The sequence below is a fragment of the Martes martes genome (assembly GCF_963455335.1).
Source record: "Martes martes genome assembly, chromosome: 16".
Classification (NCBI taxonomy): domain Eukaryota; kingdom Metazoa; phylum Chordata; class Mammalia; order Carnivora; family Mustelidae; genus Martes; species Martes martes.
In genome coordinates this window covers 9,335,114-9,595,404 of record NC_137904.1, presented here as the reverse complement: position 1 = coordinate 9,595,404, position 260,291 = coordinate 9,335,114, and the positions used below count along the sequence as shown (strand labels likewise).

The 260,291-nt window shown below is 51.7% G+C and overlaps 3 protein-coding genes across 10 annotated transcripts; 2 read left to right on the top strand and 1 right to left on the bottom strand.

Annotated features, from left to right (window-relative positions):
• Window positions 1-2,316: 2,316 nt before the first annotated feature.
• Window positions 2,317-21,291, top strand: FLCN (folliculin). 5 transcript variants are annotated; one of them, XM_080826705.1, is made up of 13 exons: window positions 2,509-2,561; window positions 3,740-3,899; window positions 7,197-7,469; window positions 8,849-8,995; window positions 10,493-10,714; window positions 11,933-12,093; window positions 13,380-13,471; window positions 15,009-15,199; window positions 16,707-16,820; window positions 17,626-17,749; window positions 18,803-18,934; window positions 19,039-19,144; window positions 20,008-21,291. In XM_080826705.1, the coding sequence occupies exons 3-13, from the start codon at window positions 7,221-7,223 to the stop codon at window positions 20,207-20,209; spliced, it is 1,740 nt and encodes a 579-aa protein (XP_080682831.1). In that variant the 5' UTR covers window positions 2,509-2,561; window positions 3,740-3,899; window positions 7,197-7,220; the 3' UTR covers window positions 20,210-21,291. The 5 variants fall into 5 exon arrangements, with proteins under 5 accessions (XP_080682830.1, XP_080682831.1, XP_080682827.1 ...); XM_080826701.1 differs by having other exon boundaries at window positions 2,554-2,737; XM_080826704.1 differs by lacking the exon at window positions 3,740-3,899 and having other exon boundaries at window positions 2,317-2,561.
• Window positions 21,292-37,887: 16,596 nt separating this feature from the next.
• PLD6 (phospholipase D family member 6) lies at window positions 37,888-40,809 on the top strand (the record flags this gene model as incomplete). Its single annotated transcript, XM_080827393.1, has 2 exons — window positions 37,888-38,329; window positions 40,562-40,809. 2 exons carry the CDS (start codon window positions 37,888-37,890, stop codon window positions 40,807-40,809), a joined length of 690 nt encoding a protein of 229 aa, XP_080683519.1.
• Window positions 40,810-54,086: 13,277 nt separating this feature from the next.
• On the bottom strand, window positions 54,087-196,238 carry MPRIP (myosin phosphatase Rho interacting protein). Of its 4 annotated transcripts, none has more exons than XM_080825802.1 (24): window positions 196,042-196,238; window positions 165,879-165,956; window positions 163,805-163,870; window positions 114,046-114,197; window positions 110,100-110,184; window positions 103,842-104,061; window positions 102,556-102,715; window positions 91,021-91,162; window positions 90,034-90,147; window positions 88,400-88,456; window positions 87,081-87,149; window positions 84,461-84,550; window positions 81,590-81,699; window positions 77,991-78,555; window positions 76,130-76,246; window positions 65,706-65,853; window positions 64,827-64,944; window positions 63,798-63,957; window positions 62,646-62,765; window positions 61,810-61,896; window positions 60,782-60,944; window positions 59,733-59,818; window positions 59,128-59,193; window positions 54,087-55,220 (listed from the first exon to the last, which is right to left on the bottom strand). In XM_080825802.1, the coding sequence occupies exons 1-23, from the start codon at window positions 196,162-196,164 to the stop codon at window positions 59,161-59,163; spliced, it is 3,063 nt and encodes a 1,020-aa protein (XP_080681928.1). In that variant the 5' UTR covers window positions 196,165-196,238; the 3' UTR covers window positions 54,087-55,220; window positions 59,128-59,160. The 4 variants fall into 4 exon arrangements, with proteins under 4 accessions (XP_080681928.1, XP_080681929.1, XP_080681926.1 ...); XM_080825803.1 differs by having other exon boundaries at window positions 54,091-55,220; window positions 59,132-59,193; XM_080825800.1 differs by lacking the exon at window positions 59,128-59,193 and adding an exon at window positions 69,608-73,477 and having other exon boundaries at window positions 54,434-55,220; window positions 102,202-102,715.
• Window positions 196,239-260,291: the final 64,053 nt, after the last annotated feature.

Below are 260,291 nucleotides of genomic sequence, written 5' to 3'. Positions count from 1 at the left end.
AGACCTACCAGGTTTCCGCGGACTTTTCTCAAGTCTGTCTTTTCATGGTCATATCAAATGTTAATACTCTGGCTTAATGAGAACAATTGCCCTCAGATGTCGGTATTTGCTTTAGGTATTTATGTTTCTATTTCTACTGGTACCAAGTAAATCACCCAAAGGGACAAGGTTTAACTTTTAGTATAGACTTTCTTAAATGTGTATGCTTGATCTGCATTAGCTCCAATTTGGGATATACTAGCACAAGGTATTATTTAAAGAAACACCTGGTTGCATGTTTTTTAAATGATGGGAGATGTTTTCTGAGCCTCAAAATGGTACCAATGGGCAATAAAGCAGTGGGATTTTTCTGCCTTGTATGGATGGCACCTCCTTTGTTTAGCAAATTAAAATCCCAAACAAAAGTAGGTGATAGAATAGTACTGTAAAAGGTGCCTTAATAACAGAGAAGTGCATTTTAATCTAATCAGGGACAAATACTTTTCTAACAAACAATTTGGGAGAGGGGAGACCTAAGTCATGGGGTTTTAGGAGCTGAAATGTTGGTGTTCATTCAAGTTCCCTCCTCAAGTTATGCCAAGGGTCCGTTGTATTCTAATTTTCTCCCCCCTGCTTGCTTTTCAAAGATGCAGTTTGGGCTTTCTACGTTCTAAGTTTCTGGGGTGCAACTTGAAATGGTAACCAATTTGTAGAAGAAAACATTATTTGTACACAAGTCTGAGCAATTGCAAAAGGCCCAGAGAAAATAAATGAATGGGTTAATGTCTGGGTAAATCAATTATTGTGAAAAGGAAAAATCAGTGGTAGCTTTTTATAGGCAGTTGAATTAACGGTGGTAAACAAAGGAAAAAATCCTACCCTTTCCTAAAATCAAAAGTTGAGAGCAGAGAACTTCTGCTAATTGTAAAAGGCATTTAACAAGCTTGAATCCATAATGATGTGGTAAAGTTTATTATTAGAGGGAAAGGAAGCGCTTGGTATTTAATATTTAACAAGCAACTAGTATTAAATTAAAACACCAAAGCAGATTTGTATTTAGCATTGCAGCTGTGGTCATTTTCAAGGTGAATCCCGTCCACTCTGACAGATGTTGAAATGATGTTTTCTCTTAGAAATTGTAAAGGCACAGCCACACCAGGAGGCTGCAAACAGTTTTTGCACCTTTCCATTAAGGCTTTCAAAGAATTTTGCAAGCTCAGTAAAATTCAAGTATCTGAACTGTTGACGGCAAAAATAAAAAACAGAATTCCAAATCAGTATATCCTTGCGGGTTTTCTGTTGTTTGGTTCAAAAACTATCTTGGGACTTACAAGCCAATATATTAAGTCTGTGCTGTTCAATATCACGAGGAACTGGATTGGTAAGACTAAGTAAACATATAAAGGCAACGACTAGCCGCATAACTCCCACACTCCTTAATCTTTCATCACACCACTAAAGGAAGACAGAAAACAAATTGCAATTTCATTCTTTCCTCTCTTCAGTGTAACGCGGAAATTCAAACAAAGAAGTGACCGCGGTGATTAAAAAAAAAAAAAATACAACCAGCTACTTCTACTTCCTAAAGGTGGGAGCTTATTTCCCCAACACTCGACGACAACCACCTTCTGGACACCGCGTGCGGGAGCCACAGGGACCAGGACTCCGCGGAGAGGCGCCCAGAGCGGAGGTCAGCGGTCTTTGATCCGACTGGACACAAGGTGGCAGCACAGTCTCGCAGCTCAAACGAATTTCCAGCTGTCCGGGGTGCGATTCAAGTCCCTCTAGCTCTTCCCTCAGAGGGCCCACATCACATCATGCATGCACTGAGGGCTTCAAAATTAATCTTTAAGTGGACAGGCTGACTAACAGGCGCCCAGGTGTTAAAAATATGTACTACTTAATAACTGACTCAAAGTTTTAAAAACCTCGGACGGATTATTGTTCGGGTAGGCGAGTGTGCCATGCACATGCGCAGTCAGCCGCCCCCAACCCGAGTTACCCACCTAGCTTCCCAACCGCGTCGCGCGGTAGCCTCACGTCACGTGACGGCCCCTCCCGGCCACCTGCCCGCAAGTCCCACAGAAGACGGGTTTCATCGGCAATTTAATGAAAGCCAAAGGTGAAACCACAAGCTGATCCCCCGCTCTTTATAAAGTCGAGACGTTATGTTTCTTTTTCTATTCGATGTGGACCTCGTGTACTAGGCTGGCTACATTTTCCCTCAAATCTCTTTTTTAAATGTTTTTAAATTTTAAGTATTTCCCTCCCCCGCCTTGAAATGGTTTCCTCCACTAGCCCGGCCGGTGCGGCTGGAACCATTCCGTACTTCTCAGTGGGGGGAGGCGCGGAAATCGGGCGGCGGAAGAGGCCGGTGTCGGGCAGCCGCTTCAGGTTCCCCGCCAGAGTTCGGAGTTGTCGGGCCCTCGCGGTCTTCTTAGGTGTGCGGGCTGGACAAGGCCTCCCCTCGCTTTGCGGTACAGAGGCGCGCCCGGCCAGCCCGCGGGCCCCCCCGTGGGGTGGGCGGATGGTACGTCCCGGCCGAGTCACGCGCCTCGGGCTCGGCGCCGACGCGGTCCCGGGTGAGTGAGGCGGCCGGGACCCGAGCTGAGGCTTCCCGAGCTGAGGCTTCCCGAGCTGACGGGAGGTGCGGGGGGCTCGCGAGGCCAGGCTGGCGTCCTGGCGGGGCTGGGCGCCCGGGGAACGACAGGCTCGAGGAGGGCACGCAAGGCGGGTCCTGTGAGGAAGACGCTGTCAGGTGCGCCGCGGCCCGAGCGCCGGAGCCGGGCTCTGAGCTCTCCCCTCAGGTCGAATTCGGCTCTGTCGCGCCCGGGGGCGTCAGTGCCCGTGCGGGAGCGAGTCCCCGGAGCGGCCACGTGGCTTGTCCAGGTCGTTCGAACCCGGGCTGTCGAGCGGCTTCGTGGAGGCTGAGGAGAGCCTGGCTTCCGGGAGGAGGGTTTAGGAAGGGACGGGTCGTGGCGGCGGGCGGGAGTCGTTGGGGGCGAGGAAGGGGAATGGTTCGGGCCTGAGGGCCTTGGAGACGCCTGACAGCCTTCGGGGTAGCTTTGGGGCACCACCGCTCTTCGAGCTGGTGTGCGGTGTTGGCGACCGGGGTGCTTAGGGGCCAGAGTGGAGGGGGGTGGCTAAGAACCTGAGATGTGGGGTGCGGGGCAGATCCACGGACGGTAAAGGGATGAGGAACGTGACCTGGGTTCAGACCCCGTCAGCGTCGTTGATTTGTTCCCCTTTAGTTGCCAGGAGACTGCACCCTCGGCCTTCCCCCCTCACCCAGGTTTTTGCCTTGCCTCTGGTTTAGGGAAGAGGGTGTGTGTCAGGACTCCTTTTCTCCCAGGCTGGCGTTCTGAGGCCAGCACTCTGATGAAGTGATAGGCCCAGATCAGTGCTCTCCGGGGTGGGTAGGAAACCACAGTTCTCTCCAGTTTGCTGGGTCTTGTTGGACACAGCCTTATCACCTGGAGGAAAGTATTTACCCAAAGACTGGCGCATTGTGGGTTGAGGTTCCAGGTGATCAGCAGCAGCCACTGGAGGCAGAGAAGTAGGAGGAAGGAGTTTGCTGAAAAGAGGTGCTGCTTCTCCAGCCCGTGGACAGCTGGCACCACCCATGGTGTCCAGCCAGGGTGGCAGTAGGGGCTCCCTGGCACAGCAGGGAAAGTGCTCCCGGCATTGGATTATCAACGTTGTTACGAAGAGATTGAGAAATAGTGGCACGTGACCGTGTTTGCCCTTCGCGTGTCATCAGGGAACTTCGTGAACAGAAATCCAGGTGAAGCTGGTAGAAATATTGGAGCCACCGCGGTGTGAATGGGTTTGAGTTGGAAGTCATCCCCTGTGGAACGTTTTACCTTGGACTTGCTGGGATCCAGCTGCTGACCTAATGAGACTCCCCTGAAGACGACTAGGTAATGAAGCAGCAGGGAATTCTGGGGCTCGTTGCTGGCTAAGAGCCATTGTGATGCTGTGTTTATTGGCAAAGTACTCTTTGAGCCTCCATGGTCCTATGAGAAGACCACACAGGAAGTGAGAATGAAATAGACCCAGGGCCAGGCCAGCACCATGGAAAGGGCCCCACCCCTTTGAGGTATTTGGGTCTTGCTTTGAGTATAAAGTTGAAGGGATGGGGGCAGATTGCTGCTGCTGCTTTGGATTCTGGAAAGCACATTAGAAGGAAGGGAAGAACTGTTAGGCATACTCAAGCCAGTTTATTTTCTTCGGTAAACATCTAGTACAGATGGAAGTGGGAGCGGGTAGAGGAACTGACCACCTGCTACTCAGAATTCTGTTGCACGTGTTTTGGGGTTAACCTGACAGAGGTGCAGGTTGGCCTCTGTTTCTCAGCTTAAGGGTAGTTGTCAGGATAAGAAAGATGTTTGACATCATCTGGCACATAAAGGCTGGAGACAGGCTTTTTTCTGTGTGGCTTTGGAGTTAACTGATACCTCCCTGTCTTCCACTAGCTGTCTGGGGCTGTGGTACTCCTGATTGGAACTGCTTTCCTTTAAAAAAACAAAACAGAACAAAAAAACTGTTAATGAAAGTCTGCCATGTTGACCATGGATGCTGGGAGGTAGCTTAGCGACCTCACCTCTGGTCTGTCCATCCCATTCCAGGAGGAGGGAGACTTGTAGGCCTAAGGTCTGAAGGGTTAACTTGGCATGGTGTGGGTGCTGCCAAGGCAGTCCCTTGTAACCTGAAGTAGGAAGGATGAGGACCTAATGTTGTAAATATTTTGTATTTTTAAAAGACGTAAATCTATTTAAATTTAAAGAAGTCCTTTATGAAATAATGCTGTAGGGGTGCAGAAGTTCAGCTCAGAGTTCGGCTGCAGTGCCAGTTTGCTGTCACTGCGCAGAAGGCAAGAAGCCTGCTAAGCCATTCAGAGCCTCGGGAACCCCCAAACCGGTTCTGATTTTAAGTTGGCAGTAAGCTGCTTGATGGCGGCTCTTCAAGTAAGCTGCTAAGTGCGTTGCTCTTAGAATCTGCTCTTTTTTTTCCCTCTTACCTAGAAAACGTCAGGCCTTAGAGCTGCAGTGTGGCCGCTGCTGCCCTGCGCGACTCATTTGGACATGGCCTTGCATGCTCTTGTCTAGGCGGGATGGTACACACGCAATTTTGCTGAGCATAGAAGCTCGTGTGGGTGCTCTACAGTAAACGGGGTGCGCCCTTCGTCTCGTGCTGTGTTCGCGCAGGTGTTTTGCTGGAGGGAACCTTATTTCCCTTTTATGCCTCTGAAGGGAAGACGTGGTCTCTCTCCAGGGTTAATGCCTCTGCCTTTGGGTCTCAAAGCTTCTTCCTCTGGGATTTTTGCTCCATTGTTGGTTGCCTCGCTCCTCTTCCACAGCGCGTGCTTGATCTCACCAGAGTGAGCCTGGTGGAACCTCTGTTTAAATTTGGCTGTTTGATAAAATCTTAAAAAAAAAAAAAAAGTTAATTTGGCTTCTTTGGGTCTCATGACACTAGGCGCTCAGAATCCGGTGTTCCCGTGCTTGTGCTCTTGAAGCTGTCCTGCCCATAGATATCTTTGAGGACCTCTCTGTTTTCTGTGGCAGCAACTGTCCTCTCTCCCTGGGCAGCTCCTAAACCCACTCATCTCCACTACACACCCCCGGTGTGTGTCAGGAACTAGACCCTCACCCCCACCTTAGGGAAGATTCATGCAGGGGAAACACGAACAATACAGTTTCCAGGAGAACTAAAATAAAGCAGAGGAGGGGAGAGAGTGATGCGGTGTAAGTGGGCAGCTGCTCTGGGGAGCTGGTTTGGGAGGCCTGTCAACAGGGACGTGCGAGGAAGAAATGAGTGGTGAGGATGGTGAGTCAGGCAGGTCTGTGGAGTGTCCCGGACCTTCGTCCTCCATCAGCCCTCTCTGCTTCTGTGGTCCAGAATCTCCATGGAACCCTCAGGGTTTTCCAGCTAAATGCCCTGCTGTCTCTCAAACTCTGTCCACTGCCCACCTCTCTCTAGGAGCATCTCGTGCCCCAGCTCTCCCTACGTGCCAGGCACCGGCAAGTCCCCCTCTGATCCGCCTGCCTGACTCACATCAGCCCAGCGGACTTTGTCTTGAGTTGTCTGTTTTGTGTTGGCCTCTGCTGTTCCCATTATCACTCGAGCTCCAACCCCTTCCTCAGGAACACAGACGGGAGCAGCGGTGGTCGTGTCAGCTGAGAGGTGGTCTGTAGGATGCCGGGTGGGTGGCAGAGTTAGTGAACAGGCTGGAGAAGGGAGTCTGCTGGGAGGATGTGGTGACGGACAGACCACGTGGGGTTTTGAGGGTGCCATCACCTGCGACTTGCTCCCCGACATGGGAGCACTGTGTCTGGGTTTCTGGGCAGGTGTGTCTGACTGGTCAAGCCTTGGTCACACCCATGTTGGGGGGATGAGGACAGAAGATATCTTCTTTGGCTCCATAATGGGGGAGAGGGTCCCCAAAAGAGAGGGGTTGAATCCTGGTCACTGTCCAGTACTCACATTTATCATATTTTTCATCAGAACCTATCAGAGACTCTCCAGTCTGAAGAAAATCAGTCTTCGCTGTGGCCTAGAAGGGTCCTTAAAGTCCACCTCCTTCTAGTCTTCTGCCCTCATCCCCCAGCTGTAGACACACCCCTTGACATGCCCCCTCCTTTGCCGCATGGCTCCCTTCCTCCCTTCAGCTCTCACTCAGAGAGCCCCTGCGTCCAAAATCACATCCCACCTCCTCCAGTGAGTCCCCCCCCAACCTGCCCTACATTTCTTCCCAAAGCTGTCACCACAGGAGAGCAAGCAGTTTGACGTGTGTCCCTCCCCTCCTAGAAGGTGAGCGCCATGAGGGCAGTATCATATCACCCAGCACAGCAGCTGTTGATAGAATAAATGAGTCTCTCTAGACCTCCTTGATCTGTGTCGTATTTGCTGCATCATCCTCATCCTTATGTTCTTCTCTGGGCTGGCCACCTCCTAGCCCTGTCGCAGCTCTAACTGAAGGGTTTTCTGTGTGATCCGTGATCGTACTCTCCCTCTTCCACTGCAACGCCTGGTAGGCAGGCACTGTGTTCTGTCTGCTGAGGCCAGCTGGCTGGGTGGCCGGGTGACCCGCCTTGCTGGCCGGGAAGCCTGCTGATGACACCCGCCCAGTCCCTGTGCTCCAGAGCAGCGGGTGCATTCTGTGGCGTGAACAGAGACTGGCCGGCTGATGGTGTTTCCTCTCCTCCCCCACGCAGGCCTCCTGCTGTCTCCAGGACACCATGAATGCCATTGTTGCCCTCTGTCACTTCTGTGAGCTCCACGGCCCCCGCACTCTCTTTTGCACGGAAGTTCTGCATGCCCCGCTTCCTCAGGGGGCTGGGAATGGGGACAGCCCCGGCCAGGGCGAGCAGGCCGAGGAGGAGGAAGGCGGCATTCAGATGAGCAGTCGGATCCGCGCTCACAGTCCAGCGGAAGGTGCCAGTGCGGAGTCCAGCAGCCCAGGACCCAAAAAGTCAGACATGTGCGAGGCAAGTGCCCCTCAGGGTGTTGGAGATGTTTCCTTCTTGCCTGGGATTCATGCTGATGTTGTGAATTTGACCTGGAGGGTGGGCAGGAGATTCTGTGGAACTTAACCGTGGACATGATCTCACAGAAAGGTGTGTGCTTCCCGTGGTGTGTGCAGACCATTCTTCATGGGCCCTGTGGAATGTGATCACTTCTCTCTGTGTCCCTGTAGTTCTTTCCCGTGATCCCAGCTTTAGCTTTTTCCACACGTCCTGTGCCAGCAGTTGACACAATTGACAGTTACCATTTGCTTTTCGGCCCTTCCCTCTGCATGCTCCCGGCTGCACACTGGCCCATCCTCGGCTCCCAAAGTCCAGTGTCTTGGAAAGCGTCCTCCTCGTGGGGGCCTGGCTCTTACTTTCGGTGTCATTGTGTGAGCTCTAGGGAATGAAGTTGAAGTTTCCTCAACAGGCTGCTTCTTTGTGTGACAGACCTGGGTCGGGCCCTTACATCAGGAATGGTGTTAGACCTGCCACTGCAGGGCGGACGGGAGTCTAGCCGCTGTAGTTCCGTTGCACTGAGAAGCAGACGGCATGCGCAAGATTGCTCTCTATTGCTGGACACACCCGTGAGGCAGTAGAAGGAGGGGAGAGCCTTGCTGCTTCAAGCCAGTCTGACATTTCTGCGGGAGAGGAAGGAAGGAAAGAAAGAGTGCTGGATGGAGAGAGTCCTTGAGCTGGCATTGCCACAGGAAGGGTCCCGCATCTCACAGGGAGGGGCTGGCCTTGTCCCATCTTGTCGGCTCTCTGGGTGGGGGTAGCCTCTGGGATGTGTGGCCTCGGTGCCAAGTGTGGTGGTGGCTTCTGGGGGCAGCAGACAGGGCCACCAGTCCAGTCCACTCCCTGGCACAGGCTCTGAGTTTGTGTTCTCAGGGTGCCGCACCCCAGGGAATTCAGGTAGCCTCTTGAGGCCCCTGCGAAGTGGTTGTGTCAGGACCAGGGACAGAGGCTAGCACACTCCCTGCGTGAGCCACTTTGCAACCCTGGTCCTCAGCTTTGCCTTCTGTAAGGTGAGGCTTCTCGCTGTAACTATCACGTAGGGTTGCGCTGTGGGTTAAATGAGACGGTGTATGCAGAGCCCTTCATAACAGCTGCTACGTAAGTGCTCGGGAGATCCGGTCTCTTGCTCGTACTCTGACATCTCATACCCATACATTGACGGTCTTTGTGAGCTGTGTGTTCAGTTTTCCTATTCGGGAAACATTGAAATCTTGAGAAGCATAACTCTAGAAGGCAGTTATTTTTATGTGAAAAATAGATTGGGTTTTTTTGTTCAGGTGTGCGTAAGAAAGTTTGTTTCCTGCTTCTTGACTAATTGGTTTTCTTCTCCTTTTTGGTGGCAGGGCTGCCGGTCCCTTGCTGCTGGACATCCTGGGTATATCAGCCATGATAAAGAGACCTCGATTAAATACGTCAGTCACCAGCACCCCAATCACCCCCAGCTCTTCAGCATTGTCCGCCAGGCCTGCGTGCGGAGTCTGAGCTGTGAGGTGAGCACTGTGACCCTGGAGGGAGCTCTGTGGGAACATCACACACACTCCCAGACGCCCTGAACAAGTTCAGTACCAGTTACGGGAAGGAAGGCAGGGGTCAGTCCTTCACGAAGAGGACGGGGTGATCAGTGAGTAGGGAGCGCACAGCAGCCCTGGTTCTCTCGAGCTCCAGAGTAAGTTGGGCTAGACTTCAGTGTTCTGAATGGTTGCTAGCTTATCATTCAAGCACCAGACTTTCGTTATCTCAATTCTTTTTTTGTTTTGTTTTTAAGATTTTATTCATTTATTTGTCAGAGAGAGAGGGAGAGAGGGAGAGTGAGCGAGCACAGGCAGGCAGAGTGGCAGGCAGAGGCAGAGGGAGAAGCAGGCTCCCTGCCGAGCAAGGAGCCTGATGTGGGACTTGATCCCAGGCCCCTTGGGATTGTGACCTGAGCTGAAGACAGCCGCCCAACCAACTGAGCCACTCAGGCGTCCCTCGTTATCTCAATTCTTGATGAGTGTATTTCTAAGACGTTAACTGTTTCTAGGTTATGTGGTTATTGTCTCCATCATCATTGTATGCTTTAGTGGGTCACCATGTACACCTCCTGGAGGGTGAATCAGTTTGTTCCTAAACTACCTGGGTCCTATTGTTGAATTCAAGTCTTAGCTTTTATAGTTTTTGATTTTCTGGTTTTTTTAGATTTATTTATTTTAGAAAGAGAAAGTGCGTGTGTGTGCACGCATGACTGAGAGGGGAGGGGAGAGAGAATCTCTAGCAGACTCCATGCTGAACACCAAGCCGGATGCAGGGCTCAATCTCACAACCCTGAGATCACGACCTTTGCTGAAACCAAGAGTTGGAGGCTCAACCAACTGCCACCCAGGTGCCCCTTAGCTTTTCTGTCTTTATCTGTCCAGAAGAATTCATGATTCAATTACAAATCTTCCCTTCTCCGTACTCACTTGATGAGACACACTGAGCCCTCCTCTCAGTTCTAACGTATGGTGGCAGTGTGCCTGTCTTCAGCTGGTTCCCTCTGGTTTCCTGCTGCTAATCTGCTGGAAGCAGATAATTGTGTGAATTGTGTGTGAAGAGTGAATGTGTCACGAGGGAGACCTAACTTCTGTCCTGTAAGTAAAGTAAGCAAATCTTATTGTATGGTCTACAGTGACTGCTCTGATCTTCTCCAGTGTATTCTGAATGAGTGATGTTGGCAGATTGGAGTCCGGAATAGATACAATATTTGAACAGGAGTTTTTCATGGCTCAGGGTAGAAAAAAGTCATAAACCTACTTGACTGGCCCTTGCAATCCATGGTAATAAATGTTATCTTTAGAGAGTTTGATCCCGGGAGCAGATGAAAGCAGTTTTCCTGTCTTGTCCCCACCTCCCCCGCTCTTCCCATAATTAATGCTAGTGACTTAGTGCAGAAGGCTAGGTTAGAGAAGGAGGGGTTGTGTCACTAGAGCAGGCACAGGACTGTGTCCTGCAATGGCTGTTGATTTTCACAGGTCTGCCCTGGCCGGGAAGGCCCCATCTTCTTTGGGGACGAGCAGCATGGTTTCGTGTTCAGCCACACTTTCTTCATCAAGGATAGCCTGGCCAGGGGCTTCCAGCGCTGGTATAGCATCATCGCCATCATGATGGACCGGATTTACCTCATCAACTCCTGGCCCTTCCTGCTTGGGAAGATCCGAGGGATCATTGATGAACTGCAGGGCAAGGCGCTCAAGGTGACCCCACGCGGAGGGAGCGTGGGTGCAAGTGGGGGAGGAGCCTGGCACTGACAGGGTCAGAGAGCGAGTGGTTTTATGATCTCCGGGTCTGGCGGCTGTTGCTCCGTCTGAATTGTGGTCTTCCGACTTCAGAGTCGGGCTGGGGCAGTCGGTCGTGCGTGCTTCCCTGGGCTCTCTCGAGTCCACTCTTGTCCCTGTTTTTGTTCGGCTCTGGCTTCTTCGTTGCGCTCACATGTCCTGCTTCCTCCCTGGTGTTTTTGCTTCCTCTGACCTTCATCTGAAAGCCTGTGCATGAGTCGTGTTGTAGACCCATCGCCAGCGTAGACGTCTAGCTGTGGCATCGCGTTTCTCAGAATGGGCCAGGTTGTGCTGTGATGACAAACAGCCTCCAGACCTCAGTGGGCTAAAACCGCAGGATTTGGGGGGTTTTTTGTTCGTTTTATTTTATTTGGGTGTTTTTATTTTTTATGTTTTGTTTTTTGTTTTGATAGAGCAGGGTGGGAGCAGAGGGAGAGAGAGAATCCCAAGCAGCCTCCATCCCCAGCTAGGAGTCTGACACAGGGCTTGATCCCACAACCCTGAGATCATGACCTGAGCCAAAATCAAGAGCTCAACCGATTGAGCCACCGGCACCGACAGTCTATTATTTATTGTTTGTCGGTGTCGGTTTATTGTTGTCGGTCGTATTGTGGTCCGTTGCAGGGACTGGGAGACCTGCTCATTGTAGTCAGCCCAGCAGGTGGGGCGGCAGCCATGTTGGAAAATTGCGGATTTCCCTGTGACAGGGCATAGATGGTGCTGGAGGGCCTCGTTTCTCTCTCACCTCAGTGCCAGGACGGGGCACATGTGCCCCCCACACACAAGGTCTTGCAGTGAAAGCCTCCATGTGCTGGGACAGGGGGAGACTGGAGGTCTGTGGAGAACAATGGTAGTGACCACGGATGTGTGCCTCCTGCGTACCCGGCAGCTGCCTGGTGCGTTGGTTGTGGAATACGGTGCAGGAGAAATCGGTGGCTTATAATCAAGCTGTGAGGCAGAAACCTTTCTGTTTGGAATGAGGGGACTGCTGGCGCCTTTTGTGCCCTGCATCAGGACAGCAGAACGGGACAGAGTCTTCCGGAGCAGGAGCCGGGGAGTTGGCTGTGAATGAGCTGGCTCTGCGCTGCTCGGCTGTCTTTGTTCGGTTCAAAGACCACCCTTCCCTTTGCATTTCAGGTGTTTGAGGCAGAGCAGTTTGGCTGCCCACAGCGCGCACAGAGGATGAACACGGCCTTCACGCCCTTCCTGCACCAGCGCAACGGCAACGCGGCCCGTTCGCTGACATCTCTGACAAGCGATGATAACCTGTGGGCATGCCTTCACACCTCCTTTGCTTGGTAACGAGATTCGCAGTCTTTTAGCGCCCGTTAGAATGAGAGCAGTCATTGGTTGGATGCTGCATAAATCTGGGGAAGCCGTCGCTGGCTGAGTTCCCCGAGTGCCCTGTGCTGTGTACCTGCCGGCAGGTGCTGACCGCGTCCTCCTTTTCCTCTGGGCATCTTCCCCTGGGCACGTGGAAGATGGATTTAGGTGGCATTCCCTTCCCCGTGTGTTTAAGGTGATGCTCTCGCACTGAGAGCGGTGATCTCCCTTTCTTATCTCCAACAACAAACCTTTCTCTCACACAGCCCTGTGGGTCAGGGATCTGGAAGTGACTGGCCTGGATGGTTCTGGCTGAGCTTCTCAGGGGTTCGTCGTTCGGGGCTGCAGTGGTCCAAGGTTTGCAGTCCTCTTGACAGCTCAGTGCGGGCTGCTAGGGCCCTTCCAGCCCAGGCTGTTAAGAATGTGCTGTGGCGCTCAGACCTGCCTAGTCAGGAGGAAGGGATTGTTTCCGTCTTCTGACAATCACCACAGTCTGTCCTCTGGCCTCAGATTGTTTCTCTTCCTTCCATTGCAAGATATACCTCTCCCAGAGACGCCCTCAGATCCTCTTCCTCGTGCAGCCGTGGCTCTACATCTGGGGCCTTGTCGTCTATTTCGGTTCCAGGTATAGAGCAGGTGCCTTAAAGGAGATCTTTGAGGGTAGCTCCTGAGGACCTGCGAACTAAAGAGAGTCTGTCTCCCATGCTGACATAAAATCATTGGAGAGATTTTCAGACCCCAAATAGAAGAAATAATACAATGAGCTGCATACCTTCATCATCTAGCTATAGTGGTTGCCAACATTTCACTGCTTTTTCTGTCCCCTTTTTTTGGAAATATTTTTTAAAGCAAATCTTAGTTGCAGCATTTCAAATGTAAAACCGTATCTGACAGAATTGACAAATTCCTTAGCATCATCCAGCCTGATTCATATTTGGTTTTCCTGTTTTGCCTCAGGATTGAGTTTTCAGGTGGGATCAGGTCACCAGTGCACAGCGCACAACTTGTGTACTTAGTCTGGAGCGGTTTCTCTGATGCCTCTGCCACGGATTTCCCCAGGGCTTTTGTGGGAGGACCAGAGTCCTTCATTGTGTAGAATTGTCCTTTTGGATTTGGCCAATTCTGTGTTTGTGGTGTGTGCAACGTGATCTTTCGTGCCCATATTTTCTGTGAACGAGGAGTGCGATCTAAAGGTGTGATAGGCTTCAGGTTCCATTTTCTTCTGGCAAGAAGACATCACAGGTGGTGCTCTGTTCTGCAGGCTTCTGAAGGCGTGCGGCAGCCGACTGACTGAGAAGCTCCTGGAGGGCGCGCCCACCGAGGACACCTTGGTCCAGATGGAGAAGCTTGCAGGTGAGCCGGGAGTGCTTGTGCTGCACGTCTCTGCCTGCGGAGGCTGTCGGGGGCCGCGGCCCTCCACCCTGGTGACGGGGACTCTGGGATCAGTAACCCAGGGGGAGCATCTGCAAGAGTTCGCCCTTCAGTCTTATGTTTTTACTGTGGTTTCCTGGATCCTTTTCCTCGACAGTCACATGAAGGAGTCTACCACCCTGGGCAGCGCGGGAAGGTCTGCTATTTAGGGCCTCTAGGCTGTGGAGAAGATGGGTTGATGGAGGGTTTTGTCCCTGTTTTAGGATCCCCAGGTTCTTGCCCTCTAGACACTTGAACAGTAAAGTATTATGCTTCAGGTAGACCCAGGGTTTCCATCAAGGGTGGTTCCCAAGCCTCACCAATGTCTGGGTAGTGCTCCCCAGGTTTTTGATCAGAGCTCCATGTCTGGGGTTCAGGATCCCGTGTGTTTTAAGTAACTGCCCAGGAGATTCTGCTGTGGCGTGCACTGGCCCAGGAACTTCTGGTCTCGGCCCTGGCTGTCATCCTCCTTCGGAGATGATTTGATTCTTGGTGATCTGGGTCAGCAGCCTCAGCTTTGGGGTTGGGTAAACCAGATTTGCAGTGTGCGTTGTGTGTAGTGTGTTACTAATAACACTTGACATGCTACGGGTTGCAAATAATTGGCCTTCGTAATGAATTGGAACTGTTTCCAGGTTATTCCTGCAGTCAGGTGACTTTACGTGCACTTGGATTCAGCGTGGTTTCCGGAGGGGGAGAAACGGAGTAGTTTCAGCGAGGGCAGAGTATGCTCCGAAAGACAAAACCTTTGCAATGTACCTTCACGCCCTCGCAGATCAGCAGGGCCTAGAACCATTTACTGTGATTTCAGATTTCTAGGCTAGTGAGGATGGCGTGGGTAGTCTGTTGGTAGGAGCTTCTGGGAAGGATACACGTGCAGGCACGCAGGGCTCTGTCATGGGTTGGACTGTATTTTAGGTCAAAGCACACACTTTGGATTTGGACAGACCTGGCTTCAGCTCTTGGCTCTGCTCCCCTCGTGCATTCTGTGTGACCAGACAAGGCCTTCTCCCTGTGGGTCTCATTGGGATCATGGAGAGATGTCCTTATTTGTGGTTGTCACAGAGATTCATGGGAATAAGAAGTATTTCTTTTCTCTGTAAAATGGGGAGAGTAGTACTGACCTCAGGACAGTTGAAAGGATGAAATGAAATGTGTGGAAGCCCTTAGAATAGCGCCTGAGCGAGGAAGTGTGCAGTGACCGAGCTAGGCTCATTCTTGTCATTGCTTTGAATTATCCCACGGTCCTGAACAGCTCGTAGTCTCGTGGGTGCCCGCTTCATAGTGCAGCGTAAGGCTCTGGGCTAAGTAAACAAACAGACTGAACCCTCCCTGCTCCCCCCAGGGCTCCGAAGACAAGCGGTCTAGGTAGCTGACCCTAACCAGCAATCAGGAGTGCCTTGGACTAAGGTGGACACCATGACACTGTCACATCCAAGGACCGCGTGTTTCATAAATGTCTTTGTGGTCTGTCTTGCAGACTTGGAAGAGGAATCCGAAAGCTGGGACAACTCTGAGGCCGAAGAGGAGGAGAAAGCCCCTGTCCTGTCAGAGGGTGCCGAAGGGCGGGAGCTGACCAAGTGCCCGACAGATTCGTCCTTGCTCTCAGACTGTGGAAACTGGCAGCCCCGGAAGTTGTCCGTCTTTAAGTCCCTTCGGCACATGAGGCAGGTAGGTGACCGAGGGGTGGACCTGTCTTCAAAACCTCTGGAGAAGAGCCCAGTCCCCACCTTCTCATCCAGCACACTTTGTCCTTTAGGCCCATGACATTCAGACCCAGCGGGGACTGACTGGTTAGGAATAACCAGAAACCCTCAGTGGCTGGCCAAAGACAGCTGGGGCTGTCTGGGTTGCCTTGGCCATAGGCACAGTGCTCCCCTTCTAGTGATGACTAGGTGTCTGTTTTGCAGACAGCCCGCACAGTTGGCTTCTCGTGGTCCTTCCTCTGATCTTGTCACGCCGGAACCTTTTAAAGGAAGCGCTGCTCAGAGCACTGTTGCTTTGCATGCAACATTGGACGCTTAGCAGACTAGAAATGCTGGCCCTTCGTACAGAAGATTGGGGAGAATCTGATGTCCAACCATAGGAATTGCACCCAAACAGTGGCGTGTCCTTGAATACAGAGAGGAAAGCGTCCACTACATCATGCAGGCTGGTATGCGTGTTCGTATACACGCGGGCTGGAGACACGAGTCTCACACAGCGGTGTCGGCCATGGTTATATTTGGTCAGACGGGAAGAGAAAAGGTTGCAAGGGCAGCCCCTTTTCCTGTTTCTCTGTGACTATTTTTACAATGAGCATGAGTTTTAACAAAAGATAGTTACTTTCTTTTTTGAAAAACAGAGTAAAGACTGATTTAACGGCAGATGCTCTGTGGGCCTTCTGAATGCGGAACATTGACCCACCAAAGTCATATATTTGGCTAAGATCATCCTTGTCTGTTGCTTACATGGATTAAAGTTAGAAGGAATCTTCAATCCCATGGGAGGTGGGAGTGTTTTGAAACTATAGCAGTTTTGTAAAATATATTTCTAGTGTCCCCCCCCTTTTTTTTAAAGCCACGTTATAAGTCATAGAATAATAGACTGAACTCTCCAGAAACTCCAGTGTCAGAGAAGTTATAAAAAGTCAGGTGGAGAGAGGGACTCTTCTAGCATCCAACAGGACAGACAGCAGAATAAATGAAACAGCCATTGGTCCTCAGGTGACTCCTGGAAAGAAAACAGCGATCAAGGACACTGTTAGAGAGTTGGGGCTGTGGATACTGGGCTGATGGCACATCTGTGTACTATTTCTGGTGGTGGTGGTGTGTACTGGGGTTCAGTGGGAGAGCCCTTGTCCGTCCTGGGTCCTGAAGCGCCATGCTTCTTGTCCCTAACTTGGAAATGATTTAGCAAAGTAATGAGAGAGAGAGAAAGTGAACGTTACAGATCACTAACATGTTCTCTGCTTCGAGTTTTTTAAAAATAAAATTGGGATCTTACAGTGTGCCAGGGCTTTGGGATCGGGCTGCCAGGGGCTCATCCAGACCTCTACCTGCCTCCTCCTGACCACGGGCAAGTCAGCTGGTCCTTCCCTCTCGCGACCCATCTTCCTTCACCATACAGAGAACACACAGATAACTTTAGTTACACAAAAGAAAATTCAGGGCAGAACGCACTGAACTGTGTTTTTCAGGTTCTGGGTGCCCAGTCTTTTCGCATGTTGGCCTGGCATGTTCTCATGGGGAATCAAGTGATCTGGAAAAGCAGAGACGCAGACCTTGTCCAGTCAGCTTTTGAGGTTCTTCGGGTAAGAGTAGCTTTTCTTGTAAGTGTTTTGTAGTGGGACAGTGTTTGGTGGTTTTTTGTTTTTCTTTTTTTTAAATCCTGACGGTGGGTGTGAATGTTAGGATGCAGGGATGGCTCGGCCCAGACGTTCATGCCTGAATCTGAGATCCGTGCTTTTTCTGCACTGTTGAAAGTGGCAGTCATCAGTGGTAGTTACTTCAGTGGAAGGAGTCTGTGCTGCCTTGGTGGAGTGATAACTCCCCTGCCCCCACCCCCAGATCCCTCTAAGAAGCCATTGCATGGTTCACAGCTGCCCTAAAAGCAGCTTTGGGTCATCGCACGTCCCTGTGCACAGAACATTCCTGATGAGTCAGGTGGGTGCGTGTCTGCCATGCTGTCTGCACCTCAGAGGGGTCGTGGTCGTGGGTGCCAAGGCCCAGGCCAGGCTGATGATGTTTATGTCCTCAGAAACCTCGTTCATGCCTGACCTGCCTAGGCCTGTGAGGGCAGGAAGTGAATATGCCAGAATCCCTCAAAAAGTTTATAATCTCTTTGTGGGATGAGGGAAGAGACAGACATCTCAGAAGTCAAAGAATAATCTATTAACATCACAAAGCAAGAGGTAGCACAAGTTCCGTTTGACCGATTGCTGGGTTAGGAGTTGGGGCCACGCAGGAGACACCCCAGTAGCACCGAGTGACCGGGAATGCCTCCTGGGAGGAGAGAAGCTTTGGCCCGAGCTGCGGAGGGCACGTGGGGTGTGGGTGATGGATTCGGGCGGGGGATGTTCCAGCTGGTGCAGGTCTGTGTCGTTGTGTTTTCTCTAGACGATGCTGCCAGTGGGCTGTGTCCGTGTCATCCCTTACAGCAACCAGTACGAGGAGGCCTACCGCTGCAACTTCCTGGGGCTCAGCCCTCACGTGCAGATCCCCGCCCACGTGCTGTCCTCAGGTACGACCCTCTCCTGTTGGACCGAGCCCTGCACCTCAGGGCTCAGCGGTGGAACTGCGTCTTAGCCATGGATCTAGGGACGCTGCCTGCTCAAGCAGGAGGACCAGTTTTCCCGGTGGCTCCGGGCCTCCGTTTTCTGTCTTTAAAACGGGTGAGGGTTGGACAGGACAGCCTCTGAGTGAGGGTAGCCTGCTGGGTGTGGTTCTCGGCGGAAGGCAGGTTACAGTCACGGGAGTGGAAACAACACAGATGGGTGTCAGAGGTTTGTCATGTTGTTACGCTGAGTCTTAACACTGAGTGATGAGACAACTGAGACGCTGAGTGATGACAACAAGATTGGGAAGGCGACTGTTTTCTTGTATGTGCCTTAAATCCTATCCAGCCTTGACATTCACCGGTGCAGTGGGGCCTGGCTCTGCCCCCTGCACAGACAGGCTCACTCACTCCTCTAGGCTGAGAGCCAGGAATCTGACGAGCATCCTTTTCTTTTGGTTTGAGGAGTTCAGGAGTCAGCCTGGGTGGGAATCCCAGCCTCCCCCGGCGAGCCAGTGGCTCCTCCGAGCACACTCGGAGAGATGGCCAGAAAGTTGACTGTCAGAGCGTTGGGTGCTCAGCAGTCCCGAGCTGCTCAGTGTCCCGGGCTGGGTCCTGAGTCCCAGAGATGCAGCACCTTTTTTTGGAACACAGGCTCCCCGTTTTGAAGATGAGCTTGAAATTCTTAACCAGTATGGGCGGTGTGAGGGAAGCGCTTAGCGGTCTCTTTCCCTGTCATAAGATGGGACTGACACTGGGAGCGCCGTCACGGGGCTGTATGGCATTAAGTGAGTTCAGTTATATAATTAGTAGTTACTGGAACGTAATACGTTAACTGAGGCAAGAGTTAACCCTTAACTCTACTAACAAACAACCTGCAAGAGGTTTTCAGTGGCCAAGCACTCGAGAGGTGGGTTTCTGCCCTTTGATGGGAGACGCCTCGGGAGGGGCAGCAGCGGGAAACAGGTCCCTGCAGGGCACGGGCGCGCCTCCCAGCACCTGCGCTTTGTGTTGCTGCAGAGTTCGCTGTCGTCGTGGAGGCCCACACAGCCCCTCGGTCCGGCCTCCACCCGGCCGGCTGCGAGGGCGACCAGTCCCTCAGCAAGTACGAGTTTGTTGTGACCAGTGGAAGTCCTGTAGCTGCGGACCGAGGTGGGTGCCGCCAGGCCGGCTGGCCTTTCAGCACGGTGAGTGGGGACGAGAGCGCCGAGGCTGCCTCTCGCCACCCCATGCTGACGACCCGCCCTTGTTCCCAGTTGGCCCCACCATCCTGAATAAGATGGAAGCCGCTTTGACCAACCAGAACCTGTCTGTGGGCGTGGTGGACCAGTGCCTCGTCTGCCTCAAGGAGGAGTGGATGAAGTAAGCACACCCACGCTGGCCCCCGGAGTCTGCTTCCTCACAGGGGTTCTGGGCAGCCGGGAGCCGTTGGGTTCGGCCAGCAAGAACCAGGAACTGTTTTCAGAAAAAGCTGTGGCCTCCCTGAGAAATAGGGTAGAATAGAGCATGGGTTCAAGTAGCATCTTTGCCACTGAGTGACTTTGTGCAAGGTCAGCACTTCTAGTCCTCACGAGGCTCCTGCGTGAGATGCCTGTGACACCTGCTTCCAAGAGAAGCAGTTACTTTTGCTGCTTCATTAACTTCAAAAATCTGAAAGCCAGAGGCACCTGGGTGGCTGCGGTTGGTTAGGCGTCTGCCTTCGGCTCAGGTCATGATCTCAGGGTCCTTGGGATCGAGTCTCGTGTTGGGCTCCCTGCTCAGCGGGGAGCTGCTTCTCCCTCTCCTCCTTCTTCTCTGCCCCCCCTCTCACTCATGCTCCGTTTCCATCTCTCTCTCTCTCAAGTAAATAAAATCTTTTTAAAAAAATCTGAAAGCCAGATAACAGATGTTTCTTTTCTATTAATTAGTTACATTATTTTCTTAATAAATTTTTGTTAGTAATTTTTAATCCAGTTCAGTCAGACATTGTCCTGATTCCCAGCAATACAGTGAAGCTGAGGAGCAAGAAAGTCCTTAAATGAATTGAAAGAAAATGGGCTTTTCTCCCATTTTGAGGCAGCGGCCTTACGGCGCGGGGTTAGAACTGCTGGGCCGGGGAGAGGTCCTGGAGCACGCAGCTGTGAGCGGCCCCTCCGTGTGCTGGTCTTGAAGCCCTCAGGCCTCGGGACCCGAACTGTGGTGATTTTGCTGTGGCGTCTGAGCGTTGTGTTTTTGGTTTTTTTCAGCAAAGTGAAGGTCCTTTTCAAATTCACCAAGGTGGACAGTCGACCCAAAGAGGACACGCAGAAGCTCCTGACTATTCTCGGAGCGTCTGAGGAAGACAATGTCAAGCTGCTTAAGTTCTGGATGACGGGCCTGAGCAAGACCTACAAGTCGCACCTCATGTCCACAGTCCGCAGCCCCACAGCCTCAGAGCCTCGCAACTGACCCCACTGTGTGAATCTGACCCCGTGTTCACCTTCAGAGAAGTGCTGATGGCCATCTTTGCCGCTGAGCTCATGGACGGGTCTCTGATGGCAATCACAGACTGCTTTCGTCTCTGAACTGCCGGCATGGAGCCCTTTCCTAGCGAGCAGTGGAAACTTTCGGGGCCAGGCTTTGCCCTCTGTGTGGGATTTGGACCTGGTGTAGTTCTCGGCACCCTTCCAGAAGCTATTTGAATTGCTCTAGCCCTGAAAAGGGCTGTGGGAGACGTGGGACAGTGGGACCCCTGTGTTTGAGCACTCCTGTGAGAGAAGACTGAGGAGAACATGCATCTTACGGCTCTCAAGGATTTAGATCTCAAAATTTACAGGAGAGCGTGCCAGGCCAGTCCCAACCTGGGTATTTTGGCCGCAGTAACAAACCTCTCAAGGTTCATGTTTGAACCTTTCTATTCTGAAATTCAAGACTTTTCCAGGTTTTATAATATGAATGCGTGTATGTTTTGCTACAGTTGTGAATGTTCACGTAGTCATTGTTAGCAGTCTGGTTTTGAGCTGGGAATGGCTTTTGGGGAGGAGTAGATGTTGCCTCATCTTTGGGATTCACGTTCTGGAACCATGTGACTACGAAGTCTTCTGGCCATGTTCTCCTGAGGTTGCTTTGACATTTCCCTGTGGCTTGCAGACAGGCCCCTGATCCTTTTTACACAAAGAAATTTGCTGAAATGTCAGATGGAGCCATTTGACTTGCCTGACTCACTGGACGTGAAGTTTAGAAACCAACCGTAGTTTTATTCCAAGTCACTTTGCCCTTTGTTGCTTCTTTAAACGTTTAGATTTGGCTACAGGTAACAAGTTTCAGAGTATGGTGACTTAAGATATTTTAATCATCCCAGTGTGCACTTTTAATAAGGATTCATGGCTTGGAGGGATTTTTTCCAGCAATTTTGCTGATTTGTTTATAGTTTTGTGTGTGTGTGTGTATTTGCTTAACTTATATTTAACATGGAAACTAAGTTTATATGACTGGGTATCTATCATGCAGGAACATTGAAACACAATAAAGATGTATTTTTATAAACTGTTGACTACATGGTTTTATTGATTTGATAACCTAGAATTTTCGTGGGGTCAGTCACAAAATATGACTCAAATAACACTGGTGATAGAACTATTTTGAAACTGAGGTCTGCTAAAGGGTTGTAAATTCTAGGAGACTCAGACTGTACATTGTGGTTACTTCTGATCAATTGCAGCTCAGAGCACAGTAGCGCTACCTGTCCCCCGCCCAGCCACCCAGCAGGTGTGCAGGCATTTCTGGAGCAGGCGCACATACTGTATGGGAGCTGTGGTGGGTGGAAAGAACCCTAGACTACAGTTGTGGGGGAATCTGTGCTCTGATCACTGGTTGCTGCTTCTGATCATGGCAGTCATTGTTGCAAGCCCCTCCCCCTCTGGCTGCCAGGAGACTTAATGGTCCAATGCCCTTCCCCTTCCTTCAGTTGTGTTTGTGTCTTTCCCCTTTCAGGAAATTCAGGACAAAAAAACAACGGCATTCAAAAACAAGTGCATGTACAGGGGAAATTAGAAACTGCATGTGCAAGGAAAGGCTCAGAAAAGACCTGAGAAAAAACTAAGTTTATACCTCAGTCTGATCCTTGGCAAAGAGAAAGCTTACAACCATAAAAATAAAAGACAAAAAACAGGGAACCTTGGGGAAGGTGGAATATCTAATTTTCAGTTATCACATTATTAGATTAAAATGTCCACTGTTCAGCAAAAAATCACAGGCCAGATAAAGGAAAGGGAAATTGGGGCACCTGGGTGGCTCAGTCGGTTAAGCCTTTGCTTTCAGCTCAGGTCATGATCTCAGGGTCTGCATCGGGCTCTCTGTTTGGCGGGGAGCCTGCTCTGTCTCTGCCTGCTGCTCTGCCTACTTGTGATCTCTCCCTCTCTGTCAAATAAATAAATAAATAAATAAATAAAGTATGTCCCATTCTAAGAGAAAAAAAATCCACAGAATCTGTCCCTGAAAGATTTGATGGCAGATAGACTGAACAAAGACTTTAAAACAACTGTCTTAAAAATGCTCGCAAAACTAAAGGAAAATGTGAAAAAAGCCAAGAAAATGTGTGAACAAAATGGAAATATATAGAAACAAAACAGAACAACATCCAGAGCTGAAAACTACAACTAAAATGAGGAATTCATAAGAGTGGCTCAAAGGCCAATTTGAGCAGGTAGAAGAAAGAATCAGTGAACTTGAATATAAGACAGTGGACATCAGTGACGCCTAACAGAAAAGCTGAAAAAAAGTGAACAGAACCTAAGAGAACTAGGGGGCACCATCAAAAGGATCAACATGTACATTGCGTGAGTCCCAGGAGAGAAAGGGGGCAGATAACATTCAAAGAATGGCTAAAAAACTACCCAAATTTGGTGAAAGACAGGAACATAAATATACAAGAAGCTCAGAAACTCCCAAGTAAAATGAACTCAGAGACACAGTGAAAACATTCTTTTTTTTTTTTTTTAAAGATTTTATTTATTTATTTGACAGAGATCACAAGTAGGCAGAGAGGCAGGCAGAGAGAGAGGAGGAAGCAGGCTCCCTGCCGAACAGAGAGCCCGATGTGGGACTCGATCCCAGGACCCTGAGATCATGACCTGAGCCGAAGGCAGAGGCTTTAACCCACTGAGCCACCCAGGCGCCCCAGTGAAAACATTCTAATCAAACTTCCAAAAGACAAGAGCAAATCTTGAAAGCAACGAGAGAGAAGCAAATCATCCCTCACAGGAGATTGTCAGTCAGAATACATAGAGATTTCTCATCAGAAGTGTTGGAGGCCAGAGGACAGCATTGCCATTATATGTAAAGCGCTAAAGCAAACAACAACAACAAACCCTATCAACTGAGAATCCTGTATCCAGCAAAACTGTTCAAAATGGGGGAGAAATCAAGATATTCCCAGATAAAAGGGGACTGTTTGTGACCACTAGACCTGCCCTGCAGGAAATGCTCACGGGAGTCCTGCAGGGTGAAATGACAGGACACCATCAGCACCTCAAAGCCATGTGGAGAAATAAAGATCTCAATAAACGTAGAACCTGGGCACTTATGGAAGCTAGTATTGTAGCAATTGCTTATAACTGTACTCCTTGTTTTCCACGTGATTTAGGAAGCATTATTAATGACTTTTAGTAACACTTCCTAAATCAATACTAAATCAATTAGTATTACTAATAACATTACTGATGACTTTTAAAGAAAAAGTCATTAGTAATGTAAAAGTATTATTTTTTCATTTTTTATTTTTTTAAAGATTTTATTTATTTATTTGACGGATCACAAGTAGGCAGAGAGGCAGGCAGAGAGAGAGGAGGAAGCAGGCTCCCTGCCGAGCAGAGAGCCCGATGCGGGGCTGGATCCCAGGACCCCAGGATCCTGACCTGAACTGAAGGCAGATGCTTAACAGACTGAGCCACCCAAGCATCCCCAGTGTTAATATCTGGAGTATCACTGAGCTGCACACTTAAAAAGAGCTGTGATGGTAAAATTTATGTGTGTTATTTAAGATTTTACTACACCCATGGTGGGGCTGGAACTCACAACCCCAAGATCAAGAGTTGCATGCATTACTGACTGAGCCAGCCAGGTGCCCCCACTGTATTTGTATTTTAGCACAATTAAAAAATAATAATGACACCAATGAGTGGTCAGTTCTCTGTGGTGTGGAAGTTTAAGTGGCTTCAGTGATTTGGGGTGCTCTTCTCAAAGTTGGTGTTTGGAGTCGGAGATGGAGACACGGTAGCACTCATTTATCCCTGAGACATCCACTGAGTGTCTACAGGTGTCTGCTTAACGTTTCGTTCTGAGCTATTTGGCAATAGCTCATCCATTAAAGATACTTAAAGGTTAATCTGTTTGGGAGGAAGATGGCTGGAAGCATACCCGGGTGACAGCGGAACCCTTAAAGGGCCAGTTCTGTGTTTTGGTCATCTTCTGAGAGTGGAAGGGGACCCCAGGCTCCCACAGGTCAAGGGTAAATGCAGGGAAGAGATGACTTCCCACTGTGCCCCTCATCTTTGGGTATAGATGTTTTTCTGGGGAGTGACATTCCCTGGGAAAACTGCTTTCCAGTTCAAAGAGAATTTTGCCAGTTGTCTGCCAGGTAACCGAATGACTCCCCTTAGTGCGAAGAATCCAACATAAGTGTTAGCATTCATTCCTTATGAATGTGTGATCTAAATTCCCAGCGTCGGCACCTGGGTGGCTCAGTCGTTGAGGGTCTGCCTTTGGCTCAGGTCATGATCCCAGGGTCCTAGGATCCAGCCCCACATCGGGCTCCCTGCTCAGCGGGGAGTCTGACTCTCCCTTAGCTCATGCTCTTTCTCTCTCAAATGAATAAATAAAATCTTTAAAAAATAAATAAGTTTTTCAACATATAATGACACATTTTTTTGCTAAGAATGATTAGGTAGGGGATGCCTGGGTGACTCAGAGAGTTAAGCCTCTGCCTTTGGCTCAGATCATGATCTCAGGGTCCTGGGATCAAGCCCTGCATCAGGCTCTCTGCTTGGTGGGGAGCCTGCTTCCCCGCCCCTCTCTCTCTGGCTGCCTCTCTGCCTACTTGTGATCTCTGTCTGTGGAGTAAATAAATAAAATCTTAAAAAAAAAAAAAAAAGAATGGGCAGGTAGGAGCGTACATTGTTTAGTTTTTATGGACAGTTGTGGGCTTCTCCGCCGGTGAACAGTGCAGCTTTTGGAGAGTGATTCCCATTGGAGGAGAGGGGGCAGAAGACACAGTGGGCCGCTGAATACCTCCGGACCTGGACCTCTGCCTTGGTGACTGAGTCTGCTTTTGTGTCTTTGCAGCTTCCTGCCGTGACTGCTAGAGGAAAAACCATCCTGGCTCTTGAGCCTTCCCTTTGAAGGCAGACGAGGGTTTCAATACTTACACCAAGAACAGCAGACGCGCAGATTATCGGGCAATTACTTAAGCATCTTCGCTAAATTCCTCCATTTGTGATTCTTGAGAATGTCCCATTAAATACTAGTGGTATTTAACACCCCTTTTTAACTGCTGCTAATGTTAGTATCTTAACTTTTTATTTTGGATACTGTCTCACGGTCTGTTTTATCTGCTGTCAATATGGCGGGTCTACCTCTTAGGGTTGCCATCTGCGTGGTGCATCTCCTTCCATCCTCTTACTTTGAACCCATTTGTGTCTTTGAGTCTACAGTGTGTCTCTTATGGACAGCGTATGTATGAGCTTGTCTTTTTAGTGTGTCTGACAATCTCTGCTTTTTGATTTGGAGATCTGGGTCTACCCTCATGTAATGTATAATCCTTGATGTGGTTAGATGCACAGCTGCCATTTGGCTGTTTTCTGTATCTCTTATTATGTCCATTTCTATATGCCTGTATGTTTCGATATGACATACAGAAAATATTTAAGACTTAAAAATCTTTTTTTAGATTTATCTATTTTTTTTATTATTTGACAGAGAGAGAGAGAGAGAGACCGAGAGAGGGAACACAAGCAGGGGGAGGTGCAGGCAGAGAGAGAAGCAGGATCCCCACCGAGCAGGGAGCCCGATGCGGGGCTCGATCCCAGGACTCTGGGATCATGGCTGTGCAGAGGGCAGAGGCTTAACGACTGACCCACCCAGGCGCCCCAAGACTTAAAAATGTTTTTCCTGTGGTAACAAATGTGACCTAAAATTTGCCATTTAAACTATTTAGAAGAGTACAAATCAGTGGCATAATTATATTTATACTGTGTCTCATGTCTTCTTGCTCCTGTTTCCAATGTCCTCATTTTTTGTTGAATGAGTAAGGAATATTTTTAGCACATAATTTTAATGTATTTTAAACCTCTTTTTTTTAAGCTGTATTATTTATTTGTTTGTGTGTTCACTTATTTATTTAAGTTGCTCTGGGGATTAAAATATGCATCTTTTAATTTATCACAATCTAGGGGCACCTGGGTGGCTCAGTGGGTTAAGCCTCTGCCTCAGGTCATGATCCCAGGGTCCTGCGATCGAGCCCGGCATCGGGCTCTCTGCTCGGTGGGGAGGCTGCCTCTCCCTCTGCCTGCCGCTCCCCCTGCTTATGCTCTCTCTCTCTCTCGAACAAATAAATAAATAAATAACATCTTTAAAAAAATTTTAAAGCTACTGCAGGTTAATGCTGATTTAATTCTGAAAAATACAGCAACTTTACTCCAGTACAGCTCCATTTCTTTCTCCCTGCTTTGTGCTATTATTATCATATGTATTACGTCTGTATACATTAACCAAACAATACAGTGCTATAATTATTGTTTAAATTATTTTATGTGCTAAATAGAAATTAAGAGAAAGAAAATTAAGAGAAGAAAAGATAAGACACAAATCACAGTCATTTATCGTTACCATTCCCAGTTCCCCCATTTCTTCCTGCGCGTCTCAGCGGCAGCGGATGCCCCCTCCCCTTAGCTGGAAGGAGCTCCTTCAGTGGTTTGGGGAGGACATGCCTGCTGGGAAGGAATTCTCTCCCTTTTTACCTGGGAATGGTTTTATTTCACTTTCATTTTTTTTTTTAAGATTTTTATCTATGTATTGACAGATAGAGATTACAAGTAGGCAGAGAGGCAGGCAGAGAGAGAGGAGGAAGCAGGCTCCCTGCTGAGCAGAGAGCCCGATGTGGGGCTCGATCCCAGGACCCTGGGATCATGACCTGAGCCGAAGGCAGAGGCTTTAACTCACTGAGCCACCCAGGCGCCCCTCACTTTCATTTTTGAAGAATATTTTCACTGGCTTAGAATTCTTGGTTGACAGTTTTTTCTCTTTCTTTCCACACTCTGGATGTATCACTCCGCTGCATTCTCTCCTCCATGGTTTCTGGTAACTGGTCAAATGTGAATTGCTTGTACTATTGCGGTCCTTGTTCTTTCCCCGTACCTGAGTTGCTTTTCTCTTGAGCTTCTTAAAAAAGTTTTTAAAATTATTATTAGTAGTAGTAGTAGTATTTTGAGAGAGAGAGATGTGGGGGCGGCAAAGGGAGAGAGAATTCTAAGCAGGCTCTGCAGCCAGCATGGAGCCCGACATGGGGCTCGATCCCATGACTCTGAGATCAATGACCTGAGCCAAACGAGATCCAGAGTCAGTCGCCTAATTGACTGAGCCACCCAGGCAGCCCTTCTCTTGTGCTTTTAATATTTTCACTTTCTCTCTGGGTTTCAAACATTTGATTATGATTAATTAGGTGTTCTTTTTGCATTTGAGCTACTTGTAGTTGTTAAACTTCTTGGATCTGTAGGTTAATATTTTTTTAAAAGATTTTATTTATTTATTTGACAGAGGGAGAGACACAGCGAGAGAGGGAACATAAGCAGGGGGAGCGGGAGCGGGAGAAGCAGGCTTCCCCGCTGAGCAGGGAGCCTGATGCGCAGGACTCAATCCCAGGACCCTGGGATCATAACCTGAGCTGAAGGCAGCCGCTTAATGACTGAGCCACCCAGGTGCCCCGGTTAATATTTTTTTAAATCAAATTTGGAACATTCTTTTTTTAAAATTTTATTTATTTATTTGAGAGACAGAGCGAGCATAAGGTGGGGGGCTGAGGGAGAGAGAGAGGAACAAGGAGACTCCCTGCTGAGTGTGGAGCCTGACATGGGGCTCTATCCCAGAACCCTGAGATCATGACCTGAATGAAGGCAGACACTTAACCAACTGAGCCTCCCAAGTACCTCTGGGATTTTTTCAACTGTCATTGATTCAGGTTTTTTCCTGGGGCTCCCATTGCTTGTATGTTGAGATACTCGACAGTGTCCTACAGACCTCTGATCTGTTTACTTTCCCTCTATTCTTCAGATTAGATGATTTTTCTCCTTCTATCTCTAAGGTCACTGATTCTTCTGCCATCTCAAAACTGCTGTAGATCCCTCTAGTAAATTTACTTCTGTAATTGTTTTTAAATCCAGAATTTCCAGTTAGACTTCTTTTTCAAATTTTCTTTTATTGTGTAATAAATACAGCACAAGATTTACCCTGTTTACAAATTTTTAAGTGTATGATACAGTAATGCTAATTATAGAACAGTGTTGTACAGCAGACTTCTAGAACTTATTCATCTTGCAAAATTGAGACTTTATGCTCATTGATTAGCAATGCCATTTCTTCTCTACCCAGTCCCCTGGCAATCGCCACTGTACACTTTGATTCTACGAGTTTGACTCTTAGACATCTCATGTAAGTGGAATCATGCAGTATTTGTCCTTCTATACTGGCTTGTTTCATTAAGCACAATATCCTCAAGTTTCATTCATGTCATTGTATATCACAGGATTTCCTTGATTTTTAAGGCTGAACAATATTCCATTGTATGTGTACACCAACACATTTTCTTTATCTGTTCAACTCCTGATGGATACTTAGATTGTTTCCACCCATGTTGTTGCTGCTATGAATAGTGGAGCACTGAATGTTGGAGTGCTAATATCTCTTCAAGGTCCCGATTTCATTCTTTTGGATAAATACTCAGAAGTGAAATTGCTGGATTATGTGGAAGTTCTATTTTAATTTGTAGAGGAGCTGCCATATTGTTTTCCATAGCAGCTGAACTATTTGGATTTCCACCAACAGTGTACAAAGGTTCCAATTTCTCTACAACTTTGCCAACGTCTTTTGTTATTTTGATAATAGCCATCCTAACACATGTGAGGTGACATCTTGTCGTGGTCTCGATTTACATTTCCTTGATGATTAGTGACATTAAGCATCTTTTCATGTGCCCATTGGCCAACTGTATGTTTCTTTTAGAGAAGTGTCTATTCGAGTCTTTAGTCCATTTTTTAATGAGTTAATTTTCTTCTGCTATTGAGTTCTAGGGGTTTCTTGTATCTTTTGGAAACTAACCTCTTATCTGATACATGGTTTGCATAGAATTTCTAAAAAGACTTAATTTTTAAAATTATTTTGTTGGGACATCTGGGTGGCCTAGTCGGTTGAGCCTCTGCCTTCAGCTCAGGTCATGATCTCAGGGTGGTGGGATGGAGCCTCGCATTGGGCTCCCAGCTCAGCAGGAGTCCACTTCTCCCTCTCCCTCTGTAATCTCCCTTGCTCTCACTCTCTCTCTCAAATAAACAAATTAAAATCTTTAAGAAAATTAAAAAAATTATTTTATTGAAGTATAGTTCACACACGGTGTCACATTAGTCTCAGGTGCACAACATAGTGATTGGACGCATGTGCACATTATGCACAAATGTAGCTACAATCTGTCACTGTACGACCCTATTACAATATCACTGACTATATTGTCTATGCTGTGCCTTTCATCCCCGTGACTTACTCACCCAAACTGGAAGCTTCTATTTGCCACTCCCCTTCACTCATTTTCCCCATTTCCCCTCCTCTGTCCTTCTGGCAACGAGTGGTTTTGTTCTCTGTATTTATGGGCCTATTTCTGCTTTTGCTTGTTTGTTTAGATTCCACACATAAGTGAAATCATATGGTATTTGTCTTTCTCTGGTTGACTTATTTCACTTAGCATAATACCCTTGAGGTCCATCCATGTTGTTGTGAATGACAAGATCTCATCCTTTTCTATGGCTGAGTAATATTCCACTGTATATACATACCACATCTTTATCCAGTCATCATTTTTTAAAAAAATATTTTATTTATTTATTTGAGAAAGAATGAGAGATAGAGAGAGTGAGCATGAGAGAGAGCATGAGATGGGGGAGGGTTAGAGGGAGAAGCAGACTCCTCACTGAGCAGGGAGTCTGGATCCTGGGACTCCAAGATCATGACCTGAGCCGAAGGCAGTCACTTAACCAACTGAGCCCCCTAGGCGCCCTATCCATTCATCTGTTGATGGACCTTTGGGCTGCTTGCATACATGACTGTTGTAACTAATGCCTCAATGAACATAGGGGCGTATAACTTTTTGAATTAGTGTTTTCACTTTCTTTGGGTAAATATCCAGTTGTGGAATTACTGGATCATATAGTATTTCTATTTTTATTATTTAAGGAAACTCCATACTGTTTTCCACAGGGGCCACACCAACTTACATTTGTACCAACAGTGATCAAGGGTTCCTTTTTCCCCACATCCTCACCAACACTTGTTATTTCTTGTCTTTTTTGTTTTAACCATTATGATAGATGTGAGGTGGTATCTCACTGTGGTTTTGTTTTGCGTTTCCCTGATGCTGAGTGATGTTGAGCATCCTTTCATGTGTCTGTTGGTCATCTGGATGTCTCCTTTGGGAAAATGTGTATACAGGTCCTCTGCTCATTTTTTAAAACAGATTTTTTAAAAAAGATTTTATTTATTTATTTGACAGACAGAGATCACAAGTAGGCAGAGAGGCAGGCAGAGAGAGAGAGAGAGAGAGAGAGAGAGAAGCAGGCTCCCTGCTGAGCAGAGAGCCTGATGTGGGGCTTAATCCCAGGACCCTGGGATCATGATCTGAGCTGAAGGCAGAGGCTTTAACCCACAGAGCCACCCAGGTGCCCCAAAACAGATTTTTTGTGTGTGTGTGTGTGTAGAATTTGGACATTAACTCCTTATTGGATATATTATTTGCAAATATATTTTTCCTCAATAAATTGCCTTTTAATTTTGTTCATGGCTTCCTTTCCTGTGCAAAAGCTTTTTATTTAAGTGTAGTTCCAATAGTTAATTTTTGCTTTTGTTTCCCTTGCCTGAGGAGACATATCTAGAAAAAAGGTTGTTACAGCTGATGTCAGAGATTACTGCCTATATTCTCTTCTAGGAGTTTTATCATTTCAGGTCTCACATTTAGGTCTTTAATACATTTTGAGTTTATTTTTGTGCATGGTGTAAAAGACTTAATTTCTTTATTCGTTTAAGATTTTATTTATTGATTTGAGAGACAGAGCATGAGCAGGGGGAGGGGCAGAGGAAGAGGGACAAGCAGACTCCATGCTGAGCACAGAGTCTGATGTGGGACGTGACCCCAGGACCTCAAGATCAGGACCTGAGCTGAGGTCAGACACTTAACTCACTGAGCCACCCAGGTGCCCCAAGACTTCATTTCTTGAGAACAGTCTTAGGTTTGCTGCAAAATTGAGGGGAAGGTACAGAGATTTCCCATACACCCTCTGTCCCCATACAGGCACAGCCTCCCCCATTATTTTTTTTTCTCAAATTTTTTAGAGAGAGAGAGCCTGTGTGCATGAGTAGAGGCCAGAGGGAGATGGAGGGAGAGAATCTTAAGCAGACTCCATGCCCAGTGTGGAACCCAATGTAGGGTTCGATCCCATGACCCTGTGGTCATACCTGAGCTGAAACCAAGAGTCAGATGCTTAACCAGGTGCCCCTGTCTCCCCATTATAACATTTCCCATCAGAGTTGTTGGTTACAATTGAGGAAACTGGCAGTTTGCATAGACTTTAAAAAATGATTTCTATTTCTCTAATGAGTAGCTATTGATTCATTATCATTATATTTTCCTTTAATTCTTTGAACTTATTTATAAGACGTGCTTCGAAGTGTTTTTCGTACTATTTCCAACACCTGTGTCCACTCAGAGTCAGTTTGCATTGGCTGCTGTGTTCCCCGCATCGGTCACACTTTCCTGTTACTTTGCATGTCTACTAAGCTTTGGTTGCAAACTGGACATCTTAGGTAATATAGCAGAGCAAATCTGGATTCCATTTTATTTTTGTAAGGTTGTTTTTCTTTGAAAAGTTGCCTGGACTTAACGTGTAGAGTCTCTCCCCCTGTAGGGTGGCATTGGCGTGTCTGCTTAGTTTTGTTTTGTTTTGTCTTGAAGTCTTAGTTTTATTCATTCCTAGAGGTCACCACTGGGTCTTCCTATTGTGGTAGTCAGCCAGTGATTTATGCAGAGGTTGAACCCAAATACTTTGAGCCTATAAGACTCCCTATCCTCTGCTGACCAACCTGTTTGTGGGTTGGGAATCCTTTCAAGCCTCCATTGGCTCTCATTTTTCCCTGGCCTCTCCCATTCCTGCACAGCTCCCCAGTTAGCCAGGGAGGGGTAGAGCATGTAGGTCAGCTTTGCTATGGTTTTCTCCATTTCGGGATCTTGTTGTCATAATCCTGGCTGGTCTGGAGGGTCAAGCTGACAAGGTTGCAGGTTTGGTTGTTCATTTGTTCCCAACTGAACCACCGCTTTTTGCCAGAAAAACTAAAAACCTAAAAGGCTTTTGGTGCCAGTTCCACATTGATAAGGCTACCATGTTTGGAGGGTGAAGAGATGGGAGCAGCCTTAGTCGACAAGGCCAGGGACTCTCGCAGCTCCTATCCTCAGCTGCAGCAGTTTTTCAAAAATGATGCTTCTCATTTGGTTGTCTGCCTTTGATGGATTTCTGGTGCCCGGAAGCAGTGGGGTGTGTGTGTGGGGGGGGGGGGTGTGGGTGTGTGTGTAGTGGGATTTTTTTTATTTTTATTTTTATTTTTATTTTTATTTTTATTTTTGTGTGTGTACCCAGAGGACCTGACTACCTCTGTATGCTGCCATGACTGGAGTCCCTCTTCTCATTCTGTATCATCGTTTCAGGTGAAGAAAGTGAGGCTCAAAGAGATGAAGTAATTTGCTCTTGGTCATACAGCTAGGAAGTGGGGAGCCAGAATTAAACTCAGGAGCTCTATTTTAAAGAAAAACAAAAAAACAAAAAAAACTCCAGTGTTATTGAAGTATAATTGGCATACAGTAATTTATACTCATTGAAACCATCCAGTCTGACAAGTTTTGACAAATGCAGCTGCACATCACCGTAAGATAATGAACATATCATGGGGTGTGTCTTTGGCAACCCCCTTCCCTTCCCACCGTCTCCAGGCAACCATGGATTTACTTACTGTCACTCTAGTTGGCCTTTCCTAGAATTGCATGTCATGGAACCATACAGTGCATACGTTGTTGTGTCTTTTTTCACTCAACCTTATTGAAATTCACCCATGTGATCGTTTATATTTATTCTTGCTGTTAAATAGTCTTCCATCCATAGATGGGTGAAGGTTTGGTTATTTATCTGGTGATGGACGCTGTTGTTGTGTCTAGGCTGGGGCTATTACTCATAAACCTACCGGGAACATCTGAGTTCAAGTCTTTGTGTAGATACATAGATACATGCTTTCATTTCTCTTGAGTGAGATTTAGGAGTGGGATAGCTGGATCAGATGGAAGGTGCAAGTTTGATATTTTTTTTAAAAGATTTTATTCATTTATTTGACACAGAGAGAGAGAGATCACAAGTAGGCAGAGAGGCAGGCAGAGAGAGAGAAGGGGAAGCAGGCTCCCTGCCGAGCAGAGAGCCCAATGCGGGGCCGGATCCCAGGACCCTGCGATCATGACCTGAGCCGAAGGCAGAGGCTTTAACCCACTGAGCCACCCAGGTGCCCCAGAAGGTGTAAGTTTGATATTTTTTCGTGTTTTTTTTTTTTTTATTTTATTTATTTGACAGAGAGAAATCAGAGCTAGGCAGAGAGGCAGACAGAGAGAGGGGGAAGCAGGCTCCCGCTGAGCAGAGAGCCCGACGCGGGGCTCGATCCCAGGACCCCGAGACCATGACCTGAGCCGAAGGCAGAGGCTTAAACCACTGAGCCACCCAGGTGCCCCTAAGTTTGATATTTTTAATGAACTTTTAATTTGGAATGATTTCAGATTTGCTGAAAAGTTTCAAAGGCAGCACAGAGACTTCCCGTCTACTCTTTCTCCAGTTTCCTTTAGTGTCAAGTCTTACACTGCTGTCATAACGTTTCTCAAAGTGAAGAAACAGACATTGGTGTATCACTATTAATTAAACTCCAGACTTTATTCGGATTTCACCACTTTTTCCAGTAACCTCCACTTTCTGTTTCAGGATCCAGTCCAGGGCACCCCCGTCTCTGCTGGTCTGTTTTACAGTTTCTAAGTTCTTGCTTTTTTTCATGTCCTCAGCCAGATATCCCATGGAATGTGATAGCATGCCCTTCAATCTGGAATTCTGATGTTTTTTGCTCAGGTTTGAATTGGGTTTAGGAGCTTCGGGAAAGGCCACCAACAGAGGTGAAGTGTCCTTCTCATCAATCATGTCATGCGCCTGGGTGGCTCAGTCTGTTGAGCGACTGACTCTTGATTTTGGCTCAGGTCATGATCCTGGGGGCATGGGATCGAGCCCCGCATCGGGCTCTCTGCTCAGCGGGGAGCCTGCTTCCCCCTCTCTTTCTCTGCCTGCCTCTCTGCCTCCTTGTGATCTCTGTCAAGTAAACAAATACAACCTTTTTAAAAAATATCATATCAGGGGTACATAACATTTACACATCTCTGGTGATGTCAACCGTCAGTTGGTTAAGGTGATGTTTACCAGGTTTCTCCATGTAAACTTTATTTTTCTCCTTCCCCTACTGTAGTCACTAAGTCTAGGCCACCTTCAAAGGGGCAGGGAGATTTCGTTCTCCCTCCCGTGGCAGGGAATATCTACATACACTATTTGGAATTCTTCTGTGAAGACTTGTATCTTCTCTTTTGTTTCTTTTTTTGGTCATTTCTTCTTCTTTTTTTTTTTTTTAAAGATTTTATTTATTTTTTTGACAGAGATCACAGGTAGGCAGAGAGGCAGGCAGAGAGAGAGGGGGAAGCAGGCTCCCCGCCGAGCAGAGAAGCCCGATGCGGGGCTCGATCCCAGGACCCTGGGATCATGACCTGAGCTGCAGGCAGAGGCTTAACCCACTGAGCCACCCAGGCGCCCCTCTTCGGTCATTTCTTAATTTCAGTATGGAATCATGCATACTTACCTGATACTCGGGTTATAATCCAACACTGCATCATTTATTTTGTTTCTCAAACTGCTCCAGTTTTGGCCACTGAGGGTTCTTTCAGGTTTACTCCTGTGTCCTTTGGTCATGCTGCCACGTCCACATCCTTACTTTCTGGTAATACAAGATGCCTAAAACATGGCTTACGAGTTCCCTGCCCAATCCTAGAATCAGCTATTTCTTCAACGAGTCCAGGTTCCTTTTATTGAAGAACAGTATTTAGAAACTAAGATCTGGGAGCAAGGGATGCTCACTGCTCCAGGGGTCTCATTGCGTCCGGGTCTCTTGGGGGACTGAGGTATGTGATATATGTATGTCAAAACTGACATATGACATATAGAAATATACATCCTAGGCTACCCATGACCTCACTGTAGTATCTCTGACTCCAGTCCAGTACCACAGGGATCTGACCTCTTACCCCACCCAACAGAGCAAACCCTGGCTCCTACTATTGGACAAGCATTTACTAACCCAGTCAACCCCAGTGGGCATGTAAGCAGTTCCCTCCTTGGGAAAGAAATGTACCAAGTAGAGTAGAGTGTTTAAGTCCAGTCCCTTTTGTGTTTAGCCTTATAGTTTCCAGTCAAAACGTGATTTTCCGAAGTGACTCTTTCCCCCCCAACCTGAGGGTCTGTATTTAACAGAGGGAAGTCATGGAGACCGGTTACAAGGAGGAGATGGTAGAGGAGTTATCATTTCCTTTCTTTTTTTTTTTTTTTTCTTTAAGGTTTTATTTATTTATTTGACAGAGAGAGACAGTGAGAGAGGGAATACAGCAGGGGGAGTCGGAGAGGGAGAAGCAGGCTTTCTACAGAGTGGGGATCCCGAAGGAGCATTTTTATTTTTGAAGACTGTTGTATGAAAGAGAAAATGAACTCGTGTAGTTTAATAAGGATGATTTTAGGACTATTTGATTCGGTGGTTGCCTTGTCCAAACCACCAAGCCTAGTTGGTGGTTTGTGATCGGTTGCTATTAAATTTCATTTTCTTGGATTCAAGGGCATTGCCTCTGGCTTACATATTTCCAGTTTGACTTGGGTTTTGCGCCGTTTGGGTTCTGGGTTAGATTTTGGGCTGCTTACATAGGCCACCAAGGTATTAGAGCCACTTCAGTCAGGCCTCCTTATTCAATTAACAATATATAAATAATGTAGATGTTGACCCCTGGCTATGTTCTTCCTTCGAAAAACAAACAAACAAGGATGCATGAGAGTACACCTTATGGGAGCAGCAGCTGAGTTTCTTTTGACAATCATGCCCGTCCAGGGCACTCAATGATACACTGTCCGTGAAATAAAAATCCTCGGAAAATTGAAGTAGCGTCAGTTTCATTTCCAATAAAAATTGAATTCTGCGAAACATTTCTTTCAAAATCTAGGAGATGAGATAAACGAAAATTCTCCAAATTCCCTGATACCGTGTTTATAAGATTCTATCAAATTTAGATGAAGGAGGGAGGGTCAAGCCAATCAGACTGCAGTCTGGCTGCTAAATGGACTTGAACTGCCGTCATCTTCTTGTGAAAGATATCATTAGCACACTTCAAGTGGGAAGATATCTAATATCACTTCACAATTCTTTTTCTTTTTTTATTAACATATAATGTATTATTTGTTTCAGGGGTACAGGTCTGTGAATCATCAGTCTAATATAGTTCACAGCACTCACCATAGCACGTGCCCTCCCCCATGTCCACCACCCAGCCACTCTATCCCCCCCTACCCCCCCACCCCCACCCCCACCCCCGCTGCCCCCCACCCCCAGCCCTCAGTTTGTTTCCTGGGATTAAGAGTCTCTTCTATTTGTCTCCCTCTCCAGTCCCATCTTGTTTCATTTTCCCCTCCCCTTCCCCCACGAACCCTAGCCCTGCCTCTCAAATTCCTCATATCAGAGAGAGCATATGATAATTGCTTCTCTGATTATCATTTCCTTTCAAAGACCACAAATAGTCTTCAAATGAACCGCGGAAATTCCTAACCAAGATTCAGGAAAGAAAAAGAAAATCTTACTCTTTCTACTCTCTTTTCTCTCCCTGTGAAAAGGCATAGTCCCTCTCAAGTGACACACCGTGGGCCTGGTGCTTGCTAAGACAGGACCAAGGACTTCCCAGTTTTCCACTATGTTTATGCCTCAAGCAGAACGGGCATCTTCACATAACAAGTTGGTACCGGGAAAGGCGGTAGAAATACAAGGGGCCTAACGCTGGACTTAGGCCATCCCCATCATGCCACGGTCTGTGACACTTTGGGTTCAAACCCCACCACCGGCTAAGTGTTCCTTATTTGACATTCTCAGTGTGTTTCCAGGCCTTTCTGTCAGCCCAGCCTGGCTGTACAGAGCAAAAGGGAAAGCGTGAACTGCGAGGTCAGCCCTGCTCTACCATCCCGCAAAGGGAGGAGGGCCTGGGTTGTCACAGGCCCCGCGGGTGGCGGGCGGTGTCGAGTCGATCGCGGGGTGCACAGGTCTCAGTGGGGCTGGGAGGGCAGGGCCTGGTGCACGTGACCAGCAGGCACGCAGATGCAGTGGGGGCGGGGGGGGGGGTCGTTGACTGTGTAGGCCCAGAGCGCAGGTGCAACTGGGAGGCAGGCGCAGGCGCGGTGGGTGGCGTATGCTTGGGGAGAGGGGAAGGTCGGGCGCACGTGGCTGGCGAGCGCGCAGGCCCGGTGGGCGGTGCTTGGACGGAGGGCGCACGTGCCTGGGGTGGCGCAGGCGCAATGGGCGGGGAGGCGCTCCGGGCGCGCATGCGTGGTGGGTGGCGTGCGTGTTGGAGGACGTCGCACGTACGTGGTCGGTGGGGACGCCGGCGTTTGGGGCAGCGGTTGGTGGGGGGTGGCGGGTGTCCGTGGTCGCCGGAGTGCAGGCGCGGTGGGCCGCGGGCTGAGGCGGGCCGAGGCGGAATGGAGCGGTTACGTTGGCAGGTGGCGGCCGTGGCGACCTTGGGTCTGGCGCTGGCCCTGGAGGCGCTGCCCTTCGTGCTGCACTGGCTGCGGGCCGGGCGCCGGCAAGAGCGGCGAAGGCCGCCGCGGCGCGAGGTGCTCTTCTTCCCGTCGCAGGTGACCTGCACCGAGGCCCTGCTGCAGGCGCCCGGTGAGGGGCCGTCGGGGCCCCCAGCAGGCTGCCCCTGCAGCCTGCCCCACGGCGAGAGCTCGCTCAGCCGTCTGCTGCGCGCCTTGTTGGCCGCCCGCGCCAGCCTGGAGCTCTGCCTCTTTGCCTTCTCCAGCCCGCAGTTGGGCCGTGCGGTGCAGCTGCTGCACCAGCGCGGGGTGCGCATCCGGGTCATCACCGACTGCGACTACATGGCTCTCAACGGCTCGCAGATCGGCCTTCTCCGAAAGGCAGGTAGGCCAGGCCGCAGAGGCTGGGACCCAGGCTTGGAGCTCAGGTTCACAGAGCCCTCTGGGGAGCACACCCCACCTGGCGCGTGACCTGACCCAGGGTGCAGTGTCAAAGGCGGATACTACAGGGGTGTGAGGATGGTTGAGACCCTTTTATGTCCCATGGCGGCTTTGTGAGGTCGGGCTGGTTCTATCCTGGAGGGACTCCAGGGCCATCCGGAGAAAGCACCTGCCCTAGCCCGGTGGTTGCGCTTCTGTGCTGCGGATATCTGAGTGTGTTCCCCAGCCGGTGGAGGAAGATCTGGGGCGTTCTCAGAGGCTGGGGGCCTGCCCAGTGACACCGGGGAAGCCACCACGCTCCTTTGATTCCCCACATTCTCATGATCCATGTTGGCCTTGGGATACTGGGGAAAGCCTATGGTGGGTAGAGCTGGGCATGCAGCCTGGCCAGCTGTTTCTGACTGTTGCAGACTGAAATGACAGTGGCCTAGTGCGACAGTCCTGAGGAGATGAAGGGTCAAGCCTGCCCGCTAGCAGACTCTCAGTGACTGTGTGCTTGGGAACAGGTGCCCCAAGATGGCAAAGATAGGGCTAATACAATGGGGGGGCTACAGGAGGAAAAAGGCATTTCATTTTAACTGCACTAGTGAATTTCATGCTAAGCTTTTGAAGTGAATAAAAATAATATGCTAAAAGTGCAGTTATGTTTAGTTGGTGAACAGTTAACTTGTTCCTCGATCTGCAAAAAAACGGGGGTGACATACACCTCTAACTGGCCTTTCTCTCCCTCTGGGGTGGGGGCAGATGAAGTGGGATGTAGGAATGATTTTGAAGAGGGTCTGAATTCAGATCCTGGGCCTACCTGTGAGTTCTGTATTTCCTCCTCAACTTCAGTGTAACAGTGTGTGCTGGGCGTCCCACTGGATGGAAGAGCTTATGGTAATTTGGAGAGGGGCAGAAATGGTCAGATATGGGGGGGCAGAAGGAAAGGTGGGGGGAATGTTAGTAGGCTCCAAGCCCAGTCTGGAGCCTGACTCAGGCTTGATCCCACAACCCTGAGATCAGACGTGAGCCAAAATCAAGAGTCAGGTACTTGACCGACTGAACCACCCAGGCACCCCCAAAATGGTCAGATTAAGATCCGTTTTGAAGGTAGAGCTGACAGGATTTTGTGGTGGGTCGATTAGAGGCTGTGAGGAGTGGTGTCCGGGTCCTCTGGGATAGGAGGGTTTCAAGGCAGGGCTGCTGGGCAAAATCCCCAGATGAATTTGAAGTTCACATAAGCCACGAATAATTTCTAGTGTACGTCCCAAATATTGCATGGGACATAGTTATTTTCAAAAATTATTTGTTTATCTGATATCCCATTCTAATTTGGACATCTTGTATTTTTATTTGTGAAGCCTGGTGGCCCTGTTGCAAAGCAGCCTATTTTAAACTGTTCTTTTAAGTTCTATTTCTAATGGTCTCGTTCACTGAGCAGATAGCTTGTCAGTGAGGTTGGCATGATTCCAGGGTCCATGCAGAAGGGGATGGACAGACAGGCCCTGCCCTAGGGGAGGCTGAAAACAGTAGGGGAGAGACAAACGGGAAAACAAAAGGCGGCCATTACTGGCTTTTCGGTGAGCCACAGAGGCAAAGCCAAGGAGAACATGTTTTCTTGGCAGGTAGGCCCGGTGCCACTGAACTCCCTCACCCGAAGCACCCAGGGCCTGGCTTCTCCTGCCGTCCTCCTGCTTCAAAGCTCACCCCCTCCCCGTCTGCAGGGGGGTGCAGTCCTGGCGTGCATGGTGTTTCCCGGGGCGTTCCCGTCCTGGAGTGGGCAGGGCGGGAGGTCAAAGGCAGGAAAGCCCCGCCGGCGGTTGCTCTGGTTCCCCGGCCGGATTCAGAGCCGGCTCGTCCTGGAACCAGCAACAGGACTGTGCTGGCTGGGTCGTACTGGAGCAGTGGGGGTGGGCAGTCCTCCCCCAGACTGCAGGGCTGGTGCGGGCAGGGTCGTCTGCCCAGGAAGGCGGGTTGTGTGAAATCAGTGTCTGCGTGTGTCCCCTGCTCCTGTCCCCTCGGTCCTCCCTCCTCTGCTGGTCCCATCTGGCGCTGCCCCCACCACCTGTCCGAGGGGGACCGGCTTCCCGTTTCCTGCCAGATGAGAAGCAAACAGGCAGAGTCGTAGCCGCTAGCGAGGGTGGGCTCGGGGGTGTGGCAGGTGGTGGCGAAGGCTGACTGGCCCTTTCCGCAGGCATCCAGGTGCGACACGACCAGGACCTGGGCTACATGCATCACAAGTTCGCCATCGTGGACAAGAAGGTGCTGATCACCGGCTCCCTCAACTGGACCACGCAAGCCATTCAGAACAACAGAGAGAACGTCCTGATTATGGAGGATGAGGAGTACGTGAGGCTTTTCCTGGAAGAATTCGAGCGTATTTGGGAAGAGTTTAATCCGACCAAGTACACTTTTTTCCCACAAAAGAAGCATAGCCACTGAAGCTGTGCTCTCTCCTCTGTCTGCGGAGTTGGGGGGAGAGCGCTGTGCAGTATCAAAACTTTTGCATCCCGGAGTGGAAAGCAGACCGAAGCTGCAGAGAATGGGGCTCCAGACTGGCCTGGCCGTGCCCAGAGCTGCGGCCCCTGAGCAACATCTGAGGAAGCCGCCGCGCACCCTCCGTTCTCGTCCACACGGCACTAAAGCGAACTCAAGAGCGTTTGGGGTAACAAAGCACAGGGACATGCCTGCAGCAACGATGGGTTGTCGCGGGCCTCCATGTTTCCTGCCCCGGGGCCATGCGGCCACAGCCGGCTCCTGCCCAGCTTGCAAGCTGACCCCCAGCCTGATTCTAGAGACTCTCGTGCTTTGGCCAACCCCAGCAGCACCCTCGCCAGTGGCTCCGAAATGCTTTCTGCTTCTCCTTGTGGCCCGGCTGCTCCCATCAGCACCGCTGGGCCCTGGCGTTGGCCAGAGGCGGCAGGCTCCTCGTGTTCCGGGCTTCTCGGCGGGTTTGAGTCTGCAGAGGGAAAGGGGAGAGGTCGGGGAGGAAAAGGCAGGAGCAGGAGCGGGGAGCTGCCTTCCAGGCCCCCTCGTGAGCATCGCTGGCCCCTGCGGCGGGCAGGTGGTGCTCTTACCCGGGTCTCCCTGCATGATGACCCTTTACAACAAACAAATACACCTGAAGATGTTCATGCTCTGCCGCTTCCCCTCTATGCTCATTGCGGTCAAGTGCAAGGTCTGCCAGCGAAGACTAAGTGGCCAGAAGCTGCTTCTGTTTCCTTTCCTTATGCCTTAAATTGTCAACATTCTCGAATTCAAGTTGATTTTGTGTGCTTCGAAGTGACCTTCAGTGTAGTACCCAGGAACTTGGCTCATTGGCTGTTTTGGCTCAGCGTAATCCTGAGTTACCTGACCATCTGGAGGAGTTAACTAGGAGGGAGGCCAGTGTTGGGCTGCGGCGCCTCACAGATGTGTTCTTACTGTCGGTTCTGGGATGTGCTCTCGCTGGTGATTAGGAGAATAGTTACCTTACGGACATTTGTGAAAAGTTAGATTGTTTTTTCATAACATGTACCTTTATTTATAGATAGCTCAAGTGGCCCCTGATGGCTTTGCCATCTTGTCGTTTGTGTCAGTGATACGCTGTGTGACTTGTCCTGACTCCTGGTGTGCTCACGCCCGCCGAGCCGCCCGCATAGAGCAGTCACGCTGCGTGTTGTTGCCCGTCTAAAGCGATCTGTGACTTACTGTGTTGCGCAAGTGAACCTCAAGTTAATTTTTCTGATGTAACTGAAGCTATAAAATACATAGATCGGAAATGAGAAATGCTTGTACGCTGAACGTGCTTTTTCACCTGTCTTTTCCCGCACTGTGTGTTCTGAAGGGAGAGCAGAAGTTGTAGCCTGTGTTTGGAATGATGAAGCCGGGTTGTCCTGGACTTCTGGCACACTTAAATAAATAATGTTCTTGTTCTGGAATGGTCGTACTGGGTGTTTCTTTGCCTTTGCTCAGATAGTGGGTGCTGTTTATTAAGTAACATTTTGGGGGGGTGGACATGGAGCTGTTTCCAAGCCAGCGGTCATGATGGGAGCCACCAACAGGAGCCAGACCCGAACGTGCTACTGGGGGGAACTCGTGTTTTCCACAGGTAAGGCAGGTGCTTTTCCCAGGGCAGGGCTTAGCCACTGCACTGCGGGCCTGCTCGCCCCTGCGATGTCCCCAATGTTGGAAACGCGACCTCATCATTTGTGTGGTAGTGCGGCACTCACCGTGTGAATGCTTTCTCCTGATCCAGCCAGCCGGCCAACAAGAAGCCAGGAAGCATTTTCCAACATGTCCCTGCTGCTGGTGGCGGGCTTTCCAGCGTTTTCCCTTTCACCCTGTGACAGTGGGCACACAGGCAGCCCGCTGTCCCTGCCGAGTCTGCGTCTGCTGTGACCGCAGCCCTTTCTGGCCAGGCCAGGCGGACGCACATTAGTAACGGGGTGCAGAGGTGACCTAGCCGAGCCACCTGGATGGAACGTTTTTTCAGAATTCCGAAATGATCTCATCTTGTAATATTTTTTATTCAATAGTTTCATTTATATTGCTGTCTTCGTTATTTGAGCAGCGGGATATTAAATCTCACAAGTTTCAGGTGGTACTTAATTGGTTGGAAAAGAATTGCAGTTAAGATAAAACTGCCTCTTGCAACGCTTGTGATTGAAAACCACTGTCGTGGGAGTAGTGTGTGGCCGTGACCGGCTGCTGGCAAGTGTCAAATGCCCTGGGAGGGTTTGAGTGAACCCATGCACCTGTATTGTAATTTAAAGCACATATTGGTTCTTTTGAATTATCTTTTTAAAAAAGCAGCTGATTGCATTTTTGAAAAGACTTCATTGGGATTCATATATCCTAAGATGCACCCCTGTAAAGTATGCACCACTCTGATTCGAGAGCATTGTCATCACCCCAGAAAGAAATCATGTCCCAAGAGCAGTACCTCATTCTCTACCACTCTCAGCCCCTGGCAACCACTGACTTACTTCCTGTCTCTCTGGCTTTTCCTACTGTGGACATTTCATATACCTGGAATCCTACAGTTTGTGGCATTTTGCACCTGCCTTCTTTCATTTAGCAGGCAAAAAAAAATTTTTTTTATTTGACAGAGCACAAGCAGGGGGAGCAGCAGGCAGAGGGAGAAGCAGCCTCCTCTGTGCTGAGCAGGGAGCCGACCCCAGGACCCTGGGATCATGACCTGAGCCGAAGGCAGATGCCTAACTGACCGAGCCACCCAGGCGCCCCAGCGTGTTTTTTTTTTTTTTTAATTTATTTTTATTTTTTTCCCCAGTGTGTTTTTGAGGGCTGTCCCTGTTGTAACACATGTCAGTATTCACTTCTTGTAGCTGAATAATACTGTCGTGTGGATAGACCACGTGTTTGGAACCCATTCATCAACTGATGGACATTTCAGTGGTTCCCACCGTTACATGTAAAGGAAACATTCACATGTAAGCGTTCATGTGGAAGCATGTTTTCATTTCTCTTGAGTATATGCCTTGGAGTAGAATTTTTGGGTCCTAGAACTCTACCGAGAACCTGCCAGACTTTTCCAAAGTGACTGCACCATTTTACATTCCAACCAGCTAAGTCTGGGGGTTCCTCCTTCTCTGCATCCCTGCCAACAAAAAACTACCACTGACTTTTTTTTTTAAAGATTTTATTTATTTATTTGACAGAGATCACAAGTAGGCAGAGAGAGAAGAGGAAGCAGGCTCCCCGCTAAGAAGAGAGCCTATTGTGGGGCTCGATCCCAGGACCCTGGGATTATGACCCGGGCCGAAGGCAGAGGCTTTAACCCACTGAGCCACCCAGGCGCCCCTCCCTTACCACTGACTTTTTAAATCATAGCCAATCTATAGAGTATGAGGTGGTGTCTTACGGTTTTGACTTGGCGTTTTCCTGATGACTAAGGATGTTGAGCGTCTCTTCATGTACTTGTCACTTACAGGTTGTCTTTGGAGAAATGTCTATTCAAGTCCTTTGCCACTTTAAAAAAATTGGGTTGCCTTTTTATCGTTGAATTAGAAGTTATAAGTTTTGACTTACGAATTATAAGAATTGTAAGAGTTTTTTGGACTCAAGTCCCTTATCAGACATATGATTTTTTTTTTAAGATTTTATTTATTTATTTGACAAAGCAAGAGACACAAGCAGGCAGAGCAGCAGAGGGAGAGGGAGAAGCACACTCCCCAGTGAGCAGGGAGCCTGATGCGGGGCTCGATCCCAGGACCCTGGGATCATGACCCAAGCTGAAGGCAGACGCTTAACCAACTGAGCCCCCCAGGCGCCCCCAGACATGTGATTTGCAAAGATTTTCTCCCATTCTTTAGGTAGTCTTTTCACTTTCTTGGGTATTGTGTGCAGCTATGTGTTAGTAATTCTGATACAGTTAAATTTGCCAAAATACAGTTTGTATTTTGGTGTTATATCTAAGGAACACTTGCACAGCCCAAAGTCACAAAGATTGGCTTCTGTGTTTCTTTCTGAGTCTTATACTCTTAGCTCTTATGTGTCAGCCTATGAAACTTTTTTTTTTCAGATTTTATAGATTCAGAAAGTGACCCAATTACAATTCAACTATGCACTTTTAGCACTGTGCAATCCAGTGTTTTCAAATACTTTCTCCCTGCAGTTCTGTTCATAATTTTATAATCCTGAAGAAATTCTCTCACCTGAAGTTTTTCATGCATTCTTGTAATCATGCAGGATGTGTGATGTGCAGCGAAATAGCACCTACTGTCGTAACCCTCTTGTGATCAGAGACAGACAGTGAGGAAGTTATCAGGCGGTGACTGCCCGTCTGAAAGGAACCGGTCTTTTCCTTGATCAGGTGGTACGTCCAGCTGAGAACCTGGACAGGACTTCACAAGATGGGTCCATCATAAGCCTCTGTTCACTTTGCTCTGTCCACAAATATCCACTAGAGGCTCTCCCCACCCCCCACCCCCCACCCCCACCCCCACCCAAGGACAGAGCACAGTGGTGGAAACCAGAGCAAATGCTGACACAAGATTTATGTTTTCCAGGATTCCTCCAGGCACAAATCAGCTCCATGGCCTCTGACGGGGTAGCCAGAATTAGACCTCCTTCCGGGGTCCGCTGGAAAATTAGCATTTATGAGCCGGGGAAGCCCCTCGGTTGCAGAAGAGTGCATCCTGCCCCTGGTTTTCCAAGGCTCCTCAGCGGCAACCCCCCAGAGCCCAGCTCCAGTGCCAGAGCCCCAGGCCTGGCATTGCAGCCACGAGGGCTGGTATCTGGGCCAGTGCCGACAAGGCCACATTCTGCAGCAGCTTGATGACAAACAGACTTTCATATAAAATTTGGTTCTGTTTGAGCTGAACTAGGGCATTTCCCAGTTTCCGCCTTTGGTGGTAAGTGGACAGCAAATTTTATTTTGCAGTTCCGCTCAACACTGTCATGTTAAAAAAACTTTCTGAAATTCTCCAAAGCACTTGTTGCTGGACATGTTTCGATGCCATTCTTGTCCTGGCCAATTGCTACTTGCTCTTTATCTACCGAAGGGCAGATGATCCTTGGGGGTCAGTGGTGGCGGGAAAGGCAGCAGAGTGGAAAGGTGAGGCCTCAACATGGCTGTCTGTGCCACGTCCTCCTGATGCTCATTCTCATCCCTGTCCCTCACTGGGCCTGCCCACTTCCGGGCCAGGTCTGTGAATCATTTCGAGTTACTTTTTGTGTACGGTGTGAGGAAGGGGGTTCAGCGGCATTCTTTTGCATGTGAATAGTTGTCCCAGCATCATTTGTTGAAAAGACGATTCTTTCCCCGTTGAATGGTTTTTGGCACCCTTGTCAAAAATCGATTGATTACATAAATATAATCACTTATTTCTGGATTCTTAATTATGGTTCCTTGACCTGCAGGTCAGTTCCTATGCTGGTACCACACTATCTTGACTACCTAGCATTTGTGCCAAGTTTTGAAACCCAGTAAGCAAGTCCTTTAACTTCGTTCTTTCCAACATTGTTTTGGCTGTTCTGGGTCGTTACATTTCTATATAAATCTTGCAAAAGCAGCTAGGGTTATGATAGGGATAGCGCTGAATCTGTAGGTCAAGGTTGGGGAGTGTTACCATTCTAACAATAGCACATTTTCCAATCCATGAACATAGGATTCGTCTTCTTTAAATAGTCTTTCACAGTTTCAGTGTCTATGTCTTACACTTTTTTTTTTAAGAAATTGATTCCCAAGTATTTTATTTTTTTTTATTTTATTGCAATAGGAATTGTTTTCTTAATGTGTCTCAGATTGTTAGTAAATACAATTCATTTTTGTATATGAATCTTGTATCCTGCAAAATTGCAAAACTCGTATCAGTTTTAATCGATATTTTTGGGGGGGTGGATTCCTTAGGATTTCCCATATACAAAATCATGTCATCTACAAATACAGTTTTACTTCTTCCTTTCCAATATGGATGTCTTTCCTTTTTCTTGTGTGGCTAGACTCTCCAGAATAGACATGGTGAGAACAGATATCCTTGTTTTGTTGCTGACCTTAGGGAGAAACCTTCCAGTTTTCTACCCTCCCCCACTTTTTAAAAGATTTTTATTTATTAGACAGACAGAGATCACGAGTAGGCAGAGAGGCAGGCAGAGAGAGAGGGGTAAGCAGGCTCCCGGCGGAGCAGAGAGCCCGATGCAGGGCTCGATCCCAGCACCCTGGGATCATGACCTGAGCCGAAGGCAGAGGCTTAACCCACTGAGCCACCCAGGCATCCCGTTTTCTACCATTAACTATGAAGTTAGTTGTCTTTTTTTTTTTTTTTTTTAAATAGCTGTTCTTTATCATATTGAATAAGCTCCCTTCTATTCCTAGTTTGCTGAGTGTTTTCATCATGAAAGGGTGCTGGATTTTCCAAATGCCAACTGATGTTCACAACTGTCCTTACAGAGCTTAAAAAACAAAAGTGCATTAGATCTATTAGAATACCATTACATCAGACCAGTGCCCACAATTTAAACGATAAAAATTATTGAAACATCCTTAAATAATTGGAATAGCGCACTGGAAGTATGTATCCTTTATATGTCTGTACTCTCTTTCTTCTAAGTTTTGTGAATTCCGTTAAGTTGACTTCTAATAGGTAGAGTCTGATTTTAATTTTTGTGTATGTGTATTTGAATCACACTTTGGATTTCCACACATTTCCACATAATTCATTCCAAACGTTGTGGCAATACTGGAAAACTCGTTTCTTATTTTAAATTCATTCAGTAGGTCACAACGAGAATTTTAACAAAATTAAATAGAATGTAGACATCATTGCATATTCTAGTAAGGGTGCATTGTTTTGTGAAATGTTGGGTTGTTCCTGGGGTGTGTGTGTGTGTGTGTGTGTGGATTTGGTCATGAGGTATGATGTATTCTCTCTTTTAAAACCAAGAGTAACACTTTACTGTAGATGAATGTAATTATAAACGGGCAGAGATGAGAGAATTCGAGCTCTTGGTTGCTAGTTATGTAGCTCCTTGGTCTCCTCGGGACTTCGCACGGTGCTTCTGGCCTCCCCTGGAGGTTTCTGTTACGGAGCCAATGTCCCCTCAGTAGATTCATGATGTAAAGTCTCCTGATTTTAAAATGCTGACAACTAATCCTGAACTCTGCAAACACTGTTTAAAAATAAGCAGATGAAGGATGCCTGGGTGGTTCAGTGGGTTCAGCCTCTGCCTTCGGCTCAGGTCATGATCTCAGGGTCCTGGGATCGAGCCCTGCATCGGGCTCTCTGCTCAGCAGGGAGCCTGCTTCCTCCTCTCTCGCTGTCTACCTCTCTGCCTACTTGTGATCTCTGTCAAATAAATAAATAAAATCTTAAAAAAAAAAGTAGATGATAAAAAGTAAAAGCAAAACTCCAGTAGAAGTCTCCAGGCTACGGACGAGTTTCTGAATGTTGACAATGTTGACCTCAACGCATAGTTTGCATGTCTCTGTGCTACACAAAACCTCATTCACAGCATGCAAAGGGTGATGCAAAAATAGTTTATTATGATATAGTTTATGTAAAGTTAGGTAATATTTACAAAGTAGAAATGATCAGCGACATCCGTGGGAATCTAGCATGTCACACAAAGGAATAAATATTCTGACAAAGTAACACTTCAAATTGTAGCAAACAGTCGTTCAGAAACTCTGTTAATTAAAAAAAAAGCTGCAACAACACCATCACCGTCTTGAATCGTCCCAGAGGGCGGGCGGCTCGGCTGGCCAGGCTCATCTGTTGGGGAGGAAGGCGCAGCCCACGGGATGCCCCCCAGCCCGGGCCCCGCCGCACCTGCGGGCCGGCTCGCAGGGCTCGCCCGCGCTCCCCGGGGCCTCCGCGCACCTCCGCACGGCACTTTGGGTTTGGTGAACATTATCATTTAGCGTTAGTACAGAAATTAAACACCCGTTAGAATCATACACGCTTCTGGTTGGGATATCACCCAACGGCTGAAAGAATTCGCTGTGGCAGAAACCAACGCTGTGGATTATGTCCCGACTCATCACAGCAGAAAACAGCACGCACACACTCCACTGTCCCCGCGTCAGCTGCCCCCGCGGCTCTGCATCCTGTCCCTAACAGCTGACCTGAGACATTCATGCCTATAGAAGAGTTTAGTAGTGAGAAAAGAATTACAGTTGTTGAGGAGTCACTTAGAAACTTTACATTTTATAAATATTACTTAGGAAAACCACATGAATTCTTATCACTTAACTGGTTTTAAGTCCTAACAATCAATCAGTAGATAAGTCGTTAATACTAAAAGGTAAATCCTAAAATCCACTTGAATTGGTTTTGTGATAGAAACGTGACACAATAATGACTTTAGTGTTCTTTATATGACCTATTCCTAGCTTCCTATGAAACAAAACTGCAATGTGTGTTACTAGTGCAAAGGGCAAAGACGGAGGCCTGGGCGAGGTGACGGGGCGGGGGGGGGGGGGGCAGGTGCACTGTGCCGGTGACCACCACCTTTCCAGAACTCCGCTCCTTCGCGGTGTTCCAACTGTGTCCTGGGAAGTCGCGCCCCGACCGGCCGCCAGACTGTGCGCCTCCCCCTGCACACCCTCCTGGCTCATCCTGAGTACCGGACGATCCAGTTCTGAGATGCTGTGACCACACATGGCCGCGGACGCCTGCAGTAAAGTGACAGCGTGGCCGGATTGGTGCCTCGACGCCGTCCCACCATAGAACCCAGGAGCTGAGGAGATGCAGACGCCCAGCCCGGCAAGAGCTCCCAGGTCACCCATTCAGGCCAGTCCAGCCACAACTGTGCTCGAAACGTCTCCCTCCAGGTCGTTCACGAGCCCGGCCCGGGTGTGGGGAAGATGGTCCCACCAGCTTCTTCCCCACGCTGCTCCCCTGCAGGGCTCGGAGTGCTCTGGCGGCGAGCATCGCGGCCCTCTTGCACGGGCAGCGGGCATGGAGGCAGGCCTGCTGTCATCCCAGAGACTGTCATCCGCTCTTTACATCCTCCCCCCACCGTGAAGTGGCCACAGCTTTTAAAAAGATACATCAGTCATGAAAACATTTCTTTATATGTTGGGTGGAGTTCAAGGTTGTACTCAAAGCCATCCGCCCTAGCTTACAAAGGGAGGTCTGCATAGGATTTTATTTTTTTAAACCCACACAAACTTTGTAACACACAAAAAAATCCCTGCGGTAACTTCCGAGTAATATTTACACTGCTCCCTTGGGATAATATACAGGTTATTTTAAACAAAATAAACACAGCTGCTTGTCAATACAGAGAGGCTGGCGTCCACACGGAGTGCACAGCGGCTTCTCTTCCCAAATCCCATGTAGACACGGAGAGGACAAGGGCCTGGGCTGCATCTGAGCGGCCGTCCTGGCTCCCTACACCGGGGGTGGGGGGCTGACGGATTCCTCCTACTCTGCTCAAACACTTGGAGACGGGAGCCCTCTTCCCTTTACAAAGAAACAAGAATACTTGCAAACTTGTTCTCCAAAGGGCACAAGAATGAGGCGGGGGCTCTCCCAGCAGAGAGCCCTTGGGAGACGGCGATACTGTTTGTTTCCACTCTGCGTGTGGGTCATGGCTTCCTAGCAAAGGATCCCAAACCAGTGGTTGCACCAGACTCACTGCAGGGGGATTCTTAACTTCGGTCTTCAACTGAGGAAAGCATGAGCTGGCTAAGAGTGCGTCCGGGTGTGCGACCAGAGCGCACCGTTCCCAGCTACAACGGGCCCCACGTCCTAACAGCACTCTGAGGACTGGGTGGATGTGGCCATGGAAGAAGGGACGTGTCCACAGTGTCCTACCTGGTGCTGAGAACAGTCAAGGACTTTAGCTTTTGGCCCGATCTCAGGTGGGTAAAAAGACCTTTCCTAGGACCAGACGTGCAACGTCTAAGCACACACCTTTTAGGGATCTGGTGGCAGGGAAAGGCCGGAGAAAGCCCCAGGTGGGAATCGCGTGGCAGAACCACTAGTGCTCCTTCCCAGTCGCTGGTGGGCTGGCTGGGTGCGTAGGGCCTCCTCTCTCAACAGGGACCCGAGGCAGAGGGGCCCAAGACAGAAGGGGAAGCGAGCAGTGTGCCGACACTGGAACTTTCAGAAGCCTTTGCACCAGCCGGTTCGGAGCCGGTGGGAAGGGCGGGGCTGTGGGGCCGGGGGCCAGGACAGAGGTTCAGACCCAGTGACCCAGCAGACGCCTAACAGAAAACACCGCCATGGTGCAGTTTCGGCGTGTTCAGGGTGGGAGGGATTCCACATGACTGAAGCTTCTGGAGAACTGAAGCTTCCGGTGAGCATGCCAAGTTTCCTTTTCAGTATCTAATTCCTGCTAAGTGGAATACTACACATACTTCCCTGTCCTTTGTGAACCTCTGAACGTATCCCCCCCAATCCAGGCTTTCTTGGTGATAAAAGGGGGGGGGGGGTCACTGAATTTGGTTTTAGTTTTCTGGCTTTCTAAAATTGTGTCTAGAATGGAAAGTGTTAAAAATTCCAAGCTTCTTTAGAACAATGAGGAGGAAACTTCCTTTCAGGAATCCTCTTACATTAAGGAGGACGGGCTGATGGGTTACAGTCCTTCCACTCTAACTGAAAACGGCTTTGAGTCCCTGGAGAACCGCTTCCGAACTCAGGGGTGAGGTCAGCCATGAAGCTGGCCAGCGGGCACCAAGGAGGGGAGAGGACAGCTGTCCCTGCCTGGAGCCTGCAGGCTGAGGCAGCCTGAGGAGCCAGGGTCCTTCCGGAGCCGGGGAAGTGACCAGCACCGGGACGTTCCTCGTGGAGGGAGGAACCTTCTGGAGAAGTTCCCCGCCGGCTGGCTCAGGGGAGTGGGGAACAGCCCCGGGGGGTTAGCTAGCCAGCGGGTGGGGCCCAGCACCGCTGTCATTTTATGGCCACGGAGAGGGGGTCCTGGGGTAGGCTCATCTGAGCCGCAGGCCCAGCGGGGCGGCCTCATGCGCTGCCTCAGGCCCAGGATGAGCTGAAAAACAGACTTGCCAAGGGGAGCAGCAGGCAGCAGTGACAAAAGGGGTCACGTTCCATCCTCAGGCCAGCAGTCAGTGTTCCAGAGTATTTATGAGATCTCTAAAGAGATTGTTTTTGTGCCATCAGTTTTGTCTCCTGGCCTCATCTGTCCGCGTCCCCTTCAGGCAGATTCCGAGGGTCACAGTTCTGTTAAACACCGCAATTCCCCCCCTTTCCTAGTCCGGCCCTCGTGAGACCCCTGCTGGCTCACTGTTAGCCAGTGAGCGGGTGACAGACTTCCCTTGTCCTCTGCCTCTCTACTTGCTGGATTCCTGGGGAGAGGCCTCTGGTCTGGGCTCCTGACAAACCACACATCCCCACTGTGGCCTCCACCTGTCGCCCCAGGACGGCCCTGGCTTCCTCCCTCAAATTCAGACCCATTTTGATGCCTGATGGCACAAGCCTCCATTTCCAACGGCGGAGTGCTCCGTCTGCCACCTCCCGTAGCCACTGCCACGGTGCTGACGGGGGCCACAGCCAGCCACTGGGCCCGGAAGGCTGGCTCTCACTCCCGCACAGGCGCCGCTGAAGGAGACCGAGCAGCAGGGCGCGGCCCCGTGTGTGGCCGTGTGCACACCGTAACATCTGTCTGCCCTCCCGAGAGCCGTCCAGCAGAGCGGTCTCCCCCTGCATGTGTCTGGCGGGGCTGACTTGCAGGGGCCAGCAGGTTACAGATGAGCCAGTGACCAGGAAAGAAAACATGACTGCGCAGACTCGATCCCTGTTCTCATGTCACCCTGTCCCCAGGGCAGTGGGGACACTCCTGCTGTGCGGTCCACCCTAGGGGCGGTGGGAGCGCCCTTGACAATCACCCACATGACCCCATCCGCAGCCCCCAAAGGATCCTCCTCCACGAGCACAGAAACCAACTCTACCTCCTCAACTGTACTCTCTTCTCTCTGGAACCTGGTGACTGAATTCTTCCCGGGGGGCTCAGGGGCCTGCAGGGCGGAGTGGGGACTGGGGTGCGACACACAGGTTCTCACTGAAACCCCTTTGTTCTGTTCTGCCTGCTCCCTCCAGCCAGAGGGCGGGCCCCTCAGCAGGCAGCTTGTCCCAGGTCCTAGTCCGCCAGCCATGGTCACGGTGCCATGCTCGCCTTGGGGCTTCTTTTGGAGGCTGCGGCGGGAGCAGCCTCTTGCTGGAGAGGAGCCAGAGTGCCCCCATTTCTAGCCCGCTTCCTGGTAACCTCCAGAGGGTAGCAGCCCCAGGACCATGACTTCTTGTCTCTGGGGCGAGGAGGAGCAGCCTTCAGAGGCTGCGGTGAATGGAGGGGTTTCCCTGTCTCTGCCTCTGACCTCCACATGCTGCACTCAACTCATGTTCCCAGAATTCGGAGGGTGAACCCCGAGGGGAAACGATGAAGACAAGCGCATATGGCGCTCTCTGACCTGATCAGAGCGCTGCAGCCACGGGCTGACTTGGCACAGTGACACTGCCAGGAAGGTGGGAGGGCCGGAGGCAGGGAGGGGGCTGCTTGGAGGAGAGCCAGAGTACCCAGGGCAGCAGGAGCCGGCAGAGAGGCCAGGCGACACGGCCCCTGTCCCATCAGATCCTGCGGGATAGCACACCCTCTGCTGTGAGAACACACACATTAGACAGCGTTTGGGGGAATGGGCCCCGGGGGCCGAGCATCCCTTCTCTACGCTCCCATTCTGAGAGGCACACGCACAAAATCATGGTCCTTTCTAAAAATACCACCAATCTACAGGGGGGTGGTGCAGTGGTGCAGGGAGCAGTGTCTGAGCAGTAGAATGAAAAAACCAGACCTAATATTCTCTTGCTTTTGAAAACATGGGAGAAAAGCAGCCAAGGAGTGACAGGTATGGATTAAGAGTCTGGAAGCTGCTGAGGGAAAGGCTCGGTGCCAGGGGGAGCTCAGAGATTATTCTAGTGAGAAGAGGGCATGCCCCAGGCCCTGCCAGGGCTTTCCCAGGTGACCCTGGCCTTAACTGAATCTAGAGACAGGGCATGGTGCCCTTTCCAGGGCCCACAGACCTAACAGAAGCGCTGACACAGCGAGACCAGAACAGGACCCCCGCTCACTCTCTGCCGATGCTTCCTGCCCGCCCTGAAGGCCTCGGCACCGCTGCCGTTCGCCTAGGCTGCTCGTCTTAACACGACTGTTGGTCTTCCCGGGGCCTCGACGGAAACCCCGGGGCAGGAGACTCCCGAGAACCACTGCGGCGTTTCCTGACAGTTCCAAGGTCTCACTCCAACTGGTAGAAAAAGCAACTCTCTTGGAATAGGTTTACTTTGGACTCTCTGAACACTGCAAGAGAACTTTTCAGAGCTCAGGTTAGAGTTAAAAACAGGTAATAAGGGCAGTTTTCATCTGATTCCAACATCCTCTCTACGTTCTTCTTGACTTAACATAGGGGTCTTCACTCAACCTTCTCAAAGGCAACGTGGAGGTTTCTTTCAGAAAGGCTCAGCACCCGAGCAGGCTTCCCCCTCAAGGACTGAATTCATCACCGTTTGCAAGCTCCGTCTGAAAACCTGGGGCCGCAGGGCAACGCTCGTAAGTCTTTCTGGAGAGAGCAGGGCTGCCAGTGACCAAGAAAGCAACGAGCGTAGGAAGGAATGAGAGGGGCCGGGGTTTTGTGCAAGATTTAATAAAAAACAAACAAAAATAGGAATGGCTGCTTTCGACATTTTCCAGGTTGTGAAAGGTTCCCCACGATGATCTGGGGTGTGGCTCTAAGCTGAAGTAGTGGGACGAGTACAAAGTGCTGTCCTCCCAAGCCAGAGGCGGTGAATTGCAGGTTCCGGGCCACGCCCCCCACCTGCTCCTCCAGCTCCTCCCGCAGGCGCTCTGAGTGGTCGGCGCGGCCACCTGATGCCCTGCTCTCTCCCCGCGGGGCCCACACGTGGCCCACAGGTAGCCCAGCGAGAGCCGCCCGGGCCGACTCCACACACTGCACCCGGCGGGATAAGCTAGCTTATCGACAGGCTGCTGGGCCTTAATACTGACAGTGAGTGCGGTGGACAGCGGTGGGCGGGGGCTCTGCGCAGACCCTGGCCGGGAGCAGACAGCCCTCCTGGCCCCCGCTTGGCTAGTTTGAGAATACCATGGAAAAAAAGCTTTGACAAAGACGTAGGAAGCTGGAATCGACACAGTGGGGAACGGTGTGAACAACCCATAGACCAGTCTCTCATGCATCCATACCCACAGTTAATGATGACAACATAACAACAACAATAATAATAATAAAAAATAAAGGTACAGACAAAAAGCAGCGCTCGGGTAGTGCTGCCGCAGGCTGGGAGGGGTGTGTGTTCAAGTGGAACGGGACGCGGCTAGTCTTTCTTCAAGTCCCTGGATTCAAAGAGCTTCAAGCGTTCTTGCACCGTCAGGCCTTCCTTCAGACTCTGGGTGGAGACGAGAGCAGGAGAGAGAGACCGTTAACCGCCCGGCCAGCGCCATTGTCGCGGCTGCAGTCAGGCAGAGGTGCGGGTGCCGGGGTGCGGGGTGGGGCAGGAAGGGCTCCTCGAGAGATTAGTGGGGCATGCTAAGGAGAGAGCCGTCCCCTGTGAGATGGTGTTATCCGGATGAGAAAGGAAAAACCCAGAGAAACAGACCACGTGTGTAAGTAGCTGAGTTCTGAGCTTAGGGCTCTTCAGACAAGCAGTGACCAGATCGGTTCAGCCAGGGGCAAAAGCTGTGCCAAGAACTAGAAATTCGCCCGTCCACATCCTTCTCCCGGGGCAGTCTGTCCCCCTCTACCTCCTCTGTGACAGTGACACAGTGGCTGGCAGCGTGTGGCTGCGGAGCCCTCCTCCCCGGGCTGCCCCCACCCCGGCCACGCCTGCCCCCTCAGGCCCGCTCCTGGCACTCCCCGAGCAACAGCCCGGCAGGATTCGCTGTTACTGGGGACCTGGGAACACGTCAACATATTTACTACGATTTTCAGAATGTGAAGCCAATACTCTCTTCATGTATGACCTCAGCAAAGTTTAAATCTGTGGGTTCCAGGATGAGTGACACTTTGCAACCAGGGGGACAAAATATGTCCCGCTTTACTCTTAGAGGCTTTTGCCAAAGATCTGCTCTCTCGGTGAGGGCAGGAAGATCTCCTCGGAGCATGGCTGAGGAGACTCTGGCACTGGTTCGGATAGGACTGGTGCCTTAGCGGCCACGGGATCTCCGTGGCAAGTCTCAACTCCAGCCTCAGATGGCCAGTTCCCGGGGCTGGCACGGGCTAGAGCTGACCTGGGTACAGGCCCCCGATGACCACACGAGCTTCACCCCTGAATCAGAGCACCAGGCTGCTCCTGTGGGCCTGGAGAGCCCAGCCTGCTGTTTCCAGCTGCGAAACACTCCTCGGGGCTCCTGATGTGGCTTGGCCTGATGCATCAAAGCCTGTGAGTGGGGCCTATGGGACCGGGCCGCCTGCAAGGGGCTTCCCCCCACGTCACGGAGAACAGCTCTGCTTGCTTTCTATACTGTGGAGCTGTTATGTGTGTAAATGAATAAAGCCAACTTTTTTTTTTAAATAAAGGGTTCTATGGCTAACCTTTCTGAAACCCACTGGTCCAGATGGACCTCTACATAAGCAATTGGTTAGGGTCACTGTTGAAGCTTGCTACTCAGTGGGCTCAGTAGGTAGCTGATGGGGGCAAATTCATGTCCCATTCTGAACCTGAAACCTGAAATTCCCTTAATGCACGTAATTGCCTCAGATGCTCTCGGGTCTTCTCCCAAGTGCTTCAGGCCAAGCTGCCCTGTGCACAGCAGGTCGTCTCAGACACGTGTTGGGCACGCATGGCCACGATGCGGGAGGCCCCACACCTAAGTGCCGGGTACACAGGCAGGCCTGTCCCGTGCCACACCACTCCGTTCTACCCATTCAAAGGATGGTGAACGTCCTGCCCGGGGTATGCTCCCCCCATGCCCTGTCAGAGTCCCTGCTGTGCTCACGACTGTAGCCGGGGAACAGGCGATAAGGGGCAGCCCAAGCTGTGCGCCCAGTGCCACATACCACTGTACACTAGAGCTCTAAGGGTGGGAAGAATGGAGCCCCACAATGGCCCTGTGCATCCAGATGAGGGTCCTTGGGGTACACCATGGCTCCCCGGACTCGTTCCTCCCACGTGGCCGGTCTCCCCACCAAGGGCCTCTGTGACCCCATACTCACACTACCAGACAGGGGCCTTCAGGAGAACCCGTGGGGAAAGGTTCGCTCTGGTCTCAATACCAGAAAAGACATGAAGCTCTTAAGCAGAGCCTGCCTTAACGGGCGCTGAGACTTTCTAGCCTTTTGAGTGAGGCAGGATATAGAAAGAGAACGTCGATAAAGGACAGAAGACGGTATGCGTAAGATCCCATATCACACAGCACCAATGACAGGTTCCGTTTCTGGGCAACTTCATTCCCCAGTCTTCCTGTGGCGGCGGTCGTGGCAGGGAACTCCAAACATGGTCAGGGAAAGGACAACCACGTGTGAGTGTGAGCACCCGCTGACACTGCGAACAGGTCCAGCCTCGCTTGGCATCACAACACGAGTCCCTAAGGACTCTGCAAGGTCCCGTCTTTCTACAGGCACCAGCGGGACTGTGCCTGCCCAACGACACACCGGAAACTCGGCCAAGCTCAACGTGCACTCATCCTGGGCTTCTTCCCACTCCTGTCTGGGCCTGGCACCTCTGACAGTCTGAGGCTGCCCCGGAGGCCCAGTCAGACCTCTGTGGGTGTGTCTGACAGTTTCCCCACTTTCTACGTTGGTGTTAGCTCTTCCCTAGCTGGCATAAAAGGTTTTCCCAGCGTAGCCCCTGAGAAGGCCCTTATTGATAAAGGTCTTTTCACTGATTTTCTGCCCCTTTGTCCAGATTCTTGTGTATTTTTAATCCCCCACAGGGACTCGGACACACCCAGTCGGACACACACACACACACACACACACACACATCTGTCTTGCTGGGGTGGCCGCACTGCCGCAAGGGTTTCCAGAAGGGAGAGAGCAGAAGTTTTTCACTGACTGTCATTTAGAGGCATGGGCACAAGGCCTAAATCACTAACAGTGAACTTACAACAGCTACAGTTCAACCTCAAATAGAAAATAGAATCTTTGATAAGAAAACCATAAAGCAAAGAACAAGTTTTACTTTTGCTAAACAGAATGATTTTCATGTTTACAGAAAAAGCCCAAACCAAGTTTACAATCAAACCTAAGCCACATTTGGTTATAATGATTTGTGGCTATAGAAGAACAAATATAAACCAAACTGACTAGATTCAAGATACTTGAGATTTTCTTAGAAGTATTCCTAAAGCAAACCCATGTCACCCAAGCCCCTGGGCTCGTGTCCCTTAGCCAGAGGACGTTGGCCTGCGGCTCCCGCCTGAGTGAGCCGTAGGCACGTAAACAAGATGAGCCGTGCCGTGCAGCCCTGGGCTCATGTCAGTGTCCCCTGTTCCAGGAGCACGGCCCAGTCCTGGGGTTCTTCCTGCTGCCCTTAACCTTCTCGTCAGAGCACGAGATGAAGTCAGCTCGGCCGGAAGCACGCTCTGGAGGGAGCGGCTGTGCACCTGGACGCACGGTCTGGTGTGGGGACTGGGGCACTCCAGGCTGGGGCCCACCGTCCTCCTGCATGTTTGCCAATAGGCTAATGTTTCTCATTTCTCAGGCAGCACCTCGGTGCCCCTGCCTCCTTTCTTTATACCTCTGCCATCCCTGGCACCCAGAGAGAAGCTTTTGTTTTGTTCCAACAAAACCCAAAAAGGTGCCAGTAACCCTTCAGCCCCAGTCCCCCCAAGTCCTCTCACTCTGCTGAGCTGCTTCCCCGGCTATGCCCACAAGGCACTGGCTCCCTGAAACCCAGGTTCTGTCCTGCCTTGGCCTGTGAACTGAGTCGGTGGGGGTTCTGAGCGATGGGACACTCTGCTTGTCAGTGGCTGCTGGGTCTCTCTCAGCGCCGCTCCTGACAGAGGGCAAGATGGGTTTCCCCAGAGAACGTGGAATGCACAGATCAATCGTCACGCACGCTCATCAGTGCCAGGGGCCGCTCACAGGCCCACGCCTACCCGAGATGCTGCTGCTACGGGCCACCTGACAAGCTGGGGGGAGCCCCCTCAGCAAAGGGTCAACTCTGGTAAGAGGTTAAAGGGCCAGTGAAGTCCCCAGAACAGGTTACAGAGACTGACCAGGACGGTGTATGTGCTTGCCGGAGCAGATAAAGGAACAATGACACAGGAGCTTGCTGTGGAGGTGTGAGCCGTGCATGCAGGCAGCCGCCCCCTCGAAGGTGGCAGGTGGGTGGGTGGTGAGAGGTGGTTTACCTACACGACAGGGGACCTGGAAGCGGGCTCGTTTCAGTTATCCCATGAGACCTGCTCAATTACGGACTGTCAGAGGAAAGAGCAAAAAATAAGATACACACACAATAAATCCTAAATGCAACATGCTCATCACTCCCACCCTCCGCCCGTCCTACCCGCAGAGAGGCGCGCAGCGGGCAGGGGACACGCTGGGGGGTGCTACGCTGTGGCTGGGAGAGGAGGTGTAGGCTGCTTCCTCTCCGGAAGGTAGGTGGCATCAGGATTAAACGAGGGCCATGTGAAGAAGTACAGACAGAGTGGGACGGGCCCAGGGGGGTCTGGGGGAAAAATCTGGCCTCGGAGGTCCAAAGTCGAGTTCACTCCAAGCCCTGCTTCTTTCTTGTAGGCCTGGCCCCTCAACCGTCACTGTCAGAAGTCAGTTCCACTTTGGCATGAAGGAGACACAGCGCTCGAAGCCGCCAGAACTGGCCCAGAAGGTAGGCATGTGGAGCCAGAGGAGTTCTGGGACGGGGGACCCCCTGCTGCGGCCCGTGGTGGGCTCTGACTCTGGCTCCTCTCTAACGTCCAAGAGCCCCACACACCCTGGGCCTGCACCCCAGACTCACCTTGGACCTGATGTTTCGGAGTTGCCGGCTGACACAGGATCTGTCTTTCTTTAAGAAGTCAGGGTTGCTTTTAGATTTCATTATATCTGAAGGAACAAATAGATCCATTACTTTCGTTTTATAAAACCTTGTGGAACCAGACACAATGTTTAAACATCTCCTAGGCTTACTGTTACCACCACACACCTATGGCATTTCCTTAAACAACTTTAACAGAAAACAAAGCCAATGACCATACAACACACTAGTTCCTTCTGGGAGCATGCAAAGCACCAGACTGGCCAGAAGGCACGCGTGTGGCCCCGCACCAGGCTCCTGCCGCCTGTGTCTGCACGGCGCGGGGCGGGAGGGCGTGGGTTAGGACCCTCTGTCTGGGGCTGCTGCACGGACCCACTGCCCCATTACTTATTTACTGACCCCCCTCCTCCTGGCAACCCAGCAGTGTCATAAAGCAGAAGAGCGAGAGTCACAATCCACTCCCACTGAGACAACCACCACTCAGTTTGGGGTAAAGTCCTTCGGACTTCTTAAATACGGCTTCCAACCCAATGTACACTGGGTGCCCCCATGCCATGTGTCCTGCTGGGGCAGGGCTTCTACTTTGTATAGCTACTGATCTCTTTCCACATCCAAACAGAAGCCTCCACCTTGTTTCTCTTAAGAACGGCTGGTATTTCACCGTGTCATGAAGCTCCATCTGCGGCAAGTTTCCTTGATCGCACATTTCCTTGCACTCGTTCTTCAGAAGGTCAACTGGCAGCTCACAGGACCTACGCACTCCCCCGCCGAAAATGCTAAGCCTTCCTCTCTCTGTGGCCCGGGCCACCCTGGGGTCCCCCTCAGAGCAGCCACTGTTGTCACCTGGCGACCTAGCTTCCAGAGTTAGTCTATAGTTTGATTCTGAGTGGTGCTCGGGTATCGCCTGATTCCAGAAAGACAGCCGACTCGTCCTCCAATGGCTACTCAAGTGACCTTGTCCCTACCTACCCGCCAGCACCACCGCGGTCACGAACGCCTGGCTGGCTGAGCGGAAACAGTCTGGAACTCACCGTATCCTGACACGGGGGTGTTTTCCGGGGATTTTTCACCCAGTGCTTCCGTCGCTGCTTTCAGCTGCTCTTTCAACCTGCTGATGTCACAGTCGGCCTTTGCCCTCACAATACTGAGCTCTGTGTAGATGTCCTTGTACTTGTCACTAGCGTACTTCTTGTCCTTGGGGATAAGGGCAGAAGCAAGCGGAGGTTAGGGCCAGGCTGGGCAGTCCGTCTCCCTGGGGCGGGAACGCGCTGCAGAATGACCGGGGGCTGCCATCTGCAGCCGGGAGGCAGGCGGACGCCCGTCTTCCAGAGGCCGACACTCAGCGTGAAGTGAAACAGGCACAGCCCAGAGTCTCTGCCGGATGCAAGGCGAGCCTCCCCAGGAGCTCTGGCCAACACAGGCATGGCCCTGACCCACGGCAGACCTCTTGGAAAAACCCTCTGTCTCGGATTTCCTTTTTTTTTTTTTTTTTTAAAAGATTTTATTTACTTATTTGAGAGAGAAAGCGTGTGAGCATGATCTGGGGGGAGAGGCAGACGGAGAGCGAGAGGCAGACTCCCCACTGAGCAGGGAGCCCGACAAGGGGATCGATGCCAGGACTCTGGTATCATGACCTGAGCTGCAGGCAGATGCTTAACCGACTGAGCCACCCAGATGGCCCCTGTCTTGGACTTCCTAAGTGACTGAATGGCCACCAGGGCTTCCATCATCTCCTCCCTGCTTGCAAGAATGCCCTGGTGGAGGCAGGTGGACTTCGCCAAGCTCTCACCTTCCAGGACATTTGTCTCTGGTCTCTCGGTCCCTGCCAAAGCCCAGAGGAGGCATGGAGGACAGGGACCTCAGTTTTACTACACCTGCTGACAGGCTGGTATTTTAATTTGAGCTGAATTTTGAAATCACATTCCCCGTAAGAGTGAAATCTGCTCCAGAAGAGCCCACAGTTTGAGTGCACAAGGGCTTCTGTGGGCTCTGGAGACCGGCGTCCCCCTCAGCCCCGAGCCCATCCTCAGACCTGTCTCCCACCGGGAGGCGCCATTACCCGCAACGCCGTCTGTAGCTCGTCCTTGAGAGAGCTGATCTCCTGCTTCAGGTACTGTATTTCTGACTCCTTGACCCGCAGTAAGACCTAGAATAACAGGAATTAGGGGCTGACATTAGGAGCAAAGGGACTTCCAGAGTCTTGAAAGCAAAGATGAGGGCATGAGGGCCGAGCAGGGAACCTGCCCCCTCCCCGGGGACATGCAACCACCAATGCCAGCAAATAAACTGACCGTGGCTAACAGGTGACCCATCACATACAGAAACAGCAAGAAACCACTGCGATTCCTCCTGGACCCGAGCACCCTGCTCTTCAGCCCGTGGGGCCGCAGTGAGTGCTCAGGCTGGGGACCAGGAAAGCACCCTGCTCAAACTGTCGGACTCACTCAGCCTCTCTCACGTCACTGAGCAGATGTTCACGATAAAACGCGAACTAAATAGGGAAAAATCTAAGTGCTTTTATAGAAAGACATAAGAATCAATCATTCTGACTTAAAATAAACCTTGCTGCCCCTGAGTAACACGGCGCTCGGGACCGTGAGCAGCTGTGGTGCTCACAGGGCTAGTAAATGTTTCCCTTCTGTAGTGAGGCAGGAACTGTGGGTATGGGGTTAGAGCACCCTGTGGCCTCCTCCCGAGGGGACCCCACTCCTGCCGTGCACCCACAATGCCTGGCAGCTATTCTCTTTTGCTGCCTGGGGGATTTGCATCCTTCCACATCCTTCTTGCTGTCTCCAGTGCTCATCCCTGCCATGACCCCATAAGCTGAGGCCACCTCTTGGTCCCCGCCTGGGGTATGCGTGGTTCAGAGCGGGGTGAAGGGGCTCCGAGCAGTACCTCTAACTCATAGGCATCCTTGCCCTGTGTGAGCGGGGAGCCAGCGGCCTCTCCGCCCGCGTCCCCGGTCAGCAGTGTCCGTAACCGTGCGATCTCCGCAGCCAGGCGGTTGTTCAGCTCCTGTGGGACAGCAACACAGCAAGGACGGAGGCTTCACAGAGCTGCCTGGGGGCAGCACTGACACCACACAAGCGGGAGCGGCCAGTTTCTCACAGAAGAGGTGGACGGGTGTAAGTAGAGGGGCCACAGGCAGGGCCGATGCACACTGCGGTCATGGGCAAGGCGGCCACTGCCTGTAACGGATGACCCTGCGACAGCCGTTCACGTGCGCTCTGTGTTTGTGGAATAGCGTACACCGAGTTCCATAATCCTCACTACCTTTTTGTCACCATAACTAGTATCCATACGTGTCACGGCTTGTCCAACTTGAGTTTCTGTAGGGTTGGGCCCTCTTGGCACCTTCGCCGCTCCCTTTCTGTACCTTGTTTCCAATTGATACGTGGTCATTAGGCCACTGCGGTGACTACGGGGAACCAGTCCTGCCAGAGCGCCTCATACGGGGTGAGTGTGGGCCCAGAGGCTTTGAGCCTGCAGCTGGCCAACATGTCCATGTACTCAGTGCCGGGGGAGGACGAGCCAGGAGTCATGCACACAGCGGTCCAAGTGGTAAGCCAGAAAAGCTTTTGACAAACTAAACCTACCTCGAGTCTTTCCCCTTGCCAGGATTTTAAATGCACCCCAATTCTCTGAAGAACAGGCAAATTTTAAGAGAATGATCTGACCCCCAAAAATGTGAATAGTGTAGAGTTTTGACTGGGGGACGTTTAAACATGGTCCCAGCCTTGGGGACAGGAGGTCTGGACCAGGTGCAATGACCCTCCCTCTCAGGCCCTGCCCTGCAGTGACGAAGCAGAAATCCAGAAATGCTCAGGAGACATCTCAGAGATCCCAGTAGGGCTACAGTCCAAAGGAGTCCAAATTTAAACAGCTCGTTCACGAGCTCCCCCATCTGCAGTGAGTTTCTGTCACCGTTCTGGGCAATGTCAGACATCAGGGAGATGCCTGCAGATGGGGCGGCCACTCCGACCCAGGGCCGCCTCAGGTGAGGCCCAGCCCCCCACTCCGGCATAGCGCCCCGGGGCACAGGCTCACCTGATTGTGGGCGTTGAGCTCCTGGTTCTCACGCTGGCACTGCCGCAGGGCCTGGCGCTCGGCCTCCAGTGCCTGGGCCAGGTGGGCATTCTCCAGGCACTTCTGGGAGTACTGCTCCGAGAGGACCTCCAGCTCCCGTTGCACTGACTGCAACTCCTCCCTGGGGAGAAGGCACGGCTCACCCCTCTGCCTGCACGCCTGGGTCAGGCCTCTAAAAGGCCCTGCGAGTCCCTGTCACGAAACTTGAGGAACGACAAGACACAACGCAAAGAGCCGAGCAGAGGGCAGGTCCCGTGCATTCTGTGGTCTCAGCGAATTTGGACCCAGCTAAAAAAGGGACAACCTCGAAGTACTGCAGGCTTACAGACTCTCTCCTGCATCCTTCCCTGCATCTTTTTTTTTTCTTTTAAGATTTTATTTATTTGACAGAGAGAGAGAGAGATCACAAGTAGGCAGAACAGAAGGCAGACGCAGAGGGGGAAGCAGGATTCCTGCTGAGCAGAGAGCCCGATGCAGGGCTTGATCCCAGGACCCTGAGATCATGACCTGAGCCGAAGGCAGAGGCTTAACCCACTGAGCCACCCCGGCGCCCCAACCTGCACCTCTTTCAAGGAGCTTAACGGTCCCACACACAGAACCCCCATGATGCCAGGAGAGAAGTCACACTCGTGATCTGTTTTCAACACTAACTTCTGAGGTGCTCTGTGTCTGATATGCCAGGACCAGGCTCTATCCACGCTCAGAAAATCAAAGCCTCGTGACGTTGTTCTCGGTCACCCCGGACCCCTTGGAAAAGACTGCTTCTTCCACTTGCAGAACCAAGGACGACTCTGGGATGGTGTTCAGCCCCTCGGGAAGGGCGGCTCAGAGCTGCCTCAGAACCCTCAGGCCTCCACCACTGCCCACCCTCGAGACCCATGTCTTTGTGGCTCTTAGGAAGACACAGGAAAGGTGCCGCTTCCCACCCGCAGGGCTTCCCTCCAGCCTGGCCCGAAAGGGCCGCCTCCTGTAGGCAGGAAGCTGACTCACAAGTACTGTCGTCGTAGGGCCTCGATGTCGGAGTTGATGCTGCTGATCTGGGACCTCTGGCTCTTCTCCAGCTCGCGCTCCATCTCCTCCCGGTGGGCATTCTTCATGGCTTCAATGGCTGTAGGCAAGGATGTGGCCATCAGCATGAGAGGCTCGAGGCAGCAGGGGTGTGGGGGCGGGAGGCAAGATGGACAGGACGGCGTGTTTGCCCATTGTTAATGCAAAGTCCACGAGTGGTCAGGCTGGCCTCTCTCTCCCAGACCGAATTTCAGCAGACACCAGCCAAGGAATTCCCAGGGAACTCCCACCACAAAAGGGATACAGGTTTTTTGGTTTTTTTTTTTAATGTTAGAAGCAAGCCAAACTGATGAAATAAATGTCAACGTTAAAAACACGCACAAGTTTATAAAACAAGCAAGCTTTCAGGCTGGTAGGTTTTGTTCTTCACCCCAAAATGCCAGCACCATAAAGCACCATCACAGAAAGGGACGGTAACACACAACCGACGGCACCAGGCTTGCTTGGGGCAGAGCGCGTCGGCTCGGCGGCCAAGTCTGTCACCGGGCAGGAGCGGCAGCAACGCTGCGCTGATATTCTTGGCACCGCAGGCGGAGGTGGTCTTATGTGGTCCGAGGGCAATGGCACCGACGGGACTAGGGCGGCTGGGGACAGCCCTTCAGGTGTAGCTGGGGATGCCGGGCCCGGGCTCGTAAGCTCTCAGAGGGCCCCTGAAAGCAGCCTCTCCCTCGGAAGGAACCGTCACAGGCTAGCCTTGGATAACCAAGCTGCAACCTCAGCCAAGAGGCGGCACCAAGGCGGCTCGCAGCCGAACTGTGCGGTCAGCTCGGGAAGCCTGCCGCCGCCCAGCCTGACTCCCACCTGAGATAGTGGCCGCTGTCTCCTCGGCTAGGAGGCGATCCTTCTCCTCTCGAAGCTTCTCCAGCTCCCGCTGGTGCTGCCTCTGCAGGTCCTCAATCTTCTTCTGGTGCGTTTCTTCCATGGCTGCAAACCCTCGCTCGCACGTGGCCTGTAAGATGCAAAAGGGACTCCATGGATTTTTTTCTTTAATCCTGCGATGAGTGTTCTGTTTATCTCGAAGCCAGCAGCCCGGCCCCTCGAGGCTCCCTGGTCCAGACAGCACGCTCCCTGACACGGAACACAGAGCCAGCGGGGCTATCCGATGGCTGTCTGCATTGCAGACGCTCACTGACACTACTGGGCATTATGCTACTGGAGCATTTGGGAAAGAGAGTTTACACCTTATTGGGGTGATTGTTCTGAATCCGTGGAAAGTCCATACGGTGGGTGGCTGCACTGGAATTTAAAATAGCCGATCCCGGGCCTTTACAGAATCACAGCTAGGCGGGACTGAGCAGAGGGAGTGAGAAGAGAGTAAACGTACGGAGGCTGGCTGGGTCTGGTTTGAGTTACACAGCAAGAAGCTTTCAGCACTAGACCAGGCCATTTCATAAATGCATCTTTCTCGGCTCTCAGAGGGAGCTGACACCATCCTGTGAATGACAGGTATCCCAGTGGCCGGGCCCTACCACTAACCAGCTGGCCATCTTTGCCTGGCATCCACTGAGGGAATCGATTAGGCTACATGATCTCTTCTCTTCCAGCCTGCACCTTCCTTCTTCCCTTTTTTTTAAATTTTTTTATTTTTATTTATTTGTCAGAGTGAGAGAGAGAGAGAGAGAGTGAGCGAGCACTGGCAGATGGAGGCAGAGGGAGAAGCAGGCTCCCTGCCGAGCAAGGAGCCCGATGTGGGACTGGATCCCAGGATGCTGGGATCATGACCTGAGCCGAAGGCAGCTGCCCAACCAACTGAGCCACCCAGGCGTCCCTTCCTTCTTCCTTTTGCAAGGAGTACAAACAAGGGTGCCAATTAACTAACTGAAAAGAGATACACAGCAGAACCGCTCTCCACACTGGTCCGTGCCGTGTTACAATGCAGGCTGGATTATTACCTACACATTTGTATAGGGGAGGGACAGAGGCGCCCCTAAAATGGTTCCAACCAACCCACAGGTTGGTTGAGAAACCCAGGCCTGGCTTAGCAGAGTGCTCTGACCAAAGGGGCAGGGGACCGTGTCACAGCTGTGAAGGCGTATGTGTAGCTGTTCTGTGCACGGAGGCACACTTGTATATAAATCCCTTGCCACATCTCTTCCAAAGTAGGGAATCAGGCTTTTTAGTGATTTTTTAAAAACCAGAAGAGTATGGAGAACAGCCAGGTTACATTCCAAATGCAAAGCGGGGTGGGAAGCTCCTCCCTCCTGACCTATGCTACTTGCTCAGTCTTCTTGCACCTGGATTCAAGAAAGGGTAAGAAATCAAATCACCACACTTGGGTGTCCTGGTCTGAGCCCCCACAGTAACTGATGGGCCTGTCTGAGATACCCCAATGTTTTCGAACAGTCTGGCCTTCACTCAAACAGACTGGCTGCGACTGGGCCAAAGGTCTTAATTGTTGTCCACCACTGACTGGGCATTCCTTCTCCCGGGCAGCTCCCACCTGGAAGCTGCCGGCCTCCTCTCACTGCCGCACAGGACAGCTGGAGGAGTCCTGGGGCTGTGGCTCCCAGCCCTCGGCCCGTCCCAGCCCCTCATCTTCCCTCCTGCGTGCTTTCGTTCACAGTGAGCACACAGCTAGTTGGTCTTTCAGGGTTTAGTTGGATTGGATGGCTTTAGAATATTTAAAGCTAAGGGTGAAAATTCTTTCTACACAAATACTGAATAAGCTTTAAAGACCAGCTGCTTTCTTGGACAGCACACGTGTTAAAATCATTCACCCAGAAACACATTTGGATTTTTAAGCCGGTATTCCCGGCCCAGTTCCTCGATGGCTACCGTGCAGAGTCGTCAGGGAAGGTGGCAGCCTGCAGTGGTCAGAGAGGGGCTGTGAGCCAAGACCCTGGTCTCCCCAACCCCAGGCAAAACTGCACCAAGCCCCGGCTACTGGTCAGAGGCTCTCGAGAGCGCTAACTGTAATTGCTGGGTCTCTAGGTCTCTAGGGCCGCAATGAGAACAGCACGGACGGGCCGGACACTCACAGGTACACGACAGAGGCAGCACAGAGCGCAGCAGCAGCAGCGCGGCCCCCAGAGACAGGCGATCAGAAGCCCCCAACCCCGTTTCTTGCTCACTAATCACACCAGGCCACCAGTGTGGGCCTTATCTGTCCCGCTGACTGACACGGGGGCTGAGACTGCCTCACCGCCCAGGGGCTCTGTGGAGCAGAGACGAAGCTGTTCACTGGAGGGCAGGGAGCCCTCGGCTCCCAGGGAGCCCAAGGCGTGTCTGTGCCTGGGTCCCTGGCCACAGACCTGCGCGGTGTCACGGGAAGCAGCGGGATGCTCTGCTGGGAGGGCACTAGGAGCTGGTGTTTGTGCGAGTTTCTTTTAAAGGTGGGCCTGGCCCATCCGAGTCCTGCGCTCACATGCACAGGCCACCGTGGGGGCACCATTTGTGCACTTCTGGAGAACAGCCCTTGAAGCTGTCTCACGATTCCTAACCATTTTCAAAAGGTTCTGACTTGGGAAAAGAACAGTGAGAATGGGCTCTTGGCCGTCCGAGAGCTTGCTGATGACCACATGTGCTCAGCTCTGGCCAGTGGGCCGTGTCATCGCCCAGAGGTAAAGAAGACACTGCTGCTGACTCCCAGCATGTCTGTCCCCTGCTTTCAGAGCAACAGAAAACAGCAGTGCGGGCGTCCTGCCGGAAAGCAGCATTAGCGCCACGTCTGGCAGGAGTAGCCGAGCAGGTGCCTAAACCCTGGGGGCCAGCTCTGTGCACGGGCAGGCTGAGGCGCCACTGGAGCAGGGGCCTGACTGGGGACGGAGGGCTTTCGAGGAGCCCGGCCATTTACTGTGCCGCAGCAAGGGACGGTGCGGAGTTCAAGAGGCTAATGTCGAGAAGCTTCGGGGAAGTTCTGGGCAGCCAGGCAGCATGCACGCAGGCAGGCCTCTTTAGCTCTGAAGGGGCTGGACGAGACCTGGACCGGCCCACACAGCCCACGGCCCCCAGGAGCCTGGGAAGGTCAACTTTACATGCTAGGGCCTGGGTATTCCTCCTAATGAGGCGGAGTGCGAAACAGGGAAGGAGAGCATTTCTCACAGCCCTCAGGGAAGGAGTACCAGCGGCCGAGAGGCATGCTCAGGAGGAAAGCCCTTCTTCCACAGAGTGCCCATTAAATGCCAGTGCCCCACAGGAAGTTGGACAGGAGAGTAACCCTTGACACTGTTTTGCAAATATCCCCATCTTTTGGGAACCCCAACTCTGCCCTCTTAGGGGAGTCAGGAGATAGCTCTCTAAGGGAGCTTCTGGCCTGTCTCTCCTGAGTTCTTCCCAGGTCTGCATCTACACTGGCCTGGAGTGGGTTCTGTGGGGGTAGAAGAGAGGGTGAGCCTGGGACGGAACAGCAAAGGCTTCCTCTGCTGGAGGCACTGGGAGGAACCAGGCAGAGGGGTGATGGGGGGTGACCATGCTCCCTCTCTCACGGTGCTCCTGTTCTCCTTCCAGCAGTCCTCCTTGGGGGTGGGGCGGATGTTGAACAGGAGGCTAGACCCTCGCCCTGACCCTGCTCTGAGACCACACCACGCCAGCGAGGAGTCAGGGGAGGGACAGTATCAACCTGACTCTGCTTGCACAGTAACTCAGAGCCGAGAACCGTGTCTCGGCTCTACCCGAGAGCCCTGTCTGCCAGACACTGCCCCTGCTCCCCAGCAGAGCAACACCTGCCCCTCCACTGCCTTGAAAATCAAATGATGCTGCAGAACCTTAAGGTTCTCAAAGTCCTTCTGGTACTTCTCCCGCAACGTGGCCGCGTCGCCCTCCAGGTCCTTGTGCTCCAGCTCCTCCCGCATGATGTCCATCTGGGCCTCCAGCTCCTGGATGCGCTCCCTCAGCCCCGTCATGGAGTCGGCCTCTCCCTTGGTGGCCTGCAGGGCCCCCTGGGGCTGGCTGGCAGGCCAGCTGGAGGAGGGGCACTGGTGGGGGCTTCCCGGGGGCCCGGGGGCCGGCGGGGCTTCGGGCAGCTGGCGCTGGTAGTGGCGCAGGGCCTCCTGCAGGCCCCGCAAGCTTTGTGAGTAGTGCTCCTGCAAGGTCCGAAGCTCCTCCTCGTGGATGGTCTGCAGCTCTTTGATCTTGAGCTGGAACTTGTCCTCCAGGCTCTGCATCTGCTCCACGTGGTGCCGCTCCATGTCCTGCCGGTCTCTGACTGAGGCATCCAGCTGGCTCAGGACCCGGCTGTGCTCGGCCTGCAGCGTGTCCCCTGCTCGGTTCAGCTGCTCCACCACACACCTGATCTCTTCCTCGTACCTCCCCTGCAGGGCGAACATGTTCTCACTGTGCTTGCTTTCCACTTCTTCCAGACGCCTCTGCTGATGGCCCAGCTGGGTGACCTTAGCCTTGAGCTCGGCATTTTCCCTCTCAACAATGGCAATCACTTCCAGGTACTCGCTCTTCTGCTTCCGGAGAAGATCCTCGTACTCCTCCCTCAGGGCCCCGACCACTCGCTCGTGCTCCTCACAGGAGGCCCCCGCACCCTGCCAGGACTCCTTGTAGCACCGGAGCTCCTTTTCATACTCCAGCCGGATTTTGCAGGCTGCATAACACACCTGCGCCTGAATAATTGCATCCTGAACTAATAATGAAGAATACTGACCGAGGCCTCCCAGGTACGTGTTATAGGAGAGATTCTGGGATGCCTGGAGAAGCTTCTGACAATCTCTGACCGACTCCACAGGGGGAAGTGAGGTTAAAGCGGCAGATATCTCCCCCAAGAGGCTGGCCTTATCTTTGAGCTGCAGGGCGAGTTCTTCTTGAATAGCAACAAGGGCTCCAGAGCTCTGGTCGGACACGTAGAAGGGCTCCCGGGAGCAGGCGGCTTCCTGAGGAGTCAGTACTTCTCCTAATGGGCTCGGGTCCCAGGATGCCTGCATGCCTCCTTCAACGCCCGCGGGAAGCTTGAGAGCTTCTGAGACCTGCTGCATCACTCTCTCAAAGTCGGGGGTCCGGTAGGCTCCCAGGATGTCCCCTAGCACGCGCTTGTGCTGCTGCAGGGCCACCTGGGTGCCCTGGAGGGTCTCCTGGATGCTCTGTAACCGTCGGTGGAAGGACTCCCTCACCGACTGCAGCGCGAAGCTGAGCTCTGCCCTGACCCACGTGGCGTCGGCCAGGGCGGGGACCAGGGTTGGTGGGACGCTCTGCTGCCCACCTCCCACTGCGCCGGCGGCCTCTCCGCCCAGCGTTCCCAGGTGCTTACTCAGGGACTCGACCTGGCTCCAGAATTCGCCATCCACCAGCACCTTCTTAGCCCAGGTGTCTGCTGGGGCCCCAGGGCAGAGAGCTGCACTTTCAGGTTCCACAGGCCACTTTCCCGACTGAGAAATCTCGTGGAGAACACGTGAGATATCCGATGTTGTGTTTTTTAAGGAGTCCGCTATTTGGTTTATCAGTGAGGCTTCCAGAGCTATCTGATGGGAAAGGAGCTTCAGCTGCTCCTGCTCCGTCAGTTCAGGCCGGAGCATCGGCTGCGAGATCGCCTTCCCTAGCTCCACGAAATGAGCTTCCTCTGGCTGGGCCTGGGCTGCGCTGTCCACAGGAGCTGGCCAGGGGCTCGGGCCCTGGATAGCGCTGACAAGCGTGCCCTCCACGGTGGCCAGGGGGCCCGTGCCCGAGTCCTGCGCGTCCTCTGGGCTGGCCACTGGCAGGGATCGCAGCTGTTCTCGGCAGTTTTCTAAGCAAGCCAGAGCCTGGCTGTTTTTCACCTGGAAGTCGCCGAGCTCCCCGACGTGACTGTCAACGAGCTGGGCCCTCAGCTGTCTCTCCTGCTCCAGCTGGGAGGCCAGCGCTCCGACCTGCAGCAGGCTGGCGCGGAGCTGCTCGCGGAGCCGCGCCTCTGTGCCGGCCCACTGCTGGTGCAGCGCGAGCAGGGCCTCCTGGCTCTGGCCCTGCTGGCTCTCCAGCTTCACTGTCACATCCTTGAGCTTCTCCTCCGTGATGTAGAGCTTGGTCTCCAGGGAGTGTATTATGGAGAGATACGTGTCGGAGTCGCTGGTCGCAGGGAGAGAGCTAGGGGTGGCCTCTGATGACATGCTCTCCTCTGAGGGTGAGCGGTCCTGGCTGGTGTCAGAGGACGTGCTGCTGGTCCAGGTCTTCTCGGACCCATCAGGGTGCGTGTATTTTTGGCACTGAATTGTGGAGAACCGGATCCTTTGCCTTTTGACACCAGGAACTCCCTGGTCAGGTTTTGCTGTGCTTGGAGGGTGTCCCTCCCTGTCCGGCACCTCCGACTTCAGAGAGCCCATGCTCTCTTCTCTCTGGGGGCTGCCGCTGCCACGCTCCTCCCCCAGAGCCACCCCTGGGGCCTCATCCTCGAGCCTGGGATGTGGGAAGGCCGGGGCTGTGCCAGCAGCTTGGAGCTGCAGGCCCGACAGCACGGTGCTGTCCTCTGCCTCTTCCGGGCAGCTCCGTGGCTCCTCCACGTCCTCTGAAGACTCCTTTACAAATCTCCTTAAAATTTCTTCCTTTGCCTGGAGCTTCATTTCTGTTTCCTCTAAGCTGCTCCCCAGGGCAACCATTTTAACCAAAGCCTCATTGAGGTCCTGATCTTTCTTTTCCAGAACCTTCTTGTGCATCTCCTTGATGCACTTTAGCTCTTCCTCCTTTTCCTTCAGCAGCGTGTGCATGCTCTGGAGCTGGCCGGCCACCCTCCTATAGGAGTGCTCCAGGCTCTGGTAGTCGGCCTCCCTTCCCCTCAGCTTCTCCTGAAGCTCAGCCACGTCCCCGTCAGACAGGGCGACACGATCCATCAGCTCTTGGAACCGCTGCCTGATCAGGTCCCGCTCATCTCTGAGGCTCTGGACGTGCTCGGCCAGCTTCTGGATGCTGGCCTCCTTCATCTCCAGCTGCTCCTCCAGCTGGTGGACCACCTCGCTGCCCTCGCACTTGGCGCTCAGCTTCTCCTTCTGGAGGACCTCCATCTGCTGCTCGTGGTCCTGGAGCTGGTCCTCATAGGCGCTGGCCTTGTCCTCCACCTCCTTCAGGTTCTGCAGCAGCACCTGCTTCTCCTTCTCGCAGCTCTCCAGTAGCAGCTCGTAGTTCCTCTGCAGCTTCTCCTCCATCAGCCTCTGGGCCTGCTCGCTGGCGCCGAGCTGCTGGCTGAGGTCAGCGATGCGCTCCTGCAGCCTCTGCACCTCCTTCTGCCGGTCCCTCTGTAGAGCCTGCTGCGTCTCCAGGTCCCGCAGCTCCTGCGTCTTCTCCAGCAGCAGGGCCTCGGCACTCTTGAGCTTCTGCTCGCTGGCCTGCAGCTGCCCGCTCAGTGCAGCCTCGCTGTGCTGCCATTCCTCCAGCTGCTCCCGGACCTTGTCCTTCTCCAGCTTCAGGTCACCCTTGAGCTTGGCCAGCGCCTGCTCCTTGATGGCGAGCTCGGCGGCGGCATTGCTGAGCCTCGCCTGGAGGCTCCGGATCTCGGCCTCATGGTGCCGGATCGCGTCCTTGGCCTCCCCGTAGCTGCGCTTCAGGGACTGGATCTGCTGCGTGACCAGCTCCTGTCGCTGGCACTGGGCCTCCAGCTCGCTTTGCAGATCCTGGTTGACTCTATGGAGCCTCTGCCAGGCACCGGATGGGGAGGTGGCCACTTCAGTCTTAAAAAAACCGATTAAATACTGGTTAGTACCACTCGGGCCTCCCAGTTCTGAGTGTCACACCTCTGGCCAGGGTCAACCACAGAAAAGCTTCTTGGTGGGTTTGCCTTTTATCCTTGGCATAATTTTTTTTTTTTTTCAATTAAAAAACAAATCCAACAAATCATCTTAGCTTGTTTTGGCAAGTAGCTGCTTTTAGGTAAACAGAACACATGGACAGTCACATCAAACAGCTCTAACCAAGCAGCTTCTAGGACAACGAAATCAAACAGAACTGAATAATGGAGCACACTGATGAGCAAAGGAAGACGGAAGGACAGGAGAACGCTGGGGAGGAGGACAGCGGGAGGAGCAGAGCTTCGGGATCTGTTTGTTTTGCAAAAACAAAAGGTAGAAGACTCTAGGCAACAAACCCTAACAAAGCCGGGAACGCGGTGGGGGTTGCGGGTGGCGGTGCCACTTCCTTCTAGGACGGGGAGAGAAGGAAGGGAGGCAACCGCCCGGGATGCCAGTGAGGTGACATCTGAAGCATTTTCCTTTGGGAAGTGGAGCCCGTCCTCTACAGTAACAGGAAGAACTAATCTCTACCTGCAAGAAGACAAAATGAGGGGAAAACGGAAACCACGGAGTAAAACATAATAATCAACAAAACAAGCAAACCTTCGTGGAATTCAAAGAAAGAGAGTGAAGCGTGCAAGAAACAAAACACAAATGAAACAAAACTCCCCAAACTGAAAGGCATGCAGAAGAGACAGAACTAATTAATGCCGGGGCAAAACCAACATGAACGAGAGTGAGAGAAGCCCAGCCTAAGAATTTGGCCTGCCTGTGGCTCGCTCTAGGTCTGGTCTGCTGGCAGGGAAGCCACAGATGTGACACTCAGTTATAGTAAAGTTACATACACTCCACGCTCCACATCCAAACCATGCAAGCTCCTCCTCCCAGCACCGTTAGTGCAGTGCCCACCCTGAATGGCTCTCCTCCTGACCCTGAACCCCAAAGGCCCCTTGCTCATTCCGAATGACTTGGGGATAAGCATTTTCAAAGCACAAAGGGAGGTTACAAGTCACCAGTTGTTAGACCTAGTGGGGAGGTTTGAAGACACCAGCCCTGCCCAGCTGAGGCTGCAGGGGATGGCCCCGGGCCTTCTGCCTCGGGCTCTGCTGCAGGCTCATGCAATCATCCAGGTTAGACACAGAGACAGGTTCTTAGGTTAGCAATGTGCAAAATCTGCTGCTAGTATCTTTACCACCAGATGTGAAGTGAATTCATGCAGGTTTAAAAAGATGCTCCCCAAACCTGGAAAGTCTGCACAAAACGACCCAGGAAGCATACATGGGAAAGGGGGATGCCCACCACCACCAGTCCCTGGTGCCCAAGAATCGGACCTGGGCATGGCCATTCCTTGGCTGAGGGGCTGGGGAGGACCAGGGCACAAGGGGCGCCCAGGGCCATGGTCAAAGCCGGGGAGAAAGAGGAAGCAGAGGGAACACTCAACAAAAAAACGGCACGGAGACAGTAGGGAAGGTAAACTCTGCCCAGAGGCTCATGTGCAGCCTGGGATGACTTGGCCCAAGGTGGCCGGGGTGCTGTGGTCTGGAAACGTCAATGCAGACACTTATCAGAGACTCGGGGTCACTGAGAGCAGGCAAGCCCTTGGGGTCAAGTTCTAAGTCTACACAGGCAAGGAGGCTGAGGTTGCAGGGGATGGCACCGGCTTCTACTGGTCGGTGGCAGGACCCTGACTGGAGTGCTGTGTCCTCAGCCTTGGCTGGGAGCTCGAGTTCCGTATTCCCTCAACCCATTCTGCACTTCTGCAGCACTGCTCCATCCACCACCTCTCCCCACCAGCATATCAGCATGATGGGGCACGAGTGTATTGTTTTGTACCCCAGAACTCAGATGGGGCTGGAATGGTACAGGACAATAGGCTCCCGCTGGCTAGACGCCAGGGCAGCGCCCACTGCTTGCTGGCTGGCATGTGGGCATGGAACTCGCTCCTGGAGCATGGGTTTGGGTCTCAGCTCAGGACTCAGGCTGCTGCCCTTCTCATTAGACTCTCCATTAGGCTACTGGAAGAGTTGGCCGATGGCTGGGTGGCCACACTATCCCCCGGCACCTCAGCCGAGGCAGAAAATAAGGGAGCCACTAGGCCAGTGCTAATGGCCCCAGATTGCCCTGTAGGTGTGGTACACACAAGGTCAAGGATGGGGAACCGGTTCTAAGTCTGCTGCCACCTTGGTGGTAAGGAGGCACTTGGCTGCTACTATTCAGGTTCTTCACTGGGTACAATGGACCTAGTACGGCTGTTTGTGAAAGCACGTAGAAACGACACGCAGACATGTGATACCGATAATAGTATATACTGGGTACTCTGAGAGCCAAGAGGAAAGATGACCAGGATGATTTCATTAGGAAACAAAGAAAAACCCTTGGAAACAGAGGTTTCAGGCAGATTCTCCACAACGTCCTACAACGGTGAGGCTAGAGGACCCACCAGCCTGTGGGCTGTGGCATTGCGGCAGAGCCCGGTGGGGGTGGCCCTGGGGACAGGCTGGCCCTGCTCAGCCAGGTTTTGCACATTCCTAGCCTGCCTGGGTCCTCACGCTGAAGCCCAAACGAACAAGGGCCACAGCAGCCCCTCAGCCCTACCTGCAGCACGTAGCCCTCCCGGGCGCTCTGCTCCCGGCCCAGAGCTACCCTCAGCTGGTCCTGCAGGAGCCGGTTCTGCTCCAGAAGGTCTGAGGCCTCCTTCTGGCTCTGCTCCAACTGTTGGGAAAGAGACACGCAGTTTTGAGCACAGTGACGGCAAGGACCAGAGGCAGAAGCTCAGCATGGGCTGGCAGTGGCGTTTCTGGCTCTCGTCAGGCTGGAGCACACAGGACATGTGGCCTGGCCTTCCCTGTGGCCATGTTTCAGGGCACATGCTGATCTGGTCTTTATCTGAGGCATCTGGAACTGAGGGTTCCAGCTCAAGCCGTATAGGACAGCACCACACCTGTTACCTGGGGCATCCACAGAATTCCCAAGTGCCCATAAGGATGTGGGGAGCAGACCCCGCCAGGAGATGGGGGCTTTGTGCCTGTGTCAGAAGACCACCCCACTGGGTCCTGCGGTTTCCTCAGTGTGGTCAAACAGGCCGGAGCTGCCCTGGGAAGCCCTCACTCCAGGCCCCGCCATGGCTTCCGCTCAAACGGCTGCTGTTGACCGCTCTTACGTGACAGATTCCATGCCAGCTGTTTGCGGGAAGGGTTCCACGAGATGTGTGAAGCGAGCAAGCTACCTCCCACTCTTCCTGCTTTCAGTGGCTTTGAACTGAGTCATCCATCCATCCACCTCTTCCCCGAACCCTCCCTCGGGTGCCTACTGGATGCTGGCTTGTGGGGGTCGGGGGGCGCTGGAGGGGCAGAGCGCAGCCGGGCGCTGCTGTGGGCGGCGCCGAGACATCTGGCTCCCAGACTCTACTGTCTGTGACAGCTTCATGGTCCAGTGTGTGACCTGCAAGCCAGCAGGCCCGCTTTGACAGTTTAGAGCAATGTAAGTGTGTAGTTCTGTTGCACCTTGCCTTTACTATGTCTAGAAATGGGAAAAAATTTAGAGCGCTGGTGTTAATGATCCATGTTAGCTTCATAAATTTTAACAGGAAAACAAAAAGCGAGGGCAGGGCCACGTGGCCACTCTTCACTTTCATTAGCTACTTCTGTAAAAGAACACATTTGAAATATACTGCTGAGTGTTCCTAAAAGGCCAGTACAATGCTGAACCTCCTTGTCCAGGAAACTCACTGTTCAGATTTACAAATCCACTACCAAGTTTCCTAGATCTGATCTCTGGATACGCTACATCCCAGGGCCTGCTCTGGTGCCCAATGAACTAGTCAAATTGGCATGATGGCAACTGTCTGCCCAGCCTGCCAGGCTCATACCCCCTCTCCCCCATGGCCTCTGTTTCACATTTTGCATATTCCTTAACATCCAGAATCCAGCCTCTGCCTCCTGCTGGGTGACCTGCACCCCCCACCCCAGATCCCATCAATGGTTACTGGGCTGCTGCAAAACTCTCGGGGCTGGTCTCTGCCTCCAAGCTTTGGCCCCTCTGATCCAGGGCCGCCCACTGCATATGGAAACCTAACTCTGCTCACGCCCCTCTCCTGCCTCAAATGTCTATAGTTTGTGCCGTAACAGGGTAGGACAAAGTCTGCTCCTAGGTCCTGCATTCCATCGGTCTAGTCTCTGGCCATTCCCGGCTCTATATGGCGGTGTCCCCGCACGGCAAACGCCTTTTCCTTCTGGAAAAGCCTGGCGCCCCCTCCCTGCCACCCTCCGTGACATGGCACCCTCCTGTACCTCGTGCCTGCACTGTACTCTAAGGACCTGTCTGTGTGTGTCTCTCTGAGCAGTCTGGACCACATGTCCCTCAGTATTATGTGGCTGAACAGCTCGGGCCACCACCAGGCACAGCAGGTGCTGGGAAAGGCTGCTGCACAGAACCCCACCACCTGTCTGCCCATTACCTCCTTCTCCAGCAGAGAGGTCAGCTCGTGAGTAGAAAGCCGGTCACTTCCATCCTCGGAGGAGGACAGGTGCAGGGGGGCAATGGGCACCTGCTTTTCTTCCCGGAGAGGAGTGGTCTCCACCTGATGCCACCGCTGCTCGATCTCCACGTGGACGTTCTGTGTCTTGAGATCAGCGGTCACGGGCAGCCCCGGGCTGCGGTCAACCTCCATCCGCAGGGCTGTGTCGTCTGCGGCCGGCCCGTCTGTAGCATCGAGCATCCCGAAGCGCTTACGGCGCTCTTCCCGCCGCCGCGCTCGCTCCCGCTCCAGCTCGCCGGCCTCAGCCTCGGGGTGGGCGTCAGAAGCCCCGGTGGCGCTGGCCCTCTCCTGAGCCAGGGCCTGCTGGATGGGGCGGAACTCGGCCCAGTCAAAGGTCTTAGAGCGGCCCTCCCGCCTCCGCTCCCTAGCCCGGCTCCTCTTCTGCTCGGGGTCTGGCTCTCCACGCTCCACCTCAGGCTTCTCACTCGGCCTCAGGCAGGTCTCAAAGGAGGAGCTGCTCCGGTTCTTTTCCTCTGGCAGTGAGCTGGGGGCGAGGGGCAGAGAGCCTGTCAGGTGCAGCTCCCGGTGACAGCCACCTGCCCCGGAGGGGTGCCTAGCTCCACCACTTCCTCCTTCTGTGCTGCTACGGCTCCCACAGGAGAGGGGAGGAAAGGACACTTTGCCTTTACCTGTGTCCCTTCCACAGGGGGAACCTAAACCGGTTCTGAGCGGGGACAAGAAAGGAAGAGCCGCCATAGATGGTTCAGAGTTTCCAGTCTCAGACCTCAGAGGAAACCTGGACCAAGGAGGTGCTGTCACCAAGTGTCACAGTGGAGGCTCCATCAGGCTTCACCAGGCACGGCCACCATCTAAATGAGGTCATGTGGGAGGCCAAGCCTGTGGCGTGTGTGCTCCGGGCAGTGCTGACAGAATGAGTGAGACCAAACACTTCTCCCCAAAGGCTCAAGGGTTCTTTAACAAGTGGTAAATAACCCAGTCAGGTCTGCATGTTAAGAAAACCACTCTGGTGGCTGGTGGGACAGATCACAGCATGAAAGGCCAGAGCCCACTGTGCCATGGTGAGAGAGATGGCCCAGGTGGCACCTATGTGCCCGCACCACACAGGTGAGTAGGGAGCGGATTCAAGGGCACTCCTCCTTGCCCAGTAAGGAGTGCATGCCTTTGTCCAATTTGCCCCAAAGCAAAGATTCCTATAGAGGATGCCCCTGAGCAGGGGTGAGGTGGGAACATCAGTTGTGGTTGGAGGCCCCCGGGAGCAGAGTGGCCTCTGGCCCTGGCCAAGGTGGCAGAACAGAGTTGGAAGCCACCCAGGGTCTTGAGGGCCAGCAAGGGTGGTGCCGGGAGCACCTGTCTTTAATTTTTTTTTTTTTTAAATAGGCTTCATGCCTAGCATGGAGCCTGACACAGGGCTTGAACTCACAACCCTGAGATTAAGACCTGAGCTGAAATCAAGTGCCAGACGCCTAAATGGATGAACCACCCAGGAGCTCCAGGGAGCGCAAGTTTTCAAATGGGAATCAAAAAGAAGGGAGCCTGGGAAAAAGGCACCCAAGGGAAAAAAACATGGTCATCATCACGCTTTGGGTCATTTGTCTCAAGTGCTTTAGGGCAGCAGGACCTGTAAGGTGCCAATTTAAGACCACCTGTGCATTTGAATAAAAGTTCTCCAGGAGAGTTCTTCCAACACCACCCAACTGTGAGCTGACCAACTGTGTGGGGTGTTAGGGCCACATGGAGAGCTGGCAGCAGCAGTCATGGCTCTGTGGGAGGGAACCCCTCCAGCCCCAGGCAGGAAGGCCCTGCAACCCCACCACCGAAGCAGGGGGACTATGGGGCATCGCTCAAACCTGCACCTCTGACCTTCGTATTTGCTTCCAATACCCCCTTGGGACTTGGCCCCGTAAGCACTAAAAAAAGTCCAAACTTTCCTCAAACTATGAAAGCCCACAGAAAACCAGCGGAGAAGCTAAAGACAAACTAGGGGAGGGTGAGGACCCCCTAAGTTTGAGATACACTAATTCTGAAGTAAATTCCAATCAGGAGGGCAATCACTAAGTCCACCTTCCTACACAAATGAAAGACCTGGTCCCTGTGGGCCTGTGGTCCCTGCATGGACCCAGAGTCTGAGTGTGGCAGGGAACCGTGAATGCCAGCCTGGGACGTATGTGCACGTGCGTATGCGCCAGTGTGTCCTCCTCACCTGTTCTGAGGCCAGTGGCCACGTGCCGGCCCGGCGGCGTCCCAAGCTGACTTCCTCAGGTGGGCCCCTCAATCTGCACAGGGCCGGGCCCTTGTGGAGCAGCCGGGGCTGGCTGGGACACGGCAGGCAGGGGAAGGCTGGCAGCCAGGACAGGACCTCAGGCCCTCTCATGTCCACCACCCGTGTTACCGTCGCAGCAGCCTTGCCCGAGAACCCTGAGCTGCCTTTCTTGCTTTGCTAGCCTCACAAAGCTTTGGCCTGGGCTCCTGGATAGGAGAGAGCCTGAGGATAGCCAGCGAGGCTGCCTCATGAGGACGAGGGCGCCCCGCTCATCTCTGCGGGCGGGACGCACTCCACTCACAGATAAGCTCTCGTAACAGGACACTTGAGAACTTGTCCCAGCCACCAACACCTTGACTTACTGACAGGAACAACCAACCAAATATTCTGCTCACTTAATAAATGAGGGAATGAACGAACAACGCCAATAGGGAGAGGAGATTCTGTTCCTGCCTTCTTGCTCAAAGAGGTGCAGCGTCACTAGGAAGTAGGCAAGCCCTTGACAAAGATTTGGCATGGCCACAGCTGCCCCAGGCTGCTGAAGGGCACACAGTGGGCCCTGGGACGCCACCCCATGTGTGACCAACAACACAAGAAAGACACTTGAAGAATCACGCAAAGTACATGACCTGAAAAGCATAAATGGGACGTTCTCAGAAGAGGCAAAGGCTCTGAAGCCTTCGGGTGAGAATGACAGAGTTCTGGGCATCGTGGAACCAGCCCCAGCCACCAGAATCTTCTCTTTCTCTTAAACTAGAAACAGCAGGTTTCTAACTTCAGGGCAGGAGGAGGAGGGCACGTGGCATGTCATGAGGTGTGCGAGCCACAGAGACTCAGCAGGAGGGAAGAACAAGAGGTCCAACCCGGTTCTAGCACTGAGTCTCAAAGAAGTTTTTCCTGGTTGTACAGAAATCCAACAGATGGAGGCGTGGAGCAAAAAGACCAAGAAAAAGGAACATTCTGGCGGCCTGTGAAGGCGGCCTCTAGGGCTGCCCTTGCCCCACCATCAGAGAGGCCCAGCGCCTGAGCCAGAGGGGCTTCTCCCACTAAGTTCAGTCCCGACAGGGGCACAAACGTCCCTTGCACAGACAGCTCCACTGGCCAGGCTTAAAGGAGGAAAAGGTCACCTGAGGCACAAAAACCAGGAAGCCAGAGGGAGACTGAGCGGGGCTAGCCGGCAGTGGGACAAAGGAGGAAGGAAGAAGGCTGTGCTGGGCCAGAAGAACCACAGACCCACGAAGGAGCGAGCTGGTGGCTGGCAGGGAAGGGGGCTCCCTCAGGCACCTGGCTGTCTTACCTCGTCACGTCTGGGGCAGAGGTCGGATGGACATGCTTCATGATGGTCTGGATCCAATTCCGCCGAATTCCAGATGTCATGGCAGAGAGAGTGAATTCGCCCTCTTTCGTCTACACAAAAGACAAGCTGTCATCAGGGACTGTCCCCTCCCTACCCCCAAAGGACATCCTGCAGGGAGAACTGCAGTTCTGTGTGTCCCCCTCGAAGAAGTACTGTGTGTCCCCCTCAAAGAAGGGCTGGAGAGCAAAGGAAAGAGCAAATGTGCTTCTGTGGCCGCCTCAGCCATCATCCTCGGTTTCCTGTGTGCCTGCAATGTCCCCGGCCCTGGGATAGCTTGCCCTGCCCTCTCAGGGGCTCACAGACTGGGGGAAGGAGCATGACCGAACAACAAAGCCAGTGTGTGCGGAGCCGTGGGAAGGGGCCCCCGGGCTGGGGAAAGCTCCATCCCAGGCCCAGTGCCACACAGCCACGCACACCAGGTGCACAGGGTGATGGCCTGGAGAGTGGCAGGCACGGGACTCGGCGGGTGGGTCGGGCCTGACGGGGGCTGCATCTGTCGGGCTGCGAAGAGGCAGGGAGCCCTACTGGGCCACCGCCTGGGTAGTTGTAGTTAGATTTAGCACAGAGTGCTAGTGACAGAAGAGGGAGCTTCTGGGGCAGTAAAGGAGGTGGTACACAGTCCCTCACTGATAGGGCATGGGAGCGGAGGGGGTGCTTCTAGAACAATCCCTGGACCGCCAGCCCCTGACCCGGGTGACCTGGTGGGACAAGAGTCAAGACGGAGGAGTACGCTGGTGGTAGACAGAAGGTGGACAGGAGGACAGGGGAGCCGGGCAGCAGGGCCAGCGAGGGGAGATGCCTCTGGGCTGCAACCCTTGTATCACTGAGCCACACTGCCAGGCACCTCCCAGGATGGGAGGGGCACGACACACAAGTTGTCGTCTCCTGGAGGCCACCTCCCAGCTTCCGCACCTCAGGCTCCCGTGTCACAGAAGAGAGGGCATCAGTACTATTCTCTAGGCTTCTCAGGCTACTGACCAATGGGCCTGTGAGACACGTCAGCTGGTCAGCTGATGGGAAGAGGAATTTACCAAGATGATTTTGGGATGGACAATGGCAGAACCAAGGGCCAAAATACGAGACCACGTGCCAGCCCAGCATGCTACAGAGCACAGCTTGGACCTGACCTCATCCTCCACGTCAGGCCCCCACCAGCACCCCAAGTCGAGAAGTCCCACAGCCCAAGTCCCTGCCCATCTCTCCCTCACCGCTTTCCCCTCCGTGCAAGCCAAGGGCAGGGCTGCTGCCTCAGGGCTCTCTGAAGCACCAGCCGTCCCCATGCCCCTGGAACCAGCCCCCCCGCATCCCTGCATCCTCTGCTTCCTCGCACTCCAGTGTGCGTATCTGCAGTCTGACCTCAGCAGTCTGTACATTCTCTCCCACGAGCTCATCTCTCACCTGCAGAGAGCTCCTTCCCGACCACGTCAATGCCCGTGGCTGCGTGCTATTCTTAGGGAGGCTTCCAACACGGCACAGGCCCGAAGTCCAGAGGCTCCTCTCCTGCGAAGCCACCTCTGCCACCCGACTCCAGCACAAGGCTCACCATGCTCTGGGGCGCAGACCTCACAGCTGCCTCCTCCTCCCCGGCCGCAGCCGCGCCCAGCTGCTCTTCTGCCACGGCCCTTCTCACCACTGCCTTTGCCCCGCACCACCTGGCCTTCTGCCTGTACCTTCCCCTCCTTTCTAAGTGCGCTCCATGTCCTGCTGGTTGTGTCTTCCTAAGGCACAACTGCCTCGTGTCTTCCACCACATTCCGGGGCCTCCCCCAACCTCAGGACGGGACTGACTCGTGACCCGGCTGGCAGGGCTCTCACGGTGCCTCCCTCACCTGGCTTCTGCACTCAGCCACCTTGCAGGTGCCACCAAGTCTGGTGGTCGGGCAAGAACACGGCAAACTCAGCACTCCAGCTTTACCTTGCAAGATCCTAAAGCTCCTTAGTGCGCCAGGCTGAGCCCCTCCTGGCACCCACTCTTCTGCACTGCACTGACAGCAATCTCTCCTGGCTTAGATCTCTGAGTCCGTGGGGCTTGTGGAAAAGCATCACAACTGGAGCTAAGCTCACGCTGCCCCGCCCAGAGTAAAGTGAAGAGGGTCCGAATGACAGCTGAGATCAGCTAGGGAACACAGGTGACTCGGAAACATCGTCTGTGACAGGGAGAGCAGGTGAGTTCTCAGAGACAGACTGGCACCTCTGTGGTTCTTCGGGCCATGGACTCATCATACAGAAGAAAGCCCTAGAATAACGAAGCTGTAACAAACCCAGTGATAGGTGCTGACTTAACGAGAAAACACTTCTTATCCCTGGGATGCCCTACCCAGAGAGACCTGCTCTTTAAAATGGAGAGGTAGGGGGGAAGGGGGGTGTCAGCACAGGCCTAGAAAGCCAGACTCTACCATTGTCTGACACGTTGGCTTACCAAGCATGTCTGTTCCTCCTGTAGGGGACAAGGGCAGAAGAGCATCACAGTGGGGCGGCACGGGCCACCAAGCTCATGCCCTGGCCCTGGTGCCGGGCCAGCAGTGCCATCTCCAACCGGGCCTTGGTGTCTGCACACTTGCCCTGCACGGAGGGACTGCCATGACCAGGAGCCTGGTGGGCTGCCGCCTGGACTTCTCCTTGTAATAAAATCATCGGCCTTTGGGTCTGAACCCTGGTCTCCCCTAGGTTTGGTTAATACAAGTTAGGAGGTCAGGCTAGTGCACAAGTGTCCCCGGACCAGGACATCACGTTCTTGGAGAAATGTTCCCGTAGGAGCCCGTGTCCCCTACCTCCACACCCAGCTGGTCCCCCAACTCCACCCCAGGCTCACATGTATCTGGAAGCCATAGTTTCTCTGGACTGGATACTCGGTGACATCGTAACATGTAGACAAGTCAATTTCCCCGTCCAAGTCAGCCGCCTACAGAGAGAAAGGAAAAGTCAACACCCGGACAAGCGGATTTCCACGTTAGCTTTATGCTCATGGGCGTATACACTAATGAGTGAGGATTCCGCCTATCCCTGCTGCATGGAAGCATCCATGCCACGTCCCCACCCTGCCAGACATGGCCCATGCCAGTGGTTCTGCAACCTGATGCTTGGACTCTCTTTTATTCTTAAAAATTGAGGACCCCAAAGAGTTTTAATTTATGTGGCTTTTATCTATTGAGGATATTCAGCACATTAGAAATAAGGTAGAAAAAGGTAAACATATTTGCTCATTTAAGAACACAAATGATCCATTTTATTTTTTCACAGAAAATATTCTAAAAAGTCAGCAAGGGATTTTTACAAATCTTTCTTTAAACGCTTGGCTTCCAAGGACAGCTGGATTCTCACATCTATGGCTACGCTCATCCTATACAATATACCATTTTGAATGAAGCACGGTTGACCCTTGAACAATGGGTTTGAATTGCATAGGTCCAGGTTACACATGGATATTTTTTCTGATGTAGTACAGTGCTGTAAATGTATTTTCTCTTCCTTATGATTTTCTTAATGGCCTTTTCTCCAGCTTACTTTATTCTAAGAATAAAGTACACAATACACATAACATGCAAATAGTAAGGCTTGTGATCAACAGTAGGCTCTTAGTTCCCTTTGGGGGAGTCAAAAGTTATATGCAGATTTTCGACTGCAGAAGGAGATGGCACCCCCAATCCCTGTGTCTCTTCAAGAGTCACCTGTATATGCAGATAGTCCAACATTACATAGATACAGACTGGAAAAGAGAGATGTATTTTAAGACACATTTCTTTCTTTTTTCCCGGTTTTGTTGAGGAATAATGGACATACATCACTGTTGGAGGTGAGCGGCACGATGGTTTGATTGACTTGCACTGTGAAAAGTTGTACTCTCTTAAAGGTTAACTGCAAAACGAAATCTGAAATCCCATCAAGAGACTTTCCATACTATTGTATTAAAATCCATGGTTTTTTGCTGCCCTCTGAATGGACCTTTACTCGTGTGTGATTTTGCAACTTTTGTGTATTGGTCATTTGGAAGACATCAAGTTATGGGTATCTTTCACAAGTGGATACATTTCATTACACGAGCTCAAAACAAGTTAGTATCGGCACCCATGTGGTCAGGACACTCTGTAAGGAAAGGGAAGCGGTCAAGTTTGTGATGGGGAAAACACATTTTCCAAAGTTCCAATTTCACTTGAAGGCTCAAACTGTATCGCTGGCAACAAATCGTCAGCTGTTTTCTTTGAAAGGATAGATTCACTTGGTTCACTTTTAAGAAAATGCCGAACGCCTGAAGCGAGCGAGCAGTGTGTGTCTCGGCAGCTCTCTGGTGCAGCCAGTACTGCACGAGGAGATGCCACTGGCTCGGCCAGCCGCGTGGACGGGGTGCACGTGCTTTCCCACGAGGCACCCTGGACTCCAGTATGCAGCAAAAGTGACTTACGCTCACTGTCGATTTTGAATCATGGGATATAGAAGAGTTTTCAAGAACTGAGGCTTTAAATGGAATCTTAATTTTGTAACAATGGTTTTGGGTAGACCAGCCCCCCAAAAGGGTCTCCAGGGGTCCACAGGCCACACTTAGAACTGCTGGCCTACGCACACACTACCAACCACACATGATTCTGTGTTTCCTGACGTCAGGCAGCACTAGGGACCTGCTGCTCACACCACCCTCAGCTCCCCTGTATCACCAACATCTTTCCACTGAAGTCCATAAAGAACTTCTTTTTCTAAGGTTCACGGTATATAAATACATATAACCAGCCCCCTAATGACAGATAGTTAGATCCTCGCCAATCTGCTACTCTGACAAAAGTGCAGGGATGCCTAATCTTGGGCACAGATCTTTTCCTATTCGTGGAAACGTATCTGAAGGATTCCTGGAGTGGAATGCAAGGAGAAAGGTAGGAACACAGACTTGCCAAATTGCTCAAAAGAGATGATTTTTTTTGTAGGTGAAGAAAAAAGAGCCCCTTCTGCTTGGTCTTCAAGCAAGGAATCAAGGCAGTCTACCAGGCCAATCACATTCACTTGTCACATCCCATCTTTGTCCAAAAGGTAAGAGACAAGATTTAGTTCTGTTTCTTCAAGAGACTCCATTCTCCATGAAATCTTTTGTAGAAAAAACAAAACTGCTCATCCTCGGTTTTAAAATAAGACATCTTTCAGTGTTTTTCAAAGAGCAGAGAAAAGAGAAGCCACTGAAACACGCCACCCACGTGCCGAAAGCAGGGCCTCTACACAGCCAGTGTCTCAGGAAGAATCAGTCACGACAGCATCAAAAGCTGGTCACACCACGCTCAGCCTTCCCCCGAAATCTAGACCGGGAAACCCATGACGGCAACTTAGACACCAGTCGACAGACAGAAGGGGCCTGGAGCCCGGAGAAGCGGTGGCCAGGAGCCAGAGCTGCCGGGTGCCACCTGGACCACTTTAGCTGTCTCCACAGCCGGGAAGGAAACCAAGACACTCACCTCCTCAGCCGCCGAGTCCCTGTAGTATCTCAGACTTTGATCAGCGAGGACAAACCAGTGTTTCTTCCACTAAAAGGGAAGGGAAAAAGCAGACTCAACTACAGCACAGCAGCACACTTACTGCTCCACGGTGATCCACAGCCAGAGTCCTGGCGGAACCTCCCAGAGCGCAGGAAAAGCAGAGGGCAGGCGGCCCCTCCCACGAGTGGCAGACACACACAGGACTCTGCCCCGGCCGCAGGCAGCCATGCACTCAGGACCCCAGGGCGCTTGCTAAGCTGCGGCTCCCGTGACCAGGCAGCATGGAGAGCTGGGTGGGCCGCAGGCTACGACTCTGTAACCCACAGCGGTGTGGCTGGTGAAAAGTGCTTCGCAGTCCTTAATCTCAACTCCAGAGGTTGCAGACAGGGGGCTGGGCCCTCAGAGCTGAAAAGTGGCTGCGGAAACAGCATCTCCATCCTCAGGTGGCTGCCTGTGAGCCACAGCCACTGGTGGCTGACCAGAGGGGCGTGCCCACCTGCAGCCAGCAGGAGCAAACCAGCCAGCTGGCTTCCCAAGTCTTCGCTGTGAGTAGCAAGGAGGGAGACTTGAGTCTTCAGACAAGGCCAGGGGAATTGATATGGAGGAAAGAGAAAAACAGGATGTTTCGGCACAGTCACTCAGGAAGCACAGAAGGGAGCTCGGGAGGGCGGGCTTTCGGGGCCTCTCTCGGTATGGGCTAGCAGGCTCCCCTTCGTGCCTTCTTGGAGGCCTGGCCTTCCAGACCCAAGCAGGGTCAAGGTGGGGCTGGCAGGTCCGGTTGCAAAGGGCTCTTCCTGCTTGAGTCTGAAGGCCAGAACGCACCGCACCGGCTTCTCCCAGGACTGCAGCAGAGCTGGAGGCTTTGGTAGAGTCTAGAAGCCCTCGGCTGCTGTCTACTCGTCCTGCCTTGTAAGCAACCCCAAGCCAACCACACAACCAGAAGCTTCCTGGGAAGCCTGGGCTCCCGGGGAACTTTGAGGAAAGAGCAGCAGGTAGGGAGCTAGAGTTGGAGGACGCTCTCCTGGCCTGAGGCTGAGGCCCTTGTGGGGTGCAGGAGGGCAGTCTTCTCCAGACACTCCTGACCCCCACTGCAGAACTGAGGCTGGGGAGGCTATGCACCTCCACTTCCCTGAGGAGAAGGGGGTCTCGGCCATACCGCCGTCCTGGCCCAGCAGACAAGAGGCCGTGCTGGCGCTGGCAGATGGAGCTGGTGTTCCCACACCTGGCGGGGACAAGGCCGGGGAGCCCTCGCACCTGCTCCGAAGCGCCTCAGGGGCCCGGCAGCCCTGCGTGCTCACCTGGCCGTCCTCGTACTGCTTGGTCAGCCAGCCTTTCTTGAAATTCAGCAGGTCGGGCTAGGAAAGGGAGAAGAAATGAAGAGTTCAGAAGAAAGCACACTGATACCCCAGTCGTGTGGAAAGGGTGGCTGAGGCACAGACATTTCTGTCCAGATGGTGGGCAGCAGGGAGAGAGCTTTCTCCACCTCCCGCAAACACCCTGCAGACCCGCGTGTCATCACAGGACGAGATGCCGGGCTTGGCGGGCTGACGAAGAGGGAAGGGGAAGGGCACAGCCCCAGCACCCTGGGAGCAGCTGGGCGGCCCAGATGCTCTGAGGGAAGCCCCGGTCATGTCCGGGCGGCTGCCTGGCAGCACAGAATGGCCCAGAGGGAGGGTCTGTTAGTGTTTCCCACGAAGGGGAAAATCTGTAGTGAACCCTAAAAGAAGAAATCAGAAGTTCTCACAGAAGCCACAGAAAGACTGAGAAAGGAAGCCTGAAGAACCGAGCCCACGTACAGTGCTGAGCAAGGATGTAGCAGCAAGCCTGCCGAGGCCTGGAGGCTGCGTATCCAACGGGATGGGCGTTAGGCTCCATTTCCTGGCAAGATGCAAGCCCCCGACAGTGGACAGGAAAGCAGGGGGCGCTGTCCCACCGGGCTCTCCTGCACCCATGTCCCCGGCCCGCGGAGCCGCTGGAGGAGGCGCCCGGGGACCGCCTGCAGCACAGCAGGGCCTGGCCCGTGTTTCACGCCTGGACACCTGCGAAGCCAGTGCCTGAAGAGATGTGGAGCGCCCTTCCCCTCGCCCCGTGTGCTTGCTCTCCACTTCCCTACCGTTCCCTACCGCTGTCTCGGCCAGAAACAGGCTGGGACATCTTTCTGTACTTGAAGGACTCGGGGGTTATTATGAGAACAGGTGTATAGTGGCAGGACCACCAGGAGCAACCCATGTCCTGGGAGTCTCTGTTCCAAATCTCTGAGCCACACCCAGACTCAAGAAAAAAACAAACCTCCTCCAGGTAAGAAGCCCTCCTGCCCTCGCTCAGGCTCATGTCGCTGTGTGGGTGGTCGCTCCACTCCCTAGGGGTAGAAGTGGCATCCACCATGGGCTTCTCAGAAGGCTGAGAAGCCCTAGGTCACCCGGTGAGCAGCTGTCCTCCACTCCCAGGGCCTCTGGCCGGCTGCTCTCAGCTCCCTGAGGGAGCGATGCTCCTATCTGACCATGCCCCACCCGCACCCACGCTGCTGCAGCTCAAAGGACCTAGGGCCAAGGCCTTTCTCCTCCTACGGTGAAAACACCACAAACAAGGCAAGGGCTCCCGGCAAGAGGGGGCTCCTGCATGCAAAATGTGGCTGAAACAAGCACCCAAAACAAGAACAGAGGTTCCCTGCTGTGGCCCTGGTTCCCCAAAGTCAGGATCTTGCCGCCTTGACCAAGTGGCCTCCTCCACCAGGGACTTCAGAGCTCAGGATGCCCATGGAATCCAGAAAGGGGAAAGAAACACAGCATCTGCTTCCCATGCACAGACACAAAGGCCAGTGCAGAGGGGACAGCCAGCATGGACGCACGGACATAAGCAGACAGTGACCCCAAGTGACAGAAGCAGCAGGAGCAGCGTCTCCAGGCCTCGGTGCGCGGGCGCCTGGGCTCACCGTCAGGGAGGACTCCGTGGACCTCCTGTCCAGTGACTTGGCTCTTCGGTGTGGAGACAGGGGGGAGGCCGAGGTGTCCGGGAGAGGCGCTGTGGGGGCTTCGCTGGGGAGGTCCTGTGGCAGAGAGCAGCCGCCAGTCAGTACAAGCCAGTACACTCCGGCGGGGCACAGGGACACCAGCAGCCAGAGCTGCGGGAAGGTCAAGACTGTTCCCAGGCGAGGACGAGAGCACTGTGTCTGGGGTCCCATGGCAAGTCTGGGCCAGCATGGGGACCGGAGTCAGCGTCCCGGGACTCCTAGTCCAGCGCCTCCCACTTCACACGGCGGGTTCAAAGACGCGCTAGCTGTTGAAGCCGACTTTTCTTTCAGATGCACTTGCCACCATCACTCTCCTGGTGGCACCTCTGTTCCCTGGCTGCTTGGGGTCACAGAACAAAGAGCCCCAGACTCTGTGGCAGCCGGCAGCAAAACACCTCATGAACCCAAAGAGAAGGTGGAGAGGAAGATGAAGACCGGACACAGCAGGGCCACAAGAGGCGGGTGGGCTGCCCGGGAGGAGGAGGAGGGTTCAGAAGAGGGATTTGCCCGGGGACTAAGTAGAGAAGCAAGGGCTATGGCTGCCACTCGAAAGAAAGAGGAAGGAAGGTGCTCAGCCTCATGGCTGGGCTGCCTCAGAGAGGAAGAGAGCAGCTCTAGCTAAGACCTGGGATCTAAGGCTTATCAGACTAGCACTGAGCAGAAATGGATGAAATTCTGACAGGAAGATGCAGAAGACAGGCCTTGCCCTCAAGAAAGTCACTCACTGGAGAAGAGGAGAGACACGAGCAAACAACTAGGCAACGAGAGTGGGAAGCCCAGCAGCAGTGCGTCCAGGTGTGTGTTTGGGGGGGCCTGTGAGAAGGTGTGGGGCCACGTGCTGACCGTGCCCCACGGCTGCACACGGCACTGCCCGGGCCTCAGCGTTGGCCCCGGACCCCAGGCGCTCACCCGTTTCCGAGGAAACGCCCTCTTCTCACTGCGACCCTGGCGTGTGTCACTTGATGGTGAGGGCCCGGCTGACGAGTTCGTCTCCATGTGCTCTGCCTTCTCAATGTCCAAGGCCTCAAACTTCTCAATGACTTGGGACCTCCTGCAAGAGAGGACACGAGGCCGCTGAAGGGGAGACAGGGCCGCCCCCGCGAGCCTGAGGCGGGCTTAGGTGTTGAGTTGCAGCGGAGCCCCTTCAGCCCACACTGCCATGCCTGGCCCATCCCCGCCTTCCCTGGGCCTCCCCTCCCACACAGTGCGTAGGCTGTGCGCACAGCACGATGGCCCAGTCCACCTGACTCCCCTCCCCAAGCTCCCTGTCCCACCACCGTGGAGGGGGAAGCCATGCAGGGGCTGGCAGCAGCTCAGGGGCCAGGGCCTTCCCTTTCCCCAGGCCTATCCTTGACCTCTGCCCCCCACGCTGGAGGCCCCTGCGCGATCTGTTGACACGCTTGGCAATCACACAGCTCATCGCCTGGCACCCTCTCCTGAGCCACAGACATGATGGGAAGGCAACCACCACCTCGGAGGGTGACAGCCTCCGCGCTCCTGGCATTCATTCCTCAGCGGATCATGATGCAGCCCCTACCCCAGGGCATCCAAAATTTAGCAAGAAAAAGGCCCATGAATTAACATCGGTTCTGCCAACAGTAAAAAGAATCAAAACCAAATTAAAACAAAAACAAAGCAAGTTGATTTCGTGTGAAAAGGCCGGCGCGTCATCAGGCCATCTATGGCTGGAGACGGAGCGGAGATGGGAGCGAAGCAGGCGAAGGAAGGGCGAGTAACGTCACACAGCCACACAGCAGGAGAAGGTGGAGAGGGGCAAGACCTGAAAGAAAAGAAGGCTGGAAAATGAATACACGGAAAGGGACGGCTTTTTAAATCAAGTAATGGTAAATCAAAATTATCCAAAGAATCAAAGAAACAAAAACCCGAGGTGATCGCTGAGAAGGGGAAGCCATCCTTGTCCCTGAGTCACAAGGAATGGCCATGGCGGCCGAAGGCAGGGAGGCCAGGTGGGGCACGTGTCCTGAGGCTGAGTCCTCACCTCTGGGGACCAACCACGGTGGGGGGGGGGGGGAGGTGCTGTTGAGACTTAGACATTGTTTTAAAAAGAGATAAGGCGCAAATGGGAGTCACTCGTGCTAAGTCCACTCAATAAACTCAGACTTGACATCTAAATGACAGAATTACACTTGCAACCTCTCCCAGGAGTGGAATCTTAAACTCGCATCAACCTGAAGCCACCCGGTCAGCACTGGTGAGGTACTCTGCCTGACAGGCCCCTGCTGTCCCCCAAAGGAAGGTGACCTTGCCTGAAATAATGCACTTTGCCAAGAACTTCCTTGTCCCACCCTCTTCTGCCTGTAAGTCTTTCACTTTGTACAGCTCCTCAGAGCTCCTTTCTCTCTGCTAGATGGGGGGGCTGAATCAATGATAAAGCCAATAAAATCTTTAAAACTTCCTCAGTTGAATTTTCTTTTCACAGGGTTGGTGGCAGTGGTGGGACCTGAAGGAAACTTCAGACAGCTTCGAGGACAATCAGAAACAGCTAGCTGTGGTATGCGCGAACCCTTTGAGGTCTCTGTCTTTCTCACCATTTCTGAGGGCCACGGGAAGTTCCTCCTAGTTCTGAGCTCTGCTCTCTTGGCGTTGAGCATTTAACTGGCTTTCTATGGTCCCCCACTTGACTAGACCATGCTGGGAATCGTAGCTACTTCAGTCCACAGTTCCTCATTTGATGGGAAACCCGGGCCACGGTTCCCACTCTCTGGGGTCTGCCGGTTCAGTACTTCCCTGAGTGCCCATCTCCACAGTGAGAACTGCTGGTGGCGCAAAGCCTTTCGCTGGTTAGTCACATCGCAGTTCCTGCTGGCGGGTTAAGGTGCACACAAGGTAAAGGCTATTGTGGATGAGACTCTCAGAAGCCAAAAGCTACAAAACTGATGGGCACAGGCCGAGCATTAAAAACCTATTAGAGGGCGCCTGGGTGGCTCAGTGGGTTAGGCCTTTGCCTTCGGCTTGGGTCATTATCTCAGGGTCCTGGGATCGAGTCCCGCATCGGGCTCTCTGCTCATCGGAGAGCCTGCTTCCCCCTCTCTCTCTGCCTGCCTCTCTGCCTACTCGTGATTTCTCTGTGTGTCAAATAAATAAATAAAATCTTTAAAAAAACAAAACAAAACAAAAACCTATTAGAGCGTTTGCCAGCTAACCCTAAGACTCCTGTGTTAGGGTAAGCTGGTCATACAACGGACACTATGGTGACACTGGGTTACCTGCCAACCTCAAAAAATTTCCATGTAAACCACCACAGAATTCCTAACGCAGCAGCATAGCCCTTTAGGTATTAATTTGGCTCTGGGAGACTCACAGGCTTAGCTAGAAGAAATAGGATCTTCAAATTCTAGAGTTGAGGGGTGTATGGGTGGTTCTCAGTTGGTTAAGTGTCTGTCTTTGGGTCAGTTCGTGATCTCAGGGTTCTGGGACTGAGCCCCATGTGGGGCTCCCTGCTCAGTGGGGAGTGTGCATCTCCCTCTGCCCCTCCCTGCCTGGCTCATGTTGGTGCGCATGCTCTCTCTCTCTCTCAAATAAAAAAAAAATCTTAAAAAAAAAAAAAAAAATTCCGGAGTTCAGCACACCAACTTTTAGCACATCTACTTATTTTATGGCTAAGAACTATAGTCCCAGAAGCTATAGATATCTACAAAAATGCAAAATCTTGCTAAAGATAACGTAGATTTACGATGGCCAATATGGGAATATTCCAATTAGACAAGATCATTTATTTAAGAAGTACACTGAGAAGCAAGGGTTCTAAATCAAGCAAACAGAATGGAGTAACTATTTTAATTGGTATGCAAAAGCTTCCAAAGGCTTCAAGATTCCAAAACAGTTTCATTGCAGTTTTTTTTGCAAAGGTTAATAAAAGATTAAAGACACAAAAGATACCTAAAACAATACGTAGGCCTCCCCCTTACACTCTCCTAGGAGTACAACATCAAAACACTTGCCCAGACATCAGCATATCATTTGTAAGCAACTGGGCCGTTATAAAAAATTTTGTCCTCAAAGGTTCTGGTTAAATCCTTCAATATCAACTTGAATACCCCCATATCTGCCTTTGAAGGAGATTCCCCCCCACCATATGGGCTCCTCCCAGAGTTGGTGGGATTCTGAGGGATTTTCTGATAAAGTGTTATGTTATTCCCTTAAACAGCCAAGAAAAACTAAAATTAAAATTAACAAAAAATCTTGCCAAATTCTGGTAGATACCAGAGACTACAGAGGGGATCCTGGGAAAACTGGTAGAAGCCAGAGAAAAGTGAGAATTCATACCAGAGTCACCTCTCCTGAATCGCTGTCTGCAATGCCCCATTAGCCCAAAGACAAAAATAAAATGTCTCACCGTCCTTTTCTTTCCAAAACCAAACACACTGGTCTTGATCCTTTCTTTCTCAGGGACAGCTACTGCCTTCTTGCTTGTCTTGTGTCTTAAGAATCTGGCTTGGTTTTCTGCCTGAACAGGACATGCAGGTTGCTGGTTCTTTCCTTTGGCTATCTTGGAGTAACTCTGGATCTTGGGAAGATAGTAAGTATCCTTTTATACCCCCGTGGGGTCCCCTCTTACATTGAAGGGGGGGGCTATTCACTACTACCAGAAACATCTACTGTATGTCCTGGTTGAAAAGTGACAAGATATTTAGAAGGAGCTTTTAAATAGCTCTGTGGTCAGAAGTTGGCCAAACTGGAAGCTGATACTCAGGGCCTGATAGGAAGTTTTCTTAGGCCTCTTCCCTAAGCTAAATGAAACCATGTACCCAGACAAAACAGCATCTGAAGCCTCTGTGAAAGGATTTATTAAAACATTCCAGAGATGAACAGTTCCAAATCCAGAAAACAGGAATATTTTGATTTCCATCTCGGTTGGAAAGCTCCTCCCTGATAAAAAGAAGCAAACTGAGGATAATGCAGTTGGATAGGTGAACCAACTTATGATATCATTTAAGTTCCAACCCAATTCTTTGAGGAATTAAAGCAACTGTCCACATCTTATAAATCTTCACAAAACAAGAGATTCAGCTCCAGAAGCAATCTGAAGTCCATTTCTTTCTTTCTTTCTTTTTTTTTTTTTAAACCAACATCAAACCCACCTCCATATCTCTTTAAAGCCTTCTAAGTATTGTGAAGATTTTGGCCTTGGGAAACAAAAGTCTTTCTTGGAGGCCTTTACTTTCTTTCCCTATGCCTCTGTGATGTAAATGGTCTACCTGGTCTTCCCTGTACCTCTTACCTAGGCCTTCTCTGACCTGAGCCCAAGGCAGAGGCTTAACCCACTGAGCCACCCAGGTGCCCCCCAAATGAAGTCTTCTTGACCTAGAAGTAACTTTGGGATTTTTCAGAGGATCCCTGAAAATCCTAAAAATAAGAGAGATGTTCCCAAATTAGGCTTATTTGTTATGTTACATCATCATGGGCAGCATTATCAATTCAGTGATACTAAACCTTCTTAGGTTCTGGTATGTCCTAATGCAATACTATCAGTCATAATTCCAGCTGTTATCTTAAATGGTGAATATCACAAAATAACCAAGTCTCCTGTTATTTCCATTACAATGAACTCTCATCTAATCTTTAACTCTGGACAATTTTAAGTCTTCTGTCACTTACAAAGAGTTATCGTTTTATTCTGATGCTTTCACAGAAGTGTCTGTGGAAAGGACTATGACAAGTAAAGATTTCTTCCTTTCCCTTTTTTTTAAAGAGAATGGGGGAGGGGGAGAGGGAGAGAGACTCTTAAGCAGGATCATTAGCTGAACTGTAATCAGGAATCAGCTGCTTAACTGGCTGAGACCCCCAGGTACACCAACAAGTAAAGATTTCTCATAACTTCAAGGCCATAAAACTGAATTGAGGAAGAATTTCTAGAACTAACGGAAACAGTGGATTCAAGCAGAATTAGTATGAATTACATAGGGCTGAATGAACTGAGGATGATTATAATTTTACATGACCTTTTGTGTGAAACACTGTTAGTTTCTCAGTGTTTTACTTTCAAAGATTTAGGGAAACATTTTCACTTAAGCGATCTATGACCTACAGCAATTTGGTAGGGCATACTTTTGTAAACAAAGATGAAACATTTATTTTTTCTCCCTACTGATCCCTCCAGAATTTGTAAACTCTACGATATTCTTTTCATGGTAATATACTCGGTTATTTGTGTAAGTTCAATAAAAATCTGTTCTCCTTGTAACAGGACACAGATGGAAACACTGGCTATATTACCAAGGCTTTGACTGGAACGTCCTATTTTAGAAATATGCATGGACTCAGATATGGCCAAAGAGCTTTAAAGAACTGCTTAGACAAATCAGGCTGGCACCTTGCTTACGGGGTTCCTGGAAGCCTTCCAGGTGAGTAAAGAAGGTCAATTCCCGGCAGGCCTATGAGTCTCAGAACATTTGGGGGAAACTTTGAGAAGACAGTAAGTCACCCAAACTAAAGATACTGTAGGTAAAATCTAAGAGGGAGTCCTTGGCTTGGCTTCCTGGTTTCAGATAAGAATTCAATCTGAGATTCCTTATGCAAAGTTCCAGCAAAGCAGTCTTTAAAAGGGCTTATATGGTAGATCACTATTCTTACCGCACTTAGAAAATCAGGTAAGTTTAAAGCATACAAGGTAATTTTATTGTGATGATGTTTAAAATAATAGGAATAACTGTAGAGAGAAAAACTGTATTTGCATCTTTGTAGATATTAGATTCTAAGCTGTAAATGTCTTTGAGGTTTTGCTCCATACCTGTTTATAAATAACCTGGACTGGCTCCTGATTTCTAGTTTTTGCAAATATCTAGCTAGGACTCTCCAAACTAATGTTTCTGATTTTATGCCATCCTTCTGATTTGGAATCACTAAGAACAAAGACAGTTCTCAAGGGCTATTCCAAGTCCTCCTCACTCCCCAAGATCAAGACTTCATTCTTTAAACATGAAATGAAATTCTTTACTCTACTCTGGCACGGGTCTGGAAAGAAAGCCACGACCCATATCTCTCAGGCCATTACTAAGGGAGGGCAAGGGGTTGGACAATCTTCCAGATTGCTGGATTTAATAATAAAAAGAGCTCTTTACCAGTCCATGATACTAGAGACCCCCTGGTCCTCCCTGTGACCAATTTCCCTTCTATTCCCAATGGACTCCCTGAACTTAGGAGTCACTTACACAATCCGACTTTTACAGCCAGAACATCTAGCGCCTTGTTTTCACCTTTCTACGATTATAACTGTACTCGCCCAACTGGACACAAATTCCTAAGCAAATCGTAGTACATTTGTATTCCCATGTTCTTGTGATTACCTAAATCAGATCTGCCCCCAGTTATAGAAAGATCTCAGCAGCAGTCCCCATCTCTGCAAGGCCGAAGTTGTTCTTTGTAATAGGCTACCCCCTGATAAGCCTGCAGCTAAACAAGGAACTGTCCGTGCTGTGCTCAGTGCCATTTACCGCACCTAAGTGAATACTTCTGGGAAATCTGAAACCCAGCTACATGAAAATCATTGAAAAAGACACTTCATTTAAAAAAAAGTGACTCCTTTTGGGGAGGGCTTTCTCTGAGTTACTTGATTTTGGTCGGTTTGGGTCTTGGGGACCATGGATCCGAAACACACTCCAGACACTGGGAATTATCCTGCTTAAAATAACCATAGTAGTCTCCCTCATGCACTACAGTCTCTTAAACGCATGTTTGCAGCCGCTAACCACAAAGCGAATAATCTCCTTAAGACTGGACCATCAGAATGCAATGAAAAGGATAACTGACTTAAGAAAATATGAACGTGAAATTGTGACTTGTGAGTACCACAGGGATTCAGCAAAAAACGTCATGACCTGTGACTAACACGGAGAAACAGCAAAAACTCCAAGAATTTGAGCAGTAGCTGGGAGTGGTGCTAAGGTTTTAAATTTTGATCACGCCACTCAGTTAAGCTGAGAATCTGAACAAAAGTGGGAGGATTGTGGGGTACCTGGCTCGCTCAGTTAAAGTGCCACTCCCGACCTCGGGGTCATGAGTTTGAGGTGCACACTGGGTAGAGATTACTTAAGCAAATAGGTAAATAAATAAAATTTAAGAAAGGGGAGGTGTGGGACGCCTGGGTGGCTCAGTTGGTTAAGCCGCTGCCTTCGGCTCGGGTCATGATCCCGGGGTCCTGGGATCGAGTCCCGCATCGGGCTCCTTGCTCCGCGGGGAGCCTGCTTCTCTCGCTGCCTCTGCCTGCCTCTCTGCCTGCTTGTGTGTACTCTCTCTCTCTCTCTCTCTGGCAAATAAATAAAATCTTTAAAAAAAAAAAAAAAAAAGAAAGGGGAGGTTGGGGGCAATTGCTTAAAAAAAAAAAAAAAAAAAAAAAGAATAACAAATTTTAAAAAAGGTAACAGGCCCAGAACCCAGAATAGAGTCAACTGTGCTATGCCCGAGTCACCAAATGGTGGTTAAACTTACTTACAGTTTCAACTTCTCCCAGGAGCAGAATCTTAAACTAATCAAATTGGAATTACTAGTCAGCATGAGTGGGGTAAATCCACCTGAGAGACCTCTGCTGGCCGTCAAAGGAAGGTGACCTTGTCTGAAACAATGCACTCTTTGCTGTTAACTTGCTCTGGCCTCTTCTGCCTATAAAAGTCCTTTATTTTGTATAGCTCTTTGGAGTTCCTTTCTGTTTGACAGATGGGATGCTGCCTGATTCATGAATTGTTGAATAAAGCCAAGAAGATCTTTAGAATTTACTCAGTTGAATTTTTTTTTTCTTTTCTTCTCTCTTTTCTTTTCTCCTTCCTTCCTTCCCTCCCTCCCTCCCTTCCTTTTACACAATATTAACATGTCACCAAACCAGAGGCCTGTCTTCCCAGGGACACCCAGGCAAGTGCCCTAAGGTCACCTCACAGGAAGGGTTTTTACTTGCATTCTGGGCTAATGGCAGAGAGTCAAGGGGAAGCAAGGGCCTCTGAGCCCAAAAGATTGAAATCTAACCGAAGACTAATGTCTAACTCTAAAGGAAAAAGAGGAAAGGGGCTCAAATTCTGAGACCCTGCCAAGAGACCAGCTTTTACTCAGGGAGGGCTACCATTAAAAATGGATCTCTGAGGATTTCTGCATCAAAGAAGGCTGAAGCCCAAGTGTAGAAGGCTCGGGGCTCCTGGGCCCTCTGCTCCTCTCTGAGCTCTGGTGCCCTAAGCTTCTGGGGAATCTCCTCCAGGCACAGAGCTTGTTCCCAGGCCTGTGGGGGCCGCAGCTGAGGGAGCACAGCAGAGAGCGAGCCAGCGCGGGAAGCTCAGGCAGCAGCGGCAGCGCCTGGGAACCACAGGAGGCTCTTGTCAGCGCTCGGCCTGGTCAGGCAGAGGGTGTCGTGTGCCCCGCCACCCTAGAGGGCTTTGGGGAGGGTTCCAGGCCCACGCACACAGCTAGGTACCATCACTTGCAGAATGAGAGCCCTTCCAACCGACCCAGAAAGTTGCAGGAAGGCCGCGCAGAACAGCGGCCCACTGAGGCCCACGCGGCTCGCATGCTGCAGGCCTGCAGGGCTGCCGAGAGAGGAGTCAGCCGAGGAAAGGAAAGTGGCGCTTAGTGCAGCCTCCCCACACAGCGGGGATTTCTGGGCCGGTCGGCCATGGCTTATTTCGGCTTATCTGGCAAAGCGAGCGAGCAGCCTGTTTACTGGCTCCCGAGGTACTACAGGCGTGGCCGCAGAGGTCTCCTTGGGCTGGCGGACGGCACAGAAAGGAGGCACCTGCACCTCCGCTCCGCTTCCCCACCCCAGGACGTGAGGACTGCACAAGAGCCAGTGCTGGTGTCAGTCATCAAGAACTCAACAAGGGCTACAGCCTCCCCAGGCTGGTTCAGCAGTGACTCACCATCCAGGAAACATTCTAAAAGCTCTGGAGCAAACGCGAAGAGCAGAGAGGATCGGCCCGTAAAGGCTCCCTTCGGGGCCACGGCTTGTCAGGAAAGCAGCCCCCGCTATCTCCCCAGCCGGGCTCCCGGGCAGCTGGGCTCAGCGGCCACTCTGGATAGCTGCGGCGGATGTCCTGCCAATATGCGGTTCTGCTCTATTCAACCAGGACCCAGGGATCCAATCAAGCACAGGGAGGGCTACTTGGGACCAGAGCGCAGGCCTCGCAAAGTGACAGCAGCCAGTCAGATGTCATTAGGGTAAGAAAGGGACATTACAGTGTTAGGATGCAGAGCTGCTGGGCTCCAGGGGTGCCAGTACCCAGTGAAAACCCATGTCATGGTTGCGAGGAGCATGCAGAAAGTAAAGTCCCGGAGATGCCGTCTACCCCAGGAGGCTAGACAAGAACAAGTTCAAAGCCAAGCAGGTGTGCTGAATGTTAATTCTTTGGTCTGCCGCTACCCTAGGGCCCAGCTGCCCACTCAGGAGCCTCCAGGACCTGCGGTCTGCCCGCTGGCTAGCGTGAAGTCTCCCCTGCCCTGGTCCACAGGCCTCCTCAGTGTCGGCAAGCCCCTCCACTGATATATTTACTCAGGTGCCTGAAGGACAGCCTTGGCCCTCTCCTAGTCACATCAGGGATAGGGCTCTTCCCAGTTAAAGGCCCAGAGTGGACGTATGTCCTGGCTCTGCTGTACCAGGCTGTTGCCTTGAGGAGTCTCCCCACTTCTGAGCGCCCATCTCTATGTCCACACACTGGGATGTGACACAGGACCTCTCGGGTTACTACCCAAACAAGAAGACAGCCAAGTGCTTGCAGGTCACCTCCCAGGCAATAGGTCAGCTTCCCTCTCCCTCTGCCTAGGAATTAGGCACATCTGTTTTCTTCTCTTTTTAAGACCAACAACTCTGGGCATCTCCTCCTTACTCTGGAGGGGGACCCCAGGGCTCTGGGAGAGCAAGTGTATATTAAGGAAAGGCATCCTGCTTGCGGCCAGCCCCTCAAGGGGGGAAGCCCGTTGCCACCCTGCCCCGTCCCCATAGCATGCCCCAATTCTGAGCTTTACTTAGGCTTCAGCAGGGTGGAGGGGACACTCGGAACACTTTTGGAATTTAGGTCTGAATCTCCCCCCCTCCCAAAATGAACTTCTTTGGAAACCTAATGAAAATTATGGCTTTTCTTTTCCCAGAAAAATGTACATATGGACTCTTGAATCATTTAGAGGGGTTCGTGGACCTTTGGGAGTTCATCCCTGGACCCGGGTAAGAACCCTGTTGTCAGGGCAAAGGCTCCATTTACAGACTCAGGAATGGAAGCTCCTATCAGAAGGGGGCACTCTAGCACTCTGGTCCAGGACAGGGCCTCAGACATGGAACCAAGCTTTCTCCCCAGCTCTCTGGGAAGCACAGGGCCAGTGGAACAAGAAGGGAGGACAGAGCACTCCTCTCTTCAGACCACGCCTCTGTCCCAGTCCCTGTCCTAGGTCCCCTCCCTAAAGCTTGTACCTCTGCAGGAAGCTGCGTTCTGCCAGCCTCCCCGTTTCACATTCCAGCCAAGCCTGGATGCAGTGATGCTCCAGGGCACCTGGGAACGTCACAGGCTGCCCAGCTTCCCTGTGCTGCCCACCCCACAGCCTTTCATGCCCTTCACCCGTGCCCAAGACTGGAGGGGCAAGGGGCACTTCTGCCACCATCTGCCTCTCCAGGCTCTTCCTGCCTCCATGGTCATCTCAGAGGACAGACATGGGCCAGGAAGGAAAAGATCCAGCTACACAAGGCCCAGGTGGCTGAGAACACACCAGGGGACCCTTAAGGTCTCAGTGCCAAGAGGCACTCACAGGAAGCAGCCAGCCTCTGGCCCAGGGGTCTGGATGTCCAGAGATGCTATGTTTCTGGCTACCGGGGCCTGAGAGTTCTGTGACTAGAATCTAGGGTCAAAAGGGAAAGCTTCCCCACATGCTCTGAACGGAAAGGGAGGACAAGGGCACTCCTGCCAAGGAAGGCTTAGGGAACGCGGAAGTGTGTATGTCAAAGTGTGTGTGTGTGTGTCTGCGTGTGTGAAGTGTAAAAAGCATGTTATAAGGACACAGGAGAGAGTGAGCGTGTAGTGTAAGGGCCAATGTGAGTATACACGAAAGACTGCGTACAGGTGGGGGAGTGTGTCCATGGCACGTGTGGCCCTATAACCCACTCCTTACCTCCTCTCGTTGCCAAACAGACGGGCCACCTCTTCCCTGCCAGGGCTCCGGGCCCGAGTCCTACGCTCCAGCCGCCTTCTCTCCACCTGGAAGGCTTCTCGGTGGCTGATCCTGACGGCCTTAGGGACGTCGGCCAGGGCGGCATACTGCCTGCTGGCTTTAAAGGCAAAGGTGTGCCCCGGTCTCTCTGTTCCCCGCCCCCCAGCGCTGCCGGAGTCCATGTGGGTGGGGGGCCGGCTGGCCACGTCCAGGGAGCCACGAGAGCTGCTGCAGACCATTCGGCTGGGGGTTCGAGAACCTGGGGAAGGAAGGGGATGACCAAGCTCCTGGGAGGGCGGTCCGGGGCCACTATACCTGTTGTTGGGGGTGCTGGGGCTGGGAGGGGAGAGCGGCGGGGGCAGCTGCTGCTCTTCGGCCTTCAAGTCCTGCTTGGTCTTCTCCAGGGAGAAGTAGCCACTCTCTACCCGGACTTTGCGGCCACAATCCATGCGGTCGCTGCTCATGGTGCTCTCCTCTGGAAGAGAGAAGGGGGAGTCAGAAGATGTACTTAGCCTGTTGCCACCTTTGGTTTCTGGGGACTTTTTAAAGAGCCCATGTAGATCCAAACAGGGGCCATCTCTCTACCTCCCATCTCTGCAGCCACCCATACAGGCTCACCCAAGGGCAGAATCATGGGACAGAAACCAAATGTCCTTCCCACACATGCACCTCATCCATCTCACTCTAAGCTGGCTGCATCTGCTACACTGTCAGGGGGTTCCCAAGCTTCTAGCCTGGGGGCCAGTTTGGGAGAGCAAGATCCCCGCCCAGGAGAGATGCCCACCAACAACCACTTCTTACCAAACATCAAGGAGGAAATCAAGGGCTAACTGGCTGTTCAGCCTGTTAGGGCATTTGGGGAGGGAAGAGGCAGAGGACTTCCGCAGGAACGAGAGGAGTGCATGGGGACTACCCACGAAGGACTCAGGCTGCTTCACCCCCAGCTGCTGCTAAATGCATTTTGGCCTGAATGAACTGGGTCAGTCCCAACTGTCCCCTCGTCTTTAATGAGCTGGACAAAATGCAAATAGGAAAAGCCAGCCTATGTCATGCAGAGCCCTCCGGGGCCTAAAGCAGGGAGGCGGAGACTGCTGCCCTGCTTCTGCTCGGGCGATTCCAAAGTGCTAAGTGTGGAGAGAGCAGTGCAAAGCCTCCCAAGCACCTGGGGGCCTGGCAGGATGGCACAGTGAGGAGAAGGACGAGGCTGCACTCAGGACACACTGAGCTTCCAGGTTCCAGGCCGGGAACACAGGGCGGCCATGGGGTCAGGAACCAGAGGCCTCCCTCCACAAGCCTCATTCCAGAGGGTTTGATTCTCACAACACCCACCCGGGGCTGAGACAGCAGGTGCTACCTTCCTCCTTTACAGATGGGACTTAAGAGTCAGAGGGGCAAGGCCAAGGCCGGAGGCCAGGAATCCCAGCCCCACCCAGGCCAGGCCCTGCCAAGTGCTGATGGACACAGGTGAAGGAGCCTGAGGCCCAGGGCTCAGTGTCCCTGAGTTCTCAGTGCCAGCTGCATTGGGATGGCAGCCTGCTCCAGCACTGTGAGGCTGGCCACCAGAGCAGGCGTGCACACGAGCCATTCCGGCTCCCACTTACCATCTTTGCTCTCCAGCCCAGGTTCCCTCAGGGTGCTGGCAGCGGGAGGCTGGCTCGGGCTGGGACTCTGAGCGGGACTGAGGCTGCTCCCATCGGGCTGGTCCTTGGCCCTCATTTCTTCCTGCCAGAGTGTAGACTTGGTGGTGGGGACCTTCTCAGCACTGGGAATACTGCTGCTACTGCTGCTGCTAGTGACAGCCACCTTGGCTGGCCCTGGTTCCTAGGGGAGAGAGCAGTGTGTGTGTGTGCAGCCCCGGGGCACACAGCCTGGGCTGGTACACAGGTCCTGGCTGCCTAGTTGCCTGGCTACGGGGGACACCAAGGTCAACTACACCGTGTCAGTGGCCCGGAATCCCCAGAAGAGGAGACTCAGAGATATCTTGGTCAGGGCAAAAGCTCCACCTGGATGGCCCTGTGGCCTTCTGTCTTCCACAGCCCTAGTCCATACACCTGAAGTGCCGGGTGCCACCAGCCTCAGGCCAAATTCAGCACATACATGGAGCGAATATACAGGGTTTCTGCTTGGAGCCCTGATGCCAGACACATGCAAGCTCTCCCTGCCAACAAAACCACAGAGCCCAGAGCAGCTGCCCAGGCATTAAAGGTGAGATAACAAGTGACTGGCTCAGAGTTCGTCATTTCCAGACTTATAGGTAATTAAGACACGAGTCAGAAAAGATGGGACGGGGCAAAGTAAGAACACACCATTGAGATGGCCTGCTGGGTGAATGCAAAGCAGGTGTTCATACAGACCCCAGGCCGCAGCCAGCCCTTGGCCTCCCCCACCTCCCCTTTCTGGTCCTAGAAAGCTAAAATGCGACACCTGGGACACTATGTGAGAGAAAGAGTCATCAGATATAACCCAAACATCCAGTCTATACTCACGCCCTCCCACCTGCTCAGCCGCACAACTAGATGGCAGCTTGTAGCCCAGATGGGAACGGTATCCATCCCATCTCTCCCCAGATCAGAGCTGGTGCTGCTCTGTAGGAGAAGCATTCATGCGGAGGTACTTGGCCAGATACAGGAGTCCATTTCCAGAGCATGTGGAGAACCTTAACTCAACAGCCCAAACCTAGAGTCCAGACTAGGGCAGGGCTGGGATCCCAGCTGTCCCACAGTAGTACCTCACACCCTGGGCCCAACCCCCCTGCTTGGCCCAGGGTCCGGGATGCCAGCTGCAGAGGGCACTGCCAGCAAGAGGGCTTTGGAGCCTCTCAAAAATTGGGCACCTGGGTGGCTCAGTCATTAAGCCTCTGCCTTTGGCTCAGGTCATGATCCCAGTGTCCTGGGATTGAGCCCCACATCAGGCTCCCTGCTCGGCAGGGCGCTTGCTTCTCCCTCTCCAGCTCCCCTGTGCTTGTGTTCCCTTTCTTGCTATCTCTCTCTGTCATTAAAAAAAAAAAAAGAAAGAAAGAAAGAAAGAAAAAAAAAAGAAGACCTGTCCTAGAGCTGTCTTCCACCAAACATGGGGGATAATATACAAATCCTCACCTTCCAGCCCATCCTGGTAGCCAAACCTCATTTTTAGAAACCTACCTTAACCCAATTCTGAGTAGGGGCTGTTGGCAAGGCTGACACGGGTTCTGTGTCCATGAATCACCCACACAGACCCGGTATCGACCAGCAGGCTGTCTGACAGCCACTGAGCACGGACTGTGTGCTGGGCTCTGGGGCATCACTGCACCATCCCGTCCTCCCCAACATACCCTGCAAGGGAGGCTGCCTGGGTTGAAAGAACGGCCCACCCAGGCTCACAAGGACGTACCCACCAGAGTGAGGCTTCAAGCCCCTTCTACCACCTGACACCCCCAGGAGTGGCAGGGGGCGGCGGGGGTGCTTTGGATGGGCAGTCTAAAGGACCCACTGAGAAGCCATGGCACCAGGTATCCCAATGGGAAAAGACAGGCATTTTATCAGGTCCAAAACTTTCGTTAGCCTTGCAAGGATTCTAGGCCTCATGAGACGGGGTAAAGAAAAAGAAGCCTCTTCCCACAGACCAGAACGTGCCCAACTGCCCATTTGGTCAGAACCACCAACAGACCTGGCTCCCAGGAGAGTCCCTATAGCTCTGACCCACTTTGCAAGAAGTGGACTTCTTGAAATATAATGGCAATGGTTTTGGACAGTTTCCTGAGGGCTCCAACAGAACCAGGCTCTCATGATCTCAGGAGAGCTGGCCCTAGGGCCACCTGGACCTCCAGTCAGCATACTGCCCTCAAGCCATGTCCCAGCAATGCTTCCCTCAAGCAGAAGTCACTCCAGGTCCCCCTGCCATGGCCCCTTCCAACAATGGAGTCTTCTGTTCAAAGGCCAGAAGCCAGAGGCTGCATGCTCTGGTGGGCTCGGGACAGAGCTGCGTGGGGTGACGTGAAGACTGGTCTTGGTGAATCCGTCCCCTCTGTGGAAGACAGGCTGCACCCAAGGGTAGGTAGAGGTTGCCAGAAAGGGCCAAAGAGGAAGAGGCAGGTGGCTGTGCTTCGGAGGGGGCCGGCCTAGGCTGCCAGAGCCCTTAGCCCCATGCTGTGGGTCAAGTGCCCACGGCATAGATATACCCCTTTCTGGTGCCTGGGTGACCCCCATAGTGAGGGGGTGGGCTGGCAGGGACCCCCAAGAGGCAGAGGAAATTCTAGGCCTGAGATCCAATGAGCCATGACAGGGAACTTGGGAAACAAATACATTTCTCAGCCATGACAGGGAACTTGGGAAACAAATACATTTCTCAGCACCCCATGGCTACATACCCACCTTCTGGCCCTGGGGTCTCCCAACCTGTGCAGGGCTGGCTGCACCTGCAGATCCCTCTCTGTGCTCCTCACTTCCGGAGAACTTGTCCCAGAGAATGATGGCCCTGAACGGTAGCCAAGATCCATAAGCAGTTCTCTTTCTCTCCTTCAGAGCCTCTGCCTTCTACCGCCTCTATGCCAAGCCTTATCGCATGAGTAGAGACAGAGGAACAGTCTGGCAGCAGGAACAAAGCCACACTGGCTTCCAGGAGAGGGGGTGGGTGGGTGACACAGGGAAGCCTGATCTCTGGGTAAAGTTGCTTCTCTTCTCCAAAGCAGATGTGTGGTGAGTAAGACTTGGCACAGGCCAGGTTGGGGCTATGCAGCACTGCTTCTGCTCCCCACACGGTCACCCCTGTGATGGGGCGGTGCTCGGATTCACAACGACAGAGACCACAGGTGCCCGCTAAAGAGGAAGGAGGGAGAAGTGCCAGGTCCCCTACATGCTAGTCCCTGCATGGCTGGGACACCTGCACTGCTCAGGGCGATCGATGCTGCAGTGAGGTCTGTGTTCTTTATTTGGCTGTTGAGAAAGGGTTTTCAAAGCAGGGAGGAAAAGAGGACACAGGACAGGAAGGCGGGCCCAGGCCAATCGGCCTCTATAGCCTCTGCCTGCGAGCTAAGCAGATGCCCTCCCCAGAAGGGGTTTTACAGAAAGCCTTCCTTCCTACTTTCCGGACACAGAAACCGAGCAGAGGCCCAACCCGAAGGAGAGAGATGGCCCGGAGTGGGTGTAGCAGCAGGCGCCCAGGTAGAAAACACAACACTGAAGAAGAAGGAGCAATCAGAACACACGGGGGTGGGGGGGGCAGCGGGAGGGCCGGAGAAGCAGCAGGGTACTGGACCAGGAGAGACGTTCCTCCCGGCCTGCCTCTGCTCACACTGAGACGCCTGTTGTTTCACAGGTCTCTGAAGAAAGGCCCAGAAGTAAGGGCCCAGCCTGGGAAGCTGGGGAGACGGGAGGAACCAGCATTCCCGAGCTCCACGTAATGAACCAAGCCTCCCAACCCACACACCTGGCAGGGGAGACAGGCGGCCCCTGACCTTGTCAGAGTCCCAGGTCTGGGATTTGGGGAGAGGGTGGTAAGATCTCCATCCTTCCTGTCTTAGTCATACCCAGAGTAAACCTCCTCCTCCTCTCTAGACATCTCAGTATCAGGGAAAGTCTTCCCTCTTGAAGTAAACAGCGGCTAAGCAGCAGCTCTGGAAACCACACCTCTCAGGCCTCAGAGGCCCTGGCCAGGGCTAGACTGTCTCCTTGGTGTCCTGGCTCTGCTGGGGCCCCTGCCCCCAGCCTAGAGGCTATCTGCTCCCCCTGCACCTGACCCTCATCCTCCCGCAGGGCCTGCTCTCAGGAAAGCACTCAATGAGCGGACTGTCTATGACCGGAACTCCCAACTGCTCAAGACATCCTTGTTCACATGGGACCCTGTGGATGCTCCTGCCTGCGTTCCCAGGGCCGGGCATGGCACAGCAATGCTTCCTCACCCTACTGATTTTATCCAAAACTCCCTCAGGCCACAGAGAAATGAGGCCAGATATGGAGTCTTGGGTGCCGGCCTCTACAGGGGCCCCGAAAGCTTTAGGATCCCTCCCTGCTCCATCTGGGGCATCCAAACACCTTCAGCATCAGGCTGTGGAGTGGAGGCCTGCCCAGAGATCCCCAACTCTTCTCTGGAGAGACCCCACGCGACCTTCTGACACTGAGTCACAGGGAGATGGGCCCCAGATGAAAGTTCACAGCTTCCAGAAACCAGTGCAATCATATGTGATGTTCCTGGGAGCAAGGGGCAGAAGAAAGAGAGCCCTGCCAGGCTGGGTCTGCCAGGCTCTGAAGGGGAATAAGCAGAGCAGGCGGGACACCAGGGCTCTAAGAGACCTCAGAGAAGTGGGTCATCTCCCCACCGTGTGATCACGGGGCTCCCACCACCGACTGCAGAAGTGAAGCTCAGCCGTGGCTGGCCAGCACTATCTGGGGGGAGGGACAGGCAGGCAGGAGGGACACAACCAAGTGCCCTGGTCTGGGCTGAACATGTCTCCTGCACGCACAGTCACCTGACCTGGAGACCGGAGCTCCGCTCCAGCACTCCTTCCACGGCATCACTACAGAAATGCAGAGCGAGCCTACACGCCATTACACCGCGTGGGGTTATTCTCTCAAACCGGGCAGCGCTGGGGCATTTGTGGGCGTATCCACTGTTCCCCAGCAGGAAGCCCCACTTTCAGTCTCTAGGAAGGTCTGACTGCATTTTGCTGACTTCTCGCCAGGTATGCTACCCTCCAGGGGATGCTGGCCTGAGGCTCGTTGGGGAGGGTGGACAGAGAGCAAACAATGACCATCAGCTGAGAGCGGGCCCAGGGCTGCACTCCCTCAGGGCCGGTGCATGGTGGGGCCGGGGGAGGTGGGTGTGGGCTGGCGGTGGTGGTAGCCAGGCCAGTACACACACCCTGGTCCTGTCTGGGTGGACCTCTACCACTCGGAGAAGCAGAGAGCGGCCACTAAGGACTGCTGAGTCCTCGGGGGTGGCTCAGGTTCTGTCACAGGCTGGCTCCCTGCCAGACTCTGGGCCTTGCGAGATGCCCAAGGGACCCCCATCCCCATCCTGCTCACTCTTGGGGGGTTGCTGTGAGGCTCGATCAGGTAAGACAAAGCACTCGTAACACTGAAGTTTGGAGCAGAGAGGAGCATTCACTGAGCACCCATCAAGGGCTCATTGCTTCCTTCCATGCCCACAACAATTCTGTAACTGGGTGTCCAAAGGCCCATTCTATAAAGCAGTTCACTGAGGCTCAGAAAAGTTAATTCGCTCCACCAGGGCCCCAGGAGTTTAAGGAGCATGGCAGGAAGACGGAGAGCCCTTCTGGGTGCCCTGTGTCCCTATAGACAAGGAGAGTGGTCTTCAGGGAAGGATTAGACCTGATGGGACCTATCCAAGCCACCCCCCACTTCGGTCAAATGGGAATTAGGGCAGGGGCACAAAAGTCAAGGTCTTACCAGTTTTTTGGTCAAAGCCTAGAGCAGGAACAGGGTCCCCTGAGAGCTCCTCACTCAACCAGGACACTCTAGGACCCTCCCTGCCTGCACGAGGATATGCACGTACAGCAAGCAGCCCCTCTGAGCATGCCCTCTGCTCGCTAGCAACTGGCAGGACAGCCAAGGAACGGACATGCTATCATATCGCCGCTGGGCTCCCTCACTGCAAAGCTCCTGGGGCGGCCCCAGAGCACATGAGTGAGGCCACCCTGTCCTGCGGCGGGTCCTGCCCTGCGGCCTGGAGAGGCACATGCAGGTCTTAGCCCACAGACCGCTGGAGGGAAAAAGAGCCCATACAGGGCTCATAACCACTTCAGCTGCACTCCCATCTGGATCCTTTTTCTCACCCCTCATTTTAGGCTGGGTTCTGAAGTCTTCTAACCTCCTGGGGAGCTCTCACTTCCTCCTAGCCCCACTGATGGACACCACTCTACCTACCTGTGGTGTGGGAGGCTCCACCTTCCGCTTCTTCTTTTGGTTCTGCTTATTGGTCCTGGGATAGACCATGAGCATCTCTAGCCATCTGGGGAGAGAAGAGGAGGGATCAGACCCCCTGCGCTCAGGACCTGGGAACCGCACTGGGTGGTCTAGGCACCAGGCCCAATGCTTCCTACTTGAGGGTGCCCATCCAGTGGCCAGGCCTCTGGGCAGCGGAGCAGGGCAGAGCGTGACCCAGATTTGAGCCAGCCACCGCTGGGGAAGTGCCGACAGTGCAGCCCAGGACAAGCACAGGCTGTGCTGGGACCAGGCCCAGATGCTGACCCCACAATGACCATAGTGCAGGTAGAGAAGGCCCTGTGACCGACCCTAGATGTGCAGAGCACATCATGGTTTCCATCACTGACCCTAACTTTGGGTTTAGACTTGGCTTTAAAACTGTCCTCCCATGGTAGATTTGGCTAAGGCACAGATGGACTGCTACTGAGTAGCATTTAGAGCTCTAGAAGCAGGAAACCAGCAGCTGTGCTACCAAAGTTCTCTGTGGCAGGTCACTTCTGGGGGCTGAGCAGCTGACCTCCCATAACCATTCACTCACCTCTGGGCCCTACCTGCACCCTGAGGGCTGTGGGCACCTTGGCTTTGGGGAAGGCCCAGCAGAGCTGCCCAGGGACCCACTCCAAGGCCCACAAGTTGGAAAGTCCCCTCTGGACCAGGAGCAGGGAAGGCAGCGGGCGAGCATGGGAAGAGCAGCGGCTGAAGGCAGGAGGCCTGATCTGGCAGATCTGGCTCTGCTACTTTCTAACCACGACCTTGGGGGCTCCCTGTGCCTCTGGGCTTCAGTCTCCTCCTCTCTGAAAGCAGGGGGCAGATTAGGCCATAACACGTCCACTGCTTGCCTCACTGGAGCTTCCTTACCATCTGGAAGGGTTGGACGAGGAGGACAGGAGGGGCTGGTGGTGAAGGGTGCTCTCTCCAGAGGGGAAGGTACCACAGGAGACTCTGGCCCCCCTCTCCCCGGACCCCAAGGGTTTGTGCTGGGCCTGCTGCCACCCCGGGCCCGGAGCAGTGGCCAAGCCGCAGTGTGAGGCAGAGCCTGCCCCGCCAGCACCAGCACTCGAGCCGGAGTCAGGAAGGAGGGCTCCTGTCTTTAGCACTCCAAGGTGCTTCTTTAATCGGGGGTGGAGGAAGGGAAGTCGGTCATGGTCGGTGACCTTCTAGAACAGGCTCAGGAGGGTATGCTGTTTTGCTGCTGAGAGCTGGGAGCTGGGGAAGTGGGCTTGGGCGTGGGGAATCACAGCATCTGGGGTGAGCGCAGCTCGGCTTCGAGCAGGTCGTTCTGTATTTGCCGAGAGCTTGAATGACTGCGGACATGCGGAGAACTGAGGCGCAGGCCCTGTGGGTCACTCCTCTGCCGGCTGGCCCCGAAGCAAGAGAAGAGGCATGACTGTGTCTGCAAGGCCAGCAGATGAGCAGACTCTCAGCGCCTCACTCACATAATCTGAGGAACTCCCACACGTGTGGTGTTAAAAGACCTGCTTTCCAGCCTGCCACAGGGGCTGACATTCCGTGGGCATCCCAGGAAGCTGTGTCTGCCAAAGACCCCTCTCAGAGCTTTACTTAGGAGACGAAGAAAGACTGCTTCACAAAGTCGCCTCACCCTCCTGGGCCCCAGGAGCACGGGGGCGTGACAGACAGGTATAGGTGACCCAGCTGCTGTCAACTGGCGACACAAGCAAGCAGGCAAACCGGCGAGCCCACGGGATGGGGGCCCTGAGGGAAGAGATCTGTGCCGCGGTGGCACTGCCGACTGACCGGAGCTCGGTCTTGTGGTAGGTGCCTGATGGTAGGATTTGGGCCACCTGGCAGAGGCTGCATCAGCTGTCAATTTCCTCATGCCATGTAGCACACGACATCAATGACCTGGGTCCCCTGGCTGACACATGCCCCATCCTGTCCTGGGGATCCAGGACACCCCTTCTCATACCTCATGCTAATCAGTATCCTCCACTGGACCTAGCTCCTCAGGGGAGGGCTAGGTCTCCCCCAAGGAATCCCGCGGGGCAGTGGCACCTCAGTACAGGCTGGCTGTCTGCCAGACAGGGCTGCAGCAGCAGGTGTGAGCCGGAAAGAGCGAGTTGTTCTCCGCTGTCCCCTGTGCCTGTAGACTGCCCTTGGTCAGCGTTCTTGCATTTCCAGGGCTTTAATCTCCCAACTGTAGAACGAGGGCTCTGTAAAAGTCCTCTCTCTCTATATTTTTAAGAAAAACTTTTTAAACTAATCTCCACATCCAGTATGGGGCTCAAGCCCACGTCCGCGAAATCAAGAGTCCTATGCTTCTCTGATTCCGCTGGCCAGGCTCCCTGAGCCCTCTACACTCCTAAACCATATAGTGCTAGAATTAAGAACAGGGAGAGGGAGAGGCCAAGTGGTCCTGCCGTTTGCCCCTAGGAATCAAAAATGCAAACGCTCTCTCCAAGCACGAAGGACTCAGGCTGAGCTGGCAGCCCCAGCAGAGGGTCCGCTGGTCACTCTGCAGTGCAATTCTGGCCCTTGGCTCCAGTCCAGCACAGCACGGGTTTAAACTTCTGAACTCAGCAAAACCTGGGGACCTTCTGACCACTGTGTTCTCACTTCCTCATACAGCAGCCTTGGCCTGAGATCCTGAAGCTCAGCCAGTGCTCAGTTTTTTTTTACTTGTTGAAACCAAAAGCCTTCACCTTCTAGTTCCCTCCACTCTGCACTATAATAATCAGCCCAGGATCCCTAACAGCCCACCCCGACCACACCCCAATTCACTTTCTCTCAAAGCTTTCTCCACCTTAAAGGACCAATGGGATTCTCCAAGGTCCAGCGCCCGAGCTCCTGGCCAGGCATGCTGAGCCTGCTCACTGTGCATGTACTGTGGGGCTAGGTCGCACAGTTACCGGCTAGGCCGGTAACATGCGGCCCAGGAGTACGGACTCCTGGAAGGCACACACTGTCTGAGCTCAGCAGCATGGAGCTCTGCTCGCCTGGACAGTCAGCTACCTGAAAACCCGGGTCCCCTTCCACCTTCCAGGGCTTCCCCTAAGCTTCTGACCAGGGCAAGACCAGGGCAGTGGTGTGACTCAGTGACTGTCTATTCTTTCCACCTGGACAAAGAAGCCAGGGTCTATAGCGGCACTGGAGTGACTGCTGTGTGTAGGCCCCGAGGACGAGGAATGGGACACAGCCCTCCACCCTCAAGGACCTACTACTGGCTACAGGAGGCCAGATGTGCGCCCAATCTGCATCTTTCATAAAGCCAGCTGATGGTGCCAAGTGCCTCACGGGGGCAGGTTTCCTGCAAGAGCGGACACTTGGGCTGAAGGATGGAGGGGTCATTCCAAACTGAAGGCAGGGTGAGAGGGAAGGCACAGAGCTGGTGGGCAGCACAAGGATGTGCAGTGATAAGCAGTTCGGTAATGAGGGACACAAGGGTGGTGGGGGTGAGGCTGGAGGGCTGGGAAGGTGCCTCCTGGGGCCAACCAAGGAACTTGCACTTCACTCCCAGGTGATGGGGCTTCGGGCAGGAGAGAGGCAAGGTCAGGTGTGCTCTGGGGACTGAAACCCTCGTGGTCGAGTGACACATGGGTGGAGGATTGAGAATGGAGGTGGTGAGACCAATGAAGGAAGGAAGGAAGCTGCCGCAGCCCTGGAGGTGGGGCAGTGCCAGCAGAGGGAGGCCCCCGGGGAAGTGGGACACGAGGAGAGTATGAGCACACAGGGATGACGCAAAGACAGGTGCAAGGTGAGGCCAGTTTCTGGTGTGGTGACCGGGTACATGGTGGCGGTGTGAAGAGAGAGGGGACTCAGAAGAGGGGACACACGTGGGGAAGAAAGTGATGGCAATCTTGCCAAATTTGTGCCAGAGGGAACTGGCCCGAGAACCTGCTGGTAGGCAGAGGTGCTGGGGCAGACTCACCCGCTGATGATCTCCTTGGTTTCCGCCCGGATGAAATGTTCCTTCTCAGGGGTCAGAATGCACAGGGAGAACTTCTGGCCTGTCCGGCCCTCCCCGTCCACCACGTCTGTGCACTGGTTCATGTTGATGGTGCCCTGAGGCAGGGTTGTGGGCTGCAAAGAAGAAGATGGGGCAGGGGGTCACACAGAGACCAGCACTCATGGGTCAGAGTATGGCAGCATGGGCTGTCCCCACACCCCCAGGCCCTCCCGGCCCTCTGGCAGCTGTGTGGATCCCCAGTTACGACAGGGGCACAGGGTGGTGCTCTGCCTCGTCCCCACCCTTATGGCCCCACTCTGTCCTCGCCGTCCCAGAGAGGAGAGGTGACAGGCCTGCTCTTCTCAGAGGACATCCAGCTGGACATTCCCTCCTAGCGGGAGAACAAGACCCCAGCTAGTAGCGGGGGAAGGGAGAGAGGCAGGAAGAGGACAGCTCCGTAACGACAGCTGGGAGGACAGAGGCAGCCAAGAGTCTGGTCTCCCAGGGGTTACAGCTCCGAGAGAGCAGTGAGAAAAAGCTCCAAAGGAGGTGGTTCCAAAATAGCAAGTTTATTTTTAGAGGCTCGGAGGGAGCCGGAGAGAAGCCACATCCTGGAAGGCGGGCTTTGGGGCTGGCAGGCTGGAGCCACAGTTATCAGAGATGCTGTAGAGGCAGGCCGAGCCCACTCAGGGCAGGTGACCCCCCGTAACCTGGCGGGACTGCCCAGCTGACGCCGGAACGGCAAATAAAAACTTTTTCCTTTCCTGACGCTGTTAGACACTGAAATGAGGAAAAGAACACCAAGAACAAGCAAAGAAGGCATTTAGAGGTTCCTGCTGGGGCGGGGTCAGCAAGGAGGACATTCCTGGAGAGGATCTGTTAGCCCTGCACCCTCTGGCCTCTCACCTTCCCCCAAACAGGGAAGCACTTGTGGGAGGGAAGTGAGGCACCAGGGCTGTCACCATCCCAAGGGCAAAGAGCTCCTGGCCTGGAGTCAGGCAGGGCACTACCTTAATGCCCCATTCTGGTGCCTCTCACAGCAGGGGAAGCCTTGGCCAGGACCCCTGGTGGTGTGGGCAACGAGGCAGGGAGGCTGCCCCTACTTCCCGGGCAGCTGCCAGCTTCCCTACTGAGCGGCCCCCAAGGACTCGGCACTTCCTGAGCTGGGTCCCTGACAAAGCGGCAGGGGAAGAAACAGCCACGGCGGCCAGCTGGTGGCTGCTTTATCAGGTGCCTCCCCTCTAAGGCTCTGAGGTAGGTCCTAGCCCTGCCCGGCTGCAAGCTCCCTGTTGCCAGGGCATGGGGAAGAGGCCTGCTCTGAAGGTCAGGATGCTGGGTTCGGTGTGAATGCCAAGCTCAGGCCAACTCTAACTGCTACCGGAAACCCTTCTTCATCTGCCAAACGAAAGGAAGCAGGAAGCTCCCGGACCCCCTCCAGCTGGAGTGCATATGAGCTTCCTGGTACTTTCCAGGCCAGCCCACCGGCATCTCTGATGCACTGCTGCCTCCCTCCTCAAGGCCTGGTGCCCAACTACGGAAGACGGACCAGAGGAGCACTGAGTGCCAGAGCCCTCACCCAGCATGGCTGCCAGCTTTCTGGTCTGCAGAAAGGGGAAGAAGTAAGGTTCCCAGCTCCCAAAACCCTTTCCTTATGGACCCTCTGGGTGCAGCTCAGAACGGAGGAAGCAGGGCAGGTGAGCCAGCCGCGAGAGAACGGGGAGGCCTCTGACTTCAGCTGGGGCCAGGGGAGGGGCCCGAGTCCCACTTCTGAGGGTGGGCCACCTGCATGCTAGGATGCTCTTCCTCAGGAAAGCAGCCTTGGAGGGTCTCTCCTGGGCACTCCTGAAGAGTCCCTGAACTGGGAAAGGGGGCTTGTTGGGTTATCCTGCAACCAATCAAGGGAGTTCTTCAGGAGCAGTGAACAAGGAGGGAGGCCTGGGACCCACCCACTGGTCTTCTGGCTGGGGAGACCCATGAGCATGTAGAGGCTGAGCCCCCCTCCCCAGACGAGTGCTGCTCCCACAGCTTCAAGAGCGCACCCCTCCAACCCAGGGCAGGGCCCGCACGGTCCTCCTAGGCTTCCCCACCGCCTTGTTCCAGTTCCAGTCCTTCCACTCTTCAGAATTTCTAATCCCAGGTCTTCTCTGGCATCATGCCACTGCCCCATTTGAACCCTCTCTGGGCGAACTAGGGGTCGTGGCCTCTGCTCTCTCAGCTCAGCCTCCCCACACAGAAGCACACGCTCCCCGTTGGTACTGACATGGTCCTCTCGTACATGAAACAGGGACACTGACACTGCGGACCACTGTGAGGATTAGGGCCATGAGCAGGAGCACAGAGCCCAGAGCGGGAGAGGGGAGGGCAGAGGAGCTTTTCCAAGGTGACTTTTCCTCCTTTGTCCTTGATGGCCCACCCAATGCTTGGACTCATGGGTGTCACAGGTGCCAGTGTGTGCCCACCTGTGACATAGGGATGCATGGATGCGATAAGTCATCTGTGCCAATACCTTGTAAACTATCACACACACACACAGGTAAGCTAAACAGGGACAATAAAACACGCCAACAGAAATTCTAATACTTTCTTCTCCCTATACTCTCTAGTGGGCCGTCTGAAGGCACGTGCTAATCTTTAGAAACTACCATTCCAGGACTCAGTGGTCATGAAACTGCTCGCCAATCCCCTCGTGAACAGTCACTGGGTTTGCTGGACATGTGGCCATAAGCTAGTGATGAGATTTCCCAGCTAGCCCTGCAGCGGAACGTGGTCATGGGACCTAGTTACGAACCATGCCCTTGGACTTCTGACAACCTCTCTGGGCCTCAGTTGTTTATGTATACAAAATGAGTTCTCCACCTCCTTCCAGAAGAGCCTTCAGAGGTGTCAATCAAAGGCAAAGACATAACAAGCTACAGCTGCAGGAAATGAACATTTATTTACTACCTGTGTGTCTCGTGATTACAACCTCTCTCAGGCTTCCTTAAACACTACTCATGAGGTGGGCATTATCTAATCCTGTCACATACAGGGAAGAGGGAGGAGAGTCAACAGTGGTCAGAAAAGAAGGGAGAACCGGAAAACCGACCCCGGCTGGCCCTTGGCAGGCACTGTGGAAATAGTTCCTCCTGAGTCTCAACGGTGCCACCTGCCGTGAAGCGGCTCACTGTCCCAGGTGGGTACCGAAGGCCAGGCCCCGGGCCAGTGCGTCCTCTCACAGATGACTCCCACGCCTCTCTGACGCTGTCTGTGCCGCCACCATTTGCCCCTTCACTAGTCTGCACTCAACCACAGCTCCTGCACCCAGAGCTCGGGTGCTTCAGCCAAGGGTCTCCAGAGAGCCCCCAGGCCCAGGTGTGGCCCTCCCCACCTCAGGGCAGGAGCAGGTCATACCCGTCTACATTCTCAGCACGGAGGAGAGAACGGATCCTTGACAACCCATCTCCGCGAGCTGGCCAGCCGCTCTGCTTGAAGAGCAAGGGCAGATATTTAGGCTGCAACCCAAATCCAGCCAGAGGGCACCCCTCGCCCCCGTGCCATCCGCAGAGACCCGGCTCCATCCGACAAGCTCCCTGCTCTCATTCTGCACCTCCAGCTGTGAGGAGTCCAGGCCTCCTACCAGGTTGAGCGGCACCCAGTTTTGCTCGATTTCAAAAAAGGGATGGCTGTCTGCAGGCCTTTGAACTCAGCTGTGTTGCCAAGTTATGGGTTAACTCTTTGGCCAGCAATGTCACCAGATGGCCCTCTAGCCATCTGGGGGTTTCCAGTCCTCTTTTGGTCTCCACATGACACCAGCTAAGACGGCAGAGCTGTGGCAGTGTCAACGAATCCCCAGGCCGGAGACCACGTAAGCATGAAGTGACCAAGCTGGAGGACTAAGACAAGGGCCTCTCTCTGGGGATGTGACGACATCCTGTTGAGAACCCAGCCCTCCTGTCATCTGCCCAATGGCCCACAAAAGGCCAAGGAAACCTCTGTCCGCTGTAGCTGGGCACTTGTCAGATGCTTGCTTTGAAAGATCCTCCCACAGCAGCCTTACCCCCTGGAGACCCTCCACCCCCATCCCTGGCCACACAGGTGCACTTTGGGGAAAACAGGTAGCCTCCACTTCTTGTTGGATCCTGGAAATTTGGAAGGTAAGCATCTGTCAGAGAGAAAGAAGAGGAGAATAGGACAGAAGTACAAAGAGGGGCCATTTAGAGCTATAGGTGGGGACCCTTTCCTCCAGGAAGCTGTGCTTATACAACCAGAGGTCAGGTAAAACTTGGGATAGAATGGCCCACTTCTCCATTCAGAGGGGAAAACAGAGACCCACAGAAACAAAGGCTTTCGCCCAGGGCAAGGAAGTGCTCACAGAATGTCAAGGTCAAAAGTGCCTTTCGAGGTGAAGGCCAACCCAGTGCACTGCATGTCCTGCAACAGTTCATGTATTTCAAACCTATCTGTCCACGACTGACTGAGAACCACACATTTCACGCTGCGAAGAACAGGTGTATGGGCATGCACACACACAGAATGAAAAATCAGGGATCAAGACTTTTCCCACCTGCCCTGTACTCTGTATTTCTGCTCCATCACACTCCCCGCGACCCACTTAAGGAACAGGACAAGCAGTGCTACTTGGTGACAGCGGTCAGCCAGCAGCTCTGCACACTGCCAGAAGTAGGCGTGAGTATGCTCCAGGTAGGACAAAAAGACTCTCCTTGCAGGAGAAGCCACCGGGGCAAGAATAATCCCAACTGTCTTCTAAGGTCGGCCAGGGCCCTGGATAAGAACTTACAGGTTCACCCTGATGAGAGCCTCAGGAGAAAGGCACTGTGATGGCTTGTAAATGGGGCCCAGAGGGATAAAGGGCCCTGGAACCCACTGGGGTCACCCAGGACAAGTGTGGCCCAGGGTTACTGCAGAACCTGTCGGTGGGCAGTATCAGACACGGCCTAGGCAGGAACACGAGCTCCCCTGCCCTCCCCAGAGAGGGGGAAAGCAGCTCCCATAAGCTTCTGTACAGAGGCTGGCCAGGCAGCCACGCCAGAGGCTTGGTTAGGCCACCTGAGCCAGGTCCAGGGAGAGACCACATACATCCTTTCTTGGGGATTAAAGGAGGTCAGACCGGAATTTTCTGTGGAAGGAAGATGTCCCGTGGGGAGCTTCGCTGAGTACTGCACCCCATCTCAGGCGCCCTGGAACCCCATGCCCTGAGAGGAACACGTGCTGGTCAGGACCACAGAGACGGTCTCCGGCTCTTCCTGCTACTACCAAACTGCTCAGAGTCCTGACTCGAATGAATCATGAGTCCCTCTAGAAAGAGGTGGACACCAAATGCCATCCAGGTGTAGAACAGGCCACCTGAGCCTCTGCCCTCCAAGGCCACAGTTCTCCCTAGCGTGTAGTTCTCTTTAGATGGACAGCCTCAAAGTCCAAGTTCTCAGAGAAAACTGGAAAGACTCATGGAAAAGGAGTCTTAAGACATAACCACGAAACCACCCTGAATCGGAGAGCAAAAGCTCCCACTGGCCCCTCTGGCAGCTCAGAGAAGGCTTCCCCCAACCTCAGCCAGGGGCCTCAGGGCAGCGGGGAGGGATGAGGAGCTGCTGTAGGTGCCCGCCAGGCCGAACTGCTTTCCTCTTGTTGCCTGCATGGCCAGAAGCCAGTGAAGTTCCCTGGCCAGGCGTGTGGCCAGCCTCCCCTGGATCCCGCTGTCCTCGTGGCTTACCGGGCAGTTTCATAGCCATCCCCCACACCGGAGCTGCCAGCCGCACACAGCAGCCCCGAGGCCGGGGCGCGCCTGCAGCCTCCCTGCCCGGCCTTGGATGCCAGGTCTGTCTGTGCCTCTGATCTCACACGGCCTCCTCTGCAGGAAGCAGTGACTCTGCCCCCCTTCCTGCCCTTCAGGACTCCAGCATGAACCCTAACTGCTGCAACTCTGCCCGCAGGAGGAGCTGGACCAGCCATGCTGGGGGCTATGGCGTGGAGAACTTATCAGCTGTGGACCCATCACCCTGGGACGGGGAAACCAAACATGACCGTGCTCCCAGGCCCTTCTTCCCCACAAAGGCTCAAGAATCTAATGTAGCCTCTGGGCTTTACGTGTCCAGTGCCTATGAGCCAAGAAGAGCACCACCCTCAGAACAGAATCCTAGCTCTGCCAATCACCATGAAAGTCACTTTGGGCAAGCTGCAAAGTTTAAGCTTTAGCTTCCACAAGTGTAAAATGGGATTAACAATATCCTTTACTTCAAATGCAAAATGGAGCAGCTGCTGTGGACAGCAGTCTTGAGATTCCTCAACAAGTTAAACATGGAGTTACCATATGACTCAGCAGTTCTGCTCCTAAGTTTACGCCCCAAAGAACTGAAAACAGGTTTTTGAACAAAACATACACAAATGTTCATAGCAGCACTATTCACGACAGCCAAAAGGTAGAAACAGCCTAAATGTCTATCAGTGGATGCACGGATGGGGCGCCTCGGTGGCTCAGGTGGCTGAGCACGCAACTCTTGGTTTTGGCTCGGGTTGTGATCTCAGGGTCATGGGATCGAGCTCAGCATTGGACTCCACCACTCAGCAGAGAGCCTGCTTCAAATTCCCTCCACCTCCCCCTCTGCCCCTCTCCACACTCACACTCTCAAGCTAAAATAATTTTTAAAAAAATGTCAAAAACAAAAACAAAAGAACAAAATGTCTAGCCATACAACAGAATGGTATTCAGCCATAAGAAGAATGAAACACCGACACACACTTCAATGTAGATGAAAACATTACGCTAAGTGAAAGAAGCCAGAGACAAAAGGACAAACATTGTATGATTTAGTTTTGATGAAATATCCAGAATAGGCAAATTCACAGAGACAGAAAGCAGATTAATGGTTGCTAGGGGATGAGTGGGGGAGTGGGGAATGAGGAGTGACTGCTTAATGGGTATGAGGTTTCTGTTTGGAATGATGAGAAAGTTCTAGAACTAGACAGTGGTGATGGTTGCAAAACATTACCAACGTACTATATGCCACTGAACTATACACTTTAAAGTGGTTAATACAGTAGTTTTTTTGTTATGTGTATTTTACCACAATAAAAGAAATCCCTCACCTCAGAGCTTGCCACGAGACGAGAGAGGATACTGTTCAGATGAAGTGATGGCTCAGGGTCGGCACAAAACCCAGGCTGCTTCCCCTGCTGTTTCTCAGTGCACACACACACAGAGTCCCCACCAAGCAAGGGGGTGGTGGTAAGAAGACAGTTTATTCAATACATTTTCTCTGAATGCTTTCCACAAGGAAAAGGGAAGAAGGCATTAGGCACATCTGTCTCCTACCTGGGGACAGAGAAGAGGCCAGCAGGGTGAAAACAGAGAACTGGCCTGGCTAGACTGGAGGGTGCTCTAGGCACCACGGGCCATCCTCTCCCTGAGAACAGAGGCAAAGCCAGGCCTCAGTGCCCACACTGGAGGCCAGCGGCTGGCCCAAGATGGCCACCAGGAGGCTCCTGAAAATGACAGGCCAAACCGAGGGCAGCAGAGCAGCTCATGTTTATTCTCTGTGCGTCCCAGTCCCTATCTCAAGGCCCTGGGGTGTTCGCCCTTCTCTGGAGCACCAGAGACTTCACCTGTACTGCGGGCAGCCTTCCTCCCCATCTGCTCCCAAGCACAGGCAGACCCATGTCTGAGTGTCGCATCCACGTCTTTCCTACTGCCCACCGTACAGTCACCCCACTGCCCACTGGTCCAAATCGAGTCTGGGAGATGGGAGTCTCAAACCTGCGATGTGTTCTGGGGGAGGCATGGCAGGAGCATCTGGCATCCAGTGGTAAGGTCTGTGGCTTCTCCTCTCCCGGGCACAGCACTCAGTTCCTCAGCACTGTTCAGCAGTTAGAACCCGGGGCGAGGTGGGCCCCCGTGGTTGCCAGTACTGGCCCCAGAACCTTTCATGAGCATAACATGGCTGTGCCTTAGCTGCTCCCCTGGGCTCAAGCCCAAGCTCTCTGCCCTGTGTTTGAGGCTCTCAAGAGCCCCTTCCTCACAGGCCTAGGTGACCCACGGAGAAACAGGCCGGCTTCCTTCAGAGTCATCTCCTGCCAGAAATGTCTGCCTCACATCCTTTACCTCCTGGATGGTCACCCTGTCCTCTCTAAAGGGAAGAGCCCTACGTGTAGCCCTGAGTCCATGTATGGGTCTGCCTATCTGTTCTCCATGCTAACTGGAGGTCTTCAATAAAATGAATTTGATTTTCCTCTATATGTCTACGCTGGCCCGGCTGAAAATGAGCTTTAGCACATATTTTTGAATAATATATGAAACAAACCAACCCCTCTAAATGTATACTGCAGATTCACTGTATAAACATTATGCTTTGTTTATAAGTATTTTAGAGCATATGTAACATAATAAATATTATAAATGTTTCACTTATAAAGTTGGAATACCCAACCTTACCAAATCCCATGTTTGTTAAGTGGACAGCGGGACGCTCCTCGTGCAAAGGTGAGAGGGTAACAAATCCTCCACTGTCTGAAGGGCTTGAGGGGCAGGAGCTGGCCTGAAGGAGAGGCAGGGCCCAGAAAGGGAACCTGACCTCCAGGGGCCTGTAGTCTGTAAGTATGACTCCTGGGACCAGGATTGTTGCAACCGGCAGATCAAGTTGAAAGGCAAGAGGTAGGTGCAGCCATCCTGCGTAATTCCGTTTATAGGAAATGGCCAGAACAAGTACATGGATAGAGACAGAAAATAGATTAGTGGTTGCTGGGGGCTGGGGGAAGATTAGGGGTGATGGGTAAGGGGTACACGGTTCCTTTGGCTGGCGTGGGATAAGGGGAATGTTCTTAAAATTAGACCGTGGCGATGGCTGTATAGCCCTCTAACTATACTAAAAGAAAACTACTTGTATACTTACAAACAAAACAAAACAAAACATGGCCCAGGTAGAGAAATAATCACTATGTGCAGCTGGCAGGGGAGGCACTCAATCCACTCGGACTCCTGCAGGAAGAACACGCACAGCCCGCTGCCTCCAGCCCAGGCCCGCAGGGTGTTTGAGACCCATCCCTCTGCCTGCATTTCAGACGTGGAAGCCAAGGCCCAGACAGGCACAAGCACTGGCGCCCAGCGTTCCAAATCCTAACCTACCTCAGCACATGACCTCGACTGTAGCGGCTAGAGCCAACCAGCCCCGAAGAGCTAACATCCCATCTACCAGGCTCTGACAACATGCGTCATCTGCACAGAGGACAGGGCTGAGCACTTACCCTGCTGAGAGGTACCTCCTGCCAGTGGTAATACTCAATGAGCAGGTGGTCCCGTCCCTAGGAGGTCCCCTTCTCAAGATTTAGCTCTGGCCCCATCCAGGAGTGGGGTGGGCTTTCTGAGGCATTCAGCAGAAAGGGGCCTACAGACAGGGGAACATCTGCTAATCCCAAGCAGCACCGGGAACTGCTGTGCCCAGGGCCATGGCCACACTGGGGCTGTAGCCCGGGAGCTGCAGAAGAGGAGAGGGGCTGCTTAGCCCAATGAGGTACGTGCAGAGGTGCTGTGGAAATGACCCACTCGGGGCTTTGTCAAGCAGCCAACCTCCCTGCCTTTGTGGGGCCTTGTTAGGGTTGGCTAAGCTTCTTTTTTTTTTTGAGGGAGAAAAGAATACAACAAGGACCTTTTTCACTCGCTGCCAATGCCAGGAAGTTCCTTCTCATACCTGCTATGCCAGACAGGCCTGCTGGCTTGGGCCGCTGACTGCGCAGCAAAGAAGCACAGGCTCCCGCCAAGCAGTCAAGGGCCCTCAGCTCTCCTTGGGAAGCCATCACCACTCGACCAAGGCTCACCTTGCTCCTAAGACTGGAGGCAAGGGAACACAGGAAAGAACCCCTTTTCTCCTCCTCACCCCACCAACCTGCACGGCTGCAGGATTCCACAAGAATCAAGGGTCCACTATGCCATACATGACAGTTAAAGTGAATCAAAGACCTAAATGTAAGAGCAAAAAATACACAACTCTTAGAAGACAGGGCCAACAGCCTTCTAACATTGGATTTGATATGATTCCTGGGATATGACACCAAAAGCACAAGTAACAAACTTCTGTGTGTTGAGGAACACCTGGGTGGCTCAGTTGGTTAAGTGTCTGCCTTCAGCTCAGGTCATGATCCCGGGGTCCTGGGATTGAGCCCCGCATCCGGCTCCCTGCTCAGTGGGGAGCCTGCTTCTCTCTTTCCCTCTCCCCTGCTTGTGTGCTCTCTCTCTCAAATAAATAAATAAAATATTTAAAAAAAAACCCACAACTTCTGTGTGTCAAAGAACATTATCACCAGAGTGAAAAAGCAACCCACAGAATGGGAGAAAACAGTTGCAAATCACGATCTGATAAAGAATTAATGTGCAGAATATATAAAGAATTCCTAAAACTCAAAGGCAAAAAAAACCAATAAATGGCCTAAAGACTTAGATAGACATTTCTCCAAAGAAGATAAGCAAACGTCCAATAAGCACGCGAAGAAATGTTCGACACATCATTAGTTATTAGGGAAATGCAAACTAAACCCACAAAGAGATACCACTTCACACCTACAAGGATGGCTTTAATTTTAAAAAAAGTGAAAATAACAAATGTTGGCAAGAATGAGGAGAAACTGAGACGCTGTGCACTGCTAGTGGGAAGATAAAATGGTAGAGCCACGGAGAGAAACAGTTTGGCAGGTCCTTGAAAAATTAAGCACAGAAGTACCATATCACACAGCAATCCCACTTCTAGATGTATACCCAGAAGAACTAAAGCAGGGGATTCGAGGGGATGTTTGTACACCCATGCTCATTTTAGCATTATTCACAATAGCAAAAAGGCAGAAACAACCCAAGTGCCCACTGATGCATGAACAGATAAACAAAATGTGGCATACACATCCGAGAGACTATTATTCAGCCATAGAAAGGGATGAAGTTTGGATACACTGGATATCATGGCTGAACTTCGTGTTAAGGACACGAAAGGACAAACATTAGTGTTTACCTGCTATGGAGTTTCAGTATGGGAAGATGAAAGTGTTTTGGAGATGGGTGGTGGTGGTGAGGGTTGCACAAGCATGTGAATGCACTGAATGTCACCGAACTGGACACTGACAGGATAGTCTCATGTTATATATACCTGCGCGCGCACGCACGCACACACACACACACACACATTCACACTCACAAAGAACCAACTGTCCAGGCCAACTTGGACTCCCACGTCAGGAAGAAAGGCAACCTGCACAGTAGAAACAGCACAGTGGGCACAGGGAAATGCCTCCTGTGGGCTGACATGCTCCCATGTGGAAGTGATCACACGAGTGATGGAGCCTGGCCAAGGCTAGCCCAGCTTAGAGTGGCCGTGCATGAGGTCCTCCCCAGCAGAGAACAGAGGCCTTAGTGGGCACAGATCTCAACCCACCCACCCCCCAGCTTCCTATTCCTACCCTCTCCCCATTTCCAATCCTCAGCTCAAGGGCAGGAGGGACACCTCTCCCCGCAAAGCATGGGCCCCCAGAATCCTGCTGTTTTTTTCTCCCAAGGGTATCAGTACTTCACACCACAACTGGACCTGGACAACGTTAAGAACTATTTTCCTGGAAGGTATGGTGACCTTAGGTATAAACTAGAAACAAATGAGCACCTGTTACAGGTATGAGATTTCTGACTTGAACTGGACTAGTCTGGTTTACTATACTGGCCTAGTTTGGCGCAGAGCCTGCAAGCTGACTTCCTGAGCTCCAGCCCTGGAAGTCAATTGATCTCCTCCCCCCCACCCCCAACAGAGCCACTAAACCCCACCTTCATAGTTTTGCCTTCTTGGTTTCCACCTGGCACCTGTGCCCCCTCTTCCTCCCCAGTTCTCGGCCAGCCTGCCTGCCTGCCTGCGCAAATGTCTCTTGTCTCAGCCCCTTCTCCTGGTAGGTCATACAGTCTTTGGCGGCTGACCTAGAAGACTCCTGTCTGACTCACACCTGGGCCTGTGGGACTGTGGCCCCTGCCTAAGTTCTCGGGAACCAGACGCTACTTCAACTTTACACTTACAATCCCATCTACTGAGAGTGAAGGAAGTCTTCAAGGCCCTGCGTACGAATCCATGTCATCACCTTACAAACTTGTGGGATAGATGTTTGGGTATAGAGGACAGGTATTTACTGAGCACCTACTGCATGCCAGGCACTGTGCTAGGGGGGTGCAGCTCCCAAGAATCCTCGGACCCCAGACAAGTGAGGCAGGCAGAGGAAATGATGGCCCGGACTGGAATGCTGACGGTGTGTGGGGTGCAGAGTGACTGACTGGGATATGCGGAAAAGACAGAGCCAGAAGGACCCAAGGTCTATGAGGCTGAGAACAAAGAGCAGCCATGGATGACGCTTAGGATTTAGGCCTCTGACTCAGGGCTAGAACAGGTACTAAAGAACTGTATGTTTTCTTTCCTTCCTTCCTTCTGATGTGGGAAACAGAGGCAGAAGAAAAGTTATTAAATTTCCTTACCCCTGACAAGTCCTTGAAACAGGCAGAGTGACGTTCCTCTAGGGACTCAACTGCCTCTACTTTAATACTTTGCAAGTGGCAAAAGGCAATCCTAGCCTGACTGCACGCCCCCCCACCTCAAGCAGGATCCTGTGGGTCTGCCTGAACATATACAAATTCCTCTGGAAACTTCCTTTATCTCTAAACCCTCCAAGATACATGCTGGCGATCATCCCCAAGCATACGGCCCACCGATATATATCTGAAGGGTCTCATGACTAAGGTTTTATTCGACAGTAATAAATGACATTTTCCCAACAACTGCTAGCCCCTCAAGGTCCTGGAAACCTGGCTTCCAAAATTCCTTAGAAACCTATGCCATCCCTGACCGTCTCCCATCTTGCAAGCATGTAATAGACCACTCCTCACAACCCCAGGGCAGCAGCTCTTCCTGCCCACGGGTCCTGTCCCCGTGCTCTAATAAACCACCATTTTGCACCAAAGATGTCTCAAGAATTCTTTCTTGGTCTTTGGCTCCGGACCTCACCCCACCGAACCTCACTTATATTCTAAAAGTTCATTCATCCTTTTCTTTTCCTTTTCTCCTTCCTTCCTTCCCTTTGAGCTCGGCCTATATTCCAACTACCTTTTTTCTATTTCCCTGCCTTCATAGGAACCAGACCCTCCTAAGCTAATGCCACAAGTAGTGGGACTCAGGCAGCCAGGATGAGAAGGCAAGTGGAGTTGTAGAGGCAGAGAGACAGCAGCCTTTTTAGACTGTGGGAGCTGGAGAGTTCTCACGGAGACCACTAAGGGCTGGCTGAGAGGATAGCCTGGCTGGAGCAGGGGTGTGGCAGGAAAGGGAAGAGGATGCGTCCAGGGGTGAAGGATGGAGCAGGAACACCAGCGAGGCAGAGTCTGAGGAATGAGGGAGGCTGAAGGGGGGGGTGGCGATCAAGAAAAGGACTTGAACTCTGCTTTCCTCCTCTCACGTTCAATGGAGACAGGAACAGTGACGGTCCCTGTCAACAGTCATGTCACTTCCCAACAGAAAGAGCTTCCTTCTGGGAAAGGACCACGTCCATCAGAGTGGAAGGCCCAAGACATTGCGTATCCAGCAGGTGACAGGGCAGGGCCCTGAGGGATCAGACGGCCCAAGGGCACTCAGGCAGCTGGGCAGAGCTGACCTCAGCCCCATGAAGCCCAGGGCCACCAGGTGGCCTCCTGGAGCCAAGGGATCCCAGGTCCTCCCTTGTGGGTCAGGGCGGCCCCGGATTTGGCAGCTGACACAGAGCCCCAGAAGGCTACTCGGTCCTCCCGTGATCCCTCTCAATCCCCACCTGCTCTGAAATGCCTCTCAAGGCGGCCCCAGCTGCAGTCCAAGGAGACCATCTTCCTCCAGAGGAAGGAGCAGAGAAGGTGACTGGAGGATGGGGCTCACACAAGTCAGGACTTAACAAAGGCCAGAAATAAACAGAACTTGGTTCATAGGAGTGACAAGCAGTGGAGAGAAGGGCCCTAAACAGAGGCCTACAGGAGCCAACTGAAAGACCCAGGGCTGTTTAATCTAGAGAATGAGGGATGACTGAGGAGAGGCTGGGGCTAATAGGGCCACGGTCTCCAAAAATCATTAGTTCAACAAACATGCACTGGACACCAGGCCCCGGGGGCAGACACGGCACCCACCACACAGAGGGCAGTGCAAAATGGAGGCATCAACACAGCCTGGGGGAAGCATGGCATGAGGAGGCCAGGACAAGGAAGTTCAATGTCTTGAGGGCTTCTCGTGGCACCAGGATCAGACCTGTCTGGCAAGCTCATCACAGGAAGAGCCAGGCTCAGGGAGCAGGAGCTGCAGACACGGAGTTCAGCTGGAGATGAGGAAGGGCATTTGCTAAGGCTCCTTCAATACATGAACGTTTTGTCCCTGTAAATCTGCGGCTGGCATCATCTCCACTAGCATCACCTCCCCCGGGCAGGGAAGCAGGAGGTAAGGAGTGAAGCACAGGGAAGGTATTGGGGCGGGGCGGGGGGGCGCCGGACAGCAGGGGGCTGGAGCACAGGTCTGACCTCACAGCAAGACTAGGGCACAGTGGGGAAGCAGGAAGGTGAGAAAGCTGCCAGTCCTCCCTCCAAGTGCTGAGGGACCTGATGACGGAGGAGTCCGGCCTTGGTTTAATCAGACGGAAGATTCCAAAAGAGTCTTATCACTAAAGCACAGCTAAGCCTGAGAAGGATGCCAGGCCTCCATGGTCATTCGCTCCCCACCATCATCCGTCGCCACCGCCACCAGGCCTCCTGCTGCAGAGGCAGGGAACAGAGGCTGTGGCTCAACAGGTCACATGGCAAGGTGCCCGGGGCCACGGGGAGATGGAGGGAAGCCCTTGGTAACGCTGCAATCGTGACCCGAGCCCACCCACTGTCTAATTTCACTCCCACGACCCCAGCCCCACTCGTTCTGTGCTGTACAGCTGCCTGGGCTTCCTGGCCAGGGGGCGGGTCTTCCTTTCCTTCAAGGGCAACTCCACTGGCCCCTCATTTTGCAGCCTTCCCTGGCTTCCCAGTCTAGAGAGACTTCCTCTTTCTCCAAGTTTCTATGGTACTTCTTGTATGTATGTGAGTATGTTTGTATGTTTGTATGTATGTATTTGAGAGAGGGAAAGGGAAAGAGAATCCCAAGCAGATTCCCTGCTGAGCACAGAGCCTAATGTGGGGCTTGATCTGATGACCCTGAAATCACAACCGAAAACGAAATCAAGAGTCAGATGCTTAACTGACTGGGCCACCCAGGCGCCCCTCTATGGTACTTCATTTAACAAAAATTTTTTTTTTTAAAGATTTTATTTATTTATTTGTCTGAGAGAGAGAGAGAGCGAGCGAGCACTGGCAGACGGAGGCAGAGGGAGAAGCAGGCTTCCTGCCGAGCAAGGAGCCCGATGTGGGACTCGATCCCAGGACGCTGGGATCATGACCTGAGCCGAAGGCAGCTGCTTAACCAACTGAGCCACCCAGGAGTCCCTAAAAAATTTTTTTAAAATAAACTTTTATTTCAGGATAGACTTAGATTTACAGAAAAGTTGAGGAGTTAGTACAGAGAGTTCCCACATACCCTTCACCCATTTTACCCTATAATTAATGCCTCACACCAATGTGGTACATTTATCATTAATGAATCAACAGTGCTTTAGAATTTTTATTTTATTTATTTATTTGACAGAGAGAGAGATCACAAGGAGGCAGAAAGGCAGGCAGAGAGAGAGGAGGAAGCAGGCTCGCTGCCGAGCAGAAAGCCCGATGTGGGGCTCAATCCCAGGACCCTGGGATCATGACCTGAGCTGAAGGCAGAGGCTTTAACCCACACAGCCAACCAGGCGTGCCCAGTGCTCTAGGATATTAACTGAAGTCCCTACTTTATTCCAATTTCCTTAGGCTCCTCATAACATACTTCTTCTGCGCCAGGACCCCACATTACATTTAGTCTTCAATCACCTTAAGCTCCTCTTGGCTGTCACACTTTCTCAGACTTGTCTTATTCATGATATCACTGGTTAGATATTTGTAGAATATCTCTCCATTGGAATTTGGCTGGGTTCTACTGGGGCTCGCACTTTGGGGGAGGAAGACCACAGAGGTGAAGCCCGCTGGTCTTCTGTCCTATCCAGGGCACAGGACTTCTCACTGTTGATGGCAACTGGGAACACCTGGCTGAGGTTGTGTCGGCTGGCTGCGCTCTGCGCTCTAGAGTTGCTGCTTCCCCTGGGTTAGGAGGGAAGTCTCTGTGCGCAGCCAGCCCATAAGCAGTGGGGAGTTAGCTCCAGCTCCCTGAGCGGGGAGTCGCCACCCAAGTTATTTGGAATTCTTCTGCAAGGAGATTTTGTTTCTTTTCCTTTACTTACTTATTTCTTCAATCATTTACTTACATGGACTTGTGGGTATTTATTTTATACTCTGGATTATATTCCAACTCTGCATTATGTATTTTGTTGCTCGAATTATGTCTTTTGTTGGAGCTTCAGTCAGTGAGGGGGGCCTCCTCGGTCAGCTCCTGTGTCTCTGACAGATCATGTCAGTGTGCACACAAGCACATTCTCCAAGTGCTCCCCTAACGCCTGGCACTAGAAGGTGCTCCAGGCCCAGGCTGTGTATTTCTGGCCCGGACCCAGAGCCAGCCACTTCTCCGAGCAGCCCACTTAGGACCTTAGAGAAGGTACTTAGAACCAAGACCTGGGTGCTAGGGATGCTCGCTGCTGCTGGGGCGTTGTGGCCTCCAGGCCTTCTGAGCCAACAGCACGGAAATGGAGGCACACAGAATCTGTCTGTGTCCACCCACCTACATCCACCCTTCCCTCTCCCTTTCCCTCTCTGTCTGTCTCTCCTTATATAACGCTATTAAACTCAGCATACTGCTAGCTCTGCCTCTAATCCAGCACCACATGGATCGTGCTAGCTCCCCCCTCCTTTTTTTTTGCCTGGAAGCACCCACTCCAACAGTGGCCCCACTGTCCACCATCCAACTCCTTATCTGTCCGGTCGCGGTGCACATGCCCAGTATTTCCAGAACTGCTAGCCAGTCCCCTATAGGAAAGAATGTCATCCACAGGAGCACAGTGCTCATGGGCACTCCCTTCTGCCTTTAGTCTTATACGTTCTGCTCATTTCCGGGGGCACACACCTCCTTTCTTCACCACTGCCTGCAATCTATCCCAGTGAAGTGCCAGGGAGAGAGAGCCTGTCTGAGTTCCCCGAACACCCAAGAGCTCAGCAGGGAGCAGAGCAGACACTAGGTGAGCATGTTATGCCTGCTGTATGAGTTCTTGAGCCCTCTCTCCCAGGACATGTTAGATTAGGAGGGAAAGGAGAAGACAAAAGACAAAAGGGAACGAGGGGGGACTCAAGGCACCCCTGGCGGAAGTGGCCCGTCAGGCCTTTGGGAGCTGTCTCTCAGGAGCCCTCCAGGGGCAGGTGGGCGGGAGCCACGAAGGAGGCGGAGGCTGGCACACAGGCAGGCAGGCAGGCGGGCTGGAGCATCGGTGGCCTTATATGGAGATTCCCACATCCTAGCTCCTAGCCTTCCACTCTGCCTTAGCTTGGGAGGAAGGGGGTGCTGCTGTCCCATGCAATTGAGCTGCTTTCCCACCTACAGGCCTGCCAGGCAGATCCCAGGTAAACAAGCTGCTGTTTACTGCAGCACCCCAGTAAGGCACTCGGCTGCCAGGAGCTGTGACAGCCCCCAGAGCCCATCTGCAGCAGCTTCCCACTCACCCCTGGTGCTGCGGGGCAGAGCAGGGAGGAGAGGCTCTCTGGGACCACACACTCACCTGAAAGGCTAGAAAGAAGGCAAGCAGTCTTAAAGTGCAAGGACTTTGAGATTAAAGCGATGGTTCTCCACTTCTGCTGAATCATGGAATCACCCGGGAAGATTTTTAAGTAGACGTTCCATATCCAGAGACTCAGATTTAAATTTTCTGGGGGCGTCAGAGTTATTTCAAAAGTCCCCTAGTACTCCTACCGTCCATGCAGAGTGGGGAACAACTGCCCCAAGGGGGGACCCGGATCCGCGTGGTGCCGCGGCAGGCTCGCTCTGCGGCTGGCTGGCTGGCTGGCCAGGGGCGGCCATCCAGCTGGATGAAGTCACTCACACAGCTTTTGGCCAGGCCCAAGAGGACCCGATGAAAGCAAAGACAGAGAGGGGGAGCAGAGACAAAACACAGCTGGGCAGAGCTTGCTGATAGAGGAGGGAGGTGGGGACAGAGGGGGCAGAGACGAAGAGCAGATCCCACCGGAGATGTGATTTTATAAGGTGCTCAGCACCCAGTGCTTGGGACAGTACCCCCCAAAACCCTACCAGCCGCAACGAGGCAAGAAAATGCAACCCTCAGACACCTGGAGGGAATAGGGCGGGCAGGGGAGAATGGCAGTTTCCCCTCCGGTGACCCAGTGAGACCCCTGGGAAAATGGAGGCCATGCCAGGCAGTGATGCCACCTGTGAGGACGTGGGGGGTGGGGAAGGCAACCAGGGCCACAGCATTTCTGTGTGATGATGGGGGCAAAGCCCCGAAGAGCCCTGGCCGTGGGAGGAGGTGCGGTGAAGACGGCAATTTGGGAAGCAGACTCCTGCCTCCACAGCCCCTGCCCTGAGCTCTGGGCCCAGCTCCTTGGCCTCTGCTGGGTGCAAGCGTCGGCGGGAGCCCAGCGCATACAGGGGAGCTCGCTGCCCACATCGGCGATATGCTGAACCGCAGGGCACCCACAAGCAGTACACAGCCCCCCCAACACACACCCCTTCCACCAACCATGCTGCCGAGCCCCTGCAGCAAACAGGCCTGGGGCCACCACAGGGCTCAGCTTAACAAGACCAACTCAAACTGGAAGCTCAGATTTTAAATTGCCCTTTGGGGAGAAGCTCTCACATTTACTTCAAGAATCCAAACGTGCCAGAGAAACACAAGCTTGTCATGTATCAGGAATCACTGGGCCTCCCTGGCTGTCCAGGTTCTGGAAGACCAGGCGAAAAACAGGTATAGGGGTCACAAGAGGCGTCTGGCAGGAGACCCTCAGGGATGACCTGGGCCTGGGGGTTATGCTCCGAGTCTACAGGAATACAGACCAGGCCAGAGCCACGGCCCTCCGTGTCTCCCCTTCCCACCAAGGACACCGGTCTCCAGGCTTCCCGCAAGGCGCCCGGGACAAACTGCTGAGGAACCTGCCAAGCGTCCACCGGCGGCAGCAGTCCCGGACTCAGGGCGCACATGTTGCAGCTGGAGAAGGGAACCGGCCTCAGACCCAGGGCCCAGAAATCCCTCTAAGGACAGACTCTGTGCCCAAATGCCACAGAGTCAGGAGCAACCTGAACAGGGCCCAGTCCCACCAGGGTTCCCCCATCACTGGGAGGAGGGGGGGGCACCTGGAAGAAGCACCCTCTTCTTCCCAGACCCACATGCTTCTCCTCAGTCCACAGAAAAACCCCACCAGCACCAACACCCTCCCTCTTGGGGTAGGGAGCCTGGAGGACATCAAAACCTGACAGCCTTCTGGTTAAACTTCCAAATCGCAGAAGCAGGAGCAAAGAAGTAAGTAAATGTGGGGAAGATGGAACGCCTTCCGAGAGGAGGGGGCTTGACGGCAAGTTTCTCCTCAGCGTATCCTCCGCTTTCAAAGATGGCAACACCGCAGTGAAGGGACTTGGGAGGAGGAGATCCTCTGCGAGCGCCCACTGAAGGCTCGCATTGACAAGGATGTCCTCACCCTGGATGTTCTCTCTGGTCTCTTTCTTACTGACAATTGCCAAGCAATCTCAGAAACCCCCACTTCCTGGGGCTCTGCAGTAACAACAGTCATGTTTTAAGACCCATCTTTAAAATGTGCCATTCCCAACTTGTTCTTCCCAGTCTGAGCAGACTTAACGTACTGCTCAGTTACAGAGGCTTAGCCGCAATTCTTATGCACATGTGGGGCCTTTTTTTTTTTCATGAGGCTCATCAACCCTAATGAACACCCAGCCGCTGAGATATGCTCATGACAGGGGCTGACACGTTTCCCCATGAACAGCTCTCCCCCTGGGTCTGTCCAGTGGGCCTGGCAGAGCCTTCAACTGGTCAGAGGCACTGGGAAACTCGGGTGGCTGAGTCCTGGATCAAAAGCAATCCTGTCGTGGGCCCTGTTCGGGCCCTGTGAGGCGTGTGGGTGGGCCGGGGAATGGCAATCTGGGAGACTGATCTCCAGAAGCATTCCTGGAGGAACAGCCCCATCCCAACTCTCTGGACACCACAGGCTTTCTCACAGCAGGCTCTCCGTGTTTCCCACTGCTGTCTGCCACCATCAAGTCCTCCAGCAGAGGCACTTCTGCAAGCTGACCACAAAGGGCCAAGAGGCAGAAATGCCCAGAAACGACCACAGGCTTGCTGGGAAGGACCCACAGAATGGGAATCAAATTTCCTTTCACTCATCAACCATTCAGTGGACTAGTAACTACTGAGTACCTCTGCTGTGTCAGCAGGGTTGAAGAGACACGACAGCCCAGAACAGCACCCCATAGACACTTACCCTGGAGGAGCTCCCCCAACCCATCTGGAGATGCCACACGTCCTGACTCAGGCGCTGGCTCCACAGGTCTGCTTGTTTTGTGAGAACTCATCCAGCTGTACCTTGTGACAGATATGTAGGCTTTTCTGTATGTATGGTTTACTTCAGTAAAAGGTTTATTACAGACCTCCCTTTGGGGGAAAGATGTCTTATGTCATATACTGTCATTTAAAAAATTGCTAGAACTGTCATTTAAAAAATTAAAGTGTAAAAAAACCAAGACCAAAACCAAAAACAGAAAACCTACAGTGTATTAAAAAGGTCCTGCCCGGGTCACAGAGCATGGCCCCTTCTGGAGAGCTGCATGGTTTCCAGAGGAACAAGGCCTGGCTTGAAAGCATCTCCTCCTTACTGGACTTCAGATGGTCCAAAACAGCCTCTTTTGTGCCAGGGCCTCCAACAGAACTGCCACCGCCAAGCAACCGACCCTCCCCTTCTGCCTCACTGGATGTGACTTGGAGGCAAAATCTGCCAATCCGGCCCTAGAGACGTGTGCTTTCCCATCCCGAGGGCCTCACAAGGCCAGAGCAGTTCTGCCCCAGGAAGAGCAGCACGGGGATGGGGGCTTCCCACACAGTTGTAAGAGCGACGTGCCACAAAAATGTGCCACGGGCAGTGTGACTGGCACCCCGGGGACTCGAGGCATGGCTGGCCCCACCATCGAGGGATGGTGGCAGAGGCCACTGCAGAGCTGGCCCGGAGCCTGCAGGTGAAACGGTCTGAGAGCGCCATCCAGCCCTCGCTCTGCTTCCTCCGACCACAAGGGCAGGCAAACCCACACTGTGGGCAGGAGACAGCGCTCCCCGACCCTGGGGGAAAGTGAGGTCCATCTCAGGTTACGCTGAACAAGATTAGTGTCCACTTGAGGATAAACAACAAAAGTCTATTTCTAGGCTTTTGTGTGAGGCTTACATAACCCTAAAGTAGGGAACCCTGATACAAGAGGAAATACAGGAAAAAAACAAGCACACACGGTGGGCATGTGGGACTGTTCCACAGATGGACTTGAAAGTAACAAGGCCCCTCTCGGCTCCAGCATCTGCCAACCACTCCCCAAACCAGTAAGAACCCCAAGAGAGCAAACCTCTACCGAGACAGAAAACCTTACCAAGTTTCCTAGAACAGACTGTCTCAGGGAAATAACAGAACAGCGGCTTAAGAACAGAGCTGGTGGCCCAGGCCGCTGAGCATCAAGTTCTCTTTTGGGGGACAGACGGAAAGCAAGACTGGACGGGTCGGCCCCGGCTCCGAATGGAGGGGGCGGCTGCCTGGGCCAGCAAGGGCCTGCTCACCGAGCCCTAGGGGGTGACCTTTGGGCAGAGGCTCAGAGAAGACACAGCGGAAAGAAAACAACTGGGCCTCTGTCCCTGTGATGCTCTGCCAGCAGCCAGGGGAGGAAGGTGACAGGGACAAAGAAAGGATGGAGAAGTAGTTCTGCTTTGCGGCTTCCCACCCAGACCTAACTGCAGCCTTGGACTGTACAGCAGGAAGGAAGGACGAAAGACACAGTTGCCCAATGGGCAGAGAACTTGTGCCCATTCTTCATGGCATGTCTCCTCTACCGGGGACATGGAAGCAACTATCAGGAAAGGAAAAATAAGTTCTGGTAATTCACCATCAACTAGCTCACACAGCCAGAGGCTCAGTGCCACAAACCCCATGGACGTCTGGCCCCCGCAGGATCAACCAGGCATACCCCAGCACGTGCACCCAGGAAACCACTGCTAGCATGCCAAGAAATGCTGGGCATGGGTGACAACGGTTTTCACACAGCTGCATAGTACTGTGACCTCAGGCAGGTGACTCAAGCTCTCTAGGCCTTAGTTTTCTCGTCTACAACACGGAGGTAAAAACATTCATAATTCATAAAGGCTGTCACGAGGGTTAGACGAGCTAATGCGTACAGAGCACTTAAGAACAACATAGACCACACAGTATGTGCTTATAAGAATATCTAACAAGTAAAATACACAACCTTCATCATAGTCCTACATGTACTCACAAGAAGACACGTGTAGAGAGGTTAAAAAATTGGCTTGACCATCGCGGAAATGCAAATCAAAACCATAAAGAGATACCACTTCCCCCGACTGGGATGGGTATGATGAGAAGACGGACAACGCGTGGGGAAGGAATGGAGAAATCAGACCCTTCCTACGTTGCTGGTCAGGATGCGAAGCGGCGCATCCTGTGGAAAACGGCCTGGCGGTTCCTCAAACTTACACATGGAGTTGCCCTCTGACCCAACAATTCCAGTCCCAGGTACACCAACCAAGAAAACTGTAACCTCAGCTTTTAAAACTGTACGTGGCTGTTGACAGCAGCATGATTCTTAACAGCCACAAAGCAGAAGCCCAGATGTGCGCCAACAGATGAACGGACACACAAAATGTGGTAGATCCACGACAGAATATTATTCAGCCTTCAATGGGAACGGCTGCCTGGCCCCTGTTGCAACACAGGTGAGCCTTGAAAACCTCCTGCTGAGTGAAAGCAGCAGACACCAAGGGGCATATATCGTAGGATTCCATTTATAGGACATGTCCAGAACAGGCAACTCCAGAGAGCAGAAAGTTGTCCAGAGCGAGGGAGCGTGGGAGGCAAGTGGGGAATGATGGCTATGGGTACAGGGTTTCTCTCTGAACGATGACCCGCTGTTCTAGAATCGGCTGTGCTGATGGTTGCACAACTCTGTCAAATACACTGAACACCACCGAACTGGTTGCTTTCAACGCAGGCATCATATGGTACATGAATTCTATCTCAATAAAACAGTTACCCGAAAGAACTGTTTTTACTTGAAGTTACACAATTAGCAGATTGTTGTGCCAGGGCCTGGAGGTGAAAGTTTCTGCTCACCCAGCCCTCTGTGGCCTCTCACAGGCCTCATTCCTGGGTGTCTGGGCATGCTGGCCTCCACTACGCTGGTATCTCCAAGTATCAGAATTTATGAGAATGCACGCAGCTTGGGCCAAAGAGAAAGTAAAAAAATGTTATGTTTGCCACAGGGAGATTTTGTAACAACCAAACCTGCTATCTTGACCTCAATTTGTGTGTCTAACCTCATTCCTGTTCCTGAGGGTTTCAGAAGACCACTCCCCAGGCTTGGGGTTCTGGACAGGGTCCTCTCTGCAGAAGCATAAGCAGGTTCTCTTCCAGAACAAGGTGGTCTGGAGAAGAGGAGGTGTGAGAACCACGTGTCTATGCACACACTCACACACTCCCCAACTGGCTAAACCCATAATGTCTAGGATGTAGACTGCAGGGGCAAAAAGGAGTTTGCACCTTATCCTTCCCTCACACAGACTGTGTGATCCCGAGGCTCTCCCTGGCAGGCCAGTGTGTTTGCTGCTCTCCAAGGATCTGAAAGCTCCTACCTCTTTGAAGGGCCGGTTGTGCTCCCACATACACCTCTCTCCAGGTCCAAGTCACACCCTGCCCCTGGTGGGAACCCCACCAGCTGCCTCCAGCTCTCCTCCCTCCCCACCCCTCACCTGGTGGTACTTGCGTGCAGGCACAGTATTGCCCTCCTTAGGTGTCCATGTGTCCACCCCCCAGCAAGGTCTAGAGCTCCCTTGTCAGAAGGAAGGCCTTGTCCAATTTCCTAGCTCCCCAGCAGAAACATAGTAGATGCTTAGAGATCACCAAATGAATGAACAAGTGAGGAAACAGCAAGGTGCCTCCTTTCTGTCAGAAAAGTTAAAGTCCTGAGTGTCCAGCTCACGGGTCTAATTACAGGGTGCTGGTCAAGGCCATCATGGAAAAATAAGGTACCAAATGGAATGGCTGAGAGGGGCACTTTCTAGTTCTTTCTGTTCAGGGAGCTAGGTCTACTTGCCCATAGGCATCAGCTGACATTTATTTCTGTTTCTTCAACCTTCCAGAAGGTTGGCACAAGAAGTGGCAGGTCCCTGTCTCCACGACGAAGCAGGCACCCCAGCATGCCCCAGCAAGGAAGCTGTGCTTGGGTCACAGAATTCTTTTCAAATTTACTCTTCACAAAAACTATACAAGGTAGGTAGGACCTCAGCATCAGTGTGAAGAGGCGGCGGGTCAGACTCCCTGCAGAGCTGAGAGAGCTGTACAAGTTAGGAAGGAGTCGAAGTAGGCGTGGGGCCCTGGTCTTGCTTCAGAACTCTGCGCCCACACAGCGCCGGCCAGCCAATAAGGCTGTCTGGTGAGCAATCAGGACAGGTCACACATGGCCAGAAGTGTCCAGAGGGCTGCCATCACGCTGCCAGTGAAGTCCTCCTTGCCCTAAACGGTCCTCCCAACCCCACAGGTCCAGTATCCCTCCCCAGCACCGCACAAGCTGGACACACCTCCCCTGTGAAGCTAATTAAATGCCTTGAGTTAATTTTAGTCCCAGGATTTCTAAATTTGGGGTGAGTTGAGATGCCGGGGTCACTGACTAGATGACCTCAATTGTCTCTGAAATGTCGGCCCTCAACTGCAGATGGCGTTGCGGGCAGCAGGATGAGACCCCTCCCTCAGGTTGTGAATGTACTCTACACGTTAGCCCCTTAGCTGCTAAAGTCATAAAATGTTCCCTCTGTTTGGGGAAAAGTTAAATGATGATTGTTACCAAGACAACACCCTACCTCATGTTCTATGAGATGTCCTGTTGCTAAAAAGGAACAAAGAAGCTTTACTCAAAGATTTGATTATTCCAGCTTAAAATAAAACGAGGGCATCAGAAGTCAGGGAAATCATGTGCAAAGGGCCATTGTCTGAGGCAGGATGTACGGACAGCATATTTGAAACCAATCTGTTTTCCTGCAGGGAATTATGCTTCCATCATTTTCAATACTCTTTTTCACTCCCGTGATGTCCTGATACAGCAGATAAGAGTGGGAGACGCTCGTTCACCATGAGGGACCCTATCAGGAAGGAACCAGCATCAATGCTGACAGCCTACTGGAAATTGCTTAAGAGAAAACAGGGGCCATGGGAGGGACAGGGTTTTCACAGTGAGAGCCTCTGTCTCCAGCAAAAACAGATTTGCTCTGGTCGGGGCATGAACTTCAACTTTTTCCATGTAAAGAGAGAAGGCCAGACAGAAGGATCAAAGCACAAGGTGAGCAGGTTAAGTTCCACAAGGCCTCCAATCAGGCAGCTTACTAAAAATAGAAGCTACTGCTTCCAGAACAGCCCAGGCGGCTGGATCCCAGGGAAGCCACTGCTGTCCTGGGGTCAGACAAACGGACACCCCGAGCTTCCCCCTAGCACTGTGGACAGTGAACACAGGGCTCCAGAGCCGGCAGGGCTGAGGACAGGGTAGGTTAGGGACGGTGACCGGTTCCTCTGTACAGGAAGCTGATAGGACAAGCAAGGCCTCCGTAGCTCTATACTTTACCAATACGTCTTTACTCTAGACTTTCACCAGAGCATATCTGACCCAAGGCAGGAAGTAACTTAGTCCGCGGCTGCGTGGAGTCACCAAGCCTTTGATGCCCGGTCCAATATACGCTTTACCACCTCACCCTGCCTAGAGGGAGACAAGACCTCAGGGGGCAGAGGGGACAGAATGCACATCTATGGGTAGGCAGAGGAGAGAAACTCGCAGGAAGGACTCAATAGGACAGACTGCACCTAGAGTCAGGCACACGTGGGTTTTCCAACCCGTGGGCATCTGTGTACACGATACGGACACACGCCGCTTCAAGTGCGTGAGTTCCACACGTACTCTGAACTCCAGGGGCACATGGCAGACAGAGTGGCTACAGAAGGAATAAATAAATGAGGTCAAGCCACAGAACCGCATGGGGTTCGGCTGGATAAAGGCAGGAAGAAGAGGAGCAGCCAATTGTTTTTCCAGAGGTAAACCCACAAACAAAGGGTGTGGGACATCTGCCTTTCTGCTGCCCAGCAGGCTCCAAGGAACCGGAGAGAAGCTCGGGAGGGTGGTGGTGCCGGCAGCGGACGCCGCCTCGCCACAGAGGGTGTGCGCGCTCGGCACAACTGCCACTCGACATTCATCTCGTTGACTCCTCAACGCTCTAGGCTGGGGGCTGTCACCAGGGCACAAGGTAACTCCAAAAAAAATAGGAAATAATATGCATCAAGTCCTCACTGCTGTCACTGCTCTTCTCAAAATGTTTTTGAAGTTTTGGTTCTTTTTCTAAAAGAACATGGAAAAAATATGTATCTAAAAACCTGGGCATAATATTACCAAAGTGTTAAACTCAGCTTTATAAGCAGCTGGCAGGCTCTGCTGGGTCTGAGAGCAGGAAGGGCCTGCGTTCAGGGGGAAGCACGCCTGTGACGACTAGAACAGGACATGGCCGCCGACCTCCCTTCCCTCCCCTTAGCACCGGAGATGAATTCCCTGGGCAGCAGGAGTGGGGCAGGGAAGACAAGGAAATGCAGCTCCCCCGAGTTCTTGTTTAATGTCCACAAGCCCAAGAAGCTGTTATTATTCTCCCCATTGCACAGATGAGAAAATCTTGATTTAGCAAGGCTGCAAAAAGTGTTCGGTCAGCTAGCAGGCGGTAGAGCTGGAACTGAAACCCACACACATCAAACCCTATTATTTTCTGGCAAACTGCTGGAGGACGGATTAACTCAATTTAGTTTTGTTTGAATGGGTTCCACAGGGGGTGAAAAAGCCCTGCTTGAAACAACCAGTGAGCCTAGACCGCGCGGGCTGGCAGTGTTGTCTTCCCCTGTATGTTGTACACGCCAGGCTCCCCCCCAGGCCAGACTTTCCCGGGGCGTTCAGGAGGGCCAGCAACCTGTACCTCCAATCAGAGTCCCTTTGGGATGGAGAGCTCTACGCTTTAGGTTTACTTTTCAGCACCTAAACCTGTGTCCATCTGACCCTCTGCCCAGGATGGCTACGGTGCCGGGGGGCAGAGCCCAGCAGGCATAGCTGAAGGGCTTCTGCACCAGCCCGGAGGGCCGGAATGTCTGCGTCTGCCCCACGCCCCCTCTAAATTCCAAGGCTGAAACCCAACTGCCCAGCAGGATGTTATTAGGAGGTGGAGCCTTTGGGAAGTGATTAGGATTAGATGAGGTCATGAGGGTGGAGCCCTTAGGAATGGGATTAGTGGCTTCTAAGAGTCACAAGAGAGCCCGTGTCCTCTCTCTGCTCTCCGCCATGTGAGGACACGACCAGAAGTCAGCTGTCTGCAGCCTGGCAGAGGCCCTCAGCAGAACCTGCTCACGCTGGCTCCCCGTCTCAGACTTCCAGCCCCGGAACTGCGAGAAATCAAGTGCACTGTTTTCGGAGCCGTCCAGTGTGTAGCACTTGTTACAACAGCCTGAACAGACTACGCCAGGCTCCCAGGGTCAGCCCCCGGCCCTGCACCCCTGAGGAGGGGTGCCCCCCACCACAGAAGGATGGGCCCCGCCCCCCTCTGCTGCCTGCCCTGTGTGACAAGCTGAGGCAGCGAGGTGATGCCTGGAAGGATCTCTCCTCTGGGAATAGCTCTAAGCAAGGAAACCAAAAAGGGCCTCTCGTCATTTAAACCCCGAAATGTTCACAGCGGATGATTTTTCTGGACATTCGGTTTATCTTTTCATCTTTGTGCTTTCCTGTTTTTACAAACTTCGCTCAATCAACATGTTAATTTTATAACTGGGAAAAACAGTTGTAACAGTACACAGTTTTCGTGGCATTTGCTCTCTTGCATCTGACCAACCCCTCCTGTTTCAAGATGCGAATACCGTCTTCGTGTAATCTTTTTATTGTGGACCTTATAGCCATAGATCTGCTTCCCTTTAAGACATCTGAATGGGAAAATTCAATTATTAAAAAAAGTAAATGACATTAGGATATGGCCACCTGTGAGTGTGCCTAGGTGTGAGTCGGTTACACTCTGGAGTTCCGTGATGGAACCAGTGAGGGAGCAGTACTGGGTGGCCCAGTTCTTCCACAACTGGGCAAGAGCTTAGAATGAAGCGGCCTGGCGAGGAAGAGCTGAGGAAGAGGGAGGAGGGCTGAGAAGCAAATGGCTTTCAGCTGGCTCCCCGTTTACAAGGCTTGTGCCTTTGACATGGCTATTTTTGGGTCTGAGTGGGGGGAAAAAGACATTCTTCCCACAACCGCCTCACTTGGCAGCTCCTCTGCCCTGGTTCCCCCTCCCTGCTCCTTCCCCCTCCACAGCCCCTCCAGGATGAAGGAAGCAGACCCTTGAGTATTCCTCTGCCCCTAGCCACCCTCTTACCCCCTGCCCCATGCTCTTAGCGTTTCTGTAGGCCTCACCCACTTGCTTGTCTCTTCATACAGAGCTGGGAAAATGTGGAAATAAATAAAGCCTCAATTAGGCAGGCATCCAAGGTTTGGGGGGTGGGGCGGGGGAGGGGTCTGAGGCTCTGTCCCAATCCAGGAATGCCTGAGAAAGCTCCGGGAGCCTCAGGCAGCCTGTGAGGTTGGAGGCTTCCCACAGACTCCTTTTGGGTCTGTGCTGACCAGGCGGGGCCAGGGGCCTGGGAGCCCGGCTTCATTCCCACACCGAGACTCACTTCTTACTGCCCGCCTACCGCAGGAGGGCCTGGCCTCCTTCTGCCACCCCACACACAGAAGGCAGAGAGGGGTCCTCACTCAGGTCCCCTTCTCTCATCCTCCTTGATTCCCTTCACCGAGCAGAAGGCAAGACCCTCCGAATGTGGACCTGGACCCAAGCACGGTGGCAGCTCTCCAGACCAAACAAAGGCAGTTTTCCCCTTTTAACTGTGGAAACAGCGTTTCTTATTTATTCCATTCTGAGCCTGGAAAGAGCAATGAGAGGGAGATCTTATTTCTTCCCTCAAGTTGAGGGATGGGGAGAGAAAGGAGGAGATTCTGTAGGGCGGAGACTGGGCGGGCAGAGTCTCACAGATATTTTTAGAGACATGGGAATTAAGCAAGCCCTTTCTGGGGCGGGAAACAATTTTGTTCTGATCCCAGTTCTGAAAGGCAAATGGGTAGTGGAGAGGAAGGGGCCTGGAAGAGGCAGAGCGTGGCAGGGGCAACATCTGACTCCAGGGAAAAGGAGAAATCGGCAGGGCTAAGACCCCTGGAAGCCACTTCACACTCTGTGCTACTGCCTAGCCGGTTTCGGCATTTCTAACAGCTGGGCCACTGTGGCCACTTCACACCAGTCCTGGTAGCACCGAGGGAGAGTCGGGGGTGCCGGGCCCCAAGCAGGGCCACCCCTCACCTGCCTGCTCCCAGCCCCCTAGCTCTCAGAAGTACGGGGCAGGGGTAGGGGGACGGGCATGTTGAGAGGTCAGTCCCCAGCTCCCTTTGCTATTAGTTCTGGTTTGACAGTGGAAGAATAAAATGGGATCTAGAATAAGATTTTTCAGTGATCTGCAGGCTTCTAGTGAATCAGGCTAACTCAGAACTAAGACCACAAAATTGGTCTTAACTGTGGGGTGCCTCACTCAGAAAGCATCACCCTGCAACTTCTGGAACAGCCACACAAAATCTGGATGTAAGACACGTTGAAAAGAGAAATGAGAAGGTGAGCAACGAGGACACCCGCCTGGTGCTGAGGAAATCCAGGCTTTCTGGAGTGTGATCCAGCCTATTCCTCTGGGAATGTTTCCTGAAGCATCATATTAAATAAAGAAAAGGAAAAAACTCTGAAAACAACCTAAATGTCCAAAAGTATAGAATGAAGCCAATACAGCCAGCTGATGGGACAGTATGTATTAAAGACCTTGCTTCATATAAAACTACACCAAGAAGATACACAAACCATGATATTAACAGATTTTTATCTCTGGGTAATAAGATTTAATGGGCAATTTGTTTTTTGCATGCCTTTTTGTGTTTCCCACATTTCTCACCATGAACACATTTTGTTTCTGGCAGGGGCAGAGGGTCGGGGGGACGTCATTGGGTTTTTTAAGCCCCATCTCCTACCACTGTCTGTGTGCTTTGACCAATCCTGCCTTCTGTACTGATCACTCCCTCTCCCTAGAGGCACCCTCCCACCTCCACCTCCAGGTTATTCCCAAAGTGTTCTTTTCCAAGGAGTCCCAGAGCTCATTAGACTGGCTCCCGTGCCTGGCCAGGATGTGCCCATCTCTTTTGCCCTGATGCTCCCCATGAGGGCCGATGCTTCTCTTTTCCTGACCAGTGACTATGCGACCCTGGAGGGCAGGCCTTCTTCACCTTTATTTTCACAACTCCCAGCCTGTCCATGGCATGCAACAAAGAAGCAATAAGTCAATGAATGAATTCAACCTCTCTCCTGGTTTCCAAAGGTCCCAGGGAGAGAGTCACTGGGAAAACATTTGGTGTAGGAAAATTCAACAATGCTATGTGATCTTGGGGTAAGGATGGGCCCGAGCCCCAGGTCTCCCTGATGGCATTTCTCAAGGCAGGCAGAGTATCAGTTGCAGAACCTGCCTCCTCTGTGACAAGGGTCTTATTGTTGGTGTAAGTAGGTGACGGTCCTGATCAGTAAAGGGCCTTATTCAGCAGAGGGAGATTAGATAAACGTCTCCCTTCAACTCCTCTGTAATAGCAATCATCATTAACCCTTGGCTTTCCAACCAAAAGAATCTGGAATTTCAACTATTTATGAAAGTATTTCTTCCTTATACAAGGTATTGCGGCAAATCACAGACAGGACATTCAATCCAGGGGGCAAAGGCACATACACTACACCCCCTGGCAGGCATGTGTGCATCTGCTCTCAAACACAAGCACAGAACCCCCCCACCACCCGCCCAGTACACAGAAACAGCCATACAGACCCAGGGCAACGATATGACCCACACAGGACAAAACAAGGACAGAGAACACCAGGGAACAGTAGCACAGAAAGAGAGGGGTGTGGAAGGCAGGAATGACTTGCCAACAGGGGAAACCAGCACACGCCCTCGGTCTTCCTGAAATGCATGAGGGGGGCCTCCAGTTAAACACGGCCAACTGAACACACCAGTGTGTTCAAGGTCCTGCTAAAACCCTAATAAAAATGACCACAAAGGAATCTGTAAAAGGTATAACTCTCAAGGACGAAACACTAGAGAAGAGACAGCAGCAGATGTGGGCTATCATTTAAACACTGGAACATAGGAAGTGGCTGTGTACACGGAGAGTGACTGGGTCCAGCAGAGGAAGCTTCTGGCCCACACTGCCCTTAACACCAGCAAGTTCAGGGCCTGGAGGCCCCAGGCATCTGTGACCAAGGAGCTGAGGCTGAGAAGAGGACTGGTCAGTGCCTGTGCAAGAAGTGGCCAGGCCAGGGGCCAGCTCCCACCAGCAGTAACCAGAGGGTACTCTCTGGAAGGGCTCTGGACCCTGTAGCAGGCACCACTGTGGGGAAGAAAAGGGTGTGAAAGTCCTTCTGCAGCCCACAGGTCTCCCTACACTGGAGATGAGGACTGTACCTGGGGAATCTGACAAGGCCAAGAGAAAGACCTTCTAAAGCTGGCATCGACTGAGATGAGAGAATTTATATGTGGGGACATTTGAGGACCTCCCTGAAGTCGTCAGTTTCCTGCCTGACTGTCCCTATAGGGCGAAGCCAGCCAGTCCCCCCACATACATTCACACAGGCACGTGCTTATTCTTAAATACAAATGTACAGCCAGGGGTGACTACTCATTTGAGAGTGTCCAAGACCAAAACAGGGGCAGAAAGGGAACTAAGAAGAAAGGGAGTCAGACCATATACAGAACGGCACTTCAAAATAAGTTATAAAAGAAAGCACTGCATCCATGCAACATGAATAAGGTGCTATAAAAAGGCACAGAGAACAAAAAACGAGCCCTAAGAAACCAAAAATATGATAGCTGGCACAAGAATCAGAATGAAAATAAGAAAATGGGATAGCTGGACTAAGAAATAAAAGGGTGTAAGGCAAGGTTAATGCAATCTCAGGGCATGATGAACCAACACAAGAAAACAGCAAGACCGGAGACTCTGTCCAAAAGAACCAACAGCCACATGTTAGAAGTTCTAGAGGCAAAGATCAAGGAAAATGAAACAAAGGAATTCGCCAGGAAAAAAAAAATACAAAACAACTTTCTGGACCAGAGAGACAGAACTTTCTGTGTTGAAAGGTACACAGGCTTCTAGCTCAATGAAAGAGAAAAGATCCACACCAAGGTATATCTTCATGAAATTTTAGAACTCAAGAGATAATAAGAAACTCCTCGAGGTTTTCAGGGAGAAAATTCTTCTGTTTACAAAAGATCAGGAATCCGATCCTTTGTACACGAGCTGCTGGAAGTCACAGACGAAGAACAGCGCCTTCAAAATTCCAAGGGAAGATTACTTCCCGCCTAACAGCCTATGGCCAGGCCAGCTACCAATCAACAATGTGGGTCTCCAAACTCAAAAGGCTTCACCAAAACAGAGAATTAAACAAAAGAGATGGAACTAAGAAACTCAGGAGGAGGAGAAGGGAATTCCCAGGATGATGGAAACGAGTCGCTGGTCAAGAGCTACGTAGTAGGCCTGGAGAAGAGCCAGTCCAAATTGGAACAAGAGGACAGCCAGCTCCATGTGGGATGCTACCAGGGAAGAAAGAGAAAAAGAAAAGAACCATTGCATCAGGTACTTGCCCACATCAAGAGGAACTTTACAGTTCTGTCAGAATGTTTAGGGTTCAACCAAGGTTATATAGACAATGAAATGAAGCGGGGAGAAGGCAATTATTAACTGCAAGAGAACCCAAATGTAAGAAAATAATCATAGTTTACCACATGGCTTGAGTGTGCATGCTTTTCACACTCCGTCATATTTTACACACTGCTAACGCAACCCTAATATTTAATTTAATGTAACTCTGCGGTAGGACGGAGGAAGGATGAGAGAAGACAGGAGAGTGTACATGTGCCCGCACACACGTATGTACGTGTGTGTGTGTGTGTGTGTGTGTGTGTGTGTGTGGCAAAGCCATGCAGGTCAGACAACTAAATCCTATCTTATGGCGTACACAGGTAATAGATAATACCTTAAAGAACTCAAGAAATAGCAGTATAAACATGTTACAAACAGAGAGGGAAGCACTAGAATTCTCTAGCTCTAGGAATGAGAAACAGCCTCTTCTTCAAACAGGCTCAAGGGTAAGGAGGAATGGAACAGAGCAGTGCGCTCCTGAATTCTGGTTATGTATTTGACTTTTTAAACTATGTACTTATATTATTTTGAAAAAAAAAATTAAAGGTCCCATGATGCCTTCAAAACTCCCGCCTGGCCCATTTCCAGCTTCCAGGTCTATCAGAGAACACAGTAAGGTCTCAAGGTAAATACCAAACTATAGGAAATGGAGCCTCCGATACACGGCCTTATTCTCATACCCAAGAGAAGACGACTTCCGAGGGTCTGGGAGACTGACCCCCAGGGCCCTCAGCTCACACAGTCAGCTTGGCTGCAGCTTCTCTTTAGGGTGCGTTCATGTATTATTTTGTCATTGGGCAAGGCCATCGGAAAGAAAAGACCACTCCTCCTAAGTTGAAGACCTCAAATAGGGCATCCACTGGCGCGGAGCCCATGTGCTGCCCACAGGAGTTACGGAAAGGTCATTTCTCAGGCTGTTAACAGTTTCAATGCTTGATTTGGGGTTTCATATAAAGTTTAAGCCAAATACCTGGTTATGTTCTAGGCTAATGCTTTTTTCCCAGATGGGAAAAGGCTAACAATATACGGGGGAAAACAGCATGGCCAAAGTCGGTACCAAGCTATCAGAAGTTCACATATGCTGTTATGTTAAAAAACTAAAGTTCAATACAGAAGACCTCTCCCCTCTTCCATCCGTCAAATCACTGCACCGGCCACCCTTACAGCGTCCCTTCCGAACAAACACCTGTGACCTCTGCGGTGGTGAGTGAATGGACGAGTGAGCAAATGGAAGAGATACATGCTTCCACGTCCACTCCTTTCCACAGATGATTGGGCCTTCCTGTCCCTCTGGGCAGTCGTAGCAGCCGCCACCACACCCTCCCCGCGACTGGCCTGGAGGGCACTGCTCCCCTTGCCTCCGCAGAGGCCCACAGCAGTAGGACGAGGGGTTCCATCCGAAGAGGACCTCCTGACGTCCATCAGCACCACCTACGTGAGCTTTTGTCTTTCCCTACAGGGCCTATGTAGAAAGAAAGATAAAAACGGCTGAGTGGCCCTATGAGGAAATGCTCACTCCTCTTTTCCTACCTCGGAAAGGCAGGACTTGAGTTCATTTCAGCCACAGAAAGGCAGTTAGGAAGCTGGGCACAGTGATCTGATCCAGTGGGCCAAGGCAAGCAAACGAAGAAAAAGACAGGAACACGTGGGGAACCTTTGAGAATTCCCACCAGTCACGTTCTGGCCCCTCCATCCCCAAGTCTCTGGCAAGCACAGAGAGAAGACACGGGGTTAGAAACATGCTCCTTTCTAAAGCCAGTACTGGAGGCCAAGCTGCAGTTCGTGTCAAGCAGGTGACAGCTGTTACGTATCTGACGTGGATTCTTAGCACTTACGCTTTTCCTGATCATGTACCATGAGCTTTCCACATGACTGTAACAAGCCTCAGCATATGAAGCAGAGGAAGTCGAGTCTGGCTACACAGACAACACAGGTTTAGCTGGAAACGGTGTCTGTGCACGTGTGCCACACCTTGCACTGTAACACCGCCTACCCTCAGAAGAGGGACAGAGGATGCCTTGGAGGACATTTTGGGAGAAAGCAGTGAGATATTATTATGGGCAACCTGAGAGAGTGTGAGAGAGCGAGGGAGGGAGACCAAGAGAGAGCAAGAGAGGCGTACACCAGGCGGGAGCGGGAGAGATGTTCGTGTTATTCTGGCTAAGGGCTGTGTTTGGAAGGCCAGCCTGGCCGTCGTCTCCCAGCACAGGCTACCTGACGCCCCTGAACGACAATCAAACTTCATTTACAATGATACTCTGATTGTACTTGGCTCTCCCCAGTGTCAGTGTTGATGTAGAAACCAGGCCCAGGCATACTTGGGCTGGGGCTGACTATTTTCCTAACCTTTCCTCACTGGAGCATGGATTGTGTTCTCTCCTCTGTCTTGGAATGGAGGTCTCTGAAATAGAAGAAACCTGGTGTGTTCTCTCACACAAGCTGCCACTCTTCTATGCAAAGCCCAGGTCCATCACACCGCCAGCCTCTCGGTGCCCCAGCCTCATATCCTCAGCTTCCCAAAGGTGGAAGTCTCAGGGGCTGCCGCCTTCCGAGGCCAGGTGGGCAGGGGGAAGGACTGTGAGCACCGTGGCGCAGTGAAGAAGGCCCTGGACGAGGTCGGCTATCCAGCATGCTGCTGTGCCAAACACCTGCCTGACCCTGGAAGAGGCAGTTCAATTCCTGCCACAATCACTGGGCACTTCCACAGACACGAGGCTCTGCTGGTACAGAAAATAAGGAAGCGTGTCTGTTTCTCGGTAGCTCACAGCTCATTAAGGACACGGCCCCGCTCCCACACAATCCCAACTCCAGGCAGTGAGTACCACTGCATGGAGGCAGAGATGTGTCCCTGAAATCTCCTGGTGGGTGACCGCAGAGACCCCTTCTCCCCTCTGGCTTTCATTCTCCTCTGTCAGAGGTGAGCGCTAAACTCCAGGACATCTCCAAGGACCCTCCCAACACCACACTACATCCACATTCCCCTGGTCCCTTCAGATGCAGCCATGGTGGCCCTGTGCCTCTCTGGGACCAGAATATGTGGCCATGCGGTTAGGTCTCCTGAGAACACACTAGAATAGAAGTCAGGGCCAGGCACGCCCTCCACACCCAGGCCTAAGTAAACCTCACCCCACCCCAGTGGATTCTCCAGACATTAGCTGCCTTAGGGGAACGAGGAAAAGAGGTGGCCTAGCCCTTCACAGCCCCTGTGACTTCCCTGCGCCAGCTGGGTACATGGGAGCACTGGGTGCCAACAGGTGTTAGCAATCCAACAGCTTTAGCACCAGTCACACTACAAAGGTGTAAAGCTTCTGCTATCATTTATCCTGCCATACCAGAACTCTGCAAACATTAACCAGACAAAGCTCTGGAATCCCAGAGTCGGTAAGGGTGCCTGGGCCTCAGCTCAGTTATGGGAACTGAGCCAGAGCAGCTCCTCGACCAGGTCTTTGACCCATGACTGGATACAAGCAGCCCAGCTCTGCCGGGGGAAAAGCTGACCCTTGGGCAAGTTACTGCTCTCTCCACGGACCATGTTAAGGATTCAGTGTGAACCCAGTGAGAACAGCTAGCACTGAGGTACGTGACTTTTCACCTCTGCATTTATCACAGAGGCTACCTGGCTCCAAAACAAAACAAAAAAAATGTACATGGCTACCTGAAGGCAGTGAGCCTCAGGCTCCTGCCCCAGTGACAGCCACCACGGCCTTGGATCGGCAGCCTGGTGCCACTGGTAAGCACCTGCACATGCTGATTTCCATCGGGGATCTGGGCACTGCTGAGCATGGTCAGGCCACCATATCCTCACTGACTGAGGAGGAAACAGGTTACAACCCTCACCAGCAGGTTCAAGGGAACAAAAGTGAATCATTCATATTAGACTTTGAAGGGCAGCCCATCCATCTCCCTCCCATCCAAAGGTAGAGAAGTCCAAAAGGAAGGTTACCTGACAAGAGACAAAGAGCGGGTGAAGTAGAAGCTGGGCTGGCATCCCAGCCTTGGAATCATGTTCAAGACCCTTCTCGCCTAAGAGCAAGGGGCTCCCATGTGGCTGGAAGCAGATCACGAGTGGGACTGTACAAAGTCCTTCAAAGCCTCCACGCCTTTGGGGAGTACTGGTCCTCCTCCACCTGCACCTTCCCGCACCGTAGTGTCCCACGAGCCTGGCAAGCAACCCCACACTCACTGGATGTAAACAAAACCAGGCTCGCCCACAGGAAGACAGACTCCTCTAGGACACAGTGGAGATTCGTCCCTCCCTTGCCCCTCCCCGCAGGCTGGCCTGATGAAAAGGACAGCCGGCCGTGCTGTCTGCAGCCCCTTCCACTTTTTTTTTTTAAACGATTTTATTTATTTATTTATTTATTTATTTATTTATTTGACAGATAGAGATCACAAGTATGCAGAGAGGCAAGCAGAGACAGAGAGGAGGAAGCAGGCTCCCTGCTGAGCAGAGAGCCCGATGTGGGGCTCGATCCTAGGACCCTGAGATCATGACCGGAGCCGAAGGCAGAGGCTTAACCCACTGAGCCACTCAGGCGCCCCAACCCCTTCCACTTTGAGGAGCTCATCTCAAGGAGGTGACTTGAGTCAGAGCAACTGTGAGAGCTTGGCAATGCCAGTCTCTATGCTGCCATGACCTGGGCAAAACCACTTCTTTATCAGCCTGCCCTGGATAAGGGCTGGTCCTTTGGGGCCCTTCCCTACACGGCCATTCCATGACTGACTCACTCTGAAAACACAGACATGCGACACTAGGTGGGGTCCGTGCCACCAGCGACAATCTCTACTGGCCCCATCTTTTTGCTTCCCTCCTCCATGTCCCGCCTTTCTCTTCTTCCATTCCCAGTGCCTCTGTGTCAAAACCACTGCTCACACTGCCCCACACCAGAGCTGGGGAGAGAATGCGCAGGAAAACAATGTGAAGGGGGAGGCAGCCACAGCCCTAGTCACTTGGAAGTCCAACTTCTGCCAAGAAGGTGGGCAGCCCTCCCCACCATCTCCCAGACTGGGCTGGGCAATGACACTCAGCCGTGCAGACCTGGCCCAGCTCATTTCTTCTGTGAAACCTTCTAGGTAGACTCAGCTCATCCTCCTCTGTTTCCAGAACACTTTGCCTCAGCTCCCTTTATCATACCCTCTGTGTGGGCTAAATGATGGCCCCCAAAGATATCCATGTCCCAATCTCCGGACCCTGTGCCTGTGACCTCAGAGGGCAAAAGGGACCCTGCAGGTGTGATTAAGGCAAGGGTCTTGAGATGGGAGAGGAATCACTTATCTGGTGACTTATCAAAGTCATCACAAGTGTCGTAGAAGAAAGAGGCAGGAGAGGTGACAACCAAAGCAAGGGTAGCAGTGACGTGAGGAAGGGGTCACAAGCCAAGGAGTGGGGGCAGCCCCCAGAATCTGCACAAGCAAGGACACGGGTTCTCCTCTGGAACCCCCAGAAGGAACCAGCTCTGCCCAAAGTGACAGACTCTGGACTCCAGGCAGACCTCCAGGACAGTCAGAGAACACATCTGTGTCATTTTCAGCCACCAGGTTAGTGGTGATTGGCTGGCAGCCGCAGGCAACCAGTAACGCTGACCATGTCGGGCATTACTATCAGTGCCCTCTCCCCAGAATGAAGCCGCCTCGGAGTTCACTTCTGACTACTCCAGGCAGCCAACAGATGCTTGTGAGCGAGTGACTCTTCGACACGCATGCACATGGCCTGAACCAGACCTTGTAAAGGAACCCCCTGCCTTAACAACCCCCACCTGCCTACCATCGTTCCTGCCATTTTACCACTGGAATCACCCCCTGGCTTCAAAGTTCTCTCACCGTAAAGAACATGCCCTGCCCTTCCCTGCAAAGAAAAGATGCTTCTGAAAAAATGTTTTGTGGAGAGAAGGGAGATTAAGCCACAAACGTATTAAGCTGCCTTCCCACAATAAACACCTTAAGTGGCTTGGCTTATCAGATGGCTAGCGCTGCCCACTTCCCGGGAAGTCCAAAGCAACAGACTCAGGCAGGGAGAGTGCGTGCAGCGGGCACCTGTGCAGTGGGCTCCTGGGGGGGTGCTGGTGTGAGGGCCCAGGAGGTCAGGGTGCAGGGACTGTACCCCTGGAGGATTCCGTGGCCTGGCTGTGTGCTACCCAGCCCCGCCTGCGCATGTGTGATTGCGCATTGCATGTACACATGTAAACATACTAATACCACTTGCTTGGCTTTGTTTTTTCAACCCCAAATGTTTTCTGTTGCTAACTCCCATAAAATGACTCTTTTCCGACAGTTCTTTCTCTGCTGCTACTTAATTAGTTTCCTAACCAATTACTGCAAGCTGTTCACTTTCCTAATACCCAAAGTCATTTCTGTCTCTGCAGGAGGGAGTCGCCCAGCCTACTATCAAAGACTCCCCCGGCAGACCGGCTGCAGCTGCTACAGAGAAGTCCACCCCCAGCCCTGAGGATCTCCAAAACGGGTGCCCATCACAGCCCATCCTAGGCTTCGATCCCAGTGCAGAGCGAGGGCCGCAGAAATCCCTCCACCAACTCAGCAGAACAGCTGCTCCAACCGCCCCCATCACCTCCTCCTGCCACTACAGAGCCGTGTAGTCGCAAAGGGCTGGGCAGATGGCACCCAAGTGGACAAGAGGACATAAAACCGCCCTCAGCCTCCTCTGTTAGCCTCCTCCTCCTCACGGCCTCCACAAGCCTCCCCACTCAGTACCTGCAGGCACACCGGGGGAGGCAGACGTAGAACGTGGGTACCTCACTACGGCTCACGGATGCTGGATACAGGCAGGCAGCTGATGACTACTTTGCCATCCCTGACTCACCGTTTATGTAACTGGGAAGGAAGGTAAGCACACCAGACAGTCCCAGTGAGATGGAAAGGCACTCACTGGGCAACACGAGGTGGCCAATTTCTCAGCTGAGTGAAAGGCAAAGAACTTGGGTTCTCAGTGGGAGGTCTTCTTAAAATGTTTACAGCAAAGAGTCAAGCACCAGAGCTAAGGGGACAATAGACCCACTCACCACCCAGTCAGCGTCGCTCCCACCTGGGTATGTTACTTAATGTCCCGTGTGTGCAGGCAAATAGCAGCCTCGGTCCTGAGCTGCTCGCTGTCCTGCAGAGGGAGACCCACATAGCCTAAGTGTCCTAGGAGAAGGGACAGAGGAAGGGGCGGCGCAGCTGACCTGGGCCCACGTGGGCACAGCACCAGTATCTTTTCTTGGTTCTTGTGAAGGATTCAGGGTTACCTGCAGAAACATCCTACCACACCTGGCAAGTATTTATTTGTTCCCGTCTACCTCACCCCCTCTCCCCACCGATCCCTGCAGGTCCTCTGATTCCTTCCTCTACAGGGCTCAGATTCTAACTCTGGAGGCATGAAACATTCCCACCAACCCCTTCTCAGGCCCCTATACATAAAACAGCCCTTCCTTCCCCACCTATTCCACTCCCTGAAGGGCAGCCCACAGACTGCAGATCAGGACCTGGCAATCGGAGAACCTGGCTGCTTAGCCCACACCTACCGGTTGAGCCCCCCCAGTCAGACTGCTAACCCCCTGCACTGGGTTTCTCCACCCATAAAACGGAGGTCTGGACCAGGTCACCTCTGGAAACCCCTGTGCTGCAACAGAGTCTGCTCTGTTCTCCATCCAAACAGCACCATGGTTCACCACTGCTGGCTTCCATGCCCCAGCTGTTTCATGTGTGAGATGTGTCACTTGGGCCAGCATACAGAGTTGTAAATGACAAGAAATGACAAGGAAAAGCTACCAGAGGCAGAATGCTGCACTTTGTAATAATGCCAGGCTCAAATGTCTGAACCAGCCCATGTCCCCAAGCTCCTCCCTGACTTACTTTAAAAGGAGAGGAGGGGAGGGTCTTAAAGTTTGGTCCCAATTCCAGAGAACAATGTCTATACTGAAAGTCCCAGAGAGACACAAAGAAAATGTCCCAGCATCTACATACTTCTTTTTCTTTCATTTTTATTTTTTTTTTTAAGATTTTATTTGACAGAGAGACAGACACAGCAAGAGAGGGAACACAAGCAGGGGGAGTGGGAGACGGAGAAGAAGGTTTCCCACAAAGCAGGGAGCCCAATGCAGAGCTCGATCCCAGGACCCTGGGATTATGTCCTGAGCCGAAGGCAGATGCTTAATGACTGAGCCACCCAGGTGCCCCACGTGCTTCTTTCTAATGGGTGAAGTCTCATGCATCATAGTGAATCAAACTTAAGGGAAAATGGCATGTGGCACCTGTAAGCTTCGCCACTGACCCTCCAACCTTCTGACAACAGAATTCCACTGTCAGCTGGGAAGAGTTCCCAATGCCACCTGGGTTCATCTATGTCATACCCTGCTCAATCACTTCAACATTTCAAAATAACTTAAGGTTGGCCCAAAGATACTCTAAGGCAAAGTGGCCAGCAGGAAGCCCAGAGGCGAGGCACAAAGGGCCTTTCTATGACCCATCCCCGATTGTGTCATTCACTCTCTGCATCCAAGGAACCACCACACGGACTCACCAGGACAGCCCTAGTGCCTCACCTTCCAGCAGAGGGACTGTTAAAATGGCACTCCCAAAGAGATGAAGACTATTTTCAGTTGCCATGATGAAGTAAAGATGGGATAAGGGACTCATCAAAGGCCCCCATGTCCAGCTGGCTAATGCAGGGGGCAGCAAAGCACCTCAACACCTGGAATCATCTTCCACATATCCCGGAGCCGCCAGTGGCCTGCTTCCTGCCTCCCTTTACTTGCCACTTCTCCCTGCAAACAGCAGCCCCAACATGGGCCTCCAAGTTAACCCAGAGAGGAGTACTGTTCACACTTCAGCCCACATTAGCAAAACAAGACTTTTGCAGATGTTTGAAGACAAAGTCCATTATTTTGGAAAAATAAGTGAATTACGTGGTCGACACAAGAAGAAGTGCCTTGTCTGTGCAGGCACGTGGCCTGGGCCTTCAGACACCTGGATAATTCTGCCACAGAAGGAGGTCCCTCCAGTCAGGGCCCAGTCATCAGTACAGCTGAGGGCTGGGGAAGGAGGGCTTGGGATTATTTCACAACTTGAACTCAAGGGGCACCAGACTGCATCCATTTTATACCTTCCAGGAAGGTTCTGTGAAGAACTCCACTTAAAGTCAGAGGTCTCCCAACTGTGGGTGACAGCACCCACACACCCCTGCACAACATGGTGGGTCCGCGGGGCCTCAGCACTGGCTTCCCCTAAGGGCTCCCCAACTTCCCCCAAGGGGCTGGATAAGGAAACACTTCCAAGTTCAGAGTTCTTTTTTGGACTATCGAAGAGCAGCAGAGCAGAAGAGGGGAAGGAGGGAAAGGGGACAGCGAGGAGGGCCCTGCTCAAGGCCACCCTGCCAGAACAGAGGAAGTGGCTTCAAACCCACATTTACTGCACTCCCAAACCAACATTCTCCCTACACCCTTCAGGCTCTTGGCACCTGACACAGCAGGCCTGCCTGTTTCCTGGAAGCCGAAACCGTGTGGAAAAGAATGAAGGCCAAAGCAAGGCTGAACACATGACAGACTTAAAAATAAATCTAAAAACCTGAGACTAATCCATAAAATATCTTCTCAGGTTCACCATCTCCCCCCTCCCCTTTGCACAGGAAGTTTCCCTTGCATCCGAGGAAGCATCTCGGCCTCTCAGCACAGACAGAGGAAGGCTGTTCGGATTCCACACATCTCCAGCACGCTCGTACACCCGGACTGTAGGCCTGAAGTTAGTTTCGTCTGACTAGCTTCAACACACAAGGGAAACTACTCTTGCTGCCAGTCTGTGGCTACAGACAAACTTGAGGGGTGGGCAGGATGCCGGGAGCCCAGCCTGGCCCCTGGCCAGCACCGTTCCCTGCCCACACGCGGGGAGCAGATGCTGGCTGAGTCGGCCATTGCTAGACACTGTGAAGGACGGGGCCACTGGGGAAAAGACACCATCTTTCTCCCAGAAGGTGTGTCACTTGTTTACAAATCTCAGTGTGTTGCTCAGAAGTGGAGTGACCCCTACTGTATCTCTGGGCCTCAGCGTTTTCATCTATGAAATGGATACAACAATCTCTCTCAGGGCGACATCAGGAGGACCACATTAGAGATAGTGCCTGAAGAGCCAACACAGCACTGGGCCAAGCCTGCTGCTCCTCCCCAATCTCTGTGACAAGCAGGAAGGTGGCCAATGTTCTCTCTTTCCTTTCAGAAGACCTCCCTGACTCCTCAAATGACCCACTGCCTTGAACAGTACGCACATCATGGTTTTGTGCATGTGGATCCCAACAGACTATAAGCTTCACCACGAGAGGGACCACCTCGTGGCCGTGTGGCTGTGTGTTTCTACCCCATGGACACAAGAGCCAGGGACACGATAGCCACAATGGTTACCGATGAATCAGACACATCAGCCTGCCTCTGCCTAGGAAAGCGCCAAGTGAGGCAGAAACAAAGCCAGAGCTTACAGAAAAGGTTCTCAAACATTCGTGCTTCCTGAAAATCCCAGGATTGGTGACTTAAACTGTGGGAAGTTGGGCCCTGCCTTCAGGAGGTTCTTAGGGGAATGTCTGCAAACAAATGAGATGGGGGACATAGCAAAAGTACCTCAGAGACCGTTCCTAAAGAGAGTAGGGCCAAGCTGTGCCAGCCCTTCTAGGGCCTGTCCACCTGGGCACTACTCAGGGCTTTGACAGGGCCCCAGAGGAGCAGAATATGTCAGGAATGAAGTGGGTAAAGGTCCTGAGATCGAAGCAACCTCCAGGACCCTGTCTTATAGGAAGCAAATCCTTACAAAGGAGCCAGAATCCCACTCTGTGAGCACACAGCAAGCATCCCCTGAAGAATGTTCCCGCCAAGCTGACCTCTCAACACAAAGACAGACCCTCCAAGCAGAGACACCCCAGCATAACTGCACCAGCTGGACCTGTGCATTCTGTGGGACGGACAAACACACGGCTGCCCCTGAAAAAGGCCTGTACGCAAGGACTGAAAGTGTTTTCCTGATTATGGCTGGGGAGGTGAACTAAGGGAAGGGTCCTCGGCTGTGCAGTCCCTACAGTGTCACGCAGCTCTGGTCTGTCCCGACTCCCAAGGCAAAGAATGGAGAGAAGCCCCATGTGGTGAAAGGTGACCATTAATACCACGCACTTGCCACAGAAGCAGAGGTACAATCCCTCCATGGTTTCCATGCAGGAGAAACCCAGAACCAGTGTGTTTTAGAGCAGACAGGGTTCAACACCATTAGACCACCGTATCTTAAAAAAAAAAGGAGATCTGACACATACTCCAACCTGATCAGCAGTGGGGACATTACATTAAATGAAATAAGCCAGACACAGAAGGACAAATACTGGGTGAGTCCACTGATATGAGGAACCTAGAGTCGTCAGAATCACGGTGACAGGAAGCAGAAAGGGGCTAGCAACTACTGGGTATTTACCCTAACGATACAGATGTAGTGAAAAGAAAGGCCATCTGTACCCCAATGTTCATAGCAGCAATGGCCACAGTCGCCAAACTGTGGAAAGAACCAAGATGCCCTTCAACAGATGAATGGATAAAGAAGATATGGTCCATATACACTATGGAATATTATGCCTCCATCAGAAAGGATGAATACCCGACTTCTGTATCAACATGAACGGGACTGGAAGAGATTATGCTGAGTGAAATAAGTCAAACAGAGAGAGTCAATTATCATATGGTTTCACTTATTTGTGGAGCGTAACAAATAACATGGAGGACATGGGGAGATGGAGAGAAGTGAGTTGGGGGAAATTGGAGGGGGAGACGAACCATGAGAGACTATGGACTCTGAAAAACAATCTGAGGGTTCTGAAGGGGCAGGGGGTGAGAGGTTGGGGGAGCCTGGTGGTGGGTATCATGGAGGGCAGGTATTGCATGGAGCACTGGGTGTGGTGCATAAACAATGAATTCTGGTACACCGAAAAGAAATTTTAAAAAAAATTAAAAAAGAAAAAAGAAAGGGGCTGGCAGCAAGGGCGGTGGGTAGTGGGGGGAAGAGAGGCTGAGATGAGGAGCTCTGCAGACCACTGAGGGTGGCGGCCGCACAAGTGTCCAGGTGCTTAAGGCCACAGAACCACACTCTTAAAAAAGGCTAGAATGGCAACTTTTGTTATATATAGCTTATAATATAAAAACAAAACACAAAAACCCGAGACGATCTTTTTGTCTGGCTTCCGAGAGGGAAAAGGAAGAGAACATGAAAGCGAGAGAGCAGACCGCTCACCGGGTCCGTCCCAGCGCAGAGCCACAAAAGCCTCACAGCCCAGCGTGCTCCACCTACAACTTAGCCGCGCTTCCCCTCTGGACTGGCTCTTCTCTGAGAAAGCCTTCTAATGACCTTCGGGCTCTCATAAAACCAGTACCTTAGCTGTATATCAGTCCCTGAAAGCTCAGAGAGGTGGCAGAATGTGCTCCAGTAATGGGCAGATCCCAGAGGAAGGAACAACAGCAGAGGAGAGAGGGAGCAGGGTAGACTTCTAGATTCTTACTCTGTCCTCTCCGGAAAAACCCGAGGCCCAGCCAAACTGCTCAGGCCCCCACTTGTCTGTGAGGCTGCCCTGAGCCCACCTTACCTCAGCTTGCGTTTGGTAAATTTCTTTTCCTTTTTTGGGAAATGTGCCTCTCTTCCACACCCACCAGTTACAGGGTATGTGGGTGTATCGAGAAAGAAATTTCCCAAAAAAGGAAAAGTGATTCCCAGAGGTTAGCCCCATCTCAGAGCTGCCTGGAAGAGAAAGGCCGACAGTCAGCCCCTGGAGCCAGACTTAGGCCTGAAGGCTCCAGACCTAGCACAAGTCTCTGAGCATAAAACCCTCTCGAGGCCGCCCTCAAGGCAGCCACTGACCCACGCTCTGTAGCCCCCTCCTCCTCCCGGGCTCTCCTGACAACCGCCGTGCCCGTGTCGGTGTCAGCCGAGGGAGCCCAGGGCAACCTTCCCCACTCTGCTCTCTGGAGCCTTCTGCAGGAACCAGTGAGAGCTACGACACACAACACACCTAAGCCCTCTCCAGGAAACACCCCAGGTCTCACCTTCTCCCTACACAGAGAGCAGAAACTCTACAGCAACACACTTGCGAAGCTGGTTAGTTCAACTCAACAAATGTTTACCAGATCTGTGCCACCCAAGCCCCAGGCCAGACAATGCAGAGATACCAAGAAATATCAATGATGGAAAAAAAAAGTTACAATCTAGTTGGTAAGATAACATTGAAACCAATGAAAACAAATAGCAATATTGTATAAAAGTCAAGCAACAATTTGAAACAGTTTATGCTAAGTGTTAAGGGAACAGCCCAGCCATAAAGTGCCCTACTCTATCACAGGCAGGGAGCAGGAGCAGGAGGATGGGCAGTGCGTACAGGCTGCCCAAAGCCGCTGCTCTTGCAGACACCGAGATGGGGCCACTATATACCACGCTGCTCTGAGTACAGCACAGTCAGGGGGACCTACATGCTCCCGAGGTAAGAGCCACACACATAAGCAATCTGCTAGCTCCTCGGTCACCTGATAAGCAGGGACACCCCACAGAAAGCCCTCCACACCGGGAACACACCCAACCCTATTCCCTGTCTGGCACTTACCACACCAGCCAGCCGGCTAACTCTGCCCCTCCACCTCCCTCCCACCCAGGCAATCAGAGAGGGGAGTCCTTCCACACTTTAAGAATCGGGGTGAAAAGAAAGCAAATCAAATTTATATTTTACTTAAAAAAAAAACAAACAAACTGGGGGTGCCTGGGTGGCTCAGCCGGTTAAGCAACTGCCTTTGGCTCTGGTTGTGATCCCGGGGTCCTGGGATCGAGTCCTGTGTCGGGCTCCTTGCTCAGCGGGAAGAATGTTTCTCCCTCTCTCACTCCCCCTGCTTGTGTTCCCTCTCTCACTGTCTCTGTCAAATAAATAAAATCTTAAAGATAAATAAAATAAAAATAAATAAATTAAACATGCCACTGACCAGATCGCGAAGGGTCTTACAGCCTTGGCACTGCTGACATTTGGGGCCAGATCATTCCCTGTCGTGAGGCCTGTCCTGTGCATCACGGCCCTCCTGGCCTCCACCCAGAGGTGTCCAGAGCAACCTCCTTCTCCTCCGCACAGTCGTGAGAGTCAAAGAAGACTCCAGACACTGCCACGTGGCCCCAGGAAGCACAGTGGTGCCCAGCTGCAGACCGTGGTTCCACGTCCAGGTTCTCTCAGAGAGTACTGTCGGCGTGGCTGCATCCAGGTCACACACGAGCCTGCCTGAAAAGCTCGCCTGCTCCAGGTCTCAAGACCCTGCTGGCCAGGGAGAGGCAGGAATCTAGGCACCAGGAAAGCTGACCTCTGGGCTGGAGCTCCAGGATTTTGGACTGTGCTCATCCGGGGAGTGGTGAAGAACAAGGCCCGAAAGAGACCCCTGGGGTGGGAGAGGCCCCTCCAGAGTCCACCTACAAGGCCCAGGGCAGCAGCTGCCAATGCTGACCCGATCAGCTGGCAGTGGACTGCCCCTGTCACCGAGCCCCTTCTCAACTGCAGCCCAGATGCTGCCTTGCAACTTGCCCCAGAGGACTCTCCAAACACAACGGGGAAAACTCTTACAGGTCTGAAATGTTGCTTTAAACGTATTTCAGTGCGACTGCCATTGTCTTTTTTCACTCCCAGAAATAACGCCACTCTCTTTCCTGGAGGTGCAGCATATCTGCACTGCCCGCAGTCTGGGCGTTTCAACGCTAGCTCGCACACCAGGTCAGTCTCTTCAGCTCCAAGGTCATCTGCCAGAAAGTGGTCCACGGTCCAAAACTCTCAACTCTGGGCGTCCCCCACAATGCCCTCTCTGTAGTCCAAGTTTTTCCTGGGGCTTCTTTTCCCACATCGCTGGCACCTCTGCCCCAGCAGCCCATGAAATAATACCCACCAACGATCAGGTTGCTGGGAGACCACAATGTACTGCAAGGTGTCAGGACTCGGGGCTCAACAGCCCCCATTATGTGGGAGCGGCTCGTGGGACGCAGCATGTGCTCTGCGTTTGTGCACGAGCTACCCTCTCTTTGTGCTCGTGCAACTGAGCTGAAGGGAACAAAGACTGGACTGGACTCCAGTGAGACCTAAAGAAAGATTTCCTGACCAGAATAATCGGTCTCCAAGGAAAGTCCAAGGAACTCTATTTTTCAGGAAGGCTCACGGTGCAGCCCAGCCTGGATGTAACCCAGTGACCTCTGCGGTTCCTTCTCTACCGTTCGTCTCTGCAGGACTTAAGAACAAGTCAGCCAGACACAGGGAGGACAGGGGGAATGGCAAGGCTCGGAGAAGCCCAACTCCCACCCCGGGCTACTGCTCGTACAACGGTCAATTCGGGAGAATACAAAGGGCGGTGCTGGGTCTGCCTCCAGGCCTGCTTCCTTTTCCTGAAGGAATGGGTGCATCATTCCTCCTGCTCTTATTTCTAGTGAATTCCACCCCCTCACTGGTGTTCACCTCCAATCTACTCTGGACTACAGATGCTTCCATGGCAAACACCCCCTGCGGCCTAGCACACAGTATAAATACACTCACCAGGAAAAATGAGAAGAAAATGATTTTAAGAAGGAACCAATGAGGTGATAGTTGATGTAGAAGTAAGTACCATATCTATTAACTCCATACCCAAATGTCATACCCATTAATTCATCTGAGAAACGAAATAGAGGAAGCATCACATCATTCAGATTAGGACCCCCATGTGAGAATGGACTCACTTGTGGCTTGTTCACACAGCTGTACTGACCACCCTAAAATCCAAGTGTCCCGACAGTCTATTAGGTCCTCGGAGACAACAGTTATCTCTGCATACGGTTCCAGAACCCTGTTCTTACTCCTGTAGCAAAACAATGAACTCTGGATGGGATGGGGTCAACCCATTTTACATAGTACGTCTAGATTTTCTAGGACAGTCCTAATTAAAAATGCTGCCCACAGAAATGCACACACACACTCACAAACTCAAATGGAACAGGAAAAAGTGCCTACATTTTCCATCTTCAATCCTTTAAAAAGCTTGGAATTCGGTCACACTTTAGATTACTTAGGAGAGACCAATCTCCTTCAGAGAAAAACTCGGGAGGCAAAATGGATAGTAAAAGAAAAGCCAGAACATTCCCCCTGGTGGTTTTCAGCTTCACCTCTGGACCAAGAACAGTACACATCTGGCCCAGGAAGCAGGGAGCAAACCAGGTGGATGACAAGCGAGACCCCCTACAGCAATGGAACAGAGAGGCAATCCTGGGAGTACAGCACGGGGACGTGCATGTGCTCGACGTCCACACACGCCCTGGGCCAGCCCCCCACTTGCTGCTAGAGGCCCACAGCCTACTCTGCTTCTCTCTAACTTGGAGTGGTCTGGCAAGTCTGACTCCTATCAGCCCAGAACGGAAGTGTCTTCCTCCCTCACTGGTTACTCTCACCTGCACCACTAACGATGCCCCAAGCCAAAGGTCTGGGTTTTCAGGATCGTCTCTACCAGATGCCGCAGGTTCTTCAAACTGCAGGCGCCCCAAAGCCCAAGCAAGAGCACACAGGGCTGTGCTCACAGATGACACCCACGCAGACACAAAGAAGGCGCCTCGGGGAGGCTCGAGTCAGGGAGTGGGCGCAGCAGGACACTCACCATCTCATCCAGGGCGTAGCGCAAGAGGCCGTGCTCGTAGAGGATGAAGAACCGCCGCTGCCATTTCTGCAATGGAGCACAGAGTGGGTGGTTAGCCGGGCTCTGGCCCCATCTCTGCTCGCTGCGTCCCCAGGGCTCACGAGCCTATGTCAAAGGAATGCAGGCTCCACAGCTTCCATTTCTGGGGCAGATGGCAGGAAAGGAGGGACCCAGGGCAAAAGAACAGTAATTTGGGAGATGGCACTGGGTGAGGGGAGAGACCCAAACTGCCCAGTGTTTTTCCACAGGAGTTACTGATATGTCACAAGATGTCTGCTTTATTTTAACTGGCAAGCTCCTGGAGAGCAGAGATGGTATCCTGGTCACCTTTTTGCATTCTCTATGTACCCAGCCCAGAGATGATCACATAACATGTGTCAGTATTTACGTGATGAATTGTATGGTATGATATGGAATAACTGGAGAATGGCAGGCACTGATTTCCTGCTTCTGACAAAATCGAGGAAACTGCTATGAAACGGTTGTTCTGAGACCCACAGGGAGTGGGAGACACGGAAAAAGACAGCCAGGCTCCAGTGTTCACTGAGGATAAGCAAGCTAAGAAAAATCAAAACTGAGAAGGAGGGAGACCTGTGGGAATGATTCTGATGTCCAAGGAGTGATTGACCAGCAAAGTGTGCCTCTCTACTCTCTATCCAAAGGACAGGCCACTGGGGGTCAGTGGGGACCCAAAGGCACTGACAACAGAACAGAAGGAACCATGAGAGTATGTGCTTTCCTTTTTGTGGTGGGGAAAACATATCCAGAATAAGAGACTCTTGGTCCCCAAATCCCAAAGATCATCATGAGTATCTATGACCTATTTTCAACATTTCAAAAAGCCCAACAAAATTCATACTTTCACTGGCAATAAGGCCACAAGAACTATCATATCTCTTTGCTTTGGGCCAGAATTATATCATTCATAATTATGTTTTTCCCATCAGAAGCTGGAAATGGCAATTCTGTATGATCTGAATATAGAACAGGAAAGGATGCTGCTCCCTCGTTACTGCAGGCATTGGAACAGTCACCCCTGCTGTCCTCCTGCCTGGATGACAGGAACAGGATGCTCAGATAGCCTTGTGAAGAGGACTTGTAGACAGCTGGCTCCATGCTCCGTGTCCAGGAGAGGCTACTTGGAATCTTCCTGAGAAACATTTTCAAGGCTCCCTTAAAGATAGTAATATCTTTAAAGTCAAAACCCATACCAGAAGTAATCCTAAAGGTCCCAGACATAATACAAGATCTGTGGGGCACCACGGCCCCTACCCTAGATTGCAGCATTCAGGCTAGGGACAGAAGAGATCAAGAGGCAGGGTAGAGGCTCTCAGGGAACAGGGGACAGGAAGGGAGAGGAGCTGGAGCAATGTACAGGGTATGGGCAGCAGCATCTGGAAAAAGCATGTGGAAAAAAAAAAGATGGTATTTTAACTGGAGTCATCCAAAGGGGATCCCTGGTAGAGGAACAAACCACTGGTTAGTGACAATGTTGGTTTAATCATCTCGATGCTCCAGCTCAGCCTGGGCTGCTCCCAGCAACCTGTGCACAGCAGGGACCCACCCTGGGCTGGTGCTCAGGAGAGATGCGGCAAAAACTAAGTTGGCCCTCCAGCGCGTCACCCCTTCACTAGTGTTCATCTGCTAGCCAGGGAGGACTGGAGGGAAGAGAGATGGCATGAGGAAGGGAGGGACTGAAGGAACCAGAAGCTTAATTAGCATAATGCAAATGTTTGCTGACCTGTTCTTCTGCCTTTTGCATTTAACTGTTTCTGCAGCCAAGCTGACCCACGAAGAAAACAGGAGACACCATCTGAGAGCATCTCCTTTTGAAGAGTGGACCTGGCACAACTAGTATCATCGAGACATTTCCTGTAGGACCAACGAGTTTGCCAAATGGGGTTTACCTGCTGATCCTGCCATCCCAGGATCCACTGTTCAACTCTCTATCTCCCTCTTCTACTCTGCTGACTTGCCCTTAGATGGGCACCTCTTCAGTCCCTCCCACCTCAAGAATTCATTCTGAGGACCTTACCCGAGACCGATGCACTGGGTTGTCAAAGTCAGTCCCATCGGGAGCCAGGAGCAGCCAGCCACCATAAATAGGTTTTGCCTGGAGGAGAAAAAAAGAAGGCAGGTCATCAGTGGCTTGGACCAGAGACAGAACAGGTTCGATGGTCAAGTTAAAGATTAGTGCTCCCTGGAAACAGAAGTCTCCTCTGATTAGCATACACCAGGCATCTCATTTCCCAGCCACAGGCGAAGTCTCCCAAGAAAGATGTTTGGGAGTAAGAGGCTCTGGGGGAGGTGGGGGGAGGGGAGGGTGTCCTGTGACATCTGGTGTGGAGAAAGGGACATAAAACCAGTCAGGGCTCTGAAAAACCTCAAAGTACAGGAACTCCTACGACACAGATGCCTCTCTCAAGTTCCTGATTAAGGCACGAAGATCAGGAAACAACGGCATTTTCAATCACCATGTCACTGTGTGCTGGGTACTACATATATCATGCAAACACAGCCAAAAGCCCTCATTCTGATAGTATAAAACAGGGCCTGGGAGAAGAGACACTGCTTTAGTGATCACAGCTAGCACAGGCCAAAGAGTCATCGACTTCCTGGCTATGTGACATTGGGCTGAAAACCGTGTGGGTTTCAACTGTCCCATCTGAAAGGTTGGGGTGATGGAAATCATATCCACACCTCATGAGATTTATGTGATGACTGATGAGGTAATGCAACTAAAACACAGCACAGGAAATAAAATAGTGCAGCCACTGTGTAAAAGTCTGGCATTTCCTCAAAGAGTTAAAGACAGAATTCCACGCAACCCAGAACTCTACTCCTAGGTATATACACCTGAGAAGATTGAAAGCAGGTGCTCAAATAAAAACGTGGACCTGAATGTTCACAGCAGCACTATTCACTACTGCCAAAAGGTAGAAACAATCCCAATGTACATCCATACAACAGCATATTATCAGCCATAGAAAGGTACGAAATACTGGCATGATCTACAACACGGACGGACCCTGAAGACATTATTCTGAGTGAGAGAAGTAAGAGAACACAGACACCAAAAGACCATATATTGTATGATTTGGCTTACAATAGGTAAACCCACAGAAACAGAAAGCAGATGAGTGGTTGCCAGGGCATGGAGGGAATGGGAAATGGGAAATGACTGCTAACAGGTATGGGTTGTGGGATGATGAAAATGTTCTGGAATTAGAAAGTGGAGATAGGGCTGGTCCGAAGGTAGTGAGTCATCTCAATTGATTGTTCACAGTCAGTTACAGATAGAAAGTGGAGATGGTTAAATGACCTTGTAAATATGCTAAAAGCCACTAAATTGTACACTTTAAACGGCTGAATTTTATAGTATGTAAATTATATCTCAAAATTGTATGAGGAAAAAACATTAATCACAGTGTTTGGCCTCTAAGTGCATAATAAATGTTAGCTATTAATTTTTTTTTTTTTAAGGAAGGTCCCCCATCCCCTAAGCCCCTGACAGTGAGAGCTCGACATGAGTTGAGACACTAGACAGACACTCTGGCTCCACCTCCCTTTTCAGCCATACCTGGCTGGTGAGAAGCAGCTGGAAAAGGCACAAGCAAGTCAATTTGCCACTACCCTTTGGAGGGGAGAAACACAAATTAAAACCCAAACCCTCTGCCTGCTGTTTACACACATGAATCATCTCTGGGAAAGCTTTAGGGGTCCCCTTAACATGCTTTTTATTCAATACTTTCCAAACTGGAGCCCTGTCTCACCACCTCATTTTATAGCTATGGAATCAGTGACTCAGAGAGGGAAGGTCACCTGCCAGAGGTCACACAGCATTCTGGGGTAAGCCAAAAACACTCCTTTTTCTTGGCTTCTGCAGGGCCCTCTAGGTCCCCAGGGGGAAGCTCTGACTTTTCCCCATGAAAAGGAACAGAGTAGTAGGAGCTTCAGGAAAGGGGTATAGAGAGGGCTGAGGAAAGGAAGTGAGGGACTGATTTTGATGAAACACGGGAAGTGGGTGCTGGCAGGGAACTTGGGGTTAGAGGCGCAACACAGGAGGGCCACAGAGGATGTGGAATGAAATTCTGTCTTGGAAAACAGAAGAGAGTAAGGTCTGTCTTAGCAAATACTAGCCCAGCGGCGCCCAGCTATTCCCCAAACAGGTAGGCACATTCACTCAGCGTCTCTCACATACCACTCAGTGACATACACACACAAGATGGAAAAGTCAGGGCCAGAGGGGGATCCTGGGCCAGGTGACTTCCGCACTTCGCCTCTTAGTTAGCGGTTCCCTGAGGTGTGAAATCAGGATGTCAAACAAGGCAGTGTGTCCTCCATTTTGTCGAGCTGTAATTGTATGCTACTCTCCTAGTCTCTGGTCTCAGGGCTTTGGGGAGACTTCAAATTGGCAGCTACATCTACCTGACCTTTCCTGAGCAGCTGGAGATGTGAGGGACTGCCACAGGTCCCCTCAGAACCTGGCCACAGTCTCATTAGCACCCACCACCAGCACTGTTATTGACTCAACATCTACTCAGGCCTAGCGTGCGCCAGCCTAGTGTGCACTGACCCCATGTGCTGCAAACCAGGAGGCTGCCAGCACCCACCTCACTTTGCCAGGTCCTTCTGGGACATACCACCCCAAAAGGGACCCTTCCAGGTGGGCAGGTTGTCCTGGAAAGTGGGAAGGCTGGGACAATGGAGGGCACAGGGCAAGAAATAAGTGTTCTAGGAGCACCGGATGGCTCAGTCGGTTAGGTGTCTACCTTTAGCTCAGGTCTTGGTCCCAGAGTCCTAGGACTGAGCCCCGCTTCGGGGTCCCTGTTCAGTAGGGAGGCTGCTTCTCCCTCTCCCTGCAGCTCCCCCTGCTTGCGCTCGCTCACTCTCTCTCTCTCTCTCTCTCTGTCAAATAAATAAATAAATAAATAAATAAAATCTGTAACATTAATAAATAAATAGACTCAGCCCTCCCTCACAAACCCAATAAATCAGAGACTGCGCTTCTGGCTGGTCTCTGGGAAGAGGCTACTGGTGGTCTGGGTGTCTTCCTCAATTGAAAGTCCTTTCAAAAATGGTTACTTGAAGGGCGCCTGGGTGGCTCAGTGGGTTAAAGCCTCTGCCTTCGGCTCAGGTCATGATCCCAGGGTCCTCGGCAGGGAGCCTGCTTCCCTGTCTCTCTCTGCCTGCCTCTCTACCTACTTATGATTTCTGTCTATCAAATAAATAAATAAATAAAATCTTTTTTTTAAAAAAAGGTTACTTGAAACTTCTGCTTCCTGGAAGATAGGTAGATGTAATTTTCCCTATGCCTCCTACTAAGTACAAATCAAACCTTGGACACTGTATCTAAGAAAAACCTAAGGAGTCTCTGCAAGGTGGAGAGAAGACAGCAGAGATGAGGGCTGGGGGTCCTGAGGCCTGAAAACAACATGGAGATATGTACCCTGGCTTCTCTTTTTGTCTCACTGTCCCAGACCAGGTACTGTAAGAATGACCAACCCGGAACTGCCAACAGGTACAAACAAATAAAAGCCCCAATAAAAACTGCTCTTTCTAGCTGAAGAACCAGGGAAGAACAACCTGGTAACACAGAATATTCTTAGATGATAACTGCTCCATTCCTGCCACACATGACGGGAAAGACTCAGCCCCAGACCCACCCATGCCAGCAAACACTTCCTTCCTACCCTTGTCAGCTAAGAGGTGTCCCAGCACCCCAACCAGGAAGGTGTTGGGAGACCAGGCAGCTAGGATTTTTGCCCCTACCCAGAAGTAACAAGGCCCCCCTCCCCCTCCCTGCTGGGATAGAGTCAGAGGAAGAAACAAGGAGAGCTGAACTCTCACCCCAGCTCTGCTGTAACAAGGAATTGCCCCCATCAGGTATCAGTGAAGGCCAAGTGGGGAGCGTGGATTTCTACTTCCACCTGAAAGTAAGAGATGGTGCCCCTTCCCCCCCGCCCACTGTAGTGTCAGAAAAAGCCGACTAGAAGAGAAGGGTCAAACACAATCCACAGTCACCTAAAATAATACAAAAATATCCAAGTTTCAATTAAAAAAAAATCACCAGCATATTAAGAAACAGAAAGATCACAAACTGAATAAACAAAGACAATCAATAGATGCCAACACAAAGGTGACAGACATGTCAGGATTATCCAATGAAGATTTTAAAGCACCAAAGCTGAAATGTTTCAATAAGAAATTATAAGCATGCTTGGAATAAACAGAAACACAGAAAGCCCCAGCAAACAACAACAAAAAACCAGGAGATTTTAAAAAAGCAAAAACAAAAACAAATGGAGGAGTTCTGGGTGGCTCAGTGGGTTAAGCCTCTGCCTTCAGCTCCAGTCGTGATCTCAGGGTCCTGGGATCAAGCCCTACATCGGGCTCCCTGCTCAGCGGGGAGCCTGCTTCCCCCTCTCTCTGTTAAATGACTGACTACTGTTACTGACTACTGTTAAATGACTGACTCTGTTAAATGCCCTGACTACTCGTGATCTCTCTCTGTCAAATGAATAAAATCTTTTTTAAAAAATGGTAATTTTTAAACTGGAAAGTACAATAAATGAAATAAAAAGCTAAATGGATGGGTCCAACAGCAGAATGATGGGAACCACAAGGAAAGAATCAGGGAACTATTAGAAAAATAACAGAAATTACCAATCAGGGGCACCTGGGTGGTTCAGTCAGTTAAGAGTGTGCCTTTAGGTCATGATCTTAGGTCTGCTCAGGTCATGATCCCAGGCTCCTGGGATCGAGCCCCACATGGGGCTCCCTGCTCTGCGGGGAACCTGCTTCTCCCTCCCCCACTCCCTCTGCTTGTGCACTCACTCACTCTCTCTCTCTCTGTCAAATAAGTCAATAAAATCTTAACAAAAACAAACAAACTACCCAATCAGGCAACAGCAAGAAAATGGACTAAAAGAAATAATATGAGAAGAATAGAGTCTTAGAGACCTGTGCAACAATAAAAAAGATCTATCATCTGTGTCATCAGACTCCCAGAAGGAGAAAAGGAGACTAAGGTGGAAAAAGCACTTGAAGAAACAATGGTTGAAAACTTCCCAAATTTGGAAAGAAGGGCAACCTATAAATTCAAGAAACTGAGTAAACGCCAAAGGATCAATCCAAAGAAATCTACACCAAGATACATCAAAATTAAATTTCTGAAAACTAAAGATAAATACAAACTCTTGAAAGCATCCAAAGAGAAGTAACAGCTTATGGATAGGAGAAAACCAAATATGACAACAGTGGACTTCTCATCAGAAACCTTGTTGGCCAGAGGCAAGTGGTACAATACTTTTCAGGCACTGAAAGAAAACCATCAAACCGGAATCCTATATCCAGAGAAAATATCGTTCAGAAATGAAAGCAAAATCTCAGATGAGTTCCTCAAAAAATTAAAAATAGAACTATCCTACAATCCAGGAATTTTACACCCAAATTAGAAAACCTCTAATCCAAAGGGACACATGAATCCCTAGTTTATTGCAGCATTATTTACAACAGCCAAACTACAGAAGCAACCCAAATGTTTATTAACAAACAAAGGGATCAAGAAATATGATATATATCTATAATTGAATATTACTCAGACATAATAAAAAATGAAATCTTGCCATGTGAAGCAACATGGATGGAGCTAAAGAGTATTAAGCTAAGTAAGATAAGTCAGTCAGAGAAACGCAAATACCACATGATCTCACTCATATATGAAATTTAAGAAATGATGAAAGACGATATGTTTTCCTCTAAGATAAGGAACTAGGCAATGATGTCCACTCTCAGAACTACAATGCCAGAATTTCTAGTTAGTGCAATAAGGCAGAAAAGGAAGTAAAAGGCATGTAGATCAGAAAGAAAAAATAAAATGTTTACAGATGACATAATTTTCTATGCAGACAAACAAGGAATTTATTTTTTAAAACTCCTTTAAGAACTAGTAAGTGAGTTCAACAAGGATGCAGGATATAAGATCAGTATACAAAAATCAACTGTATTTCTACATAGTAGCAGTGAATATGAGCACACCAAAATTAAAAATATAATACCATTCACAATCACTTAAGAAAATGAATACCAGGGTGCCTGGGTGGTGCAGTTGGTTGAGCATCTGCCTTCGGCTCAGGTCATGAGCCCAGGGTCCTGGGACTGGACTCCAAGTCAGGTTCCCAGTTCAGTAGGGAGTCTGCTTCTCCCTCTCCCTCTGCCCCTCTCCTGCCCATGCTCGCCGTCTCTCTCTCAAATAAATAAAGTCTTAAAAATAAAAAGGAATATTTAGTTGTAAATCTAACAAGGCATGTATAAGACTTGCATGCTAAAAAGAATAAAACAAACAAACAAAAAACTGCAGATGAAAGAAACCAATGAAGATGATGAAAGAAACCAAAGAAGATCTTTTTAAAAAAGGAAAAATGGAAAGACATATGTTCATAGACTGGAAGATTATAAGATGAAAAATTTCCCCAAATGGATATATAGAATTAGTGCAATTACTAATCAAAAGCTCAGTAAAACTTGTAGATAATAGACAAGATTACTCTAAACGGAAAGTCAAAGGAACTAGAATAGTTTAAAAAATTTAAAAAACAGTAGAGGCAGGAATTCACCTACTCAATTGCATGACTTACAACATATCCACAGTACTCAACATTGTGGGATATTAGTGGAAGGTGAGATACATAGATCAATAGAATAAAATGGAGGGGCGCCTGGGTGGCTCAGTTGGGGAAGCGTTCGACTCCTGATTTCAGCTCAGGTCATGATCTCAGGGTTGTGAAACGGAGCGCCACGTCAGGGTCTGTGCTGGGTGTGAAGCCTGCTTGAGATTCTCTCTCTCCCTCTGCCCCTCTTCCCGCTCTTCCTCTCTTTAAAAAAAAAAAAAGAGTGAGAGAGAATAGAGAACCCAGACACAGACCTACACAAATATGTCTAATTTAATTTTGGAAAAAGGTGCTAAAGCAATTCAATGGAGGAGAGACAGCCTTTTGACAAATGGTGCTGAAGCCACTGGACATCCACAGGTAAAAAAAAATAAAGCTCAATCTTATACAAAAGTAACAAAAAATGAAACAAAAACTGACAAATTGAACTTCACTGAAATTAAAAACTTTTGCTGTCCAAAGATCCCACCTACCTGGAGGGTGAAAAGATAAGTCCTTTGTTGGGCATGTGGTTTGCAAATATTTTTATCCCACTGGCCCAAGAAAGGACTAGGATCCAATACAGTATAATAAGCCCTCTCGAAACTCAACAGTTAAAAAAAAAAATCTGTTTAGAACCATGAGCAATATAAACCTATTAGAATGGCTAAAATTAAAAGTGGTGACAATAACAAATGCTAGCAAGGCTGTGAAGAAAGTCTATCACTCACACAGTCCTGGAAAGAATGTGAAATGGTACAGCCACTCTAAAAAAGCTTAGTGGTTTCTTTATAAACTAAGCATGCAATTACCATAATATCCAGGAACTGCACACCTGGGTACTTATTCCAGAAAAACAAAAGCCTGCATTCACACATAAACTGTACATTTCTGAATGGTTACAGCAGCTTTATTTATAATAGCCCAAAACTGGAAACCCAGATGTCCTTCATGGGTGAGTGGTTAAAGAAACTGGTACCTGACCCCACGGAATACTAGTCAGCAATAAAAAGGAACAAACTTGATGCACACAATCTGGATGAATCTCCAGAGAATTGTAAATAAAAAAAGCCAAATCTGAGAGACTACATGTTCCATTTACATAAAATTCTTGAAATGTGTAATCTACAGAAATGGAGAACAGATTCATGGCTGCCAGGGGTTAAGAGGCAGTAGTGGTGGGAGGGCAGGAGGCACAGTGTGAAGGGAACCGGAAGGATGGAAATGCCTTGCATCTTGACTGCATCAGTGTCAATTTCTTGATTCTGACACTGAACTATAATTTTACAAGGTGTTATCCCTGAGGGAACGTGGGTAAAGTATACATGGGATAGCTCTGTATTTTCTCACCACTGCACAGAAAACTACAATTATCTCAAAATAAAAAGTTTAATAAAAACAAAAAACCTGTTAGTTGCTGAATACTGCATCCACCCACATACAGGCATTTGGCACTGGAAAGGGACCCTCCACAGCCCCAGAACACAGGGACTCCAGCCACGAAGACCTCTGTGGTCCACAAGGGTCTTCCCCAGGCCAGGCTGGCCCTCCATGGCCCTCAACTGTGCTGAATGAGCTCCACCAGCCTTTCCAACAGCTTCTCCTGGAGGCCACACACACCCACATTGTGTGTACCCTGTTGGGCCTGTTGACTCGACCATGGTGAGGTCCTTTTGCCCCTTTCCCTCTTGTCACCCTCCAGGCAGGTCTGGGCTGCATCAGGGAGAGCCCAACTGCCTCAGCTCAGGCCAAGTGGGCAGGTCACAGGCAGGGAAAGATGCCATCGTCCCAGCCAGCTTTACACAGCATTGCCAAGCTGCCACACTGATGCTTCCCGGAAACACACAAGCCTCTGGACACCACCGCCCGATCACAATCAGCTCCAAGGCAGCCAGAACATTACATGCTCGGCTCTCAGCGACACAAGGCCTGTGTGAGGCTCAAAGAGCAGGGAAGTCAGTGACGGATTTCTAACAGGGGTTAACCTCACTTTTCCCATCCTCAGATTCAGCCACCATGAGTGTACAAGGTTCCGAGAAAGGCAGTCAGATACATTGCACGCTATGGCACTAAAGGGTGGGTACCCAAAACGACTGATGCAAAAATGTGAACCCCACCCTTCCTAGCCCCTGATAACATCCCGTCATCCTAAAGGCCCTCTATGGGCAGTAAGGGGACGCCAGACCCCTACACAGTCCCCCTCAAAATCCCACATCCCCTTCCAGGACAGGAACTGACCCAAAGTCAACTGCTAACTGAGAACCTACTGTGGCTGCTGCTGCCATTAATCCAGACACTGCCACCTCCCCCTTCTCTGAACTGCTCTGTTATACTTACACCTCCCAGGGGGAAGAAAAATATTCCAGGCCTCTGGGCTAAGGCACAAGCAATTCTCTGTGCAGAGGGCTCTTTGCCCCATCCTGGCCACTCTCTGAAGTTCCGTATCTCCCAACCCAGGCCATCCACGTTCCTTCCTTCTCACAACACCTCAGCTTGCTGCAGACAGGAATCTTGCCTCCACCCAGCACAGCGCCCTGTACAAAGTCAGGCTGCAGTCACTGAAACAAACATCCACAGGAGTCAGCGGGCACGTTTCCAGGTTGCCACCCCGCAGCCGAGACTGCTCCCAACCTGTTCTCTGAGTATGGCCGGTAAGACCTTCCCAGGCGGCACCTTGGTGAGCCCAGACCACACTTCCAGCCACCACACACGGAGCTCCCAGGTTGCTAATCGGTACTGGTCGGCACCTAGCACTGGGGGACAACCAGCAGGCTGAGGAGCAGGCAGAAAGGCTGGACTTCAAGCGTCCCTCTCCCTTCTCTGAATCTGACCCCCTGTCATGCCACATGTGCCACGCTGGCCAAGACACAGGCACAAGTGCTGTGGGAAACCTGGCACCCTCTAAGAGCGGCAATGTGGTCGTATGTGGGGACAACCATGGCATTCCCATGCTCCTGCCCCCAGGAACCCCACAGCCAGAAATTAAGCCAAAAGAAGTAACACAGAGAAGCAAAAAGCTCCCCTCATGATTGGAGGAGGAACTCAATGTCCAACAAGCAAATGGCTAAATGAATGCTTGATGATCAACTCAGGAAAATATTACACAGCCATTAATTACAAATACCTATGAGGAATTCAAGAAACCCTTGAGAGTGTGTGCCCATGGGATGCCATCAGGCCAAGTGCTTCCTGCACAGAGACAGGTGGCACATTCAATCTGGAGATGTTCAGTGGAATTTCCCCAGTTGCTGCTGCAAAGCTGGAATCACTTGAGGGACCAGAGATAAAAACATGATGTGCACACAGTCCCTCCTCAAGGAGTTCTTGCTTTAGTGAAGGAGACCAGGCATGGGAACAAGCATCCAGGGTAGGATGTAAAAATGGGGCCTATTATTAAAGGCATCCTAAAGACAGAGAAAGATTGGGAGTCAATGAGGAAACAGCTATCGTGTTGCCCGCTGGGATGAGCAAGTCTTGGGGTTTTTTTTGTTTGCTTTTCCCACTTTTTGAAAAATCATGCTATAGATAACACTTATCAGATATAACTTTTCAAAGGGAGGGGAAGATGTTTGCCTGACTGTGCATGCCTTCTAATACAGTACTAACAGTACTAACAGAATACCTTCCAAAAGATGGCAGGGGGTGGGATGTGAGGGTTTGATTGCTCCTGGCGGAACAAGAAGTAGATGAAGTCAGGGAATCCCTGTACTCTACTCTCCACCAATGGCATGACCTAACGGCTCTAGATAATTAGTGTAAAGACTGTGGCCTGGGAACCAGAAGGCCCAAGTTCAAGTCCCAGTTCCATGACTTGGTTGCTGGGTGGCCCAGGGCAAGACATTACCTCTGTGAATCTCAAGTTTCATTATCTATAACAATAGAAAAATGCACATAACTTTTCCATACCATTTTTTAAACAATTACATCAGACATAAACACATACTGGGTCACTGAACAATCAAGGGCCCAGGGTCAAGGATATTCATCCCAGCACCCACATAGGGCCGTGCACACATCTGGTGCTCAGACCAAACTTGGGTAGCGTGTAGGGACCAGCAGAGCTCAGGGGAGTGAGCCCCACAGTGGAGGTAGTGAGTGGAGGTCCCCAAAGAGTGTGATGGGCAGGACTACAGAGTATTTGAGGCCAGTCCAGAAGGACTGCAGGACTCCCGACTCAGCGTAGGGGCATAGCGTGCAAAGCCCACACAGGATCCCTCATACCAGACTAAATGCCTGAGTTCCAAGCACAGTGACCATCCCCATAAAAGTCCTTCAAGAAGAAAGTCCCACAGTCCTAAAGGATCTATACATGTGAGGGTCAGTATCCCAGCTTTGGGGAAATTTCTGGGGAAAAGATTTCTCTGGGCCAGGGTACAGGGACCAACACTCAAGCATGAGCTAGAGGGCAAATGGCCCCTGGTAGAGGATTCATTAAAAGATCTACGGGCAGGGACGCCTGGGTGGCTCAGTTGGTTAAGCAGCTGCCTTCGGCTCAGGTCATGATCCCGGCGTCGTGGGATCGAGTCCCACATCGGGCTCCTTGCTCAGCGGGGAGCCTGCTTCTCCCTCTGCTTCTGCCTGCCACTCTGTCTACCTGTGCTCACTCGCTCTCTCTAACAAATAAATAAATTAAAAAAAAAAAAAAAAGATCTACGGGCAGAATGCGTATAAATTGCAGCCAATATACCTACAGTTTCAAAGTTACTTCCTTGCCCCCCTTTACGCCCCTAAAAGAGTTTCTGTGGCAACACTTCCACATTCACAGCAAACAGACTGTTTAATATTTTCTACCTTTCAGTTCTAACAGGAGAAATGATGCCTGGGCAGCAGCTGTCTGGCCATTTTTATAAGCTTATAAATCACGGAAGACTTCAAGGTCACCTGTCTTTTCCGAGACATTCAGAGGAAGTCAGTAAAAGGAGAAGTGAGCACACTGAAAGTCAGTCTCAGGCCTTAACCTTGCCAAGACCTTACTGTGTCCTAGGTGCCCACCTGCCTCACCTACACTCAGGGAATTAGCACACAACTCTGACCATGCCTACTAGGGCCAATGCCCTCGGGCAAAGTGGGGCATCTCTTTCAGAACAAGCCTGCCAGGGCCAACCACCATCAGTGAGGGTGTTGGCCATCACTGCTGACTCCCTGAGATGCCACACACACACTTGTTCCCCCACGAGGCCGTGTGGAGGAAACCATGCTGGGACTTGTCAAGGCCTGGAGAATACCGTGATGGTGCTTTACATTCAGTTCTGGACCCAAACTACATTCCTCAATACAGCCACCATATGTCAGTATGAGCATCTGCCTGGCGTCTGCCTCTGAACGTCAGCAGAGAACCATCAGCCATCACCAAGATACTCGCAATTGTGGGTGAGTATAGCCAGTCTATCTCGGTGATTCAACGTGATCAGAACCCAGGACCCTGGCCAGGGTGAAAACCTGGCCTTCTGAGTGAGGAAGGCTGCTGTTCCCTGGTTGGCAGGATAGCATCAGGTACGTGGCCTGGAGGACACAGACTTGATCCAAGTAAGCACACTGGGGAGTCAGGTAAAAATGTCCATTGGTTTCTTCTCTTCGTCACATCTGTCCTGCTTTCCACTGTCCTCAGAGCTAACATCCACAGCTTACGTGGCTGGTCACTGCTCCACGCCCTTCATGTACTCTCTGATCTTCACAACAAACCTATGAGGTATATGCCATCAACACCTCCATTTGACATTCAAGGACACCAAAATGACCTGTCTAAGCAGGCTGTGAACCATGACCACCTGGCCCCCTAGCTGACCTGTAATTGTTCATGCTGCTCTGCGTTGGTGAGCTGCTTCCAAAAGGAAAGGCTGGAGCCATCTGAACAGGAAGCATGTTCTCCTGGTGGGTCTAGTCCTGAACCCCCCGCATCACACAGGGTCTCCCCAGATACGCCTGCAGCCGAGGCCTAGGGCCTGGGTGTGCATGGCACCTGAGAGGAGTTCATCACTATGGGACGAACCAACCACAAACCACCTTCCACAGAGCCACCCACACAGCTTGGCCAGGCACCATGGATTGTTAAGGTGTTCCGGAAGCTGATGGAAATTGCGGGACTCTTCTTTGGAAGGAGGAAGTCTTTCTTACCTGTGCAAACGTAAGGGTGAGCACAGGATCCCACGTCCTCCCCACCCCAGAGGAAGGAGAGTAACCCTGTAATTTACCATTCAAACAGGGATACTTTGGGGAAAGAGTTGGGACCCTATTAATTACCAAGACACGTGACCCTGCAGGAGAAATGCAGCTTACCAACCTTTGGTGCTAAAGGTCACATGGCAGAACCATCAATGCAAAGATAAGAAAGCCACTGGAAATACCCACAATGAGACAAAGGCACAAAGAGTGGAACGAAGGGAAAGGAACTTGGCACCAGGGGCCAAGACGGGAGGTCTGGGAGAGACTTCCTGTGAGAAGTGAGCAAAGGACTAACTTCAGAAACAGAAGTCAGGGACATGAGAGCAGGCAGAACTAAGCCAGCGTCTGGCATGTGCAGAGGTTCAAGCTTCCTTCCAGAGGTAAGACAGCAGGGCCTTACACACAGTGTCACCTGTCTGGCAGTGTCATGGAAGCAAGGGCTTGAGGAGGAGAGTGCAAATCCCAAGAATTCCACAAGGCTCGGTATGATCGGGGCCCACACCTCCAGAGCTAGCCGGAGGCCCCAAACCTCTAGACAATCTGCAGATGGTCCCACCTTTCAGCCAAATCAGAAGCAGCACAGGGTGGAGACAAAGACAATAAATAAATATCTGGTGAAACAATGACCTGAGCTCTACAAAGTGTTATCAGATGGCCCCTTGCTTTCGGCAGAGAATGCTTCTGCGCTGGGGACACACACTTGCCCAGACTGCACAGATGGGTGAATGAGAGGGTGAAGCCAACAGCAGGTCCGTGCAGTGTGCTCCAGGGGGACCTGGGGGTGCCAGGAAAGGGCAGAACGGAGGTGGAATCTGTGCTATCAGCCACGCATGGATAGCAAATGTCAAGCAGAAAAAGACACGAAGATGGGAAATGAACATGTCAAAGATAAGTAAAATGTGAATTATGAGCACAAATGAAGAATGAGATGGGGTAGTGACTGTCTGGGGTGTTTCTGTAATAGCTTTATTGGGGTATAAAACACATGCCATACAACTCCCCCATTTAAAAGTGAGTACAATTCAACGGTTTGTAGTGCATCCACCACCACAATCAATTCTAGAACCCTCCAACTCTTGTCACCCCCCAAAAGAAAGCCTGTAATCTTTACCTGTCATTCCCTAAACCCTCCATTCCCCACCCCCACTCTCACCCCAGTCCCTGGAAACCACTAATCTACTTTCTGTATCTATATATTTGCCTATTCCAGGCATTTCGTATGAATGCAATCAGACGATGGGTGACCTTTCATGACTGCTGTCTTTCTTTAGCATGATGTTTTCAAGATTTAGCCACATTGTAGTATGTGTGTGTCTTTTTTCTTTTTTTAAGATTTTTTAAAAAATTATTTATTTATTTGACAGACAGAGATCACAAGTAGGCAGAGAGGCAGGCAGAGAGAGAGAGAGGAGGAGGAAGCAGGCTCCCCACTGAGCAGGGAACCTGATGTGGGGCTTGATCCCAGGACCCTGGGATTATGACCTGAGCCGAAGGCAGAGGCTTTAACCCACTGAGCCACCCAGGCTCCCGTATGTGTGTGTCTTTTATTCCTTTTTATGGCCAAGTAATATTCCACTTACGAACTGACCACATTTTGTGTATCTACTCATCTGCTGTTGGACACTGGAGTCATTTCTACCTTTTGGTGGCTGTGAACATTGATATACAAGTTTGGTGACAGTTTTTCAACCTTTTTAAAGAAAGATCAAAGAGGTAAACACCACTTACCAATGTAAAGTCTGGACAATGAACTCTTCAAAAGCCACAAAAAAAAAAAAAAAAAAGGGAAACCGGTTGAAGGAGGTGCTGTAAGGGGGTTCCTGAGAGGCTCCCTGTAAGCACACTCGGGGGCAGGCAGCACGAGTTACACAGACCAAATCTCAAGCTGAAAACATCTCAAAGGAAACAGACATAGGCCTTTCCATAAAGCCTTTCCACATGGATGAGGAAAGAAAGGAGTGGCAAAAATATTTTAACACATGCCATAAAAAATAAAGTCATAACAAAGACTGTGGTATACCTAAAAGATCTGAGTCCATGTGGGTAACTCCCTGATTTAACACTAAAGATATCAAAATTCCTGTACAGTCACCGAACCGAAGGGGCAGGACCCAGTTGAGGAGCACTGTACTGTAGTCTTAAAAAGAAGAGCTAATCTTCCTGATGAAAACTCTGAGGGTTGATCCAAATTTCTTCCTAAAAATAAAAGGTAGTGAAGGGTACCCGGATGGCTCAGCTGGCTAGCATCTGACTTTGACTCAGGTCATTATCTCAGGGTTCTGGGATGGAGCCCCACATTGGCTCCCCACTCAGCAGGAGTCTGCTTCTCCCTCTCCCTCTGCCCCAATTCCGCTCATGCTCTCTCTCAAATAACAAAATATTTATAAATGAATAAATAAATAAATAAAATCTGAACAATCCCAATTGTGTCACACAGACCTCTGGGGCCTCTAAGATTCCTTTGGATCCCCTCCCCACCCTCTAAGGACACAGGGCCCGACCATCAACTCTGAGATCAAGGAACCCAAACCTCCCTCTCCACCCTGACTTCTGACCCAAACCCCAGCCCCGCATCTCCAGGGAAAGGGGGAACGTCACCTGGGCACTGCTATGCTTCCTTCCAACTAACATGTCCAAAGCTCCTGGTCAGGAACTGGGACGGGGCCCTGGAAATTACCAAGCACCGTTAAGTGAACAGATGAAAAGATCAGGGGTATCTTGCCTTCTGGCCACAAAGCTAATCAGTGACAGAGTGCCAAGGAGACCTGCTGCCCCCGTCTATTAGTCCTTGGCTGCCCCTCACTCCCCACATCAGAACCCAGCCCTGCTGCTAGTCTAGTTTCCATGCTAAAACATTCCAGGCACCCCTGGCCCGTCACTACCAGGTGCTGCGGAGTGCGGTGGTGGAATGTAAGAGCAAAGCGACCTCCTTCTCCGAGCCTCAGGCACCTGTCTGTGCACTCAGAATATAACCTACCCCATACTCTTCACCTTGAGTCCCGACCACATGCCGTGTACCTGCATTTCATTTATTCTTCAGAGACCCAGCCCTTGGTGGCAGAAAGTAAGAGTGAGCCAGTCCTGGAGTGTGCCTGCTGCTAGAGAGAGCAGGCACTTGTCCCCAGTGGTCCCCTTATCACCTTCTGCCCTTTGCACGTCTGACCCATCACTCCAAGGGGGCTGCCTTGGGCCCCCGCCCGGATTCTGCACCTGCATCAGCTCCATCATGACAGGAGTCCTCTCTGCCTCTCCTATCATGGCTCCTATCATGGTCCCACTTGAACTAGACCAGTGATTTTCAAAGTACGGCAGTCCTTGCGACCCTTTTGGGGGTCCACGAGCCAAAACTACTTTATGCAGTCTTCATTCCGTCTTCATTTCCGTTCCTTGCTCTCATTCTCTCCCTAGTGTAGAGCAGGGTTTGCCAGAGGCTATGTGACATGACATCACAACGAGTGCAGAAGACAGGAGAATCCCTCTGTCTTTCATGATGACAGATGTTATGGAGATTTTCTTTCTTTTTTTTTTTTTTTTAATATATTTATTTGTTAGAGAGAGAGCGCGAGCACAGGCAGACAGAGTGGCAGGCAGAGGCAGAGGGAGAAGCAGGCTCCCTGCCGAGCAAGGAGCCCGATGTGGGACTCGACCCCAGGATGCTGGGATCATGACCTGAGCCGAAGGCAGCCGCTCAACCAACTGAGCCACCCAGGCGTCCCTGTTATGGAGATTTTCAAAAAGGTAAAATAGTATGGCTCTTCTTAGCAGACTTATTTGTTGTTCTGGAAAGTCATTTTCCAGAATACACCCGTTATTTATGTGAACATGTAATAGGTTTATTTTATTTTTAAATAGACTAATAAATTTCTAAACATTTCTCAGTTTTAATTTCTAATACAACAAACACTACAAATGTAACCCACATAAACAAAAGCCCGTTGAGGGTCTCAATAATCAAGAGCATAAAGGAGTCCCCAAAACAAAAAGTTTGAGAACCACTGACCTAGCCAATCATCCCATCTCCACCTCTGCAAATCGTCAGGTCAGTGACTGGCCTGTCCTGCCCCCATGCCCCTGCTTCCCTCAGAACTCTGCTCATGCTGTCACTCTGGCTCCCCATCAGCCCAAACACAAAGGAGCCTTCAGGTCCATCTCCAGATTTCTACTCAGACTCCTCTCTCCTCCACAGCACTACCTTAAAAGGCTGCCTATCCCCCACCAGACTTACCACAGTGGCTGTACTACATAGGACAGCACATCTGGAAATGGAATGACTCCCGCACACACCAGGCAGGGAACCCTTCCTCTGGGCGAGGCAAAGCTCTGCTGAGGAGGGGAGGCCAGGAGTGGGGGTTGGGTTCCACACATGCAATACCCACTATGGGTCCCTGGAGGCCGGCCACTGAGGGAGGCTGAAACACGGGGACAATCAAGCACCTGGAGTGTTCCTTAGAAACCCTGTACATAGACTGTACACAGATGTGACTTCCGTTCTTTGGTACACATCAAATATTTCATTCTATTAAAAAATATTCGGGGCGCCTGGGTGGCTCAGTAGGTTAAAGCCTCTGCCTTTGGCTCAGGTCATGATCCCGGGGTCCTGGGATCGAGCCCCGCATCGGGCTCTCTGCTCGGCAGGGAGCCTGCTTTCCCCCTCTCTCTCTGCCTGCCTCTCTGCCTACTTGTGATCTCTGTCTGACTTGTGATCTCTGTCCATGAAATAAATAAATAAAATCTTTAAAAAAAAAAATATTCACATGGGGGTCAGGGTAAATCAGTGATTTTCAACCCATGAAGAAAAAGGGAGGTGGTGCTTCAGGGGCCACTGCAGAGTGTGGGGTGGGGCAGAGCTGGGGGGGGGGGCGGTGTCTCACAGGAGGCACCATCCTCTTTTCCCATCCCTCACATATGTGAGTTCCATGTTCTGTTTCAAGGAGCTCTGTGCTCTACTCCTAAAAAGATAAAGTTTGAAAACTGGTATCAGAGTAGTGAACAGGCCAGATCATCTTTTTTCCCTCTAAGTGACCCCAACATCTTTTGGAGGCCCAACAGCCGCAGCTCCCCATGCATCTCACCACTGGAGCACCCCAGTGTCTCCCTACATTGTGTGGCTTTCGACTCCTATGCTCCCTCAGCCCCCCTCCCACCAATACGAAAGCCCCCACTTAGCTTCTTCCTGGCAGCTCCACTCATCTTCCGGTTAGACAGAAAGGAGGGACTGAAGCTCAAAGTGGCTCAGCCACCCCTGTGCACGGGCACAGCGCCTCTCCCGCCACCTCAAAGCTGCACACTGTGCTTGTAAGCCTGAGGGTTGCCCATAGCCCAGTTCTCCACCCTGGAGTCCTACAAATGAGGATCTCAGGTCTGGGCAGCGCCATATGCAGTCTGCAGTACTGGCTTGATGTGCTGATTCGAAACACCACTCACTAACAGAACTACCACTAGACCCGGATATTCCACTTCTAGGTCTCTACCCAGAACTCGAAGTAGATGTTCAAATAAAACGTGTATGTGAACGTTCATAGCAGCACTATTCACAATAGCCAAAATGTGGAAATAGCAACCATCTGCAGATGAACAGATAATGTAAATGTGCTATGCCATAGACTGGCATATTATCTGGCCATTAAAACAACCAATGAGATACTGATCCATGCTACCACTGGATGAACTCTGAAAACACACTGAAGAAGCCAGACTAAATGCTACATATTCTAGATCCATTTTAATGAAACTTCCAGCATAGATAAAGCTGTAAGGACAGGAAAGCAAACTGGTGGTTGCTGAGGACTGGGAGAAGGGAGTCACAGCCTAGTAGTTATGGGTGTTCTTTCAGGGTGATGAAATGTCTTTTTTTTTTTTTTAAGATTTTATTTATTTATTTGACAGACAGAGATCACAAGTAGGCAGAGAGGCAGGCAGAGAGAGAGAGAAAGGAGGAAGCAGGCTCCCTGCTAAGCAGAGAGCCCGATGCAGAGCTTGATCCCAGAACCCTGGGATCATGACCTGAGCCGAAGGCAGAGGCTTTAACCCACTAAGCCACCCAGGTGCCCCAATGAAATGTCTTAAACTATAGACTGGTCGTGTTTGCACAACAATATGAATGTGCTGAATGCAATGGAACTGCACACTCTAAAATGGTTAATTTCATGTTCTGTGAATTTCACCAAAAAAAAAAAAAAGAAAGCCACAAAACCCCCAAACCAAACCCACACGCAGAGCTCCCTAGATCGCAGGCACAGAGAGGGTGAGGGCACACAGCTGATGGCCCGCTCTCCATCCTCCCCTCCACACTTCCCTGCACAGCCGCCCGCACACCCCTCTGCGCACACACAAACACACACACGCCCTACAAGCCCAAACTATGCTCAGGGCTCCTCCTGGGGCTCCAACAGCTGGAGGAAGAGGGCGAAAGTGACATTTTAAAAAGTCTCTTCCCTGTTCGGTCTTGACAAGGAGCCCATGGCCGCGGGATTTTTGGAACATGACGCCATTCGTGGCAAAGGGAGGAATGCTAGAGAATGCGTGGGGACACATTTCTGGGGTTTTGCAGGAAAGCTTTGTAGGAAACAGTCTCACCCTCTCCCTCAAAAAGCAGTGCTTCCCATTAAGAAACAGGTAGGACAGGAAGGTGCCATGGGAAGGTGCCATGGGAAGGAAAAAAGAGACAGGAGGCGTAAGTTCAGCCCAGGCCTCGTCCTCTCGCCCCACCCTTCCCCACACAAACTCACCCTTCCCAAAGGACAGCCCCTGGCTCCTGGACAGGAGGGCCACACACAGCCAGAAATCTAATGTTCGGGAGGCCCACCTGCCACACTCAGGACAGGAGGCGAAAGAGTGGAAGGAGGAGAACCTGCGTCAGACTGTCTGGGTTTGCGTCCCAGCTCTTCCACTTACAGTACTGCCCTTGGGCAAGCTGCACGGCCGCTTCACAGCTCAGGTTTCTTATCTCTCCACCTCATGAGGCCACTGTGAATGTAAATGAGTTAACAGCGCCCTGCACACAGCAATTACTGTTAGCTACAAATGCCACGGCCTCCACAATAAACAATCCCAGAGTACGTCAACGGCTCCTTCGATTTAAGTATAGGAAAACCTCCACATCACAGGAGGCTGCATGACCACCCTAGCTGGTCCAGGTCCCCCGAAAAGGACCTTTAAGCTCACAGGCAGTGGGTTTCGAGGCAGGAAACGGGGACAAAGAGTCAGCAGGCTGCTTGCCGAGATGGCATCTGCCTGTTACAAGAGCTGTCTGCAGGCTTTAGCTAGGAACCACTTCTATCTGTTTAGACCCTAGACAACGGTCCCCTTGGCAAAAGGCTCCCCTCCCTGGAAGCATGTGGGACCTGTAAAGCCTGGGGATAAGCGGGGAGACTGGAAGGAGGGACTTGCTGGCTGAGGTGAATGAATCAACGCAGGGGACCAAAGGGTCAGGACGTGCCCCGGCCACATCTCCCACCCTCCTGCCCATCCGTTTGGGACAAGACCTGTGCTGCCCTCTACCCTCCAGCTGTTTCACCAGGCCCAGGGCATAAGGACTTTGGTTCCCAGACAATTGTTGCAGGGACACCAGCAGGACAGTGGCTTCTCTTAATCCTCTCCAACTTTACTGATGACAACTCAGACACTTCCGTGTAAAGTGACTTCCGAAATCAGGATCTGCCACTGCCATTCACGGAACCTGCACTAGGTACTTCTTGGAGCTTGGCAGGGGCTCGGAGGTGGCTGCTGTGCCGACCACTGCCCTCCGGAGCAGCCCACAGCCTCTAAGGGTAAGTCGTACGCTAATGGCCGTTGGCCTCTTCACTTCAGATTCTCTACGAATTCTTAAAACCAGTTTCATCTCATTTTTAAAAAAACCAAAACACAAAAAAAAACAAAAAAATAGTTCAATCTTTATACTTAAACATGTTCTGAAAGTCAAACCCACAGAAGCAAACTGACCATGGCCTTTCCCATCCCAAGGGGCAACGGTGAGGAAGTTGCTAGGGCGGGGCCAAGCAGCTCAGCGGGAGAGGAGGCAGCCTGGGCTTTTGTTCTGTGGGTGTGGAGGTAGACAAGAAATGGAGCTAGGGGCTCCGCTGTCCCACAGAACCAGGGAGAGGGTCCCCTCTCTGGGCCTATGATGGGGAAAACGAACCCCACTTCCTGAGCGCCCCCCAGGTGACCCACCATTTACAGATCCAGCACCCGCCACTCTTGCACCATCTTCGCCACCATCACAGGCACCCACGACACGGGGATTATATAGTCCCCAGTTTCCAGAAGAAGGACACAGACGCTGAAACTCTGAGTGACCTGCTCCATCAGCATAAAAACAGAGCCAGGATGTGAACCCAAATCTGAGCTGAAAGCCCCCAGTGTCGACCATTCCATTCCCTTACATGAGCACATTAAGTGAAAAGTGGGACTGTGTCAGATTTCTAGGTCAGAGCAGGTCCCCAAGCGGAAGACAAATGAACACCCCAATCCCACTGAGCCCTGAGGCTCCCCACACCCCAGGTCACTCACCAGCCCCAGAGCAGAGAAGCTCTGGATGTGGCACCTGGAGACCCAAGAGATGTGGACTCTTTCTCTGGTTCAACTGGGACTCCCAGAAGTTGCTCCCCCGTCCTTTGGCCCCTTTAGCTACCGGCCAGGACCATTCAGAGGTAAGACACTGTGTCAGAAGGGGTGCCATACAGCCTCCCTGGTCCGTCTGATAAAAGCAGTGCTTTAGGACCTACCGAGATCAAGGACACAATTATTTCCTGATTCTGAATTCCTTAGGGGAAAAGCAGTGCTTCCTGTTCAGAGCTGTGCCAAAGGTGTGGTCACTGCCAAAGGCCAGTAGTCTGTTGGGGGACATGGGGCCACCCTAAGGCTGAGAAGATTTTAGGGCCTACATGATGACCTGTGAAATGTCCTGCCCCACTACCATCCCCACATGTACCCCCATGCACCCCAGCTACTAAGGAATCCATTCTCGGGGCAAGGCCATGTTTCTGATAGCAAAGGTTAATACTTTCAATTTATCAGACACAGGGAGGTCAAAGAGAACTTTGGAAAAACCCACACTGGCCTTCCTGTGACCGAGGCAGGTCACTGAACTGGGTCTCAGTGGCTCCATCTGTTAACTGAGGACAACCCCTCACCTGCTTAATTACTGGGAGGGGTATCACCCGGCCCTGCAGGCCCCTCCTCCCAGGGCTAGGAAGCGGACGTCCATTACACGGCCTTGATTTTGTTTGCAATAGCCCAGCCTCCTACAGAAACAGTACTAGGTGAACAAGTCCCAGCTGCCTTCCCAAGAGGAGGGAAGACAGACTTCCGGTCTCACACAGGCCGGCACGGAATGATGTGCAACTAGGTTCTAGTCCCAGCCCCACCGCTGGGCAGATCAGTGACCTCGGACAGGCAGTCCCAGCTCCCTGAACCTCCACCACCCCCTGCTACATGCTGCCACCAGCCCTCCCCAGCTGCCGAGAGCAGAACGAGACAGATCACAGCACATAGCACGTGACGCAGCACAATGGAGACTCCGGAAGTTTCGATGCACCCATCTGCTCACTCTTGCTGCAAGCTGCCCCAGAGATCGGGCAGGCCACCATCCAGCACGGGGTGCAGACGCCACGCTGAGCGTGAGGGCAGAAAGGCGCTGGAAGGGTTACAGGCTCCAGGCAAAAAGCAAGCTGTGGTTTCATGTGAACTAGGATGACCCTGATGGAGAAAACCAGCAAGTGGTTTGGAAGATTCCGGTTCCAGTCTCCAGAGACAAAATGCCAGCGAATCAACCCACTGGCTCTCTTGCCCCCAAAGGAAGTGATAATATAAAGGGAGCGGTGGGGCTGGGTACTCAGGGCTTCCATGCCAGGGCAGCCGGGAAATCATCCTCGGATCGTCTCACAGAACCCTACACTGCTAAAACTGGAGGAACCACAAAGTCTGGGGCAGGTTTCAAACCTGCCCCCCTGGCCTCCAAGGATGACTGGGGGCCCCATGGGCAGAAAGCAGAGGTGGCTGAGAGGCCAAGTTCCAGGCTCCAACCTCATGTTGCCCAGAACTGTGTCACTTTTTCAGTTTCACACATGGCATTTCCACATCCTTCAAGGGAAGGCTAAGTGATTTAGTTCAAGTCTGAAAACTACTGACCTGGTCCAACTGCAGCATTTCAGATGGGAAAGGGAGGCCTGGAGTGTGAGTTGCCAAGCATAAAGGAAAAGCCAGTTTTCTCAGGTTAAGTGCTTCTAAATGGGCTCTTCACTGGCTCTTGTGTCTCCTTCCCCCCCAGTCTGAGGATGTTGGCAGTAGGATGCTACCTCTTTCTTGTCTCTTTTCCCTGGTTGCAAGGCTCTCTTCTTTCTTTCAAGACTAAATGGCAGCTTGGGAACAATTTAAAGATAAACATTCCCAGTCAAATTTCTTTATTTCGGCTAAACAGCATCAGGGTTCTAGTAATCAGGAAACAGCCCAAACAAAGGCTATTCCCCACACGACAGGCCATCAGCGCGCTTCCTGGAATATTAATTACCACAAAGGGGGTTTAGTAACCTCCACAGGCCTGGCCAGCACCTTCCATCCATTCCATTAGCAGACCACTCCCTGTAAACAGAATGGGGGCACCAGCTTTATAGGTGGGAAACCAAGACTCAGAGAACATAAGTGACCTTCCTGGGTCACCCTGCATGTCTGTGCCAAGAATAGAACATAGGTCTTCGATTGTAGTCCTTCTGTGTGGCAGAGGAAAAAGAACTCGGAGAGAAAGGTCAAGTAGCAGGCTAGAACACAGGGAAAAAAAGCAGCTCGAATACAGCTGCAAAACACTCCCAAACACAAAGGGCTGTGTCAGAATGCAGTCACCGCAGCCAGCAACGTGCCTGGAGGGGGCACGCCAGCCTGCCCCCCCAAGCTCTCACTGGCTCCCTCCAGGACAGGCCCTGCCGGCACCGTCCTTCCTCCTGCTTCCAGAGGGGGAGTGGGGATCAGAGCCGCAGAGTCCTCAAACGCCACTAAAAGGAGTCTGCAAGAAGATGTGACGTTCAAAGAAAGAAGCCCCAAAAGTTGGCAAGAGACACCAAGCAGAGGACACAAACAGGAATAACAGCAGGAGAGAACCATTCCGAGAATCCTCGGAACACTGCTTGTCTGCACGACACCCCCAAGAGGGAGGAAAAACCCTCAAGCACAGCCTTTCCACTCAGCACTCCCCCCATGAGGGTCTCAAAGGCCCCGAGGTGGGCCAGGCTGCTGCAGCTGGAGCAGCCCTGTCCCACACGGTGGCTCCTGAGCTTCCAGAGAGTGGCCAGCCAGCCTGAAACGAAAGGTGCGTAAAGGTAAAATAGTAACTTCTTTACATGTTGAAATGGTATTTTGGATATGTGAGGTTAAACAAGATATAATTAAAACTAATTTCATCTATTTCTTTTTACTTTTCTAATGTAGGAAGTAGGAAATTTTTAATTACATATGTGGGTCACGTTATAGTCCTACTGGACAGGGCTGGTCTAACCCATAGGCCTAATCTAGCCCCTGGATTTTTTTTTTTTTTTTTTTTTTAAGGTCCCAAAAGCAAGGACAGTTTTTACGTTTCTACATGATTATGTAAGTACCATCATGAACTCCTGGATTTTGGCCTACAAACCCTAAAGCTTTTACGATCTGGCCCTTTAAGAAATAACTGGTCAATCCCCTGGTCTAGACTGTAAAAACAATCAGATATTCACTCCTGCTTTACCAGGAGCAGATGGCAGGTTTGGGATGCGCATGTGTGTGAGTGATCGTTGCACACTCATTTTTAAAAATTGAGGTAAGAGTCCCATGGCATAAAATTAACCATTTTAAAGTGAACAAGTCAGTGATGGTTAGTACATTCACAGTGTTACACAACCAGCTTCTCTACCTAGTTTTTAGACATCTCATCACCCCCTCAAAGAGAACCCTGCTCTCATTTGCAGGAACTTCTCCCGCACCCCCAAAAACCCTGGTAATCACTAATCTGCCTTCCATTTCCATGGCTCTACCTATTCTGGACATTTCACATAAATGGAACCATACAGTATGTCATCTTTGTGCCTGATTCTTTCACTTAACATGTGTCTGAGGTTCCGTCATATTGTAGGTCGGTACTTCATTCCTCCTTTTCTGAGTGTTCTGTGATATGGATATACCACAGTCTATTTATTCATTCGTCCACTGATGGCTATTTGGGTTGCTGCTACCTTTTGCCTATTACGAATAGCACTATTACAAACATGCACAAATATACTTGTTTGAATACTTGTTCCCAATTATTTCGGATATACATTAGGAGTGGAATTACTGGATCATATGGTAATTCTTTTGAAGAAATGCCAAACTGTTTTCCACAGTGGCTGCACCATTTTCCATTCCCATGAGCAATGCGTGAGGGTTCTAATTTCTCCACATCCACATCAACACTTACGACCTTCCCTTTTTTAATACAGCCCTCCTAGAGGGTGTGAAGTAAATAACTCACCGTAGTTTTGATCTGCATTTCCCTAATGACAAATGATACTGACCATCTTTTCCTGTGCCAGTTGGCCGTTTGTAACGTCTGGGATTTCTGACATAGCCCCTGCCAAACCATCCACCAATGTGCACATAAATTATAAATCTCAAAGGGATGGGCATGAAATCTCCTCACTGCTTATGGGATAAATGTCAAGTGAAATAAAGAACTTCCACACCCTAGAACTTCTAAGAGGGTCACAGGGAAGGTAAAGAGAAAGTCGATGAAATTATTCACAGAAACCAAGTCCTGACCCACCCACCTCTGTGCCTGGGACTCTCACCCCAAGACCCCAAGCAGCCCTAGCAGTGGAGTGCTGCACAGCGAGGGGCACAATTAGACCGAGAGGTCTCAGAGGAGATGCAGGAGGACTAGAAGAGCCCTGCAGGAACCAAGACCAAACTCCTCATTCTTCAGATGGGAAAATCAAGGCCTGAGGGGAGAGAACAACCCAGCCAAGATCCCACAACAGAATAGCAGTAGAAGGAACTAGAACTTAAGTTCAGATGCAGTGACTCCTTCCACAAAAGGCATACCTAAAGTCCTACAAGTCGGCAGGAGGATGACATATCATGAGGGCAATTCCTACCACAAACCCCAGAAACCCACACTGAAGCTGGGATGAGCACCTGGGAGCCAAAGACCCTAGGCTCCAGACCTTCTGCTCCCATTGACTGCCAAACCCTGATTCACCTCCCTTCCCCATCTGCTCCCCCTCATTTCACTCTATGTGGCCTCCTGAGTGACTGACTACACTGACTCCCATGACTTCAGAATTCCTACCGCTCCCACACCCCTCACCAGCTCTAACCACCTGCTTGCCTGAGCCAGTGATTCCACCTAAGGACCAAACTAAACCTCCAACTCCACGGGCTCAAAGTCACTGTATTAATTTTGTCTCCTCCCCACTCCACAAACCTACTCCTTATCTGTTATTCTCAGTCTTTGCTGAAAGTACCCAGGTCTCCTCAATCCCCACCTCCAAGCAACCACCAATACCCTGTCCTTAGTGTCTCATGACTCCTTCCATCCTGGCCAACAGTGACCTGGAGAAGACCTTTACTATCATTTACTGGACTATTTTAGAGCTTCTAGTTTTATGCCAAAATTATTTTTCTAAGACAAAACTCTGATGGATTAGAAAGTTAAGCATAAAAATAACTACAGGAAACTACAAATGTAAGGGAATAGTTTATAACCTTGAAAAAAACACCTTCATAAGAAATAGATTAAAACTACAAACTAAAAAAGAAACATGGAAATTTAACTGCATTCTTTTTTAAAACTACCATATGAGAAAGAAATGACCATACATAACATTAGAATGGACACCGCGGGAGAAACTATGAGCAATATAGGGCAGGTTCAGATTGAGATCTAGAGCAGGGGTCAGCAAACTGGAGCGTACAGGCCGAACCCTACCAGCTGCCTGTCTCTGTAACTCTGTAAATACGGTTTTCTCAAAAACAGCTATACTCATAAGTTTACGTATTGTCTAAAGTGGCTTTGCACGATGGCTTTTACGCTACAATGGCAAAGTTGAGTAGCTGCCACAAGATCATATGGCCCACATGGCTGAAATATTTACTATCTGGCCTTTCAGGGAGAAAGTCAGTGGACGCCTGACCCAGAGTGTAGATGGAAAGCTCCTACAGACCAGCTGGAATCGGGGGGTGGGTTGGGGGGGAGACAAGAAATTAACCCAACAGAAAAACAGGCACACAGTATGAATGGCCAGTCCACACAAGAAACAAAACATATACCATAAATATTGTAAAAAGAGGCTTAGCCTCATTGGTAATTAGGAAAATTATTAAAGAATTAAATCATCTGATAATATCCAATCCTGGCAATGCTATGACACAGCCTTTTTTGGAAGGCAATTTAGTGATATCTGTAAAAAAAAATTCAATGTGCTTGATGTTAACCCAGCCATTCTATTTTTAGCTATCTGCCCCCAGAGAAATACTTGCATTTGTGCACGCACTCACCCAAAAGCATTTAGAAAACTGTTCGCTGAAGCATTCGCTGTTTGTAACAGCAATACCCAGAAGTAACCTTGCTGTCCATCAATAAGGGAATGGTTAAATGGTACATCCCCCATGGCACTATTTGGAATACGTATATGTCGCACCATGAAAAGAGCTGTAAGACATATCATTAAGCAGGAAAAAAATATGCTGCAGAGCAAATACAAATACAGTTTGGGTTAAGTAAAGGTTTTAACTGTGTATTCGAGTCCCTTTGCATGTAGAGAAACGCACAGGACTGAAGGATACACGCCTTAAAGAGGGGGTGGCCTCAATGATTGCTGATCTATCTTCCAGCCTTGAAGGGCTAAAATAAGCTCAGGGCAGGGAGGGGCAGCAGGAAGCAGGGCCTTGGGGGAGAGTGATGGGAACCAATTGGCTGAGGTTTTCTAATGGAGCCAGAGGATGAGAGTAAGGCTGGGGGAGGCCGGATGCAGAGAGCAGCAGCTAAAGCTGTTGGCAACAGCCCTGACTCTCCCTCCTTCTCTTTTCAAGAGCAGTTTCTTCCTGAAAGATCCCAGGAGGTAGAGGGCTGGCCTAATCTCTCCCGGCACAAATAACCCCACTCATTATTTCAGAAACTACCATCCCAGTTGTGCCCTGAAGGACTCAAGCCTGTTTAAAATCCACAATTCAAATGTGAATAAAGTTGAAGAGTAAAGTGCTTTAAATCTGCAACACTCTCTTGATCCAATTAATAATCAACAGATTTTTTAAAGAAAATTTAACAGATCCGACTCAAATATGGAGATGCCATTTGTTCATCTAAGCCTAAGAATCAGAAAACAGTTCTTACGAGGTGCAAATATCCAATCTACCAATTTTGGCAGTTGCCTGGAATAACCAGGAAACTCTCTCAGAACAACACTTGCCAAGCCCATAAACTTCCTAAATCCAAGTTTACCATTCTGTGGGTGATTTTGTTTGTTTGTTAAATTGTAAGAGAAAAGTTTAATAAGATAACACTCCTTGCTTTTCAAAGGGTGAGAGAGGTAAGCCAGGGATCCCTACTCCCAATTTACAGAAAAGGAAAAGAAACTATATAAAGGCAAAGGGACTTACTCAAGGTCACACAGCTGAAAGTGACAATGAAGACAAAAGACCTCCTGACTCCTGGTCCAAGGCCCTCATCACCACATAAACTGCTCCCCCCCACCCCCCGCAAGACATCCAGTTGAACAGAGTGTCCCTGAAAAGCCCAACCCAGAACACTTTACCAGGAAACTAAGTTCTACTCTTCCCAAACTGACCTGGTCCTTCATCCCAAAAATCTGTGACTGTAGCCTCGAGTGTTTGGTTAATCTTTTGCTTTTAGATGAAAGGAGTTTTTTTTCCTGGGTGTTGGGATTCTGATCTCAGAGGAAGACACCATGTCTCAGGCCATAACCCCTGCCCTGCCAACCTACTCTGGTCTGCCATGTAAACAATTCAAATCCTGTGAGTACTTAAGTAGCATTAAAAACAGCGGGGCCTACAGTTCAAAGCAATGTTTTCCATCTAAGGGGTTCTTCTGCAAAAGGAGTGGCTACAACTAGGTCACACTGGACTGGAATGTGAAGGGAGCTCCCCTGGCCTCATGGGGGGGTGGGGAGAGAAAGCTCTGAAGAAGACTGAGACTGGGGGAGAGGCAAGGAGGGGCCACAGACACATCCCAAGTGGTGGTAGACAAGGCTTGTTCAGGAAATCCAAGGAATCAGCATAGCCCAAGGGCCTGCAAGTGTTCCAGAGAATCCTTGGGATCCTGAGGACTCTCTGGAATACTGGGGGCTCAGGGAGCAACCAGTACAGGGGTTCCCAAAGGCCAGTGGGGACTGCAGTCCAGCTTCTTAGGGAACTGTTACAATATAAATTCCTTCATCTCCTGTATCACTCCAGGAATGGGGCCCCAGGACTCTGTATTTTTAGCCTGTGACTCTGATGCAGGTTTGGGAGCTACTAAACTAGTCCAAAGCCCTCATATGACAGATAAGGCCAGGAGAAGTGAACGGACTTTCCCGAAGGCCCGCAGGTCTCCTTATTCCTTGCCAACCGACCAGAGAGCTGGGAGAAAGGGTGGGGAGAACAGCCCTCACCTCTCCCATCAACAAAGAGGCCTCCAGTTTAAGTTCAAGAGCAAGACCCTCCACCCCCAACTTCAGGACCATTCCCCTCTCCCATCATTGACAGTGACAATGATTTAGAAAACGGGCAAACTGGGTCTGACGAGAGGGAAGCCCGCAGTTCACCCAGACAATCCTGTTCCCTTGGCCACTCTGGGTGGACAAGTCTAAGTCGGGTCCTAAAACGGACTCTATGGGGGGTACTGCGAAGCAGCAAGCAATCCCCAAGCGCTTTGTTCCTCCTAAGAAAAACCAGGCATTTTTGAGTCACCCAAAAAGCATGAATCACACGGCAGGGCTATGGGAACGGGAAAGGATGTTATTTTTCGGCATACTTGAGGATTTTCCCTTTGTCCCGGCTCTATCAATACACTTCCCGCTCCCTCCCCCCCCCCCAATCTCCATCCTCACTACCCTCCCCAGGACTCACGTACATTTTTTCTGCTCCGTTTTTATTTTCCCTGGGAGCCTTCAGAGGCACCCCCACCCCCGCCCGCCTCGGGAACTGGATAACGTCTGCTCTCCTCTCCACAGCAGGACGGTGGTCTCACAGGCGTCGGAACCGGGGAGACGCGGCCAGCGCCCCCGGAGAGGCACTCTCGCCCGCCTCGGACGACGGCTAGCTACACCTAGCGGGGCGACTGCGCGCCGGGAAACTTCCAGCCCGAGGGGCCGCCGGGGGTCGGGGGCCGCCCGGCCCAGGACCCGGGTCTCCACCTCCCGGTCGGCCCCAGGACCCCCGCCCGCTCACCTGCGTCAAGTCCTCGTCGTTGAGGAGATGCGATTCGCGGGGCTTAAAGCAGTTCTGACACTTGCTCTTGTTGAAGATGTTGGCCTGGAATTTCCTGCACGGGTTCTCCTTGGCCGCCGACATGGTCGGCGCGGCAGCGGCACAGGCCCGGCGGCCCGGCCCGGCCCGGCGCGCGCTCCGCGGCGGACGGCGGACGGCGGCTGGCGGGCGGCGGCACCATGCACGGCGGGCCCGGGGCGGGCTCAAGCCGGGCTCAGCGCGAGCGCCGCGGCATGCCCCCGCCGGCCGGCCGCCTCACAGCCGGGCCGCGGACGCAGGCCAGGCCGCGGCCGGAGCGCGCCCCCGGCGGTCAGGGCGGCCTCACGGACGCCGGGATGCGGGCCGGGCCTCTCCTCGCACGACGGAGCGGCGCTGCACGGCGCGCCGGGGCACCTCGGCGCCGAGCCCCGCGCCCGGGCCCTCACAGAGCGCGCGGTCCCCGCCGCCCGCCCGCACAGCCGCCGCCCGGCCGCCGCGGGCCCATGGACGCGGCCTCCCGGGCCCGCTGCCTCCCCGCGCTCCGGCCCGGTTCTCAGGCGCCGGGTCGCTGCCGGTCCCCGGGGTCGGTCCCCGCCGCCACCACTGCCCTCGGCGCCCAGCGGCCGCAGCAAATGGTAGCGGAGCGCCTCGCGCACTCCCGGGGCGGGGCGGGGCGGGCGGGCGCGCGGGCGGGCAGGCGGGCGGGGGAGGAGGGAGCGATAGGGGCAGCGCGCAGGGCGGGGCCGCGCCCTCCGCGCGATCGGCAGCCGTGCCGGCCAATGGAAGGGGCGCGCTCCGGCTAACAAAGGAAACCTTTGGCCAATGGAAATCGGGGGCGGGGACAAAGGGCAGCCGGGCGCAAGGTAACTTGTGTAGGCGAAAGAAGGTGGGGGCGCCAGGATGGGACATTCAGGTTTGGTGGACTGGCGCCGAAGCTGGCTGGGTCCTGACAGCTGCAGGGGCTGGGGCGGGGGCCCGCGAGGGAAGGGGCGGAGCCGACCTCCAGGCTAGTTCTACAAACCTCTGGCTCCCAACCTTGCCTTTCCGCGCCTTGTCCCGACACCGGAGCCCAGTTCTGAGCGGATTCATTTAGCACCTACTGTGTGCCAGTCCCGCCCTCACCCCCCGCGAGGTAGTGGTCATAGCATTATTAATAGGGACTAGATACTGTTCCGAGAGCTTGACATTCATCAGCTCGTTAAAGTTTCACAGTCTCTCCATCATCATCCTCATTTTACATATGAGGAAACTGAGGCTCAGAGAAGTTAAGAAATAAGAGGTAGAGTTTCAAGGGATGACTAAGAGATGTCAGCCTTGAAGAGCTGTCACTTCTATTATGGGAGATTAGTGAAGGCTGACTTCATGCCAGGTACTGAGCTAGGCATTCTTTCCCCCATTATGTGTTTGAGGAAATGAAGGCTCACACTCCTGAACTAATTTGTGCAGGAGGGGCCGAACTGTCAATCCAATCCTCTGCCGTCCAGTCTCACCGCCAAAAAACCGCCTGGAGAAGACTGTAAAGGAGATACAGACAGAAGATTCAGGAACCCAGAAAAGGGAAAATGCACTCCTTGGGGAAATTAGGGGTGGCTTCAAGGAGGAGGGGAAACCTAAGCATATGATGAGAGGTTGCGAGGGGCTGGAGGTGGAGGTTAGAGGAAGAAGGAGCAGGATGAAGGAGGTCATAGGGATTCATGGGGCCAGATCTCCCAGGGCCTTGGATTCCAAGCTCCGGAGCGTAAATGTCACTCTGCTGGCAGCCAGGAGTAGACCACGGGAGTTTTTAAACAGTGGGGTGAGCTAACTCAGCCCTCACAGAGGAGGTGACATTGAAGCATGTGTTAACAGCAGCGACAGCAGCTGTTGCTTAGGGAATGGGAAGGTTTTAGGAGAAGGAGCAAAGGCTTCCAGAGCTGTGTACTTTTCCACTGATCATCTGGTGAATATCCCAGGGAGGTGGATTTCAACTTAGTGTGAGAAAATGCTTTCCTCCAAAGCAAGCTGAAAGAAGGTGGATCAAAGTCCTGTGGCAGCCTAAGGGGGAAGCTCAGCTCCACCCCTGCTAGCTCTGTGGCCTTGGGCAAGTCCCTTCACCTGCCTGCTGCCTCAGTTACCTCATCTACAAAATTGGCATGATTATATGGTTGTTGTGAGCATTACATGATATAATGCTTGTGAAATATTTTGCATCATGTGGCCAAATGTTAATTGGTGAATCCAGGCAAAGAGTGTTTATCACACTGTTCTTGTAACTTTTCTGTTGGTTTAAGTTTTTGCAAAATATAAAAGTGCACGTGTAGCGGAGGAGACAGACCATTCTTGCCTGCACAGAGTACTCAGAAACTGATACCAACGATGGCCTCTGGGGAGGGGTGCTGGGTGGTTGAGAGGTGACCTACTTTTAATTTTCACTGTAAGCCTTTTTGTTCCTCTTGGATTTGGTATCGTGTGCATGTACACTTTGTTTTAAAATAAGTTTAAAGTTCTATCCATGCCTCAAAGCCAACTCAAAGGCCATTTCCCTTAAGAAAACGCTTGGCATCATCTGCTCAAGTCAGTGGACACATCCGGCACCTGCCCTGATCAGGAAGGGTCCCCGGCTGGGGGCATAAAGAAGCCTTTGATTCAGGCCTGCCCGGAAGGAGCTCACACTTGAGCAAGTGGAGACAAACAGAAACAGGAGGCAAACAGACAAATTCATTCCAGGGTGTTACGGGGGTCCAGACAAGGGCGCTCAGCTCCATATGCAGCTTATGGGAGGGCTACTTAGAGGAGGCAGTGCCAGGGCTGTGTCCCAAGCTGAAGAAGACCCAGCCAGGAGAAGGTAGAGGAAAGGCATTCCAGACCAAAGAAGCACCACGAGCTCAGGACCTTTGAAAGCAAAGGGTGTGTCCATGCATAGACGCACCTCGACAGTACTGGGTCGTGCAGGGAAGGAGGAGTAGCAAACGGTGAGAGCCAAGGTTTAGCACCTGCTCTATGAATACCTCTTGTGACAAATTAAAGCTCGGCCTCCTCAGGGGGACAGGCGGTGGTGGTGGTGTTTTGTTTCTCGTTATTACTATTTTATCTCCATTTTACAGAAAGCACACATGAGGCTCAGGGCATTTGAAGAATGTGGCTGTGGTCACAATATAGACCCTCTCAATGAGGATTCAAGCCCACACAGGTTGATGCCATTAGCACAGGGAACCATTAACTGAAATTTTTAGATTGAGCACTTAAATAGGGGCTGTTGGCCTGGAGAACGAGTCAGAGGTGGAGGACTGGAAACACAGCGGGCCAGGAAACTAAGCCTAGAGAGTAGAGACAGTAGGGGCCTGAACTAGGCCCGATCAGAATGACTTTGGGAAATATTTAAGAGTTGGAATAAGTGTATTTAACCATTCATTGTGCTGCGCTCCAAAATTTGAAGACTATACTCTGAGCACAATGAGGGCAGGGCCAGATGTTGGCCACTGCTGCATTTCCTGGGCTGACTTCAGTACCTGGCACATAGTAGGTGCTCACAAAGCACATGCTGAGTGAATGAATGAAAACTTACTCTGCTGTCTTGTATTGTCACATATCCCATCCCAGGTTATAAAACCCACACGAACAGGATCTGTGTCATATATAGCCTTGGCTTCCATTTCCAGGAGCCTAGAAGAGCACTTTGCACGAGGCCAAGTAATCAGTGTAAATGTGTAAACAACGATCGGGCTGTACACTTAAGATTTGCTCAATTCATTGTGTACATCTCAATGTATAATGTACATCTCAAAGAAGCAATAACCAAAGGAGCAAGCAAGCAAAGGCCTCTCGAGGGGGCCCCAAAGGCAGGTAAGTCCTGCTGTGTGCATGACATCCTAGGAGGGAGCAGAACACACACACACACACACACACACACACAATCTTCTCCCCCATCAAGCTCTAGAACCTCCCTCACACACACAGACACAAACACAGAAGTACCCACTATTGGAACCCTATCACCACAGGTCAGTCTGGTCTGTCCTTGAACCGAATACAGATAGAACCTACGCGGTCTGTGTCTGGCTTTTCACACTCAGCGGGAGGTCTGGGAGATGCTCCCATGCTGTGGTGTTGTGGCGTGTGTCAGCCATCCAGGCTTCCTCACTGCTGCCCGGTGGTCTGTTGTGTGGCTCTGCTACGGTCCATGAAGCCATGTTCTCCTGGATGGCCACCGGGGAGGTTTCCAGTTGGGGACATTATGAAGGAAGCTTTGGGGGACATCCTGTGCATGCCTTTCAGCAGATGTAACTGCTCATTTCTGCTGGGGACCCCCAAGAGGGAGATAGCTGTGTGGATTGGTTTCAGGTTTAACTCAACAGGCAACTGCCAAACAGCCCTTCCAACCTGGGAGCTGGCTCTCCTCTCTCCCTTTTTCTCCTAACGTTGATAGTAAGATTTACCTGGGGGAATGCATTAACTCTGCAGCTTACCAGGGCCCTCCCATGGAAATTCTGAAGCAGTGTATCTGTTGGAGCTCAGGAATCTGTTTTTTAAAGTGTGGCAGGCCTTACTTTTCTCTAGGCAAGTTTTGGAAACAGCGGATGGTGCCATGTTTCTCAAATCCTGCAGGATTTAAAAAATACCTACTCTGAGCCTTCATTCCCAGATATTCTGATTTAATCAGAATCAGGGGCGGGGGGCATCCCAGTGTCCATGCGGGGGCACAGTGGAGAGGAAAAGCCTTTGAGCTCAGCCAGACCTGGGCAAGTCCCAGTAGAGGTCATGTCCCAGGTGGGTTTTGCTGCATTAATCGCCTCCCCACCCCACCCCACCCCCCCCACCAAACTAGTGGCTTAACCGTTTCATTGGCTATCAGGGTTCTGTGGGCTCCCTGGGCTCAGCAAGCAGTTCTGCTGGTCGTGCCTGGGGGATATTTCTCGCAAGTGCAGTCAGATGGTGACCAGGCTGGGTCCCCTGCAGGAGTGAGTGTAAACCCCAAACCAGGCCATCTGAACCACTCCCATCTCTTCCAGTCTCCCAGCCTCCTCTCTCCCCCACGGCCTTTCCCCACGTCTCAGGGCCATCCCTGGGTCCCCCAAAGTGTTCCAAGAGGGAAGAAGTAGAAGCTCTCAGTTATCTTCGAGACTCAGCCTGGCACTCACGTCTGTGTCCTCTTAGTCAGCACAAGACTGCCCCAGACTTGTGGGAGGAAACCACACGAGGGCGTGAATCCCAGGAGATGTGGTTCACTGGGGCCATCTTTGAGACTCACTACCACAAATAGTGTCTACTTCATAGGGTTACTATGAAGGCTGAAAAAATTAATATACGTGACGTGTTCAGAATGATGCCTGAGACACAGTAAGTGCTTAAAAACTATCAGCATATTTTATTATGCCTGCAACCTCTATGCTGGGGTGGGCAATTTTTTTCTGTACAAAGCCAGATAGTGAATGTTTTAGGCTTTGCAGGCTACATGGTCTCTGTTGGAACTGTTCAACTCTATCATTGGCACATGGAGGAATTCATAGACAAAACTTAAATGAAGGAGTACGGCTCTGTTCCAAGAAAACTGTATTTACGGTACCCAATGGTAGACCATATTTGTCCATCTCTCTTGGCTCCCCTCTTGTCCTGGTGCTTGAGCACCCCTGTCCTGGCCAGTCTTTCAAAAGGGTCAGTCTTCCTGGTCTTGATCTAGTCCCTGTCAGTCATCATGTCAGCTGTGACCGTGAAGCCCTGACAGCATGCCGGCTCTGTGCTGGGTGCTGGGGACCCATGGCATATCACCTCACTAAATCCAACCAACACCATTTGAAATTAACTCTGGCATTGCCAAATGGTGCCTAGTGGGGGGCTTTGTACCCTTGTCCCATCCTCCATCAGTCTCCCCAAAGCCACCCCAAATGAACATACACTTGAATTCAAATGGTACAATGTAGCTTCGACAAAAGCCTCCTGGTCCTTCCCTGACTACCATGTGGGATTCACATTACTTCCAGTTTACAGATGAGGAGGCTCAGGTGGTGACCTTGGAAGCAAGATCGGAAGATCTCGGAGACCCCTTCCGGCTGTGACTCCGTGTTACTTCTCTATTGTGGGCACCCAATGACAACAGTCCTCAGATATGTACTAGGAGAGATGGCCAGACATTGGACCTACAAAGTCTACCACAAGGGCAATTTAGTCATTCTATTAAAATTTTAAATATGCACACCCTTTGACCTAATGATTCCACTTCTAGAAAGATAGCTTGTGGAATTACTCATGTAGACACACAAAGATACGGTCTGTAGAAGGATGTTCACTGCATCATTGTTCTTAAGAGTGGTAGATTGGAGATGTTCCAACTCTCCATCATTAAAAGATCAGATAAATAAATTATGGTTCTTTGATACAGGGGAGTGCCACCAAGCTATCAAGGAACGAGAGAGTTTTGAAGTTGCCAACCATCTGCAAAATATGGCGAAGTTTAAATGCTAATGGGAAAATGGTGTATACAGTTGTAGCTCATTCCTGTTTTAAGGTTATGTGTGTCTGCAGTATACATAGTATCAACACAGAAAAGGTCCAGAGATACATACACCAAACCACTGACATTAACCATGGGAGATAAAAGCTGTCACTTTATACAATCTGTAAAAAATTTTTTAAAGATTTAATTTATTTATTTGATAGAGAGAGACACAGCAAGAGAGGGAACACAGTAGAGGGAGTGGGAGAGGGAGAAGCAGGCTCCCTATACAGGGAGCCCATGCAGGGCTCGATCCTGGGATCATGACGTGAGCCGAAGGCAGAAGATTAACCCACTGAGCCACTCAGGCACCCCTGTAAAAACTTTTTCGACAAACTTTTGGCTTTTTAATAATATAGAGTTGTACGTTGAAGCCTGGCCTGCTGATCACACAGTTTCAAAAATCAACTCAAGACAAGTCCTATTTCAGGTAAATCCCACTCACTCCTCCCCTCCCGTGTTATATTGAAGCAAATCCCCAACTCGTATCATTTCTCCCACAAATCCTTCAACATGTGCCTCTAAAGATAAGGATTATTTTTAAAAAGCAGCCACAATACCATGACCACACCTAAAAACAAAACAAAACAAAACCCTGAACCAATAATTCTTTAATATCACTAAATATCCAGTAAGTTATTTCCAGTTATCTCATAAAAACATGACTTCTTTTTGTAATAAGAAGAAAAAGAAACTTTGAAAAAGGAAAGAATGTCAATCCAGACAGTAGACTGGTACAACTTTTCCTGGAGGTTTGTTTAGTGATACTTATCAAAAGCCTTAAAAATGTGCTTATCTTTTGACCCAGCATTGCCAACCCACGAATTTCTTCCAAGAAAACAAAATGAAAGAGGTACACGGATACGGTTCACCTGAGTGTGCACTGCCTGTTACAGAGAGCTTGCTTGAAAAGTATTTGTTGCCTCTGAACTCTCAACACTGTTGGGCCACGGTACTGTCTTTTGCAGCTTTGCTGGTAGAAGGAAAAACCGAAAGCAACAGAAATCTATGACATTAGGGTACTGGCCAAGTAAATAATGGCAGATCCATAAAATGCAATGTTGTCCTGTCATTTAAAATCAGGTCGTGGGGGCGCCTGGGTAGCTCAGTTGTTAAGCGTCTGCCTTCGGCTTAGGTCATGATCCCAGGGTCCTGGGATCGAGCCCCTGCATCCGGCTCCCTGCTTGGCAGAAAGGCTGCTTTTCCGTCTCTCACTCCCCCTGCTTGTGTTCCCTCTTTTGCTGTCTCTCTCTCAGTCAAATAAACATATAAAAACCTTTTAAAAAAAATAAAATCAGGTCGATCAGGTTGTCAGAATGTAGCTACTCCCCCTTCAATGGGTGGAACTTTGTCCCCCTCCCCCGAGTGTGGCGAGAAGTTCATGACTGACACCTGCAGAATGGAGACCAGAAGGGAGAGACCAGTACTTGACACTAGAACAATCCAGGTCCTTGACATCAGCGGTGATAAATCATCGGATATCAGGTGTTCCCTGGTCTGACGCAAAGGCACCTCCCCTCCGTGCTCTTGTCTCACAAAAACTAACCCTAGTCTCATCATAACAAAAACATCAGACAAAGCCAAGTTGAGGGGCATTCTACAAAATACCCAAACAGGGCTCTTCAGGACTGACAAGGTCATGAAAAACTAGGCAAGACTCACTGTCACAGACCAGAGGGGCTGAAGGAAATTACTTAGACCGAATGTCATGTGGGACCCGAATGGGATCCTGGAACAGGAAAAGGATCTTTGTGGAAGAATTGGCAAAATCTGAACAAAGTCCCTAGTGTAGCTGATAATATTTTACTGGTGTTAACTTCTCCGTTTTGGCATTCAGGCTGTGGTTATATAAGTAAGATGTTCACATGAGGGGAGGGGAAGCTAGATGAAGAATATATGGGAACTCAGTTGCTCTCTTTACTATAAATCTAGAATCATTAAAATATTTAATATTATTTTCTTTAAAAACAACGTAAATATTTATTAGCATTGAAATGTATTTATGATATGTTAAGGGGAAGTCTGTGTACGGTTTCATTCAGTTTCCACCAAATAAGCCCATTTTTTGTTTTTGTTTTTGTTTTTTTTTCAAGATTTATTTATTTATTTGATAGACAGAGATCACAAGTAGGCAGAGAGGCAGGCAGAGAGAGAGGAGGACCAGGCTCTCCACTGAGCAGAGAGCCCGACACCGGGCCCGATCCCAGGACCCTGAGAACACGACCCGAGCCGAAGGCAGAGGCTTTAACCCACTGAGCCACCCAGGCACCCCACAAGCCCATTTTTGGAAAACAAATTTGCTAGCTCACATACATACATGAGTGAATATACAGGCACGTACGCACACAGGCAGGAAAACAAAAGTCTGAAGCATATACTTCTAAGGCTGCGGCCTCCAGGGTCAGGCAAGTAAGGACCACATGGATTGGGGTGAGCTGCAATGTTCCCAGTCCTTCTAAAACGGACAGTGGTTCGTGGTCCCAGACAGTTGCCATCCTACAGGACTTGGAACAGGTCTTGACAGATCCTCTCGTTTTCCAAAGGAACCAATATCCAGGTTGTTACACAAATGTCCAGGGCCCACTCCGCTGTGGCAAAGAGTCCTCCAGGGTCACCCAGCCAAGGAGAAGAGGGAGGCAACACAGGCCACTGGCTGGACGGGCCCCGCCTTGACCTCACCATCTGCACCAGGGCCTGGAGGCTGGCCAGCTGGCCAGGGCGGGGAGAGGCTGCGGCTCTTCCGGCCTGCGGGCCTGCATGTGGCCAGGCCGAGGGGTGGGGGTTTGCTCAGGGCCAACACGCCTGGGTTCTGACCCTCGGGTTCCCCAGGTCACCGTGTGGGCGGCTGCTCCGTGGGTGTGCGTGTGTGCGCATGTGTCACAGATAGGGCATCTCCTCGGACGTCCATGTCCATGCATGCCCAGGGGAGGCTGACTATCTTTGGGGGTGTATGAGGGCATGGCCATGGTACTGGCATGCCTATCTACGGGTCCCCGACTGCCTGTGTGTGTTGCACAGATGCACCCGTCTTTGCATCTGTTGCGAGCGTGTGAGATGAAGCCCGGGTTTCTGTGTGTTTTTGAGCAGCCGCCGACCCCAATGTCCACCTGTCTGTGTTTCTATGAGATCGCCTCTGTGTTTGCACCAAGGGCGTGGGTGCCTGCTCTGTTCAGTTGAATTGTGTTTGCTCGCGTGTGTGCTGTAGGCACGAGAGTCTTGGTTGTGTCCACGCCTGTGTGCGAGGGCATTTCAGCCTCGGTGGCCGTGTGTTGTGTTTGGCTGAGGATATGTGTGCGTGCGCATGTGTGAGTGCATGTGAGTGCGGGATGCTGGCGGCTGGGGGTCAGGGTTTGAGTCACTCATAATCAGCACCAGCTTTCAATTCCCTGTTCCTGGTTCTTAAAAGTTGCCGTAAGACGCACATGGGTCCCGAGCACCCCCTGCCAACCCAACCACAAGCCCCAACCACAAGGTGAGAAGGGCAAGTGTGGACCAGCTGCAGGTGCCCGGCATGGAGGACCCCAGAGTCCACTCCTGGTGTGCACACACTAGGCAGCCGCCAGCCTGCCTTGGCCTGGCTCCTCCCTTGCCCTTGGCCTGCCAGAGTCTTTGATCCAGGACACAGCCCCCACAGCCTGCTACCACTTCATCATCTCCCACAAGTACTGCCTGAAGGCCATTTGTTTATAGGAGATGAGTGCAGCCCAGCCTGACTTGATCACTCCCCAAACATAGGCTCCTGGTACAGGAAGCCTATCTGGCCATCCTTCCTATGATGGAGCTTAGGAGGTTGGGGGAGGGGTGGGGAACCAAGGACACAGCTTGGGCAGAGTAAAAGAAGTAGGAATCCTCAGAGCCTTAAGGCCAGAGGGGCCCTTAGAGACCCTCTAGTCTGATTCCCTGTTTTATAGATGAAGACACTGAGCCCAGAGAAGGCAAGATCCTCACCTGAGGTCACACAGCAAATCTCAGGCAGAACTAGCATTGCCTTCAGAGAACTGGGTAGCTCCAGGATCTACAGCCTATAGGATTCATTCATTCATTCATTCATTCATTCATTCATTCATTCAACAAGTATATATTGAGCACCTACTATAGCCAGGCCCAAGTCTGAGCCCTGGAGATACAACAGTGGACAAGACAGACCTGGTAAGGACCAGTCCTTACCCTCCTGGAGCTTATACTCTAGAGACAGACAATCAACAAATGAACTCAAGCTGAAGGAGAGGAAATAAAATATGCTTTGTATTAGAGTCGCTCTAGCTACTAGCACATTTAAGTTTCTATTAAGTTAAATTAAAAATTCATCAACTTCAGTAGCCACATTTCAGGTGCTCATCAGACATGTGGGGTTGGGGGTTATGGTGTTCAGCCACACAGAGAGAGGACATTTTCGTCATTGAAGACAATCCTACTAGGCAGAGCTGATCTAGAGAGTGAACAGAGGGGCTGCAGGGTTGGAGGGTGAGGAGGGTGACATCTGAGCTGTCCTGATGAGAAGGGGGCCATACAACAATGTGCCAGGAGGGGACGGCAGGTGCAAAGTCTGCAACGTAGGAATGACCATGGTGTGTTCAAGGGACAGAAGAACAGTGAGGAGAGAGGACAGAGGGACAGGGTTGGGAGTTTAACAGGGGACTTTGGGGACTTGATAAGGAGTTTCTGTTTTATTTAAAGGGCATCAGGATGCCATGGAGAGGGGCTTAAGCAGGGCAGTGGTGTGGTTTTTAAAATGTATAGAAAATGAACTCATGAGGGCAGATGTGGCAAGAATGGCAGGGGGGAGGCCTAGGGAGAATGTAATCATGTCACAGAGAGAAAGGTGACTAGAATTTGAGGATAAGTGATAAGGGGAGAAAGGAAAGCCACCAACCATTACCCAAAACCTAAAGTGCTGGAACAAGCCATACCTGAAGCTAAGATTTGCTCGATTCCCAAGCTCCCTTTTCTTGTCTCCTCTTGGTTACCAGGCACTGATTTGAATACCTTCATTAGTACCACCCACCTGTTTCCCCTTCCCTACAGTCTCTAGTCCCTGCATGGAGCTCTCAGACCGGTTCCCCAGGCTTCACTCAGTGCCCCAGGCCCACTCTCTTTTGCAGGATTTTGCCCCTCTCACTGCATCCCAGAGCTGATAAGATAGGCCCATCTGTTGCCTTGGGTTCGTGGGAAGACGCTTTAGGTCATTGGTGTTTCATTAACTTTCCCCACCGTGATGGTTATCTTGGAGCTGGTGAGGAGGAGGCAGGAGGAACCAGCTTGCTCTGGTTCCAGGGGGCCCTAAAAGAGAGGGCTTAGGCTTTAGGTACACTGGAAGGGACTTCGGTTTGATGTTAGGAAGAGCTTCCTTTCTAAAAAAAACCCTGATGGCCTAGCTGTGCATTACAAGAGGAGAGGACCCCCCCCCCCCAAGGGCCGTAAGAATGGCACGGGGACCCCACTCCCTAGAGTGGTCTGCTCCAAGTTCATCCTTCCTCAGGATCTTTGCACTTGTCCTTCTCTCCGCTAGAATGTTCTTCCCCCAGGACCCAGTCTCCACTAATGGGAGTTGTCACTCTGGAGTTTTGTTGCTTTGTCTCCTGCGCTAGAATGTCCACTCTGTAAGGGCAGATCTCTTGTTTCTCCCGTCTCCTTCTGCACCCTGAGTCCGAATCCATGCCTGGCACATGATAGAGGCTCCCGAGAGGCTTTCAGAATGAATGGGGGGGCCCCGGGTGAGCATCCCCGGGCAGCCACTGTTTCTACAGCCCTGACGGGGGGCCACACAGCTCCTTGGAATCTTTCCCTGCGCCCTTGATGGGTCTCGGAGGCTGGAGTCTGTACCCCTGTTGGCTGATCCAGAGCCCCAGGCTGGCAGAAGCAAGGTCCCTCGCACAGGCTGCAGCGGGGTCCTGCGCTCCAGAGGCTTGGTGAGGACACAGGAGGGCCAGAGGCTGTGGGCACGCTGCCTTTTCCACGTGACAGCTCCCACGGCAAGCTCCACCCAGGCACCGCCCCCCCACCCCCGCCCCCTGAAGTCCTCGGCGAAGAAGACCACCGCTCAAGAGCACTTGCGGGGGTGCTCAGTGGCCGAACCTGCAAGCCAGAGTCACAGAGCTAAGGCAAGGGACCCCGGGCCCTGCATATCCACGTGGATCCACAGTCACAGGGCAGGCAGAACTGCCCTCCTGCGCGCACATGGCCATACCCTGGGCTTCCCGCAGCTGGATAGATTTGGGCAGCCTCTCCCAGGAACGGGGCTGACCCTGAGTGAGCCACCAGGATTCCTTCCTGACTGGCCCCGCCCGGAGGTGGGACCGTCCCGGCTGAGAGGGAGGCTGGGGAAAGGACGCCTGAGCAGCTCCAGGAATGAGGCCCAGAGAACCCGTCACTATCTGACCTTTCAACTGCACACAGCTATGACATTTATAATGAGAGAGGGAAAAAGCAATACATTTTATAAAAACAACATCTAGAACACCCAATGCCGGAACTGTTCCAGCACTAACTCATTTCATCATCATTTAATCCTCACACAACTCTCTGAGGAGAAAGTTGTCATCCCCCCCATTTTGCGGATGGGGAAACTGAGGTCTCGGTAACTTGCCCAAGTTCACAGTGAGTGGGAAAGCCAGGACTCACACCCAGTGTGGCCCCAGACCTTCCTTGTTCTCTCTCTCTCTTTCTTTCTTTTTTCTTTTTTTTAGATTTTTATTTTATTTTATTGAGAGAGAGAGCGAGCGAGCATGAGCAGGGGAAGGGGCAGAGGAAGAGGGAGAGAGAATCTCAGGCAGATTCCACACTGAGTGCGGAGCCGGATGCAGGGCTCTATTTCACGACCCTGAAATCACAACCTGAGCTGAAATCCCGAGTCCCGAGACCCTCCTTGGTCTTCCACAGAATCCCAAACAGCTCTTGAAAGTGTGAGGGACACCAGCTCTCGCTCTGGAACCGCACGGTAGGGCTCAGAGACCCTGAGATTTTCCACGCTTGCCTGTGACCTCGGGCAGGTCTCATTTCTTCATCAGCAAAGGGAAGGGGGACCTACTCCCCAAACCCCAGCCGGCTGTTTGTTATGAGAGAGAAATGAAGTTCCAGATGCAAACTATAGAGTATTATGGGCTAGTGAAGAGCACCTTGGGCCCTTAGAGTCTAATTTGCATAGTGGTCACTGGTGCAGGACTGTCATCTCTTCTCTGCGATTATAAGTTCCTTGCACATAAGAGACCACATCAAAATCAGCTGTTCTTCCACAGGTCCTGGTCCGGAACGACCACAGGACACAGAGGACCGTGCTGGCTAGAAGTGCAGTGATCGACTGACGCAAGCACTTTCGAAAAGCTTTCAGTAAGGGCGCCTGGGTGGCTCAGTGGGTTAAAGCCTCTGCCTTCAGCTCAGGTCATCATCTCAGGGTCCTGGGATCAAGCCCCACATCGGGCTCTCTGCTCAGCAGGGAGCCTGCTTCCTCCTCTCTCCTCTCTCTCTGCCTGCCTCTCTGCCTACTTGTGATCTCTGTCTGTCAAATAAATAAATAAAAGCTTTAGAAAAAAAAAAAGAAGCTTTCAGGAGAACATCTACAACTAAATAGATGTGCGCCCAGCGATGGAGTCATTCCACTCCTGGCCATCAACCCAACAAAAACGGGCACTTATGTCCACCAAGAGAAACATACAAAGATGTTCACTGTGGCTTTATTTGTATGGCCAAGAACTGGAGACAGGAATGGGGCCATTCACACCGTACTATCTTCACACACACACGCACACTGGACATGAAAAAAACAGCTGACTGATAAGTGCAACCAGAAGCTCAGAGACACGGTGAGCGTGAGGAGCCCAACACAAAAGACAACATGCTATAGGGACCCAGCAGTGAGAACTTCCAGAAGAGGCAAGTGACAAGACCAGCCGCTGCTGCTGGCTGGTGAGGGTGTCGTGCGGGTGGGGGCCTGCTGGGCTGCCCGACGTGCTCTGGGAGGTAGTGCAGGCAGCCGTCACGCAAGTGTGTGTATGTGTTCCGTGAGCTGTGCGCTCTGGATTTATGCCCTGGGTGGCATGGAAGTTATCGGACATAATTCTTCTAAGAGGTGAATTTCTATGAAAGAAGCGACGCGGGCTTTGGAGCCTAGCCTACATCTGGCTGTTCCTTCTGAGCTGGGTGGCCATGGTTAGGCAGACCCCTTTCCTGCCTCGCTGCACCATCCTCGCCCAATACCAGGAGACTACCGCTACCGTGGAGCTCTTGGGGGAGGGGGGCAAAATGGGGCATAAAGCCCTGAGCGCCGTGCCTGGCCCCGAGGAAGTGTTCAATCACTGGTAGTTGTTATCAATAATGAAGGATTTACACCACAAGTCTTGAGACATTTATTCCACAAATATTGACCAAGTGCTCCACGTGCCAGACACTGGGCCGGGCTGTGCAGATAGAGCAGGGAACAATAGACTTAGCCCTTTCTGTCGTGAGTTGACATTCTGGTTGGTTCGCCCAGTCAACACACATGGATCGTGACTTGCTCAACGTAGGGCAGCCGATAAACGCTCGGGCCAGGACTCACGTTCGGCAGCTCGGGCTGTTCCCCAGGTCCCTGCCCAGCCCCCGGCCCTGGGTGCCTGTCACCACGAGAGGGCAGGTGGAGGTTCTGGGAGTTTTTACTAATGAGGGGTGAGCGAGCGAGTGAGTGAGTCCCCAGCTTCCGTACCTCACCGTGGGAGAACTGAGGTACACCCCAACTCTTCAGCGCCCCGGGGGGACTGGGACCAGCAGCAATCTCCTCACTACTACGCATGGTTTTGGCCTCCCTCCCTCCCCAGTCTACTTCTTCACCCTCCCCCTGGTACTCTCTGGGACCATCTCCACACAAAACGACTTGTCCTCAAATCCTAGTTTCAGAGTCTGCTTTTCAGGAAGCCCACCCGAGAGAGCTGGCTATCGGCCACATGGTGGGGAGCCAGAGGGAGGAAGACAGCCCCTGGCTGGGGAGGGTTGGGTCCAGCTGCCCTCCAGGACAGCTGGCCATGAAGCCTTCTCTCCTTCAGGAAGGTCTTACAGAGAGCAGAGAGGCTTGCTCTAACCTTGGCCATGACCTGGCTGCCCTCCCTAGTCCTGAGCTTGTCAGTGGCCTCATAGGGGACAGGGCTAGCTTTCAGCAAGACCACTCGTCTAGGGTACTTCTTGGAGAAAACGGTGGCTCAGATGCCCCTGCTGCCCTTTCCTGCCCCAAGCACCCACGACACACAGCTCTGGCCCCATGGGGCTCAGGCCTCTGCTCTCGGCCAACTGACAGGCTCTGAGGCCAAGTGGCCTTCCCTGATGGTCTCCGAGGCTGGGTTTTTATTTTTCTCCCCTGTCCCCATGCTTCCTACCTGTGTTCCGTTCCTGTGGCCTCCGGGGCTTTGGGACCTTTGCAGGGCCTACCAGGCTCTTCTAGAGGTTGGTGCGGGGACCATAGGGCACAGGGTGGTTTCTAATCAAGGGTCTGGGATATGGGTGGCCGAGCCTTGTGGAGGGCCAGGGGGGTGCTGCAGGTCTGGATCCTGGGGTCAGGGAGTCCATCCTTCTTGCTCTGCACCTTCCCAAACTCCGCGTCAATAGCTGCATTGACAAGAACGATAATCACGTCTCCTTATTTGGAGACGGCGTCTTCACAGGGATGATCGAGTCAAAATGAGGTCATTCAGGCGAGCCAACTCTAACATCACTGGAGTGCTTACATAAAGGGGGAATGTGGACACAGAGACAGGCATGCACAGAGACCAGAGAGCCATCTGCACACTGAGGGGACGGGCCTGGGGCAGATCCTTCCCTCACAGCCCTGGTGACACTGTCTTGGACTTGTGGCCTCCAGGACAGTGACACAGGAAATTTCTATTAAGGTCTCATGTGTGGGGCTTTGTTAGAGCAGCCCCCGCAAACTAATATACATCTTTAATGAGATGTAATTCACATATCCCCAAATTCACGGATTTAAATCGTACAATTCAGGGGCATCTCGGTGGCTCAGATGGTTAAGCGTCTGCCTTTGGATCAGATCGTGATCTGGAATTCTGGGTTCGAGTCCCACGTCAGGCTCCCTGCTCAGGGGGAGCCTGCTTCTCCCTTTTTCCCCACTCCCTGCTCGTGCTCTCTCTCTCTGTCTCTCTCAAATACATAAATAAGATCTTAAAAAGATAATAAAGTGCACGATTCAGTGCTTTTTATTTTGTCACATAGACTTATGCAACTCTCACCATGATCTCAATTTAGAGCATTTTCTTCACCCCAAAAGGACACCTGGTATCCACGAGGCAGCCACACCTCATCTTCTCTACACCCCCTGCCCCCCACCGCCCTGACAACCACTAAATCCGCTCTTTGCCTCTTCTGAACATTTCATACGTGTGGACTCCTACAATGCGTGGTCTTTTGTGACGGGCTTCCTTCACCGAGTGTAATGTGTTCCACAGTCATCCACGCTGTGGCCTGGGGCGCTACTTCCTTACTTTTTAAGGCTGAATAATGTTCCACTATATGCGTAGACCACATTTTATTTGCCCATCCATCTGCTGATGTGTAATCCAAGTTTATTTTTATTTTTTAAATTTATGTATTTAAGTAAACTCTACACTCATCATGGGGCTTGAACTCAGGACCCCGAGATCAAGAGCTGCGTGCTGTACCGACTAAGCCAGCCAGGCACCCCTAATTTTATTTTACAAGGAGGATTTGAAGTATGGCAAAATGTTTACATTTGTTAACTCGGAGTGTTGAAAACATGAATATCTGGTGTTTCTTTTTCTTTAAGGATTTTATTTATTTGAGGGTTTCCTGGGTGGCTCAGTCGTTGGGCATTTGCCTTCGGCTCAGGTCATGATCCCAGGGTCCTGGGATCAAGGCCAGCATTGGGCTCCCTGCTCAGTGGAGAGTCTGCTTCTCCGTCTCCCACTCCCCCTGCTTGTGCTTTCTCTCTCTCGCTGTGTCTCTCTCTGTGTCAAATAAATAAAGAAAATCTTAAAAAAAAAAAAAGATTTTATTTATTTGACAGAGAGAGAAAGAGCGCACAAACTGGGGGTGGGGCAAAGGGAGAGGGAGAAGCAGGCTCTCTGCTGAGCAAGGAGCCAGATGTGGGGCTCCATCCCAGGACCCCGGGATCATGACCTGAGCCGAAGGCAGACGCTTAACTGACTGAGCCACCCAGGCACCCCCTGTCATGTTTCTTTATACTTTTCTGAATATCTGAAAGGATTCATCTTTTTTTAATGCTAATCAATATATTTTTAAAATGTATACTGGAAGGGGCAGAGAATGAGTCTCCAGCCATCGAAGCAAGATAGCAGTTGCTGACACTGGAAAGGAAAAGATGGGTTGAATATTAAGGAGAAAAAAGAAGTGTTCCTGAGACTTCTTCATCAAATTCCTGCTTCCCTGCTGACCCCAGTGTCCCAGGGATGGGGACCACGTCTGCTGCCTTCCCGGCAAGGCCCAACCCAGGATCAGTGCTCAGAGCAACTGTGAACGATCCCTTGAGCGGGGTAGGCTGGGCTGCCGTGGCCCTGCCTCGGTTCCCAGTCCCTACAGCCTTCCTCTCTCTGCATCCAAAGGCTCATTCCAGCCAGACTTTGGTCACCTGCCTCCTGCACTGATGGGGAGCTCACTCCCTCATGAGGTGCTCACCCCACTGCCATCCACTAGGAACGGGCACCCCAGGATCTCCCCCCTTTGGAAAGAGAGTCTGGCGGCGGGCTGTAAGGTAGAGGGGCTCAAAGGTCAAATGTGCTTGGGGCTCTCCGTGTGATGTGATGCATCACCAATGTTTACTGACGAGTGTATGCCAGGCGCTGGCTCTGGGTGTTATGTTCATTCCTTCCTCCCAACAGAGAGGAGGACTAGGACCACCCCTATTTGAAAAACAGTCCTCAGAGAGGCAAAGCCCTGGCCAAGGTCCCACGGCTGCTGAGGGGCCCTATCACAGCTCAGGTTTATCCTGTGCCCCGTACCCTTCTTGTTAACTCACAGCACTAGCTGCAGACCAAAGCCTGGGACTCTCCAGCTTAGCTGATGGTGGGGTCCCCCCTCCCCTAATCCACAGGGGCAGCCCACAGGTCCTCTTGTTTACAGATGCTTTCTCTGGGCATTTGTGACCAAGCGTGAAAACAAAGCTGTCTGTGCTTCCCCCCTCTTCTAATTTGCAGCAGAGAAACTGACATTTTTCACCCAAGGTGATGCCGTAATTGTCAAGGACTGGGCCGTGATGGTGGAACTTGAGGTGTGGTGGCTAAAATGTGGCGCTGGGCCTAGAGGAGAGGCTGTTTCAGATTCTCCTGGGGGCTGGAGGTGGTCAGGAGGGCAGTGCTCTTGGTCGTCCCAGGCTAAAGAAAGGGCCATGCTGCCATCCCCCCCCACTCCCCCCAATCCCAGCCTCGCCCCCCCCCCCCCCCCCGCCGACTAGAAGAAGGTACAAGAGTGTTTCCCGGGAATGAGCCTCGAAGGGAGCCAAGATAGGGGTGGGAGGGAGGCCAGACCCAGTGTCCCCTCCCACAGGACTGGCATTCTTTCCTCGAAACCTTACAAGATGACTGCATGGCTCCCTGCTGTGGCCCGGGGTTCCGTGGCATCTCTGAAATGCCGGGATGCCGGGAAGGGCAGGCAGGCTGGCTGCCTATGGCCCACATGGCTGCTGCCCCCATTGCCCCGAATTATGTGCAGCTGAATGGGTGGGTCCCGCCCACTTCATCTGAGTCCCAGGAATGTTGTCATCTGGCCACCCACAGCCTTATCAGCCTGGCCTTTCTCAGGATTGCTGGGACAAGGGGTGTGGGCGTTCTCAGGACTCCGGGGGATTCTGGGAATGTGTCTTTGCCTCCCCAGATCGCCGGCTCTCAAAGCGACACAGGACCCTCATCTCCCTCCTCACTGAAGGGGAACCTGAGGCCCGCAAGGGACAGGGGCTTGCTTGAGGTCATGAGAGATTTTTTTAGCACAAGGGACTTTGGTGTCTCAACCTTCTCCCTAGAGAAGAGCGAGAACCACAGCACTTGGGGCCCATGTCAGGGAGCATGGCCCCTCGGAGGCCCCAGTCTTAGCATCGGAGGCTGCTGGTGATGGGGTTTCGGTGGGAAGCACCAGCTGGAGTCGACTGAGCACTGGGCGAGGAGCCAGCAGGCTGGGCTTACCCTTCCTTGCTGGAGGAATCTCAGAGGAACTTCTCCTTCCAGTTTAGGAGCCTGAAGACCAGAGGGGTTAAGCAGGAGGAGGTGAGGTCAGCACAGTGGGTGTCAGATCCAAGGTCAGATCATACTGGGCCTCGTGGGTGAAGATGGGGCCGTACGGAGCCGATAAGCAGAGGAAGGTGAGATCTGACTTTATTCCTTCACTTGCCTCTTAATTCTGGTGCACGGTTCACGGTCCTTGCTTCCTGGCCAGGGAGATGAGCACATGAAACAAACCCAAACCCGTGAGAACACAGCAGGGGTGAGGCAAGGCCACAAGGCCTTGTGCCCCTGAACCGGGACCACCAGGCATGTGGGGGTAAGTCCTTTCCCTCCCTTCCATTTTCCTCCCACCTTCTCTTCCAATCTTCCTTCTCAGAGGGACCAAACATTCTCATTGACAGGAAGGGTACCCCAGCAGTCACTTCGAGGTGTGTGGGATGGTGAGAAGCACACTGTGGGGTCAGCTGTTTGGGGAGCCCCGGGCCATCCCCTCCTCCTCTCTGAGACCCCTTTCCTCAAGTGTAAATAGGGCAGCAATGCGGGGTGAAAAGGGGTACAGCCCGGCTACCAGGCTACCTTCATCTTATTCGGCTCCCAAGTCCTGCCTGCATAGGAGTCTATTAGAAACAGAAATTTAGTTCTGGCCACACACCCAGAAGTCACTTGGTCACCCGTGGCTTCCTGGCCCTACAATGTGGCCCTGCTTCCTTCTCCTGCCCTGTTTTTCTCCCCGCCGCCAGCCTCCCTTTTGGAGTTTCAAAGTGTCTGCTCTTTCCTGCCTCAGGACCTTTGCACTTGCTGTCCCCTGCTGGAACTAGTGTTGGCAGGCCACCCTCTCTGAGCCACCTTCCCCATCTACCCCCTAAACCTGCCTCTCTGCCCTTGGCCCTCAGAGCTGCCCACTGCTTGTTCCCTGCCCAGAACTCAAGGCTTTGAAGATGGGAACATGGGCTTCCCGCCTGGCCCCCAGACTAAGCCAAAAGTCCCGTCCAATTAGGCAGGAGATCCGCATTGCCTGTCGCTGTATCGTCAGCTCTGGCCTGGCTGGACACGGAACGCTGGAAGTGTTCATGGAGGAAAATCAGATTCTGGAGTCCCTTCCTGGTTTTTAGAAGAGCTAACGACTGAACCAGGGTGTGGCACTAGGGCAGATCTGGAGTGGGCCCTGTCCAGGGAGGGACATGCCTCTGAGAATGCCTCCATGGCCCTGTCTGAGCCACCTGCCCAGAATGGGTGGACCAGGGTCCCAGGGGCCTTGCACCCAGCCAGACAGGTTCCCCAGCCAGTTTGGCAGGATTGCTGTGGACAGCATGGAGCCCTGCAAAGCTGCCCGTGCTGACACCTTTGGCCCAGTTACCTGGTAAAAGGTTTTGGACTCTGGGCCCAGGAGAGCTGGTCCAGTCTCTCCCTGGCCTCAGTCCCTCTGGCTCCCTGGCCTTCTCTGCATGAGCCTCTCACTTGTAGGTGCTCTGCTTGCACTCAGCAATGAGTTCAGTGGTAAGGATGGGACCCCAGCCACTTGTGGAATTTACAGGGTGCGAATCCCAAGTCACGCCCTGTGGGGTGTGGGAATAGGACAGCATTAGGTCTCTTGCAAGAGCTCTGCCTTAGGTCCCCCACCCCAAGACAAGATTGTGAGTGCAGGTGGCCTGTGTGGAGGTGATCCAGAAAACCCCCATAGGTGCGTGGTGAGGTGAGATGGGGGGAGGGGAGGGAGGAGCCCAGATGGGCGCCTTGGTGGATAGGCCTCCCCTGTGGGCACCTGGGGCTCCCTGCCCTGCAAACTCCCCAGAGTGAGCCCAGTCCCATGGCCACCCAGCTGGGTGCTGAGTCACCAACTCCCTCCAGGCGTTGGCTGCTCCGGGGCTGGGGATGATAAGCTCCATTCTGAGGCTCCCCGAGGGTGCAGCGTGTCACTGAGAACGCACTTCCTGGGTGCAGCCTGGGATGGGGTTCAATGACAGCTTCTGCTACAATTTTTTTAAGAGCCTTTCTAAAGCTCTCTGAGGAGTGGAATTTCCTACAAGTCGCCCCTCTTCCCGTCATCCCTCATCGTGACAACACACGCAGGTAGCCTGACTCCCCGCCCGCTCTCGCTTCCAGCCGGGCTGCCTTCCAGCAGTTTCCTGCACCTTGGCGGCCTCCTCCAGCTTCAAGGCCTTTTGCATGCCATTTCCACTGGCTAGCATCCACTCTGTCCTGTGGTTTCAGTTCTTCCCTGGTCTGGCTGAGGGAACAGTCTCCTGACCAACACCCCTTTACACTGGGACGCTCTCCCTGTGGCCTCTCTGTCCCCCGTACTTCAGATGGGGTTTGGTGTCCCCTGGTTGAATGGCCCTGTCTGCATGCCACGGTACCCAGCCGTTCAGGAATGTTTGCCAACAGGATGAACAAACACTCAACAGCAATCCAGAATGAATGTTCCGTGCCGGTGGGTGCCCCTAACTCAGAGCACAACCTGGTGACCGCCTGCTCTGAGCCATGTCTCTGTCCACGGAGGTGACAGTCCCGAGACATAATTGTCAAGGGAGATCTGTTCATATTCCCAGGACTGGAAGCACAGCCCAGCTCTCTTTAGATCAATCAGTGCTATCATCTTCCAAATGAAGAGAGCGGGACCCATGACCTAGACGTAAGGACGGGGTAGAGGAGCCTGCAAATGCTTGCTGGGGTCCCTAGTGACCTTGGACCCGATAGTGAGACATGCTGCATAGAAGCCACACAGTCCTGGGTAGAGAAAGGAGACCACAACTCACACTCTTCTCCCTGGAACGCTGATCTGGTAAGGGAGAGAATATACATCAGTTTTCCTTAAACCACTGAAATCCACTCTGGTAAGTTAAGCCAAAGCAAAACAAGCAAAGAATGTGTTGAGAGAATATGAACTAGTTCACAGAAGCAATAGGAAGTATAGAACCAGACATTGGAAAGAGCTTTGGAAAGGCCATGAGATTTAGGTAACAGAACTCATGGGCAGCCTTTGGGATGAATGTACTTCTGCTTCCACCTTTGAGTCATGTTTCTCAAGACTCAAATTTCCTGAATATGTAAAGAGTTCCAGTAAGTCAATAAGACAAATAAAACTGCAATAGGGAAATGAACAAGAATATGAACGGACAGTCCATGGAACAGGAGACACAAATGACTCTTCAACTTATGAAAAGATGTTTAGTCTTATTCAAAATAGAAGTGCAAATTGAAACTACAGCCCAATGCCATTTTTCATGTATCAGATTGGCAATGACCCAAAGCCTCAATAATACTGTGTTGGCGTGGGTGTGGGAGACAAGTCCTCTCGCACATTACTGGTGGGAGTGTAAACTGGTACAGCCACTATCAAAAATTTTAAAATGCACGTGCCTTTTGCCCTGAAAACTCCGTCCTAGGAACTTATCCTGCAAGAACATTTGTATAAGTACAGATGATACTAGCACAAGGATATTTACCGTAGTTTGTTTTGTTTTGTTTTGTTTTGGTAATAGCAGGAGATTGGAAACGACTTGCATACCCGTCAATAGAAGACAGTGAGCTCCATGACCATATATCCACTCTGTGAACACTACGGCTGTTAAAAAGAGAACAGGGCAGTGGTCTACACTCTGGGTTGAACTCCTGGACAAGCTATTCAGTGAGAAGGACAGGATTCAAGGACGGAGTTATTGTGTGTGCACACGCACACGTCTGTTGAAACCTGTTCACTGTCTCTGAATTCCGGATCCACACTTCTGTCCTGGAGCAGCTCCTGCTTCTGTGCGATGCCCCAGTCCCATCTCAAAATAGGTGTTATTTCCATGCACCTCTGCCCTGGGCTGAGTATGCTTTGGCTTCTAACTGTCCATGCCTGAGATTCTGCAGAGGGGCCTGTTTTCAAAGGACTGGAGCTATTTGCCTCTTCTTGCGGAGAGCTGGAAGTGTGCCCCCCACCCCCACTTCCCCGCCTCGGGGTGGCCCTTCGCTGGTGACTAACACGTTGGGGAGCCTGAAAGCCTAACATCTTAGCTCAGGTCAAGGAAACGCTGGAATGTGTGGCTCAGTCCCTTGCGGGGTCATGGGGGAATTGCCCTGGGGAAATCTCTCCCCGGGCTCGCAGCCTTACTTGGTTTCTTGCCTCCTCTGTCTGCATTCCGCCCTACCTTTGCCAGTCTCCCTGGGATCTGCCTCCTTCGTACAGTGTTGCCACCTAAATCAGGACCTGCTTCTGGGAACTGTGATTAAGACAGTCCTCTCTTCACATGCTCTTATTTTTTCCCTGCCTTCTCTCACGTGCAGAGGGCTTATAATGTGCTAGCTCTCTCCTTACAGTGGTGTTGGGAATAATATAAAAAAAATTACTAAAAAATAATATTAGCAAAAATCAGCTAACATGTATTGAACAGTGTCTATGTACCAGGCCTGGATTTGAGCACCGTGCACGCATTACCCCGTCCAATCCCCACAATAACCCTTATGACGTCGGTTTTGTGATTATTCCCGTTTTACAGGCTGGGGGAATTGAGGCTCCCAGAGCTCAGCAACTTGTCCCAGGTCCTGTGTGGGAAGTGTAAGTGGCTTCGAAGTCTTTGTTTTGAAGTCCGTCTCCACTGCCAAACTCATATCCCCTATTAAATTGAAATCAGTGGGATGTGGTGAGTATGAAAGTTCCACGTGCAACAGAAATCTGCTTTTTCAAAACGGGCAAATAGGGAAAGATCACTCACATTTCCAAAGGATTCTCTGCTTTGCAGTCTTTCCTTCAAAAACACACATCCCGGGCACCTGGGTGACTCAGGGGGTTAAGCCCCTGCCTTCAGCTCAGGTCATGATCTCAGGGTCCTGGGATCAAGCCCCGCATCGGGCTCTCTGCTCAGCAGGGAGCCTGCTTTCCCCTCTCTCTCTGCCTGCCTCTCTGCCTACTTGTGATCCCTCTCTGTCAAATAAATAAATAATATCTTAAAAAAAAAAAAAAAAACGCACACACACACACATCCCATCCGAGGACGAGAAACAGGACATTCAAGGTAGGCAGAGCCTCTGGGATCAGCCACGTTGGCAGAGGTGGGAAGGGAGCCCCCCACTGGGAAAGGTGTCCCCAGCCCCACCGCAGCGAGCTCTGGCCTTCTGATTTCCCAGGGACCACGGGCAGGGTGTGGGACAGAGCAGACAGACTGCGGGTACATTTTGCATACTTTACGAGTGAGACTCCTTGCATTTCAAGCCTGCTTTTCATCCCTAACCCACGTGCCACCTGGAACCACAGGATTCCATCCTTGGTCCTTAACCTCCTTGTACTGACACCTGGCAGGTGAGTCTGCCCTGGGAGGAAGGAGGATTCCTGAAAACCGATCCCACCCACACTGAGATGGCTAGAAACAACTTAGCTATACAAGGCAGCACCTGTGAACCCTGTCAGTATAACCCACTCGGCCCAAAGAAACCCTAGCTCCAGCTTGTCTCCCTGTGGTGTCCGTAGTTCTCCAATGCCTGGGGCCACTCTAACACCCCTGTACCAGGACAAGAGCGAAAGGGAAGACAGATGGCCTGGAGACAGTGGTCTTAACACACTGTGGTTAAAGATCTTTCTTGGGCAAAGTTTTACATAGCATATGCCCAGGCCAGGGGTGGGGTCCATAGACAGAGCAGCCAGAGGCCACCAGCAACATCTAGACACTTTGGCCTGAGAGTTCTGCCTGAGGGAACCCTCCCCATTGGATGAAGGAGCACTCCCTGCCCTTCTGTCTGCCTGGCTGGAAGAACCAAGGCCACCTCAGAGGAAGTGGGGGACCCCAGGGAGAGGCGGAGAAATCCAGAAATACGTCGTTGTGTTTTGGCACGGGCCCTAAAGGGACACTAGCTCCCAAGGGGACAAGGGGATAGAGTTGTCCTGCACTTGACCCTCTCATTCTCCTGGAGGCACTGTTATGCGGCTCCTAGAAGGAATCTGGGTTCCTTTTCCCCTAAGCGTTCCTGCGAGAAGGCACCCAGGCTCCGGCACCTGGACACGATCTGAACAGATGCTCCGTGCCCTTTCCACTGACTTCACTGCTTTCCCACGTCCAGGGTCTTATATTCAACCCCAGAACCTCTGAGTAAGTCAAGGGCTTTTGACCACATGAACCGATAATAAATATCATCAGATTGTAAACTTCAAAAGAGTGTTGTTCCCCGCTGTTCCTCTGTCTAGAAGCGTAGCTGCCACATAGGAGACTTTGGATGAGTGAAGGGCAGTGATTGACTATGGGGCCCTCAGCAGAAGCCATAGCACACCTCTGTTGTGGGTTATCTCCTTCACGGCTCAGGATAGCCCCATTTTCCAGATGAGTCCATAAAAGCTCAGAAAGGAGAAAATCCTTGTCCAGGCGCACAAGGGAGTGGTAAGACTGGGATTTGCATTTACCTGTCGGACTCCATACTGCCTTGCTGTGAGACAGGAAGAGGGAGGGGCCTGACCCCTGTCTCAGGAACCAGGCAGCCGAGAGGGCCAGAGCTCTGGCCAGGAGCTGCGTCTCCCTCCTCTGCCGCACAGATATGTCCACACGGTCCTCCTCTCCCTTTCTGCTCTTTTCTTCTTCACAAGTCCCACTCTCCCTGACAGACTCTCTTCTGGGAGTGCAGGGCAGGAAGTAGAAGAGGAATGGGGAGCACAAAGGACCCCAAAGGGGTGCCTTGCAAGTTGAGTGTCAGCTCGCTAAGAAGTGACATGGGCATCTGGAAACGGGACTGAGGGACGAAGGCAGGAGCCATTCCTCCTGAAAGGGGCTCCTCCCGAGGAACCCTCAGTGTTTCTGCCTGTGGAGGCCAGCCCTAAGCTTGCCAGAGCCCTGCACCCTCCCGCAAAGGACAGCCTGTTTGTCCCTTGCTTGGGGGCAGGTCCCCTGGGCTGCCACCTCTTAGCATACGGAATTCCTGAGCATTGAATATAAACATAAAAAACAAAGTAACTTGTGTTCTTTGTCTTGGTTCTTGGTTTTAAAGACACAGACACAGACAACAGAAAGATGAAATAACTTGCCACTCTCCCCAACATTCTATGATGGCCCCTTACAAACACCCAGAGCAGCTGTGAGAATTATGCGGAGAACTCCCACGCATGCTACCATCTAGATGCTGCAGCTCCCGTCTCGTCTCCTCGGTTCCTGTGCTCTCTGCTCCATCTCTCCCCCGGCCTCTATTTATATAGCCATTTCTCTGAGTTTAGGATGCATTTCACATTCAGCTGAAGACAACAGTGTGGTCTCCTGAAACCCTGCAGGAGAAAATACATTTACAGCGCTGTGCTGGATTTATTTTTTAAAAATCTGAAAATAGGGGCGCCTGGGTGGCTCAGTGGGTTAAGCCTCTGCCTTCAGCTCAGGTCATGATCTCAGGGTCCTGGGATCGAGACCCACATCAGGCTCTCCGCTCAGCGGGGAGCCTGCTTCCCCTTCTCTCTCTGCCTGCCTCTCTGCCTACTTGTGATCTCTGTCAAATAAATAAATAAAATCTTTAAAAAAAAAAAATCTGAAAATAGGGGCGCCTGGGTGGCTCAGTGGGTTAAAGCCTCTGCCCTCGGCTCAGATCATGATCCCGGGGTCCTGGGATTGAGCGTGACATCGGGCTCTCTGCTCAGCGGGGAGCCTGCTTCCCCCTCTCTCTCTGCCTGCCTCTCTGCCTGCTTGTGATCTCTGTCTGTCAAATAAATAAATAAAACCTTAAAAAAAAACTTTTAAAAAAATACAGTCTTATATCCTGCTGTTTTTGTGTGTCATTACAACACGTTTAAAAAATCACTCCCTAGTAAATCTGTCCATAATCTCTTTAGTTATTCTCCTTTGTTGGAGTTTGCATATTTTTTCCTGCCTTTTCACCAGTGTGAATAACAGGGCCCTGAACTGCTTTAAGTTTTAATTTGTTTAAGTAACCTCTACACCCCACGTGGGGCTCGAACTCAGGACCCTGAAATCAAGAGTTGCATGCTCTTGTGACTGAGCAGGCCAGGCGCCCCTGGACAGCTTTATAAGTTCCTCTCTGCTGTGCCTCTGATCAGTCTCTTCAGGAAGGTTCACGGCAGAGGGGTAGGGGGTTGGGGGGAGGGGAACTGCTGGCTTTTAAAGGCATTTGGTAGGTCCTGCCAAGCAGCCTTCCAGCATTCCAGAAAGGTTGTACAAATGGACACGCCCACCAGCAGCGGGGCACCTGCTCAACACCATTCTGGCAAGCTCGGAAGTATTATAAATCATTACAACGTTTACCAATTGAAGACATCCCCAGTGGATAGCGTTGATTTCTTTGATTGTGAATATAGGTTTTTTTTTTTTTTTTCCCTTCTGTGCATCCTCTGTTTGTATCCTTTGCCCTTTCCCTGTCTGTCCTTGTCCTGCCTGGGTCAAGTTCTGGTTCTGCTGCTGGATGGCTGGGCCGCTTACCCTCAGCGTGCCTCAGCGTCAACCTCTGCGAAAGGGGTTATTTGCACACAAAGTGTTGTTCAGAACCGTTTCCCTCCTGTACAGAGCACTCAACAGATGCCCCCATTATTTGTATACAAAGGGAATCAGCCGTTTGTCCTCTTTGCTGCCAATCACTTCCTTTTCAAATTCGAAACCTTGTCAGTGTGGCTGAGCTGGCTGCCCCAGGGAAGGGGGGGGTGAGGGGCCAAGGCTGAGGAGTTTCGTGTTCGCTGAGCAATGTCTTGGAAGGAATGTCTACTACTTGAAAACATTCTCAGAGCCATAAAGATAGGCTGGCTGGCCCCAAACCAGAACCCAAATTAGTCCCAAGGAAGATTTCGCAACTTCCTTTGAGAGATGCCTCCCAGCACCCCAGACTTGGGCCAGAGAGTCCTGCTTGATAGCTAACCCAATGTCTTCCTGCTCTCCCAGCTCCCCTCCACCCTCCCTGGGTGGAGGCAGCAGGAACTTTTACCCCCAAAGAGAGAACCGTCCCAGGGTTTGGCAGGTGGGACTCACCTCTGAGCCAGGTGAGGCCCTAAGAGGGCGAGACTGGGCCCTGTCAGCTTCAGCCCACGCCCTGTTTCCATTCCCTTCCGGTGAGTCAGTGGGGGCGGGGCCCTGGTGCCACTCATCCCCGTGCCTCTCCTTCCTGGATTCCTGGGGACCTCTTTGGTCGGTGTTGGAGGAGTCAGGGAAGCTTGAGCCAGACGCAGAATTCCAAGTTGGGGTGGCTTGAAGAGGCCACACCTACTCTGACAGCCTGGTTGGAGCTGTTCACCTCCTGGCCTCTGGAACGCGGCCTGGAACTTGAGGTTGTATCTTGGCCCTACCTCTGTCCTCCATCACCTGACCTCCGGGATGACCCTCCTGTTGGCACAAAGACAGCTCCACTCACTGTTCCACACAAACCTCTGCCTACCCCTGCTTGAAAATCAGCCAGCTATGCAATGTTTTAGAAACTTTCTCCACGTTTGAAAACCATCTGGGGGGGGGGGGTGTGTCCCACACTGTCATGGGAGAACGCATTCTTTACTCTGCTGTGAGCAGAACAGGGGGTCCCCATGCCAGGTCCCCCAGCCCCCAGGAGATGATGACAACAGAATGCCATCAGCCTCAGTACCCAGCCCACTAAAACCACATGCCTGAGGCCTTCTGGGTCACAGCACCCAGAGCTCTGGCCTGGCTTGGCCCCAGCGGACAGAACTAACCAACTCCCAGCCGAGCTGGCAGAACAGCTCCCTCCGCTGGGCGGGCCCCAACCCTGCTGGGACTTGGGCTCCAAGTAAGGGCTACACAGCAGGGCCCAGAGATGGACAGAGGAAAACGCCTCACCCTTAGCTTAGCAGGAGTCAGAAAGCTCTGGAAGGGGTCCGGCACTCAGGAGAAGCAAGTGCTTAAGTCCACCCCAGGAGCTACTGCATTCTCTAAGCGCTGGAAAGGAATGTTCTCCAATGGCTAACTTGATAAAGCGTGGTGGGTTCATACCATGGCAGATGTGCAAAGAGAAGAAAACGAGCAAACTCTTCTTGCACGCCACTCCTTAGACAAATCGCACTAAGTGGGACTAGAGAGAGAATCCAGACCCAGAAGGAGCACAAACTGCATGGTTCCCCTTACATGAAGTTCCCCCAGGCAGGCCAAACTCATCAGTGGTGAGGGGCTCAGGGCGGTGGTCTCCCTGGAGGAGGGGGCGTTGTTGACTGGGAGGAGGTACAAGGGAGTCGTCCTAGCCCCCCTGGAAACGGTCTGTATTTCCACAGAGGTTGTGGCTGAAGAGTGGTCCAGCTACACTGGTGCACTTTGCTCTAAGTTGCCCCTCAATTTCAACAAGAAGAGAGAGTTAGAATGTGGGACCCATCAGAGCCCGGGGCTGCCCATCCTTGAGCGCCAGTCCCCTGCAGCCTTCCGGTAGCCCGGCGAGGTCAGAGCTGGAACTATCGAGGCCAGTGCAACAGATCACTGGCTCCGTCCCAGGGTTTCTGCGTCAGCAGGTCTGGGGTGAGGCCCGGGAATTTGCATTTCAGACACTTCCGTCTGTCCATCCGCAGGCTCCTGACTATGGCCGGCCAGTGTATGAGAACAGAAGGTGCTTTGGCAACGGCTGCAGGAGCACCCCCAAGCTGAGAAGTTTCCAGGCACATTCAGGAGGAGGTGCCCTTAGAGGATACAGAAGATCTGCAAATGCTAACCAAGTAGGAGCTGGGGAACTCAGTGGGAGCACAGCAGGGAGGAAGGTAGCATTCCCTTCCCCAGGGGGGTTCAGGCTGGGTGGCGGGGACATTTAGCTTCTGTTCGTGTTTTGTTTTTGAGTGATAAGGGTTGAAATTAGGAGGAAGAGCACCACTCTTCTGGAAAACACCCCCCACACAGCGACTCCCACTGTGGGTTTATGTTGCAAAGTCAGAGGGTGAAGCAAGTCACCTGTGGTCATTCACCTGTGACAACCCTGTAAATGCCCCGTCGGGGGGCAGTGCAGAGCCGGGCTCTGTAACAACAGGTGTCATTTCACTGTTGGGCCCCAGATGACATCAGCTGTTGTGCAGGGTGGGCTCACTGCCTGACAAACTGGGCGGAAAGGACCCAGTGCTGTCCTGTAACCTGTGAGGGTTGGAGAGGGGGGTGTGAGCGGAGCGGGGGGAGGGGGGAAGGGTGGCACGCGGGGCAAGGGGGGAGGGTCTGCCCCTATTGGTAGATGAAAGTGAGCACATTGTAAAGGAGCTGCCCTTGACTATCTTCTGTACAGGTCTAAAGACCTCACTCCCAGCATTTCCCCAGTACTGTTGTTTTTTTCAATTTATTATTATTATTATTATTAAGTAGGATCCACACCCAGTGCAGAGCCTAAGGCAGGGCTCGAACTCACAACCATGACATCATGACCTGAGGCGAGATCAAGGGTCAGATGTTCAACGGACCAGACCACCCAGGCACCCCACCTTTTCAGTTTAGTTTTAGAGCTGTCATGCTGGGATGTCATGTCAAAAAATTGTGAAGAAGTCACCTGTGCAATTAACCTGCTCTCCAGTAATTCCACTTCCAGGTACATAAATACCGAAAAAGAATTAAAAGCAAGGACTCGAATGGGTATCCGTATTCCCAAGTTCATAGCAGCATTATCCACCCTAGCCAAAGATAGACACCACCGAGTGTCCTGGACAGACAAATGGATAGACGAAATGTGGTCTGTCCATGCAATGAAATATATTTAGCCTTAAAAAGGATGGAAATTCTGGGACGCTTGGCCAGGCTGGTCTGCAGAGCCTGTGACTCTTGATCTCGGGGCTGTAGGTTCACGCCCCACGTTGGGTGTGGAGGTTACTTAAAAATAAAATCTTTAGAAAGTTGTTTTTTTTTTTTTAAAGGAAGGAAATTGTGATGCATGTTACAACATGGGCGAACCTTGAGGACTTTCTGCCAAGTGAAATAAGCCAGGCACAGAAGAAATACTGTATGATTCCATTGACATGAGGTACCCAGAGTCATCAGACTCCTAGAGACAGAAAGTTGGACTAGAAATGGGGGGGGGAGGGGGAGGGGGAGGAGCAGTTAGTGTGGAATAGATACAAAGTTTCCGTTTTGGAAGATGAAAACGTTCTGGGGATGGATGGTGGAGACAATCCTGAATGCCACTTGAGCTATACACTTAAAATGGTTAATATGGTAAATTTTGTGCTATGTGTATTTTACCAGGGGAAAAGTTGCTGTGTGCCCCCAAGGAGGTCCTCCCCCCGCCTCACTTCCCCACCCCACGTGGCCCCAGCTAAGCTCTGTGCTGAGGGCTGGGGCTCGCGGACTGATGAAATCTTTTTCCCGTCACTATTTGTCAGACAGTCTTACTGTGAACAGAAAGAATGGAACCTGGCATTGAGGGTGTACTGTGAGCTGCATGTGACAGCAGGGACTTGGACAGATGGGACCCCGCGTCTCCCACATCCAGTCTGGAGGCAGGCTGTGCCGGGCTGGCGTGGTGACTCTGCTCTGCGCCGTCCTTCAGGATCCCAGGCTCCTCTTCAACCATCCCTGGGGCACTCCTCCTGCCCTCGGCTCAGGATGGCTTACCACCATGTCCATGTCCTTGGCCACAGGGGGAAGAGAGCAGAGAAGAGCAGGCACGTTTCCTTCCTTTAAGACACTGTCTCTGGGCCTCTCTCCGGGAAATGGCGTGCGATTGCTGCTCGGCGGATCGGCCGTCCCCTGCATCGCCCAACAGGGTGTCAGCAGCATCCCACCTTGCTGTGGCCGCCGTCGGGGCACGCCGCTGCAATCGCCCCTCCGGACAGAAGCTGACAGCCTCCATCCCGGGCACTTTTAGGAACCTCTACCTCTGCAGGCCTTGATCTGGAACACCCGGCACCCTGGCCAAGGTTCCCTGCTGATCCTTCCGCCTGGCTCCTTTGCGCGCGGGAGCCTCTCCTTCTCGCGCATGCTCCCTCTCCACTCATTACAGGCATCCCCCAACCCGCCTCCCCCACCCCGACGCGTTTCTTGCATTTCTAACTCTTGCTGCCGGCTTCTCAGAGGACACGAAATGACACCTTTGCTCCAGCCTGCGTCCCCAGCACCCAGAAGAGAGCCTCACACACGGGAGGCACCCGGCGAACTGTTGCAGGCGGACAGGACCACACAGTAGGCATTCGGTACATGTGTGCTGACCTGAGCAGACTGCAAAACGGCTGGGAACCAGCCGCCGGCCGGGTCACCTGAGAGCGGAGTTCCCCCGTCCCATTAGCTGGAGCCCTTTGCCAATGAAAACAGGAATGGAAAGTTAGAACCAGACCTGCCCCAGCCACAGGGGCCCCCTTCCTGCCACCTGCAGGGTGGGGTCCTCCTGAGCCCATGGAGGGCACAGAGGGAAACATCTGCTCCCGGCCACGCGGGCCTCCCTGGCACGGGCATCCTGCGAGTCCCAGTCGGGGGAGCCAGGAATAACAAGGAGGCTGCGAGGGCTGGAGACCCAGGATGTGGGCCTGGGGCAGAGTGTGGCCCCCTCGAAACCCGCCGGGCAGGATGCGGTTTGTTGACAGTGACTTTTTCCCCCTACAGCAGCTCCCTCTGTGGAGATATTTTCAAAGCCGTTCATGTCCCCTACTCTTCCTGCTGCTGGCCAGGGGGCAAGGACAGCGGCCTCCTAATGGCGTGTTTGTTTATAACAGAATGACAGAGTCTGCTGTACAAGGTTGTGTGGTGTCCTTCTCTGGACTCCTGGTCAATGAGGGCTGTGCTAGCCTATGACAAACAGTCTGTAGGTGGTATGCCCACTGGTGGGCAGTGGACAGGCCAGTGAGGAGCTGTGAGTGGTTTAGGCCACAGGGATAGACATGAGGGAGTTTGGTGTGAGAGGGCAAGAAAGAGGCCCAAGCAGAAGCAGAGCTGGGGGAAGCCACAGATGATTCTAGATCATTCCAGAATCACCTGGATGATTCCAGAATGATCGGGATGACTGGCTGATTCCCTCCTGGTAGAAATGATGACCTTGTATGCTGACCCGGGATGGGGTCGGGGGCTGAGCTGGGAGTGTGCCCCACTTGGCAAGGGATGGTGAAAAGCAGCTGTGTTGATTGGACTTAAGAAAGGTGTTGCTGTCAGATCAAAGAGGTACCACTGGGCCACATTCCTGAGCTTTCAGGAAGGAGGAAAGTGAGAGGGAGACCTCAAGGCAGGTCAGGGAAGTGGATGGGGACAGCGGAGGTGGGGGTTCTGGATGGGGTCGTGAGTAAGGCAAAGGGGTACTTGGAGTTTGCTTTTAAGGAGTCAGTGGTAGGTGGGTGGCCACTTGGCTTTATGTGAAGGACCAGAGAGAGCGGGACAGAAGGAGAGTCAAACCTAGAGAGAATGTCAGGTCAGTCTGAAGAGGGAGGCCAAGCAGCGGAGCCTAAGAGGGGGAATTCCTGACATAGAAACCAGAAACGACAAAGGAAAAGAATGACAGATCTGATTACATGAACACGAAAACCTTCCAAATACCAACACCAAGCAAAACAAACACCCAAATCCCCCTCCGCAGGGCCGAAAGTAAAATGATCAGCTGAGAAAGTATTTACAACCTATCACCCATGATGAAGGGTTAAAATCCATTATGTAAAAAGACCTTCCAAATCAGCAAGAAGAAAGCAAACACACAGCAATTTGGAAAAGAACAAAAAGGCCACGTGCAGAAGCGCCAGCAGCCATCCGCGTAATGTCAAACCCTCAATCCTCCATCAAAGAGGTGGGAAGCAAAATGGCGAGGTACCACTTGGCCCTTTCAAAAGTGAATATCCCATATCACCCCAGATGTGGGGAAAGAGCCCTATGGGCGAGAGTATAAATTGGCGCAGTGTTTTCGGTGGGCGGTTTGGCAATATGTATCAGGTTATGGAATTGTCATATGTGACTTTCCCTTCGATCCAAGAGTCCTTATTCTCTGCAATACCAGGAAGTACCCAGGTGTTCCCTGTCCCCACTCTGGTCCTATGCCAGAAGCTGGAAACTCTCCAGTTGTCCTAAGTAGATCTGGGCCCCAGAGCTAGTGTGGCTTTCTCAGTAATGTGAGAGGTTACTTGCTCCTTGCAGTCAAGTATCTGTGAGCAGGATCAGGTGGTCCCATTGAGGGAGAGGCTGGGAAGAGAGAATCCTGTTGTTACACTTAGGACCAAAAACTTGTAGACCTGGGTTACACCTATATTAGTTAGAAATGGTACCGACTGCAACTGACAGAGACCTGGAAAATAGCGGCTTAGCTGAAATAGAGGTTTATTTTCACAGGTCACAGAAGTCAGGAACTCCCTCACAGGTAGTGTAGTTCTAGAGTAACAAGGAACCCACAGTCCTTCTGTCTTCCTGCTCTATTATATTTAGCGCTTGACTCCATCCTCAAGGTCACAAAATGGCCACAGGAGTGCCAGCCATCACGTATATATTCCAGGCAGGAAGAAGTAGGAAGAAAACAAAAAGAGCACACATTGGCTTTTCGGGTGTTTCCCTAGAAGACCTGCCCAGCAACTTCTGCTTATATCTCATCAGCTACATTTATTTGCTTGGAAATGGGAAATGAAGTCTCTTGGCTGCTTACCTGGTCACTTTGAGCAGGCTCTTGCTCAACATCCAATCCCAGTTTTCTTTTACCTTATTTGGGATACTGAGGGATAAGGACTTCTCTGATGCTTGCATTTGGTAAAGGCAAGTCAGCTTGATTTCTGAAACAAAATGCTTTAAAAACAGGGGCTTTGCTAATGTTTCTGGTTCTCCTCCTTCCTCATAGACGTGCAGTGTATTATTGGGAAGCGGGCACAGGCCTTTCCTTAGGAACATGAGAGCCTATTAACTGCAGGTGCTTGCCGAGATAAGGAAAGGTTCTATTACATGGTAAGGTCAGGTGGTCCCACGCTCTGTGGGGTGGGGCGGGGGGAGGTGCATGAATCTTAGGCTGATTCTGGAAGCGAGGCCCAGAGACAAATATTTGTGTGTAGGTGGTTTATTCAGAAGCTCCAGCCTGAGAGAAAGTCCCCTCAGGGCAGGGGAGCTGGGCTTTCAGATTTCTGCACTAATCGGTCATTAGTTGAGGGTCACCGGGGCAAAGGAGGGAGGTGAGGTAGCTCCCAGGCACGCCTGGCTCTGCCTGTAGGGAGAAATGGCTCCTTGAGCCCCAGGATGTCCTCTGGGGAAGGGTGTAGGAGTCGGTGGTGGCCTCGGGGAAGCTGGGCGGGGGTGGGGGAAACAGCTGCCCTGTGTACCTTATTTACATGCACAACCCCTGAGAGGTCAGGTGGGGAGCCCGAGGCTCAGGGAAGGAAAGTGACCTGCTCGAGAGCCAGAGGTAGGCTCTTACCCAGACCTGAGTGCCACCAAAGACCCAGGTTGGGGCTAAAACTTACATACCTCCTTTGGTTCCTTACTAAGTCCGCAGGCATTGGGTGAGTGGCTCGTTCGGGGAAGGTCTGCGCCCTGGGCCTCCGGATGGGAGGCTGCCTGCTCCCAGGGTTCCTGCATGTCACCTTCTTCCCAGGCTGAGCCTCAGACTCCTCTGGTCATTTTCCTCTGTGGTGTCTCCAGGAGGCAGGCCATCTACAAGGTAATCAAGGTAGCCGGGTGTGTAAACTCGGGGCCTCCCTGAGGAGTAGGCTCCTGGAAGGGCGGATGATTGAGGTCCCGCCCAGGGAGGTACTGCCCAGGGAGGTCCAGGCAGAGATGCGCCGAGGAGGTCTGTGGTTTGACCCCGGCATTCACCAGGCGGGAGCTGCTTCTCCTCGGAGGGAAGTAGCTGACTCATCGACTGACACGGCCTGCAGCTCAAGAAGGGGGCTCTGGCACAGGCCTCTGGGGGCGGTGGGCTCCGACCCAGCAAGGTGGGAGCTTGGGGGGCGGCTGGCTGGTGCACGGGTCCCCGGGGCTCCGAGCCGTCATGCAGTCCAGCTGAACTGGGGTTGTGCCATTTGCTGCCTGTGCAACCTTCGCCAAGGTAACGATCCTCTCCGGCCTCCACTTCCTTTCTGTAAAATGCAAGAAGGCGGCGTCATGGAAGGGGTGGGGGGGCACCCTGAGTTGTTCAAGCGGGTCCTGGCACATAGGAAACGCTCCGCAGGGTGGATGGTGGGGGGTGACTGTGCCAGCATCGACGGGGCGGTCTGGAGGTGGACAGCCCTTCCTTCCTGGCCTTGGAGAGAGTTCACAGATGCCTCCGTGGAGACTTCCCCCCTGTGGGTCCTGCTCCCACCACGCTCCGCTCTCCTGCCTCGCTGGCAGCCACAAGCACCCATGCAGCTGCCTCCGTGGCAGATGGCTTGGGCCTCCTTGCACATTACTAAGGATGGTAACACGGGTAGCTCACGGTTCTCTGCCGTGCCAAACAAGCATCTTCTACAGATTTTCTCAGCTCATCTCCCACCCCAGCCACGTCGCTCATTCACCCCGCCCCGGGCCAGTGGTCCAGAGGGCTCTCGGCCCTGCTGTCTGTCCTGCCCGCGTGCCCCTGGCTGTGTGCTGGTGGGGGGCGCGGGAGAGGCGTGGTGCCGAGCCGCGGGCCCAGCACATAGTACGGGCAGAGCATGATGGCCGAGCAAAGGAAAGCAGGAATGAAAACAAACGCGCGAGGTAGTACTCTTTCTGCGCGAGTGCTCGGCTCGCGTCATGGCCAGTGACACGCTGTTCTTGGAGGTTTGCTTCCAAGTGTTCTGAGCGATGTCCAGCCGGGGAGGAGACTCACGGTAGCCCAGCTGGCATGGGAGGGGACAGGGGCATGAGGGGTGTGTAGCCCGGACTCTGGGATGGGGGGATGGACTGGGTGGGAGGGGCGCTCATCAGGCTCTCAGTGCCCCCCTCCCCGCCACTGCAGGTCTCTTCCTCTTCCTGCCCACAGCTGGCAGCGCCCCATGGGCTGCCAAGGGGAGCCCAGCCCAGCACTGGTGCCACAGGGGGAGCTCAAGGGTGGGGGGGGGCGCTCAAGGATGCAGGTTGGTGCTGCAGTCAGCGATGAGGGACCCTGCTGGATATGGGGGGGTGCAGGCAGTGGGGAGCAGGAGGGAGGTGCTCCCGGAAGCCAGCTGCTGCCTTGATCCACCGCCGGGTCAGCCCCTGATGGGAGTCCTGTGAGCACAGACTCCGGGTCAGACAGGCCCACCTCTGCCCTTGCCGGCCGCTCCGACCTTGGTTTCCTCCTCTGTGAAATGGGAGGTTACAGGGCTCCCGTGGACCCCTCGGATTCCTGCATGCCTGATCTGCGTCGGCCACTTCTCAGCCCTCCCGCTTCCCTGAGCTCAGGGAGGCTTCCTGACAGGCGTGGCTGCCGGCGCCCCGAGAGGCAGAGTAATGGCCTGAGGTCACACAGCTACTAGGTGGCAGCGGGGCACACTGTTGGTGCCCCGTAGGACCCATCTCTTCATGCCACAGGCTGGGGACACCTGGGAGTGCTCCTCAAGGCTTTCTCCAGCTGCTGCCCAGAGCAGGTGGGTTAAAACAGCTAGGCGGGGGGGTGGGGGGGTGGGGGGGAGGTGGTTACGGATTCACTGCTCAAGAAACAGTTCTCAGCCCACTCAGGTGTGGGGTCGGTGGAGAGCTCCCCCCGGCTCTGGCCTTCCCTTTGGGGACATCCTCCACGCCCTCCCCCAGGGCTCCACAGCAGGGACTGGGTGGTGACAGCCTTGATAACACACCCTTCTTAGCGCCTCCTAAGTCAAGTCCTTGCCCTTGACTCCTTGTTCCAGGATGTGACTGAGATTCTCGCCCCCCAGGTCAGCAGGTGGGGCCCCATGGTCAGGCTCCACAACCCACGTTCTTCAGCACAACTGTGATATTTCCCATTGAGAGGGTGTGACCTATCCGGCCTCCCCTGTGAGCCGAGCCCCCGGGAACAGCCTAACACCCGGCAGAATCTCGAATTCCCTGTGTGTTGTCGTCTGGGGCTCAGAAACAATACTTTGGGAGGTCCCTCCCGGCTCCTGCCTTCCAAGACTCATAGCTGTGGGCAGCCTGGTGAGTGGCATTCCCTCAATGAGTATGAAATGTTTCAGGAGGATGTAGATACAAGATTCCTGAGCCTCGGGTGCCTGGGTGGCTCAGTGGGTTGAAGCCTCTGCCTTCAGCTCAGGTCATCATCCCAAGGTCCTGGGATCGAGACCCACATGGGGCTCTCTGCTCAGCGGGGAGCCTGCTTCCGCCTCTCTCTCTCTGCCTGCCTCTCTGCCTACTTGTGATCTCTGTCTGTCAAATAAACAAATAAAATATTAAAAAAAAAAAAAAAGGTTCCTGAGCCTCCAAGATCCCCAGAGAGGCCTTCTTCTAGCTCCTCACCCTCTGCCTGTCTCATAGCCTCCTTCCCTGATGAGACTGTTAGTCTCTACTTGCATACCTTCAGGGACAGGGGGCTCACCACCTAGCAATGTCACTTCTTTAATCATTTGAAAACTTGTCTCTCTCCCGAGCCTGCCTCTCCACTGGCCTGGCTTTGCCACCTGGATGGCAATGAAAATCCTGTTGGCATGGAGGACCGAGGTCCGGGCAGTGTGAGCTGTCACCATCCTTCCCTCGGCTCTTCTCAGACTGTTGAGCTGCAGACAGACCAAGCCCGGCAAGTCTTCACTTCTTCCTCTTCTTCCTCAACACGAGCACATTCTCTGCCCCTAAATGCACTAGGCGGCATTCAAGTATTCACCTGTCACATGAATACAGTTATATAAATATTACGTGTGCATGATCTTAAGGATCGTAAGTACGGAGCGTTCAAGGTGAAAAGATTCTTTGTCTCTCTCTCTCTCTCTTTTTTTTTGGAAAAGATATTTGAACGTGGGACATTTTCAGAAGAGTGACAGGCGTAGGTGGTTCTGTTTCAGAATCCTGCCTTCCCTGGCTTCTCGGCTCAGCTGGACGGCTGCAGGATTAATTGGTTGCAAATCTGATTATTCTCTCCCTGCTCTGGGTGTAGAGCTCACGTTGCAGGCACAAGCCCACATTCCTGATGTCAGAGAGTGGGCTTATGCTACAATGATGAGTACCCACGCTCAGAGAGGGTCGTTAAGAAACAGGCGCTGGCAAGCCAGAGAGACCTCCCACGCCACACTTCTGATGCTTCTGGTCCAGCCGGGGAAGCCGGCTGCTGGCATCACCTGCCACAGCAGTGGCCAGAGCCCCGAGGGAGGGCCGCACGGGACTCTGACAGCTCATAACGGGGACGTTTGTTCTAGTCGGGGCAAAACGTTCTGAGAAAAGAACTGGTTTTATTTTTATTTTTTGTTATTCCACAGATGACGCACCTTTACTCAGACAGCTTGGGGAACCCGTTACCAGTGTGTACCGCCGTGCAACCAGCATAGGGACCACGATAGAACATTTCCAGCCCCTCGAAGGCTCCTGTGCCCCCTCCTGCCTCCTACTTGCCCCCTCCCAAGAGGAACCATTCTTCTAGGTTGTTTTGCCAAGAAGACTCCTACTTCTTTCTGACCTCTGTATGAATGGAAGCACGTGGAATGAATTCTCCCATGTCTGGCTTCTTCCCTAGACCATGACATCTGCGAGACGCAGGCTCGTCGCGACACATGGTGGTAAGCCATGCTTTTTTGTGGTGGTAGAACACCCCATCGCACGAGGACACTGTCAGCTGCTGATACGCTCTCCCGTTGATGCATACTAAGTAGACTTTAACGGGATATGTGGAAGTAGAGGGGGTAGGGAGGAACATTCGAGAAGGAGGGAGTGGCCCCTGCGAAGGCTGTCAGCAGGAGGGACCCTGCAGGTAGGTGTGGATGATGGGGAGCCACTCCCGGGTCTCACATTTGCGGGAGATACTAAGGACAGCGACGGGGCCCCGAGCAACTGCTGAGCCTGCATGGTGTGGGGCCCTCGGCATCTGTTCCCTCTCTTCAGGTGCCTTCCCGGCCTGCAGAGGCTGGGACGCAGAAAGATTGCATTTGCCAGGCTCCCTTGCAGCTCGGTTCCGGCTGTGAGCAAGGGCCCATCAAACAAATGTGCAGAGTGTGGTGAAGGAGGCAGAGGGAGGAGGGGCCCTCTGCTTGCTGTTTTGGCCGTACTGTTCTGGCCGACAGGGTCACTGGGTCGTGGGATTTTCTGCAGCAGCATCCCAGCCTCTGATCCTGGGCTGCTGAGCTATGGGACAGCTCCGTGCACCCAGGGGAGATGTGCCTGAGTGAGGCCCCTGACTGTCCACCTGGCCTTGGGAGAGGGGCAGCCCCCCCCCCACCAACCGCCACCCTGTAGGCAGGTTCTGTAGGGATTTGGGAGGCACCCCCAGAGGCCCAGCCTGCTCAGTGATTTCGGAAGTACCCATCCCTATGTCAAGTCCGGTGTGCTCCAAACAGCTGGAGCTATCAACTCACCCCCACCAGCTTGGCCACGGTCACAAAGCCAGAAGGTAAGAAATGTCGGTGAGGACTTGGAGGCACTAGAAGCCTTGTGCAGGGCTGGTGGGAACGGAAAATGGAGCAGCTGCTGTGGAAAGCAGTTGGCAGCTCCTCAAAAATTAAAAATAGAATCACCGTAGGATCCAGCAATCCCACTTCTGGGGATCTAGCTACAGAATCGAGAGCACGTTCTCGAGGAGGTATTCACACCACCCTGCGCATCGCAGCGTGATTCACAGTAGCCAAGAGGCGGATGCCGCCCAAGCATCCGTCCACAGGTGACTGGAGAAACCAAGCGTGATCTGTGCACAGAATGAAATACTATTCAGCCTTACTAAGCAAGGAAGTCCCGTCATGGGCTCCAACACAGACCAGCCTGAGGACACGACGCCAAGTGAAAGAAGCCAGTCCCCAAAAGGCACATCCTGTCCGATTCCGTTAAATGCAGCTCCTAGAGTCGTCAGGTCCACGGAGAAGGAAAGTAGGATGGTGGTTGCCAGGGGCCGGGGGAAAGGGAATGGGGAATTCGTGTCGAATGGGGACAGTTTCGTTTTACAAGATGAAAGGCGTTCTTTCCATTACAATGGTACATTTTGTTTTGTGTGTGTTTCACCACAAGCAGCCACCGCCACCACCAGAAAACCTCCGGAGACACCTGGAGAAGTTTCTGGGCTCCGAGTTTCACCCTGTGGTCAGAGCCTTTCTGTGTGATGTCCTGAAAGGTTTACACAACCTCTGTGAAAGACAGGTGCACGATTTGGGGCCCATTTTACAACCAAGAAACCGAAGATCAGGTGAGAAGTGTGATTGCCGAGGCTGGTGAGCGGTGCAGCTGGGACGGGTTTCGGATCTGACTCCAGATTCTGGGCTCTTTCTACTGCAAAACGTTTGCCTTTCCTAGCCCCTCAGGCCACCCACCGCCCCCATAAAGAACAGGATGGGGCCTTCGGGGAGCCAGCATTTCCCACGCCTCTGGGGCCTGCCCAGAAGGAAGAGGAGGAGGAAGACCAATGCCCGGTGATTCAATAGGGGGAGGGGGCTGCTTTGCCTGTCCAGCCTCTGCCCTCCTGACCTCCCTGGGGGCAGACCCCCTTCCTCATTCTCGGTGTTTGTGGATCAGGTGGAGTTGGGGGTGGGGTGCGCCCCCAAAGCAGGCTTCAGAAACGGGGGATTGGCTCCGCGGACCGAGGCTGAGCCTCCAAAATTCTCCATCCAGACCATCCCGATTATTCAGGATCCCCGACATGGCTGTGGACATTTCCCGTGAGGTCACACATCCCGATGCACACCGGGCATTTCTAAGGAAGGACACTGACGGGGACCATGGGGGGACCTGTTGCCCTCCTGTGCCATGGCTGAGTCCTGCGTCCCTGGGAAGTGTCCTTCGCTGCCACTCGTTACATTCGTTACATCATTATGGGAACAGCATGAACTCTTTGGAGCCCACACACACCCTTGGAAGGGAAAAAGAGCTCATCCCTCTCTGGCTGTGGGGACCAGTGCCCTGCAGAGGGAGGGCAGCCCAGGCCCGGCGTGAGGCCTTGTGAGGGAGGCAAAGGAGTTGGGCGCAGTGGCATTCGGCCACCTGCTGTCCCTGCCTCTCACCTGGAGGCAGCAAGCCCAGGGCAGGCCCCCAGGCCCCCTCTCAGCCTGACTCAGGACCAGGGAGAAGGGCTGGAGTGTAAGCCAGGGGTGCCACCTACTGGTGACAAGCGGGAGAGCCTGCGCCCCTTCCGAGAGGGGCCCATGGGCAAGGCAGGGACAAGGTGTCCCTCAAGGCTTCAGTGGCTTGTTGGGACTGCTGTAAGCAAATACCCCAAATGGGGGCCTAAAGCAACAGAATTTGATTCTATTGATTCTGGAGGCCAGCCTCTGAAATCATGGTGTCAGCCAGGCCACTTGCCAGGCTACTAGGGGCACACTATCCTCTAGCTCTACGGGAGGGTCCTTCTTCTCCCTCTTCTCCCGCTTTCGGTGGCGCCCAGTGTATCTTGCCATTCTTCCATTGCAAACACGCCCCTCCAATCTCTGCCTTCATGTTCAGGTGCCCTCCCTTCCTGGGTATCCTCATCCAGATTTTCCTCTTCCTGTAAGGACATGGCTCAGTAGGACCTTATCTTTACTTGATCACATCTGCAAAGACCCTCTTTCCAAATATAGCCACATTCCCAGGTCCAGGTAAGTATGAATCTCAGGGGCACACTATCGAGCTTACCAAAGAGACCCGACTCAAATGCTGCCTCCTCCAGGCAGCCCTTCCCAATCCACCGGGACCACCTCCTGTCCTGAGCCCCAGCAAGGCATGTGGGGCCTTTGGATAGGGTCTACACCACATTGCACTGGACGTGTGAGTTGTGTAGCTGTTTCTCCCCTACGTCTGTCTCTCAGCACCCAGCTGAGGCATCGTCTTCTCTGGGAAGCCTGGTCTGTGCCCCCAGCCCCTCTCCTGTCCTGGGCTTAGGTGGTATGAGTGGGACAGTTGCCAGGTCAGTGCTCACACTGCAGCAGGATTCTATGTTTTCCTCTCCTCAAGTCACCATCGTTGACATCTAGCCTCGGAGTCCTCAAAATGGAAGTCAGCTTTTATAAGACGAACCCTGGAAAGAGCTCTCGGATTTCCATGGAAAAGCATCTGCTTCATAAAATGAGTCTCCAGAAAGCCTGCTTCTGTCAAAGTTGTTTAGTGAAAGGGGCCACAGTTGGCATGGCTTAAAGCAGCAGCACCGTGAATACTGTTGTCCATGGTGCTTAATTTTGGAAGGGGTGCCGGCCCCTGCCAGCCAGCAGTGCCAAAAACCATGTTCAAGATAGTTTTGATTCAAGTGCTTATGAAGAATAGGGTTGCTTTGGGTAGGGGGGCAGCTTTCTGCCCAAAGCAGTTCCTACCTATGACAGATGGGACAAACCAGCATGGTCCATGGACGCAGCAAAAGGGAAATTGGTATATGGAAACGCGCCTTTGAGATTGAAATGTTTGAAATGTGAATCAAATGTGGAGAATGCCAAAAAGGAAAAAGGAAGTCACATAAACACATTATGCCAAATTTGGAAACCAGACGAAAGGGGTGGGGGTGTATGTTGGGGAGAGATGGGCAGATGATCTGTTGTTGAGACAACCTAACCCGGCTGGTGGGGAGGACTTGGGGATCCTGTCTGCTTCCTGTCATAAGAAAAAAAAGCATATTTTCATAGTAAATAACAATTATGATTATATTGAATGACAAGCAGTAGTATTCTATCCCCTGTATCTGTTGATGGCATTCCACAGTTTTCAATAAATCCATTGTAAGTGGCCGCACTACATTTCTTTTTTTGGCCCTTAATCTGCCTCTATTGTTGGATACTCAGGAGCTTCCCAGCTTTGGGCTTTAAAAACTTAAGTATATTATTTCTTTTGGATGGATCCCTGGAAGTGGAATTCCTAAGTCAACAAAGAGAAGAATGATTCTTAAGTTTCTTTATCAGAGATTTCAAACTCTTGGCCATGGAGCCAATTTGGCTCTTAGCTGAGTTGGACTTGGTCCATGCAAATTTTTTTTAATGTATGTCAACATTTGAAAGGAAGACTATTTCCCATGAGAATTCAGATTTCCACTAATCTTGGAAAATCAGAGCTGCCTAATCAATCAATGTAAGACTCCACAGTAATAGAATAAAGGGAAAAAGCCACATAATCATCCCAATTAATACAGAAAAGGCATTTGACAAAAGCCAACATCTCGTATGATAAAACACCAAACTAGGAACAGAGGAAACTTCAGTGTGATAAAGGACGTTGTGAAAAGTCCACGGCTGACGTCATACTCAGTGGTGAAAGATGAGAGCTTTCCCCCTAAGACAGAAACAGGACAAGGATGCTTGCTTTCACCACTGCTACTCAACAGCGTGCTGGAATTCTAGCCAGAGCAATTAGGCAAGAAAAAGAAACAAAAGACATCCAGATTGGAAAGGAAGAAATAAAACTATCTGCATGCACAGATGACATGATCTTATATGCAGAAAATTCAGAGAATCCACTGAATAGTGCTAATAAGTGAATCCAGCAAGGTTGTCAGGTGGAGGAACCACACACAAAAATTAGTTGTTTCCCTAGACTAGCAATGGACAACCCCAAAATGAAACTAAGAAAACAATTCCACTCATAATGGCATCTGAAAGAATACAATACTTAGGAATAAATTAAAACAGAGAGGTTAAAGGTTTGTATATGGAGAATTACAAAATATTGCTACGAGAAATTAAAGGTCTAAATGCGTGGAAAGACAGCCCATGTGTATGGACTGGAAGGCCTAGTATTGGTAAGTAGCAATCCTACCCACCCAAAGCAATCTACAGATTCAAGGCAATCCCCACCAAAATCCCGATGGCTTTTTTTTTTTTTTTTTTGGTAGAAACGGAAAAGCTCATCCTAAAATTCATACAGAACTGCAAGGGACCCTCCATAGACTAAAAAATCTTAAGAAAGAAAAACATAGTTAGAAGAATCACACTTCCTGGTTTTAGAACTTACTACAGGGACGCTTGTGTGTCTCCGTCGACTAATCGTCCGACTCTTGATTTCAGCTCCGGTGATCTCAGGGTCGTGGGATCAAGCCCTGCGTTGGGCTCCATGCTCAGTGCAGGGTCTGCTGGGGAATTCTCTCTGTCTACCTCTGCCCCTCCTGCTCATGCTCTCTCTCTCAAATAAATAAATAAAAATCTTAAAAAAAAAGAAACTTACTTCAGAGCTACAGTAATCCAAACAGTAAGGTACTGGCATATGGTTTGACATAAAAATAAGTGAAATAGCTTGAGCGTCCACTAGCAAATCCATATAATACATGGTCAGTTGATTTTTTGGCAGGGGTGGCCTGACCATTTAATGTAGAAAAAAAAAAAAATCTCTTCAACAGATGGCGCTGAGACAACGGAATTTTCACACAGAAGAATGAAGTTGGGCCCCTACCTCACACCATGTATGAAAACCAGTTTAAAATGGATCAAGGACTCTCTCATGCTCTCTTTCACTTATTCTCTCTCAAATAAATAAATAACATCTTAAAAAATTAAAAAAAAAAAGGGGGATGCCTGGATGGCTCAGTGGGTTAAGCCTCTGCCTTCGGCTCAGGTCATGATCTCAGGGTCCTGGGATCGAGCCCCGCATCGGGCTCTCTGCTCAGCAGGGTGCCTGCTTCCCTTCCTCTCTCTCTGCCTGCCTCTCTGCCTACTTGTGATCTCTGTCTGTCAAATAATAAATAAAATATTTTTAAAAAAGTAAATTAAAACCACAGTGAGCTACCACTTCAAACCCACTGGGGGAATAATGAAAAAACCAAAAAACAAAAAACAAAGCTTGGCATGGATATGAAGAAATTTGAACCCTCCTATATCGCTGGTGGGAATGTGGATGGTGCAGCTACCATGGAAAACAGCTGGACCGTTTCCTAAAAATGTAAACATAAAGTTACCCTATGACCCTATGTTCCCATTCTTAGGTATAACCCCAGAAGAACCAAAAACAAACAATTATACACAAATTTTCAGCATTATTCGCAATGGCCGAAAGGAGGAAACAACTTGTATGTCCATCAGTTGACAAAGGGATATATAAAATGTAGTCCTAAAAGGGAAAAAAGCCAGACACAAAAGATCATATATTGTGTGATTCCATTTTAATGAAGTTTCCAGAATACATGATAGAGACAGAAAGCCGATTAGTGGTTGCCGGGGCCAGAGGGGAGGATGGAATGGGGAGTGGCTGCTAACGGGGATAGGGTTTTCTTTTGAGGTGATGGAAATGTTCTGGACCTAGCTAGTGCTGATGGTAGCTCACCGTGACCTCCCAGCTGGGTAAGAGACCACACTGCTCAGGCCTCTGTAAGCTGGTGTCAGTTCGTTTCACCGTGGGGCCATCTTCCTCCAACACTCTGTGCAGTAGGACCCGCCATGGGGCTTGTGCCTAGAAAAATTACAGTGGGTTTTGCCGGTAGCATTTTCCTCAGTCTGAGTAAGTGTGAACGGCTTTATCTCTTCTCTTTGCAAATAAATAGCTTTGTATCTTCCACAGTCTCTAGGAAATGCCTTGCACTATAGCCGCCCAATATAGTTGTGTTCATTTCCATGATTTAGATCTTCTCGTTGCCCCACCCCCCCATGGAGGGATAACAATCAGTAGCCAGCATGCGGGGTGAACCCAAAAGAGAACTCATTCGTTCATGTGTTCACCCAACATTCACCAAACATGCGGTACATACTAGGCTCTGTGGGCGGATAAGAGCTGGAAGAATGTCGCTGTGCATTTATCAGAGTCCAATTAAGAGACAGAAGCCAGGGGCGCCTGGGTGGCTCAGTTGCTGAGTGTCTGCCTTTGGCTCAGGTCATGGTCCCAGGGTCCTGGGATCAGGCCCTGCACCGGGCTCCCCGCTCAGCGGAGAGTCTGCTTCTCCCTCTCCCGCTCCCCCTGCTTGTGTACCCTCTCTCTCTGTCTCCCTCTCCCTGTGTCAAATAAATAAATAAAATCTTAAAGAAGACACACCATCACTGGAATAGAGAATGTTTAATACAAAAGACTATTAACAAAGGATTGGTGTAACAAGGGATTCAGTCCCAAGAAGTAAAGATAATTCTAAACCACATAGGAAGCAGAATAGGGAGCAGCCCCTACACCCGGGGCCGAGATGGAGCACCCGAGGGAGAGCCCCCCACGGTCCCTCCCAGAGCCAGGGCTGGGCCCGGACCTCATTGGATGGGGCATGAATGTGGTCCCCTGCACGGCAGGAGGAATGGGGTGTCTGCAGGGCTTGCTGGAAATCCACCCTCCAGAGTGCGAGGGGAAGCCGCCCAGAGGGGGGCGCCATGCCTCAGAATTTGGGGAAAGGCTAAGCCAGAAGGTGCCTGGGGAAGTTAAGTTGTTGCCTGGAGCTGCGGAGAGGGCAAACAGGGAGGTAGGAGATGTGTGCGGAGATGACGCAGGGCCTTGAGGCCAACATGGGAACGTCAGCTTTTGTTCTGAGTAATGTGTATGCAATTCAAAGTAATAACTTCACAAGTACCTGTAAGGGATTATGGGAGTTTGCAGGAAGGAAAGATCGCCTCTGGTTTGGGTGTTGCTGAGAGGAGCAGGAGATTCTAGAGTGTGGATGAGCCAGGAGGAGGGAAGACAGTGTTTGGAGGGGCACAGGCACGGCTTTCCCCCAGCCCCCAAGAAGGGGCTCCCTGTCAGCACAGGCGTACCTGAAGACCTGCCCTGTTCTTGGCAGGCCTGCATCAGGGAGAGGAGTCGCAGATCCGTGCCTTCTGATAGACCTTCCTGGGACGTCTGCAGTTGGTCTCTGTCCGCACTGCCCAGCATGCTAAGCACTAGCCACTGTGGCTATTGAGCACTGGAAACCGTGGTCAAGTCCAGACTCCGGGTGCGTCTACATGCACTGCATAAATGGATTCCAGCTGATGCCCGCCCCCCGCCTGCCCGCTCCCCTGCCTTAACCGAATAGAAGTCATGTGGGTGCTGCTGCCGCCAGGCCCTGCCTTGTTGCCTCCTCCCCCTGTCCTGGCCAGCTGTTTGGTCTGGACCACACCAGTCAAGGTCAGCTCATCACCACATTTCATTCTGAGTTAGCAGCGGTAGATCTTTCCGTTCGACTCAAAACACTGTTTTCCGTTTGCATGTAAACCTCGTTCTCTGGCTGCGCAGTTCGTCATCTGGTCTCCCAAACATCTGCGCGGCTTGTAACAGGCACGGGAAGGAGCCAGTCAGAGCAAAACCACGGGGCCGCAGCAGGTGGCCGCGTCTGGCGCTGGCACGCACCTTTTCTACCAGGAGCCAAGAATACGCAGGTTGCTAATTTGGACCCAAACAGTGAAGTTCTCTCCCTCTCTCCTTTCTGGGTTCTTATTCAGTAATTTCAGTTTTCAAAAACAAAACCCTTCTGTATGCAAAGTTCTTAGAATGGTTGTGGTCTCGAGTATGTTCCTTGTATTAAAAAAAAAAAAAAAAAGCATCTTGCTTGTGGTTTTAGAGTTTCCTAATCATCCCTTGTAGGAGTCAGGCCGTTTGGAAGGAAGGGTGGAGCAAAGCTGAACGGGAAGGGAATCAGATGTGGAGCATTTTTTTTTTTTAAGATTTTGTTTATTTATTTGACAGACAGAGATCGCAAGCAGGCAGAGAAGCAGGCAGAGGGGGAGGGGGAAGCAGGCTCCCTGCTTAGCAGAAAGCCCGATGCAGGGCTCGATCCCAGGACCTTGGGATCATGACCTGAGCCAAAGGCAGAGGCTTTAACCCACTGAGCCACCCAGGTGCCCCAATGTGGAGCATTTTCGATCAGCGACCCTTACAAAGCAGGGCTTCCCCCTATCAGCACTACTGACATTTTGGGCCAGGTAACTCTCTGTTGTGGGGCTGTTATGTGCACTGTAGGATGTCTGGCAACATCCTGGGCCTCTACCCACTGGATGCTGGTGCATACCTGCCATGCCCCCCGTGCCACCATTGGGACGACCAGAAAGGTCTCCCCACATTGCCCCGTGTCCTCTGGGAGGCAGAGCTGTCTGGGTTGAGAACCACGGGGGCAGATAAAACCTGAATGAGGAGAGGGATGTTTAAGACTCCTGAGTCACCCCCCTCCTCCTTGGGGGAGGAAAGCGTGAAGACTCTGGCTTCCCCGCATGTGAGCATTTCATCAGACAGTGTTACCTCTGGGTTTCGAAGGCATGAACAGGAAGGGTACGTTCTGTGAGATACTCACGCCAGCCTTCTTCATTCGTTGCATCTGAGCATCATGTCCTGGGGATGTGGTCATGAATTAACAGACAGACTTATTAATTCAGTCAACAAATATTTATGCCTGCAATGGGCCAGGCATTGTTCTAGGCACTTGGTGTATTAGACTACTCCAGAGAAACAGATTTATACATGTTTGCATAAAAGAAAAAATACATATATTTTTATATAGAGCGTATGGAATACCATACCATGTTTCCAAATACCATCGATCATACAATATTTGCAATTTATCCTGCCTTTCGTTTTGAGTCTCTCCACTTGAGTCCTTCAGCTGGCCTTAGCACTTAGCCTCTGCTGGCTCTGGTCTGAAACAATTTTGTATATATATAACTTTAGTATATAGATATATTTGTATTTCTGTATATCGATATATAGTTAAAGAGATGTTCGCATAGATATGTATATGGTTGTATAGTTCTGCTTCTCTTTCTCCAGAGAAATCTGTAGACTTATATGATACGTATAGAAATATAAGGAACCTAGAATATCCAGAGCAACTTTGGAAAAGAACGAACCTGGGGAGCTGACCCTGGCAGGTAGTGTGGTAAGGCTAGGGAGCGTAGGACACTAAAACCATCCATAGCTACATGGGATTATTGCAGAGGCTGACCACGGAACAGAGATCAGAGGAACAGGATAGAGAGTTCATTCACCATGTATAAAATTAACCCCGAATGGATCATAGATCAAAGTGTAAAACCTGAAAGTATAAAAGTTCTAGAAGAAAATGTACCAGAAAACCTTGCTTAGGCAAAGATTTGTTAGATGCGGTAGGAAAAGCACAGTCCACAAAAGACAAAGCAGATCAGTTGGCTTCATTCAAATTAAACTCCTCTGCTCTTCCACAGATAGTAGTTAAGAGAATGAAAATACAAGCCACAGACTGGGAGAAAATCTTTGTAAGTCACTTAGTGACAAACGACTAGTATCAGAACATATGAAGAACTCTCAAAAACCCGACAGTGAGAAAACAAACAACCCAATTTTTAAAAACGGGCAAGGGCAGCTGGGTGGCTCAGTTGGTTAAACGTCTGGCTCTTGATTTCAGCTCGGGTCATGATCTCAGGGTCCTGGGATTGAGCCCTGCGTCAGGCTTGGCGGTGGGATTCTCTCTCTCTCTCTCTCTCTCCCTCTGCCCCCTACCCACTTGCACACTCTCTCTCTCCAAAATAAATAAATAAATAAATAATAAAAACAAGAAATAAAAATGGGCAAAAGATGTGAACAGATACTTCATCAAGGAAAGTATATGGATGGCAAGTATGTAGACATCATTCATTAGTCATTAGAGAAATAAAAATTAAAACCGTAACAAGATACTGCTGCACACCTGTTAGAATGGTTAAAATTTTTTTAAAAGATTTTTTATTTATTTGACACAGAGAGACACAGCAAGAGAGGGAACACAAGCAGGGGGAGAGGGAGAAGGAGAGGCAGACTCCCCACTGAGCAGGGAACCCGATGCAGGGCTCGATCCCAGAACCCTGCGATCATGACCTGAGCTGAAGGCAGACACTTAACTGACAGCCACCCAGGAGCCCCCAGAACAGTTAAAATTAAAAATATTGACCCATCCCAAGTGTTGATGAGGATACGGAGCTACAGAAACTCTCATCCCTGCTGGTCAGAATGTAGTCTGTAGGACCATTTTTGATATTAATTTGGTAGGTTTTCGAAATTTTTAAAAAAGATTTTATTTATTTATTTGACAGAGAGAGAGAGATCACATGGAGGCAGAGAGATAGGCAGAGAGAGGGGGGAAGCAGGCTCCCCACTGAGCAGAGAGCCCGATGCGGGCTCGATCCCAGGACCCTGAGATCATGACCTGAGCCGAAGGCAGAGGCTTAACCCACTGAACCACCCAGGCACCCCTAGGTTTTAGAAATTTTAAACATATACCTATGATATGATTCAGCCATTCGACTCCTAGACGTGGACCCAAGGAGAATGACACATGTCCATACAAACGTGCCTGCAGAATGTTTACGCTTTCTGCCAGCTTTGTCGGCAAATCGCCAAAAACTGGAAACAATGGAGGTGTCCATCCCTGGTAAGCGGATATATCCAAAGGAGGATATATCCAAAGGAGTAGACTCCTGGCTTTGAAGAGGGAGGAAGGCGCCGCTAGCCAAGGGATGCGAGGGGATCGGCTCTGGAAGCTGAGAGAGGCCACCACGGATTCTCCCCAGGAGGTTCCAAAAGGAGCCAAACTGCCCACGCCTTGACATCTGCTCAGTGAGACTGACTTGGCACTTCTGAACTTCAGAATTCTAAATGGAGGAAGGGAGTATGGATAAATGAGGGAATAAATGTGTGTTGGTTAAGTCACCAAGTTCATGGTGGCTTGCTGACCACGGCAGCCCTCGTGCCCGCAACGCCCGCCCTGCTTCCTCCCCGTGGTGGCCCTTACCAGCACCCGACAGGCTGTATGGTTTGCTCATCTACCTTGTGCATTGTGTGTGTGCATTTTGTGATGTCTCCCACCAACTCCAAGAAGGCATGGATATTTCACCTGTTTTGTCTGCGCTGGTATGGAGGAGGGCTCAGCAAACTCTGTGTGGCAATCCAGCAGGTGAACAAGTACATCCGAGATTTCACTATTCAGAACGTCACGAGGAATGACTCCACGGCGCCACGTGGGTCTTGTTGACCACAGGTCAGGTCTGCGCCATGTTTCTCTTTCTTAAGATACGAAGCCCCGCACGTATGGTCACAGGCCCTTTGGACCTGGGCCACCAGAGGGGTCCCCTCCCCCGGAAGGAAGCATTCCCGTGAGCTGGCGGAGACCCACTGGCTTCCTAGAGGGAAGGCTTCTGCTGGAGGGCCTGGCGCCCGGCTGCCTCTGTTTTCCTGCTGTAGCAGGTGTCACGGTAGGAACCCATGGCCTTTTATGAATCCATTTCCCTGCTCATGTTTCAGGCAGAGTCTGGGCAGGAAACAGACAAACCGCTCAAAACAAGAAGGAACTCAGTGAAGAGGCTCTTTAGAAAGGTCTGGGCAGGGCTGGGGAAGGCCGCTCACTTGGCCATCTTTGCCTCTGTCTGCTGATTCCAGTGCTGCCACCGCGGAAGTCTTTGCCCTCGTGCCCACCTGCCAGAGCTCCTTCCAAGTCCCCTGGGCAGGGACTGGCAAGGCCGGGCTGTTCTCAGACGCTCAGCCCCCGGAAGCTAGTGTCACGGAAGAAGGCAGGGGATGGCTCTTTTGGTCTGTGAGAGTGTGCACCTCGCAGAGGAATTTGTCCCCTAAGCCGCCCCCTCCTAGAGTTGCCCCAGAGGACTCCCCGTGGGCTTTCTTTACGCAGCGATGTCCCCTAGGGTTTTGTCTGCATGTCCCTGTTGAACAAACTGCCACCCACAGAATGATGTAGGGCAAGGAATCCCGGGTCTGGCTCAGCCCCCTTGCTTATCCGCTATGACTCTGCCCTTGTCTCTTCGTCCATCAGGGTCAGCGACAGCTGACGGACGAAGCCCCGCTTTTTTGGAGCCCCACTTTGCCGAGCCCACGGAGAGAAATGGTGGGTGGGGGGGGCCGCGTCGGCCCCGGGCCCTGGGGAGTGGCTGGCAGTTCTTTTCTGCACAAAGAACCAAAGTGCCCGCCTTTCTCTCACTTCCTTTTTGGGGCCTGGGAGGGTCGGCTTGTGAGCGGACGGCTGCTATTTATGGCCCTTGGCTGCTCTGTGTGAAACCCCAGGTCCTCCCGAGAGGAAAGAGTGGAGGAAGGAGAGGGGTGCCGGGTGACCTTGCCCTTGGTCTGCGGTGCAATGGGCCCAGGTGTGGTGGTTAGAGTCTCGAGTGAAACCTACCCCAGGAGGTCAGGCTGGGTCTGGCGTGGCAGGTTTCCTAGCAGATAAGCACGAGGCCCACTGTATTTATAGAAACTCAGAGTAGAGTGGGCGGCTTGCTGGAGGGTGGCATCCACTCTCCCTGCTTTTACGGAGGGGAAACTGAGGCCCAGGACATCGAGTGCCAAGTCTGAGGTCACCCACTGGGCTTGGGACATCAGCAGGACGAGAGCCCCGCGTCTGGACTCCCTCCTCAGGCAGCGGCTGGGTTCCCTACTTAGAGCAGAAAAGAGATCAGATTTGAGGGTCATGGAGCGTCTTCCCCCTGCCCCTCACCCCTCCCCGGGTCCTGGGCCTCCTGGTATTTTCCAGAGTCCAGGGTGACTGGGTGAGGCTGAGAGGTGAGGGATGGACGGCAGAGAGAATCCTCTACCCACCTCGAGTCTCCAAACCTGCATCCCTCCCTCTCCTGCCCCCGTTCGTGATTCATGTCACGAATCTTTTGGAATCTTTATTTTGGAATCTTTTGGAATCTTTATTTCTGCACCACTGGGTTGCTCTTTGGCCTTCACTGTAACCCAGTTTCACTAGGATGACATGGCTACGTGGTATTCCTTCCCTCATCCTTCCTCCCTCCCTTTCTTTCCTGCTTCTCCCCCTCCCTCTCTCCTTCTCTTCTTTCTTATACTTGTTGAGCATACACTATGCCCTGGATACCCTTCCTGGCATGCTCAGGGCTCTCCTCATCGATAAGGCAAGACTGGAGCATAGATTAGTAGGAAGTGATGGGCTAAGCAGCGGTCTGGGCCAAGAGTGTTCCAGGCAGAGGGAAAAGCAAGTGCCAAGGCCCTGAGGCAGGGAAGTGATTGGCATGCTTGAAGCCCAGAGGAGAAGTCCCCCGTATGAGGTGGAGGGACAGAGCAGCAGACAGTTCAGAGAGAAAGAAAGGCCCAGGTTCAGTGGTCTGAGTCTGTTGTAAAGATCCCGGCTGTCACTCAGAGGAAGCCGGCAGCCAGCAGAGGGCTCCGTGATAGGAGCGCTAAGCTCCTCTTGGGCTTATCAGGTCCCATGGGTCCTGGAGGGGGATTGCGTTGGGGAGGGACTTGGGCAGAAGGATGGAGGCCAGTGAAGAGGCCACCTGGCTAGTCCAGGTGAGTGACTACGGTGGCTCAAACGAGGTAGGGAGCAGGGAGGCGGTGAGAAGGGTTGTTCTGAGGATCTCTCTGAAGGTGGCACCTGCATGACGTGCCGCTGCGCTGGATGGGAACGGGGTGTGGACGGCTCGCGGCAGTGACCCTGTGCAGTGCAGGGGGCCAGACTGAGCAGGCTTCGGTGCGGGCTCTGCCAGCAGCTGGCTGTGGGACTGCCCTGGCCGGGCCTCCCGTCTTGATTTCCGCCCCTCCCATCTGCATCCCCCAGGCTCCAGACCACCCGTGTCAGCGTCCGCTCAGCCACTGGCATGCTGAGGTTGTCAGGAAGTGGCCGCTCCGATGATGACGGTCCCAGGAGGAACCACGCACAGTGACCTCACCCACATGTCCCCTCCTCTCCCACTTGTCGTCTTTGCGGGGAGCATGAGGCCGCAGGATGATCACCGATCGCGCGCCTCCTCCTCTCTACCTGGGACGCATCGCTGAACTGAACATGTCCCAGCCCTCGGGCTGCATTCGCCTGACCAGGCGGACAGATGCTCCTCAGTGGCTGACACATGAAGTCATCGTAAGCTGCAAGGAAGACGAGCAAGGTGTGGGCCGGGGGGGCTGAGTGAGCCCCACTTCACTGGTGGGGGCGCGGACAGGCCTCCGCCCACAGGGATGTTAGAACGAGGCACAAAGGCCGGGAGAGTGTCAGGCAGGTGGAGGATGGGAGGGAAGGGTCTTTCCGGCAGAAGGAACGGCATGTGCAAGGACTCTGAGCCGGGATAAGGTGTGGCATGTGCGAGGAACTGTAAGAAGGGTGCTGGTTACTGTCGGATGAAGGCACCCAAAGGAGTGTGTAGGCAGAGGGGTGCTGCCTGGGTGGGCCTGGCAGGTGTGGTGGCTGTGGATGTGGAAGTGGGACACGGGTGTGAACGGTGGGGGGGACACAGGTGTGGGAGGTGGTTGTGACACAGGTGTGCTGGTGGTGACACAGGTGGGGGAGATGGTGGTGACACAGGTGGGGGAGATGGTGGTGACACAGGTGTGGTAGAGGTATGAGTTGTAATAGGGACATAGGCATAAGTAGTGGTGGGTAAACAGGTGTGGGAGGTGGTTGTGACACAGGTGGGGGAGGTGTGAGTGGTGGTAGGGACACAGGTATAAGTGGTGATGGAAACACAGGTGTGGGAGGTGGTTGTGACAGGTGTGCTGGTGGTGACACAGGTGGGGGAGATGGTGGTGACACAGGTGTGGGAGGTGTGAGTGGTAGTAGGGACACAGGTGTAAGTGGTGATGGAAGCACAGGTGTGGGAGGTGGTTGTGACACAGGTGGGGGAGGTGGTGGTGACACCGGTGTGAGTGGTGGTGGGGACACAGGTGTGGTGGTGGGGACACAGGTGTGGGGGGTGATTGTGATACAGGTGTGGGAGATGGTGAAACAGATGTGGGAGGTATGGTGGTGGTGGGAATACAGGTGTGAGTGGTGACAGTAGTGTGGTAGTGTGACACAGGTGTGGTGGTGACATAGGTGTGGGAGGGGGTGGGGACACAGGTATGAGAAGTGGTGGTGACACGGGGGGGAAGTGATTGTGACACAGGTAGGGGAGGTGTGAGTGGTGGTAGGGACACAGTTGTAAGTGGTGGTGGTAACACAGGTGGGGGAGGTAGTTGTGACACAGGTATGGGAGGTGGTAGTGACACAGGTGTGGGAGGTGGTAGTGACACAGGTGGGGGAGGTGGTGGTGACACAGGTGAGGGTGAGTGGTGGTGATGACACAGGTGTGGAAGGTGGTGGTGACTCAGGTGTGAGTGCTGGTGGTGACAGTAGTGTGGTAGTGTGACACAGGTGTGGTGGTAACACAGTTGTGGGAGGTGGTGGGGACACAAGTGTGAGAGGTGGTAGTGACACAGGTGTGGTGGTGGTGGTGACACAGTTGTCCCTGCTTGTGGAGAAGCCCTGGTGGTGCGGGAGGAGCTCGAGCTCTGGGGAATTCAGAGCCATCCTGATCCCAGAGGTGGGCTGTTTCTGGAAGCAAAGATGCGGGCTTATCCTCCAGGGGTGATAAGAATTGGCACTTCGTGTCCCCCTCAAGGCCTTTCCATTGGACCATGAAGGCGTGTTCCTTCTGAGAATGGGACAATTGGGCCCCTCACGGTCATGCACACTGGGTGAAGAGCCTAACACGCTTCATCCCACGCAGTCCTCACCACAGGCCCGCGCGGCAAGGTCTGCCATCGCCCCCTCCACCACCATCACTTGCTTGGAGAAGGTCTGTGGTTTGCCCAGAGGGTCACAGCTACTGGCTGGCAGAGGGGGACTTGACCCGGGTCTGGGACGCAGCCTGAGCGGCTGCTGGAACCCTCACGCACAGCTGCTGGGAGGCCAAGGGCGGCAGCACTTCGGAAAGTGGTCACACGACCTGGCAGAATTCACTGGAGCGACAGGGCCGCCTCCATGAGCCAGCCACCTCTCCCGGGGGACGTGCCGGACGCGGACGTGTCAGTGCTTCTGCCGAGCGATGCGTGAGAGAGTGTCACAGCCGCGCTGCGGGTGATCACCGCAAACTAGAAGCTTCCTGAGCGCCGTCAGCAGGACAGTGGGAAGGAACCGTGGGGAGAGACACAGACTGGATGGAGGAAGGCCACATGGCAATGGCAGCGGATGAGCCACGGCCTCACACGACACGAACGGGTCTCAGGCCCCGTGGAGCGAAAGGGCCGTCCCCCTGGCCCCCAGGAATGGGCCCGACGTGACTCCGTGTACGTGAAGCTGAAACTCAGGCCGAGCTACTCTCTCGTGACGGGTTACCCTGTGAGAGGGCAGGGAGGCCGCCTTCTGTGGGGCAGGAGCTGCGCACTGGCCTCGGGGTGCCGGTGACACGGGTGTCCTCACACAGCCCGCACACCGGGGTGGGGGGAGGGTGGCGGGAAGACCTGCACCACTGGGGGCACACAGCACGTGCGTGCCCGTCGGGGCTCTCGGGGATCCCCTTTTACAAAGGGTAAAACCAGGACTTGTGCTCTGGGGACCCCAGAGTGTCAGAGCCCAGCTGCTCTGTCTCAGCCAGACTTTGAAGAGATTCGAGAAAACATACAACAGTGCTGCTCTTGTCGCTAATTTTCTTCTGACACGTAGTGCCTTTCTCGTAACCCTATGCCATCTATCTTAACAGGTCACGGACGGAGCTAGAGGGTGTCTTCCCAAGTGAAATAAGTCAGACAGAGACAAATACCATATGATTTCACTTGTAGGTACAATCTAAGAAACACAACAAACAAGCAAAGGGAAAAAAATACAGAGAGAGAGGGAAACCCAAGAAACAGACTGTTCATTATAGAGAACAACCTGATGGTGACCAGAGGAGGGAGGGGGGAGGATGGAGATGTGAGGGATGGGGGATGTGCGGGATGGGGACTAAGGCGTGTACTTGTGAGGAGCCCCGGGTCATGTATGGAGGTGCCGAGTCACTCTATTATGCACCTGAAACTAATATAACACTGTACTGGAATTTAAAACTTAAATTAAAAAAAAAATAAAATAAATCAATAGATAAGTCCTTAACTTCCCAGTTTTGATTTTCAGTGCAGTCACTACTGAGAGGTGTGCCCACAAACAGCAGCTCTCTGGGCTCCTCCGCTGTGATCAGGACCAGGTGGGGGTCCCCAGGGATGCTGCAGGTGCTGGGAGGCTGGTTGGGGGGGTCACCCAGCTCCGGGGGCCAGGTGCGGGGCCGTGCAGCCATACCCTTTGTCAGTGTGTGTCCAGCCATGCTCTGAGACCCTTTCTGTCGGTACCACCCGTGGTCTCCTCAAAGCTGTACAGGTCGTGAAAAACAAGGGAAGACAAGATGTCACGGGCTGGAGGAGACGGAGGAGGCAGTGAGCTGTGTGTGGGGAGCCCGACGGGCCCCTGGAGCACATACGGGACAGGAGAGACCAACGGGAGAAACCCAATCAGGGCAGCAGTCTGTGTGACCGTTAGTGTCCTGTGAATACCTCTAGTTCACAGCCAACTGGATTATTTAGCTAAAAGCACTACCCCAGTACTGATGTCTTAGTCCTGATCAGTGGGGATGGCTCTGTGAAGGGTTATTATTAGGGAAGGCTGGATGGAGAGTAGTAGGGGACGCTGTAGTGTGTTTTCAATTTTTCTGTACCTCTAAAATCATTCCGAAACGGAGGCACTGCCTTTTCCATTGATGTCCAGTCCAGCATCAGACAGACCTAAGGTTCGGTTATGCTACGGGAGCCTGGGAGGGGCTGGGTACGGTCTGTTACTTGATCTGGGGCTGGGGTCTGTGAGAGTCTTTCAGGCTGCCCACTTGCAATGTCTGTATCACACCACATTGAGTTTCCAAAATTTTAAGTAATAGCAACTCTAGGGCAGCAGGAGCTCGGTTGGGCTCTGGGGACTCAGACTTTGGTCCAGCTGTGATCCTGGGCCTGGAGCTGCCCATGCTTCTCCTGGGGGTCCAGCAGTGGAGGGATATAATCTGACAGTGTTCACAGGATGCCTCCCTCCCAGCTTCCAGGCTGGGAGCAGCTATGGGGTGTGGGTAGGGAGCAGCGAGCGGGGAAACCAGGACACGGGTAAGAATTCGATTGGCACGATCTAGGGGAGAGATGCGTGGCTTGAGGAAGGCATGAGCTGGCGAGATGAGGTCAGATGATTCTGGTCACATTTCGAAGGCATAGCCAATAGGGTTTGCCACTGGGTTGGTCTCGGGGAGTGAGACTCAGAGGAAGAGAAAGAGAAAGAGAAAGAAGCTTGGAACTACCAGCTACCGGGATGGGGATGACAAGGTGGGACAGGCCGCGGAGGTGGGGTCAGAGCTCCCTGGGGCTGCCCTAAGTCTGAGATGCCTATTCAGAAACCAGGAGGCGGCCAACGGGGACCTGAGTTTGGAGTCCGGAAGAGAAGCCTGGCTGCAGACATGGATTTGTGCGCTGTCACAACTATTACACACCCAGCACAGGCCAAGTGTATTAGTCAGCGTTCCCCAGAAGAAGGGAGCCGGCAAGAGCCAGATACACAGATTGATTTTAAGGAATTAGCTCATGCAGTTGTGGGGCCTGGCAAGTCTCAGATCTGCAGGACAGGCTGGCAGCCTGGAGATGTAGTGAAGCTAGGTGTTGCAGTTTCAAGTGTGAAGGCAGTCCGGAGGCAGAATTCTTTCTTCACGGAAACTTGGTCTTTTGCTATTAAGGCCTTCAACTGATTGGATGAGGCCCACCCACGTGGTGGTAGGTCATCTGCTTTACTCAAAGTCCACAGATTTCACTGTAGTCTCATCAGGAGATACCTTCACAGTGATACCTAGTATTTAACCAAATACCCAGGTACTGTGGCTCAGCGGCACTGACACAAAATTAACTATCACAACGGGGAGATGGCAGGCTCGAGGTGTCAGAGATGCAGGTATGGTTCTTAGGAACAGCCCCATTTTCCTTTCGGTTTCTTGCTGGGCTTGTCAGGATCTCGTTAGGGGGTTCAGGTGCACAGAAACTGAACAAGGGCCTCTCATAAGACAAGGTACCGAACAGTGAATCAAGCAGGACGCTTGGAAACACAGCACTGTAAGATTACACAGAAAAATCAAACGGGATCATGCCCTCCTGCCCTAGTGTGAGCTCCTCCAACTGGCAGCTGAGTTTAGTCCTTTGCCCTTGAGTTGTTGTATTTAAACCTTTACACAACTCTCTGCAGAGTGATGTCTTGTCCTCTCCATCAGACAGTGGACACTTTGAGGACAGAGACTATGATTTCCTCTGAAGTATCAGTGACAGGGAGCTCACCCCTCAGCGGAGGCAGCCTTTGAATAGTGCTGATGGAAGGAGTTCCCCTCAAAGTTGCACTGAGCACTGTCTTCCCAGATCCTTTTCCACCCGTGGAGTCTACACAGGATGACCCCCAGGCTGTATGAGGACTGTCAGCAAGACTTGCCTTCACGGGGGGCTCAGTCTTGCTCCCCATAGGTGACGGGCTCCAGGCTGCTGGGTGCCCTCCTCTGATTATATCCTGTTCTGGAAAGACCCTTCCCACCCTCCATGAGACCTGGCCAACAGCAGACTCTCAAAGATTGTCTTTAATAACATAGTGAGCCCATTCAAAGAGCAATGTTCTAATCCTGGCACAGAGTTCTGAAAGTTCACTTATTAAATAATTGTTTATTTATTTCCTACTATGTACCAGGCCCCATGATAGGGGCTGGGAATAAAATGGTGCCCCAAACAGACAGGATCTTAACCAGGCCATGGTGAATCCCCCTCAGGATGCTTCACTGTGCCCACCTTCCAACAACCAGGGTCCACAGCTCTAATTCCAGGAGGCCACTATGCTTGTTGTCAAGCAGGGTGGAGGAACTATTAATATACCCCAGGGGCAGCCCTTAACCAATAAGACTGGTAGGAACTGGTGTATAGATACCCTTCCCCACCCCTATACCCCAGACATAAGTCTTACACCATTTCCCAGAGTCGCCTTGTGGTATTGAGCTCCAGGTACATGCCCGCCATGGTAGCTGGCATCATAACATCCTTTCTTGGCTGCCTTTCCTTCCTTGTAAAGCTTCCTGAACAACTTGTACTTAATCTTCTTCTCAGGGTCTGCTCATGAGGAGTGCAAACTCAGACAGTTCTGACCCTCACAGGACTTCCAGCTAGTGGGAAGATGGATAATAAACAAGTAATAACAAATCAATATATGATCAAAAATTATGATAAGGAGTGTGAAGGGAAAAACAGGATATGAATGAGAGGCTAGGTTTTGAGGATCGTGAAGGTACAGCTTGGGTGTGTTAGAATGAAAGGTCCGGAAATGCCTCTCAGAATTGACGTTTAAACAGAGACCTGGCAGATGAGGTCAAGGAAATAGCATTCTAGACAGAAGAGAGCATGTGCAAAGCTCCTGGGGCGCAAAGGAGCTTGGCATAGTGGGCTTACAGGAAAAAACCCAAAACTCTCTAAGTATAGTGAGCAAGGGAGAGAGCGGTAGACAGGAAACTGGAGGGCTAGGCTATCTAAATCATGGATTGCCTCGTAGGCAGAGCAAGAAGTTTTTACTTTCCTCTCAAGATAATGGGGGAGCTTCCATCAATGGTAAACTAAATTATTTCAGAAGATTTCCCCTGCTGAGAATAGTAGAAAACCTGGACAAAATTAAAAAGGAAAACACATCTACTTGAAGGTACCAGATAACTATCAAGGTGGTGAGAAATTGTGGGAATTACGGGGCCAAGATCTGGAACAACATCGATGTCCAGAAACTGAGGCTGGAAGTAGATATCACTCAAGGGAATTATTGACTTGAAAGCAACATCTGAGAGGCTGAGAAGCCGAGCAGATTTTGTTTCAGACTCATAGGGTTTGGAGTTTAGAACTTTTAGAGGTGGCAGCATTTCTTAAACATTCAAAGCTTTGGGTTGGGATCCTTAAGGGCTGCATGTTCAGAATAAAGGTGAAAAAAAAATAGACAATCCCTCACAGGAATTGAATTCCAGCCTTAATCCTCTTCAACTAAGGTAATCTGGGATTCCCCAGCTAAAGTGATCCCAGCTTAGCTTCCTGCCCAAAGTTCAAGTAAGGAGGAAGATGACATCAAATGATTTCTATACTTTTTCATCCTCAATATCCAGGCTGATAAGAATATAAGACTTTCCCCCAGATAGAGGAAAATACACACACACACACACACACACACACACACACACACACATAATAAAAAGAGACCCAAGACGGGACAGATATTGGAGTTACAACATGGACTTTGAAATAACTATGATTCAGTGTTCAGTGAATTACAAGACAAGATGAGAATTTGGCAATGAAGGGGACTCTATAAAAGGGGATCATAAAACAAAACATATCATATGATATGATAAAATAAAACATACTCTAATCATATGATCCAGCCATTGTAATCCTTGGTAGTTACCCAAATGAACTGAAAACTTACATGAACATATAAAACCTCCGTGTGAATATTTAGGGCAACTTTATTCATAATTGCCAAAACTTGGAAGCAACCCTCAGAGGTGAATGGATAAACAAACTGTAGTACATCCAGACGGTGGAATACTACTCTGCACTAAAAAGAAATGAGTTATAAAAAATAAATAAATAAATAAATAAATAAAAATAAATAAATAAAAAGAAATGAGTTATTTTGGCATAAAAAGATATGGAGGAATGTTAAATGCATATTTATAACTGGAGGAAGCCAATCTGAAAAGGCTATGTATTGTATGATACAACTGCATGACATTCCGGGAAAGGCAAACCTATGGAGACAGTACAAAGATCAGTGGCTGCCAGGAGCTTGGGTGAGGGGAGACATGAATATGCAGAGCACAGAAGATTTTCAGGGCAGTGAAATTATTCTGTAGGATACTATAGTGGATACATGCCATTATACATTTTTCAAATCTCATAGAATATACTCATCATCAAGAATGAAGCCTAACGTAAACTATGGACTTTGGGTGATGATGATGTTTCAATGTAAGTTCATGATTGTAACATATGCCCCACTTCGATGTGGGATGTTGATGGTGGGGGAGGCTATGTGTGCATGTGAGGTGGAGTAAGGGTTTATGTGAACTTTCTGTGCTTGCTGTTAAATTTTGTTGTGAACCTAAATGTGGCTCTAAAACATAAAAATGTATTATTTTCAAAAGACTGGAAGAAAATCAACCAAAGGGGAAGGAGGGAAGGAAAGAAAGAAGGAAGGAAGGAAGGAAGAAAGGAAGTGGAATCAAAAAGAAATTGTGGACCTGAAAAAGTCAGTCACTGAAATTAAGAACTCAAAAGATAAGTATAATAGTTGATTAGATACAGCTGAAGAGAAATGTAACGAACTGGAAGATAAGTCAGAGGAAAATATCCAGATTGAAGAGACAAAAGAGCCTAAGAGAAATATGGGACATGGTACAAAAGACCTAACATACGTGTAACTGGTGTTCCAGAATGAGAGGAGAGAGGGGTGCCTGGGTGGCATAGTTGGTTAAGTGTCCAACTCTTGATTTCTGCTCAGGTCATGATCTCAGGGTCGTGAGATTAAGCCCTGTTTTGGGCTCTGCACTCAGCACAGAGTCTGCTTGGGATTCTCTCTCTCCCTCTCCCTCTACCCCTCCACCCTGCTTATGCTCTAAATCAATCAATCAATCAATAATAAATAAGTGAATAATAAAAAGAGGAGAGAGAAAGTACAGGACAGCGGTAGTAGTTTAAGAGATAATGACTAAGAATATTTTTAGATGAATGAAAAGACATCGAGCCATGGATTTGAGAAGGACTATGAACGCTTGGGAGGACAAATACAAAGAAAACCACACTTAAGTACAGCACATAACGTTACCAGGAATCTAAGACGAGAAGAAAAATCTTAGGAGTAGACAGAAGAAAAAAATTAGAGAGTTTCCAGTGATGGACTGATATGCCATCTGGTTTATTTTGTTTGTTCGTCTAGTAAGCTCTATGCCCCAGGTGGAGCTTGAACTCACAACCCTGAAAGCAAGAGTTGTGTGCTCTACTGACTGACCCAGCCAGGAGCCCCTGATTTCTGTTTTGAGAAGTTCATTTGTAATTGCTGGAGGTGAATGGGTGGTAGAAGATCCCTTAGTGGCTCAGCAGAAAGGCCATGTGGGTAGAACGAGAGTGGTGGTGGTGGGGATGAGAGTGTGATCA

Excerpts from the sequence above, each read along its gene's own strand:
- MPRIP (XM_080825800.1), bottom strand. The coding sequence starts at position 196,164 with ATGTCGGCGGCCAAGGAGAACCCGTGCAGGAAATTCCAGGCCAACATC. Across the intron at positions 165,957-196,041 it reads ACGACGAGGACTTGACGCAG|GCAAAACCTATTTATGGTGG; the intron begins GTGAGCGGGCGG and ends TTTCTCCTCCAG. Across the intron at positions 88,457-90,033 it reads CCACGGAGTCCTCCCTGACG|CCCGACCTGCTGAATTTCAA; the intron begins GTGAGCCCAGGC and ends TCCCTTTCCTAG.
- FLCN (XM_080826704.1), top strand. The coding sequence starts at position 7,221 with ATGAATGCCATTGTTGCCCTCTGTCACTTCTGTGAGCTCCACGGCCCC. Across the intron at positions 7,470-8,848 it reads AAAAGTCAGACATGTGCGAG|GGCTGCCGGTCCCTTGCTGC; the intron begins GCAAGTGCCCCT and ends TTTTGGTGGCAG. Across the intron at positions 12,094-13,379 it reads CTTCACACCTCCTTTGCTTG|GCTTCTGAAGGCGTGCGGCA; the intron begins GTAACGAGATTC and ends TCTGTTCTGCAG.